The sequence below is a fragment of the Lepeophtheirus salmonis genome, chromosome 1 (assembly GCF_016086655.4).
Source record: "Lepeophtheirus salmonis chromosome 1, UVic_Lsal_1.4, whole genome shotgun sequence".
Taxonomy (NCBI): domain Eukaryota; kingdom Metazoa; phylum Arthropoda; class Copepoda; order Siphonostomatoida; family Caligidae; genus Lepeophtheirus; species Lepeophtheirus salmonis.
The window spans coordinates 41,794,281-42,079,365 of NC_052131.2; the positions used below are offsets into that span (position 1 = coordinate 41,794,281).

A 285,085-nucleotide genomic window follows, 5' to 3' on the forward strand; every position below is an offset into this window, starting at 1 on the left:
TACATATAGTTAAGGTTGATAATTTTGGTAAGAATAGAAAAGCGTGCGAAGAGAAGGTTTTGTCTCACAAGGATAATTTATGCTACAGTTTAACCACGCAACGTTTTTGTCGGCGACCTTTTTACCACAATCATTTTATAGTTAATCACTACTATGTTGTGTTCATATTATGTTCATTAATGAATATAATTAATATAAAATATTTTTCTCCAAAAGAACACTGTAATTTACATATATTACATAATCGTATAAAACATATGAATAATACCTATCTATCATTATATCTTTTTTAAGTTGATAAGATAAGATTATATCTTTTATACTAATTTACATAAATCAAGGACCTTCGTTTCTAATTTGTGTCATTTTATTGGATAATCAATTCAATGTATTTCATAATTACTTAATAAATATTCTGCAAATAATAATTAACAGTTGGCAACAAGAAAAATACAGAAAGCTAGCTAGTATATGTTTTTTTGTTTTTTTTTCAAATTGTTCCTTTCCTTTTGATAGTGGAGGTTGAAAGTAGATGAAGTAAACGCGTCATGTGTTGCCCCAATAACTTAAACATATAAATGATCTTATGTTAGGTGACTGAGTGTCTGCTTCTATTCCCATTATCAGTATTCTGACCATTAATTGGTTGACTTGGAATGGGCTTCTGTTAAGCTGGGATCATTTGACTGAAACTGTTGAATAATAATTCCATAGTCAGCAAAAATTGGCTAACTACCAACAGAGTTTGGCACTTTTTTATGTTTCTTTTTGTTGGAATGTTTGTAAGATACTAAAAGGGCCACGACGTGTTAAAATATCAACCAAGGACTAAAATAAAATTTGAAATGATAGAAGTGCTATTATGTTTTCTTTATTGTATCTCTCAAAATTTTATCAAAATAAGGCAGGGAATGACCGGGATCAAGGGGTACTGGTAGATGATCAAATTCTTTTCCATTGTGGAATTAATCTTCATTTATTTGTAAAAGTTCACAGCTGAGTAGATATAAAATTAGAGCTGAATGAATCCCCGTTCGGAATACTGATATAGGAAAAAAAAGTTAAAAACAGATGACAAAATAAATACATGTTTATTTTTACGCTAGTGAGGCAACTCAAAATGCAAAATTCACCTTGTGATTTCAATTAAAAGAGTAAATAAATGGATACTGCGTAGTTAGATAAAGAATTATCAAGGTACTCTCAAGCACCACCTAGCTGATAAAAAGTATTCTCATAGATAATTAAATTTATTCAAAAAAGGATGCTGAGTTCTCCCTTGGACACTTGGACTAAGCCTTAGCCCTAGGATGAATATCTATGAAGAAAAGATTTTTTCTAAGTTAATTGCTTTTTTTATAATCAACCAAACAAAAATTGACGTCAAGAATTAACACAGCTTATTATCCAATTAATCTCCAAGCTTGGAAAAAAATAACATACAAAATACATCATCTGTTTGATGTTTATGTTCATGTCATAAGAGTTTATTATTTAAAATTCTCATGTTCAGATTAGAAATTAAAAATTAAAAGAGTGAAAGGTAAATATGAAGACTAGGCAAAAAGTTATCTAACATAAACCATAACAGAGTTATTTTTTTACTAATGATATTTAATTTCCTGCAAAAGTATAATCATTGTTTTTACTGCTACGTATTTTTTTAAACAAAAATCTAAAAATATATTTTTTAATTGCATTTTTTTTTCCAAAATTGCTTAAAAAATTACCGAATAATTAATTATTTCTTCTGTAAGGAACAAAAATTGAATAAAATTTATGGATAAAGTGTATGTGTTGATTAAAAAACTTGACTATATATATATAGGAAGGTACATTTGAATAATCAGAATACAGTTCTTCAAGACTGTTTCAAGATGATTCAAGTGAAAATTCTTTCAATTGTAATTTTTACAATCTTTAGTCTTCCAACAATCAAAGGAACAGGAAGAATTACACCCTTGAGTCGTCCTGGAGCAACAGCATGCCTAGCAGAAAACCTAAGAGTAAGAAATCGATAGATATGTTCATGTATATAATTTTAATAAAATATTAATAAATCATTGTTTAAAAGTTGACGGATCGATACATTTGTGATTCGGAAGGAAATGTCATATGTGTTGATGGATGGTCCTATCCATCCAAACTCTGTAGTGAGCCTATTTGTGATATGAATGGAAGAGGGTGTGTGAATGGAAAATGCATCCATCCAAATGTATGTGCATGTGAAGTTGGATGGGATGGCCCTAACTGTGATGAATGTATTCCTCTTGGTGGTTGTAAGCATGGAAGCTGTAACAAACCTATGGAATGTAACTGCCGTCCTGGCTGGACTGGAGGACAATGTAATAAACCCAAATGTGATGGATGTGTCAATGGATGCTGCCATGAACCTTACAAATGCATGTATGTAGTATTATTATTTCTAGTGGTCATGAATCCAAACTCATGATTGTATTTACGTGTTCCTTTATTTATAGTTGTGATTTTGGATGGAAAGGACCCAACTGCACAGAATGTACAACATTGTCTAACTGCAAAAATGGACATTGTATTACACATCCCTTCCAATGCGAATGTATCGATGGATGGACTGGCCTCGATTGCTCCAAACCTATCTGTCGGGACTCTTGCCACCCTGTAAATGGATATTGTCATTCTCCAGGAGAATGTATCTGTAGAAATGGCTGGACTGGAAGAGACTGCAATGAATGCGTTCCTTATCCAGGATGTAAAGGAACATGTGTCAACAACGTTCCCTGGACTTGTACTGATATTGATACAATTCCTCCTGGAAACACTGATGAATGGAGTGCATGGGGTAGATGGTCAGCCTGTAGTAGAACTTGTGGAGATGGAACACAAATCAGAGCCAGAACATGCGCTGATCATAATGGTGTTAGTGGAAATTGTAGAGGAAGTTCCACTGAATCTAGACGATGCAGCATTAGTAACTGCAAAATCGGTAAACAATTGCATTTATTGACTATCAATCATACAGTAATACCATTGATTATATTTAGATGGACACTGGGCTGAATGGACGAGATGGGCTCCTTGTAGTGCATCATGTGGAACTGGAAGCAAAACACGCTTTAGATCATGTTCCAATCCTATTCCTAGATATGGAGGAAAACCTTGCGCTGGACTTGATCGTGAGAATCTCAAATGTTTTACTAAACATTGTGCAATTGGTAAGACACTATTAAAAGAATTACTCAGATGTATGCTGGTTTAAAAAATTAAAAATTCATCTATTTGTAGATGGTAAATGGTCCAGTTGGCAATCATGGGGACAATGTAGTGCCTCTTGCGGAAATGGACACAGGCATAGAGCCAGGTAACATAGAAAAAATCTCATTCATTTCTGAAAAGTTGACTTAAAAAATAAATGATTTGATATTCTGTAGAGAATGTAACTCACCTTCTCCAGCCCATGGAGGATTGTCTTGTTTTGGAAATTCTGTAGATAACCAAGTATGTAATGTAAGAGAATGTCCCATTGATGCATCATGGTCTCTCTGGACCCAATGGACATCATGCACTAAAACTTGTGGAGAAGGACGAAGAGAAAGACAACGTAATTGTGATGGAGCACTCTTTGGAGGAAGGCCATGCACAGGCAATTCAACTGTGGAAAGAGATGTAATTCCTTGCTGGATTCAAGTAGTCTGTTCTGTTGGTAAGTATTGACCCCACAGAAATAAACATTTGTGTATACTTACTTGATATGACTTAATCTTTCAATGATTAGATGGACATTGGTCTTCATGGGCCCAGTGGTCAACATGTAGTACTACATGTGGTGCTGGAAATAGACAGAGGCGAAGAGATTGTAACAACCCTGCTCCCAAATTTGGAGGCAGAAGATGTGCTGGAGCTGACTTTGAAAATGGGCCATGCAGTGCAAATCAAAATTGCCCAATTGGTGAGAATTGCCTTTTTTTATATTACGTTTAAAGGCAATAACTATCACTTGATCCAACTTTATTTCAATTCAGATGGGAAATGGAACGCCTGGAATCAATGGACAACATGTAGTGCCACATGCAATGGTGGAACTCAAACCAGAGGAAGGACATGCATTGAACCACAATTTGGTGGCAAGTCCTGCTCTGGAAGTTCCAATGACGATAGAGCTTGTGGTGCCATCAAATGTCCCATTGGTAAGTCATAAAACATGATGAAATACGTCAAAGTCATATTAATCTTGTTAACTCTCAGACGCTTCTTGGTCAATTTGGACAAGTTGGAGCACATGTACCAAAACTTGTGGAGGTGGATCAAGAAGAAGATCAAGGTAAACACTACATATTTGCATTGTGTCTAATTTTCCTTTTTCTTTTATTATTCAGAACTTGCACTCCAGCTCAAAACGGTGGTCAACCCTGTATTGGAACCGCTACAGATGAATCAACTTGTAACACCCAGGAATGTATCGTTAGTAAGTAGATTCCTAATAATTAACTTGACATAGTATTCAATTTTTAACTCGATTTCCTAGTTGGCTCATGGGCTCAATGGGGCCGTTGGTCAACTTGCAGTAAATCATGTGATGGAGGCTCTAGATCAAGATCAAGGTAATTAATCAACAAGTAAAGCTCTACATAGTTATTATTCCTAAAATTCAATAGACCCTGCTCTAACAACAACTGTCTTGGAAATGGATCTGAGAATGGAAGATGCAATGCTAAGCCCTGTGGTGTTGGTAATACTAACTTATATATTTTTTAAATTGATAAAACCACAAATCATATTCAACTATTTAATTTTAACAAGATGGAATGTGGGGTCAATGGCAATTTTGGGGATCTTGTAGTGTAAGCTGCGGCAATGGTGTACAAAGCAGGAGAAGGTATTTTGTATTTATAATTATTTTTTGCAAGTTCTTTGTTTCAATCCTTTTCCATAGGCAATGTGACTCACCAAGACCATCCAGTGGAGGAAGAAATTGTAGGGGATCATCCGTGGAGAGTAACACTTGTATTAAACCTTCATGCATTCAAGGTTAGTAACTAAATAATGTTTAGGTACTGTACAATGTACTTACATCTATGTCCTTCTTGGTTTGTCTCTCTAGTTATTGATGGAAACTGGGGCCAATGGATCCAATGGAGTGGATGCAGTGCAACATGTGGACATGCCACTAGGTCTAGATCCAGGTACATAAAATTAGGCTTAAATTCAATTCCTGGTCTATTACTCCTTTTTTTTTTTTTTTTTTTTTTAAGGCAATGCGACTCACCTTCTCCAATGAACGGCGGTAGCTTCTGCTCAGGAGATAATAATCAAATATCTTCTTGTCCCAATACACGTCCCTGCCCAATTGGTATGCGTCAAACATATGTTTTTACTTCATTACAATTTTTATTTTTAGACGGAGGTTTTACTGAATGGACTCAATGGTCACAATGTACAGTAGATTGCTTGGGTGATCGTGGAGACCAAGTGAGAAGAAGATTCTGTAGCAATCCAGTACCACGAAACGGTGGCTTACCTTGCCGAGGCGAGACTAAGGAAAAACAATTCTGTACTGGAACCATACCTAAACAGGTCAATAATCCATCTGATATTTGTTTCTACAGTAAGTACCATGACAATTAAAATAAACAGCTCAGATTTTTATTTCCAATCTTACCTTACCTTTTCAGTTGGACAAAAATAAATTAACCAAGAAAGTCTGGATAATAATTAATAATGTTATACATATATGACTGTTTGTTATATAAAATTTGAAATATACAACTATTAATTAAGCAAAATTGTGATTATTTTCTTAAATACGAACGCGGCGTATCCTCACTAAAGTGGAAATTTAGAGTGCATAGCATTGTCAGCTTCTTTTTTTAGAATATGTGTACTGAATGTTGATTGGTTAAATCATAATTAGCTCCTTTTAAGCTGCGAAAATTTACTATAATCTTTTGAAAAATACAATGGTCATGTTTTCAGTTCATTTTTGAATTTTTTGAGTCCCTAAACAGAACAAATTGCCCTATTAAAGTAAAATGTATTTTCGCAGTGTTCACTAAGCCGTTCATTTTTATTCTTCTCTAATGATATATTTTAACCCATGATGAAAGCTAGAACTAGGTACAAAATGATTACATACTACAGGTATTCAATTTTATACCCAAAATATACTTAATATTTTCTAAACACTCACACACAAAAGGCATAATTTAAGTTATTGACAAAATATAAAAATATAATTTATGGCTATTGTGGCAAAAGACTCTGTGGCATATTCCAATATCAAATTTTCATGTATGGAAGAATCAAGTAACATCAAAGAGATGGAATCTAATCCAAACCTAGAATTCATGGAAGAAACGGAGACAATCAATTGATGAACCGATGCAGGAAAGAAAAATTAAATCTACAATTGAGAAATCTATTTTTTTATCAAGGACTTCTTCTCAAAAAAATAATTGTGAAGATTATGAATGTATGATGGAAATTCTAAGATAATAAGTCAAACTTCAAAATCTTCAAGGAATTTTGATACGGGAGAAGAGAGGGAAAAAATTATTGCAAACAAATTGGTAAAAAATTTCCTTTTTGAGAAACCATAGTAGATCTCAAGTCAATTTTTTGATGGGAAAGACAAATCACCCAGGAAATTTTTCTCAAGATGAAATCATTCACAACCTTTTACTCAGAACGATTTCTCTGGGAGCTTATAAGTTTCTGTGACAGAAAAAACTCATGTGTCTTCCCACTCCCTCTACAATATCTAATAGGATTAATGATTTTAAATTAAATTTTCGATTCCTATGGAACATCATTGATGTAATGAAGAAAAACTTTTCTGTGAATAAATGTATGAATAATTTCAATTTCCTTTAAGTATTTTTTTCCATTTTCAAAGGCCATCAATGAGGCATCTGTCAAAGAGAATGATCCACTCAGTTCTCAATCAGAGCATGAAGAAGAGGATGAAGATAAAAATGTTAATCTTTGGGGACTATCCTCAATTCAGAAGATAACTAGCTGCTGCAACTTCCGATGCATTTTAGATATGTGGAGTTTTCTCAATTAATTGTCGTAAATAACTTTTTTTGAAAATGCAAATAGAATTATAAGTAATACCATTCAAATAATTGAACATATTTCTGTTCTAGATGACGCTTCCCATACTTTAAGTTTAGTTGGAGCTATAAACAGCAAACAAGCACTAAAACCCAGTACAAGACAATATGCTCGATCATATTATAAAGTTTTCGGCATTCTTAGCAAGTTATGGAATAAGTTTAACCAATCATGCTTGTTTGCACATAAAGGTAGAGAAAAATGCATCAATGCCCTTGTGACTCCCTCTAACGTGCGCTGGAGCCCTACATTTGACGCGGTCAAGAGAATCCAGGAGCTCAGAGATCATGAGAGCCAGCTCTTGGTTATATTATTACAGCTGCTAATTTCCCTAAACTCTGTAACTATTACAACAATTTCTTTGGCAAGAGACAGTAATCGAAGGAAACATCAATGTTTTAATCATTTTTGTAAATTTCAAAGCATTTTTGAATAATCGTTTTGTATGAATTTGGCTATTATTTTTTTATTCATAGAATTTAAATATTAAATACATCATCGATATAAAATGTATAGAATGATTACGTAAAGAAGGAGATGATACCGTCAAAAAAGAAGAAATAGTTGTCAAAAACATTACAATTGTAATAGTTAGATATGTTAAAAATAAAGAGCACGCTTCAAATACCTTTATTTTTTAAATCTTTATTGTAATTATTATAATTTATTACCAGAATAATGTAAATTTAGAGATGTCAATAGTTTAATAAAGTATTTTCAAACATATTATTTTATGAAGTATATTGATATTCTAAATCTAGATGTAATTTTATTTCACTTTTCAAAATATTAATAATGGATTTGGGAGATTATTTTGCCTCTAATTCAATTCAAGAATCAATAACTATTGATTGGAAAAGGATTCAAAAGGAAGGCAGGAAGTGGAGAAAATGGTTTGAAGCGAGATGAAAGAGTTCTCAAGTCCCTGGAGGCCAAGATCAAGGAAGATTCAACAGCATTAATGCCCAATATACACACAATTTTCATTACTAATGATAACTCTAGTTGTTTCTCATTGGGTATTTCATTCAAGCTGACGAGTTCAACGTGGACGAGATCACCATCAAGAGGCAGTTCATAATGACTTCGGCCTTAAGAGCTTTGTCGGACTTCAAGACATCTCCTCACCGAGAAAATGAAGATACTTCATTCTTTGAAGAGTTATCTGTCGACTGTGAAGATCTTCTCAAACAAGAATATATTCACAGTCACCCAGGTTTTGAACCGCAGAAACGATAGATTTCTAGCAGCATCACCTTATGAAGTCCAGGGCACCTCCAGGACAAAACATCTGGCCCCAAAAATGTGCTTAGGAGTCGTGGCCTTTAATGGGAAGAAAATGGATCCCTTCTTCTTCAAGCCCAATGAGAAAATCAGGACTAAGGCAATTATAAGGTCCTGAGGTCGAAAATCTTGCTCTGTCTGAAGACTAAATACCCTGATAACAATTATGCGTGTGCCCAAGACGATGCCCTCAGCCATTCGACCTTGAAGATACAGAACTAAATGCAAGGAGCACTTTACTTACTTCTGGTTCTCTTCTAGTCCTGATCTCAATCCCCTCGACTTAAGTGGAGCGTCTTAGAGAGCAAGGTTGGGAAGACAACACACAGAAATGTACATGAGCTTAAGGCCAGTATCAAGAAGCAATGGGCCAACATGACTGACACAATATTTGTGCAGGTAATGACAAATGAGATGCAAATTAGTCCTTTAATTGAAAAATAAAATGTCGGATCATATAGCGGGAAATACAATGTTTTGGTAAACTATCAATTTTCTCTAGTTTGCTTTCGTGGCATTAAAGAATTTCCCTTTATATTACTCCGTATCGTCACTCTATGGATGATATCCATATGGTCCTTTTAAATTTATTTTTGAATATTGAAATCCATTTCAACTTTTTATTTATTCATTATTATCATTATTTGAATGCAAAAAAAACATTCGTCCTAAAAATTTACAAATCACATATTATTTTATAAATTGTGCTTTGTGCATATATCATTGAATAAGGGATTTATTTTTATTTTTGAGGTTCTTCAAATAAATGTGTCTTTACAAATCTGTAGGGGTGTGTTGTAAATGTTGTATTTGTTAGTTGATGTAACATATTAAGAAAAACAAGGATATATCATTTCAACTTATTGATTTAGCCCAGGGATGGGAAACTGGCGCCCTGAGGGCTGCATCTGGCCCTCGACCTCCCTCGGTACTACCCGTCTATGAAGTAAATAAAATCCAAAGAGAGAAACATCTATGATACTCTGTTTCATTTGATGTTCATTGGGACCACAAAAATAACATTCACATCCAATCCATGGTGAGCCAGCAGGCCAAGCCAGAGGTCTCTCATTAGTATAGTTGATAATATTGTAGAGAAAAACGCATGCAAGGAGAAGGGGGGGAAAAATACATATGGTAACATTGTTTAAAATACTTATGTGATTATCATCTGCCTGCTTTATTATGATTTTTGAGGGTATAAAGAAAGTATTTATTAGCAAAATGTTTAATGAAGATATACTACGTATAATTGACTTCGACGTTTTTTATCCGTTACAGTAGATTTGAAAACGTCACACTCCATGAAATTGTAATTCATTATGAACCTTATTCTCAGAATAATAGCTAATGGAACGACAAAGTAGAGTATTTGAAATATATTTGAAGCTCAAAGTTTAAAAAAGAAGGCTTTAATTAATTATAATCTACATACTAAAAAATATACCATCATACATTTATGTTAAATATACAAAATTGAACAATTGGAATCATATACCTAATAACAATAAATTATATATACAGAATATTGAAATAATAGAATGATCCAAATAATATTTTCTTGTTTTGACATCGGAATCCAGTTAAATATGTCATAACTTTAGGTTGCAAGACACAAGCGAGACGTGGAGTTTAATCAAAAAAGATAATCACCCCTTTTCTTCATGTGGAAGTTGCTATATACAATTGTGCACAGGATAGATATATCTCTACCGATGAGATCCAACTAATTATAAATAATAAAGTAAATGTCAAAATCATAAAATTACACAATAAATATACTACTAAATAAATCCATCTTAAAGATTTAGAGCAAAAGCTAATTATGTAGTAATGTCCGGCGGTATTACCCCTTATTAAAAGCATTAAAAAAGATATATAACAACATACTATTATCATGAAGGATATACACAATTGCTAATTATAATGCTACACCCAATGTAACTACCCCAGTTGTTGTGACCATTGAAGCAGTTGCTTTTATGAGTTATCTGAACACCATTTCTTGGAGCCTATCAACCATAGATAAGCCTTAAGTGATAAAAAAAGTAATATTTATTGACTATGTAATATTGGAAAATCTAATGATCATACCCAAGTCTTTAAGTGAGGAAACCAGTCTCAGACAAACTAGTTGCAACCATCCAAAGCTACTACCCCCGTTGTTGTGACCATTTAAGCAGTTGTGTATCATAATTCTTGATATGTTTAGCTAAAATAGAATCATATTTTAGGGTTAGATTTTTTAAAAATATCAATTTAAGTGAAGTGCGTGCTCATGTAGTCTCCGAATGATAATGCTAAAAAAATTGGTCCTCTTTATAATAGATGTTGTCCATCCCTGATTTAGCCTATATTTTTTTCATTCAGTTAGAAACCCAATTATTTATTTTAGAATCCATGGGTTGTGGCTAACTTCAAATCAGTTGATTTAAATTCATTCGAACACCTGTTTGAATATTATAATGTTAGAAAAGATTAAGAAGAATGATCTCAACGTTATTTTTGATTTCTAAGATAGGCTTACAATTTCATAATTTAGGATGATGAGGATTCCAATAGTTCTTCAAATATTTTTATTATAAATGGATAGTAGAATTTTTTAACCTACAACTGAGAGTGAGATTTTCAATGATAACAATCTTTAAATAATTATTAGAATAACATATTGTTTGTTCATATCGTATATTCCTGAAAACTGTCAACTCTCCTTGTAACCTATAATTTATAAGTGGCCCTTGAATGCGTAGACGAGAAGCTTATTTCCTGAGATGAAAATATTGCTATCCACTGGTATACTAAAACAATAAACGTGATAGCCCCCACAATTGGAAGAATGTTTTGGAGAACAGCAGCTTAGCTGTTATGCAGTTTTATTAGATTAGGTGTGAGGGGTCCCGAGATGGTTGGAGAGGATGTAATCACAAATCATACTCCATATTTAGTATAAAAATTTGGCAAGGATTATTCGTAGTCAATTCTAAACTCTAGCTTTAGTCCAACAAGGACTTTTTATCATAATCATAACTTCCCAACCAATGCTGTATAGCCAAGAATAGTTACAATATTATTCCATTATCTTACTCAGTTTTCAATAAGTTTGAATGACTTACCAAATGTTCAAATTTGAGAAGAAGGATCCAGTCCTGGAACATATATGTCCTAAAATAGTAATGTTCTCAATAAAGGCCACGGAAAAGTTGACGATATGCATCCTTGACTTTACAATATCAAACTGTCATGCCCCCTAAATGTTGTAATCAGATTACCTTCTTAATTTCAAAATTGTTATTGCCAAGAATCAGATTCAATATTATGTAGGACGTCAATAAAAATATCCTTTGTTATGATCAAAACCCAAAAAAGAAAATAATTGTCGAACCATCGAAGTTTGATTAAAAATTAAAGAGAAATGATCTCCAATTTCAAAATAGAAACTTAATAAATTTTATTGCTTGTAGTCTACCTTACTGTAAGATAACATAAAAAAATATTTACATTAGTATAAAATATAATGCGTATATTAAAGGTAGTTTAATTTGTTAAGTGGTTTTATTCAAAAACTCATTGTACATAGAATTTCAATATTACATATTTTTCAAATGAATAATTATAATTTGTTTGAAATAAAATATTATGATATAACAAAATCGAATAAATATAACAACTATGTTTCATTATCTAATTGTCTTTTGTAAGTATTAATTTTATATCAGATATGAACAAATTGCATGTCTCCTGCAATGTAACTTTATAATTATACAGGCAAAGCCAATCTTTCTGGGTTCCCCATCACAAAGTCAATGGACTACCAAATTATCTTCAATTATTAAATAAATTTTTTAGGAAATGGTAATTTTATTGTCTTAGACAAAACTACGATCCATGACTGCAGTGTTGATAGGTTACCCTTATTTAATAAATTTGGAAGATTTTAAGAAGGGGACAATAGAAAAATTACAAGTATTGAAGTTAAAAGTCTTAAAAACGTTATGAGCTACGATTTCTGTGGTAAGATAATAAATTTTTTCATTATTGATGGTGCAGCTTATTTTATAAAAGCAGTCAAAAACCTTCAACAACATTTTAAAAAGATGTTGCATGGCACTTGTCTCGCTTATGATCTGAACAGAATAGCAACATTCAGTCCTAATTACTTTGAAAATACCAACACTCTTATCTCAGAAGTACAAATTTTGTTTCTTAATTATAGTCATCGAAAACGATTAATTACTACGCCGATCACTAAAATTTAGTTTCAATGGTATGGATGAAAAAAGTGATACAATCAATAAACAATATTTAAGACTTTTATTATAGGAAAATTTCTACGCACAACTTTAATTTGTACTGATGATGAGTGAGGGCGCTAAACATTTTCGTCGAGGTTATCATCAATAAAACTTCCATAGTACAATCTATCTATGAAACCATATATTAAGATATATTTTAATACCATAGGTACTTGTCTCTACCTATATTCATAATTTTTATTAATTATTTTATATCTTCATTATAGATAATCTTCATATTCCACTAATAGTTACTCATTCTAAATAGTAAATACTAAATATAATTAAAGAAAAGAGTAAATATTCATTAGATCCAATATTCAGAGCATTACTTGATCCGCCTTTTAAGTGATAAGGTCAAGTCAGATTACTTATGTTCTGTGTCTTTCTGGACCTGAGTGTTCATGCTCCTGATTTTTTTTTTTTTTTTTTTGTTATTGTTGTTCCGAGTACAATTCCTCATGATCAGGTCCATAGGAAAATAAGTCATGTCTGGATCTACATGTAGTCTCGTATAAGGCAAGAAATCATTTCTCATAAGTTTCTCATTAATCTTCGAGAAGACTAATTTACTATGGGCTCCATTGACTTTGTGAGAGCTAGTGTTGTGTCTGTCCTTATTTAGGACTGAAGACTACAGTTCCGTCATAAGTACCGGTCCCAAGGAGTGACAGGATCGGTCCTAAGAGATAAAATGTTGTGATGTTTTAGTATTTTTTCGCAAGATTTCGTTTTACATATCACGTCACTCAGCTTTTTTTCTAACTAACGTAGATAATTAATAAATATATTAAAATAACGTAATCTTCCGTCTTTTTCTATTTCTTTGTAGCATAAATAAAAATGTGGATGTTATCCGGATTTTGATATTGCCTACACAATTTATTTTTGATAGAATATAATTATTTAGAAAATTCATAACCCGACTTATGAAATTAGATCTTTTGGTCGGGTCGAACAAGAGATGAAGAGACCGCTTCAGTTTCGCTATTGCAGGGTGTATTTCTTTGTATCTCCTTGGATAAATGAATTCGAGCTGTTCTCAATCATTGGACTGTCATGCAAGGACCTCACGTCACTTTTATTCATTTTCTGCTGGCTAAAACAATCTAAAAATACGAAAAAAACAACAGATAAGTAATTTAAAAGGAGAATGTGATGATTCTCTACTCCTTCAAGAGGAATAAAATGAATAAACGTTTATATTATTTGAATTTGACACAGCCTATAAAGCCAAAAAGACTGGAGGGCTTGATCTCTTCCTTTTCTCAAGCTCTTTTTAGTAAGCTGAGTGTTGAGGATCTCCAGGGCAAAATAGAAGGGGTTGTGTGGGCCGTGTATGTTTGTTTTAATCTCCTAATAACAAAACTCATATTGGCTGTGACAAATTTTTCTGGATAAAGGTTGAGGATTTTTTTCATTTTATTACATCTATCTTATTCATTAACTATAAAAGATAAATTCAAATACATACAACCCGAGATATAAAACACTTAACATTCCATAAATCTTAAAAAGAAAAAACACACACAAATAAAACTACGTATTTTTTTTAACAGCAGTCTAAAAATACATTTATTTCGATGCATTTTTTTTCAAAATTGCTTACAAAATTGCCAAATAATTAATTATTTTTTTCGTAACGAAAAATTTTTGAATAAAATTTATGGATAAAGTGTATGTGTTGATTAAAAAACTTGACTATATATATATAGGAAGGTACATTTGAATAATCAGAATACAGTTCTTCAAGACTGTTTCAAGATGATTCAAGTGAAAATTCTTTCAATTGTAATTTTTACAATCTTTAGTCTTCCAACAATCAAAGGAACAGGAAGAATTACACCCTTGAGTCGTCCTGGAGCAACAGCATGCCTAGCAGAAAACCTAAGAGTAAGAAATCGATAGATATGTTCATGTATATAATTTTAATAAAATATTAATAAATCATTGTTTTAAAGTTGACGGATCGATACATTTGTGATTCGGAAGGAAATGTCATCTGTGTTGATGGATGGTCCTATCCATCCAAACTCTGTAGTGAGCCTATTTGTGATATGAATGGAAGAGGATGCGTGAATGGAAAATGCATCCATCCAAATGTATGTGCATGTGAAGTTGGATGGGATGGCCCTAACTGTGATGAATGTATTCCTCTTGGTGGTTGTAAGCATGGAAGCTGTAACAAACCTATGGAATGTAACTGCCGTCCTGGCTGGACTGGAGGACAATGTAATAAACCCAAATGTGATGGATGTGTCAATGGATGCTGCCATGAACCTTACAAATGCATGTATGTAGTATTATTATTTCTAGTGGTCATGAATCCAAACTCATGATTGTATTTACGTGTTCCTTTATTTATAGTTGTGATTTTGGATGGAAAGGACCCAACTGCACAGAATGTACAACATTGTCTAACTGCAAAAATGGACATTGTATTACACATCCCTTCCAATGCGAATGTATCGATGGATGGACTGGCCTCGATTGCTCCAAACCAATCTGTCGGGACTCTTGCCACCCTGTAAATGGATATTGTCATTCTCCAGGAGAATGTATCTGTAGAAATGGCTGGACTGGAAGAGACTGCAATGAATGCGTTCCTTATCCAGGATGCAAAGGAACATGTGTCAACAACGTTCCCTGGACTTGTACTGATATTGATACAATTCCTCCTGGAAACACTGATGAATGGAGTGCATGGGGTAGATGGTCAACCTGTAGTAGAACTTGTGGAGATGGAACACAAATCAGAGCCAGAACATGCGCTGATCATAATGGTGTTAGTGGAAATTGTAGAGGAAGTTCCACTGAATCTAGACGATGCAGCATTAGTAACTGCAAAATCGGTAAACAATTGCATTTATTGACTATCAATCATACAGTAATACCATTGATTATATTTAGATGGACACTGGGCTGAATGGACGAGATGGGCTCCTTGTAGTGCCTCATGTGGAACTGGAAGCAAAACACGCTTTAGATCATGTTCCAATCCTATTCCTAGATATGGAGGAAAACCTTGCGCTGGACTTGATCGTGAGAATCTCAAATGTTTTACTAAACATTGTGCAATTGGTAAGACACTATTAAAAGAATTACTCAGATGTATGCTGGTTTAAAAAATTAAAAATTCATCTATTTGTAGATGGTAAATGGTCCAGTTGGCAATCATGGGGACAATGTAGTGCCTCTTGCGGAAATGGACACAGGCATAGAGCCAGGTAACATAGAAAAAATCTCATTCATTTCTGAAAAGTTGACTTAAAAAATAAATGATTTGATATTCTGTAGAGAATGTAACTCACCTTCTCCAGCCCATGGAGGATTGTCTTGTTTTGGAAATTCTGTAGATAACCAAGTATGTAATGTAAGAGAATGTCCCATTGATGCATCATGGTCTCTCTGGACCCAATGGACATCATGCACTAAAACTTGTGGAGAAGGACGAAGAGAAAGACAACGTAATTGTGATGGAGCACTCTTTGGAGGAAGGCCATGCACAGGCAATTCAACTGTGGAAAGAGATGTAATTCCTTGCTGGATTCAAGTAGTCTGTTCTGTTGGTAAGTATTGACCCCACAGAAATAAACATTTGTGTATACTTACTTGATATGACTTAATCTTTCAATGATTAGATGGACATTGGTCTTCATGGGCCCAGTGGTCAACATGTAGTACTACATGTGGTGCTGGAAATAGACAGAGGCGAAGAGATTGTAACAACCCTGCTCCCAAATTTGGAGGCAGAAGATGTGCTGGAGCTGACTTTGAAAATGGGCCATGCAGTGCAAATCAAAATTGCCCAATTGGTGAGAATTGCCTTTTTTTATATTACGTTTAAAGGCAATAACTATCACTTGATCCAACTTTATTTCAATTCAGATGGGAAATGGAACGCCTGGAATCAATGGACAACATGTAGTGCCACATGCAATGGTGGAACTCAAACCAGAGGAAGGACATGCATTGAACCACAATTTGGTGGCAAGTCCTGCTCTGGAAGTTCCAATGACGATAGAGCTTGTGGTGCCATCAAATGTCCCATTGGTAAGTCATAAAACATGATGAAATACGTCAAAGTCATATTAATCTTGTTAACTCTCAGACGCTTCTTGGTCAATTTGGACAAGTTGGAGCACATGTACCAAAACTTGTGGAGGTGGATCAAGAAGAAGATCAAGGTAAACACTACATATTTGCATTGTGTCTAATTTTCCTTTTTCTTTTATTATTCAGAACTTGCACTCCAGCTCAAAACGGTGGTCAACCCTGTATTGGAACCGCTACAGATGAATCAACTTGTAACACCCAGGAATGTATCGTTAGTAAGTAGATTCCTAATAATTAACTTGACATAGTATTCAATTTTTAACTCGATTTCCTAGTTGGCTCATGGGCTCAATGGGGCCGTTGGTCAACTTGCAGTAAATCATGTGATGGAGGCTCTAGATCAAGATCAAGGTAATTAATCAACAAGTAAAGCTCTACATAGTTATTATTCCTAAAATTCAATAGACCCTGCTCTAACAACAACTGTCTTGGAAATGGATCTGAGAATGGAAGATGCAATGCTAAGCCCTGTGGTGTTGGTAATACTAACTTATATTTTTTAAATTGATAAAACCACAAATCATATTCAACTATTTAATTTTAACAAGATGGAATGTGGGGTCAATGGCAATTTTGGGGATCTTGTAGTGTAAGCTGCGGCAATGGTGTACAAAGCAGGAGAAGGTATTTTGTATTTATAATTATTTTTGCAAGTTCTTTGTTTCAATCCTTTTCCATAGGCAATGTGACTCACCAAGACCATCCAGTGGAGGAAGAAATTGTAGGGGATCATCCGTGGAGAGTAACACTTGTATTAAACCTTCATGCATTCAAGGTTAGTAACTAAATAATGTTTAGGTACTGTACAATGTACTTACATCTATGTCCTTCTTGGTTTGTCTCTCTAGTTATTGATGGAAACTGGGGCCAATGGATCCAATGGAGTGGATGCAGTGCAACATGTGGACATGCCACTAGGTCTAGATCCAGGTACATAAAATTAGGCTTAAATTCAATTCCTGGTCTATTACTCCTTTTTTTTTTTTTTAAGGCAATGCGACTCACCTTCTCCAATGAACGGCGGTAGCTTCTGCTCAGGAGATAATAATCAAATATCTTCTTGTCCCAATACACGTCCCTGCCCAATTGGTATGCGTCAAACATATGTTTTTTACTTCATTACAATTTTTATTTTTAGACGGAGGTTTTACTGAATGGACTCAATGGTCACAATGTACAGTAGATTGCTTGGGTGATCGTGGAGACCAAGTGAGAAGAAGATTCTGTAGCAATCCAGTACCACGAAACGGTGGCTTACCTTGCCGAGGCGAGACTAAGGAAAAACAATTCTGTACTGGAACCATACCTAAACAGGTCAATAATCCATCTGATATTTGTTTCTACAGTAAGTACCATGACAATTAAAATAAACAGCTCAGATTTTTATTTCCAATCTTACCTTACCTTTTCAGTTGGACAAAAATAAATTAACCAAGAAAGTCTGGATAATAATTAATAATGTTATACATATATGACTGTTTGTTATATAAAATTTGAAATATACAACTATTAATTAAGCAAAATTGTGATTATTTTCTTAAATACGAACGCGGCGTATCCTCACTAAAGTGGAAATTTAGAGTGCATAGCATTGTCAGCTTCTTTTTTAGAATATGTGTACTGAATGTTGATTGGTTAAATCATAATTAGCTCCTTTTAAGCTGCGAAAATTTACTATAATCTTTTGAAAAATACAATGGTCATGTTTTCAGTTCATTTTTGAATTTTTGAGTCCCTAAACAGAACAAATTGCCCTATTAAAGTAAAATGTATTTTCGCAGTGTTCACTAAGCCGTTCATTTTTATTCTTCTCTAATGATATATTTTAACCCATGATGAAAGCTAGAACTAGGTACAAAATGATTACATACTACAGGTATTCAATTTTATACCCAAAATATACTTAATATTTTCTAAACACTCACACACAAAAGGCATAATTTAAGTTATTGACAAAATATAAAAATATAATTTATGGCTATTGTGGCAAAAGACTCTGTGGCATATTCCAATATCAAATTTTCATGTATGGAAGAATCAAGTAACATCAAAGAGATGGAATCTAATCCAAACCTAGAATTCATGGAAGAAACGGAGACAATCAATTGATGAACCGATGCAGGAAAGAAAAATTAAATCTACAATTGAGAAATCTATTTTTTTATCAAGGACTTCTTCTCAAAAAAATAATTGTGAAGATTATGAATGTATGATGGAAATTCTAAGATAATAAGTCAAACTTCAAAATCTTCAAGGAATTTTGATACGGGAGAAGAGAGGGAAAAAATTATTGCAAACAAATTGGTAAAAAATTTCCTTTTTGAGAAACCATAGTAGATCTCAAGTCAATTTTTTGATGGGAAAGACAAATCACCCAGGAAATTTTTCTCAAGATGAAATCATTCACAACCTTTTACTCAGAACGATTTCTCTGGGAGCTTATAAGTTTCTGTGACAGAAAAAACTCATGTATCTTCCCACTCCCTCTACAATATCTAATAGGATTAATGATTTTAAATTAAATTTTCGATTCCTATGGAACATCATTGATGTAATGAGGAAAAACTTTTCTCTGAATAAATGTATGAATAATTTCAATTTCCTTTAAGTATTTTTTTCCATTTTCAAAGGCCATCAATGAGGCATCTGTCAAAGAGAATGATCCACTCAGTTCTCAATCAGAGCATGAAGAAGAGGATGAAGATAAAAATGTTAATCTTTGGGGACTATCCTCAATTCAGAAGATAACTAGCTCCTGCAACTTCCGATGCATTTTAGATATGTGGAGTTTTCTCAATTAATTGTCGTAAATAACTTTTTTTGAAAATGCAAATAGAATTATAAGTAATACCATTCAAATAATTGAACATATTTCTGTTCTAGATGACGCTTCCCATACTTTAAGTTTAGTTGGAGCTATAAACAGCAAACAAGCACTAAAACCCAGTACAAGAGAATATGCTCGATCATATTATAAAGTTTTCGGCATTCTTAGCAAGTTATGGAATAAGTTTAACCAATCATGCTTGTTTGCACATAAAGGTAGAGAAAAATGAATCAATGCCCTTGTGACTCCGTCTAACGTGCGCTGGAGCCCTACATTTGACGCGGTCAAGAGAATCCAGGAGCTCAGAGATCATGAGAGCCAGCTCTTGGTTATATTCTTACAGCTGCTAATTTCCCTAAACTCTGTAACTATGACAAGGAATGCATAGATCAATGGGCAAGCGTTGTTCGGTATGTAGCTAAAGCGATAGACTTCCTTCAGGGAGATAACGCCGTTTTTCTGGGTCATCTGCTTCCCACCATATCAAACCTTCTAATATATCTGTCCGAGGAGAGAGAAAGGGCACCCAAATGCTAACCATTAGTTGATGCACTTTTCTCTGCTATAGATACAAGATTTGGAGCCTACCTTGAACGCAGGGAGATGCTGATAGCTTCAGCATATCTCCCTGAGTTCAAAGTAGGCTTCATGGATATGAACAAGCAAGAAAAGGCAAGAAATTAGAAGAAGATGTATATTATTTAATCAATGATGCCACAAGTATTTCTTCCCTTCTCCTCGCACGCTTTTGTATTCTTACCAAAATTATCAACCCTAATTATCCACTACTACCTTGGTTTCCTTTCTCCCTATATAATTATAATTTATAACAAAGAAAGAATGATGGCCTCTGCGTGTAGAAAAAATTGAGCACAATTTAAAGACTCACTTCCACTTGTTTAATTATTCATTGATCTGAATATTAAGACCCTTATTAATATCAGCTGCCTATTATATGGCTTGGGGGGGGGGTGAGAAAATGAATTACTGCTTTAAAGAGGAGAACCTTCTACATTTCAATTAGCATATAATATTATCTGTATATATGCAATGTATTAGTGTAACACTAATACATTACAATATATATGAAAGAGAGATTGTGTGTGTAGATGTCTTTAATAGGTTCCCACACTATTGAACCTAAGAGGCTGAAAGTTTGCATGGGTCCTTCTTTTGAGCTTGGACAGGCTAAGACGGGTGTGTCGATTTTTGGGGAGGTCATATAAGGGGGGCTTATGATATACCCAAAACCCAATAACTGTTTTTTTTGCAGCTCAAGGAGACTAGATAAGGGGGTGAGTTATTTATTAATAAGTGATTTGCGTTTCAAAAAACAACTATATGAATAACTACGTTTTCTAAATTTATTCAAAATCAAAAAAGTTATTGTCTAAAACAGAAATCGGTGAAAATTGATTTTTCGTTTATTTCAGGTAAAAAACAATGAACTTCAAATGGAATATCGGATTAGTAAATGGAATAAAGTTTATAGAAATTTTTCTGGAGATTCATTTGCATATATAATAGTCAAATAAAAAATGATTTTTAACTAAAACATCTGTCATTTTTTGAATAATTTTTCAAATTTTATCCTTTTCTCTCTCTTTTTTTCCATTTTTCAACAAACGTCAATTTTCAGTTTTTTTAAAAAGAAATGCCACAAGACGATACTTTTTGAAAAAAAGCAACAGCTTCCGCCATGCCAAGAGATACGATTGACTAGACACCAACAGCTAATTTAATGCTATGCAGTCTACATTTTAAAGTTACTGATTTTATCACTGAATCTATAGATCAATCCCGTAATAAAGGAAAACCACTCCAATGAAGATAAGCAATGCTCCCCAATACTACGAATATTACTTCATGCTTATGAATCTCTGGGATGGCTCGTTTTTCCTTAATTTCCTTTAAAATATTTTTAGAGGTACTGTTTAATACCTGTCAAATGTCTGGACAACAAAATTATAGCATTATTTCAGAAGCATTCCCTTCAGATTATAAATTATGCACTTTAATAGTGTAAGTTGTTTCCCTGTAATTTTCGTAATCAATAATACTTATAAATGATATATTATACATATATTCACTGGCAGTTGAAAGATGATAGCATCCCATCTAAGTGGTCGAATCTGCCAAAGTAACTCTCATCACAACCTCCAAGACCAACAAAGGCTTCTTAATTTCTTTAACTCAGCAGTAATGGACCAGGTTCCATCTTGCAAGTTCTCATTCATAACGGAGCAAATATCTCATCTCCTCTAACATACTAAAATTACAAATTTGTGCCCCTTCCCGTTGCTTTGAAATGGCAAAATGTCAGTTTAGAAAATCAAACTTCTAAATCGCTTGTATGATTACGATAACAGGAATAACCTGCAGTTACCAAGAAATAGGTCGCATAGTACAGGCATCAATTGAAGATATCTCCCTCTAAAATAATAAAATGATTCTAACTATTGCAAGAGAAAAAAAGTGCATTCTTCATCTTCTTATCAATCTGTGATGCCTATACCTAACAAAAAAAATTTAGTTAATAGACTTTGTTGTACTTCAATGAAAAGCGTTTTATTTAAAGAAATATATCCAAAGGACACTACTTAAACGTAAATAGTTTCCTAATTTGACACAATTCAACTCGTTCAAGTCGATCCAGACAAAGCCGAAAAAATAATAATTTCTAAAATCTTATCCTTGATAGTGGATCAAATATTATATATAAATTGAGAACATTTTGTAAAATTTCCCCGGTATAACTTCGTCTTAAGGATTTTCAGCACCACCAAGGAATAAAATTTATATTGTTGGATATATGTATATCACAATCATTATCTAAAAGCTTGCTATGTCTGCACATTTCTCGAAATATATAAGTACGCTATGACATTAAATCAAGTAATATCATAAAAGTGATATACGTTCATGTCTTTTAGCAATGATCTGGGATTCTTTTTACGCCGACAGATCTGTTTACACTAGAATCTCTTTACTTTTAGTTGAGGGTATTATGATAGTTTTTTGATAGATAACAGTAACTGAGTATGTACTCTGTATGTATGTTCTCCAATATCTAGTGAAATACTATCAATAACTTGCAAATCTGGTAATTGTTTATAATCTATCTATATTCCTAAAATTTTTGATAAAATTTTCAACCTTGTGATGAAGAATTTTGCGTTGCTTATTGAATATAAAATATTTGCCATCATATTTGCCAACATGATCATTGGAAAACTTCATTCAACCTAACAGATGACTGTACTTCTAATATTATATTTTTATAATCACATACGAAATAAAAATTATTTTTAAACTAATGTAAAAAAAATATGCTAAATGAATATCGAAATTTATGAGTACACTTCCTGTAATGATGGCTTTGATTTTCTCAAACTAACGATATATTTTGTCTTGCATAAATTTACGGAATATAATATACATTTATAAAGTTATTTATAGGGAAGTTATATATTAGTAATATACAACAATCCCTCTTCCTTCATGTGTAAATAAATAAATAATTTAAGTTAAATATATTATTATAAACGACACTCTTTTAATTGGGTTGGAATCGATATTTACTCTGAACTCTTGATCCAGCGACAGATACAATTGCACCACTGTCATATGTAGCTATTATATTTTTTTGAAGTAATTTTCATAGACATTCAATGCATCGATTGATAATTTATTCAGTTCAAATTTTTGAATAGAGTTAATGATCGACATAGAGTTTTCTTTTAGACACCCGCATACTCTTGTATAGTGGCCTCTCTTACCTCATCTTGTGCATTCGACGCTTTTTGCATAGCAAACTTTCCCATTCTTATGAGGAAATTGGAAACCACACTGTCTAAATAATCTTTATTGGCTCTTGTTCCACGATCTCCTACACCTTTGACTTCTTCGATATATATTGAATCCACATGACTTTTTATTTGCGATAACACCCTTTGATACTAAATCATTTAGACTATTTTGATTATTCTTTGCCGTTTCTACTATTCTCCATTAATATGTACTTCACATATTTTATTTGCACCATCAAAACATCTTAATTGTGATTCTTTATACTTACGGACTCCGGTCAATTTGTTAGACATCATCCTTGAATGTTCTTTTAAATAGAAGTTATATGCTTGTATATCAGATTTAAAGATGATTAGATATACTTTTTAAGCACTACCGAATGCCAGATGTAATGACGTGGTTTGATGTTCTCTAATTATATTTGGTCTTACGAGTAATAAGGAAATTGGGAGTGAGGCTTGAAGTATTCAAGATGTATCATTGTCCATATTTGCAGTACAACACGAATTCAAACCTATTAATGGAATTGATATTTGTGATAGTAACTATTCATAGTAGTGATTTGTGCATTATATGCATTAAGGGTACTAAAGGACTTTAGGAGGATTGAACAAGAATAGTTTCAATGAACGCTTTTGGGTGGATAATATATTTTTCGTACAATATATTTGTTTAACATAATTTTACAGAATATAATATGGATTTATATATATTTATTTATACGGAAATTATACATTAATAATATACAAGACGCCCCTTGGGATGATTTCTATTGTAGGGGCTCACACATTACCATTGCGTCATTGCCTAATATGATATTCAACTTCTTCCTGGGGAAAATGAGTATTTCGACCAAATTTAAAACTATTTCTCCTTAGACTTAGATTGTCGAGACAGATTTTTCTTTATGTAAATGGTTATATCGACAAATCCGACAAGCCATCTACTTCTAGTCCGGTAAGTATTTTCTAAATTCCTGGGCCTCCATTTTCAGAAATCCAGACACAAGGCGACGTTATTTTAGGGATTTTATTCAGTTCTCTATCGACTATCAGCATCTAATATTATATTAATATTGAATAATAAAGGTGGGAATGATAACGTTCTTGATAGAAGATGTATATTATTTAGTCAATGATGCCATAAGTATCTACCTAATTGAATATAAACAACATAAGGATCAAAACATTCAAATATTATATAATAAATAGCCGTTTCGTCTTACTTAATAATGTGATTTTAGGGCCTAATGAATAATGAGGGTACTCAACTTACTTCAAATTATTCTCTTATCAAAATGGCAATTATAAATATAAAATCTGTAAAATGCGAAATAGTTCATTATTAATAAGAAAATACTTTATCAACCTCAATTTTTACTCTTAGAAAGGAGTATCATAAATCATCTCTAAAATGAATATCTACGATTGGTATTTAAATTCGAATTGAATCCCAATGAAGAACAATTTGTTATTTGATTTTTTCTTATAAATTCCTAATATTCTCGTTTGTTCTAGTACATACTAATTTTAATAAATTTTTTTTTAGAATATTTAAGATAAATAAACATCTAAATAATCAATAAAGTATAATTTATTCTAAAAAATATTATGTACTAATAAAATTAAGTTTTTCAACATATTATTGAAATTTTTCAAACTATTGATTCTTAAACAGTATAAAATTTGTGAAGACACTACGAATCTTGGTTTCTTCTACAGTCTCAGTTTCTAGCTTTCCCAAGTCATACAGTTTTACTTGCATAACATCGCGAAATTGCTTTTATAAGGGAAAATACATGATTAGGTTCTGGAGATGAATAAAATATATGATCACAAAGACATTGAAAGACCTAATTTTTACAAAAACCAATATTTTTCAATAATGAAATTTTAATTTTACGAGTCAGGCTGAAATCTCTCGGCAAAACCCGTTTTGTAGATTTTAAAAGTATTTCAAACATCTTTTCAGTTTCTAGACAAACTTCAATTACATCCTTAGAAGGATAGTTTATTGCTGTTTGATGCAATACTCCCCAATTGAGGGTACTGCTCCATCAAGAAGCGTGCGCTTGACTTTGTGCTTGAAGATGTCAGAGCCCTTAAAGTGCTTAGAAAAGATTCTTGACCCATTGGTAGGTTTCCAATCTTGGCGACGGCAGTTTACTATCCATTGCTTTAGAAGTGCTGGATTTTTAGGAAATCTAAAAGTAGATGGTTATTTATAACATATATGGAATATTAAATTAACTAACAAGGATGCCAAAACATATAATTGTTTTATAAAGTTATGAAAATACTTACGGAAAAAAAGCTTATTTTCACATTATTGTGGTTGAATTCACATTTTTTCGTGCTCTGGGATGTAGAAAAAGTCGCCGTTCTTGAAGTACAATTGAATGCAATGCAAACAGGTATTGAACTCTATGAATAAAATAATAAGAATGTATCAAGTTCCAATTATATCCACTATGACAAACTTAACTAATATTACTAATTATTAAGATTTTGAGAATATTATTCGTTATAGAGTTATGTTGACATAATAACTGAATGTTTTGATCCTTATGTTTCTTTATTGTTCATCAGCTGAACGCTTCAATAAATTGTTCTCGTCATTCTAGAGAGTGAGCACTCTATACTTTATATCTCTATGGCCACACCCTATTACTATGATATCCTCAATTCTACTCTGATTCCAAAAATGACTTTTTAATTTTAGAATTATGACTCTGCAACAAATCCTCGAGGTTACTCTACATCTTTTATGAGCATACACGAATGTTCAATCAGGTTCTGAATATAATTGAATGTCGTAGGAAATGAAGTTAACAACTTAGGAGTTAAATAATAATGACAAAAGATAAGGGAAAGAAAATTCATTTTTCAAATCACCATTTAAAAAAAAAAAAAAGAGAGCCAACTAAATAGTACACCCAATGTACAATCACCTGATACAATATTATTTTGTTTACTCGTGTTTAAATCATGAAATCATGTGATAATTCTCTGAAGAATAAAATAACTGTCATTCAACATTTCATATAAAATCTAAGAAAATGAAAAATATCTTTATCTAATTGTTGTTTATACATTTTGCAATGTGATTTTGTTGGAAATGATTTGGTTTTTTTTATCAAAATCACCCAATAAATTGCAATTGGTATCTTTCATTTTTGCGATTTTTTGTATATAAATTACATAAAAAAGCTTCTTTTTTTTTGGAAGATTTTGATTAATTGATAGTTATAGCCTTTGCTTACTTTAAAAGTAAAAATGAATAGAAAAATTCATTTAAAAATAGCACCCATTTTCAACTAGGGTAAATACTTGAATTCCGATAGCATATTATGTTGAACACAGCCTCAAAATGAGATATTTGCAGTATTTACCTATACATCAGTAAATCATTATATTGTTACTCTTGTCATGGTTTAGTATAATTCATTATTATTCTAAATAAAATAAGTTTTTAAGGGAGCATAAAGTTATTTGGGCCCTGCAATTTTAATATTAAAGGGGGCCTAGGCCCTCGTGGTTCCTACGCCTCTGATGTGTACTAACTAACTACTTTTCAAATACTATTTCGATGATATTTTTTTTCTTTTTTTGCTGATGAACATTAATGTGCTAATATTTTTTAGTTACTGTGATATCGCGCAATTTCTTACACAACCGAGGTATATCAGGAGAGTCCGCAGGGGTTGCAATTTTTTTTTCTGAAAATAGCCCCATCCCCCCAATATGAACGCTCTTGTGTACGTTCAGTCTATCTCCTTAGAGATTAGAAGAGCCTCATTCAAAATTGTGATTGATTAAAAACTCACTGAGGGACGGCGCCGCTAAACATTTGATGAGGTGGTTTATATAGTAGGAAATATACCTCCTTTATATATATTGAGTTAGAGATATTTCCTTGGTCCGATTGCTTAATTGCACTATTAAAATGTCTATTATACAATGGTTGCAACTCCCATCTGACCAATAAGTAAAGGTATTTCATGAGGCTTATTGATAAAAAAAAATTAATCATACTCAAAGAAATGAAAATAACTTGGGTTTTTTTCTCGAATTAGAAAATCTACTCAAGATGAGTCGATAATTGTTCGAGTCCATACAGTAATACCTAAGGATGTTATGTAACAAACTCGACAGAATTCGATGTCACAGCATTGTTTTAGATATCTAAGACTCTAATATCAGTAACAAGTGTGATCGAAAGGTTTAAAATACTTCCTTTACAAACACAAGTGAATAATTTTCTAAATAAGAATGGATAATTGTTCGTTCGTAATCGCAATTATTATTCAATATAAAATTTATGTTACATCACGAAAAAAATACATTTTTAATTCAAGACTTGTAAGTATATAAATTGAGTCATTAACAATACATCGAAGAAGACTGAATTGATCATATTATTATATTGATCATACCAATGAAGGAGGAAAATGAAGGTAAGTCAACAACATTTTTAGCGAATAAGTAATGCTGCAATGGTGGATACACTGAAATTCTTAACAAAATGTTTCTTTTAAAAATAACAACAATTTCATTAACATTATAGAAGTAATAAAAAATAATAGTAACACTAACAAGGTTCTAACAATCTTATCACAGAGGTCATATTAATCCACAGAGTTAGATTTCATGACCAAGAGAACCAACTTTTTTGAGAGGAAGCCGAACCAGGAGTATCAGGATCACTAAGGGTTGTAGGTGTAGTCGGTGCTGAACATTTGACTTTATCGTTCGTTTCAGATTGCATAATACTCTCATAATCTCTCACTTCCGACTCTGTCATTCCATACCAGTCGTCAATCCATGCAAATGCTTGTTTATGTCCCACTAGAAGAATTTCTCTAATGGCCTGAAATTCAAACTCAGTTTTAAAGTTTCAAACCAAATAGCTAATTACGTCTAATAATCATACGTTCTGAATGTAATTTTCTATTCGACCTTGCAGACCCCAAATATCTAATTTAACTTCAACATTTTTGTAGGAACACATGATAGGATCTGACGTTTCCATCCAGTCGTCAGTTAGAGGACCTCGTTTTGTCTTAACTGACTTAAAGTTTCTCAAATCCTCAGATTCTTTATAGTGATTATCAGCAACATTGTCTTTGACGATATCGATGACATCTATAATTCGGTCTTTGAGTGCTTCCTCAGATAAATTTAAGCACTGAAAAACAAATTAATTTTTATAGTTAATTAATTAGTCATAAAATATAAAACAAAGATAAAATAAATTATCACTTACATTGTCAGATGATCCATTGTTATTCTCATATTTAGTTTGAATATAAATTGAGAAGCTGGGAACAAACGAGCACTAAATCAAAAGTCAAAAATTGAAACCCAAAGTTTAAGCTCTTATTAATTAATATGATTAATAAACGAATTATTTGTTATAAAAAGTTCCATCTTATCAAATAATATTAGCCACTATAAACCTCAAAAATCCAATTTAAAATAATCATACCGTATACTCGGTGATTGTAAAAGGATAATAGTTCCATGCTTTTTCGGTGATATAGAATATACGAGGAACCAAATTTTTGATAAAGCTCGGCAGTCGGCTAGAATATAAAGTAAAGTGGGATTGACTATCCTCCCGATACATAGGTTCAAAGTTCTTTCTTACCTCGACAAGTAAATACGCTTTTCAGTGAAACGGCCATCTCCATGTACTGGATCATGATGAGGTCTATTTTCAACAACTTCAACTCCCTCTCCTCCTTTAGATTGTTCGGCACTATGCTTAGCAATCATATACAATTGTCCGACATGGTACTAACACATAAAGAGTATAGAAAATCTGTTAAAAACAATCACACATGCAGGATCAAAATATTGTGCTTTGAATACAGCATCAAGAAAGTTTGTTTATACTATACACATTTGTATATATATAGATAAATGCTAAGTTTTTTTAAGTTTAATTCGCATTTAATCCTTCAAATAACCCATTTATATTTTATGCCTATTAATTTTCTTAAATTTGCATTTTGGGAGATTTTTCCTTTTAATTAAAATGTTTAGTTCATTTATGTTTAATAGTTTACCTTTCTATTTGATAAAAAAAGTAGCTCAATTATTATCTATAATATGTAGATTGTAAAGATTGTTTTAAATTATATTAGTTTCATTAAACCTCTCCTTAGAAAATAAAATACGTTCAATTGAAGAGCCTAATGAGATAAAATATACTAATTATATTTGGCAAGGAAAACATATTGTTGCTAAAATGAAATACTAAAGCTAATCATTTGGGGCATTCAAGGGGGTTGAAAGTTAATTAAATAACTCTGAAATCGTAAAAATAATTTTGTACATAATTTGGCTATTTTTAATATTTATATTATGCAAGATGTATCTAACAAATTTATCAATAAAAAACATTTGCTTAGTATTAACAAAATAGGATTGTATTAAACTCAATGTGAGAACAAGTGACCAGAAGTCCGAATATACCCATTGTAAAATGAAATAGTTACCTCATCGACAGAGAGCGGCATGCAGATTCGATATTCCTTCGTTATCATTGTGAGAAGATGAGCGTTTTTGATATGTAGGGGGAAAATGAATGTCACTGGAATTGGAATGAAATGTATAATATTGAGCAGAAGATATGTTATCCCAAGGAATTCATTGTTGGAAATGATATACGATGGGACCAAGTAAAGGCAGGCTCAAAAAGAAGAAACAGAGAGGGTGACGTCATACGGTGGCATTTTAAACTTAGACTTTCCCAAAATTTGGATTTAATCCATTTTACAATTTACACACTCGACGTTGATTATTTTCTAAATTTCAATTTTATTGAGTATTGTCAAAAGTATCCAATACATTGCTTCAAAAATGCATTTTTTTTAACAAACTCCTTGATTTTGGAAATTGTATTTACGTGATTGGGTGCACAAAAGGTTTTGATGTGAAAGTCTAATGTTCCGTAAAATTAGATCCATAAAATTATATTAATACGGATCAAAAGTGATATTTTTTTATTAAAAATTAGGACATGGGCGTATTGTTGGAAGGGAGGATTTTCTGCAATCCTTAATTTTTCCCCAGATTTACTCAATTAGATGAAACTATACACATATGTCAGTATATATATTCTGGGCGGAGTTTGAAATTTGTACTAGAGGGGGGCCAATTTTGTACTGATTTACATTTAGGTAATAATTAACATACAAATACATCTATTAATTAAATCTTGTCTTTTGAGAGGGTCCCTGCCTACATATTTAGTGAATTTTTACCACCCAGCTATATATTTTTATCTGTTTCACTGAATTATTATAATAATTAGTGATATATATTTGGTCATTAACTTTTGTTTAAATAAGATAAGACTATTTTCTTCAAAGTACATGAAAGTTATGTCATTTTCAAGTTAGGTAGAATGAATACGAAGACTTCACATTATAAAACATTTTATGTTGGGGAGGATAAACATTTGGGATGCGTCTCGCGACAAATTAGGTAAGAATTTGTCATTTATGGTTCGGATTAGTGTCTTAATATATAATTTTGAACCATATTAGTTATGTTATTTTTTGAAAGAACCGATAATTTGACCAAAAAATATTTGAACTAATATAATAATTTCATGTCCAACAAATGAGATGATTTTAACTCGACTCATTTAGTTGTAACTTAATTATAGTCATGTTATTGAATATATTGTTATAGATATTATACTGATATCATAATATTATTTATATTGCATTTATCATAACGATTTTTATCAAAATTGAGTGCAACATTTGTAAATGGTGCGTTTGATATACGCAAAAAGGTTTTTCGCAATTTTCCTAGTGTGATGTGATTAATTACAGAACAACGGCGCTTTCGCACGTACTCACACAATAAATAAATAAGCCCAAACTAGAGGAAGAATTACATTTCTCTATGATGAAGTCCATTTCTTTCAGCTGTTATATGTAGTCTTTAAGAAATTTCATATTGGACGTAGACACTTATTATATAATAATTAATAGTGTTGGTAATTCGAATCTACTACCACGACCTCAATGAAGACTCGAAATGATCATGAATATCAATTGATTCCTAATCAAGAAACAGATGAAATTTCTCTGGACTCTGACGATTGGAAAGGTGAGTGGAAGGTTATAGCCAGGCACTCACACCAAAGGGGACTTCGTCATCCTTAATAATAAATATGTTTATGAATTTATTTTGCTTTCTTTTATTTCATAACACCTCGACCCATCTTCTTATCGGTATTTTGTCTTTCTTGGATGATAGAGCCATGCATTTTGCATTATAGTGATTATGCAAGACGGCCAAGGGTTGCCAAAATGTACATATCATATTGCCTCTATTGAAAGAAAGTAGGTCTCATACACAAAGTATTAAGAAAAGCTGATTTATGCTATAAATCACTACATACTTATATATTACTATATCAATAATAGTATTAGTTCCATCTTTACACTTGTGAGATCAAAATGAGAATAATAAATTGTGAACACCGAACATTAAGAGATATATCATATATGTAATTATAAAAATAAACATATGTTGCCCCAAATCCTCATCATCAATAAAAGATAGTTTCTTCTTCTTCGGATCATAATAATGTAGATTCATAGATTTAGTATATTTATTAAATTGCTTGTATTTTACTTTTTATTCTTAATTAGCTGAAAAAATCTGTATAGTTATTTAGTACATCTGTATAACGTTATTTGATACTTATACATACTACAAATTAACTACATAATCTTGAAAAATAAATAACGTCAGAGGCACGAACTAGTACACATTACTACTTATGTATACTTCATTTAATTTTTGTTATGCTCTAAATCGCAGATTTTGAAAATGATGTGATTGCATAAGAAATAGATATATGTATAGATTTTTACTATCGGCACTTACAGTGACATAAGATTTGGTGGATATGAGTATTCATTTGACGACAAGTAAGTATTGAGCTCATCAATTATTTGTATCCCATATTTATCCTTCAATTTTACAAATACTTAGACAAAAATTAATTATATTTATATAAATTATTATAATAATTGGTTTATGTATCTCTTAAATTAGATTCGCGATATAAACTTATAGACTATGAAGCTGGGATATCCGTGTGTAAATATGGATACTTTCATTGGAAACTTTTAGCTATATGTGGTCTTGCCAACGCGTCTGATGCCATAGAGCTCCTTTGCGTTGCATTTTTATTACCATCGGCTCAATGTGATTTAAAATTAACTTCCACTGACAAGGGGTGGCTAAGTGCCCTCATGTTTATTGGGATGTTAGTTGGTGGTTATATTTGGGGATCTTTGGGCGATTCTCACGGACGGAAGTCAATGTTAATGAATTCAATGGGTGTGAATGCAATTTTTGGATTTTTTTCATCTCTTGCGCAGGAAAAGTATTCCTTTTTCCTACTACGGTTTTTAAGTGGTGTTGGGTACGTAGTTCTACTTGGGCATTCAATATATATATAATATTTAGCTTATAATTATATGCTTGGCCCATACTGGATTTTCCTTTGGGGGGGGAGGGGAATATTTTTTTAAATTTTCCGACGGACATCTAATTTTTTCCTACTCCGACTTTTTTGGCGAATATAAAATATGGGCATTTTCATCCCCCCCATCCCAAAAAAATAAGTTAATAATTTAAGGTCGTTCTTTATCAAATTTGATTATTTTTAAGCGAATAACGTTTCTTTTTAGAAAATAATGTTCAAATAAATTTCTATCTGGTCAATTTTAATATAATATTAAAAAGAGCCCTCCCATAATATTTGTTCACAAGTTTTTTAAGTCATTTCATAACTAATACTTTTTGAGACTTCCAATACTCCATGCCCCCTCCCCTCCCGTGGCACCCGATCTTGATTATATGTATGTTATTTCAATGTAAAAATCATATTTATTATTCATCATTGTTGCAATCCGACACGTTTTCTAGGGTTGGGGGGAGTATCCCTTTAGTATGGAGCTATTTTGCAGAGTTTCAACCTAAAGATCGTCGTGGGAGTATGCTTAGTATGCTTGCAAACTTTTGGATGGTTGGCAATGTTGCAGTTGCAGGTTTGTTTTATTTTTATTAAGGGTATCTTTGACATCATTTCAAAATGTCAGCGTAATCTTAACTGAATATTTAATTTCAAGATTTATATATTATTTTGGTTTTTTTCTTAATCGTTTACATTTTGATTCAAATATTATAGAAATAATTATTTATTATATTGTTGTATATTTTATAGGTCTTGCATGGATCATAGTTCCACAAGAAATAGGATTTCATTTTGAAAACTTTACGTTTAATTCATGGCGTATTTTCACATTGTGTTGTGGAGTTCCTTCGCTAATTGCTTCTATTTGTCTTACATTCTTTCCTGAAAGTCCGAAATATCTTATTGCTAAGGGAAAGAATGAAGAAGCACTAAGGATTTTAGCTAATATTTATTCAGAAAATACTGGAAAACCCGCATCTGATTTTCCTGTAAGTATTAATGAGTACTCTTTGACTCTTATTCACCCCTGCAATATTTTTAAGTACATTTATGTAACTGATGATATTAATTAAGAATATTTTTATAAACAAAATAAAGTCGAATTTTGATTTATGGGATTTTTCCCATATGGTAAAAAAGTACTTAAAAGAGACTGCTAAAGTTAATGAGGGATGAATAAGAATTATTATTAAAATTTTGAAGGTTTTCTTAGTCTTCCTGTATTTGTAAATGTAGTTTATGTTACTTTATTAGAACAAAAGTTTATTGGCTATTCTCATGTGCGTAAAGGTACAAATAACCATAAATATGAAATATTAAAGCCTTAAAAAATGTGATACTAAATAAAAATAAACCCTTAAATTGAATTCGAATGGAAAATACCTTAAATCGGGATTCTTCTATAGTTGAAATCCATATTGAAACCCTAATATAATCTATATGTACAAGAGCACATGAATATATCGATGATAACAAAACAACACAACTTTTAACTATTACTGTCTTTGAAACAATCACCTTTTTTAAGTATTTTATTTATTTTCATCTCTAGGGAGCCCTATAAAAGAATTAAAATCCTTCGGATCCCCAAACTATATAACTATAGATAAATAATTTTTCGCAGAGCCATTGACAATGAATCGTGGAGGTTAAGGACTCCGAGAGCTCCGGTTGGGAACCACTGGCCTATGTAGTTATATTTTACAAGACATGACATTATGGCAAAAATATTTTTTTGTAATTATTGGGGATTACAAATGATCTTATGACTAACTAATACAAATTAATTTGATAAAAAATTAAGAGATCCATACAATTAAGTAAAGATCAACCGATCTAATATCTCATACGTAGAGGATTTTTTAAAGATATCCTAATCATAGAATTCATCAAAAGTTTATGTAATTAGGAGACACCAAACAATAGTTAACATTATAGTATTTTTCTTTCATATAGGATCGTATGCCATTGAAGCATCTGTCATAAATATTAATTGATTATTCAAGAAAATATATATTTCAACATTTTGTTTTATTAGAAGCATTATATTCCCAAGTAAATGAAATATAATTGTAATGTATGTCTATTGTATATTTCAGGCTTCAGGAATTGAAGATTACTTTTCACCGGATCATTCTTCAAATGAATCCTTAAGTATATTTGAAACTATTAAAATTATGTATATCAATGTTATGGGACTTTTTAGCAAGAGCTATTGCAAAGTGACAGTTGTTATGCTATTTATTTGCTTCTCTATTCAATTTGGGTATGTAATAGGATTAATCATCTTCTTAGTTATTGCACAAATGATGTTAACTTTCTATTATGTATGTATAATTAAGCTATTATGGATTGTGGCTCTGGTTCCCGGAACTATTTTCGAAGCTCAACCGTTATTACACTGATCATCCTAACTCCACAGCATATGTGTGTGAAATCACTAACTATGTGCCACTCTCTACAAGTGCAGAAGATAGCTTTTGTTCTGGAACTAATGTTCCATCTAGTGTTTTTATTGAATCCTTTATAGTCTCTACCTCTGCACTACCGGGTAATCTGTGGACAATATTTATGATCGATCGTCTAGGAAGAAAGTTTTTTCTAAGTAAGGATGAATGATAATCTTTTAATTTTGTCTTTATAATTTTAATTGATTTATATTTTCTTATCCTCTCAGTTTTGAGTATGGTTTTATCAGGATTGTCAGCATTTTTAATTTATTTTGTTTCATCTTCTTTATGGAATTTGGTTGTATCATGCATTTTTGGTGCTGTATCTACCATGGGATTTACAGCTTTGGATTGTTTATCTATTGAACTCTTTCCTACACATCTCAGGTATGGCAGCTTAACATTTAGTTCCTAGTTTTATCTTCTCTTTCTTATGAGTATCAAAGAATAGAACTACATTTATTCAATTTGTTATTTTGAGAAAGAATATGAAGGGAATTTTTGTTAATTAGAATATCAAAAAACTCTTTGTAGTGACAGAACATAACATAATCGAATAGCTACCCATGATTTTTGACACGCATGATCATTAAAAGTATTTGTTAAGGAAAATTTATCTATTTGTCTTTATTGTTAATAGCCCAAGTCAATTCAAACGTCTAATATATTATAATAAAACTATTTCTTTCTTTCTTTTTCAGGGGAACCGCAATGGCCTTAACATTAGCTATTGCTCGTTTAGGAGCAATTCTAGGAAATATTATTTTCGGTTATTTTGTGGAGACGAGTTGTGAAATTCCTATCCTGTCTGTATCCATTTTGCTCATTCTCGGAGGACTTTCGTCTTTGCTTTTACCAAATACAACAAGAACTTCAATAGCTTAATTTGAATAACATTTTTTTACTAGTTTATCATTATCTGTGATTTCCCATAAAATATTTGCCATGGTGTTGATGAAATAACAAAACCTTCTATTAAGATGGTCTTATATTTATCGTAGTTTGTTTGTAATAATTAATGTGATTATTCCTGGATATTAACAAATTGAGTCATAGTGGTGAAATTCAATTTTGCGTCAGGACTTTTTGAAGTTAATTGTATATTCAAGCAAACATAATGATTAAGTAACAATAAAATATGCAAATACATCAATATAACTTTTTTAAATGATTTATTAATTCATAACACTTAATTAAATTGTATATTTTATTTATTTCACTTAACATCGTTCCTTTTATTATAATTAATAAAACAAGCTCAGGCTAATATAAAACGTAAATTTTATAATAATAGTAAAAATAGAAAAACATGATGACGTTTTGTAAATTTAACAAATTTGTGTCTATAACTTATATACCAATAATAATCAAACAATGTGAGTAAGGATGCTCAATGGACGAATTGAATTGTGTCACAAACCGTTGAACATTTAACAAAAACATGTATCAATTAGCAACAAATAATAATTAGCATTTAGGCATGTTTTTCAAGTATTATGATTAGACATTCGATAATTAATAATGCTGTTAGGTTTATTCAAGTGTTACAAACAACAAACAACCACAAAAAAAAAAAAAAAAAAGAAACAGTGATGGGCTCTGGTAAGACATTATCAGACCCATTAATATTGAAGCTAAAATAAAAAATATCCACTATATATATATTTTTTTTTTAAATTACAAAGGCGATAAATAAATTATTCCCTAAAGAATCGGTAGAGAGAATTGAAGGAGATGACTAAAGCATAATAAAATGAGAAGATAAAATTCTTGCAATAATTCAAAGTTGAAACATTGATATGATGAAAAAGTATATTAATTAATAAATTTTTTCGTTTTTTAACTAGGTATTTCTAATTAATTATTTTTGAAAGAAAGGAGATGATAATAGGGCGGTATTGGGTTTAGTATCTCCTTCATTCAAAGCTCTTTCTTGTTCACGCACTTTAGCTAATAGTGACTCCAATTCTTCTAAATCATTCTCCATGCTAGGAGGAGGAGAAGAAGCGGAATCGGAAACTACTGCTCCCACAGAATTGGTAGGCTCTTTTTCTTCTTCGGCAGCATCTATTGTTAAATTGGATAATTTATCATCATCATCCTCCTTTAGAAGAGGAGAATATGGTAAATCTGCTTCGACAGCAGATGGAGCATCCTTATCAAAATCGTCCTCAGATTCCGTTCGAGAGTTTTCTTGATTTTCTTCATCTGATAAATGGTCTATATTCTTAAGAGTTGGGGGGGTTTTGTTACTCATAATTTTTGGCTTACCATTAAATTGCTGGGACTTGAGATCATCATGAGATAGTAGACTTTTCTGACGATTAAATATTTTATTTCTTTGTATTTCATCAATCCAAACAGGGGAGGCAAATTTGGGTTTGCAATCATCATCTTCGTCCTCATTGTTAGCCATCATCATGAGAATAGATGCATCATCTGTCTCTCCCTCATTGTGAGTGGAGAGGATTGCTTTTTCGGGATTAGCAAAGGGTTTCTGTAGCTCTGGGTCCTCAACGAGTGCAGAGCTGCCTGTTTTCGAGATTCCTCGTTTTTTCTTTTTCAGAACGCAGATTAGGATAATTAATAGGATAATGATGATTAGTAGTCCAGCGATAACTCCTCCAACAATTTCAGGGGTAACTCCCTCACGTGTATCCCCTGGACTTGTGGAAGAATGCGAGACAGTTTCACTACCTGAGGAAAGGACGGGGACTAAAGGTTCCGTAGTAGTAGAAGTTGACGTAGTGGTTGTTACAGAAACTGTCGTGGTTGCCATTGTTGTTTTCGTGCACTCTGGGCTCACAGGTTCATGAAGGAGTCGATTACATGATATCATTAAATGCGATCCATCTGCAGCTTGAACGACCTGGAAACAAGAAAAAGAAAGAGAGTGAGCAAAAATTAAACTATTAATTTACGACGACGCTCCCGTAAGCTTCTAAATTAAAGTAATGATTAATATGAAAGATGTAGTTGACGTGGGGGAGGGCTTAGTTAAAAAAATTACATGTATATTTAAATTATATCTTATCAATATAAGAGGGTGTTAAGAACAGGAAAAGTAGTATCTGGATCAGATATCAACCTTATACTTTTAATTCGTTCTAAAATATATTTGTTTGTATATGATTTGTAATCTCTTCTGCGATTGATGAAAAAAACTGCAAAAGAGATTGAGAATCATTCGTTCATAAACAAATTTTGTAATACATATTCAGATACTGAATTGAATCTTCCATGTACATATTTTGAATGATTCTTATATAGATCCTATAAATATAAAAAAATCATACGGACGGGATTTAATTACAATAACAATGTATATATTGTGCAGAAATTAAATTTCTGTTAAGTTACATGTACTCGTGTAAGCAGATTGTACAAGTTACAATTTGACCGTCTCTTAACATTTTATTTAATTACAACAGTAATTAACAATTATTCATTGGTGACACATCATTCAATTATCATTTGATTTGATCTTTTACTTATTTTAAGGGATTTACGAGTAATATAGTAACGGTGTGAATTTGAACTTTATAATGTTCCACAGACTTAGTAATGTTCGTCAAAATAGTAAACAATATTATTATTGACCATCCAATAAATATTCAATAATTGTATCATCTATACTCATCGTAATACTCTAAAATCTTCATATTATCTTTATTAATAAAACAAAGATGTGGACGTTTATAATAGCATCAACTCAAAGGAAATTATGACATTTCAGTATGTGGCCATAAGATGCAATATGAGTATTCAGTGAGTTTACACAATTTGACTAAATTGAGTGAAACATCTATCCGTTTTGCAAAAAATCTACCACGTGCGGTGAAAAAGTTTTTAAAAAGCAACATTGATTCAACTTAAGAGCTTTTTAACGAGTAAAAAAATAATTTATGGATTTATGAAAAAAAAAGTCACTGGGTACACTGTAAATAGTGATCCCTTATATACATATATCATATACTTGTACAGTATAAAGAAAAAAAGGGATTATAGCATACAGGGACCACTGTAAATCTCAAAGGCGTTTAGTTCAACTAACATTAAAAAAGGAAAGTACCTTTCTTTTATTAAATTTAAATAAATGAATGTGACTTTAGATGAGATTTAGCAACGAGTTCAAGTACTCCCTAGCTCATCAAATAATATTATATATATATTTTTTTCAAACTATTTTTATTATTATTATTTAGTAGATAATGTCTAAGCAGTGTTGCCAGGCTAGCTGATTTCCAGCTTGATCTAGTTGATTTTTGAATTGTGTACCTGGGAAAAAAATCATTTTGCTGATGGCTAGAAATCTTAGCTGATTTTTGCAATAGTTTAGCCGATTTTTGTCTGATTTTGGGGCTACAGAAAACTAAAAGAAGATGTTCCTGCATGAATGCATATTTGCTGTGTATGTCATTTAGCACAGTTGGCTGTTTCGCACGCAAGTTCTGATACCATACTCAGGAATCTATCATTCCTGGTTAGCAAAACCTATAACTGGTTTGCTATATCTTCCTCAAGACAGCAGGCCTATGTTAATTATTTTAAACTAACAAAAGATGGACATGAACCTCTGAAAATTGTGCAATCTAGCCAAACAAGACAGTTATCAATAGTTTCTGCTGTATAAAGAGATTGTGACCAATGGTTGGAGCTAAAAACTAATTTTAGTTTTACCAAATCAACCGAAAGGTGTTACACATCGGAAATTCTCTACTCTTTATACAGTGATGAATATATCACAGTTATTTGTTATTTTCGTAATCTGTGCTGAATGATTTTTCAAAAAGTAAAAAAGATTTTTGAGTCCAATGATAGCGATCCTACCGAATTGCTTGAAGACTTTAATCTTTTGGTGGAAAATTTGGTAAATAGAGTGATACTTCCTACAAATCCAAATCAGGTAGATACTTTAACCTGTAATTTGGAAGAATACCTTGTTCCCAAATTGGATTTAGGATATGAAGCTGAAAATTTCCTCTACAATATGACCCATCACTTGTCAAAGGATCGAGATAAGAATTCAGATAATAAGATAAATGGTCTCATATCAATGCTAAAGTTGAAGGGTTTCAACAAAATGAATTTAATAAAAGCCAAGTTAAAGAATAAAAACAGTCCTAAAACAGTAATGAAAAAATTCATATAAGATATGATAATAAATTTTAGAAAAAATATTTAGCCTATTTTTCAGGTGTTTTATGTTAAAACTAGCTGATTTTTAGACTATTTTAGAAGTACATCTAGATGATTCTTCTTTAACCCACCTTTCAACACTGTGTCTAAGTATTAAGTGAGTAGTTACGTGGAAGTGCGCTCATTAAAAAAGGAGAATAACCCCAAGGATTTGTTGGGGATTAATCTTCTATATTCATAAAGCAAAACTTGTATGTTCGTCGAAGCCTAATAACTCTGGTTACTACCGTAAAAGTTTTGATAGTCCCTTAAATCGATAGCAAATTGCAGTTTGGACACAACATATGTATTTATAGGCACACGAGTTACGAGTATACAGAATCGTAATCTAAAATACTAGTGTTGAGGTCCGACCCAGTACCGAATTTCTTTTTTTAGTTCGGTTTCAATTAATTTTTTTCTAGACCGATTTTTCTATCCAGACCACGATATCAGACCGTGGGGACGATTTTTTTCAGTTTCACTTTATGCATCAATTTTTTCAGTCTACGAATACGTAATAAGTCGTATAAGCATACATGTAAAGTCGGTATGTTTTTTTTAGCTGGCCCGTTTATTTTTAATGGGTAGTATAAAAAACAAATTTTATTTTCCTTAGCGGTTGTCATTATTTAATTCCTGAGTAGTGTACATCCCTTCAAAATTATGTATTCAAGGAGAGACGACGGAATTATCTCTGTTTAAACTTCGTATGACGTCATTGTACTTGATAATACATATGATGTCATGTTATTATAATTTATTTATAAAATCGGTCTAGTCCGATTTTTTGGGGACCGAACTAGACCAAATTTTTCCTTTGGACCGACCTATAACGAACTTTTCCTATGGACCGATCTAGACCAAATTTCTGTAGACATTTAAATTATTTTCTATCATCAAGCGGCCTCATAGGTTTCAATACCCTAAAATATCATTGATGGACAATTTATCAAAATAATCTTTTTCTTTAACAATTATAATAATCTACGGAGAATTGAATTGAACAAACAATTACAAGACTCAGTAGACACTAATCAGTATTTCTAGTAAATTTGCAAGTGATCAATTGGTGAATATTTGCACATCCGTTGGAGATAAATAAAAAAGAAGATTTTGACTAACAATAAATGGGACATATTATTATGTTGTTACAATATAAGATTGAACTTTTTTGTCAATCTTTCAATACGGATAAATGTATGTTCTAACATTACATTCATACGTCATTAAATGTAACCCGAGTCAAATCATGAGCATAAGAGTACTTATGTATTAAATCGGATTAAAATGCCCGCAATGTTTTTTAATTATGCATGATACGTATGAAATATCTCCCTTGAGCACTAAATAAATTTATATCTGTATTTTCAAGTGAAAAAAATTATCTAAATTTACTTTGATCACATTGCTTTTCAATAACCTTTAAAAAAAAAAAATTTTAATTACATCTTTTGACCTGTTTTTTTATAAAAAACAAACATATGATTTTTTGATGTTATAAATATACTAACTTTTTCACAATAAAATCATTGGCTTTTCCACAGGGTATTACAAAATTTTAATTACATACAACCCATTTTTTCCAACTGAAATATTTATCCATTAAAGGAGGGGTTTATCACACTCGAACAGATTTCTGTTTTAGTAGGCCCTGAGTGCTGGGACCTTTACTCTTTTTTTTTTTTTTAGAAAAGAGCAAACCTTAATTGACCCTTCCTAATAATTATATCCCATATTTGATTTGTTAAGAGTTTTTTTTAGAAAATAATATTTCATTCTTTTTTCTATGTCTTTTTAAAAAGTTTTTCTTCATTTGGGTATATATAACAAATATGCTGAAAAGTTCCGGGATAACAAAGAAAACAAATTTTTTTCCTTTAAAATTGTTTTTTTTTTTTAATTATTCGCATAATAGAGCAGAGTACCCATAATTCTTTTCAAGCCATAGCTTAGCTTGAACGGTATTTTTTCCTATCAAGAAGGAGTGTAAAATTTGTGATTATTTACGTCCTCCAATCCCTGCATTCATTGTCGTAGAAGTGATACCTAAAACTATGATAAAGCAAGCTTCGTATGTTAGTATTGGTCGTGAAGAGAAGGATCCTTCATCAATCACAAGGGGAATGTTTGAACGGCTTGGTATTAGCGATGCGTGGAACATGCAGATTCAAACTTTATTTTGAAGAACCCATTCATTGACACACGGTAAAAATGTCTGAGTTCAGACTAGGGATGTCCTGTATTTTTACAAATAAGTCCTGGGAAGATCCTATGGAGAAAATTTGTTATTTTTCTTAGGATCCTTGGGATGATGCAGGAAGAAGTCTGGAGAAATTTTCATGTGAGATTGAGTCTCTCAGATTGGCTCATTGTAACATTCTCACGGTATAAGGATAGGTGGAAAATTGAGTGGTTAATCTCGGTAAGTGCGAGGTATAATATATGCTGTGAAGTGCAAACAAGAATCAAGAACTTCGTGGCTCTGTGATGACTTCTTTGAAGCGATTATAATCCTCGGCTAGCTCTCCATCGAAGGGAAATACTGATAACTGATGAGTTAAACACAATATGAATATAGAGTTTACAAACTGTTTTTTGTCAGAACTCGCACGAGAACCTCACATATTGATCAGATTACTTATGTACCGGTTTTTCTTTTATTTTCCTCCTTCAGTGGCGTTACCCTTGTTTTAATTAAACATATAACATTTGTAATACTTACTTATATTTTTGTTTGTATAACTATTATTTGGACTTATCTGTTTTGGATTACAAGCTTTTATGACTTTTAATTATTGTAATATGTTTAAACAAAAATAGTAAAACGAAAAAAAAAGAAGTAATGTTATATTAATTAGCGCTAAAATGAGTCATCAGACAAACAAACTTTGCTTTATTAATATAGATTAAAAAGGAACAAAACTATAAAAATCCATTTTTTTTTTTTTTCAAAATATCTTTTTTAGATTTAGATAAGGTAATGAGACAATATTTATCGAAACCCGTCTATTTATTACTTAAACACTGCATAAAAGTTTCAAAACATGTTCATATTTATGTATTCCATGGGCTTGCGCAATTTATACATAGTATGTGGCCGTCAACACAAAATCAAGCTAGAATGATTTTAAAAAAAATTGATTCTAGATTACATTTGAATTCTTCGTGGAATTTTCGTCCACTTTTATTCTTATTAACAACAATTTATTCTTATTAAACCTTTGAATGTACCGTAAATTTAAGTAGCCAAAATTCATAGATTATATTTGAAAAGAACCATGCAAAAGGAAATACAAGTCTCTAAAAGCAAATAAAGGTTTTAAACTATAGTTAAAATTCTAGTATATTTTAACTCATCCCACAAATTTGAGTACAAAGACTATAATTGACTTAAGTATATCTATGAAAAATTGGTCTGTATATATTTGAAGTAGGACCCATTGCAAATCCCACCCACGCCTCAGATAGGTTTTTTATTTATCTTATTTTTTAAGGGGTTTTTACTACATTAATAACAAAAATATACATCATCATGAAATAATTAAGAGGGAAAACAAAAATAAATATCATAAATAAACATTTTATTTTAAGATCGTCCCCCTCAATTATAGGGCATTTGTATTCCTTTGAAACTTTAACATTGAAAAAAGGGTTCCCCCCCCCTACGAAAAACAACAACAACTGCGACAGCCTCTGATGACGTTATCATGATATAATTTGACACTTCCTCGTTTTTTGTTCAAGTATTTTACATGAACGACCCATTTCATGATGTTTTCACTTTTTTTACTGCAAAAATTAGTAGGATTTATAGAAATTAGGAAATAGCATTAGGAAGTCTGTCCATAAAAACTGATTCCGTCAATCAATTTTTATATTTTTTTCACAAATGAATAAAAAAATATTCCAGCTTCCTTAGATTTAAAAAAAATTCTATATTAATTAAAAAAGTCATTCTTGGCGCAAAACATTGAAGTCAATTTGAAGATAAAACATTGAAGTCAATTTGAAGATAAAGAAAAGTCCCAGTCAAATTTTTTCATCTGATATAAACTGATTATATCAGTTTATTTATATATTTTATTCACTAATAAATAAATAAAAAAATTCCATCTTCCTTAGATGTTTTTAAAAGTTTTCTTTGTCAACTGAAAGTGATGATTTTTTGTCCCAAACTATTATCATACAAATCTGTAGTTAATTACATCATCTATTCATTAGAGGCTACAAATTACTTCATCCCATAAAAACTGATTCTTTCAATGAATTACTATATTTTTTTCACTAATGAATTGAAAAATGTTCAAGCTTCCTTAGGTTTAAAAAAAGTTCTCTATAAATTAGAAAGATTATTTTTGGCCCAAAATGTTGAAACGAATTCGCAGATAATTTTAAGTTATTAAATGAAGCTTTTGTGACTTTTTCCTGAATTTTTGGCAATGCCAATTTAGTTTAACCGTCTAGAATATTATTAGGGTAAATTTTTTGTAATGTATTTAAGAAAAAGTTATCAAATTTATGATTTAAAAGATGTACATATTTTTTTTGGCGTTTTGTGCTTCATGAAACATCTTATCGATCAGTTGTTCGAGCAACTTAATACGTGTGGGAGAAAAAAGATTAGAGCACTCCCTTTTTTGTAACATACCTACTATATAAAAACGAATTTCATACTACTCTGACATTGAGAATCCTGTCAGGGTATTCATAGCAATCAACATAAAATTGCTCGAAACTAACGACTGATTAGTCGGTCCTCCCGTCCTACGATCATAGCTATATTATTATTTTCCTCACTTCTAGATAGAATTGAAGAATATAAAAACAAAGAAAATATAAGGATAATTTAAAGCAATTAGCACCTTTTTATATTTATCGTAATTTATTCATAAATTTATGCCTTCCATCCGTATTGGTAGTTTTTAACATACTGAAACAATGTTCAGCGACTACTACTTGTAGCAAATTTGAAGTTTATACAATCTCCAGAAGTTGTTTTTTAGATAGAGGTATCTCATCATCACCACTAATTATGCGTCCAACCTTTTGAATAAATGGAAGATCAAGATTTCGCAATTTGCACAAAAGTAATTCTTATTATTTTTATTTTTTTAATTCAAGGGGATTATTAAACAGTCAATTTGGCAACAAATTTATCCTTCCTCTAATTCACTGTTGTCAGAATCTGGCTCCCTCACATATCTGATCATGTAATCATAACTCTGATTGCATCATATACATTTCTTTACCTCCAAAAAGAGGGCACATTGAAGGACGATTTTTGCAGGTGGATTTTACCTCGAAAAATATCATCAAGAATCATCAAAAGCTGTTGTGTAATCTAACCAGAACCCAAATTTTCTCTACTTATTTCATATCAGTTTAGAAAATTTCTACAATTTTTACACAAAAAAGTGCAAAAGAAGCAGTTTTTCCAAAAAGATCAAAAATAGCCAATTGTGAACATTGTGCAATTGCTCACAAATACTTAATCTACTAATAAGTATGTTTTAATAATAAAAACATTGAGTAATTTATTGTTTCAGCATCACTATTCAGTAAAAATGTAACCTTAATCCTGATCCTATTATATTTAAGTCTGAACTTTGGGTACTATGCTTATAAAATTCGAGACAAGTATCCGTCTAATTTTAGTTTCGAATCTAGATACGAAAGTTCGGATACCCAAAGTGTATTTAGGTCTAAAGATCAAAACTTCTCTATTCCGAGGTCGTCTTTGACTCTATAATTACCAACACCAACGAAAAAGTTAGTTTTTGTCCTTTTTTTTGTTGATTACGGCAAAAGTTACAGAACGGACTTTTCAAACGACCCTCGTATGTATTAAGGAACCTCTTAAATCAACTACCTAGAGCTCATATTTTGCAGGAACTTTTTTCATATCAATACCAATACCATGTTTTCAAAATTCGAAATGATTGCTCAAACCCTCTCAAAAAGACACATACTAACATAACTTGTTAATATGATCAGAATGAAGTTCTAACTCTTCGACAGATGTTTCAGTTATTATAAGTTATAACGCCTTCAAACCAAGAAAAACACACACTCAAAAATGAAGCACTTCAACGATTACATTAACATGAATGCATACTACATATACAAGTATATAAAGAAACATTCATTATATCCCCCCCAAAAAAAAAAAAAAAAAAAAAAACAACAGCAGTGAAAACCATCTGCTCTTATCAATACATTTTGCAAAATATCATGAAAAATAATAAAATAAGACTTAAAAAAAAAAATCGTTTTAGTCACTAAAACATACATTGAATAATATACATAGTAATGTGAATCATATTTATTTTTTAGCTAGCAGGGTTTTTTGGAATTGGTCGTCTGGAGAAGGAATTTAAAAGGATTAATTCCTCGTGTTGATACAAAAATTTTAAATCAGAATAAAATCTATACAGCGCTGTTTTTGAAAAGTTTGCCGTGGGGATGGGGCCTCAGTTAATTCTTTTGTAAAGAAACATTGATGACATTAGTGTGGGGTTTTAGTCTGAAAATCTTACAGCGGCCTAAGACCCTTATAATTTTTAGTGGAGAAAATTATTTTGGTTGTGCAAAGAAGTTTTATCGGGACTATTATCAAAGGAAAATTTGGTCTAAATGTATCTCATAGAAAAATTCGGTACGGATCGTCCTTACAAAAAATTATGTATATTATTGATGACATCAGTTATGTTTCAAAATTATGAACATTCACCTACAATGACGCCAAATGAAGTTAAATGTGTTGCATAAATTACATTTGTAAAACTCATAAGTCAGGATTAATGAGAAAATCGGTCCATAGATTGAAGCAAAAAAAAAAAAAAAAGAATCAGTCCACGATTTGAAAACAATTAATTCACGGTTTGTGGTCTGGGATAACGGTCAGGACCGAAATATTGGTCCAAATCACATAAAACCGAAGCGAAAAATAATTTCATTGTAGTACCCAGTCTCAAAACTAGTAAACATCTTTGAGGGGTGCGCGGAAAACTGCTCTGGACAAAATTGTCAGTTAGAAAATTTGTCGGGGAGAAAATTGCCCGTATTTTGTTCAAACTTCTAATTATAATTATTAAAATTTTGTTTTATTTACCATTTACTCACTGGATTAGATCAATTATTTTCAACAGAAATCAGTTACATACTCTATCCTTTCCAAAAAGAAAAACAAAAAAGTAATGCGTGTTGAGTGTACCCATTAGAAAATTAAAGGAAAAGCAATTATTTATATGACTATTAACATATAAATTATGATATTTGTATGTAATGTAGCATCCATAAGAAAAGAGAGTTAAATGGCGTAAAAATGCAGAAAAAATGCGGGTTTCAATTTGCAAACCGAGAACAGTGATTTTTAGCAATCCTACACTACCCCCCGGGCCAATCCAAGGTTGGAGGGTATTCAACCATATTTTAAGAGGCCCTAAGTTATTTATTCTCCCCTCCCCCACCCTCTTCTTCCCAATCCTCTTCGATCCATTTCTTAAAAGATTTGATTGAATTTAAAAAAATTGTAAGAAAATTGTATTGCAATATTCACACTTGAAGGTACAGCCTTGGGGATGGACCAAACAATTATGTTTAGATATTTGTCATAAATGATATTAAGTGAATTGATAATGTGTTATTATTCATCATGAAATATGAACAAAATACGCGCAATTTTCCTAACTGGCAATTTTCTCCAGGGTAATCAATCTTCCACGAGTAATTTTCCCCAGGCAGTTTTCCTAGTACCATTTGAGGATAATATTCCATACATTAGTATGTAGTAGGCCTATGTAAATATAATTTAAACTCAAGAAATATATCTAAAGCCTGTGAAATGAGCAATATGTATTCACCTGCGTAGTTGTCAAATGATGTATACTAAAGTGAATTAAAAAAGATAGCATATTTTAAATTATAGGCACAAATGCATATATATATATATATCATGTGTAATAATTTGGGTAAAAGAACAAAATCATCCTCACAGGATGCTCAAATGATAATAATTATTTCATGACTTATAAGAATATAGAAAAGCAAGACCACCTTTAAATAATGAACATCACACTTAACTCTGTGCCCAAGATGTCAATTTTAATTTTGTCTAAAGTGAAACAAATGAAGAAAATGACTTTTGCAAATTTAAAATGAATACTCACATATGTATGTATATACTTAAGGAAATGGAACAAGGTCGTCTGACCTTCTTGCATTGACTCAGTTTAATTATGTATTAAATACCCTCAATAAACATTATTAATTATTTCCTTAAAATACAATAAAATTTGATTATATTCAAACAAACGAACGAACAAATATCTAGAGGATTTAAAAGATATCAAATAACAGCGTATGACTCAAAAATGATCATATGGCTAAATGTAGGGAGGAGAAATAGGATCTCTTTGTGATTTAATTGATCTTTTACAATTTTGTATGAATGTCTAAGAAAATAAAAGTACTTAACTCCCTTCAGCAAATCTTAACAACAAATATTTATCAATTACATGTGTCCACATTGTAAAAGGATCTTGGAATTTAAATCATGATTATAACTCAACTATCAATTTCAATTTAACTCATTAGCACAAACAAAAATAAAATTACGTAATAGGCCATTGAGTGATGTAAATACTAGTGTTCGGTCTGAATATCCTAAACCGGTCTAGGACCGTTTTGATTTTGTGTGGAACGAATAATACGAAGAAGTTTGGTCTGAACTGGTCTTAAATACAAAAATTGATCCGATAAAAATTAATATTCGGTCTACACCGATTTTTTAGATGAATAGTTGATGAGGTCATGTGTGTTTAAATGCGGTGCATATATCATATTTGCTAAATTCATAAATCAGGCTAGGGTAGAATATCGGTCCATCAATTAAGACCGAAAAAATTAGTCAACGACTTAAAAACTATTAATTTTTGGTCTACCGCCTCAGATAATAATATGTTTTGTCGAGAGAAATCCATCTTAGACCGTCATTTATGAGAGCACTAGCGGTATCAAATTCTAAATTCGCATAATATTTGTTTGGTCCATCCCCCAAGAGAGTACCTTTAAATGTAGGTAATATTATTGCAATACAATTTCCTTGCAATTTTTTGAATTCAATCCAATCTTCTAAGAAACGTATCAAGAGGATTGGTAACAAAGGTGAAGGGGGGGGGAGGAATATATAGCTTAGGACCTCTTAAAATATGGTTGAACACCCACCACCCTCGGATTGGCCCGTGGGGTAGTGTGGAATTGATAAAAACCACCGCCAATACATGAAAGTAACCCCTTTAATAACAAACAAAAAAATCCCAAGCCCTCAAGTTGAACAGGGTACTTGGGGGTACCTCTGGATCCTTTATAAACCATCGCCAAGTCATACAATAAATGCAAGGAACCCCTCTGAAACAAAACAAAAAAAAGTTCTAAGCCCTCATGTTGTACTGGGCACTCGGGCTACCCCGGGATCCTCAAAACTACCGCCAATTCAAACAATAAATGCAAGGAACCCCTCTAATACCATTATTAGATATTTGTCATAAATAATATTAAACAAATTTATAATGTGTTATTATTCATCATGAAGTTTGAACAAAAACGGGCAATTTTCTCCAGGGAAATCTTCCATGGGTAATTCTCTCCAGGGCAGTTTTCCGTGCACGCTATACTACATATACATATTAATAATAAAATAAATAAACTAACTAATTTGTGAGAAAACGTATTCTTATTACTAATAACTTCAATAATTGAATGAATAAATAGATATTATATGTATACTGAATTTGTTCTAGAAAATATCCTATACTTTCGAGATTTTTTTGAAAAAATCAATGACGCTTGATCTAGAAAAAAAAAAGAAATTTGGTTTTTCATAATATATATGACACCAAAAAAATCGGGTCACAAAGTGAGACCTAAAAAAATTGGTTCACGGTCTGAGACTGTGGTCTGGACTGAAAAACCAGTCCAAATCGGTCTAGAAAAAATCACTTAAGATCGAACCAAAAAAAAAAAAAAAAATCAGTGCTGGACAGAGTCTCAACACTAATAGGTAGATTCAAAAGCTTTAAAATCAATTAATTTAAGGTTTTAATAGTATATCAAATATACATGAACAAATATTAAACAATAATTATTATGAATATTTTGATAGGTATCAGTAAATACATAATTGTACCATATTTTCATAAAACATAAAAAAATATCACCATATAAGAAAAAAGAAAACTTGTTTCATTTGGAGATATAAAGAAAATTTCTCTTTCCTTAGAACACTATGTACTTTTATAGAGATCAATGATCACATATATGGAGGTGAGTAAGTGAAAGGTAAATAAATTATGTATGTATACTTATGTACTGGAGAGATCTCTGGAAAGAGTCGAGATATATATTAGGGATGGACATATTATAATAGAAAAAAAATCATACCTCATATGGAAGAACAATGGGGAAAAAAATTGGAAAAAGAGGAACAGGCGTGAATCTTCTAGATCAGTGGTCGGGGAACAGGGGTAAATTACCCTAATGGGGTAATTTAGAATTTTTTGGCATAATGGGAGTAATACTTTCTAACGTTGAATTAAATAAACATGCCACGAAAGGGGTGTGCGCAAAGCATGGGTGACCCCCACCCTCAAATTAAGAAATTTTTACTTTTTATTAGATTTTTATGTTGGTCAGGATGACATTTTTTTACGATAAATTAGTGGGTTTTTTTTTTGTAAATAGTAATGGATTTTTGCAATTTTTTTCTGAAGAATTTACTTTGGCAATTTTTTTCCCCATAATTTTTCAAATTGTATTCCAAAAAATGTAATTTTCTGTTAATACCTATGGGTTTTTGTATTTTTGAATTTTTTTTTCAAAAAATTGAAAGCCCTTCCTCCCAAAAAAATATATAAATATATATATTTAGTTTTGCAAATTTTTTCTAAAGAATTTATTTTTCAAAATATATAATTTTTCAAATTTTACTCCAAAAAATCTAATTTTCTGTGAATACCTATGGATTTTCAATTTTTTCCACAAAAATATTAATTTTACGTGAACATCTATATATATATTTATATTTAATCCTGCAGACGGTCCAGCACAAGTTTGGGATAAATTCTAAGTTCTTTTGGAATAACGCTAAAAAAGTTACCCGACCTCTGCTCTGAATCATGCATGAAATCTCAAAAATACGAGCTAATTTATTGTTCAAAAAAGTTATTAACAACATAAAATAAGAAAGCTGTGGGGTGTTGGACTCGATATTTTGAATACTTTCAACTCAATATACCTGTGTATTATACGTTCTAGCCAAACATCTCCTACTTTAATTAGAGTTCAGGTCACACATTGGCTGGAACGAGCCTCTGTTTTTTAATCCCCGCCTCAAATCGTGGTGGGAATTTCTTGGTGATTGACAACAATCGGGGAATATCATTTGTGGTGTGCTGATCGTCCCATAAAAAAGTATATTCTCAATTTCAAGGTGATACGGAACAAATGGAAGGATAGCAAAGCACTCATCTATCCACGGACTCCATTTTTTTTTTTTACTTCAGACAATTACCTCATAACCAATAAGGAACGCATTGAAAATAACATTAGCTCAGAGGTTGGGCAGTGGTGCATCAATTTTTATGGGGCGCTGCAGTAGACTGGGGATCTAAGGCTTTAATGGGGATACAAAAATAGTAGTGGGGAAGCTTTTTACTTCTTATGAACAAAAGTGGTTCCGATATGCAGTGGCTACAACTCCACTCTACACAAATAAATCAGCAGTGGGGAATAAATACTGCACTTTCTGTGCCTTGGTAATTGAAAATTCAGAACACCTCTTCTTCCTATGCCCATCCGAGTGGCAAATAATTAACAGACTGGGGGAGATAGTACAGAAAAAATGGAACTTCAGAATATTCAAGTGTGATGGGCTAGAGTCAACGGTGTCGGTGTTAGGATCGATCCTATCGGTCCCAAGACTGTCTATCATTGGGACCAGTCCTTCGGACTGTTGCTTCTTGGATTTTTTTCATAAAAATATAGATAATTATTAAGACAAATAAGATATGAGAAATATGTATTAAAATTATAGCACCTATCTTGCACAAAATATTATAATTTCATTATAATACTAACATATATGGTTACTTAATTATATAATTTATTCTATTATATAATGGAATAATTAAAAAAGAGGGGAAAAGTCAGGTGTGATCGATTTTACCTGCTTTAAGGAACGACAAGTGGAACTGAACTGGACTGGAGGGGAAGGAACTGGACCACGGTCCTCGATCCTATATAAGGACCAACACAACACTAGTGTCAAGTCATCCAGAAAATTTCAAAATAGTAGCTTTGACAGCAAAAATACTGTCAGGATATATAAGTAATAAGTATAGGTCCTATTATACTAACAAAATTAATCATGACTGGACTGATAGAACTGTTGTATTTTCAGCTTTTTTAGACCAATCCAACACTACTTGGACAAGACCATGATTTGTGAGACTCGATTTGAACTTGCAGTATAAGAACTGTTCCCCATATTTTCTAACTAAGCAATAGGTTATGCAACTATGATAATGTCACAAATTACGCATTAATAGATGAGTCATCATGATCAAATTTTGTAGAAGCTTCCAAGGAGTTTCTCTTGATATCTTCACTGAAATGATGAATATTACTCAGGTAGGAGGAGTTATGAAATATAAAAATAGATAATTTGTGTTTCCCTAGTAGACTAGGTATGCAAATAATGTAAGATGACAAAAAATCTAGATCCAGTTGTGATCTTTATTGAATCATCTTCCAACCTTTTCTCAAAAAAGAAATTAACAAAAGCCCAAATCAGTTGGTATTTAGCAAATTACCTCAATCCCCCTACAATATTATTTATTTAGCTGTAGAGATATTTTCACAGTTCAAAGGCGTCAAAAAGTCAAAAACTTCGGAGAGGGAGACTAAAGTGCATTTCTGAAGAGGCATTTTTAATAATATTATTTTAACTTTTGACCTTGAAAAAGAGCATATTTACATACCGTATGGATATGGTGTACATACTTGTTTATTTTTTACACCACAACTACAACGTTGACCCAGTCGCATAGCAAGATTTAATTGTACATAGATCTCTGATTCTGAAACTGTTTTACGAGTACCACTAGTGGTAAGCGAGCTGCTCCCAAAAGTGGTACATGGTGTACTTATATCTCTTATATGGCCAGTGTCGATTTGAAGAGTATACAGGAATTAATACTGCAGAATAAAGTATTAATATATCTTACGTCATGTTATTTTTTTTTTTTTTTAGAAAATATGTTTAAGAATCCTGTTTTTTTTTTAAAGAAAATTTGTTTAAGATCTTGATAAAGCACATAAAATCGGAAATTTAATTAATTAATATACAAAAGTCTTTGACCAGGATGTAAAAAGATCGCATGTCCAGGGAAAAGATGACGGTTGGTCAGCCTAACATGGATGAACGTCATAAATAGGTTAAGCTAATTAATGTATATTCAATTTGGGAATAATGATGTTAATATGAGATCTTGATATTTTCTGACGTGCTAAATTTGAGAACCACTGAACTATCAAAATAAGAAATAAACATTTCAACATCTGATAAAAAATATTTATAGTACATTTTCAAACCCAAAGTTATATTATCTCTAAACCTCTCCTTTAAAAAAGAAAGGAAAAAAGGCACGAAATCTTCTGGTTGATAGCCAATTACGTCATTCTTTCCGGCTGTTTGATTATTTTCAATTTAATCGTATTGTATATGGACACGCAATTAACAGAAAATGACACTTACCCTCATAACAATTAGTATTTTTCTTCTATTGTATTTTTGAATAATAGCTATATAACAACAATTGACCACTTTTTATTCTTACTAGTGAACTGAATAGAATAGAATAATATTTATTTTCTGTCAATCTCAAAGCAAACTATTTTATACAAGAAAACATATTGATACTATATTCTTGTTTATTTTTTGTGTTTTTTTTTATTATAGAAAACTGGTTTTACTGATAAAGTATATATGTATATTATTGATATATGTACAATGTGCTTGATAATTCTAAGTAACGTGTTTTCACTTATTCAAACATAAAGCATATAGAGGGTGAACAATAAAAAATGGCGGGTTGTAAGAAGTGTCTTTACACTTATATCTTAATCGACTCGAGGTTGAGTTATTAAAATATAATACAATCTTGTTTATTAAGGTTTTTTTATTTAAAGAAAATGGATTCACAAATGGTGCCGTAAGAAGAGGAACAAATAAAGAGTGATGCTCATCTTGGCACCTAAATCCTTCAAAATAAAACTGTAGAGCTCCTTGGAATTTGAACTGTAGAGTGTATTCGTTTCAAAAATAGTGCTTATATGAAGTAAAACAGAAAAATATACTTTTTGCACAGCCTATGATGGACATATTGACTTTTTTAGGAGCCCTTAAAAAATCTTAATGTAGCGGCCCACAAGATTTGAATCTGTTTAACTACATTTGGTGAGGCGTCCTTGAGAAGGTCAATCCTACTCCCCACCTCCACGTCGACTTGCTTAGGGCAGCCATGACGAGGGAGTGGAGCTCATATCCGACTAAAAAATAGGGTTGTCCTGTTAGAGACTCTGACACAGTGTTGAAGCTGTGTTTGATGCAGTAGGCTATTTCATTGAATTCTATAAGCTCATATATGTATTATGCATTGTTATTAGAACAAGGTTAGACAGGTTTATGAAGTAACTCTCTTTCTTTCTCTTTCTGGTGACGTCATTAGACGCATTTGTTTAGGTAAACGTAAAATGTAATAATTAAAAAATGTAGTTATCCAAATTTGCTTTATCCATTGATTCCTTATTTATTAACGCTAGATTAAGGTTTTTCAATTATTCTCTATATTCTTGTATTTGGGGTCAAATGACGTCATTGACTCTACCAGTCAATTTTCAGTGAGTAATGGAAATCGTAGCTGGCTCACCTTGTTTCCTGCATTTATCAAAAAGTTATTAACTATTTAATTATTAGAATCAACGTTTTTTGGCATGCACCCTCTACGGGGTTCCCGCATAACTTGGTTTTTGAAAACATGAAAATTCCCTCTTATATTTGGAATTGGAATTGTACAAGGATTATCTTAGACGTAACATTGGAGATTTTTCTTCTTTCAAACTCCACTTTTGACAACTCCTTCCTAGATTTTTCAATATTTTGATTAAAATGAGAACAGATAATATAAGATATGACTAGGATAAAATTTATTATTTCTTCATAAAATACTATAGAAAATACGTAAATTTCATGATATTTAAAATTTACTAATGGGATCCTGTATTTCAAAAATATATTTCCTGGGAAATGAGAAAACCTAGCTTATGGGGATCTGGTTCATATTTGTATAAATTTTAATAATTAATCAGTATGAAGGATAGGGGAAATTGTGATTCTAAATGTGTACTTAGCTATGTACATAATTCTGTATATAAGTCCAACTCTGCCTGCTTGTGTTTGAAATGGAAGTTATTATATTAAAAATATTTTAATGAAGCATTAATATTCAAGGCATACACATACCAAAAAAGAAAAGAAAATTTAAATAAAATAATATTTACTAACTCATATTTTATTTTTAAATAAAAAAATATATTAAAGAAATGTTACAAAATAGGAATCATATATTGATCAAGTGGTACAGTTGGGATTTTTAAACAAACCGGGAGACCATTGGAGAGTGTCACTACAAAAATGATTTAAAATGGGGGGATTTTTGTATTTATAAATATGGAGGGATACGTTTATCGCCCAGCCTCTCTCTCTACATACATACAGGTCCGTGACTACTGGGGGTGTAACCCCTGAGTTCAATCTTGTTGTCAAATTTGTCGAAAAGAAAACGTTTTTTGTCAATTATTTGCCTCAAAAATTATCAACACCATAATAGCAATAGGTTAATTTTATACATTTACTAGGATGTACCCCTGTATTATACATTTTATTTCGAATTATTTTATTAATACATACTAAGAGAAACTAACTAATCCTTTTCCTAATTCCTTTTTTTAATTCTTATTTAATATACATGTACGTTCTACCTTTTTCATTTTTTGGATTTTTAATTTTTAGGTGCATTTTCGAATCTACAATCCATACCTTAAAAAAACTTTGAGACACGGGGAATCGATCTTGTTTTATGAAAAAAATCAACTTATTAGCGAAAAAACAAACTTGCCCTCCAGAACCTAGGAATCTGGTTTGACCAGAATAAACCATAGCCTTAGGTACGTAGCCCAGAATTCTAAACATCTTTTTTTTAATATCTAAGGGCTGATCTGTCTCCATTTGTGAAATAAATACTCTGGTTATGCGTTTTTATGAGCGAAAACATGTACACGTACTATAATTTTATATCATAGTAGAAACAATAATAAATTTGGGGGGGGGGAGCTTGAGTCCCAAACAAAAAGGTCTAGGGACACCACTTGTTTTAAATATTTTGAAATTAACAGTAATATGTACTCAAAATTTCGTATTTAAAAGAAAACAATTTATAAAAAGGTTTGTGGGAATTCTGATATAAGAGAAAACTTCCCATTTTGTAATAATTCGAAATTTGAAAGCTGGATATTGCCAATCAGTATGGTGCATGTTTTAAACAGTTAGATGTTTGATCAGGTTTGACTGTATTTTTTTTCATTTTCTGATGATAAAAAAAATAATTTGTCTACAAAATTTTAATCAGGGGGGGTGTGTAGCACCCCTCAAATACCCCGTAGTCACGGTCTGTAAGTAAAGGATGTAAAATAAATTATATCTCTAATGATATTTTAAGAATGGGAACTTCGAACTCTGTACATAAGATTTCAATAATATTCCTCATATAACACATGTACCAGGCTTCACAAATATTTTGTGATATTTTTTTTTTAATTTACCTTATTTTTAGTTAGTACAAACCTTCAAAATACAGCTGTAAAAATATCATGACGATCTTTTCTTTAGTTTGTGAGTTATTGTGCTAAGTGGGACGCTACTTTTGTTATTTCCAAAATAGTGAAAATAATAAAATAATGTCGTGTTATAATTTTACACTGCTTCTTGATGGGGAAAAAATACCCTTGAAGCTAAGCAATGACTTGAACAGTGTTACGGGGACTCCGCCTCATAAAGCAAAAAATAATTTTAAAAAAAATAAAAATATTTTTAAAAAGCCAATTTTGAATGGAAAAAAAAAATCTTTGTTAATCCTAGGACTTTTCAGCCCATGTGTTAAAAATCATTTTCTTCTGTTTCGTTTTACATTTTCTTATTAACATAATATCTACTCAATTAAAACTAAGGACAACTGACGTCATAAAGGAAAAAATTACGAAAAGAGTTGTACTTGGAACTTATCAAAACATCATTAGAGTACCCCCCTCCCCTCCAAGTGTGAAAATATTTTTTAATGCAAAATATTTTTTTAAGGGATAACTACTCCATCCGCTTATCTGATAGATTCATGTTGTATTTTACATTCCAGAGCATATTAATATATTTATACCTAAATATCTTTAACAAAAATATGAATATTTAGATAACATTATGAACAACATTAAAACAAAAACAATCTTGAACAAAAAATGACCAAAGTATATTTTTCACCTCGTCGACATGCATCAAAATGATATTTGTTGTAGTCCAAAATGATAAATAGGTATAATAATGTCTTTTTTATTCGGCATAAAAGAACTCTGGAAGTATATTTGATAATAGTATATTCTACACTTGGTATCAAAAAACAAGATTTGAGACGTAAAAATGAAGAACCAAATCAAAAAATATGCGGATAATACCGGTATAAAAAGACTACATTTATTTACTTGTGACATCATTAGGACTAAAATAAACAAAATGTGAGGGTAATTAGAGCAGTGTTGATCAAATATTGTTGATAGATATACTTCTAATATACAATACTTAACTTTATAAAAATCTTGTATCTCGATTCAACTTGATAATTTTAAAGAAACAACATGAAAAAATCCTTTTGTTTTCTCGATATATAACAGATTTTCAAATCAAAACATATTTATAAAGTACCTTTTTTTTTTGCAGAAAATTGAAGTTTATTTTCTTTTTTAGATGAATAAAATGCAAAATAAAAAGATCTCATTCGATACCAAATATATACTTCCATACATATCAATTATAAGCTTTGTACTCTAATTTCTGGCATAGGTTGAGATACCCAAAAATATGAAAATTTGTTTTAAGTCTTCATTTGATTTATAAGGCTTTATTTGGCCCCGATATTATGACCTTTCAAAATAAAACTATCTAATTATTTCATTGTGACGCTCAATTTTGGCTACTTTCAGTGCAATTATATATGAATTAATCAGGATAACCCTTGTTGATCAAAATGGACGATAATTAATTAGTCTAAGAACCAAATGGAATCTGGACTACATTTTAAAGAAAATCATTTTAACTTGTTTTTATGTTGACAGGCCATATGTTTGGTCTACATCCAAAAATGACTTGATACTAAATCCGCTTTTGTTTTTGTTTTTTAGGTAGTTATTTATTCTTCAAAGTACATATTTTGGCTCATGTTTTTAAAAATGTTATTCTGACTTTCACAAATCAAGATTCTACGCAACATTTCTACCTGATGCAATAATAAATATACATATTTTAAAGTATTTGAAAAAGAAATTTACGTTCTCCTATTTGTTAAAATAAACAATTTCCTGAAGCTAAGAAATAATTTTCTAAAAATAGAAATACTGCAGTAGGTGGTACTCTTGAGAATAGGCATGTATAAGAAAACATTATCTAGAATAAGAGTATAGTCATTAGGAATCCTAATATCATTTCCTAGGTTAAGTTTGTTCCTCCCTCTCCTACTCAGCCCTATACAACATGCATGAAAAATAACAGCATAATAATTAAAGTGTAGCAATAAATCCTCCTTCATATTTTTTAGATTGTTATTTTACTGATCAAGTTGAAAACAAATGTGTAAACATGACAATAAAACGTTAGAGAAATAATATATATAGTTTGAGTGTATCGGTTCTGAATATGGGACTCGAAATCGTTCACGTGATCTATGTCCATGAAAAAACGATCCAGCTTTCAAGCGAAATCTAGGAAGCATCTTTATTCTTATATTTACAAATTGTATAAGGCCTTTCAGACTTACACATTTCCAATGAATCTCTCACACCACATATTGTGTTTCTCACGCATCGTCACTCAAAATAGTTCGAATAGAAATACCCCCACGCAGGGCTGTGACTACAGGTAGGTGGGGAGGATGGGAAATGGAGGTGCTACCCCCATCTTCCCCGACTAAAAGATTGTTGTCATATTTGTCGGAAAAAAACAACCAGTCCAAATTGTTAAAAGCCAACACCCACCCCAAAGAAAAATCCTAGTAACGACTCTAAACCTCCCCCCTCCCTGCAATAAAAGCCTATATACAGTGTATAACAGCTAGATACTAAATTTCATTAATATGACTACATTGTTAGTTTTTATATCAAAAATATGAATATAATATACATCAGGGATCACTATATAGAGTGCACCCTATATACACACTCGATGCTACATGGAAAACTCCTGCGAAATTTCATTAGTATGACAACATTGTTATTTCCTAATTACCTTCCAAGTGAACATTCCTCTTTGATTGAAGTAAGCAAGAGTTGATGTTATTATGTATAAGTACTCCGGAGTAAAACATTGTTCAATTAACTTAAATCATAGTACTTCATATTTTCAAATTAAAAGGAATAATTTAAACCGGGGTCAATTGAAGTGTACATAGAGAATTGCCGTGTTCATATCATCACGATAGGCGTTAATGTATGAAGAAGAACAACACCTATGTGACTGTAGGTACTACCTAAGTAGCAGACATGAAATTTCACCCCAGCAAGAGATTACTACGAACCTTTCTCCAACATAAAAGAAGAAATTAAGCATATGTACATACATAATATATTATTATCAGAGAGATCAATAACTAAGACTATAATGGAAAAGTAAGTCATTTATATAAATTACAGACATAACATGTAAGCCCATTTATCTCATGTATTCTTATTTACTTGGCATATATATTATGAAAGTAAGTTCTATCTGCATGAATGTATCATTATTTTGTTGAAGATTAGAAAAAAATAAAGAATGTATATAGATATTAAGGTTTATCTCCCGGGATTTCTCGGGGCTTTACACATAGAAAACTTCCCGGGAAATTCTGTATTCAATGGTTGTTGAAGCGAGTCTTCGGTGAGGAATAGTCTTATTTAAAGGACTCTAGGGAAAGAGCGGATGAAGGAAAAATAAACAATTTAATCTAAAAACAATGAAGACTATTTTCCTAACATAGACTAGTACAGTTGTACTAGTCTATATTAATGATTTATTTCAAAATGGTGTCTGGATTATATTTTATTCGTCGTCAAAATGTTATCGTCCATTTTGATACATAAGGATTATTTTGATTAATTCTTTGGAAGCATTGCAAAATTCAATAAATGTTGACAAATTCATAATCCAGATGAAATAATGAGACATTGATAGATCTTATTTGAAATAAATTAGTTAAGACTCATAAACCAAATTATGAGTCTAAGACTTTTAAAAGTATCTGCATATATGTGATCGGTCAACAAAAAAAACACATGATAGATTGATTATTTTCCTTCAAAACTTTATCTGGATTAAATTTGTATTCGTTAAGGATTAATTATCATCAATTTCTATTAATAAATTATTCTGATCTGATTGTTCTTAGACTAGAAAAAATCCATCGTCATAATGAAAGAGTTAGAAATTGATAAATTATTTTTTAAAATGGGCCCTATCAGGTTCAAATTATGTCTCATAAATAAATAGAAGGCTTTAAACTATAGTTAACATTCTTGGACATCTAAAGTCATCCCAAAATTTTGAATATAAGGCCTATAATTGCCAGAAATATATATAAGAAATATTGGGAAGTATGTATGTATACATAATATAAAGACTGTATAACCTATATTAAGCGGTCAGACAAAGGGAAACTGATAAAATGACAAATTAATAAAGTTGACCACTTACATCAAGATTCCTATTTTTGTAACAATTCCAAATTTGAAAATCAGATACGGCCGTTTAATGCGGTGAAACACTTACAACAAGTGCCTGTTAGACCAGGCTTGACTATATTATGTAAAATAATTATATTGGGCATTTCTCCGTACAGGATTTTTATTTAAGATTGTTGTTGTGATAACCTACACTATATCTTAAGTCCCTTAAAAATAAGAGTTTTGAGGAATTTTCCTTCGTTAGAAAAAATAAGTTTGATTCAAGTAGAACTTTGCAACTTACTTCTCACCGATGTTTATTGTCAGTTCTATCTCATAATTATTGAATATCTACAAATAAACAAAATACTTACTTGTTCCAGACTCTAAGCAAACTCCTCTACAAATGATTGAAGACTCAATATTTGTGAAAAATACTATGCATTTGCATCATCAGGGGAGGATTTGAGAGAGGGGTAAAATGTAAGTAGATAAATGTATATTAGGGCGGTTTGTTTTTTAACTTTTTTTCTCGAATTTCGATTATGGCTAGTGTGGAAAAATTGTGAAAGGATAAGGAAGTAACCAACGGAAAATTTCATTTTCCTCGATATGGCACATCAAACTCTTTACTTGGTAAATGTGGAATTGAAGAATATATTTTTAGTTATTTTAAATTAAATAATTTTGATAGACAATTTTTAAACCATTACAAAGTGTTTAAAAAGTTTTTTTTTTTTTTTTAAATTCTCCTATGGAACAAAAAAAGTTAGTAAAATTTGATGACCCGCGTATAGTGCGCATAATTTTTTTACATTTTCAGAAAGAAAAGATGAAATTTTTCTTAATTTATTCTCTTCTCTTGCTTCGTAGAGTAGCTTTAGAATAAAAACTCAAATATTATTTTTTTAGATATTAGACTAATTCTTTCATAATTAAAAAATGCATGATCTTGATTAATGCATTATTTTAATCTTAATTGACGAAAAAAAGAAATTTTTTTCTCCTTTAAAACTTAGAACGAGATGTGTTGCCTAAAGATGACATTATGGGACAATGCAATTTCCCATAGTTATTTTTTTGCCATATTACAACTTTTTCGAACTAGCTGTATTCGAAATTCGAAAAAACTTGAAACCCAAACCGCTCTAATATACATTCATAGGTACAAAGGAATGCTCATTTGTGCCGGATGTCATCAGCCCATAAGGGTTGTATATTATGTATATATGTATAACTGAATAAAAATAACCCAAGGTACTTGAAAGAACTGAAGGCATACTTAACATTCTATTTTACTATTGATTTATGTTCATAAAAATTCGTTATACCTAGGTAAATGACGCACATTTTGTTTCAGGTAGGTAAGTCATGAGACATACTTGACTAACCTACTAACTATGCATATTGAAAGGCAATTTATTATAATAAGTTGGAGAAAATAGTCATATTAAAAAACACGGCAAAATAAGTCATTTTATTTATTCTACATATATATTTATGACATCACTTGTAGAGTTTTAGAAAATAAGAAATTCTGAAAAATTAACCAAAAATTAACATGGTAATCCTGACAATTGGAAGACTCTTTTGGAAGAGAGGACCTTAGCTGTCGTAACTTTTCATTATATTAGCTGCAAGCACCTATGAGATGAGGAAAATAAATCCAACTCTGTATCATGCAAGGCAAGACAAGGCAATAATTATCCTTAATTCTAATCTGAGTCCTACAAGTAGTATTGTGTCGGTATTTATTTAGTACCATGGTCCGGCCCTATCAAAAATATATGGAGCGAGGAAGTTTTAATTGAGAAGGATGTTATCAACTCGAGATGACATCAGCTGTTGTCGGTGTATTTCTTGATTTTCAAAGAATATATGTATATGTCTATCATAGAGCATGGATTACTTAACTAAGTAAAAATAATATATTTTCGTATTATATTGCATAATAAAAAATATAAACATATTAATAATTGAAAATATAAATATTTTTTACAAGAAATGTACAGGCTCTTAATACATGTCTCATATATCTTATAAGGCTTAATCATCTTCAATTTATAGGGGAAAAATCCAAGGCCGACAATCCTAGAGACCGATAGGACCAGCCCTAAGACTAAACTGTACCGAATAAATAAGTACTGCAATACTACCAACAAAGAATGACACTTATAACTAGTAATGTAAATCGAATGTATTTTCTCTTTTTGAAATTGGTAATATAATACTGCATTCAATTATATTCTCAGCCTGATTGAACATTCATGTGTATTCATAATAGACGGAGATTATCCTTGAGGATTTGTTGCAAAGTTATAAGTGTAAGTCAATTTTGGATTCAGAGTAGAATTGAGGATCAACATCGGAGTCATTCTTGCCAATCTCCTAATTAATGGCCTTCTCCACCTCCTCCCTTGTCACAATGGATTCTAGCTGATCTAATGAAACGTACTGACAGCTAAGCGTCTCTCCTCCAAAACATTCTTCAAATTGTCAGGGTTACCATGTTGATTTTCTTTTCTTTTCTTTTTAACATGTCCAAAATACAAATAATTTTCATCAGTGCTTATAAGTGACCAAAAAATCTTCAGTATTACTCTCTGTGTTTCATTAGCATACAAACTAGTGATGATGTATTATATACTTAGACATTGTCCCTTCAAGAATGAAAAAATAATAATCACAGCTATGGAAAATATAGAAAACTGTCAAGGTTTGAACTACAAAAAGTATCGTCCTCGTCTTATATCATATTTTTTACAATTCTAAAATAACTATCTAGTGTGACTTTCAAGCTTTCGAAATTTAGTTAATAATACGTTTATTTTTACATATAATACCTACAAGATCCTCTGTCAATTTTTCTACTTTTTGTCCCGTAATCTGTGTACTAAACGTTGATTAATTGACATCAAATTATCTTCTGTTCGGTTCAGAACTATAACCCAGGCGATTTCCCTTCACAGAATTAACCTTTTTAATTCAATAAAAAAGGGTAAATTTCGCCGAGAGGTTGTGTAGTAAGTTACAAAGTAATATTCACTACACCCTCATCGCAATGTGAATAGCAAAAAGTATCCTCAACGCTACTTGAGGACAAAAAAGTGTTGCGTAGAACACTACTTTGGACAATTATTCATCATGTGATCTTTGTTTCGTCAACTTGGTTCTGTTTTTAACAATGCTCGAATAATAACTGAAGAATAAATTCCATAGTTGGGGAGAATTTACTTACTGTTTTTAAACATGAATATAATTTATAATAAGGAGTTGACATTTTTCTTTGTTATTATTATTTTTTTTTTTTTCAGAACACATATTGAATGCCTTTTTGTTTTGTCATCTAAAATTTGACAATTTTAGACGACAAAAAATTGACAGATTGTTATGAAATTTTTTTGGCTCAGTTTTATTTTTTATTTTTCGGCAAATGTATGTTTTTCGAATTTGTACGTTTTTTTTAAAGCTTTATTTTAAATATTGCTCAATTTGACAACATTAGTCTATTTTTGAACATCCACCACTGACTTCTACACCAATTTTGTGTGAGGGGAAGGGGTGAACTGACAAACCTGCTACTAGTAATTGATTTTGGGCCTTTCTTTCTTCTATTTTTGGAAAAAAGGTCACAAGTTACAATTACGATAACAACACCATAATATTCCAATACCAAATTGTTTTTAAGTTCATTTTTCTATCTCATTAAATCAGTGAATAGATTCCATAGACTCGTTTTTTGAAGAAGAAAAAACGAATGCATGAGAATCAATTTACTTTTTCAATAACAATAAAAAATAATAAATTTTATTAATGTAACACGAGCTGAATTTGTAATCGACTATGACCTAGTCATAGCGCGTTCCATTTCTATTCAAGCAACAAGAATAATTAATTAGTAGTCAACGGGGATTTAGGAGGAGGAAGGGGGTAAGAGATTTTTGAAATTAAAAGAAAGAATTTTTATTGGCTAGATGTAGTGAAGTAGATAAAGAAGGTAGAAAAAATGAATGTACTACTCCATACTTCATTAAAAGATTATTGGAGTATCATCCAGAAAATGATGTCTAACAACTATTATGTACTCTAGCAAAGGGCTCATACATTTTAGATCTCCAAGAGTCGATGAGTGATGTAAAACTAGATAAATAATTTATCACAAAATATCAATGAATCTTTCCTTTTCTTTCTAGATCAAACACTCTAAATAGTTCAATATTTAAGAATGGTAAATATTTAAACAGGGAACCAATTGTATTAAACAAGTGTTAATTGAACTGCTAGCTAAGAACACATTTAGTATACTTTTTTTATCATCATATCATGGTGACCCAAAAGGATGGATGTGGAAAATGTTGAATATTCTAGTGTCGTCACGTTATCAATATTTTCCTAGCGGATATTTTTTCAACAATCACGGTGTTATTTCAATAATACAAAAATGTACACTACATTTAGCTGTTAGGTGTTAATCAACCTCATCAGTAGGGAAAGGCAATACGTTGAGAAAATAACAGTTTTGGGTATTCACAGAATTTTTGATAAATAAATAAATATTAGATGAATTATTTTGTTTAAAGGCACTTTTAACTTTTCGTCTAGCTTCAAAAATTGGGGAATTATAAAATATGTTTCCAATCGCCTTTCTCTGCATATTACATATACATCCATGACTCACTTGTTTCTTTAGGTTCGGATATTGCTTTTTCCACGTTATAAAATAAAAAATGGGAAATTCTTAATACTATTATTATAAAATAGACATTGTTTTATTTTTTTAAATGGACTTCTACAGAAAATTGTAACTTTAACGTTATTAATTTTAGTATCAAAATGTAAGTAAGAGAGATGAAAATAAGCTATTAAAAAAATTTCAAAAGAGAATAATTTTTTTAGTTATGCACAAAATAGTCTAATACACCCATTTGATCCCACACATTAAAAAGTGTAACTACAATTTTTCTTTAATGGAAATTTTCTATATTCTTTTTTATTATTATTACATATTAATACTGCCTAGGTGAAATTGATAGCTAAGACATGTAATCCTAAGATGAAAGTATGAAACATCTGAAAAGTTCAGCGAATTTCTTTTGAGAAGACTCCAAACGCAAAAGTATACCCTTAGACCCCACCATACCTTGTAATATTTAAAAGAAATATACTTAGGGGTCAGAGGTAAGGTTCGCCCAGGGCATCATAACATCTAGGACTGCCACCATCTGTTACACTAGATACAGTAGAAGTATAACGAGCAAACACTCATTCCTACACTCATAAATTTGGTCATAACGATCACTCAGTAAAGTGATTAAAATCCGACCAGGAACAAAGGGTCGGATAACATTTATACTATATAAATAAATTAGATCTTTAGTTAGAAATGTTATGAATAGTATAATATATAGATGGGGTGTGTTTCGACAGATAATTTCCAAGTTAAACTTTTAACAACTTTTAATTTTTATAATCACTTCTGCAATAATAAACACAGAAACTAGTAGTGATTATATTTATACCTACATAGATATGCCATTGTATATATTGTTTATACGTCTAACGAAGATGAAATTTTACAAAAATGAAATGGAATTATATATTACATATTTTAAGCTACATAAAGGTTACAGACAACAGTCGTACAACAGGCAAGATATTCAACATACGAAGAAGAAAATTAACGAATTTTATGTCTTATTATTTAAGGAGAATATTATTTTACCTTTGTTTGAAAAAAAAAAAAAAAAAAAAATTACCATCTGACGAAAAAGGTATTTGGTATTGTATTGCTGTTATACCTGGTTAGATCAAAGAACCCAGCAGAAACGTTGTGCATTGAAGTTGATTTGCACTACATTTTTTTTTTCTTATAATAACTATCATGAAATTATCATAAATAGTTAAACTAATAAGTGCAATTAATTCCCTGCATGATATGTATACCTACAATATTTTAATGAAGAATACATAATCTGTCGTGAGTTAACTAAAAAAACAATATTTAATAAAAATCAAGAAGAGAAAAAAAAAAAATCTAAAACATTATTTGCTAATTAATTTCTGATATTTCGGTAAATTACAGGGTTTGTATTCAAATTTATGTGACAAATTAAGATACACAATAATTTTAACCATAATTTAAAACCTTAATTTGATCAATGATACTTAATTTGGCCCTGATGTGATTTTTTAAATAAAATCTATTAATCCACATTAATAAAGCAAAGTTTATATGTATGAAAAATAGTCACAGGGTACACTGCATATAGTGCTCCCTGATGTATATTATATACCAATACAGTATAAAGAAAAAAAGGGACATTATACACTAGTATCACTGTATAAAATGTATTAAATCTCGCGGGCGTTTAGATCAAGCAGGTCCTTTACATTGACTTTAAACGATTAGTATTAAAACTTCATTGGGTGGATTATTTATGGAGCATTTTTGTGAATGACGATCACCAAATTTGATCTGCAAGTAAAAAAAAACAGTCCTGGAGTATTTTAGTATAAGATTCTTTAAATAAAGAATAGGTTTTTACTCGGCTAAATTTTTGCTTTCAATAAAATATTAACCTCTTCACTTATGTATATTCCATAATAATCGACCTTAAGACATCATTACATGTATTCTTGCTATCTATTCCTTCTTTAACGAGTAGGTGCCTTGTAACTGGCTATCAAATACAACTACAAGCATATCGTTTTTTATTCATAATATATTTCATATATAATTTTATAAGATTCTCTATTATGAGTTTGACTAAAAATTTTAATTGATGTAACAACAATATCTTTAAATCTATAGACACATTAATGGCATTAATATTCTGTATCTTCATTCTGAAGGGAAGATCTCATCTAGTCTAGGTAAATATCTTGGACACGTACCAAATTGTGTATATGGTAGTCTACTTTTAGTTACAATGTAACTTTGATCGACGGTATCCCCGTCATTTATGAATATTTTCAATATATTTTCTTTAGTTAGGAATAAACATTATTTTTTTAATACTAGGTATATTTTTGTCATAAAAAAGTCATCAAAATAGTGGAGAAATAAGTAGTATATTAAGAATAATCGGATATTATGTAATAAACATGAAATGTTCATGTCAAAAACAGACTAATAATAAGATCCTAATTTGTCATTTATGCTGAATATAATAAATATAGAGCTTAATATAATAATCTTGCAAACATAACGGAATATGATGTCTTAAGTAAGCCTTGTGATTTTGACTATTATTTCTTTAGAGATATATATTTTAACAAATATTTAAATGATACTCAGGAAATAAAATTTCTTAAGCATCCCTATATTCATATTGCTTGAACAGTTTGATACACAGACCAATATAATAGTTCTACAATTGATAACAGTAATAATTTTGATAACTCGCATGTCTACAATTACAATAATTAAATAGCATTTTCCTATCGAAATGAAGTTGAAGGAATCAATAAGATACAAAAATAAAATAACGGATAACTCATAAATAGGGAATTAAATTTTGAGGAATATCTTCTATGTTTTAATTTATTTGTCCAACCAAATCTTATTACATTTTAACTATTGTCTTGAATAAAACACATTCTAATTAGTTCTTACGGAAAAGGATTCCCGACTTAATAAGTTTGGGAATTTCAACGACATTCAGATATTCCAGTTAAAGTATGTGTCAGTTAAGAGGTCACATATTTTTTTAAAAACAAATAATCACTTAATTGGTCCCATGTAATAATATAACAGAATAAAATTTTCTTTCACAAGTTAACCAATGACCAAATAAACTCTAAAGAAATCAAGGGTGAGCTTGAAGTGTTCAGGTTATATAATTAGCCCTATAGACCGCATATCCAAAACTCCATCTTATAAATGGAATTATATCAATATGATAGATATGAATGATTTCTGCATTTCAGGACACTGAAGGACTCTTATCACAGAATATTTTTTAGAGTTGGAGACTTAAGTCAGAGTTGACTTAAGGAGGAATGGACTCAATAATTTGATTGAATTAGCTGTGGATGGAGGATGATTATTCTGTTTCTATTCTTCGCTGGGTCTTTCAGTCGATTATTCTGTGTTTTTATGAAACTCCTTTTTTTTTTAGAAGTATACGATGATTCCTTACAAGATCTAGAGGAATTGATGTGTTTTCGAGCATAAAAGATAAGATTCGCAAGATTATAAGTCAGTAGTCACTATCGAAGATCTTGATGTGAAGGGTCATCTGCACAATGAACAATCTCTCCATTAAAGGAGACGAGATCCCTTGAACAGAACATGAAGTTGAAGCAAGGATCAGAAGACATAAGACTAGATATCCAAAAACAATTACATTAATTATTAAGAATGGAAACGAGGATCCAGTATAACAACCGAATGCTTTGTAGGAAAGATCCATCTAACATAAATAAGGAAGATTTTGATGGCACCAAAAAGAGCTATGCAGAAAAGAAGCACGCTGAAAAGAAGCTGTGCTGTAAAATGTGCGCCCAAAAGAGCCCTGCTGAAAAAAAATCACCCTGAAATGTATGACCACCTGTAATAACATATCTTTAAAACATATTATCTGGTCTGATATATAATAAAACTATGCAATAGAGTAGGGGTGGGCAACCTTTTGGAGAATAAGGGTGAAACTTATAATAGTTCACTATTTTCCTTAATATTAATTAAATAGGGGGGTTTCAATGTTATAAAACTTGTTTGTTTAGGCACCCAAAATGTATCTCATCGACAATGCTGATGTCACATGAAAACACAATTTTTGGAGTAAAAATCATAAAATGAAAGACAAACAAAAAAATAAAATTCTTTTGAGAAATGCATTGAATCATGGATTAAAATAATCTTATAATTCACTTTTCAGCCCGATAATTCATTTATTTTAGGAGAATGATTACATAAGTACATATATATTTGATGTAATTATGAATCAGAGAAAATAGAGACATAACAATGGAATGACATAATAAAAAAATAAAAAATATATATATATATAGCCAAATTCACTATTACTTATCATGATATTAAAAATCTGAATATATCCAGAATGAGACCATTCTTACCTGAACTGCGTTGATTGGCATTTGATTCCCCATCACAAGAACAGACTTTGTGTCCTCAACCAATATGAACCTTGGCTCTACGTGACGAAAATATGAGTCTTTCACTAAGAGATCCTTTGCATTCTTTATAGTGAATCCATGAGTTGGAATATGCTCAAAATGTGACTTGATAAAGTGAGCATCCTTGATATTGGTGGCATTGATTTTAATTGTCTCATTCACAAAGATACCATTGAATTCAAAGGTCTCAATGTTATTAAAATCCAATTCTAATTCTTGACGATTCTTATACATGGGGTCAAATATAATATTCTGAATCTCCACTCGACGAATGGATTTAAAAATGATGGGGAAGCTTCCAGCTTGGAGCTTACGAAAGTCTAACGATATGTGCAAACGATTACACTGCTTAATAATCACTTTTTTAACATTAGAGTCACGGGTGTAATTAATAAACTGTATATTAAGGGTCACATTCATTTCAATAGAATCACAAGCACAAGTTAAATGTCCATTGTAACTGGAATAGGAGCAGCTTCGTTGAGGAATGAGTTGGCTAAATGAATCTAGTTCCTCAGTGCCATTAGTCGCTCCTTGAGAGCCATGGAGGAGTGTCAACAATAAATATATACCGATTATTTTCATGTTAAATTGGTTTGGATGATGTATCTGGAAAAAAGAGAAATAGGTTTGTACTATGGACAATAAATTAGACAATATGTGACCCATCAACACCAAACAATAACCTAGGATGATCAAAATGGACTATGAATTACATATTTTGTATTCTTTAACGAATTATCGGCAATTTCTATGAATAAACTATTCTTATTAATCCTTTTAAGTGCCAAAATTACAGTGAATATAGGCAAAATTCATTCTCACAATAAAATAATAAGAAAATGATTTTATTTAGAAGGGACTATATCGAGAGCAATATAAGTTTCTTAAATCAAATAAAGGTTATAAACAATAACTATAATTATTTGGTGTCTTAACTCTTCCCACAAATTTGAAAACAAAGCATTATATCAAGCATTTACTGGAATCAAATATGTCTATGAAATAATTTGTTTCTATGTGGTACAAAAATAATTAAGGATTTTCTGCATTCCTTAATTTTTGTTCGAGATTGCTTTAATGTTAATGCACCACATATATAGATTAGGTATGTACAAGTTGCAATCTCTATATAATTTGTAACTGGTATAAAAATATTGGCAAATTACATTTTTTTCGTCTCATTACGCTATATTTAATTACATCAATAGTCATTTTAAATGGTGCTATCACTGCATTTTGATATTGCCTATTTATTATGTGTTTACAAATGACATATTATGTAAGTATAGGCATTTGAAATGGGACCACATAAAAAGGTGGGCTAGGGAGATCATGGTTCTGGAATTTACTAAAAATTATCAAATAGCAGCAAAAAAGTTATCTTTTTTAAAGTTCAGTTATTCACACCACCAAGTGGACGTCCGCAGGATTATATTCGGGGTTTTTTTTTGGAAATTAAAAATTAATTTTTTGAATGTTTTTTTAAATTCATAGCTATGTTTTGGATTTTTTTTTTTTCAAAAATCCGGAGCTGTGTACAAAAAATGATATTTTTTGGGAAAAAATATCAAAAATGCATAGCTATTTGTAAAAAAAAATTTCAAAAATTCAGAGCTTTTCAGAAAAAACGAAAAAATTTTGGAAAAAATTTCAAATATTACATTTTTTGGGAAGAATAAAAAATATTTTATTTGGGGGGGGCATAACCCCTCCCCCTCCCCTGCGGACGCCCCTGTATATTTAATATATTTTATTTGGCGTAATAAACCATTGACATCTATAGGACAATTTCCATAGAGTGACAGTAAAGGACTGGTCCCTAAAACCAAAAGACAGATTTCAAGACTACAGTAGACCAAATAAATATGGGCCGACACAACACTACTGACATCCTATTATTCCGACTTCTTTTATTTAAAAAAAAACAACTCAAATGCAGGCCCTTTCTTTTTCTGCCAAAAACAAATATTTCCCCATCTTTTTTTTTTTCTCTCAAAAAACCATCATATTTTTTCCCACTGGAAAACAATTACATTATTTTAAGAAATGATATTTTTTTTTTTTTTTCTAGACATTACATAAATAATCCAAATTTTCTAACCGACATCCCATTTTTTTTCGAATCCAATAATCTAGGGGGGGGGTAACAATTATCTGCTACAGATTGGTCTGGCTTCAACTTGAACAACATGTTTTTAAGTTAACAATAGTACAGATATTGTAATGTGTACGCAACAAATACTCATATATATATATATTTCATATTTTGTACGTGAGTCACTGAAAATTAGAGTTTTTAATTGACGACAATCGAGGGGATCGTAGTAATCAATAATATGACATGTTATTTTGTCAGCAATTTCACACCCCTTTATATGTTATTTGCTCTACAAATATTATCCTCTCAAGGATCACGTATTAGAAGACATAGATTAGTTAGACATCGTTTAGTACACAGACAATATATATATTTTAATCTTGAGTATATGAATTGAGAATATGTTCAAGTCAAGTATATATAACATAATAATATTTCATTTGTATCCAATATTTAATTAAAAGATTAATAGATAATTATGGGGAGTCCCAAGGATGGTTTTCCACCCATGTTTTTGAGGAGGGGACCCCTTGGTAATAAATTACAAACTATAACAGTTATTCTATTTGTTTCATGATAAAAAACTTGATCAAAATCGAATTGAAATAGATGAGAAGGAACTCCATGATGTAGAGATCAAACATGTTTTTTTAAATAAATGATAATACTTAATTTCTGAATAATAATCTGGTTTCGAGAAAAAGAGAGAGAGTAATAAGGATTGGATGAAAAATGTACAAATGCATTAGGTGGTACTTAGTCACTCATGTGCACTCAAAAGTAAAGCAATTAATAGGAGACATGAAGGCAGATAATCAATAATCAGTACTGTTGGATCAGTCCTAGAACTGATTTCCAAATCAGTTTCCATCCTAGCTAGGATTGAATAATAGCACTAAGAAAATAATGAATTGTAGCTTGAACCTATAGGTTCTAGTCACACTCTTCCTAATTTAAACTTAAGTATCTTGTCTCTTTGAAAGAGGTTATGTTGAACAGCTAAAGGACAAAGTACGTCCTTTTAGGTGTTCTAGTTACCATAAAACCGGTACTATTTTTTTGGGACCTGACTGATAGGATTGTGTTCTTTTTAGGTTTTTGGAGACCGAGCCAATACTAATAATGCGGTAATTAATATGGTATATTCGGACAATTGTTTCCTCCATTTAGAGAAGATTAAGATAAAACATAGAGTAACAAAATGACATACGAGTTTAATTCGTTCCTGGACCGAGTACGTAAGTCAAAGTAATGCAACTTAAAGAGTCCCGTCGCGAACTTGTACCTCAATCAAAACTTCTATGTCAATGCAAATTATTGCTCAGAACCCACCTTGTATGTTGAGGATCTCGTATCTTAAGGTATCACTGTATTAAATTAAAAAACTAAGCAATGTTATTGGGTCAATTAATATGGTACATTAGGGCAATATCTGATCCTTTCTACAATGAACAACGTATTTTCTTTTAAAAAAATCAATTAAAAAAGTGTGTTTAAAAATATAGTAGTCCCAAATATTTGTGAAAAATTTGTTGCCCCAACCCATAAAATTGATTAATTATGTAAATCGTGAGTATTTTTTTAGCTGGCCCTTTTTTCTGGAATTGGTAATCTGAAGAATGAACTTTCTTTTCCTTAGCAGTTGTCATTATTATTTAATTCCTGAATAGTGAGCAATATTTCCTGAATATTCAAAACCTTAGTGAACATTCGTGTGTGCTGATAAAAGACGGAGAATAACCTTGAGGATTTGTTGCGAAGTTATAATTGTAAGTCCTTGTTGGACTCAGAGTAGAATTGAGGATCCACATCGGAGTCATTCTTGCCAATCTCCTTATTAATGTCCTTCTCCACCTCATCCCCCTTCATAGCTGATTGTAGCTGATCTAATTAACTTCATGTGGATTTTTGGTTGTTGTTTTTGTAACTTGTCCGAAATATACACGATTTTCATCAGTAAAAATGATCCTCTCCTATGCCTATGATCGAAAAGCTTCACTATTGATATGATAAGGGATATATTTGGGTACTCAAATGTCCGTCTCCATGAATATGAACAAAAAGGAAGGAAACTATTTCCGAGTTTACTCATTAAATGGGACTAATGTTCTCCATTCAATTTGAGCAACGAAAGTAGGCAGCAGGCAATCACGATCAATTGAACAGTCTATGTCAAATCATACGTATATTCCATTAATGTATTGTAATTTGTACGTGTCACATATCGTGTTTCATGGATAAATGTGATAATAAACACACAAAATCAATCATTTTGTTCCTCTCGGGGGGGAAAAAACCTTTATAGGGAACTTACCGACATTCTTTCTACGTAGAGAAAACGATTTCACATGGAGCTCTTACTACTCCTTCCTTCACACTTTAGAAACACTATTTTTCCGAGAGCCACACACAGGTCATTGTATCAATTAAGAATAATAATGAAGAGCCCTGAGGCCGGATCCTACACATCAAACGGTGGAATAATAACTGAATGAAACCGTGATTGAATGTTTATGAAGGCAAGTCACGTCTACTATATGTACAGTATTTCCTTTATACTGCAGTGCCAAATAACAAAAAAAAAAAAAAAAAAAAGAGTGGGAAGTTGCTTGAGAGTCAAGTAAAGATGGAGTAGGAGGACGACGGATATGTAGAGTGCGGTTGGCGCGCCTTTTCATTGGAAAAGAAAATGAAATAATATTATTTTGTAGAAACATATTTTTTGTTCGGAAATAACATTGCTTAACTCTGTTTTTTAGGTCTATTTTGGCAAAGATGATCAAAAATTATTCCATTGTTGACTGACGTCACTTATAATGGACAAATTAAGGACTATATCGTATTATTTGCATACAAGGCTGTTGTTAGGATTCTGCTTTGGTATTTACAAATTGTGCTGAATTAAAAATAACTCAAACTATCATTTTTTATTAGAAATTAGAACCTTAATTTAGAAAAAATGAAATTACTTTTTTTATATAAAAAAAGATATATAATTTAATTTTATCTCTAATATACTACATTTTTCACAATAAAACCACTGGCTTTTCCACAGGATATTGAAAATTTTTAATTGCATACAACCTATTTCTTCTGACTGAAAATCCATTCGGGGGGTAATACTCTCAGACAGGCTTTTGCGTAAGTAGGCCCTGAGTGAGGGTCCTTTACTTTTTTTTTTTTTTTTAATATTCCTCTTTTTGAAAATAAAATGATGGGCCATTTTATAAATGACATTTTTTTAGAAAAGGCAGATTTTAATCGACCTTTTTTAGGTCCTATATTTCATTTGTTGTGGCTTTTAAAAAAATACTAATATTTCAATCCTTTTTGTATGTTTTCTTCGCGTGGGTATGCATAACACATGTGCTGAAAAGTCCCAGGCTTAACAAAGAAACCACATGTTTTTCGTTTAAAATTGGGTGTTTTTATATTATTATTTTTTTATTCCTTTTATGCAGCAGAATCCCCATAACACTTTCCAAGCCATTGCTTAGCTTGAACAGTATTTTTTTCCATCAAGAAGAAGTCTAAAATTAAAAACAAAAAGATTTTTGATCCATTGTTTTAGAAATAAGAAAAATAGCGTCACACTTGGCACAATAACTCACAAACTGATGTACAGATTGTCATCAAATTTTGACAGCTGTCTTTTAAAGGTTCGTACTAATTGGAAAATGAGGTAAATTAAAAAAAAAAAAAGACAGTGAAAAGATATAAGAAAAGCCGGGACTTTTCAGCCTATGTGTTTACAAATTCTGTTCATCAGGGTATAATCATGAGTGGGCCTGGGTAAGTTCCCGCCTAAACCGACCTTCGTTACACCCTCCAGTAGCGACAGACCTCTATACATATAATATTAAAAATTTAACTCATTGTTAATCATATTTAAAGTAGATTAATGCAAGAATGGCTTATTCCTGGATTTCTAGGATTGAATATGGATTTATTATTAAAGATTTGAATAATATAAATGGACACATATCAAGGCATAATATTTACAAAATAAAGAAGTTCTGAGTTGATATTTATGCTTAAGAAATCAGATATTCAATTTTTTTATTATTACTCCTCAAATATTTAATTTACTACTTCAATAAATAAATAAACATACAAATTTCAATCCACCATAACACTACTTATATACAATATATTTGAAACATACTTCATGTTTACACCCTGAGAAGCATTTTAATAATAACAAATCATAAATATCATTCGTACACCCTAAAAACATTATATTTATATAGGAAGTAGTGTTGGATTTCCGTTTTAAAATTCTAGGCCGGTCTAAGAACGTTATTATTTTTAGTGGACCAACTTATTGAGTCCTTTAAAGATGTTCGGTTTGGATCTGTCAAAAAAATGGTTCAAATTTAATACTTAATTAAATTTTTAAATTAAAAAAATAATAATAATAATAATTGAAAATAAAAAAGAAATTTAATTATTGTAATTGTTTCCAAAAAATTTAAATTAGAAATTTAATTATTGTAATTGTTTCCAAAAAATTTAAATTAGAAATTTAATTATTGTAATCTTTTTCAAAAAATTTCAATTAGAAATTTAATTTTAGAATTATTTTTGTGAACAGCTCTGAATTTTTTGAAATTTTTTTCTAAATTTTCTTAATTTTTAGAATAGCCCTAAATTTTTGAATTTTTTTTCCAAAAAGTTAAATTTTTTGTAAACTCTGGATTTTTTAAACTATTTTTCCCAAAAATTTAATTTTTGAGAATAGGATTTTTGATTTTTTTTTCCAAAAAAATATTTTTACTGTGTATATCTGTGGATTTGGGATTTTTTTTCCAAAAAATTAAATTTGTCAATTTTTTTCTGAGAAAAATTAAATTTTTCAAATAAATTTTTTGATGTTTTTAATGTGTTGAATATATCTTAAAGGTAATATTAATTAATCCCAAGCCTAGGGCTTGGGATTTATGATTTGAAAATGAGTAAGTTTTGGACAATGGTCTAGACTGAAATGTCTGTCTAAATAGCTATAGAAAAAATAATGTCTGTACTAATAAGAAGTTTACTTTTTTCGTTATTGAAATTTCAACCTTACAGATTTATTACTTGTAGTTGAGGGAAATATCCGTTCGGCAAATTGGTCTTTGGCAAATAAAAATTTGCTCAATTGCTCTAGAACCATTTTCCAAATAGAAAAACGAAGAAAATAATAGCTAGAACGTCTAATACTTAACTTTTAGACCTGCGATATAATCCAGTCTAGACAAACATACTTTCTGTGACGTAATTAATAAACTACGTCATTTCAGCTATTTTAGTTATCATGAAAGACTAATAAAGACCGATCATTGGACTAAGAAATTGAATTAGAACCGGTGTTATACAACTTCAGTATTTTTAGTTTTTTTTAGACAGATCCAACACTATAGATAAGACATTTTTTCCTATTTTTCCTCATGAATAAATATTTTTTTATACCAATTTACATATATAATTTTATTACATAAATATATATTATAATTATTTTCAAACAAGTAGGAGAATAGGACAAGTGCCACGATTGTCTTTTAAAACCTCCACTACCTATTCCCCATAATTTACCGGCTCTGCTCGTATCATTGAACAAGGATTCTTTTTTCTCATCTATAATCATTCAGTGGCGAGCTCGATTTTAATGAGGAGGGGAAAAAAATTTCTAGGAAAATATGCTAAACAACCTATGAGGAGGGACAACACAAACATTTTTTGGTCCTAAAGTCCAAAATATTTAGGGCTTCAGGCGATTATGATCTAAAATCTGAATATGAGATGCAAAACTGTATTTATACGAAGAACATCATATAAAGATGGTTTTATTTTTGTGCAATCGAAAAAGGTGGGTCAAATATTTGATTAATCGAATTAAGGTCCTAATGATGTTTATTAGACCAAAAAAAAAAAACCATTATTGTTGTAATAAAAAAATAGAATTCACAATATATTTAAAAATACTGAAAATGTAGTGTGTAAACATAAAAACAATCTTAAGCAAAAGTCGAGAAGAAGAAAATTTCAATTTGTTGCTGCTTCATTTTATGCATATACCCATTATTTTATAGACATATCTGAGTCCATTATATGCCTTTTATTGCAATTTGTGGAATGATTTAACATACCCAAGAATTTTAGCTATAGTAAAGAATCATTATTTGATTTATGAAACTAATGTCACACCGATATCCCCTTTCAATGAGAAATAAATCAATTTCTCATTCTTTTAAGAGTAATTTGTTGATAGAAATTGACGATAATCTGTCGAAGAATACAAAATATGTTACCCGGACTCAATTTTGAGCGAAATCATTCCAGCTTGCTTTTTTGTTGACATTCCACATATCTTGTTGTTTTAAAATTGAGTTCACCAAATACAGTACAATTTCTTTATAACTATAAAAGTATTTCTGTATTTATAACTATACTGAACTATTCAGGGATCTCTTAATTTTAATTTTTATTTTTATGAGTCAAAGAATATCATTATTTAATAATTTTTTTATCAAATGGAATATTTATTATGTGTGAAGCTTATAACTCTTCTTCTTCTTGGATAAACCGTAATACCTCCTTCAATTAAACAGATTCATATATTCTGAGATTTTTTTTTTTCTAACTATAAATCTTATTAAAAAAATTACAAGCCCCCTCCTGAGTGGTTTGTGGACAAAATACCTGCCAATTGCCACTATACCCGAAGGTCTGGGGAGAGATTGATTTACATCATACATTTAGATATGTAGTTAGTTACCAATATATTTTTATTAGAAGTATATGTTTAGTTTTATAATTAGGACTGTTTTTCTCAAAATTATATATTTATAACTCCAACAAAACTGAAAGCCTCAAGCTAATATTTTATTTACATAAAATTATCCACGAAGTAGAAGTCATCAAAAGGATTTAAATAAACTGATCATAATTTTCAACTTCAAAATAACATTGTGTTAATTATTTAAGAAAAAAAAAACATTCCTTGAATGGATTTTCATTGTCTATCGTATTTTTACTGTTTTTACTTATTTTATAATAGTGAACATGTTGTAAAGTACGATAAACAATGAAAGTTCATTCAAAGAATGTTTTTTTTTAAATATAATAATTAACACAATGTCTAAAGGTTAGATCATCGCCTAGAAAATGCCTTCCTTATTGACATTTTAGATTATGATTACTTGATTAAAGTTATTTTAAAATAATATTATACATGTTCAATTATAATAACTACTATTTCTTGCGAATAACTTTCCAAAGAATCAGGCTAAGAGATATATACATATTGAATTTTTTGCGTCGTTACTAAATAAAAAATCAATTTGTTCATCAGTATTCAATACTGACAAATAAGATCACCTTTTCCAAGTTCTATATATATATAATATGAACCTATTGATACCTAGTTTCTATATACGTAGAGTGAGGGAGCCTATTTCTACTGGATTCGATAAGTGGTGTTTATGAATGAATGCTCATAAATCCTAAATTTTCACGATATTCTATATCAATAATATTGCTTGAGAGAATCAGAAGACCACGAAACCTCCTACAATCACACTACTTCATGTTGTGAAGAATGAAGAAAAAAATAATGCTGCACTTTTTGTGAAAATAGTTTGTATGATAAACTTTAGACAGAATAGTGATATATAGATCAAATTAATTACTTCTAAGACAATATATATGGTTTGGGTCGATCTTCGTCGCGGAACATTCGGATATATGGATCTGAGTCTACTCATAGATCCATTCAATTCATTTTTGTTTATAACATTGGGATATCCATGATGTTTAGGGATCTTAATCTTATTTCTTTAGAAAAGGTTCTTTTGATTTACTAGGTGGAAGGCGGCATCTCATTTAATGTAAGTATCATTCATTGTGCATATGTCATTTAACCTCGAAATTAGTTACTTTATCATCCATTGGTTCAAATACATATCCGTCGCTCTAGATCTTGTACGGAATCATTGAAGACGATCTTGGACCATGAAAGCCGCAAAAAAATATTAAACTCTCCTATTGGCTATTACCTACATCTATGCATAAATAGTTAATGGGGATTCTTACGTGATAAATATGTTATTACAATTTATATAACTCAATATATATGATAACTTTAGTAGACTTATATTGGGAAATAAGAATTTCGTTTAACATATTCAAAAGTTAGTGAGTCGGGATACATTTTCTGGATTATTAAATCACTTGTCATCATATTTGAATATCATTCGTGATGGTTTAGGATTTCCTCATCAATATTAAATAAATAAATTACCGATTACACTAAACGATTACGATGTTACAAAACTGTATATAAAAAACGATTGTTTCAGTATTCATCGACACTAAAGGATTGATTAAGTGCTTTCACATTTTTAAAGCATATTAATATGCCATTAAAGCTTAAAATTATTTTCTTATTTATCCATCGTAAATAATGGTGTAATATACATAAATAAATGTTATTAATGTGCTTCATTGATTTAAGCTTTTATTTTTATATTGTCTTAATTGTTTAGCCTTATAGTAATATTTGATAATTGATTAATTTAATACGATTTACAATTATCACAATTATATACTTCCAAATGTTTATGTATGAAGTAAAAACGTAAGATTTTCTCATTGGTTTAAGGTCCATCGATAAGTCATAACTCACATAAGTGCCTTCCATTGAAATCCATCGATACGGTGAATAATTATTTTTTCCCAGAATGCCGTAGTAGTTCCAAGGCATCCAAGCTTAAAAAAAGTCACTGTATTGCTAACTTTTCTTAGTTTGCCCGTTTTGTTATTCCATATTTTTAGAAATTAAGCACAATAGGTTTCTATATTCAAGAAAGTTATATCTTCAACAAAAAATCAAAAAGAATATTTCCACTAATTATAATATTTGAAAACTAATAGCAGAAAACTGGAAATTCTTGATGCTGAATGTGATGAAGAGCATCATTTTAATCGTTTTATATTTGGTCAAATTTTCAAATTCTAAGTTTCTGAAGTAAATTATAAAATTCAAAAGATATAAAAATAATTAATGGTGAGGATTAAAATGATGATTTATTTTGTTAAGAATATTGAAAATATTTTTCAAACTTCATACAAATTTCGCTTATCTAATTGAATTATACAATATTATTATTAATATTCATATTGAATAAATTCATAAATTGACTACCATCTACTCTTATATACAATAACATACCAATGAGTTCTTATACTATCTGGAGGAGCACAAGCTCTAATCACGCAACCTGTTGTGGTGATAAACATAAATTTTTATAACCAATTCCTTTTGGTAAACTCATGATGATCTTTATCCAATTATAAAAGATTAATAGTTTGTCGTTGTTGTAGTTTTTAACAACACCACGTGGAATTTTATTTAACTCTTCCATTTTGGGAGGGCATTTTAAATCACCAAAATTGATTTTGAGGCAAAAATGATGGACTCAAATCACGTTCATAGCTCAAAATCAAAATAAATATTTTTTAAAAGGTTTCTAAAGTAAATCGTTGAAAAATAATTGAACTAATTATTTAAACGGATAGATTTTCCCTTCAAAAATAAAGTATCAACTTCAGTTCGTGTTTGTAAAAGATTATGAAGTATCAGTTTCATTCATGATATTATATTTATTTAATAGATATCAATCTTATAATAATGAAATAATTCATTTATTATGGTAAACAAGTGTGCTTATGTTGGGTGTCGAACTGGAGCGGATAGGAAACTTCCTTATTGCATCGGACTACATCGATTTCCCAAATCCTTTATTTGTAAGAATAAATAGATCAACATGACCCGTCACGAATCCTCATAGATACCTACGTCTAATTCTGTTGTTTGCTCATTACATTTTAAGGAAAGAGATTATTTTTAGACTCCCAAAGGACAGAAAACACAAAGACTTAAGCCTGAGGCCTACCCCTCAATTTCTCCCAAAAATAGACCATTAAAGAAGAGAACTACTAAAAATTATTTGGCATGTGAAAAAATTATTCATGTAGTTAAGAAAATAACTTTACACCCAACAATAGACAACACATTTGATGGTCTTATTTTTAAGGCAATGAATAAGAATTAATGGAATAGTTAAATTGATGAGTGAATTAGAAGAAGAAATGGTTAATATGAATTTTATAAAAATCTTTATTTTATTTCAAAATAAAGAAAAATACTTAAATAAGCTCTTATCATTGGCTGACATATGGTTTAGAACATCACCAAGCTTGAATAATGGTGTTGGAAAAATCTTATTGCTACGTCGAAGTAATTATCTGACAAGAATAACTAGCTTTTAAGTGTAGAATGTGGAATAAACAACTCAAAACAAAGAATAAATGATTTACTAAAATATACTATAAAAAAAGAATAAAAGAATTATCAAGGTTCCAAAGATATGTTCATTTGATGATAGATGAAGGTAAGTAATTTTGTAAATTTATTAAGATTAGTATTTTTTATTAAAATTATAGTTTATACAAGTCAAAGATTCGAGCTTGTAAGTGGAAAATGCTATGGAGAAGTTGATGGGAATGTATGTAAAACAGTTTTAGCATTTATGATTTCTTCTTTAACATCTTGATACAAGGATGTAGTGCCCTCATCGAAATTAATAAGTTTTCAGAATCTTATCAATATGACGTAATTATTAAAACTTTAAAAATGTTGGATGATTTAAGCTTCTATGTCATAAGCATGTTATTTGACAATCATCCAATTAACAGAAAAATGCTGGTTGATTATATGTGTAATGGATGTCTTTCGACTTTAATATGGAATCCAATAAACTCCAACAAATGAATATACTCTTGTATCCAAAGAAGCTGCGATTGGGTGGCTTCAAGCCCGAGGACTCCTTCCATCGTTCGTGATTTGTTCATGCGGCAGGAATTGTAAAGAAGTATTGCGTGCAGGCATCCCCTGATATAGGTGTTCCCGGGCATCTTGTAGGAAAATATATTCAATGAAAAAAACAACTTTTTTTAAAAAAAGTCACATTTCTTTTAAACATTCTATTATGAACATTTATCATTGGTTGAAATTATCAACGGTTTCTACTACAGCAGACCAAACCGGCCTTTCTAAAATTACAGATGTAGATTGGTATAATTTTTTGCGTGAAATTTGTTGATGATTTTTTTTTGAAACCCTTCCTATAAGGTTAGGTGGGCCTGGGCGGGTTGTTGAGATCTACGAGTCCAAGTTCGGAATGACGAAGTATCATAGAGGTAGGCACAAAGTAGGGAACTGGGTTGGGGGGTGATAGGGATAACAGCGGCTACTCATCGCAAAGTACGTCAAACCCCCGGGCATCTTGTAGGAAAATATATTCAATGAAAAAAACAACTTTTTTAAAAAAGTCACATTTCTTTTAAACATTCTATTATGAACATTTATCATTGGTTGAAATTATCAATTACAGCAGACCAAACCGGCCTTTCTAAAATTACAGATGTAGATTGGTAAAATTATGTGGACCCCTTGACTGGAGCTCATACTCAGACTATTGAGTCTTTGTGGAGTCGAGTAATGGGCATGATGCGTAAGCTAGGGGGTTTCAACAGTTCAAGAGATCTCTTTCCCACCTATCTTCCAGAGTATATGTGGCGAAACAAACTCTCAAAGGATAAAGTTTTTTGATCAAATTTTGGATCATATTATTGAGCTATATCCACTTGAAGAGAAAACTCAGATTAGTAACTATTGAATCTCTGAACCTCTGATAATCAGAGAAAAAAAATAAGAAGTTGAATACTGGATAATGAATAGGTAAGAATAAATAATGTTATTGCTTTACAAAGATTATATTTTTTTATCTCAATAGGTGAAGTATATGGTACGTTTATCGGAAGTGGACTTAAGGATATTATAGAAAAAATCTGCTTTTTATTATGGGTATATATTTTAAACGTCTATCTTACTTTACTTATTTAATTTAAATATTATGATATATATAAAACTTTAATATATATCTCAAAAATTGTTATTTCATTTATATAAGAGTGGTGGAAGTGGTCGTTAAAAAATATCTTGGGTTTATATTGAAAACATATAAATTAGTATTATTCATTCTTAGCTACATCATTGATTCATACTCATTCAAATGAAAATTAGAAAAATAAAAATTTATAGTATGTAATTCATTAATTTCCTATATCTATACTTTTCTATGTAATATGTTACAGCATGTTTAATATCTAGTAAAGTAAAAAAAGTTCTTGGTATAGAAAGAGAGAGAGAGAAAAAAAAGGAAGAATAATTAAAAAGAGAAAGTGGTGATGGTAGATTTTAGTAAACGTGCTCAACAATTTTTGGGAATTTAAAATGCTAACCCAAAATGAAAGAGTTTAATAAAACACCACATGATTTTCTTAAAAGACTACAACTGGTTGCGTATTTGGAGCTTGTGTTCCCCCAGATAGTAGTATAAGAACTCATTGGATATTCCTATAGCTAAAGCAATGAATTCTTATCATTCCAAGAATTCATTGCCTGGAGTAATGAAGTAAAACGCCTTTTCTTCCTTTCAGTTAAAGTATTTATTGACTACAATGTCTGAGATCTTAGTACATACCAAGTCCTTGGTGATACATAGTCATACATTCAATTTCTTTGAATTTTGATTTACCTATGCTACACAAGTGACGTCATGCACATTTTTTTTATAGGCGATGTAATGTCATCGCTAAGATAAATATTTCTTTCTTTATGTGTCATCCCTTTAGAAAAAAAACCTAGGCAGTAGACAATGTCAATCACTTCTCCATTTCAACTAAGGATATGATTAATTATATTATTTTCCAATGAGATGATTATTTCATTTTACTCTCATTTTTAGGGATTTTGATATTATAGGAGAAAAGAAGGGATACTATAGAAAGAGGTTACGTGTTTGAGTCAATGGAAATAGAGAGTACGTGGACGTACCACTTATTGGTCTTTCTATTATTACTATGAAGAAATTTCGACTATTTCTTCATAGAAATAATATAATAACAAATCATAACTACTCTTTTAATCTAATATTATTAAGTAATATTATAATACAGTATCGAATAAAATACTATGTAGATTTTAATAATATGTAATATATTATTAAAATGGTGAAGAAATAATAGTGTGTGAGTATATAAAATATATATAGCGCTATGTGTTGTTGACATATTTCATATTTGGCAACTAACAGATGATTTAGAGCCTTTCCCCCCGTTTCTTTTTGGAGAAAAGGTTGCGTGATACAATAAAGATAACGACGTGATAATAGGGGACTTGCATCTCATTTTCCCTTGTAGGTATGAAAAAAAAAAAAAAAAAAAAAAAAAGGAAGAACATATTTATTTTATCTATCTACGTTTAATCAAGGAAATCTTAGCTTCCTTGGTTTATTGATACCGTAGACTATTATTAGAGTCACCTTAATTATGAGTTATATTGTCACCTTAAACGACTACATTTAAGTCATTAATTATTATTTTTCAATATATTTTCTATAGATCTTTCATTATCTTAAAATTCGGTGTACATTTATAATAGAAAAACCTACCAGTATAGCGAAGAAATCAATAATATATTAAGATCTTGATTTTTCATTTATATTATCTTTATCAATAAATATAGAGTTCAAATCTTGCTAACATAACCAAATATGATGCCTTAAATAAGCCTATTTTCGATGTATCTATATATATTTACATATATCTCTCGAGAGAGATATATGTAAATTTTAGTTATACTAGGGAAATAAAATTTTCTAAAGCATCCCCACATTCATATTGATTGGAATAGTTCTTAATACAGACCAATAATAGTTCTTCAACTAATAAGAGAATAGGATTTTGAAATCTATTCGCCTGACAGGAGTCCAAAATAAAACCAAATAAATCAATACTTTAAAAAAATTGAATTAAGGAGATTTCATAAATAGGGAATTTAAACTTAGAAGAATATCTTAAATTTTCTAATTATTTTGTTACATTAAAAATATTGTATAGCACACATTTAGTAATTTATTTATTTTTGTAAAGATACTAGATTGTCGCAAAAGTTATCTTCCAATATGCTAATAGGCAATTTAGATGTTTAAAAGATAATTCCTGAGTCAATAAGTTTGGGAATTACAACAAAATTAAGACATTCCAATATAAAGCTATTGAAGTTAAAAATTTACTTATATTAAAAAAAAACATAATCACTTAACAGTTCCCAATATTTTTGATATTATTTATATGTAATAGGTTAAAAGAATAAATCATTCCAGACCAAAATATGGAGATTAGAGGATCATATTATTCTTGAGAGTTTAAAATAATCTTTTACTAGTTTTTCAAAGGCAAAATAGGCTTAAGAGTACTAAGCAAATTTGGGGAGAGACTTGAAGTGTGAAGATATATAATTGTCTATATTGGTAGTACTGCACCAGTTCAAACTTAAAAAAGTAATTTATATTTGTGATAGAGACTATTCAGTAGTGATTCGTGCGTTATAGGGATTAAAGACTGAACAACTTTTATCAAGGAACGAATTTACTTAAAGTAGGAATTGATGCTGATTTGACTTTAGGAGGATTGAACATGAAAGTTTCAATGAAGAAACTGTGGGTGGAGGATGAGAACTTTCTTTGTTCCTCATTGTATTTTCCATTATAGTTTTGTTTGTACAACTCTTCAGTTCAATAATATAAGTTTAGTATGATTTGATACAATAACTATTTATATGCAATAGCAGAAAAGAGTATTATCTTTAAGAGTCATCTTCCACTTGTTTCTTAACACAAAAGAGACTCAAAATAATGAAGAAATCTCTAATCAGGGATAAGGTTTAAAGTGTGCAAGTTATAAAACGATTCATATAACATATATATCATATATCACAAACTACACCTTATAAATTAAATTGATATCAATGTGATGGAGATTAGCAGAGTGGACTTAAGGAGAAAAAGACACAAAAACTTCAATGAAAGAGAGATCTCTCAGTTCCTCACTGGATCTTTTAGTAGATTATTATGTCTTTTTATAGAGCTCCATAGTCCTTATAGGTAAAAGTATACGATGATTCCGTAGAAGATCTAGAGGAGTTTATGTTGTTATTGAGTATAGAAATAATGATTAATAAGAATAGAAGTCATTGGCACAGACCTTGGTACCTAGTACCTACACGCGTCCAAAGGTTACGTGAATGAAAAAGAAGTTTTAAGTTCCCCTTTATATGGTCCCAGACGTACATGAGTGTAGCAGGCATGATGTGTTAGTGGATGGGGAGAGTGTGAGGTTGCGTGATGTCATAAGTGAATGTAAGGCGTGTTTATTACTCCCTCTATTTGTGTGCGTTTCACGTGGAAGAAGAAGAAAAAGGAGTCCGGGTTTACTAGGAGAGAACATCCAGGGAACCTCCAACCATCATTCCATCCTTTCTAATTCTGAGAATTGTTCTACTGTATTGAGGATCTTTGTAGCTTTTCCTGAAAGATGTCCGCACCGGAGAGTTGGGAAGATCGTGACGACGTCAACTCCAAGTTGTCGGACCTCAACGTGAATGCTCCGGTTTTTGTACCTAACGTTTTTGCACCGGCATTCGTTCCATCCTTTCTCAAAAAACCAGAAAGTGTGTTCGAATCTTCATTCCTTCCTTCTTAATTTCCGTCATTTATCATGTTCCATAGTTCCTTGCCCTGTTTTTCATTTTTCGTGCCTAATGTCCATTTTTTTTAAATAGTTATTTAATTTATCTCCTCATTAATGCTCAGAATTTATTTTTGATCCCCAGTTATGCCAAATTTTATATATATAATATTAATATCCAATCGAATGTCTATTGATGTAATTTTTTAATCATTTATTTCTCAACTACTGCCTAAAAAAAGGATTGTTTTAGGAAAACACATGAGGCACAATGAATTCACAATTATTATTCATATTTTGTAATGGCTTAAAGCCATGTATTTTTCATTTTGGGTTAAACACCTTCTAAAAAATTAGTTTTCAATGACATTTTCATATGAATTTTTACCTGTTGAAGCAGATTTATTTATTTTTTATGTGAATTTAAATATTCATCCATATGTTATTTCCATAAGAATGTGAACTATTTTACTACTTTCTTTACAAATATCTAGGAAATATTATATATATTAGACATAAATGGTATCACAATATTGTTTTTTGGGATGGAAAGGTTTTTGTTATGTTATTAATTATGACCATAAATGAGTTTGTTTAATTACCGACCACATCGATTTAATTCAAAGTAAATAGTCTTGAATGAATGTTTTACTAATTTAAAAGGTGGTCATAAACTAAGTCCATAGTATAAATGTCCAAATCTTATTTCAAACATGGTTATTTATCGTAGAATTATAACTCTATCTTTACCCTTAAACATGGTTATTTATCGTAGAATTATAATTCTATTTTTACCCTTGGAACAATTTACTTGATGTTAATAATTGTATATGTATTTATGTGTCTATATTTCAAATTTAAGGCGAAAATTCCAAAACTTCACCAGATGAGGCTGTTCCCGCCGACGGTACTTCTACAGAAGAGAAAGAAAAAGTGTCTGCTGGTTCTCAGAAGGAACCCATAGAAAGTTGGGAGGATCATTCTGGATCTTCGAGTGTTGCTACAACTCCTGAGGATGAAGATGTATCTCTTGAGGAAAATAGTGAAAACAGTAAAAATGCTTCTAAACCTCGTATAAAAGTAAGGATATTTGGGATATATATATTTTATTAAGGATGTTAATGTACTCAATACCATCAATGCTTAATCTTAGGACTTTTCGTCTTGATATTGTTTAAAAAATCCCTATTATGTAAATAATTTTAATATTTTTTAACATGTTTTTTATCTAATTTTAGATTAAACCCAAAGTAATGTCTGAAACTACAACAGAGAAGGAGCACGTAAACGTAGTATTTATTGGTCATGTTGATGCTGGAAAATCAACCATTGGAGGCCAAATCATGCATCTTACAGGGATGGTAGATAAAAGAACTCTAGAGAAATATGAAAGAGAGGCGAAAGAGAAGAATAGAGAGTCCTGGTATTTGTCGTGGTGCATGGATACAAATCAAGAAGAACGTGAGAAGGGAAAAACAGTTGAAGTAGGACGTGCATATTTTGAAACTGAAAAGAAGCATTTTACAATTCTTGATGCTCCTGGTCACAAAAGTTTTGTACCAAATATGATTGGTGGAGCTGCTCAAGCTGACTTGGCGGTGTTAGTTATATCTGCAAGAAAAGTAAGTTAAAACTATGTTGCACTTATGTCAATTTCCCCCTCTTTTTTCAATTATAAGGGAGAATTTGAAACTGGTTTTGAGCGGGGTGGCCAAACCTGCGAACATGCAATGTTGGTCAAAACAGCCGGTGTTAAGCATTTGGTGATTCTTATTAATAAAATGGACGATCCTACTGTTGGTTGGAGCGAAGATAGGTAATTTTGTAACTTGTCATGCAGGGCCGGTCATAGCTAATACGGGTCCTATTCGAAACGGATTGTGTGGGCTCTTTCTTTTAGGAAAACCCCAGACTTCTTATGGTCTTAACTAATAAATATTGTCTATATTTCATTTAATGACTTTTAAAATCATCTTATCTCTAAAATGACTTTTTTTTTCCTTTTGATTCGAACTATCTATTTTTAATCAAGTCCATCAGAAGTGGGGCCCACTATGATCGCAGTGGTCTAATGCTGGACTTGTGTATGATGCATTTTTGTCTAATAACTAATTTGTTCGAACTTCGCAGATATAATTATTGCAAAGATAATTTATCACCTTATTTAAAAAAAATTGGATTCAATACTGCTAAAGATATCATGTTTATGCCTTGTTCTGGATTAATGGGATCTGGAATTAAAGAATGCGTAGGAGATGTTGCACCTTGGCATAAGTAAGTGTTATGATGCATAATATTTTAAGATCTTATCATCTGATAATTGTTGTGACTCTCATTGTTTAGGGGTGAATCCTTTATTTCCTACATTGATTCTTTACCTCCACCAAAGCGGAATACAAATGGTCCCTTTATGATGCCCATTGTCGACAAGTTTGCGGACATGGGCACTGTAGTAATCGGTAAAGTAGAATCTGGAGATTGTAAAAAAGGACAAACACTGTCTATATACCCTAATAGAGTAAGATAATATTTTTAGATAATGTACCTCTAAATTTAATAAATGAATTTATAGACTGATGTAAAAGTTGATCAATTATGGTCTGACGATATTGAAGTTACTCATATTTCATGCGGAGAAAATGTGAAAGTTAAATTGAAGGGAGTAGAGGAAAATGACATAACTCCTGGTTTTGTCTTATGCGATCCTAATAATCCTATAAAATCTTGCAAAGTCTTTGATGCTCAGGTAAAATATATCTTATCATAGTCAAATGTACTGTTCTTGCCACAAACTCCTCATTGATATCCCTCCCTCTAGATAATGATATTGGAACACAAAAGTATCATATGTGCCGGCAAATCATTCGTCCTCCATTTACAAGCCATCATCGAAGAGGTCCAGCTTCTTAGCCTTATTTGCTTAGTAGACAAGAAAACGAATGAGAAATCTAAAACTCGCCCTCGTTTTATTAGACAAGACCAAGTCGCCATTGTTAGGTTTGAAGCTCAGGAAAATATTTGCATGGAACGATTTCAAGACCATCCACAATTAGGACGATTTGCCCTTCGAGACGAAGGTTAGTACTTATATATTCATGAATAGAAAATCAATTCTTATTGTATTTACATCATAGGTAAAACCATCGCTATTGGAAAAGTACTGAAGCTTATTAACGCTAACTAAATTGAAGGAATTTAATCATAAAATTCAATTGATGATTATAAGTGCAACAATAGGCTATTAAACTTTTGTATTTATATAAAAAAAAATCATAACTCTCATTTTTCATTCTTCTCAACGTATAAAAATGATTATTCGGCTACAAAACTATTCTAATTTTTAATCTTTAGGCAGGCAGCTTTCTGATAGGACTCACCATCTTCCTTAGTGAATTCACCTTATTTTTTTATATTATCTTGCATACCCTAAGTGAATTAAAAGCTATTTTTCAAGATATACCTATGTATCCATATATATAAATTTATGTACTACATTAGATTATAATTATGTGATTGCGTAAAGCTTAAATACATGCTTATAATAATATGTGGTAACTCAGGAAGGAGCTCTGTTTAACTTGCAGAGTTCTGTTTTTTGTTTTTTTGTTCTTTTTTTTTGTTGTATAAGTAATTTTGTATGCAATTATTTTTATAATATGACTAATAAGTACTAGGAGTCCTTTCAGTCTGTCTGAACATGTACTATCATTAATTTAATATTATGAATTCTTGAATAAGTCTAATTAAACACTTGCAATGATGTTATGAATTATTTAATGTCTTTTTTTTTCATGGAAAAATATATGCAACTACCTTGTCATATTGATGAGGTCGTCTCTAACTTATCATCCAAGAGCTACTTTTCTTTTAAAGAAGATTCACGCTTCTTCCTCCTGTTTCGTCATTTTCGAGGCATTTTATTCTCACTTGATCTGGGATTATAACTCGTTTCATTATTTTCAGTAGCATAAAAGTAAATTGTTTGCGAGACTTCTCTCTTACTCTCTGACATATTTTTGAATATATTAACAATGTACAAGTGGCCGCTCATGGTAAAATGTTACTGTGGGTTCAATGACACTTGATCAGAGGGTCTTTAAGAAGTTACTTTGAATGAGAGTGAAATACAAGTCAGAGTAACGCCTTGAACGGTCTTATAAAAATCACTTAAAGGGGCAGTGTAAAAAGTACCTATCTAAGATTTAGGCACTTTTTACCTCTCACTTGTTTGCATTTGATACACATGGTGCCAAAAAAAGAAAGAAGGAAAAGTCACTAAGTGGAAAAAAATGGCAAGGTTCTTTGAAACTGATATATGACCTATGACCAATATAAGATGATTAGGATAAAATAAAAGTTACTAAAAACGACAAAAGTTCGAATGGAAGAAATGATATCCACTTAATTATGTTATCAATTATAATATCGTTAGATATGATGGATTATTCATATTGAAAAAGACTCGTGAATTAACGTACAAGTGTTAGCATAATATATTGAGAAAATGAGGCATCTGAAATTTTCGAGGGCCTGAAACCTTCCCATAGATTTTGCTTCAACCATACGTACCGCAGTTTACCAAATTAGATAATTACATGAATTGCTACTAATTTTTTTAGAGCCGTTTCTGTCGTCATTAAATATGCATTTACATTTATTAATCAAACATTCACAAAGGAATTCATAGTAATACTTGTTTAACAAGTTAATGAAACTTGAGCTGAATTCTTATTCTAAATTGAAATGAATGAATAGGAAGGATAGATTTGTGATATTCATATTTTTTGATAAATATCAATGAAGACCATTATTACAATCGTAATTACATATTCCAGGGTCATAGTCATTGTATAATACTAGAAGAATACACATATACATTCGTTCAAAGACCTACCAAGTCACATGTTATGATTCTAATAGATTGGCTTGATATCCATTGAAAGTATGATTTCACAGTCCTAGATATACAAACTTAAGGATTCGTCCTTTGAGTAACTACGTAATGCATTTGACAAGAAACAATGTCTATAAAGGGACGAAGACCGGCGTTCTATTGCAATTTGAGATTGCTCCAACTGTACTAAGCTTTACAGTTTTCCTTGTGCTCTCCAACTAACCGACCTATGGGCTATGATTGTCTCCTCGAATCTTTGGTTTTTATCGCCACAGGACCAATTCCTTGGAAGGCAATGGGCCCTAAAAATGAAATGAAATCTTTGGAAACCATAATATAATTCTCAATTGTGCTCTAAACATTTTGAAGAAATAAGGAGTTCTAACTCTCAAGCCATTCCAACATTGTTTAAACATTTAAAAAGTTCCAAGGCTCACCAAAAACTCCAAAAAACCCATTTTCATTCGGGAGAACAATGTTGATGCTAAGAAAATTTAATAATTAAGGAAATCTCAAGCAACATTTTATTTCGAATTTCAGGTAAAAAAAGATCTCCACTATTTCAGGATCATACATACTCTACTCCTTATTTGGAACCTCCTACTTCCGAAAATAGAAAAATAGACTTAGTGGACATGAATCTAATTTCATCAACAATAGAAGATGAAACTTCTTATAATGATATATATTATATTAGTTACTTTATTGTTAGAAAATAATAATTGTATATTGTATTACAGACATTTCTCCTGAGGTAAAACATCTAAAGGAAAAAGTACCAAAATACAAATCCAACTTGGAGTCTATGAAGCATAAATAAAGGAATTAAACAATTGAAGGAGAAAGATGTCAAAATTTGGGACCCAGAATCAAAGTTTAAGTCCTTAAAAATGCACCTCTCTTCGGTATTTAATATAAACCATGTACAAATTTTAAGTTGCAAGTCTTCATACTCCAAAATCCGCCTTTGGTCTAATAAAAACATCGAGAATTCACTTCAGTTAAGATTAGTTGAGGAACTATATGTTGACCAATTAATCTATTGCGCCAAGAACTGTTTGGATCAATTTTCAAAAATAAAGGCTTTATTCAAATCTTATGTAAATCAATTTAAAAAAATGGAAGAAATTGTAAACTCAATAACTGAAGTAGCGGTTCCATTAATTAAGTCGTCTATAAATGTCATAAAATTTTATTTTAACTGTGTCTAAGTATGACAGTATAAGAAGGTGTATACAGTTACGAATACAAATTACAATTATCAAAGAAAATAAAATAGCTCCTTCTCCTTTTGGAAGACGAAGAATGTGTATGCGAAATTAAGTAAGTTAAATAAATTATTATTAAAGTAATTATTCCATTTGTTTATAATAATTCACCTCAATAAAATTATTTTTTTAGTATTCATTTATTGTATTAAGTTCTTTTTGGGCCATTTGATATCTGTCACAAGGACGCGCTGAAATCTTGTGACGTAATTCTTCTTATAGGGCCCGGGGAGGGAGAGGGAAATCACATTGAAAATGGTCAAATTAATTAAGAAAGTTAAAAAATATATTCAGAAAATACTACATAATATACTAATAATCATAATATGAATGTTTCGTTGTTGTCGAAAAAGATCCTGATAATTAGAATTATATTTCTCTTGGATTCTTCAGACTATATCAATCCGACTAAGTAAGGTAATCCACAAAGTCTCATCATAGCAACTCTCCCTCTCCCCCAAAAAAAAAAACATCTCTTAATATTCCCTCTTGTAACCTATGTCAAGGACTACTAGAAGTCGTACTTCTAGTAGTCCTTGCTTAAGTAATCTGTATATATATAAAAGAAAGATTGTGTGTAGATGTCCTTTATACGTTCCCATACCATTGAACCTAGGAGGCTGAAATTTTGCATGGGTACCTCTTTTGAGCTGGGACAGCCTATGACGGGAGTGTAGATTTTTGGGGAGGTCATATAAGGGGGCTTATGCTATACACAAAAACCGTTCTTTGTAGCTCAAGGAGACTAGATAGGGGGTTGAGTTATATATATATATAACACGGTGTGTTTAAATCAGGATTAGGTTGGGGAAAAAAAATCCATAAAATCTGTTTGTATTTATTAAATCTACATTGCCGCAGGGTTACAGATATATATAAAAATAAAATCTTAACCCTATATCCAAAGGAATTATAGGCATTTTTATAATTTAACCAATTTTTTGCTTCATAAGTCTTTAAAACCTCAACGTTAGAAGCATATATAGTTTCGAAGTATATTTATTTAACGTGGATTATATTCTCAATTTTGTTTACACATTTTATAAAAAGCTATATACTTATAATGTATGCATTGTATATGTAAAATATATTCTCAATTTTTAAAGATGAAGTTAGTTATATTTAACTACACTAGCCCCCCCAAAAAAAAAAAAATCGTATGTGTCTTTTATTTTGAAATGATTCCAGCAATGTTTCCAATCGGCATGTACACACTCACTTACTTGTTCTGATTATGAACCTTCATTTTTACAAAACATAGCAATATGTTTGAAAGTACAATGCAATTTCGGAGTCACTTTTTGTCCCAGTTTTAAAATATTTCTTGAAATTCTGCAATATCAGACTCTCTACTAGACGAGAAATCTTTACTAAGCAATCTTTTCTGACCTTATTAAAGGCATTAAGAGGCTGATAAAAGAGTGCAAAGTAACAGGTAAATCGTCTTGTAGTTTATCCAAATAGTTCAAGAGTTTTTTTTTACATTGGTTCCCTTCCATACAATCCCCTCGATAGCCAATCCTAATTATACTGTGATTTGCAGCCCATTTGTATGCTTCATTGTTATCCCAAGCAAGATTCAGTCCATCTAAGATTTGATTAACCGCTAAAGCTCTGGAGGAGGAATAAGTTTGAGAAGCTGTGTATTCAAATCTCCATGTAGAAGAGGAGGGTGAATACAATTTAAAAAATATTTTGCTCTATTCATACGCCCTCCGCCATTTTGGAATGCTTGAAAGCATTGATAAATTCTTCCAATAGTTATCACTCTTGCATGCTCCCACAACACACCTTACTTCTCCTTAACTGGAGAACAACTCTCACAATACAGGTATCTGTATTTACTTGCATGATAGCCAATACCTGCGCAAATATTGACTAACTTCATGTCAGTTGCACAAGTAAATTCAACTTTTTATATGCCTATGAGTTTCAGCATTTTTTTGACGTTCTCACAGGTTTAATGAATGCCTTTGTCAATGCCAATAATCATCAATTTCTTTACTCTACTTGCTTAAAATTGTTTGGCAACTGCAAGTTTCTTTTTGAAAGCTGAATTGATAGGACTTCCAGTTTGTTTTACAAGATTGATGCAGGCCTTCAGAAACCCACCACCTCCATTTAAAACCTAGCTTGACCATGTAATTACAATTATGTATTTTTTGATTGACAAACTGTATGAATGAAGCAACATTGCTGCAGTACACAACTTGTCTCTTTGTTAATTTTCCTTCATCGGCATATTTGGTCTCAAATTAAATGAGTCTTACATTGAAATAGGGACTAATTAATTTACCATTATCTCTCATAGCTGAAACAAGATTAAGTGCAATTGCTTGCCGGGTTAATACAAACCTTTCTCTGTTGAGATGACTTATTTTAATCACTTAAATTTAAACTACTGTTTGTATTTTTGCAATCGTGTTAAGTGACAAAGGATTGGAAAATATATGCCGTTTGACAGATTCAGAACCAACAGCTAAGCTCATATGGTTTCCTCGAGTGCCTAATGTTAAAAAATTATCACCAGACTAATTGAACTTTTGTTTGATCAGAGAGCTAGATAATTTTTCTTTTGCATTGGAGTTAACACAGTGCTGATATGTTCCAAAGGTCCACTTTTCAAACAAGGATGTGAGAGTCCCGGACCTATTTTACAATGGCATTTGACATAAACTTTGTAGGAAAAAGAAGTCGGGCATTTTGTTTGAGTAGATGGCCTATCTTTTGATTTTATTCAATTTAAAATATACTCACTAGTTAAGGGCGGAGTACCTTTTATTCTTGCAATGCGACAAATTTAACAATGACAATCTAGTTATAGGTGGCAACAACTGAAGATGATCCACAAGTTTTTTTTTTTATTCAAGAGTACACTTGACAACGGTGCCACTTTTTTGTGCAGTTGCAAATTTCATTCGGCATCCTGAACAAATTCTAGTTGGTATTAAATTGGCAAATTCTGTATAGAAATTGAATAATTGATTTTTGACAAAATCTTTTTGTGTCTCAGATACTGGTCTATCAGATTTTCTAAGACATGCTAAGCAGAGGTTTTCAGCATGAGAACCTTTATAGTATAGCATAACTCTTCTATATGAACTATGAGAATAAGATTTCCTGTGTGATTGTCAATGATTAATAAGTAATTGTGTTTAGCAATCTGTTAAAGTTCTCTGCAGCTTATGAAAGTAAAATTAATTGCGTAGTAATGTCTATATTAACTTGTTAAAATGATTAATATGGTCGTTAAGATTAAGTTTTATAAAGGGTCACCTTGATTATATAAAGTCTTGTGCTAAATCCTGTTTATCTTTCGGTCTGTGTTGCTAACTTTTTATTAAGCCATAGATATTGGGTGCCTAGTTAAGCATAAACAACTCTTGTAGAGTTACTAACGAGGTGCATGAAAAAGTAACGTCGCTCAAGACTTTAATAATTTGAGAGAATTAGCAGGCCCATTGAAATGACGTAACAAATATAAGGAAAACGCGAACCCATACTTGTATTTTACTCTAAGATTACAATGAATCTAACCTTGTAAGTTGTAAGATTTGCTACTTGTAAATTTAGCGAGATCTGCAAGGAATACATCTGAGGGAGAAATTAAGACACCTCGTGAACAATGAAGAATCAAAGTGTTTCGGTTGACCATTTATTATTTATCTTGTAAGTGTAAATCCCTAGATTAGAATTGGTTGTTTTGAATTTCCAAGCGAATTTGAATTGTCCGCCAATTCAAAGTCATCAGACTCTTCCTAACTGGCAATCCAGCCCAGCAAATTTTGGTCAAAATCCTCATCCGATTGATTAGTGGCTGTAATAGTGCTACTTTGTCCTTTATTTGAAGATCCTATGAAATTGATTTAATTGTTGCTTAGTATTTGATTTATGTCGTGGATAAACAAAGTCTTAAATAATTTCTGAGGACGCATAGCCTGAATCATAGAGGCTTGAATGATCATTTTCAAGGTTTTCTATCTCTACGGACGGATTTTGAATCAATCAATCATGATACTGACCAAGGAATAGAGTTCGGAATCGATGAAATGCCTCTACAGGACCGGGATGGTCATTATCTTCTGCATGTTAAAAATTACTCCAGTATTTCAAAAAATTGAATGTAACATTATAATGTATAATGACCTAATAGGTATTGGTAATTTTAATCAAAGGTCCTAATTATTAGTAAGCAATGATTTACTTTGAAAAAACAATTTAATACGACAAAGGGCTCTACACTTTTGCTCGTATTTTTTGAACCTCATTAGATAGAAGAATCACAGACCTATCAAATAGAATCTGAATTGACAAGATGGTGAAAATTGGTCTTCTCTACCCCCTTGGTATTTACATTCAAACATATTTGATGGCAATAAATCTCAAAATTATGAAAAAATCATTATACCGACTAAACCGATATTCATCTCAATCTGGATAAGAGGATCTCGAGCCGATCTTGATTTAATCTTTATCATTTTAGTATTGTTCGTAAGGTAGTTGTAGAGGTATGACGTCCTCAATTTAAATGATTATATCGTCCAATCTTCATGCTGTTGTATCAAAGAAGTCTTCAAAAATATATTCATTACAACCAAGAAGCGATTTTGCAACCTTATTAAAACTCAAAAATTTAATGAAAAAATTAAATTTAAAAAATATATAACCGATGTCCTGCAAGATCTATTTGAAAAAGAAACAACAAATATATCCCTACCCGATTGTCATAATATGAAGACAAAAATTATGAGAAAATATTGCCAAGTTCGTGCTAAGATGCACGCAAAACTTTCTTGAAAGAGTCGAACAGAGAAAGGAGGAGTGAGGAACAAGGTTTGGGCTAGTACAAGTATGCATTAAATTGTGCAACACATGTCTTGATCATTGGCTAGTACATTTAATTATTTAAATGCATTATTTCCAAATAATATTATTTAAGTTTAAAGTGTAAAATTCAAATATAATATTATTTAGTTCTTTTTTAACTTTATATTTATTATTAAAATAATTAATTTTTTATTAAATTCTTTAAAAAAATAATTAAAAAAATATTAAGACCTATTTTACAAAAAATAACCATTTTAAATCATGAATCCTGAGAAAATAACAACTCCTATATCTGTCGGTGTAATAGTTGTAGCTTTAATAATATTTTTATTATTGTTGTATATTTTTTGTGTGTCCGCTTTTTCCATTGAGTCCTTTACTTGTCTCTAAGTATGTTACCACCACCACCACCTTGGGTATCAAACCATTTTTATATTTGATTGTTAGCAGAACTAAGACATTTTTAAAGTATTTAACACATAACGTAATATGTTATTTTTCGGCACATAGACATGTCGAGTGCGCAAGGAAACAGTCGTTTAAAGACTATTTTGGACCGGTTGCTGAGATGAAGTTAATTTCCGTAAATTTTTATTTAAAATAAGCAACTTTTAAGTAAATGATTTCATACCAATTTTTTCAATGACTCATTTCTTTGAGAAACTATTTTGACCTATCACTTGATTTTTAAGATGTTTCTTAATTTATTCGTGATTTTACTTTCAATATATAAAATTTTAATTATTGTAAACATATATCGGACTTGGTTTGATATGTTTTTCAACTTTTTTTTATCTTTCGGTCTCCTTAGGATTTCCGCCAATGTATTATAATACATAATAGATAATTATCTAATCTATTTCCTACTTATTAATGTGTTTCCTAAATGTTCGAATATTAACCAATTAAGTCTGCTATTGTTAATTAAATTTGTTATTTTTTCTGTTTTGATAAAATTGTATTTTTTTTAAATGAAAATACATAAATTAAATACATCTGATTATTTGCAACAATAAAATTTTTTATCGTTGCAAATCAAGATCATTATTGATGAAATATCACTTAATTATTAGATCAACAACCAAGAGTTAATCCCAAATGGATTTTTTTAATGCAAAATGTTAAGATGTCTTGTATCTTTAAATCTGTGATAAAGTTCTCTTAAATCGTTCAGAATTAATCGCTTTTGTATGTATTTCTTGCCAGTAGGCTCTCGTATTACAACATAATCTTTTTTACCAGGTAACACTCTACTTGAATCCTCAACAATAATACCAATATACTATAAAAACAGCTCTATATACTCTAAATAGTGCTCTTGTTGGAAGTGATCCCATTAAGATCCCACTCTGAATTTTAAATATGTTTTCAAACATATACTGATACATGTTCTACGAAAATTAAAACAAAATCGGTGGGTGCTGCTTGGCAGGGGCGCCCTTTTGATGGCTGCACCAGAGCCCCAAACTTTTATTTTTGATTAAAAAAAGATTATGATAGAATATAAGTTAAAGTTTGTGTTCTTGTACATCTTTTGATGTAATTTGTATTAAAATCGAGGCACTATGAGGGGAATTATTGTATTTTAAACAACATTGGTCCAATGTATCAGGCCCAACTTTGAGCGGGCCTAGAACAGCCCAGGTGAGTCACAGAACCCTAATATTTCACAAACTCTCTTATTTCATATAAAAAAGCCAGCTCACCAAAAATCATCAAAATCGGAGATGACTATGTCGTAAATTGCAAAAAAGTGTACACTTGACGTGGAATGCCCTTTAACTAATTAACTTAATCAAAAGTTAAGATAATACAGTTTAAAAAATTAAGTACTACTTAAGTTAAAAGCTAATTTTGATAAAAAAAAACTAATAACTAGATAAGTTAAAAGTTAATTAACTAAACTAACTAACTAGCTATTTTAATATAATTATTAAAAAGTTAATATTTCAACATCATGAAAAGTAAGGATATTTATTCCTCGAAAATCTTGAATTGTCTATTTTTTTGTTATTTCTAACTCAAAATCATTTTTTTACTGTTGTAACTACATAGTGTTGTATCAGTCCTTATTTTTTCGGTCCAGTCCATTCTTAGGAGCGATCTTTAAGACCGTCGGTCCTGCGGGATGTCAGTACTAGAAATGATTAAAAAAAGAAGAAATAAAGTTGATTAACGTTTATGATTGATATGCAGGACTGAACTGGACCGGACTTTAGTCCTGAATAAGGACAGCTACAACACTAGTTGTAAGCTTCGATCCTGGCTACGGAGACAGTTGCAAAAATTGACGAGTCCCATTCAAATGCAATTTGTGGAAAAATTGCATTTGAATGGTATGGGACATTTTCACTTACGTAATAAATTGCATCATAATTAAAGGAGACGCCATTTTAGGGTCTCAAAGTTGATATTAAAACCACAAAAAATTGAAAGATTTCCAATATACCTTGTTTAAACTCCACCAAATGGCTTAATGAATAAAAAACGAGTTAACACCTGCATTGAATACTACTTTATGCCAATGTTGGACACTGATGTTTGAATTAAATCAAAGTAATGTGTTCCCTAGAAATGATTAGATTTATATATTTTTTTTTCTTGATGGATGAGTGTCAAGAAAAGTAGGATCATTAGAAAAATAATTCTTATTTTTTCCATTATAATAGTTAGTTTGTATCTACAATATGGAAATGCGATTGTATAACGATGTAATAACATATTTTTAAAATAGTTTAGGGTCAAATATTTAATTAAAACTAGGCAATAGAGGGATAAAATTATAAAGGCAGTAAGGTTTAATTTCTTTTTATTTGTTGGTCCCATTTTGATTTCCAGTAGTTTACTATTTTCTTATCTTCATGGATAAAGGGATTTCATTGTTATAAAACTTGGTTATTTAGCACCCCCCCCCACTTCATACAATAGCGGAAATATTTAAGTATGTTGTGTTAAAAGGAAGAGAGTCTAATTCAAACCATCTCGAAGTAAAGTATGAGCATGAGCTATTAACAAAAAGTGTTGCAACTGTCTTCGGTCTCCCTTACTTTATACTTGAATTAATTAATTTCAAAATATTACCTTTTCCCTATAAACTAAATTGAGAAATTAAATAAATATTTAAATTTGTGATTCTTCATTACAAAAAAAAAGTCCTTAAGTCGAAATTATGTAGATTCTCAATGCAAATTAATGATACAAAATACACTTATCTTTGAATATTTATATAGTCCTCCATACTAAATTTCCCCCTAGTTGGTTCTTTATTTGACATAGAAAAAGTGTACCGATCTACTATTATCCCGTCTTAAATACTTGGCCAACTGTTATTATTTAATAATCTCTATTATGCAAATTTTGATAGCTTAAGATTCAGTTTTTACAATGTTCCGATGATCAATGGTGTTGAACAAATAATTAGCTGTCGATGGCTAAGAAAAAGTGGGCACCATGAGGACCCAGTACGAAAATAGAATTGAGATGCAGCGCTCCTCGGCACAGGATTGTCCCAGAAGGCCATATGGGAGCAGACTGGGGCATTAAATAAGACGATTTACAATATATTAATGCGGTTGAAGGTAGGGGAAGACCTAAAACACTCTCCCAGAGCAGGCAGGAAAACTTCCGTGTCCGTTAACCACCTGAAGTAGGCCTTCAATTAAAATCCAAATTCCTGACGTGGAAAGGAAGATGAAGAAGTCCCCATCTGTAGTATCCAGGGCTCTAAAAAAAGGCAGGAGGAAAGTATCTGCTGTGTATTACAAGGCCTCCGTTTACAGAACAGCAGAGAAAAGTGCATGTGGAGTGTGCAAAAAAGATTCTAAACCACCTCAAGGGAACCTCTGGACTCATTCTTATCTTTTCTGATGAGAATACCTTTACTGTTGACCCTTTCTTCAAGAGACAGAATGATCGAGTAGTAATATTTGGAGATTTAGCAGAGGAGTACCAATATGTCTTACCACCATACAAAATTCTTCTCTGATGAAGTTAGGCCTGTTTGCATTCAACGGGAAGGCTATGAAACCGTGCGGTTTAATTTAGGATAAAGGCTGAAGAGTACCTCAAAAATTTGGACACCAAAGTTCTCCTATTGATCAAATCTATCTTTGGCAATTACCCTGGGTATTTCAACAAAATGTAGCATCAGCCCACGATACAAAGAAACCCGAAGAGTTGCTCCACGCTGACATGCACTTCTGGCCGACGCAGAACCCAGACCTCAACACCTTAGACTGTTTTGTCTAGACGCACGTAGAGTCCAAGGTCTGCAGGAGACGCCACAAAAACACCATAAGTAATACTTATCAATTATTTTGAATATGAAGCATGTGTAAACTTGTTTTAATCCCCTTACATCTAAATTATTCATTATATAGTTAGGTAGAAACTTATAACTCCTTCAATTTTTTCCCCAGAATAATATTATAATCTACATTCAACGCAACCTAACCACCTTATTTTATTAAATTTCTTAATAAAGATTAAAAACTAAATTTATCAAAGATCAATCAAAATCGTTCTTCTTCAAAGGCATTTTTTTTAAATTGAAATATATGGACTTTTCTATAACTTCAGCTATAAAGCACTTTAAGAAAAAATTAAAAATATCTTAGGTTCTATAGAAGGTCCTTAATTTTACTTGAATTTTTTTGTTGTTATATACATTTTTTATTAATTGTTCTCAAGATAAATTAATAAATAATTCATTTTTCAAACGTGGAAATGTTTGTATCAATTTGTTATTTACTTTAATTTTCATTTACATAGTTTTTCATGTTCACATATGGCACAGAATCATAGTTATACTCAAAAAAACTTGATTAAAAAAAAAGGCTTTAAAGTTGAGGTTGAAATATTTAATGGTCCTTTTTTTGTTCTACGGTTTAAATAACAATAATTAAGGTTGATTTCAGCCTGCGGGCGCTCCAAAACATTCATTTTGTTGCATAGTGTATCTAGGATCGCTTCATTAAGGTTGAAAAAACATAAAAAGTATAGCTACATTACGAATTGTACTTTTGCAATATCTCATGAAAGCAACACGCATAATTGAAAATAGTATGATCTGTCAATATGCTAAAAAAACAAAAATCAACATGGTCACCCTAACGATTTACTGTGTGGTCCACTTTGGAGAGGGAAACCGACAAAACTTCAACGCAAATGTGGACTCACTGAAGGAACTCATAGTGAATACGTGGGAGAACTTGTCTGTGGAGTTTCCTATCAACTCCCGTAAGCCCTTCCGACGACGTGTAAAGGCTGTGATTGATGCTGAAGGTGGCCATATTAAGTTTGCAAAAGCCTTGTTTACAAGTTTTGTTAATTATTTTTTTTTGTTATATTTGTAAAATTAGAAAAATGTTTCTACAGAAACCTCTGAAGTCTACATTTTGCTACCCTACTTTATATATAGATATATACAAGGTGTGTCCAAAAAGTAAGGTGACTTTGTATTTTTAGAAAAAAATATTTATATAGTCATCAATATTTATGTTGTTTCTTTCTACGGAATCCCCTTCAGATACATTACACTTGTTTCAACGCTTTTTCCAATCCCCGAAGTACTTCTCATATACACTTTTCGGTAAAGCTTCGAGCTCTTAAAGTGATGCAATCTTTATCTCCTCAATCGTTGCCAATCTCTGTCGTCCTTTCATAGGTCTCTTCAGTTTTGGGAATAAGAAAAAGTCGTTATGATTTTTGTGTTGTTTTTGGCAAAAAAAATCCCTCACAAGTAAAGATGAGTGAGTAGGGGCATTATCGTGATGCAAAGGCCATTAATTGTTTTTGACAATTCCGTACGTTTTCTTCGTATTGCACGAGTATTGACTTGCTTGGGCGTTCAGAGTGAGGCTCGTCCTTGACATCTTCCCCACCATCTTGGAAGAGTGTGTACCACCTGTAATTTTTATTTATTACTCAGAACAGTTTCACTGTATGCCACTATCATAATTTCAAGTGTTTTGGTGCACTTTCAGTAAACTACTTAATACGGATTTTGATAAACAATTGCAAACACTGTTCGCAATTCAAAAACTTGCTTCTGAGTTGTCATTTCCACCTGCTTTGTTCGTTAATTTCTTACCTAAACTTTCTGTGCTAAAGGTTATTAAGGATGATGCAATTATGGCGTGGAAATAAAAACTATTGTGCTCCTTGCTCGCTAATATGTTTGAATTTTCTTAATAGGGTGAAATAATTAATTAGAGCAATAATATCTTGGAGGTAGTGTTCTTAATCCGTGATCTGATCTTTTTATCATTCAACGGTCCTAAGGAGCGATTAGTAGATCCTTCAGACCTAGCTATCTTTTTATATTCTTCACTCCTAGAGGGATTGAAGAATATAATAATAAATGAATGATAGCTATATCGTATACAATTAAAGTATTATACGTTATAGCGACACACATTCTATTTTCAACTTCAGGTATCTTGTGTTTTTGAAAGAGGTTATACTGAACAGCTGAAAGGACGTAGTAGAAATGCCTTTTATAAATGAAAGGTCTTCTCAAAATAGATATAGAAAAAATCTAGATATTCTGGTAAAATTACCACTAAAAAAATCCTATTCCTCTGCTTATAATAATTAAAAGTCAGTCCTTAGTTAAAATTTTTTGTTTAGTCCTAGATATTAAATACTAATTAGTTATAGTCTTATTATATGTTTAAAAAAAGAGGTATTTACTCAGGTGTAAAATTATAAGTATATATGTAGAGTATGATACCATGAAATATAGGTAGAGAACATGTACTTATATGAATTTATTTTCAATTTAAATGTATGCAGTGTCAACAAATTACTTTTGGTATTGTTAGTACATAATACATATAACGATATATACCAAAATAAAAATAAAATATACTTATTATGTTGTATAGCAAAAATATAATTATTTTTAAAAATAACTTGAAATTATTGAGTTATATTGAAGCATTTTAGCATTCAAATAACATAGAGAGAGAGATCCAATGTTGACAACGTGTGCCCTATTTAGAGAAATTCTGACTCTTTGGTCATAGATTCATCGTTATCATTCTTGACAGGTTCTTCTTCCTCTATTCTATCCATTTGATTCATCATATTAGCTCTCTTTGGTTGTTTTTTTACATGATAGCAACCCCCAATGATTTTCCATCCAATGCTGGCTCCCTCTCGATATTCCGATATGAATCCAAGGAAAATAATTGGATGAAGAAGAGTTGGGATAAACATGGCCCAAATAACCAGGATTTCATGTTCTATTTCATAAGGAAGGATAGTTAATAGTTTAGTTCCATTATAGGCTTCAATGAGACCTTCTAATTGTAATTTGTCCATGGGGGTTCTTGATATAACAAATACAAGGAATATGGCGAGTGTGAGTTTAATATATCTTTGAAATTTAGAGTTTTTGGTCCTTTGTAAATACATAAAGACCAAAAGTATAAGGAATACTCCCATGGGAACAAGGTAAGTGAGTATGACATTTGAAAACAAGTAGTTAAACCCAGGATCCATCATGACGTTAGGGTTTGAAAAGGGATTTGCGAATAGCATGCATGTACGCTTATCTGAAAATTACAAATATAAGTTATAAAGAGGGATAACAATTGAACTATAGGGTCAAACCTACTTTGGAAATACTTCATGTAAAAAGCAGCAGATATCCCAAAGCTCAGGGCTATGATCCATGTAGTTCCAGTTAGGAAGTAATGCCATTGATGAAATGTTGGAGGCCCAAGTTCATCTTCGTCATCCATGTCTACCATTTCTCGGGTTCTAATCGATGGGCACTGTCGACCAGGATATCCCAAAGAGGCCTCTTCCCACAAATCTACCGAAGCAATTTCTTCTTTAAGTGGTGAACTAGCCCTAAAGTTATGTAATGGGGGCTTTAAATAGTTGGCTCCCCTTTGCACAGATCCTCCAGAAATAGAAGCTGCTTTGTTGGAGTGATGAAAACCTCCTCCTGGAGTCAATCTCCTTTTCCCTCTCGAAGTGTCTGAGTATGCAATGGACGGAGGAGAGGAGACGTACTTTCCATGAATAGGTTGATTAATGACGGAGGGCGCTCGTGAGCCATTTGGACTACCAACTCCAACCACAGTCACTCCAGGTACTGACAATGTTGGTATGCTTTGAATATACTCATCCACTTTTCGATGATCATCCTCTTCATCAAGTGCAGGATCAAAAAAATCATCGTAGTATTTAGTTAGTTTCCTCGTGATTAAAACAATGCATAGACATAAAATAAGAAAAGGGTATTCTGCAGCCAGGAAAAAATCCAAAAAGCCAGATATCGTGCACCACTCACTCCCGGATATCCATTTTCCTTCCCCGAAAACTAACCAAGCTATAGCTGTTGGAATTAAAAATATCGTCACGAACAAGTCTCGGATGGTAAACATGAGTAAAACAATTGAGGGCGCATGTTTCCTTTGATTGGGCCATGTCCAAAAACTCATCAAGAATGATGAGTTTAAAATTAAACTTCCTATCATCGTAAGACCGAGTAAAACTCCATAGCCCCAGCTACGACGATAAAAGTTGTAAATTCCTAGATTGTTTATTTGCTTATTGAAAATTACATCATCACTTGGAGTACGAACCCAAGGCCGATAGAAAAACATGACTGATTCTAGAAAATAAGAAAAAAATAATACCAAATTGTATGTACTAAGAGAACAATCAACGGAAGTTATTATAATCGAAATGTAAAATTTTAATGCATACAAACGCATAAAATGAATTAATTACGTAAAGATTTAATTATTTAATCGAATAACAAATTGTAAAAAGATAAAAATAACGATTTGTAGGAACAAATCATCACCATTTACCAAAAAACAATTGACAGATTTGGCAAAAGAAAAAAAAAATACTATGTTTATTTCTGTAGATGTGAAAATTGATATCTTTGAAACATTCTTTCAGACATTCAGTTATCAATTAAATGTATTTTAAATGCTACATTATCAGCCATAATATGTTTATACATGTCTCCAACAATGGAAAAAGTCCTTAACCTCCCTCCCCTAGTTTTATCTACCCAATTGTAATAGTCATTTGTTCAAATAAGAAATATGCTATAATGTGTAAGTATAAATATAAATGCCATTGAGTTGAATACAAATGGATAATTAATTTATCAGTCCTCCCTTATGAAGAATTTTTAAAAGATGGTCTTTAAGTCTTATTGCCTATGTGTACAAAACATTACCAATTTTGTCTTTGCCGAATTTGTACAAAAAATAATAAGTATCTTTTGAATTTGTGAAATAATAGTTGAACTTGAGTGCAATAAACTTAGTCTTCTTACCTTTGTGTGTATTCTTGTTCTGTATTCCTTTGAATTCATATAAAAGTCATAGTAGTAGTTGTCCACTGGATAGAATTAGCTTGTGGAACATTCGGTCTCATTCATGGAGGTCTTCCACATAATCTAAACTGTCCTTATATGATGCAAGTCTATTGAACAAGAGTAGTTGTATAGATTTGTTATGAAGTTGCATACCTGGAACTAAGCGTTATACCTGGCTAGAGTAACAACGCCTGGAAGTTTTATTCTATACGTACACATTGATGTTAACATTACATTTCAATGAACCATTATAAAAAAAAGTATTTATTTGCATAATATTCGTATGAACTGCAATAACAAATGATTTATTTGTCCCTCAGAGTCCTCATATTGACTCGTAATAACAAGTTACTAGTTACTTATGTTTTATTTCTGGACAAGTTTTCCTTCAGTAATAAGTAAACTGAAGGATTTCACCTATGTATTATAGGCAGGCAGATTGTCATTGAGATGTTAAAGGATCCACCTCCATATTCGTTTTATTATTTGACAAATTTTATGGCAATTCAAGGGGAAATACTAATTATTATATTCACTTCATAATTTATTGAATTTACGTATTTCATAATAGATAATTTTACAATGGAGAAAGTGCAAATTAATGTCGTAAATATATAAAACATAATACATACAGTCAAACCTTGTCTAGCGGTCACCTGCTTTAAGTGTGTCACCGCGCTAAGCAGCTATATCTATTTTGCATTGTTAAAAATCAAAAAAACCTGGGTTAAGAGTTCACCAGTAATATACGGTTTCTTTATCGATTTTCCCTATCTAAAAGCTTAATAAAGGGGTTGACTGTGTATTGATATTACATGATTGGAATTTAATTGTTGCTGAAATTAGTCTATTTAGCATTATTATCAATCTATGTACCTATGTCTTTGGTTCAATATAAACAATATGTTTTTTATTAGAAGAAAAGATAAAGTAACCCTTAATTCACAATATCAAAATTGGATAGCATTTATTCAACTTTTTTATATTCGTATGCCATTGTATATTAAAGTGGTATTTTGTTGCCAAATGTCAATTTATCTGCCCTCCCTTCTTCCAAATTTCTAATTAGTCTTCTAAACGATGATTGATTGAATAAGCTCTTGTTAAACTGTGAACAATTCCCAACTTTTAACTGAATAATGGCTCCATAGTTGAGAAGAATAGGCTAACCACCAATTGATTTGTGCCTTTTTGATATCTTTTTGGAGGAAAGTTTGTGTGATACTGTAAAAGTAACAACGTGAGGGTGATTATATTTTGATTTCTAAAAAAATGACACTTACAAATTTCGAAATTAATAAATTGAAGAATAAAGTAATATTTCTTCTTGTTTGGTTTTTTATAGAAAATATATTTAGTATTTTGTTTTTGGTAAAGATAGCTTGGATTTAAATTTTGTTTTACAAAGAAAAAATAATTTGGATATTTTCGTTTCATTAATTTCAGTTGTATTTTCTATTTAATTCGATTTTTAACATGTGCCATTTACCCTTCATAAAACTATACATTTTATGAATTGAAAAAAAAGAAGTACCCGAGCATCCAATTCAAGATTTAAAAGGAAGACATATCCGTGCAAAAAGAGAACAGTTGCTCACCCTACATATTTCGATTTCCAAAAAAAGGACATATGGTCGGATCCGTGTTGGTTTTACGGTGTATTTTTTTTTAAAACTTTGAAATGAAGAAAATTCATATTTTTAAATTTAAACGTTTGTTTTGTTTGAAGAATATATATTTTGAATCTACTTTTTTTAAATAATTTTTGGGGGGATTTGGGTCTTTTTTTATACCTCCGCCAAAGAAATTGTCTCTATTTATTTATAAGTTAGTTTTTTAGTCAACAAGATTATATCAAAAGTTAGGGATAGAATTTGATCAAACTTGTTACGAAGATTATAAATGGTCATAGTAAGAAGCAATTAAATTTTGAGAAGTCTAGTTAACACAAAACATAAAATATGCCTAATTAACCATAATTTTGTAATAAATTGACATACTCAATTTGATTTAAAGCAAAGATTTTGCATTCTTTGTGCCCATTTTAGTTTCTAATTGTATTTTTATTTTAAATCAATCTTCAACTATTTTTCCCACAGAATACCGGACATTTTTTTCTATTTATAAAAAAAGTTCCCAGCCACCTAGGACATAATTTAAAAAGAGTTCATGGCTGGAGAAAAGAAAATGTTATGTTTTGAATAACAGATTGCTCTTTTTACGGTCAATTACAGTACAAACTGTCAAATTATATAGTACTTTGGTCACAGAACCAAATATAGCCCAGATCAAAGATAAATGTGTGGAACCTTTTCTTCATTTCCTTTTAAAAAATTTATTCATCTAAAGAAATAATTTTACTTTTTTTAGAAAATTTAACGCAAGAATCTTTTTAATGAATTATGTTTAAATTTTATCCAATGAAACGAATATTATTATAAAATAATATTTCTTTTTTTTTTAAAGGTGAATCTTTTTTCTATTTTTATACTCCTTTTATTTTTACAAAAAGGGATCTCCCTAAACCCTTTTATCAATGATTTCATAGCCTTATGTTTGATGGACAAACAATCAATAGTAAGTACAATTACATTGTATAGTACATATATATAAATATTTGACGTCTTATATTAGAGGCATTATTTTAAATAGTAAATTACAAGTACGTATATTATAATATATTATGACATAACAATGAACTCATTCAACCAAATCCATCTAACATAATTTATAGTTATATGTACAATATATATATAACGGATATGAACATGGTTGAAAGTATGTCAGCTGTCAATATGCTAAAATAAATCCGAAAATTAATGTGGTCACCATAACAATTTGAAGAATATTTTGGAGAAGAGCAGCTTAGCTGTCATGACGTTTTAAAAGATTAGCTGCAACAGGAAGGAAATAAACACAAATCCCACTCCGTATTTAGCATGGGCATATAGGCAGGAATTACTCCGATATCGATCCTCATTTCCACTCAGTGTTCAAGAAGGATTTCCCCTTATAACTCTTCAACAAATTTTCAGTATTGATCTTCGTCTTTCCTGCACTAGTGATTACTTTATTCTTATATGTTCTCTCGTCAAGAATATAAAAATTATGATAACAACTTTGGAAAAACCAAACACATATTCAGGTAACAACTACAAAAAGTATCTACCATTATCATATTATTTTCATCTATGGATATATTACAGAAAGGAGTTCGATGGTCATTCAAACAGAGGAGTGAAAAGATTATTGGTAGAGGCTTATTTATAAAAATTTTGTTAGTTCATCATGACTAGGCATATATTTATCTCCGCCAACAAAGTTGAAGCTATGTTATTGTTTGTCATTTGGTAACCGGGGATAATGGTAAAAGTTTCTAATCGATTTTGATCTAATTTGGTACGAAGATTGTATGAGAGGTCAAGGTCGTACAAAAAGTCAAAAATACATAATCGAATATAGCTTTGGTACAGAGCTTAAATTGATGCCCTTATGTAGTTTTAATAAAGGTGATTCATATAACAAAAAATCCAATTTAGGAAAAAAATCCATAGGCAGAGGCTCTACCACCAAGTGATCATTCTGTTAACTATTTAATATAGTGTTTAAATGAAAGTAAATAACACTTTCTGTCATTATACATATTTAGTGATGTAGGAGAGCTGAATTTTACTGTTTGAGTATTTTCGAGTTTTTCTTTAAAAAAAAATATATACTCAAGGAATTATGACCTTTACTCGTTACTTGTTACGCTGTTCTTGGCTCCTGAAAAAACTAGTCCGTCAAAAAATCATATTTTTTAATGAATTATTGAAACTTCGTCATTTTAAAAATTTGTGTAGTTCTCTAGAGAGATCACTCTGTCTGTAATTAAATAAATTATATATGTACATACAAAAGGATCTTATTATACATATAATACAAGAAGGACTGTCATAAATTTAATATAAGTTACTGATGACCACACAAAATTGTTTTCGTAATTTATGCTCCATAGATTAATCTAAAAATTAGTTTAACTTATTTGAATCGTAGTAATAAGCGTAATTCAACAGTTTATAGTATCAATATTTTACTATGGTCTGGTTAAGGCTTGTAACAAATATGTTTTTAGTGGCATTGATGCGTATTAATATGAATACATATTAATGAGAATATATAGAAAAAAGTTTTTAGACGGATAAGTTATTCAAAGCAATATTTAGTACTTCCCCTTGTCTTAAAATAAATCAAACAAAGATTATTTTTAAAACGAACTGGGGTAATGAGTACACATTGCAGAAAGAAAAGTCAACACATTTCTACCTGTGAAAAAACTTACATTCGAAATTTTGCAAAGAAAGGAGGTAAGTCAGGGAAGATTTAAATGTTATAATGTGCTCGAAAAAGAATCCCAAGCCGCCTTGATGAGTTCCGAGTACTACTCTGTTTTTTTTATTCATCAGAGTTTTTTGTCTCTTTTTTTATTTACTTAATAAAACTCGAGTGCCAATTTACGCGTTTTGCAAAATAAATTAGTGTTGTGAATACTAGAGCAGTACTTAACCGTTATAATTTTGACTCCAACTTTGATGTCGTAATAAAACTTTGCTTTAATTCGATTTTAAGTGATTTTTTTAATAGAACTATTTGGAAAATAGAAATTTCAATTTCTTTGAAAAAATCCATTTTTATTTGGAACTTTATTTAAACTAAAAAATGACTATATATAAATGAGAATTTAACTTAATATCAGTTTTGAAAAAAGTATTTGATAGAATAAAAATTCAGTAGATACCTAATTAGTTCAAAATTAAAGTAATTAATTCAACCAAAGAAATAATGGTATTATAATTTTTCGTTTATGAATATTCATTTAAGAAAAAATGGATTGCTCAGAGATTTTTATGACACATTGAACCTTAATTTTGTGAGCCGCAACCCCATTTCTAAAAAAATATTTTAGATGAATTACTTTTGACCTTTATTGTATCTAAAACACCCTCGTAAGGTTTTCAACTCTTTTAACTGTTTACTTAATATTTATGTCTGAAATCGCTAGAGTGGAATAATTTCCTGTAGTAGCATATTTAAATAATTACTGCGAAGGTAATTTATTTATTATATTATGTACATATACATTTCCAGCCCATCGCTTGACTCCCAGTAACGATATTGTCTTTTTGGGATCGATATTTTTAGTCCAATATCGATACTATACCGATATTCTGATATCGGTATTTGTCCCTAATATGTACATTCAATTTTAGTACTTTATGCTATTAAGGCAGATGTTCTCAATAATGCTTTAAACCAATTAACAAAACGAGGACCCACGTAATCAATAGCTGTAAATTGTCCTGGTCAACATTTACTTTTTTGGTTCATTAGAGGCAGTATTTTGATACTTTCTATCCACCTTGGATCAAGAAAATAACAACTGTAGCTACAAGATTGATCGTGTATTAACAAATATATAGCTAGAGTTGAGAGGATATATCAATTACGCTTGAATTTGTATTCTTTCTTTCCAACTTGTTTGGAGCTAAGCTTTTATTTGATATTTAGTTTTAAATTCATTTAATGGAACATACTCACTTCACAAATGTATCTCCATCTGAGAGGATCGTCTCATGAAGAATCCGCCTCCTTTGTACGAGATATAAAATGACAATAAAAAATAATTGAAACAACATTAATTTATTTCTAAAGTGGTTTCTATTCCTCAGCTTTTGTCATCAATATTTAACCCCTGATTAGTGAACTTCATTCCCTACTACAGTCAATTATATTCCAAATCTGGTTGAACATTCGTGTGTGCTCATAAAAGACGGAGAGTAACCTTAAGTATATATTACGGAGCTATAATTGTAAGTTCTTTTTGGACTTAGAGTAAAATTGAGGATAGATATAGGAGTAATTCTTACCAATTTGCCTGTTTATTTTCTTCTCTCCCTCCTCCCTCGTCAAAGCTGATGGTAGCTGATCTAATGAAACGTCATGCCGGCTAATCTGCTCTCCTCCAAAACATTTTTAAAATTGCCAGGGTTACCATATTGATTTTCTGTATCTTTTCTTTCATTTTTGTTTCTTTATTATCAAAATATTTTGACTAAATTTGTTTCACTTTTTCAGACTTACTATGCAAATATATGTTGAAAAAAAAATTTAAAAAATTGGGATCTTTTATATTTGAAACTTTAAGACAGTATTGCTATACAAATTCATTCAAAATTTGATAACAACCACTGTTTTTTTAAACAAAATATTAGTAATTTGTCATCAATTTTTGTAGGCAATTAAACAGACTCCTATAGTCATAGCTTATGATTCATAGGCCTGTGTTTAGAGTAGAAAGAGCTTGAAGAATCATGTATCCAACGATTTACAAAAAAATATACATGAAAATTTAATATGGAGGTTTTGTGATTAAAAAAGAGAAAAGTTTCGATAAACAGATTAATAGCAGAAGTTAATTAAATAATTATGTATGTTTTCTAATTCATGGCTTTATACAAGGGTGGGGAATGTCCAAAATTATTCTTTTTGAGGGGTAAGAGGGGGGTCAAAAATTGAATTTTTGAAGAGATATAAAAATAAGCTATATTAAAATTTTTGGGGGAGGGCAAGTTAAAGTGATTTTTTGTTAATACTTTTACTTATGACTAGTTATTATGTAATAATAGTCCTATTTATTTTTGGAAAAATATTTTTAAGAAATTTTATATAAATCATATGAATATATTTATTGATATCTTCATTTAAAATATTCATAAAAATTATAAATAATATATCCAAATAATTCCTGGGGAAAAACTGTCTATAAATATAATCTTTTTGCCTTTTAGAAAGGTAAAATTAAAAGAGTATATTTTGAATAATTATAGTAATATGTATATTATCTTACCCACAGAAATTACAATCTACATGGGTCTTGAAGAAACTAATCTATTGATACACAGATATTGTTTATTTATGAAATGTAGAAAATGATCCTTATACCGAGAGTAGTGATGAATATCGTGTTTTTTTGGTCATTTAAAAAAAAAAGATACCGAAAGTCGACGTGATAACCCTAAAAATTTGAAAAATGTTTTGTAGGAGAGCAGATTATCCATCATGACGTTTCATTAGATCAGTTGTGACTTATTAAATCCATAATTTATACTGGTACATTATTATCTTTTGCTACATTATTTATAAGTGATATTGTAATACTTTACACAAGTATAATTAGATAAAATATAATTATATATTTTTTATGTATCAATTGATTGAACTACTGGATGAAACTTCCTGTAGTAATAAATTGTTTAAATTTCCATGAAGATGATCGTTATTCCAATGGAGATTGTAATATTATTTCTATTTTGAAGTTGTATATTTCTTGCTACGACTCTAATGAAATATATTTCTTCTTTTTGTGAGTTTTTTGTGACTTTTGGATTCACCGATAGCATATAATTAACTAATTTATATATTGATAGTCGGCAAATAATGATTCAGACTGAGATTATCTCTTCTAAGTAATTTATTTCAGTTGCATGAGAGGTATTTAAATTATTCATCGGTGGACCAGAAAACAATTTACCAATCAACTATAGGACATGAAGTTGGTTGATAACTGAATTTATTATACCCAAAAAATTAATTGCAATTCAAAAAAAGATGTTGAATAGTATTTAATACTATACATCTTGTTGAGGCTTAAATAAATTTATTGTAAATGACTTCAATAACCTAAAAGTTATCATTATTCAGCGATTATCAAAATATAGAGTAGTTAGTTGTAAGGAATGGGTGAAACCTAAAGTATACTTCTTCGGTGAAGAAGGGAAAAAAACAAAACATAAGTCATTTAAATATATAAAGTTTGACTGTCTACTAGCTATTATTAGTTTTAAAGATACAATACAAGCAATATGCAAGTTATCAGTTCTAAATCAATAAGCTCAATTTCGTTCCATGTAGAATTAAATAATTCAAAATTAATACTATTAACATCTGAAAAGAAATCGTTGGAAAAAAAAAAAATATATATATATACATCTACATGATAATTGATAAAGTCACAAAGTTTGGAACAATGAAAAACATTCTCCTAATTCATAAATAGATAAAATAAAATTTAAGACCAAATTAAATTAAGTAAATTAAAGTATGTTAATGTATGTCTGAATTCAAAAATCCCATTGAATTACAAAAAAGAAGATATCTTTCATTAAAATTGTAGCAAGAAGTATATTACTTCAAAAAAGCATACATATATTTTATGAAAAAAAAAAAAAAATTGGAATCAGCGTTTGAGTAAGGATAATATTAAAAAATAGACAAAATTATATTGTTTAAGGAAAATTCCATCCAGTGCTTCAATCAATTGATACAGACAAACTATACAAGTATATTCTGCCAAATTATGTATGTATAATATAATATAGCAAATGATAATAATATACTATAATGAATTAAGGATTGAGTTGTTGTATTTAATAAGGGGTTATATACTAATAAATATATTCAATTTTAATAAATTCATCATAATTCCCTTGTGAAAAAATGATCGGTGGCGCCCACTACTTTCTTAACATACCTATGTAATGTCTGGAACTGTTTCTATAATCACTTTTAAACTACATTTGTACTATTTATGTATTACATTTACTTAAACAAGTTTCCTATTGACGTCATCAGAAATAGAAGGAAAGAGAGTTAATTGATAAATCTGCTGTATTTGCCCTACGATGTTCTTGTTGCCTGACCTTGTCATCGTACAATTTGAAGAGGTCGTTTTTTGTTTTTTTTAAATAAATAAAGTTGTTGTATATTTTTCATTCAGCTATTTTCAATAATTTTCATTAATTTACTCTTGTGTAATGTAATGGACCTGACTCTACGTACTATGAACTCAAAAAGTTATTGCATATGATTTGTATTTGATATTAATTTATGTCAATCAAAAGCCTTCGCTTAGAATGACTGTCATTTCATACTTTGCCATTGATACATATTTATATATAATTAACAATTCCATGCATATAATAATGAATAACTATTCTCTAAAATTTACTTTCAGTTGGTAACAAAAAAATACTAAAGACTAGGTAGTAACATTTGTTCTTTTCAAATATATTCTTTCCTTTATGATAGTAGAGAAAGAGAGTGAGTAATAAAGCCAGTAATGAGGGGGAAAATGAAATAAACAAGAACATTGTCAAGAATAACTCCGATGTCGATCCAAAATTCTAATCTGAGTCTAACAAGGACTAAAATTATACCTACCTCTGCAACATGTCCAATCAGTCCGGTCCTAAAAAAAAATGGACAGTCCTAGGATGGGTCCTTATTGGTCTTTTATGGTAACTACAACAGCTTCAATGACGTCATAGGATAACTATAACGTATAATACTTGGATATTAGACGTTATAGATATTGTTAAATAATTCCTTCGTTATTATATTCTTTAATTCTAGCTATGAGTAAAGAAAATAAAAAGAGAGTTAGGACCGTAAGACTGAAGAACCCACTAATTTCTCCTGAGGATCGTTCAATGCCAACAAGGATTGGACCAATAAAAAAAAGACTAGAAGAGGGGAAAAAGATTGATTTAAAATAAAATAAAAAAAAACCGGGTAAGCTACAAATACACGAAATTTTCACCTATCATCAGCGTGGAGATTAAGTAAATAAATATCGCACTCTTAGTTTTAAAATGAGCTCATGACGTCACTTTAAATAGCGAATATTCAAGGTTGAAATAAAATGTCACAACGTATTAAAATTGAATCTAAAAAGTCCTTATTTTTTTTAAAGGAATGACTTAGTTTTACTCATATATACACATAATACTTAAAAGAGCAATAGTTATTGATTAAAATCAACTTTCCTGTGCATTTACAGCTTATAAATGTCACTCATTACAATTCTTTTGACATATTTTTTTGTATGATGAATTCTTTAATTAAATATAACGTAGAAAGTGCGATAGCAAAAGGATATAATAATGACTAATGTATTCTAGGTAGCTACAATATTCTGATTAACAGATGTATCCATCAGTTATTTTTCTGATAGCTAACAAGTGTATAAATAATAGATATTTGACGTCACTAAAGTTGCTAGTATATTCAGGAAAATTTTCACGAAGAGAGAAATAAGACTATAATTTATACTTTTTTACAAATGTTAAACCATTACGTTAATAATGTACAACCTTTCCTCTTCTGAAGTTTATATTCAAATTGAATTGAAAAAAAACAAAAAAACAACTTCTTATCAACAAAGTTTTTTTTTGTAAAAACATACTATATCTATGCTTCATAAGTAAATGGAATTTATTTAACATCATGTTGCCATATGAACACAATGAATTTTAACACATGCATAGTTTAATATCATATATGTTCAATTTTTACCTACACCAACGAAGTTATAGTAGGGGGTGTTCATTTATGAAAATGAGCAAATTAATTTTTTAGACCAACTTTTCGGATGCATAAGCGTCTTTTAAGGACTCTAGAGAAAAAAAAGAATAATTTCAAATATTCTAAATCATATTAAGGTTTAAAGCCAACTGATGAAAAATTGGAAGTTTTTCTTCAAGCACCCAAGCCGAGCGGTCTCACTAAATTGAGAGCCTTTCTGGGAATGGTGAATTTATTCTTCTTAGAGCCACTAAAAAGTTTACTGGGAAGTTCTATTATTTGTATTGGGGATAAAGGGCGAAACAATTCATTATTTAAGTCTAAAATTTTTTTGGTTGATAAATGTTTAATTCATTTCGATCCTAATTTTTAACTTATGTTGTTATTGCAGATTCAAGTAATTATGGCATTGGCGCCGTTTTGTGTCATGAAGTTAAAAGAGCAAAACACCCAATTTATTTTGCTTCTTGTACTTTAAGTTCTACCGAAAAATATTATTGCCATGTAGAAAAAAAAAACATAAAAAATTTCATTACTATTTGTTGGAGAAAAGTTTAGTTTAATTACTGATTAGGGCTATTTAATCCTAAAAAACCTCTTCCACATTTAGCAAAGGGTCGTATTCAGGGATGGAGTATTTTGTTTCAAGGATGTAATTTTACTCTTCTTTATCTATCGGGCGAACTGATAGGGACGGCCGATACTTTCATTTTTTTACCAAAGAAAATAAGCTGATATCATGGTCTAAGAATATCGTAGATAATTTGGATACAGAGTGGCCCGTTTGAGCTTTTCTGTTATAGAGAAATCTTGTCTTCCTGTATTTCTTGTGCAAATCCATGTATAATATCAATATAACTTTAAATACTTAATATTTCATCTTAATTTATATTATTTTCATATTTTGACTTCAAAAAGTAAAAAGACTTCAGCACATGAACCAAAGTAATTCATTACCTTAATATTTGATTCAAATTTTGAATTTAATTTAACTGATATGATCCAACCAAAAACCAATTATTGAACATCCAATAAAATTATTATATAAACGGTTCGTAATAAGCTAAATAAGATTTAAAAGGATAGTGTAAAGTTGTTTAAATTGATTGATTTCAGAAATGAACTTAATGGCTTTTGATTTTTTTCTTTATACTTTGATAATACAATTTTTAAAAGCTATAGTATATTTTAAACTTCTTGTTGGTTGTGCTTGATAGTTATTGTATAGTAATAAATATATTTTATTTTTGAATTTTTAACATTATTATTTATAACAAGACATAATTACTGCATAGTTTATATTTATGATCAAAAATTGAACTTCATTTTCAAGCCAAATAAATGAAATTCCTTTTTGAACGCAATTCAAATCCAGTTTTTCCTTCTGTTCAGATAAAGAAAAAAGACCATCATCATGGTCTAAAACAGTTTCAGACAGAGAATCAAAATTATTAGTTCTTTTTCCACGTTATGCTTCAGGAATTTGATTAGTGGTCTACTCAATGTATCCCTTACAGACTACATATTAAGCATAACACACCAGTAGCTTGTGATACATTTGATCGTATAATCTTTTAACATGCATATATTCATAATTGATCCAGTAAGTACTAAATAGAGATGCATGAGATATCCAAGTTAATAAGAACTAAATGAAAACAGCATTAGTAGTAAACTAAAACCACTTAAGAAATACATTAAAATTGACAAATGTCGATTTATTTATTTATTATCATTGGAGATTGATGAGTTTTAGATCTTATACATAGTATGCGGATTCTTCATGAGACGATTCTCTCCAATGGCGATACATGTATGATGTGAGTATTTTTCCATAAATAAAAGAATCTGATGAAACTGATCCAGTAATAATTTCTTTGAGTTCGGAGTTTGTCTTCTGTAAGGGATAAGATTAATAAATACATTATGAATGAGAAAGTTAATGCATCTTAAAATCTAACAAAAACTAAAGAGTAAATTATTTTTGATACTCATACAATGCGGCTCATTCTTACCACGAACCACTAAACGGTTTGAGGCATACTTGATACTTCAATTTGAGCTCTTCAAAAGGGAAGTTATGAGTTCTTATTAATCTTCATTAAGGTCCAAGTCAACCCATGATATTTTTTATCTTATACTCAAAAATTCAATTAGCGTCTTCCGAACCTTCAATGAGCATCTTCTAAAAAGTAAAATCTATTCCATATCATATTAATTCCTCCTAATTATCTTTTCAAACAATCACTAAACAGTCCCTCTAGGGAACAAAATAAAACTGGGGCACCATAACATTTTTCAGATGTTCATTACGTGTGTCTTCGTTTCGCGACTTAGTTTAAAGCTTTATATTAGACTACCTTTCTAAGTGGACGCGTGCATTTTTCTTTCTTTATTAAAATATGATAGCTCTTAATCTCAAATATGATGGCTCTTAATCTCAAATATGATATAATATAAAAACCTGATAGAAAAAGCTCATAAGGCCAAATCTATTGCCTTTGTATTTATAAATCCTAATTGTTTAACAGAAAATTCAAAAAATATTTATTGAAAAATTATCAAAAACTATTCAAAATATCAAACACATATATTTTGAGTTCTACCTTTGCTAAAAAACACATCTATTTTTTTAAATTATATTGTCCAAGTTATTATGTGAACACTATAAAAGAGACTTTTTTTGTGAAAACTTAATTTACTTAAAAATTTGTTTTTATGGCATTAGGTTCATGCTTGAAATTTGAGGAGGATAGCTTTAATAATGAGATCACAATATCTGAATGAGTATTTTCTTTCTAGGCTTTTTTTGGCAGCGATAAACAGCAAAACAATAGAGGGTTTCATCATTTAATAAAAAAATGTAAGTCTCCCACAGCATAGAATATTGGTTTTTCGTTTCATAGACGCCCCCGCCAGATATATTTTATTTAACCTATTACTCAGAGTACACATTATCTAAATATATATTTTTAATCAAGCAGCAATATTGCCAAATTTTTGATAGTAAAAGTATACAATATTATCAGAGGGACTAATGTATATATAAATCGTGAGAGTGAACAATGCCTTACTCATCCAACGGGCATGGTGCATAGCTTCTGGTGCAATAAAGGGTATACCTCGAGGAGGATTATAACAAGTTCACAAGTTCTAACAAATCTCTATAATAATTTCTTACTTGAACACATTGAAGTTTTATCTTAACAAAGTCAATAATTATGTTTTCCTTCATATCAGAAATCACTATTAAATCATTGGTCATTACCAACTTAAAGTTTGTTTTTGTTCATTTTCCTCTCCTTCTGAAACCTTTTAAAAACTTAAATATCAAGTACAGATGACGGACGCATACAAATGGAGAAAACACAAGCATAAACTAATTACAATACATGATGTTGACAGGGTAAATATAGAAGATTTATTTCCAATTTTGACTTTAGAAATTGATCTGACCAGTGCTGCTAGATATTGTATCAAACTATTCTGCTTTCACCAAATATTTGACATCACAATCCTCTAGCAGCTACGTACATAGCTTTTGCCTGGGCATTACCAGCTCCAAAGACTATCTTAGGAATACCCAGGTTGATTTTAACAAATCCAGATATAATTACAATTACTCGATCTACTATTTTGTTTGTCAAGTCCCAAGCTAGAGTAAAATGAGATTTACGGACACATTTGTCTTTCAAGTTATTGTATATTTCCCCTCGCTCATGCATTGCCCTCTGTATCAATTATCTGGTGATGCTGAAGTCTTTAACGTTGTTACCAGTTCTTTTAAAAGTTGATGCAAGTAAAAAGGTTGTATTTCCATAAGATAGCTTTGCTCTTTCTATCGATCCAGCCAATTTAGGGCTTAAAATACTTAATACTGTCTTGTTTTTGGGTGACCGGTATTCTTTCCGCTAACATATGGAAAAAGCTCCTATCAATAGAAAGGAAGGAATATTTATTGATGAATCATTATTCATAGCTCTTGTTCGAAGATAGTGGGTAGCCTCTTATTTCTCTAACGTATCCACTTTTACTATCAACGTGATTAAATAGCTCACGAAGGTGCATCTTTTTTCTTGGATTCATCTCACTTGGCCTTATTCTGATCCAGGGAGCATTATATATACATGGAGAGTACACGTCTTTTCAGAAAATACATATGTTGACATGAACAATCATCTTTAGTATATCTACGTAGCAAAGAAAACTGCTTGATTTGATAAAAGATTATAGGTAATAATTGAACTAATTATTCGACTAAACGACTTTTTAATTGTGAATCTATCTAATGTATTCATGAACAACGTTTGTTTGCCAAGAGGAATCCATAAATTCGTCTCCTTGCCTCTTTATACGTTAAGGACTCCTAAACAAAGTTAAACTGGTTCTCATCAACATTTTATGTTTTAGATGACGATCAGGAAAAAGTTCAACCCTCGGAGTATGCTTTTTATAGACCAAGGACTGACTTACGAAGAAATGGTAGAGCTCATATCGTTTTGTATCGTGATCTTTCAAGTCTCACATGAATAAATATAATATAGACTTAAATCAATTCATGAATTAGTTCTTGACCTTAGAGTGATACTGATGGATAATGAATTAAAGGAATGTTCGATAAAGTCTCCAGTAAATAATAATTATTTCCTCCATTTAAGGATTTGTGTAAGAATTATGTGTTTTCTATTATTCAAAAAATATTAGATTTTATAATTTTACGTACCGATTTAATTAGAGAATAATAATCACGTTACATTTTGTAGTTAAAAAAATTGTAGTTATTATGTGTATATCAGAATACTAAAAACTTAAATTATTATTATTATATATTTTTATTTTACCATATTATTTTAAATCCTCTATTACTTTTTACCAAGTAGACCCTTTTTCACTTTTTAACTTCACACACCGAGTAACAATAATATATCATATGATGGATAGGAATGGGATATCCTAATTACACGTTCATGAATCATAGTAGTGACCTTAGTTGAGGCTTGAAGAAATGGAAGAAGCTCTATCGATAGAAAGAAAGGAATATTAATTGATAAATCATAGCTCTTTCCAAAGATGGTGGGTAGTCTCATATTTCTCTATCGTATCTACTGTTACTTTCAATGGAGATTAAATAGCTACGAAGGTGCATCTTTTTTCTTGAATTAATTTCACTTGGCCTTTTTATGATTCCATTGTGTAATATATATTTTATTAATATTAGTTATTACGATATTACTACTGATTCTTTCATTCTTTGTATACTTCGCCACGGCTTCCTTCTCAAGTTGGAAATTACTAAAGAATCTTATCATGACAAACTACTTTAAAATATATCTATCCCAGATGGTTGGTAAAATCATCATGCTGGACTATCTCTTAATCAATGATCTCCCTTGTATATTTCCTGAATTTACTACAGCATTCTTCATAAGCCTATTTTCTCCTCTTGGAACTCTGTCTCTCTCCATCATACTCAATCAAGAGGGCTATCTTGTCAACCTTGATTGGATAATTGTTCATTGGAAAAAACATCAGCCCCGGAGGATACCATGTTTTCATTACTCTTACGTTGTGGAGTACGACTTTTTATCTCTTAATACTTAATTTATTACTTTTTATTTAACGTGATTTTTTATTTTTATGGAATCTATTTATAGATCAGCCCTGGAGAAGCCGATAGTTTTCCTTATGTCTATTTTGTTAATATACATATATAATCAAATTCATTAGGTATAATTCATATAAATTAAATATTTTAGTAAGATGGCTTTATATCCTTCATTTTCTATAATAACGATTATATACATTGTTTTAATTATAAAAATAAAATTTTCTCCAAGGTAATTTTCCACTGGCTATTTTCCCCACTCGGCAATTTTTCTAGAAACCATCAGAAGTTATTCATCTTTAGATTCTTTGGAACAATGGTTTGTGAAAGATTTTTTTTTCAATTTATCAACTATTATATTATAGTTTTCTTCTGCGTATTATTCTTTGCTGTGCTGATGATATCGTTTGTAAATATATTCAATTGATTTAATACTGGGCATGGAAACCCAAGGCAATATAATATGTTTTCAAATTATTTGTAGTTTTACCACAACTTTATAATCAAACCGTACGAAATCTGTGTATTATGTAAGAGAAAGCAAATAAAAAAAAACAACTTTGGTTGTAACTCTGTCTTGTGATGTACATTTATTCCTACTAAATGGTTGAAATTGCTTCTAGAAATATCACCTGCCAATTTTTTATATAATTTATTGTAGGGAATAGTAAAATGAAGATAAATTATGGAGTGAGATAAGCAAAAATTCTCCTACTTGAGAGAACAAAACGCAATTTTTTCAGTATACAAAAAAATATTTCCCTCCTTCTTGGGAGCCTTTTCAATTATAACTAATTATAATAATTATAAATAAAATAAATACATAATCTGCCAATTAAACATTTTGATTTAAAAAAATAAAATAAACTATGTTACAGTCGTGGTTATAGTTTCCTCACAATTTTCTATTTAGTCCTTCTCTCTTGGATTTAATTTCCGAATCCACTCTTCCTCTCTGCACAATCTGATTACTTCCGTATTTGGAGTCACCTTTTCAATTGTTTGTACTTTCTTATAATGTATCTTATGGGCACCGTTGAAATGTGATCCAATATGTAATCTATATGTTTTCTTACTCTTGTCTTTTAATCTTCTTCCTGTTTGGCCAATATATTGGGCTCTACAGTTGGGGTTTGAGCAAGTAATGCAAATATTACTCTAGTTGTCTCACAGTCAACCAAATGAGGAATATGTACAACTTTTTTTGATTGAGTAGTACAGACTTCTTTATTAATATCCGTAAATGGGTAGCAATTAGCATTGAAATAGTAAAAAAATATGGGTGTAGATGCCAAATTATCACAAATTTTAAGGAATAGTATCATCTATAATTGTTATGATGAATATCTCTTTATTTTATATTTTGTTTTAATAGAATCTCAAATATAAGTACTCAAATATATAATAAATATGGAAAATTAATATTTATAGGTATTTGAAGGACTACAAAGTAGTTTTCATGTTTATCCAGTATTCTTATACATATGAATAGTACTCATTCTTTTTCTACTGAAGACAACATTAACCACATTCTAAATGACATTGATAATCTTATAAAAAATGCATTGTCTAAGTTCGAATCTCTTCTGCGGAAAAAATGTACCTTACGAAATATTCATTCGGAAAAATATCGAACCTACATGAAGAATCGTTGTGTATGGATACGGATTCAATTTAAAATTCAATTTTATTCTTTATATCCAAATTGCAGTCCCCTAAAGTTAAGTGTACCTACTGTTATGTTCAACATTGGATTAAAACGGTTTGATATCTGTAACTTTTGATTAATCAATGGAGAATTACGGCAAAACTAAGATACTAGAGCAAATAAATCGAGAAGAACTCTATACCCAAAGTGGCTTTACTTTTTCTCTAGTATGTCCCTAACCTCATCATGAAGAAAGAAAATATCAAATATATGTATCTTTTTTTCAATGCCGAAAACTTACAAGTGTATTTGTTCTAATTTATTCTATTAGATAGAACTGATTATGAAATTATTCAAGGAGATCATCAATGTTTAAATGGTTATGTATTTAATCACATTTCTATTTAACTTTTTTAATATAGTAACAAAAAGGGTCATTCTTAAAAAAAAGTGAAGCTAACATCAAATAAATACATTTAAAAAGAGTTTTTTTAAAGGATGACTAATAAAATACTAAATTACCTTTAATTTAAATGGCATTTTTACTGAAAATTGAATAAAAGGGTATTTATACACTGTGTGTTTCTTTTTTCATCTCATTGTTGGCTAACATGGATAGTTCCATCCCCCATCCCTTTCACAAAGGAGAAGAAGGAAGGTTACTTGAGGGTTTCTAACTCTTAAATAATAACTTTCATCATCTGTCCTGTCGAAAAATATTCATATCCATATAAAATTGGATAGTATGAAGTCCTGTTATTGGTTGGTCTCATTTTGACATCCAAATATACGGCGATGGTAAGCATTTTCCTTAATAACACTAATAATAATGGCTTTTATTCCTATAAAGTGTGATTGTGTATACTTCCAAGATGGCAAAATCAACAATAAAACCGGCTTATATGAATTTTGTTATTGATGGCGTCATGAATGATCTTTTTTCCAAGTTTCATAATCAATTGAAACTTATTGTTATTGACGGCTAAGCATCTTTTCTAAAAACCATTCTTCAAATTGTCTGGGTTACTATCCCATTTTTCTTTTTTTTTATTAAATACCGATAGGTCATTATTTATACAACTCTAGCTATTGCTTTGAAGCAAGTGCTATTTGTGTTGTTGTACATGGATACAATTCAACTTAGAAAGTGTCAAAAGAAACTATTATGTACTTAGAAAGTCATTTGTGTAATTCAAATATGGTAACATAATCTCAGTTGGCAACAAAGGAAGTTGAAAAGAAAACAAAAAATACACACACAATCAATCAAATCATGAATAATATATTTTGTAATTGATGTATGTATAACATTTCTAATACCTGAAAAGTCTCTAACTTTGGTCTAATTTTAGAACACGTACTTAATTTATAATAAAATAAGTTTTTTTAATAATAAAAAGTGTTTTTTATAATAGGAGATGTTGGAAAAGGTTGCAACAGTTGATATTGGAGTTTACCGTTGTCCTGTGATTATATATTTTTATCTATATATTCGATCATTTCACTCAAAATATAAGTGTGGCACAAAAAGTCTTGCTTTCATTGTCATTTCAGGGAGTCGATTTTCTCTAAATTTAATCAGCAGTGACACTGTGACATACATTGTTAGACGTCTATTTAATGGAATCTTTCCTACTATTAGCAAGAAACACAATTGTTTTATACAATATATATTACTGCATAAAATGAAGGAACTTTACCTTGATTTGAAAGTTCATTAAAGCCCAAGGATATCCTAGATATTTTGCTGCTAGCCTTTCAATCAATTAAAAAGACAATTGTAAAAGTCATTGCTCTTGCTCTTCCCAAATTAACTAAAATACTCCATCGACATAGAGCAAATGTCTTTAGATTTAGATTTTTGTATGTAATCAGCATATTGATTGTATAATGTAGTAAAAGATTTCTTAGACAAAGTCATTAGAGCCTCTTGAAATACAATTTCAAACGTCTTTGATTGTAGTTTCATAAAAAGTTGAAATAATCATTTAATGACATGTAAAAATCCCTTTATTATAATTTAATTTCTTCGTGCTTAAGTGTATTTTATTATATATATGGACTTATTTACCTATTTAATGATAACAATTATGTTCGCCTGTTTTGATTGAGAATAAATAATAGTTAAGAAAAAATAAATGAGATCCTTTATTGGGCACTATCTTTCTCTTGGATATTGAAAGTTGAATATAAATCAATGGGAACTAAATAATCATTCTGACTAAGGTTCCAAGTTTTATATTTATAAAATTGTAAAAATTGAGTTAGATACTTTCAATTGAGAAATGAATTTATACATAGATACATTAAACCAAAAATATCTAAAAGATACTTGCTGAATCCATCCCAATATACATTGGAGTAATTCTTGTCTACATTTTTGTTATATACAGAGTAGGATTTGTGTTTATTTCCTTCCTATTACGGCAGCTAATCTAATAAAACATCATGAAAGCCAAGTTACTCTTCTCTAAAACATTTTCCCAGTTTTTCGCAGTTACCATGCGTTATTTGACGTTATATTTGTTACATATCGAATTTCTAGGAATTGACAATTATGTAGCATACAAATGAAGTAAGCAAATATCAAGGTATTACATACTTTTACATTTGAAAACAATTTATCAATGTTAATTGTACTCCCTTTTTCCATTAAAATATAACTTTTTTATTTACTTTAAAGCCGTTTAATTTAATGGTTTGATGTAAAAAAGTTTTTTTTAATCTTTAAAAACTTGTATAAGTGTATTTAGATTTATGATTTTTATGATAAGTCCTTTCTATTATTATATTTATAGGAAACCCATCCACAACAAAGATTTTCCTCCTTATAAATGCTGAAAATATAAAAATATTTATTCAGGAACAAAAAAGTATTTTTTTCATATTTAAAAATGTACTCTATAATCCTTTTTCTTAAGTTATTATTTGGGGCATACCTCTGTAAGGCTTCTGTCATTGTTTAAAAAAATATCATTAAAGATTATACTTTGCTGGGATTGGTTCATTAGTTTTCACTCTAATATCAACAGTTTAACCATAGAAATCAACAAAACAGAGAAGAAGAGAAGATCATTTTTCTATATAGTTTGACAGAGCAAAACATTGCAAAACAATTACAAGGGGCTAAATCAACATAATTTATCACTCAAAGAAGGCAAGAGTGTTGACCCAAAATCAAGAAATCTACAGATAAGAACAATGAGCAATGGTAAAATCAAAGATATCTTCTACTAAAGGACTTGATCCCTAATAAAAACGAGTGTGCGTATTTTACAGGAACTATGTATGTGCTATTCATTTTCTTATTTGTATTTACTAAATGGTATAAGCCTACCCGTTTCACGGACGTGTGGGGGCAGGGATGCATTTGGACACAAAATGGTGGTGATCAAATAATTCGAATAAATAATATCATACATAACTGAAGCTGGGCTATTTGGTCAACTAAATTACTATTTTGAGATTAGAAAGGGAAAACATTTGGTAGAATTTCCCTTTTACTTATTTATTCATTCTTTGTCGAATTATTGTTGTGCTAACATATCCTCAAAGAATCCACTGTTTGCCAAGTACCTTTGAGTTTGTACAATACAATTAGTGAAATGCCGAAAAAAGTTTCTCCCTAAGCCTGGATTGAAATTAATGGAAGCCATGACGACAACAAAACATTTTGTCAGATTTGCCGATGTAAGTACTCTTACAATCCCCCCACCCAGCGTCAAACGACACAGTCAATGTCTTCGTTCCACATCAAGAATATCAATGGATACGATCAATATTTGAATCATGATGATTCTGACAACTTTAACACCGACCTCTTAATGATGCTAGTTTCCTATAATATACCTTCTTTCACCGTAGAGAACCCCATTTTCACCATTTGGCTTTATTGAACTAGATTAAATTATCATAAGTGTTTATTTGAATTGCAGGAATCCCAGACGAATCAACTGGTGAATGCAATAGTAATAATAATACTACTACCAGAAAAATTATTGAACGGAGTGAATTATTATGTTCATCCAAGACGAATTAATTGGCTAATGCAATCTCCCCTTCCCTTCTAATTTTTAATAGTAGAATGAAGAACAAAAACTATTGCTAGGCAGAAAAAAGCGAGGAGGAAATTAAAAAGGTTTTTTTTTGTATATGTGTGGCGATAGCATAAAAACAAGGTGGGATACTTTTTCTCAATATTGCGACAGTTTGATAAATGTATCCGTTGATATGAGTTCTATAATTTATATTAATTTAAAAAAGTGATAAAGTCCTTAGAAGCCGCAGTTTTTAAGGTTAACTTAACCTGATAAAAATTTGTTATTCAGTAATACTGATCATAAAAGATACTGAGGTGTCATGATGCGAAAATGATTTTTAAAGAAGAGTGTATATTATTTTATATATTTTTTAGACTTCCATTACTAAAAAAGTAAAATCACGAAAAGAAGTTATTTAATTAAGTTATTAGTAAACTAGTTTAGTAACTTGATTGTTATTATAAATTAATTAAGATTAATGAAATGACTTGGCAAAATTGATTTATTCTGCGAATGACTTACCCCCAAAAAATTATGAAATGTGAAATAATATGAAATACTGCTGATCATTTAGGACTATCTGACAACACATTAACAGCCGTTGTTTTTGCCACTTACAAAATCTGGCAGGGCTGACGTTGATATTTTCATTGGATCTACATCAACTACTCGTCGAAACAGGATGATCTCATAACAAAAAAATAATTATACATAAATGTAATTATTTATTGGAGATCCTCCTTCATATCCTACAATACATAGAGATATCAAAATGTTGAGAGATTTTAATGGATCCAAGCCGGATATCCTGAAGAAAAACTGTTGGGAGTGAAAGTGATTTGCAGCTCAGCAGGAGAATGCACCAATATTAGAGACATAAAAATTCACAGATAGGATTACTACTCTTGTTTTTGACACAACCTCCAGAAATATTGGAATTCAAAAGAAAGCTGCTAAGTTTATATAAAACCAATCAGAAATCAAGTTATTTTATCTACCATGTAGACAACATATCCTGAAGGTGACTGTAGGCTCAGTTCGGGAAAGGTTGTTCAGGAAAGTTAAATTAAAGTTTAATATATTTTTTTTTTAAATCAAAAAATTAATAAATTTTCGAAAAATTACATTTTTGGGAAAACAATTTCAATAATCCACAGCTGTTCACAAAAAAATATTTTTTTTCAAACTTTTTTCAAACAACTCCAGCTGTTCTAAAAAATTAAAATTTTTAGAAAAAAAATTCTAAAATTAAATTTCTAATATAAAATTTTTTGAATTTTTTTTTTCTAAAATTAAATTTCTAATATAAAATTTTTTGAAATTTTTTTTCTAAAATACATAGTTATTCACAGAAAATCTAATTGAATTCTAGTAAAAACCCAAAATTCTTTAATTTGTGGGGGGAGGGGCCATTTTTTTTTCATAACCAAAAAAATTAATAAATATTTAAACCAGTAATATCTAAATAATAATAAATCAGCATCGGAACTGCAAATTAAACATTACTTTCCCGATGGCAATCCTGAATCCAGAACAAACGCCCGATTCTGATTAATCGTCCTTCACTCTTTTTTACCGTTTTTACTTGAAATGTACATAAAATTTATTTGTAAAAAAAAAATCTTGAAATTTTTTGTTGTTCTCATGCAATTTTTTTATCTCAAATTATTTGGACGACCATGTTCTTAGTTATCTTATGCACTTTTGTATTAAATGAATAATTAGAAGTCAGGATAATTTTATGTTGACTATCAGATTTATGAATTAATATAATATTATTTGAAGTTGTATAGTGTACAACTATAGTACTTAATTTTATTGGTATATTGACCAATAGCTAGACATTGTAAAATGGCCACAAATTATGTGGATTTATACATATAATGTTGTAGGATGTGTATTCGTATTTTGTGGTGAAATTATTTTATGATTTAATGTTGCGGAAACTCATGGTTTTTACTACAATTTTTAGAAGCTAAAAATAATTTAATAATATTTGACAGTTGTGTTACATAATAAGTTGGTATATTAATTATCATCCAAAATATATTACCACCAGAACGAAACCACCCCGAGGATAAACTTCTACCCCGTCTAGATTTAAAATAAAATGATTTATAATATTCTCGTTGATGAGTCAGAATTATTTAATCAAAATTTTGGAATCAAGTCAAATTTCTAAGTTTTTGGTTAATTTTTTAAAATATATTTATGGATAGTAAAGATACAGTTAGTTAGAATCACACTATACAACAGCATTTTCGTTCACCAGCTAAAATCCACATTTATTATTGTTGGTAAAGCCAGAAAACATAAAAATACCACAAAAATTTTCAATTGGAGTAGGTTTCGTCTTTAAAATCTTTTCTTTTAAAAATCCTTTTTTTGAGTATACCTTCAAATCACACCCCTATTTTGAAATAAAAAAATCTTTATAAATGAAAATTTATGGTAATAACAATTGATAAAATACATTCCAGCATTCGAAAAATCTGAATATATATCTTGAATACAAAATGTGTTCATTGTTACAGTTACTGGGGTTAGTTGAATATTTTTGTTTAAAATTAAATCTTTCCAAACAAGTTCACATTTTATAACGTGAAGTTCGTCATTTTTATTCGATATTAATATTTTATGCAGCACATGTATAGTCAGTTTTGTATATATCCAGAAGGGCCTAATAAGGATTGACTCATGATTGGAGTTGTAAATAAAAACTTTGTAGGGATGCACGTAAAATAATATGAATATCAGTTGTAAACTTGTTTATTCTTGAGGAATGTCATTATATTCTTTTTCTTAAGCATATACTGTTCATAGCATTAATCAACTTGGAATTAATATAAAGCATACTTCTAACCCATTGGTTTTGGAAATGTTGGGAAGTTGATACTTGAAAAATGTTAGAAGTATGTCAAATATGATATATAAAAACACTCTTTCACATAATAAAACCTAAAATTAGGAAGTGTCCCTTGGTTCACTCTTGCTCCAGGCCCACAATATATGAAAAGGGTAACATAATATTAAAATTGAGTTGACTCTTATTGTGCATCGGTACTTTTTAAATATGAGGTTATTTGTGACAATTAGAAGAATAATTGGTTTTGGGAAAATTACTCTTGGAAAATTATCTGGAATATAATTGCTCATGAAGTAAATTTCCATTTTAGAAAATTGTTCTGACGGAAAATTATACATCATTCACTAAAAATCTCAGGTTGTATAACACTGGGAAATACAAAAATTCTCCCAATGAAATAAAGAGAAGAATATAATTGATATTTGAGTGCGGAATCCAAAACTGATCTTAGTTTTTATCCGGGTTGTCAGGTTTCAGAAATATCTATAACTATTGTAATTCGGAACTGTTATCCTTCAGAGCTATTTTTCATTATTGAGACAACCACCAAATTGAAGTGCTATGAATAAAACTGATGCAAAAGAGTTTTTTATGATTATAAAAATGTTTTTAATGATTCTGTATCTTGTTCTGAACACGACATATTTCCATTTTTAGCCTGAAAAATGGTAAAAAACGACACTCTTCTTTAGACCCCTATAATTTATTCATTATTCATAGCAACAAGGAATATCACAGATAACATAATAGAGAAATAGCCCATTTTTATTTAAAAAATATTCATATGTTTTTGCTTCGATTTTGTGGAGAGATACAAAAATTTTTATGGGGGTATGCTAGTAAACATACAACATTATCTTTAAAAAATTTATAATTTAAATGTGACGATAATTACGTCATACCCCTGAAATAAATATTAATAATGAGTATCATAATATAATACCACATTTTCTACAAATTCAACTGAATAATTATAATTATTCATTTGAAATATTGGCATTTAGAATTCTCAAATTCAAATTACATTTAAATTTCAAATTATTATATATTTTACTTTTATTGTTAAAACATCTACTTGCAAAGATTTATCATATATTTCAATCCAGAGCATTTTATCTGAAATTAAATGGATCTGGTCATAGTTTCAACCCTTGAATATCGTGAGCGGACAATTGCCCAAAAACATTTTTTACCGAAGGACAATTTGCCGAAGAACATTTTGCGGAACGGATAATTCGCCGAAGAACAATTTGGAGAACGGACATTTGGGTGAAGGATTACTTGGGACATTTGGCCCAAATATAATATTTAATAAATACTATATTGATATATGCGATTGCATATTTTAATTGAATTAAAAAAGATTGCATGGTAAATTGCCCGATTGTTATTGTTCTTATACTATATATGCCCTATAAGTCAACTAATTAGTGTTCTTTTTCAGAAAATATTTTTTATTTATTAATTAGGTATATTCATTATTGATTATTATGTATATGAACGCAACACAGTAGCATATAGTTCGAATATTTTACCGTTCTAGTATTTTAAATAAATTCAATAATAAACAAACACGACAGTGAGTCAATCAAATGAACGATGTGCTAATAAGTAAGATCCGTAATATATCCGTTATCAATTATCAAGTACCTGGAGGCCAAGATGAAGGACGATCCAACATCATCAATGCACAGCTTGGCTGACAAGATCACCATCAGGAGGGCAGTTCAGCCTTAAGAGCTTTGTTAGGACTCCAAGAGATCTCCTCACCTACAGGATAAAGGCCTTAAGGCTTGATAGATGCCCAAATGTCGTAAATTACTTGAACGGTCGTCTGTCAACTGTGAAGATCTTTTCATACAAGAAGATCAGGTTTTGAACCACAGAAACGACAAATTTATAGTAGGATTGGCGCCTTCAAGACAAAACATCCGGCAAAAACAATGTCCTTGGGATTTGTGGCCTCTGATGGGAAGGAAATTTATCCCTTCTGCTTCAAGGCCTATGAGAAAATCGGAGCTGAGGCCTACTATAAGGTCTTGAGGTGTAAAATCTTGCCCTGGCTGAAGTCTAACTATCCTGAGAACAACTCAATGTGGACCAAAGACGGTGCTGCCAGCCATACGGCCGTGAAGACACAGAATTACTGCAAGGAGCACATTGATGATTTCTGAGGCAAGACCTTCTAGCCTTCTTTATGTCTTGGTCTCAATCCCATCGAATTCAGAGTGAGGAGTGTCTTATAGAGCAAGGTTGGGAAGACATAACACAGAAATGTGCTGGACCTCAAGGCCGGTATGAAGAAGCAATGGGCGAACATGTCCACCGATTATATTGTGTCAACCCAGGCCAAGTTCCGACCTCGTTTGGAGGCTGTGATAAAGGCTGGAGGTGGCCGTATTGAATAATTCTTGCAAAGATTGATTGCTAAAAAAATTTTCAATAACATTTTTCATTTTAATTTTCTTATAAGAATGATTAAAGTTTTGGTTTTGCTTCTTGATCCGCAAAAATTTCCCTGTCGTACTGGGTACAGTAAGGAGCAAAAAAATATGGAAGGAAATGGTTTATTGGGATTCTAAAATTGGAGATAAAATGGTAAAACAATTGCTTTAAGCACAACATATTGAATATTTTATGAACAAATTATATGATTAATTTAATTTATATACTTGTGATCATTTTATTTGATATTCATAAGGTATCATGTGCTATTAAATAAAGCCATATAAATATCATTTGTCTTTCATTTATGATAAAGAACTCTTGTTATATTATGCAAGTATATCTACGTAATTTAATATCATTTTTATTGAGGAATTAATTTCGTCAACAAAAATTTATAATCATTTGAAAGTCAAAAGATAAACAATTTTACAGTGTGACTTAGTACACAAAGACTATATAGTAAATTTGTTATTGTATCTCTCAACCTTTTCTTCGAAAAGAAAAGAAAAAAAAAAGTACTAAAACTAGTTCTTAGTTAGCTAATTCTTACAAACTTTTAAAGTAACAAGGAGCTGTTCACTGCATAACAAGTGATGTTTTGAGTGTTCAACCAATCAATGTTTTCTGTATCTCATAGCTGTTCGCAGCTTACTTCATAGAATGTCATGACTGTTAAGCTGCTCTCCTCCCAACCATTTTTCACATTGTCAGGATGATCACATTAATTTTTTGTATTGTCTTTAAAATACAGGCGTTTAATATTATTTGAATCTCGCCCATAACTAGTAATAGAAAATCCTGCTGTTTATTAGTATAATAGAACCACAATATAATTAAACAAAAATATGCATTAGAAGTATCGATAAATGAAAGACAGAGCTATAAAAATGCCACGGAGCTCAGTTAAACAGTTCAATACTAGCATAATGGATTCAGAAAGAAATGCGTGACCTCGCACTGCTATGTTAATCCTGTATCAGTCAACGATTTGTTGGAATCGTTGTAAAAGAACGAATTTGAATGCTTGAATAATTTACTCTCTTATTGTGCTAAAAATCTAAATTCAGTCCAGTCGAATATAAATCATATAAACACATATAAATCGATAAACATAAATACATACTTTATTCATTCAATATAAAAATATAAACGAAATACGAGTATTTATAATGAAGAGCTTCATCATATATGGTCTTGCAAATGAATTTAATAGGTATATTCTAGGAATTCCTTTTGTTTGAAAATAGACTGGGAGTTACAATAAAACAAAATTGATGAATAAAAAATTTGGTAACAGTAATGGCTTCATGGAATATTAAATGAATTAATTTTAATAAATATCCTACTATTAACAGAGTAATTAGGGCAGTTACTAAGATGTTTTTTTTTTTTTTTTTTGGGGGGGATGAGATAACTTTTTGACTTTATTCTTTGACAATTTGGACATAATATTTTTAATTGAAGAATTGACATCAATAAATATTGTTGATGTCAAAGATTTTAGAGAAGGAGTGGCACCGGTGCGGAATTTTTTTTTTTTTTTTTTTTATCATTTTTAGATAAAATTAGATAAATCAAATAACCTCTTTTATAAAAAAAAATTGAAACTACAATAAATTTTGAAGAAAAGACGATTTTTTTTTCGATTACTATAAAAATTCTGCAAAGTGAGGGCCAATTACCCTTGTCCGCTATGGTGAGTGCTCCACTAGTGTAGATTAATTCTATAATCGCAGGTCTGAGAGTAAATAGCAATAAGTTATTGGGGGATGACTGTTGTGTTTACTTATTAGTAGTTTGTTTTCTCAAACTCGAGGATAGTGGCGTCACTTTGCGTTTATTATTGTTTTTCACGACAACTTAGTATATATGTACGTACCACTTTGCGAATATTATAGACTTTTTAGAGAAAGTTATGAGAATGCCAGTCGAAAAAATTTAGGATAGCATTTCCGTTGCGTATACTTTGTACAAGAAACCTGCACTTTTTTTAACTTTCCTTTTCTTCTTGACTAACTAAGCAATATTTTTTTTATTAGTTGAGTGGTTATGAAATGAAAGAGAGAAACAATATTTAAAAAGTGTCTTAAAGAGTTAAAGGAACTTTATTTAATAATTACTATTATTCTTAGAATATAAAATATAATTACATCAAGCAAAACCGTTTTTTTCCTTATAAATGTCGTCTAGTTTCTAAAAAAAAGAAAGGGGAAAAAGAATGAATGTTTTATGTACAAGGTGCACAAGCTATCTATGCCAACCAACACTTTGGCATGCTTTCTTTGGTGTTTAGGGAGCTGATTTTTGTTTTTTGAAATAGCGTATTCAAACATGCACCAGTTGGAAAAAAAATGAAATCAATTCTGAATTCGTTGTCTCAAATATTTTGTAAAGGCACGGATACCTCCTTGGAAATCATTCCAGGATCAACTACTAACAATTGGTCGAACTCTGTACCTCAGTGAGACATTCGTTCGCAAGGTTAGGAGGGAATTTTAGCCCTATAAAGGCCCCTCCCCCCACTTACTTCGAAAAATAGTCTCTAATGACACCAAGACAATTTTGACGACTTCATCTCGACGGAATTCAGCCCTCCAAACTCGCTGGATCTGAATTTTATAGATTTTTTTTATAGAACACGATTGAGTGACAAATCAACCGAATCCCCTGCAATACCAAAGAGGAACTCATCAGTCAGATCCAGAAGGATTCCAGGATTTGCCAAGGTGGTGGAGGCCTGCTCGCGATTTTGGCCTTGTAGATAGACTGCAATTGAGACTGGATGCGATTTTATTATGTAAAATAAATTAGAACTCATAAAGCTTTCAGAATTTGGTTTTATTAATTATTTAATGTACTGGTTTGAGAGAAAATTACGTTTGAAAAAAAAAAAAAATCATGTTTGAGGCACAGATAGTTTGTGCACCCTTTATAGTGTGTTCCTTAGAGTCAGGCAACTATTGATTGCCATATACATAAATGTAAATCTGGTGTGTTTTTTAGCTGACCTTTTAATTTTTAATAGGTAGTATAAAAAACGAATTTTATTTTCCTTAACAGTTGTCATTATTATTTAATTCCTGAGTTGTGAACATCCTTTTCTAAATATATTCAATTATAATCAAAAACTGAATGAACTTCATGTGTGCTCATAATCTTTGGGGGCAGTATATCAATCAAATTTATTATTATAAGGAAAGAAAACATGAAGTGATCATACAATACTTTATACTTTTATAATAATAAAATAACTTTATACTTTTATAATAATAAAATAACTTTATATATGAGTTTTGACGCATTATAATTTTGAATGAAGAGGTCGTGGAGGCAATTATCATTAATGTTTACTATTATTATCTATTCACTTATTTAATTTTGTATTGCCCAGATATTATAAAAGAAGTCCTTTATCCATCCGTGATTGAATTAAATCATTCAAATTAGTGTCCAAAAAGGCTCATTGTTATGATGCTTTTGGCTTTTTTCTAAAATAAGGATGATATTTTTCATGGTTAAATAACTAATAAGTATTAAATTCATTTTTTTTTTTTTTAAATAATTAACTTTTAAACATATTACTGTACTGAAATATTTCATCTATCATTTGACATGCTTTATTTATATGTTCATAATCATGGCATCTTTTGATTTAAAAAAATCATAAATTTTTGTCTAGGACTGGGTAAAAATGTATTTGTTCATTTTAAATTGTAGTTTTATGTATGTGCTACAACTTCTATTAATTTAATTTTACTTTCTACGTATTTTTTGAAATACAAAAAGAAATAACATAAAGTATATATGAATCAATTCTCGAATAACCGTATTCATTGTCGAAATGGTACTTTTAGCGTTTGTTTGAAAGAAAAATTATTCAACCAAAATTTTTCATCTATTTATAATCTGACAAAATTACATATGCATAGCATTAACCATCCATGCCATATTTAAAGATTTTAATTGTTACTGATAACTAATAAGTATTAATAGTTAACAAGATCAAGATTCATAACATAACTTTGCCTCCGACAACAGCTGACTCATAATTCCACTACTGCAATGCCATAAGATAAAACTCTACGATGCATAGTGCAATGGGTTAGGATTGGTGTTAGCTTAAAAGTTGTTTGTTTACATAGCCAGGAAAAGAGGTGGGGGAAATACCTTATATTTCAAGCCCAAGACGAGCCTCAACTCCTTGCTCACAAGTGCAAGTCCTTGAATATTTTATGGAGTCTAGTTCAAGTCTTTGAATATTTGTATCTAGTCCAATTTGAGTCTTCAAACTTAATTCCAGTTCATTTCAAGTCTCAAGTCTTTAATTGTGAGATCAAATCGAATCACAAGTCCAAGTTGAGTCGCAAGTTTTGAGTATAAGTCGCGAGCTTTTGCGATAATGAACCAATGTTCTATAATTTATACATTTTTATCATTTTATGTAAATAGTAATAGAAGCCTGCACTACCCGGAGTTAGTAGTTGTCGACGAACAGACACACCTTGCTTTAATAATGTATATTTGATTTATTTAAATAAAAGATAAATAACCCACAACTCCTCAGTGTTACTTTCCATTTTTCATCAGAAGATTCAATACTTACTCATAGATGTCCTCTCCTCCAGAATGAAAAAAATAATGATAACAGGTTTAGAAAATAAAAACATTGTTCAAGTTGTCAACAATAAAAAACTCAACAATATACTTAAGAATTATAACCCTAAAATAAATGTACTCCTTATTTCCTTTTTTTTTTTTTGGTAAAAAATCTTGTCAACCTCAATTTACATTTATTTAAAAGTGTTAATATAAAAATACAATAATCCATTGCTTTTATTTTTTTATCACAATTTTATCTTTATTGAATGTAATGCAAATATACGGATGAGTAAATGTTTTGAATACTGAAACGAATCTTCAGTATAAAGATTTCAAAGATGCAAACCTGATTGAAACAGACATTATGGCTACAAGATAGGAATATCCAGAAACTGAAAGACTATCGTAATTATAAAAATCACTAAATCAAAGTTTTGGAAGTAAAGATATTCTTATCAAACAAAAGCATTTATTTATGATATTTGTACGGATGTGAAAAAAGTAGAAAACATTTTAAAGATTAGAGGAAGAAAAATGGTTGTGCCATTGTTTTTTTATTTTTTTATTATGTTTTTTTAATAAATCATCGTGGTGTTAACATTTCTCTCTTAATAATTAATTTGTTACGAACATCTATCGAAATTTAATAATTATAAAATATAATTCACTATTGCGAATTTATATGTTGAAGGTAACAGTAATTTTTTTTTACTCAAAAATGATATTACTGGCAGCTGATATTAACAAGGGTCTATATTCATTTGGACCATAAGTATCACTCTGCATTCTCCTCGTGCTCTAAGAAATATCCATTCTTAGATATTGGTCATGATACTATTGTTTAACTACTTGTATCTACAAATTGCATCTATATATCCAATTGATTTCTAATGGAAGGATATATATCAATAGAACTTTTCTCTTCAACCAGAAGATCAAGTTGAAAATTATTACCTAAGCCATTAGGAGTTCTCTTAATAGTAATTACATTCCAATCAAGAATATTTTGGTATCATAATCATACCTTCGAGATGACATCCCATGGAGTTAAAATAATAGTATGACCTGCAAGATTTGTTGACATGTATTCCTCCATGTGAGAGGAACGAATCAACGATATCATTATCATTTCTGGATGAAATTCTGGGTTTCAGGCGCTCAGGAATAACATCAAAGATGATAGCTTCATATGACTGACTTATCAGTCATGTACGAGTTCCAAATGCCTAACCATGTTGTTCCTCTTCTACTAATCAGGGTTCCTATGACAACGATAAGTCAGAAGTAGTGTAAAATTACTGCATCGTGAAATCTGCTTCGTAATGATAAGAAGAAACGACATGGAATAATCAAAAAGCGACGTTGCTATGAACACTACGCCCCTGGAAGGCATTTATCCCTGTGGTAATTTTTCTGCCACCTAATTCTAAGAGCTCATAAATGAAGAGCTTACAATTGCTATATGGTTCTTTTATTTCATACTATCAGTTCCTTGTTATTGGCAATAACAAACGGGTACGAATGACTGAATGGAATTTGAAAACCAACTCCGGAGGAGAGTGTTGATGACTGAACACATAAAGGGGTCATATAAAGTGATAATTGAACTTCAATGATACAGGGAAGACTGAAGTCAAGTAGTTTATTAAAGCAGTAGTATAAACTATTAATTATTTATCATTCTTTCTTTAAATTAAACAAAATATCATTATTAATCAGTGTGTGCGGGCAATTTGCTCAAGGAGATTTTGGCAAAAAAGTACAATATAAAAATATATTTAATAAATATTGTTCTCAGTTTACTACCTTAAGATAAATATTATATTATTATTTTGATATACAGAGGTAAATTATTGTTCTTGTGTAGAATACTATTTTTTGTTAATTATAATAGGTGGGGAAAAAGTAATTTCGTATAAATCCAAGGCTCGTTGCTCCACATTAACGATGAAAAGGGTTTCACAGGACGGTACTAGGAAAATTGCCCTGGAGGAAAATTGGCCGTATTTTGTTCAAACTTTATGATGATAAATAGCAAAATATATATATTGTGGTACCTTGACCTTTGACCTTGATATCTCAAAATTTAATGGCTTCTTACTGCCTCTATATAGAAGTAGTGATGTGTTGGTGCTTATTAAAAGAAATCAAAGTTAAACTAAAAAATAACGGTATTTAAACCTCAGACGAAATATCCTTAAGGCAAAATGTCCCGAGGCAAAATAGTTTCAGGGATAAGTACCTAAGGTCCTATTGCCCTAATTAATTTAAATGCACAATTTTTAGGCTTTATTTTTAAATGTTTATTTCTTACCTATTTATATTTGAATCTCTTAAAAACGCCTTTCTGTAATTAAGAATAATAAATAGGTAATGTTTGTTATGTTTTCATGGACCTAATCATACATAGAAAGCATAGCCGGAAATCAATCAATCGTTGTCAATCTTTAAATATGCTCTGACTTACACTCTCCAACATACCCTTAGTGTTAAACTATGTAACACTTTGCATAATCATTCGATTACTTTATATACTCTCTCCATTAGAATGAAAGAATAATGATTGGAGAAAAAAATATATATGTATAAAGTTCCCAAACCTTTTGGACTTCCTTCCGAGTTCTTTAAGACTTTTGATTTGTAAATGGCTCCGACATTGGAAGAGGTCTTAAAAAAATATTTTTTAAAAGGGATTTGTCCAAAAATTCTATGGGTTAAGGAATTTTTACGTTGGTCCTAAAAAGAGGAAAAAATAGTAAATACATCAAGAATTACCGTCCAATCTCTCTACTGAATACATCATTCAAGATTCTTACAGGCATTTTAAATAGAAGAATACAATATGTTTTACCATACATCATCTCTCCTGATCAGAAAGGTTTCATGTCGGGAAGATACTTGGTAGATATTCCGCTGTCAATACAAGATGCAATGTATCACTGTTCGACAGTTAATAAAAAATTTGCAACAATCCTAATAGATTTTGAAAAAGCTTTCGACTGTTTATCTCATAGGTTCATAATCCAACAATTGTACCTAGATGGTTTTCCAGATAAATTCTTAGATAAAATAAAGCTAATCAAAGGTCTGCAAATTAAAAACTGCCTGTTAAAGTCGGAACTGTATGCTGATGACCTTACCTTGTTTCTGGCAGGATCTGAACAAGAAATTGTACAGTCCATCAAAGCTTGGTACGAGACCATTAATACTTTCAAAGATATATTGGGTCTTTCAATAAATCTTAAAAAGACACAAATTATCTCGAATTCTGATCGTGAAATGATAGTTTCCTTCGATTAACTAGACATCACTCGATCAGCTGTTCTACTTGGTGCGGGCATTTCAGCAGATTCATTGGGAGCTACGAAAATAAATGAGGTAAAAATGATTAAATCACTACAAATAAGTGTGATAATTTATAAGAGCATCCCTTTAACTCGATACAAAAGGCTGAAAGTATAGAATATAAATATACTTCCTAGGATCTTCCATTTATTAAGATATACACCCTTTTCCAGTCAAATAAACCAAGAAATAACCTAGATAAGAGATGGTCTAGTATTGGATAACTCAAAACCATATATTTCACAAACCAGAGTACAAGCTTCAGTTCAGGATTAAGGCTTTGGCTCCCCTTGTATTAAATCAGTGTGGAAGTCCTTGAACTTCTCTTAGATTAAAAGGATATTTCCCAATAAAGATTTTTGAGCGATCAACATTAAAAACAGATTTTTGAAAGATACAGGACCTTGTTTTTCTGAGCGGATTGATATGGGTCCGTAAGAACTATTAAAAACAATAATAAAATGTGGACATTAGCTGAAAGAAATAAGATGATCTTGGAACTCGATATTGAATGTAGTTCTTCCTCTACTGGGAAATAATGACCCCACCAACTTTAATGCCAGGATCAATAGTAGGGAAGAGTTCCTCAATGAATATAATATTACCTCAGTTGGTCAGTTTCGGATCCAGGGGGGAAGTAAAAAATTAAAACTATTTATTTGCTTGAGAGCCAGTAAGAGATTACTTGCATCAAAATGTGATGTGACTAAACAGAGTCCCTATGTACATAGCTTTAGAGAGTCTACACAATAAGGATATTCGTGAAGACTTGAGGAAGGGCCCGGAGCACAAGGGGCCAACGAGAATCGTGGAAAGAAGATTGATGAGACTTGGACTCAATATGAAGCTGGCACAGCTGGAGCCATTAGTAATTATGAGGAACCCGTTCATCGACTCACAGCAAAATGGTTGCTGAGGAGCGCTGGTGTCATTGGTGTAAATCGGAGCTGGAGTAGTCTTTCCATCTTCTCCTTTACTGCTCAAAATACTCCCCTTATCTGCATGGTAGAGTGTATGAATCTTGGTGCTAATAATGTGGTCCTGAGTCCTTCTGACTGGCTTATTGCAACATCCCACAAGCACAACGAGGCTTTAAAATTGAGTTTATAATTGTAAAAGTCCAAGGAATTATGTACACAGTGAAGGCTGGTGAAAGAAGAATTCCATCATGTCTTGAGGATCTCGAGCCCCAGCAGATAGACATCCTGAAAAACTTCGAGGATTCCCTCGAAAAAGCAGGGTTCGAGAGGAACTTTAAACTAATAATTATAAGTCTGTTTATCTCAAGTCTTGTTTACGACCGGCTCGCTTCTCCTCCTTTTTTTTTTTTTTTTTTTTTTTTTTTGACTTCTTTCATCATTTTACATTATGCATAACGTTGATAATTTTGGTAAGAATACAAAAGCGTGTGAGGAGAAGAGAAGAAATACTTATGTCATCATTGATTAAATGATATAAATCTTCTTCTATCATGAACGTTATCATTCCCGCCTTTATTATTCAATATTAATATAATATTAGATGCTGATGAGCGATAGAGAACTGAATAAAATGCCTAAAATAACGTCACCTTCTGTCTGGATTTCTGAATATGGAGGCCCAGGAATTTGGAAAATACTTACCTGATGAGAAACAGATGGCTTGTTGGATTTGTTGATATAAATGTGCCTTTAGTCCTCTCTCTAGAATTACACGCCACTCATTATCCTCATCTCATAACAAGAGTATGGATATTCATCGATAAAATCAAATGAACGATGAATACATCAAGTCAGACTTTAACTTTGATCTCACAAAGATTCTTATTGCATGTAATATAATCTTATCCATTGCTAATCATCCTACGTTCAAAAAATTTATGGAGAAATACGCGGGTAAATTCTTCCCTTCCCGAGGAACCATCATTAATTAATGGAGGATATTGGTAATGATGTCATTTTATGGAAATACCCCCATTGTAAATTGTAATGTTAATATAATTTTCTGCATGTTAGGAGTCATCCACACCAAATTACCAAATAAAACTCTGATTTTTATACCATCTAACAGTAAGTATTCATTTTTTTAAATTATAATCATAAAATATAATTCTATTTTAGCTAAAAATATCAAGAATTATGATACACAACTCATTAAATTACAAAATCAACTGGTTAAATGGTCACAGCAACGGTGTAGTAGCTTTGGATGGTTCGTAACTAGTTTGTCTGACACTAGTTTCTTCACTTAAAGACCTGGGTATGATAATTAGGATTTCCAATATTACTCAGTCAATAAATATTACTTTTTTATCCCTTTAGGATTACCTATGGTTGATAAGCTCCAAGAAAAGGTGGTCAGAAAACTCATAAAAGGCAAAAACAACTGCTTAAATGGTCACAACAACGGGGGTAGTTACATTGGGTGTAGCATTATAATTATTATAATTAGCAATTGTGCGTATCCTTCATGATAATAGTATGTTGTTATACAAGCATAAATAACGGGGGGGGGGGATCTTTTTGATACCCTTAATAAGGAGTAATATCGCCGGACATTACAATTATAATTAGCTTTTGCTCTAAATCTTTACGATGGATTTAATTCTTTTTAATTCCTTATAATTTTTTTATGAGTATATTTAATGTCTAATTCCATAATCTTGTCATTTACTTTATTATTAATAATTAGTTAGATCTCATCGGTAGAGATATACATATCTATCCTGTGCACAATTGTATATTGCAACTTCAACATGAAGAAAAAGGGGTGATTATCTTTTTGATTAAACTCCACGTCTGGCTTGTGTTTAGCAACTTAAAGTTATGACATATTTAACTCAATTAATGTCAAAAAAGAAAATATTATTTGGATCAATCTTCTGTATTTATAATTTATTGTTATATGATTAATTTAAAATATGATGAATTGTTTAATTTTGTATATTTAGCATAAATGTATGATGGTTTAGTTTTTAGTATGTAGATTATATTTAATTTAAGCATTTTTTTTACAACTTGGAACTTCAAATATATTTCGAAATACTCTACTTTGTCGTTTCATTAGTTATTATTCTGAGAATAGGTTCATAATGAATTACAATTTCATGGAGTGTGACGTATTCAAATCAAATGTAACGGATAAAAAACGTCGAAGTCAATTATGCGTAGTATATCTTCATTAAACATTTTGCTAATAAATACTTTCGTTATACCCTCAAAAATGATAATAAAGCAGGCCGATGATAATCAAATCAGTATTTTAAACAATGATACGGAGAAAGACTTAAGGTATCAATGATACCTTAAGTCTTTCTCTCTCCCCCCCGCCCCCCTTTTTCCTTGCACGCGTTTTTCTCTACAGAATTATCAACTTTATTTATTCAGTAATACTGTCAGTATGTGTGTTAGTTCTCTGCTGTGTTGGATGAGATTGAGGACAAATAATCAAAGGAGCAAGCTAGAGATGGAATAGGTGAAATGATTGTACGCCTTCTCCTTTTTTTTCTCCCATCTTTGTCCTTTTACTTATAGTAAATAAAAATGGATAAAATATGTATGTACATTAGTACTTAAAAAAATATTTTTACGACTTTAAATTAACAACTGGGAATTGTAAAATCATAACATATTACAAGTAAATCTGTTTAATGTAAATGTATGTATATAAAATAAGAAATAAAAAAAGGTGGCCCTAAGCTATTTGTAGGACGGGGGGGCTCCTTACTAATCCTCTCGATCCATTTCTAAGAAGATTAGATTAATTTAAAAAAGTGCAAGGAAATTATATTATAATAATATTACTCACACTTGAAGGTACTCCCTTGGGGGGGGATGGAACAAACAAACATGTTTAGATATTTGTCATAAATAATATTCAGCAAATTTATAATGTGTTGTTATTCATCATGAAGTTTGCACAAAATACGGGTAATTTTCCTAACTGGCAATTCCTCCATAATGGCAATTTTCTCCAGGGTAGTTTTTCTAGTACCTTTCAAATGTATTGTCTCATCAAAAAAGTGCTATGACCACGGGTTTTGTAGAAAATTATCAATCTTTTAAAGGGATTCTTTGGAAAAAATAATTTACCCTTTTTATACAACTCAGTACTAACAGTCAATCATTACCTTTGCATGAAAAAAAGTCTTAATTTTTAATCAAAAACTAAAAAAATTCCATATAAAAAATATTTGATTTTCACTGATTTTCATAAAAACTCATTCTTGTTCTTAAAAATGGACAAGGATCCTAATTTTCAAAATTTAGAAAATAGTGGCAACGACTAAACCTTATAAGCGTTATAGAGTGCTGGCTATTGCAAGCCAGATTGTGATTTGGGGCCCATACAATTTGTTTTGCATAGGTTTCTGTAATATTCAAGGCGTGTCCTGCGTTCCGGGACTTGAATACTGAGTAATTCATTGAATTTATCAACCTTTTCTCCAAAAAAGAAAAGAAGAGCCTCTTCATGTGTATGTATTAGCAAAAATATAGGTCAAAAGAAGAATTGATACTAGACACTGATGCAGAGATTTGATAAGAATGAAATATAGAAAATTGATCAATACTTAACAAGTATATTACTATCATTCGAGTAAAAATGAACTGATTATACAAAATACACAATTAAAAATAATGTATATGAGAGACCTATATTTGCTGCAGAGATGAAAATAATAAATTAAATATCAACGAATTCAATTCAATTTTTATTAAAAAAATACCATGATTAATTATTTGGAGACACATGGGGATTTTGATGCCGTTTACCCTAAACTTATATGAGATAAGAATAATTGAAGTATTTGTGTTACTACAGAAGATTCTCTTTGGTTTTTGGAACGAGTTTCCAATCATCCTTTATTGAGTAAACTTTTATTAACGCTTTGTTTTTTTCTGTGACTCATCTTCAGGTTGGTCTGGTTTTGACATATCTTCTTTTACATTTTCCTCCTGTGGGAATGCAGGTTTATTGTTCGATTTCCACTAGACGAACGGTTTCTTGAATTGTAATTCTCTCTTCAACTCTTGCAAATCCTAGATAAACACCAACTCGTTTTTTAAAGTGGTTTTTTTCTTTTTTTTTTCAAACTCCCTGTATATGCATTCTTCCTTCCCATGTCCAAATCTGAAATATGTAAAGTAATGAATTTATTGTATATTAGAAATCAATGACTATTATAGATGAACAAAATATTTTTTTGAAGTATTGGTGAGTATCTACAGGCTTGTCTTGAATTAGAGCCACATCAAAAAAGTAAATTACTCACAGACTACGGATACAATATTTATAAAAATTAAAATAAAATGTTTAGTTGTAGCTTTGGTGAGACAAGTCTAGTATTTGTCTCCTGAATCTGACTGGTCATTTTAGAGTTGTAATATTTTAAGAAAATGTTGCTCAATTATCTGGTTTTTGAGGATTTTTCGAGTTGGAATGTATTTTTCACATAAGATGGATCCTATTCAAATCAAAGGAGCATCTTATATATTTTCTTAGTCACTACAAAAATATTCAAAAATTCAGAGTGTTTCCTCTTTTTCCGACTCAAATAAGTTAGAATAATATAAGAAGCAATCCACCATTAAAAGTACAAACAGTCTCCATAGTAAGACTATTTCTTTTTAAAAGCATTTTAAGACCTCACAATCCACTTTAAAGTGTCTAAATATTTTGAAGATATCAAGGGGCAATAATACCTAATAACATCGCCTCCATATTTTCCTCCAGATCCAGAAGTGTTCGGAGCCATCAAAGAGAAGGCAGCAAAATGTGATGATAACAGCTCCTATCTCTTCAGCAGCTAAGGGTTCATAATTTGTAACTTTGCTGGCAATAAGAGTTTAAGAATTCAATGACGCTAATTCCAACACCTTCGTCTTTCCTGCGGATCCCTTTCGTTTTGAAAGCCCAAACAAAATCAGTGCTTTTGGGAGTTTTGATTCTTGGTCATCTAGTCCCTTTATATATAAGGAAATAAATACATATAGAATTCGAACACTGGTACAATCTATGAAAGCGTGTATGGAGGAGTTAAAAGTTCTTCCAGAGTCGTTACATGGAACATTATAAAAAATAAGACTAGTCGAGATTTGAAACTGCGCAGTAAATTCTTTGTCGTCATAAATATATAGTAAGGATTTCTCTATTTTTTATTTAAAGATTTCGGGAGATCTAAAATTTCTATAAAATTTTCACATATCAAAGTAATATTAATCTTAAAATCTCTCCAATATAACATTTTCAAATACCATGGTGTTAGAAGAATGTGGTTTTTAGGAGTCCTAAAAAGTGCAAAACAAAATTTACCCTTCACAAATACCGGTGTACGGTGTTTTGGGAGGTCATTAACACTCAAAGTAGATTTATGTATAGGCATACATTCTAGGAAGCTCGGATTCTCTGTATTGTTAAAAAAATGTTTCTTTGCTATGCTTTGATGAATTATATCTATGGTAGTATCTGAGTCATACGTTGGCGTTCCATACCATAAAACACGATGAGCAACACCCCATAAAAATGAGATTTTCTCGACGGATCCGTTTGATAAAATAGTACCCATCATCATCAGAAGCATGTAAGGAGGAGTACCTGATCCAGTAACTCTCCATTCCAAGAGGGGATTTTTGTTATGTCAATAAAAATATTCTGGTATATTTTGGCGATAATAGAAGATGGTAGAGTTTGCCATTTTTGGTTGACACTTCACTTGATCTAAAAACACTCGAGAGAGACGTATTTATATGAATAATCAAGATATTTGAGTTACAAAGTGTGGGGTTATCATATTGATCCCAGTTTAGTAATGTTAGCAAGATTACCTTTTAAAAAAAGTGAGGGATTTTTATGGGAAATAAACTTGATAAGCCTTGTTAATCAATCAATCTTATTTTGATTTTGTAGCTTATGAGTAATGTAATTACCTGGGAGACACACTTTGTCTAGCACTGTTTTTAAGAAGTACATAATATGTATTCATTCATCGTACTACGTGCTCTGTACTTATATATATTAAACATTCCCTGCCTACAAAAATTGACAGGCCTACGTTTTTATGACTAAATGACGATGGAAGCACCGGTTCCAATGCTATTTGTCATGCTCCCAACTTTAATGCATCAGGTCTCTGGTACCCAACTAAACAATCTCAACATATATTTACATTCCAATCATGAACATTTATTTTAAAAGTAGTTGCTAATAGCTACTAATTGTATGAAGGTATTCTTGGAGGAGAACCTTGTATTTCAAGGGCTATTAGAGAGCCTAGGTGGTAAATGTACTTATACTGCACGTCAAAGTTCTTGAATATTTTCATCAAATACAATTCGAGTTTTCAAATTTCATTCAAGTTATTTACAAGCCAATAAATAATAATTGGGGTTCATAGTGTTAAACAAATTCTTGAGTTAAGTATTCAATTGCTTGTTATTATAAAAAGGATAAACTGTTACCCAATTTGATAATGGAGGGAGGTGATGGATCTCAGATATATAGTAAAAAACTCGGTTCCAGTTCTATTTAATTGAAAATGAACGTAACATACTTATGCATTTCGGCAGAGTACTGTTGCTTCTGCACTGGAGGATAATTGATTAGTGCGGTAATATATTTTATTGAAGTGGGTACGTTACCAAAAAATAATAATTTTGTATTTTTTATATAATAAATGTTATTTAATTTTAGCTGAAAAATGCTACGATGATAAAATTACCTTACCTGGCTGAATATAGACGGAGTCATTTCAATTTTTCTTGGCAAAAAATTAAAACTTGTTATCACCCGGAATCGTCACATTTTTCATGAGTATTTGTTTGTTTAGTCTATTTGAACACTAGAGGGTGCATCGAAATTTTAAAACATGGTCATAAAAAACATATACATATTAATAGTAAATAATTTATCCTGCAGTTGACATTAAGACTATTGCAATTCAGTATGGCATGATAAAATTTGTCCACTTAATAGATAAAAGACTATAGTTTAACTAAGATGTATACAAATATTTCTCATATAAAGCAAAAAGACTCAGAAGTCGAAAAGTATCAAATATATCGGGGACAAATATATAAAGACAGAATATTAATGATGAAATAATGTAGGTATAACTCACAATGGCTATTAATAGATGGGATCTTTGAAAATACGTTAAATATATAATAATACTTAAGCTCTAAATCTAGGAAAACATTATGAAAACTCAATAAACTAATAGTATTCAAATCAATGATAAGAAATGTATTAACAAATAAGAAAATCGCGGAATAACTGTATAAAAGTAGAATGGTAGAATGGTACTTAATCCGATTGTGAGTTTTTTTTGTAGTGCTATGTCTTTAACATGTCCAATTGAAATGTTTGTGTTATATCACTAAAAATTTGAGCTTTATTGGTATAATAATTGATTGTAGTGTTAATAGCAAGACAATCATTTTTGTCAACTCTCAAACTCGACTCTCAAAAGAGAAAATTTAAAAAAACAAATACCTTTTGCATTTTGTATGACCGTAAAATATTAAATGAAGATAATGCTAAAATAACGGATCTTATGAGACGAGATAAATTAAATATGAATACAGGGGCGTCCACAGGGGCAGGGCTGTAGCTTCCAACCCCAATTATAGATTTTTTTTAATAGAAAATATTTCATTATATTTTAAATGTTTAATATTTGAAATTTATTTAGTTTTTCAATTTTTTTTTTCCAAAAATTTAATTTAAATGAATAGCTATGGATGTTTTAAATTTTTTTCAAAAAATCTAATATGTGAAATTTAATTTTTAAAACTTTTTTCCAAAAATTTAAGTTTCTATAAAAAAATTAAAAGATTATTTAATTTTTTTTCTAAAAAATTTAACATTTGAAATATATTTTTTAAAATTTTTTTCCAAAAAATTTAATTTTTGTGAAAAGCTATAATTTTTAAAATTTGTTTCCAAAAGGTTTAATTTTTTCTGAATGGCTACTGATTTTTGAAAATTTTTTGTGAATAGGATTTTCCATTTTAGAAAAAAAAAATGGAGAACCCCCCCCCACAAAAAAAATAAAAATACTGCGGACGCCCCTTGGAGATGAATCTTCTGAATGCATTATATTCTTACCTAAATTAACAGTGATTATAGAATATATTGTCAATTTACATACTCTTGTAAATATATTATGTACTACAATGTAATATTTTAGTTGTAGGATTTTATGTATGTCCCCTCATAAAAACGCAGAGGGTATTTATTTCAAAAACAGAGACAGATAGACTTAAAACATAAAATAAAAGTTGTTCATAATTTCGAAATACGTACCTATGGCTATGTTTAATTCTAACCAGACCAAATTCCTGGACTCTGGAGGGTAAGTTTGTTTTTTGTTAATAAGTTGATTTTTTTTTCATAATACAAGATCGTTTCCCCGTGTATTTGAGTTATTTTAAGATGCACACAAAAAAATTAAAATCCAAAAAACGAATTATTTTACTAAGGGAAAATGTATATTGAATACGAATCAAAAAAGGGAAGGATAGCCAGTTAGTCTTAGTATGTATATTCATTATAATTGAATAAGGAACATATATGTAATTACTATGTTGTCTATCGAAAAGTTTTACTAAATTCTGGATTTATTAAAAGTATTAATAAAATAAGTCGAAATAAAATATATAGGTAATACGGGTAGGTTCTAGTATATATATTTTTGAATTTTGAAATTCAATAATATAAATTATTTTTTCATGTCCCTTTATTTTAAACAAATTATACTATCTTGAATGGAAAAATGACTAATATTGGACAATTAGAAGTGTCTTTGAATAACCAATATTCAAAAATTTGTTTGGAGATATATGTAATAAATTATGTATTTTATGGTTAACATTTTTTTAAATTTTAACATCCATAAAAGAAGATTATAAACTTTCAAATTGGCATAAGATCTATTTTTTACTAGTACGTAAAATAATAAAAAATCATTTATGTTTCTATCAAACTCTGGTAAATATGTGACATGAATATAAATTTTAATAACATGTTTAGAGTTTGTTGGTCTCAACGATGTCTATGGACTTATTTTTGTGTTTTTCATAATAATAAGTCTGATTCTTAGCAATGACAATTTTACAATTAGAAATAAATCATTTATAATATATAATAATATTAAAATATATCAATGAAAAAATGAACATATACAACGCAAAATATGTATCAAAAGCGTGTCGATGACTTAGGATACGATAGATATACAGCAGTTTGTTGATCCATAGAATCACCCTCTCTATGCTTTTGTTCAGAGCATTACCAATATAGGACAAAGCATCAATGATCAAGGCTGGGCATTTTTTTCTTCTTATTTCAATATTTGACAAGCTTTTCATCCTTCATAAAGACAAAGTAAGATAAGGGGTTAATTCTTAATATTTATTACCATAGTAAAACCATTCCTACCTATACACCATTGATAGAAATGGAGTTGGATTGAACATTTGTGTATGTTTATGAAAGAAACAGAGTAATACTGATAATTTTTTGTTGAGTTATAAGTGTAACTCCGCGTTGACCTCAGATTTGAATTAAGGATGTACATCGGAGTAATTCTTGTCAATGTTCTTCCTATATACGGAGTGGGATTTGTGTTAACTTCCATTTCATTTCTCTCAGAGCTGCTCATAGCTAATTCAATACAACGTCACGACAGCTAAGCTGCTTTCCTCTAAAACATTCTTCAAATTCTTGGGGTTATCATGTCAAATTTTGGTTTCTTTTTTAACTTACCGGCGGGACATATCTCATCGTCTAATGAAAACCCTCATTTGTAATCTAAGTAGTCAATCATGGAATTATGAATCGTTTGGTGAAAGATTTTGTCAGAAAATTTCATTTTTTGGTGGTGAAACTTGAAAGAGTCCTCCAAAAGCAATTATCAAGTATGATTCAATTCTGTCGAAGAAAGAGATAATTTTTGTACAGGATTTCCTTTTACTCGTTTCAAATCTAATTTTTAATTTCAGATCGCCTTTATTATTAAGTGTGGAGGAAGGATCTGTTATTAAACCTCATCGAAGGGATACATTTTTTGAGGGAGAATCTATAACATTTGCTCTCTCTTTTATAATTGATTAAAAGTGTTGAAAAAAGTGTTTCTGATTTTATTTCCAGGATGAGTATATGTCTGTGTTTCATTTTTGAATACTTTATTATCAAGGATGTCTCATCCTCCCCATTACATACATATATATATATATATATAGAGAAGAGGATATATGTTTGAAAATGTACCTTCAACCTCAGGAATTATAAAACTTATAAAAACTCTACTTCTTGATATTTATTAATTACATTATATTTAGATATGGGTGAAATGAATCTTCATCAATTATTTTAATAACTAATGATAAATTGGATCACTCGACATAGAGTAATTCGCCTATAAAATAGCATGTTAATTGTTTGAATAAACTTATGAAGTAAACTCATTATTTCTTTTTCAATTCTATAATTATTATTTTTATTTGAAAATCCGATCATGGATTACTCAACATTTATTATCATATTTACAATAAATATTGATACTTGATTGTAAATCAATTCCTAGATTTTAGCCTAATTATTTATCGCTGGAATATTAAGTATTTCATTTTTTCTTGATTGAAAAGACGTTCCTCTTATTTTTTTATTTTATTTTGTGCTACTACAAATCTTTCCATCATAATATTAATTTTTTTTTTTTGATATTAGGAACAAAAAAGAAAAAAACAAATTACTGATTTACTTGGAGTTGAAAAAAATTGTCGATATATAATAGCTCTTTGTCTCTTAAGCTCGTCGTTCTATCCTTATTTTTTATCCGTTTTCCGTGACACCTCATCTCAGTCATTGCCCTTATAATAGTCCGTTGTCTAATTATCCCTTCTGTTTTTAATCTTAAAGAAGATATAGCATTTTTTCTTAAGATAAGGCTTTTTAGTTTTCCATTTGTATATTAAGTTTCTATTTCAAAATCTTCATGTAAACAATGAAGAGACCAATCAATTTTGTTAGAGCTATCAACGGATTTACCATCTATATAAATAATAATAATTGTACATTGAACTCATCAGATATTACTAGAATAAATAGAGAGCATTTTTTACCAGGAATATAATATATCAGTATAGCTGAACTCTATTCATTAAGAATTTCCATGTTTGATTTGTAATGTGTTAGTATTCTTATTATTATGTCAATACTGATCTATCTGTGTTTAAATGATAAGAGTTTTATATTCTAGTTGTCCTTACATATAATCTGTTCCTGTTTATATTATTTCTCTTGTTGCTTAGCGTTATGTATATAATAACTCTTAGTTGATTAAAGTAAGTCTCAGTACGAACAATTATTCTCCCGATATCTCTTTATATTATTCCAATCCAACATAAAGAATTTCCTATTTTATTATCTTTGAGCTTTCCACCAGATGTTTTACCAAGTTGGTAACAAAGAACCACGCAAGTTGAAGGTATATTTTACGTCTAGAAAGAATAATCACTGTCTATGCGAATGATATATATAAAAACGATAATCTAATCTTACTTATTGAATCAAAACAATGATAGTTATAATAGAGAGGTTGGAGGGTTTTAAAATTGAATAATTTGTCAAGACGTAAAACAATCTATGTTTTAGTATTAATATAAATCTATTGAAAAAAGATTAGTTTTCATATATACATGGATTTTTGCCCTTAAGTTACCATAATAAATGTGGGTTTTAGCCAGTGAGCAAAAAATGCTGTTGCATAGTGTAATAGATATAAAAATTAAATACATTAAAAACGTGGTGGAGTTTCTCATGGAAATTTTCCAATTTCTTTCGATTAACTCACGACAAATATAACTGAAATGACTACCTTTATGGGGATTCTTAAACATAAGGGTGTTACAAATCTCTTTACGGTTGAAGATTATTAGGCGAATGCCACTAGAGTCCCCAAATTGCAAACTAACTGCGCGTTTAAAGATGCCTCAGGGATTTAAAGTTCGTTGCTAAACAACGACCATACGCTGTATATGTTTTTCAAATTTACGCTCACGAAAATTTGTACTCTCTTCACATCTCCACATAGTAATAACCTACACTTCTCCTATAATTATATTTATCAATATATTATCTCCACTTCTTCTGGGCCTACTTTATTTAGCAAACACATTTAACATCTGCTTGATTAGATTAAATACTCTTAAGTGTACAATGGGAGGAAAAAGATAGAAACTTGCCGTTCTAGTCTTCACCGGTTACACTAACATCATAGACATGCTCTCGCTCAGCAACAAGAGGATTTGGAGGGTCAAGAAACAATATAAAGCTGGATATAACATTGACTAGAAACCTTGAAGTGGTTTAGCAACTAATCTAACTCCATAAGCTACCCGATATGCTTTTGGAGCCAATACAATAATGACAATAGCTAAGCTGCCCCCCTCCCCGGCCAAAAAATAAATGTCATTGCCAAGTTTATAGTGTCAAGAGCGGTAAAAATTGCTGGTGGTAAATACTTAAAGCTTCAGAAAAGACCATTACTTTGTCAAGTCCAAAAAAAAACTCGTCTCTAGTCCTTTAAATATGTTCTGTATTATCTTAAACATTACGGAAACAGGGTCATTTTCTTCAGTTTCTTCATTTTTCGGGATCTCAAGAGAGAAGCCTGTTTTCTGACCCTCCAAACCGCTTGGGTGCTGATGTTCACGATGTTAATGTACGTTTAATAATAAATGAACTTGAATTTTGAAGTATAATACTCTTATGGAAATTAATTTTAACGCCCCAAGAGTTCAAATTATGTAAGATCAAAGTTAGACACGGTTTAACATGTCTGCCATTTTGTAATATCATATTAAAAGATGCAGTGCTATATACGGGTCAAGTTATTTAATTAGGAAGGAAGATGATTAACACTCTTTAGTCCTATTGAAAGCTAGGTATGCACCAAGTGGTGGAACGAAGACGACGAGAATAATATTTGTCCAAATATGTTAAGCAAGGAATACATTTCTTTTCCCTAGGGGGTGTTGTATAATACACTTTAATACTACTCTATTTTTAGCTATGCATCTTCAATAAATTCATCGTTTCAACATAATTAACAAGTTGAATTATGTGAAGGGGAGAAAAAGTAACATACGTCATGAGTAGAGATCTGAAAATTGTCTAAATCTTCGTGAGTCTAAATAATAATACAAAAATGATATTGATAGGTTTGATAGACGACATATTTGCTGACAGAAATCCCCATACAAAATATATTCCTCCTTTATGTCAAATTGATGTTTTAATTTTCAAAAAAGAGATAAAAAATGAATAAAAGTAGTAATATCTTGCAGGTTATCAGCACGTACTTTAAAAAAATGTTTGCTCATTAGAATTGCAATAATTTTGACATTACCTTTCATGAATAGCAAAGGCAAGACGAGCGCATTCGGTGTGTAAAAATTAACTAATTCCTATTCAATTGTACAAGTTGTAACGTAATGATAGAAAATGATAAAGTGTCTCCATCTGTAGTATTATAAAAATCATCATCTTATGTGAAAGAATCATACTCATAAGACAATAAATCTACTCAAGCTAACTAAAGTTTAACCACTTTGTTTATTGTGTTTATTTCTACATACGTAGTTCTACTATAAAGATCTTGATAACATAAAATTGCTCTACTAAAATAAATAAATCAATATTGAAATATTCAAATAGTAAGAGGTTTACATTAAGTATTCAGTCTTCCCTAGTAAAATAAATCGATTAGTCTTGCATTAATACTTAAGTTTGAGCATTATCTCCAACTTAATGGTAAAATATTGTATATTATCTAAATATTTCTATGCCTAAAAATATGTTCTTTCAAGGATTAATAAGCATAAATCATTATTTTATCGAATTAACAATGAGGAATACATTTTTCTATATATTATAGTTACTAAAATATATGATTTATGGTCTTCATTAGTAAAGTTTAATCCCATTTCTTCCTACATATACTCGGTTGTTTACTTGAATTTCAATCATCCATATTGAAAACTCAAAAAAGTTAGGAAAAAAAAATGGAAACGGAATAATAGAAACTAAACCACACTAAATCATTTAAATATTACAATTAATTTCCTTGAAGTATTTTGCTTGGTAATGAAAAACAATGCTAATCTAGTCAAAAGTGATGATGACTAGCAATGGTTATCATGTTTTATTTTCAAAACAACTAAATTACCAAACTCAAACAAAATTCTTGTTCAAAAGTTCATAACTTTTTTCTTCTATTAGAGACCAGCCTTGAATGGTTCATTTCGTGCTCCATTAAATATGATTTATAAGAGGTTTGGATATACTTAGAAGCAATCCTATTCCAATAATTCCTTAGGGTAGATACAATGTGATCCACAACCTGAAAGTAGTTTTGATGAAATAGTCATAATGATGTCCTTCATTCGGTGTATGTATGTTTACGTCCAAATAGGTTTAAAAACACTATATTTTGTGAATATTATAAAATGATTATTCTATCTACACTATTGCTATTTTAAATGTAGAAGGTTATTCCTTCTATAACTTTTTCTTCCCTAAAAATCATATAATAGGCAGGACTTGTTAACAAAGATCTTAATTGAGTAGTACCATACATATTACTCTCGACTTTATCAAACCACGCAACTTCCATCAAGGCATTGATAAATTATCCATTAACTGAAAAAAAACAACAACAAAAAAACAACTTACGTTAGTTTAAACGTGCTGAATAACTTAAATTGTAGATTGGTTAAAATAATCCCAAGAAATAGTTAACCCCTATCCGAAAAAGAATCCCTAGGATAAGAGAGCTGAGGAATTACTTACTCACTACAAGATTATTTGGAGGGATAGTGATTGTATAGTGGAAATTGCTGCTAATCCCTCTTCACTTCCCCAAATTATATCATTTCGAGGAACTCTAGTCAGATTAAAGTTTGCAGGAAGTAAAATGCAGTGCCAGAATTGTTTTAATTTTGTCCATATAAAACATTATTGTAGTCAAAATAGGGTACGAATCTTTGATTATGAAAGAACATTGAAGATTTTTATCTCAGAGAGAAAAAAACTAAAAACAAGGACAAAAAAAAAAAAAGGAATAAAAATGGTCAGAAGGAAACACCTTCAAATGCGAGGTGATTCCTTTTGAGGAGGATGGTGGAGATAAAAGTTTGCATCAACAAAGCAAAGTTATTAAATAATTTCTTCTGATAAGGATAGCGGAGACAAAATTTCGTCAATAACAAAACGGATTAGAAATAGAGTTGAATTAATTGAGGTTTTAGCGGATGTACAATTAGAGATCGAGAGTTTTAAAGATTGCACTTCTAAAGATAAGACAACTTCTAACGGTGTCAGAGCAGAGGAAAAATCTGATGAACCTGATCAACAGAATCATAATAACATAGTACCGGAAAGATCACTGAAACCCCATATAAATACAGAGAAAATGTTTTTAACTCGAATATGAACCCAATCTGCAGGGAAGAGATATCGTTCTGCATCGGTTAATTCTCCTGAAAGGAAAAAATACCATTAAGGCTCCAAAAACGTTATTAATATTACTTCAAAATTGAAAAATTATCAGGAAAAAAAAATAAGTTATACTATTCAGTTGAAAATCAATGATTTGTTTATAAACTCTATAATGTTCTATGATATTAACAAAATATGGGCATAAGTAAGTTGATTTCTTTAAATGCTCGAAGTGGCAAAGAGCGTAAGTCTTTTCACGCCCTCATGAAGCATTTAATATGAAGGAAACCCGATGGGATATGTCTATAGGATGTAAAAACCGCTTTCGCAACAACGTGTAACTTTTCCTTTCTCATGTGTCTCCCCAGGAATTTTAAAAGTTATTTTACCTGCTAGATAAGAAAAGAGGTGTTTTAACATTTTTAATTAGTTTTCTTTTGCTAATGTCATTATTCTTATTATGTTTGAGGAGGGAACATACAAGTATAAAGTGCATGAGCTCATGAAGAACTGAAGGTCACACTGAGGATATGTAGGGAATTGTTTGTGTAACTCCTTGTAGAAATCAGAGTGGAATTGAGGATCGGCATTTGAGTAAAAAAGTGGGATTTGAGTTTATTTCTCACCCTGTCAAGGATGATTGAAACTGAATTTTTTTTTCTTCCTTAAAAATCCTAAGAAGTTGCATTCTTATACAATATAAATAAACACTATAATTTAATTTAATCCCTCGGACAAAAGATATCATAATAAAAAGCTACATATTTATAATCACATGAAACTATAAAAATCTAAATACAATACTTTCCAATTCCAATGAAAACAACGATAAAGTTATCAAACTAAAAAGAAGAAAAACTGCACACTTTACAAAAATAAGTTTAAAAACAACAACAACCAACCAATTAAGAAAAACTAAGAACCTTTTTGCCGCATTTGAACTTCTTGAATCTTCTTACAATCTTGTGTAGGGTTTTTAAATGAATTGCAGAGTCTGTATCAAGGAAGCAAAATATATCTCCTGCCCATAACCAATCAGTGTTGCCAAAATTGGGAATCTTTATATTGAGCACTCCATACGGGGGGCGGTGGAGGAAATTAGAATTGTTCTGACGTCCTTGTTATACATTTCTTCTTCATTCATTAATTTGTGAGCAATTAGCGCTTTTGCATTTAAAAGAGCATAATTTAAGCCCTTACTTTTGTCTGAACTATTGGTCGCCCGCCCAAATAATAAAATTGACTGTGCAAACTTTTCTTTTATGGCTTTCATATTTAAAATAATATAAGTTTTTAAAATCCTAATAGATGGGCAATCTGCGAATTCATGAATGTAAGAATGATACATTTCCCAACAGTCTTTGCAAGGAGACTCGAAATAAATAACTCAATTTACGATTTGGAGCTGAGCCGTGAATTGTCTACCGTCTGCGATTCGATTCATTGAGCTAAAGATCCTTGTATTAATTGATTTTGGCAAATCCAACTTTTTAAATAACTATAAACAATTTCATCGAACTCCTCTGGAGTAGTTGTTTGCAGACCTCAATAAGGGGAATTTGAATTTTCCACACCGAAATGGACTATTCTCATTGAATCCGTTAATAGTAATTATGTTCCGTTTTAATGCTCAAAGTTTTATTTGTCTTGGGCCAGTTCTTTTAAAAAAATATTGATTTCCACAATTCCACAAATAATATTCACAGTAGAGTCGGAGTGGAATCGAGGATTGACCATTCATAAAATTCTTTACCTAGCACCCCAGGAGGGAGACAAGGCTGAAACATATAAATTAGGGTTGTCAGATTCAAACATCAACCTTCCATAAAAAGAACTAGAAGATATAGACAAGCGCCACTCAGTATTCCAATTTGTTGTAAGGTTTGATAAATTTTAGGTAAAATTCTTGATAAAAGTGTCAGTCCTCCTCCCTTTTGAGATTTAGGCCTTTTTACTGCTTCTATGTAACTTCAATGAAACAACTTTCCTAGCCACTTTTCTTCTCCCTTCATTGCAACTTCTGCTCCTCTGGATAGAGAAGTAGCTTTATACACTACCAATGGAATCAATGGGTTATTGTAAACATCGATTCTTTTTTTGCAGATTGAAGGATCTCCAACCTCTAATTTTCGATTGAATTTTTTGATTCAGGGTCAACCAATTGGAGACAGTCTCACCATTTTTTCCCATACTATACATAGTACTTCAAATTGGTTTTAAAAAGGGCAGCCCATAATTTTTTCTCTTATCAGTGGACACCAACCGCCTAAAGGTAGAATTCGTATTTTTTCTCTATTTATTTTCAGTCCTAATTTCTATCCGAATTTCTTAAAGAAGTTCATGTCTATTTCAATCCTTTTCACTAATTGTTTTACCGACTTTGCTTCAAGCATATTCGTTAAGTCATCTGCATATAAATCAATAACATGTTTGGTATCGTGAAATTGAATTCCAAAGCCTCAATATTTTTAAACGATGGATTTGGACAAGCTTTTTAACGCCAAAATGAATAGTAAAGGACCTGAAGAACATCCTTGGGGACAACTTCTTTTGAAATAAATGAGCTCGTTTTCATTTTCACCTAGCCTCACAAAAGAAGTTCCATTATAAAACATTGCACGAATGGGATTAAAATTTTTTTTGGTAAAAAAACTTATCACTGCTTTAAGAATAAAAGAATGTGATAAGGAGTCAAAGACCTTAATAAAATATATTACAATTATTACTCGAAAATAATTCTTTTTTGTACCGATTCGATTCCAGTCTGAATATTTCGAGAAATATTTTTTTTCTGTGCCAATTTTTCTATTTAAAATAGATTCTATTTTAGAAGCTATGGTACCTGAGAGGATCTTATATGTTTTATTGAGGACGGTGATAGGCCTCCATTACTTTATTGATTTTTTTGGGGGATTAAAACAATTCTACCCTTAGTGACACATTTCGGGAGAAGTCCAATTTTTTCCATTGTTTGTCCCAAGTCTCTCAAAAAAGGGATTATTTCCTCCATGGAACTAGTGAAGATTTTCCCTCCAAGACCATCCGGACAAGCAGAGTTGTCATCTTTAAAGTGTTTAAAAATATATTAGGATATGGGTTCAGAAGTAAAAATTGACGGCTTGCATTTTTGTCCTTTGGAAAGTTTGATCTTATTCTACCAAAAAATGTTTGAAAGCTTTTTTGTAAAAGGTTGACTATGTCCTTTGGGTCAGTTACCATTTTTCTTTCTAAAAAAATTTTGTTAGTCCCACTTGGTGTGATAAAAGTTTCAGACTTGAACTATTTCAAGCGTTTAATCGGGTCATTTTCGGTTTCACACCTATTTTTTTTATACATGGCTATCTCACAAACACGGTATACATTGATAACGTCTAATGAAAAGTTTTGAAGAAATAAAGAACCAGAGTTGAAAATTTCTTCCAGGTTACTTGATAAAAGTTGAGCCTTTTCTATCTTTGTCCTAATAAACTTTTTGTTGATGAACAAATAATATAATTGAGTCGATTAACTATAGCTCTTTCCGATATCAAAGATACGTAGCTGCCTTGCAAGCTCTGTCGTAGTTTTAAAATAAAAGAATAATCAGAGAAGGTGTGCTATTGAATCCTAAAACCATAAAATTTAAAAGGAGAATAGAAATCTATTTCAATTCGTATGTGATCTAAAGCTGGCTCAGAGTGATAACACGCCTTTTTTGTCATTGATTGAATGGACTTAGAAGCAAGAGCCAAATCAATCTTTGAAGTTTGCTTGCTTCTTTTCTAGGAAACAGCTTCATTCAGACTGAAGACCAAATAAGATCAGCCAAATTAAGCTGTAACATAAGTTTTTTCAAGATTTCAGCATTAGGCTGGTGGTCACTCGAGTTGTCTACATTTAGAATTCCTAAAATGATAAGAGGTAGCAGTTCTTTTTTACATTATTTAATTATTGCTTGAAAGAATGTGAAGCAGCTCTGATTTGGGCTCTAAGCATTAACCAAGTTTAGACTAAAATTTGGAGCCGAATCAAGATCTTACGTCAATCGCTCATTCTGGAGAATTCTTTGGTACATGTTGGACTAGGGATATTCTTCGAGACAAATATAAGTACTCTTCTTTCATAACCAGATTCAGTAAAGAAATTGTAGTAATTTTTGGCGAACAGTAAGAGCAATTAAAGGTACATGTTGAAGATACAATTGCCTTAATATCTTGCAAACACAAAATATCATGTTTTAGTGACAGCAAATTTTTCATCATAGCATGACGAGGTCTTCTACTTTTCTCCGCCTCTCGTATTTCAAGAAATTATTCTATGAATTCCAACAATGCTCAAAAACACTCTGGAATTACTACCACAAAAGTAACTATCTATGCTGGTTTGCTTTTGTGAATTCATTTTGAAGATCAGGTACTCTTGTAACAAAGATCACCGGTTTTTTTCTGTTTTAAATTTGGTGAATTGTCTAGCGATAGGTCAGAGTCATGAATACTTCTTTTGGTTACTGAACCTGACCGCATTCTATTTTTCACGATATTTTTGGGCATAATCTCCTGTTTTTTCATTTCAGAGAGTTCTTTGATCTCCTTAGAGACATAAATATAACTAATATTACTTTTTTTATTGCTGTCAACTGATCCGTCATCTTCCAAAACTTTCCCATTAGGATCAGCGCCTTCTCTCATTCCCAAATGGACTAAATTTTCCAGGTTCTGTAACTGTGGTCACTTCTGCATTGCCGAAATCGCTTTTTGCAACTTCCACTCTGTTAAGGGTACAACATCACTTCATTGGTGATTACATTCTTCATCTCCCCTCCCCCAATTACACTAGAAGTTGGGCCATTCATTGCTACCTTATTTCCACTAGAGTCGGTCTCATTTGCTTTCTCTTTCGATACTGGTGTAAATTGATAATTGGTAGTCATAAACAACAAAATTTCAACAAAATTCAAGCACGCACCTTCACATATATTTTCCACTTAGCATAAAACTTGCATGTCCATATGAATTTCTTGGATTAGCTCCATATAGTTTCTCCTTCTTAAAGTCAAAGAAAATAGCGCATCAATCACATCTACAAAATCCATTAAGTCTTGACGAAAAGGGGTTCCCTATTCATCCATTAAAATGAGAACGAAAGTGCCCCATTTATACTCAATATTTATATTGACAACCTCAGCTGCCTTGATTACAATCTTGTTACGTTTTGATGATATATTAGTATAGATTTGCCTTGGTTGTCTTATTCACACACAGATATACATTTTTCAGACTAAAACAGTCTGTAACTTCACTTTTTATAAAATCAAACACACATCAAATAAAAGATGACACTGCATTTCAAAAATGTTTCTCCTTTTATCTTGACATTAATTTATTGAAAGTTCATCATTCTTTTAAGCTGATGTTTTCCCAAAACATTGATCAAATTGCTTAGAATTTACAACTCTAATTATATATATAAATATATCATAAGAGTAAACATTTTGACAAATTATATTTAACAAATATGCGAAAAGATATGCTTATTTAAATAACATTTTAAATATCTGATGGAATAAATATACTTTACAATTATATAGACTGTATACATACATATCTGAACTTATATCCATTAATCCTTTGTTACTTTCCGGATGTGTTTATCCACCACAGTGACTTTAGTATCCTTTTAAAATCTTGTATACACAAAAAAATTTCCTTCACCTTCATTATATATTCTTAATTTATCATAAGCTTTATGTAGTTATTTCTTTTTTTTTTGATGGGAGTTCATCAGTTTCTGAATTATTAACAAACTAGAGGTGGCACTCCATCGAGCGAAAAACCTCTGCCCATGGTCATTTTCCCTATATGAACCATCCTTTTTTCTCTCAGTTAAAGTTAAAAATGTGCAATGCTCAACATTTTGAATTTAATTAATCATAATATTAATTACATTCATACATTAATATGTGTTATGTATCTATATTGTGTGCTACAAAAGGCCTTATTTCAGGTCTGTATCTCCATTTGTTCAAAAGTGATGGTCGATTATCAAATGTTAAGATTAAAAAACGTTAAAAAATTCATAATCGACAATAATTTTCGAACATATATAGAGTACATTGTGTAAGTTTGCCTGCAGATTCTCATTCTATTTCGAAATTGGAGACAGCGACAGCAGATAGTTGAAATTCAAATATCACAACCTTATACTGGATTTCTTATATTTATGCTCAGATTGAAATTAATTCATATTTCGATATACAAAAACAGTTAGTTACAAAACAAAAGAAACATGAACCTCTCTAGCTTACGTGCTACTCGAAAAAGTGACACTTAAACGTGATTTCCATTCCCGCCTTCTAAGAAGTTGGGTGTCCCCAGAACCACCATCTACGCCGTCAGTATATCCGTAACGTTGGAGAGGAAGAAATGCTCTTTCAAGAAGGCCATACTGGACCTGGAGGAGTGAAAGAAAACATCCCAAGTCAATCTCTTCAAGTCCGTACAAGAGATCTCGGGGTTTCACAACAGACTCTACCGAGAGCTATAAAAAAGTGTGTAGAAAGAGGATGGGTGGAGAGACCACTTTTGACACCAGTAAGGAAAAAAATCCATCTCCTCTGTTACAAGACTCTTTTGAATTAGTTTTGAATGTGTCTTTTTAGTTATTTTGACCCTTTTGGCCCCTCTCCACCCCATAACCAGATGCCAAACTCCTTGACTCCAAGGCCTGCAGTATCCGTCATCCAAACACCGAGGCCCTCAAAGCCAATACCACCTAGCACTGGGACTCCATGACAGATGACTATAAATCTCATTTATTTATATATTTAAGCGAAATAGTTTAAGGCAAAATTACCTAGCAGCCAAATATAAAATAACTTCGGCACAGCTTTTTTGCAGAGGTAATTAGAAAATTGACTGTTCCCCACTCAACTTTGTTATCTTCGTACGTCTTGATGGGAAGATACACGACAAAACACAAACTGAGGACACCATCATTTTTAATAAACCCCAACTAATCATATTGACAACTTTTTAACAGAGTAGGGAGCTTGCTAAACCCTCCTACTTTCCTAGAAACCCTCCAATCTAGCTAAATTCGCTTTTCCTGTAAACAAACTTACTTACTTAGCACCCTACTAAACTCAGATTAGACAAGACCCTCTAACTAAACTTATAGCTGTCCCACCTAAGGAAGAGATCAACCCTGGTCAACCTGGAGCTGAGCTTTGTGAAGAGCTACCGTACCCGACTATAACTGATAATCATATTGAGTGAGAATGACGAGGAAGGTCTCTGTTAATTATTCTTTGGTTATTTGTCTGAATTTGATAATTTAAAAAAAAAATTATTGTGAATTTTAAAATAAAATATAAATTGTCAAAATGTACTTTGTACTTTAGATTATTTTTATTACTGTTGAAGAACATCATGATGCTAATGGAATAAAATATTTTGTATTAGCTCTCTCATTTTCTAAGAAACTGAAGAATTAACTATTGAATGCATACTTATTACCTCTTTAGATTTGAAGTCTTAGAACGCCTCTCTGTAATTAGGAATAATCATTACTTAATCTTTTTTATGTGTTAATGGACGACTTAGTCACACATATATAGAGTTATAGAAAATATGACTTGTTGGTATAGCAGAGGCAAAAACATAACTTCTGTTCAACTTCGTTGGTGAATGTAACAATGAAAATTATTATCTAAGTTTCAAAGATTGTTTTCATTCCTCTTTATAATTTATCTGCCTCAACGATAAATATAAAAAAAGAGAGATAAGGGGATGGGAGAAATCATAATCATAGATTATAATAATACTATCAATTGCTATATTATTTAAAAAATAAACCAAAAATTCATTTGTCACCCAAAAAATTTGATGAATGTTTCGGAGGAGAGCAGTTTAGCTGTCATGGAATTTCATTAGATGATCTAGAAGTAGCCGTGTACTTTTTGAATGAGTTTTCAGCTAATATGAACCAAACCTCCGGTCTTGAGGTAATAAATTCGGGGGCTTTAATATCCAGGACCACAATCTCGACATCCTCTCCACTTAAACTCAAATCTGCTTCCATTCTTTCTACTTATATCAGCAACCGCTGCCACCAAATGTTGGGTTAATTAGTATATAAATAACTACACGTCTTTATTATTCATCTTCCTTTTATTAACTGCAATTTGGCGCTCTTTTTCCTCGTACCTAAATATTAAACAAATCACAATATCTCGCAACCTCTCAATGGCATAACAGATGACGTTACCACAAAACCTTTTTAAAAAATACAGATTACTTCGAAGTAACTAAAAACAAAGAATGCAATAAATCTTAAATAGTGGTTGCCTAAATATTATGGTAACATGACGAAAATTTCGATTTTGTAAAAAATAATAACCCACCTAATTGTTCCGGGTTATTATATAAATACGTACTGCACCGAGGGTAAAATCGTACCGAACTCTAGGGTAATACCGAACCAAATCCGTACCTGCTCTAATATCTTCTATTATCAAGATCTTCATATTTTCATCTTGGTCTGTAAAAATTTATTTAGCGTCATGAGTCTTTAGGGTTAAGATTGCCACTCCTCCAGCGGATACACAAACAACAAATCCGAATCCTTCTTCATTCAAGTATCGCATAGACCTACAATGTTTGGTAATTCCAAAGGTTTTAGATATTTAATAAATTTATATTTCTTTTTAATATCCGAGAGACTGTTGATGTTTATTTGAATGGTACGAAGTTACTTCATGTTGGTTCTTTTTTGATTTTATGTTCTCTCCTAGTTACTCATACACCTCCCGTTTTTCTTTTAATTATTTCCACAACCCTTCCCAAGCCAGAACATCATCTTTATCTTACAGTAATGTTGTTATTTTTTTCTCGTCTTAACTCTTTAAATCCTCATTTTGAGTTTACCTTTAACATATGGAGAGAATATAATATATTTTGAGTTTTGATAGTCATCAGATTACGTAAAATCTCCATTTCGCCTCTCTACCATATTGAAATCCCCTACATTGATAAGGTTTTCCAGTTCAAGTGCACTGAATTTTCATCATCTGCTTATCGCAAAACAATCACTGGAATCTCCTCTCAAGTCCATATAGACACATCTCTGGATATAAAACCTATTTTATTTATTTTAGCATTCGAACAGTACACATTAAACCACCTTTCTACGAATGCCAGTTTCATTACCTTAGTAATTTGTGTATCAGACAATCAAAGGGTTTTTAAACGAGATAAGTAATTTTGTTTCTTTTTTCTCTTGTATTTGTCAATATCTATGTTTTTTATCATTAATTACCAAACGAGGCTCTCTCCAATATTCTTTCAGGAGCGTCTCCATATTATAGACTGGTTTGTGAAAATGGAAAACGTCTCTAATCTGTATCTAAACAATTTTTCTCAGAAATAGAGAATAGATTATTGAAAATAGCGTTTGGATATATTGCAACTGAGCCTGGAATGTATCCTAGTCTCATTAATCTTCTTTCAATAATAATCAAAGCACCTTTTATCATTTAGCTGCTTTGTACAGTAAGTATGTTGTTTTTGGGCTCGGATTTACGCAGTCATCACAAAAGTTATCTACATCTTATACTTCATGAGCTCTGCAATAAAGACGCCAGGACTCGATGATTTAATTGACTGACAATTGAGCGTGCTTCAACCGTTTGGAACAGTGGTGTTTATGGATAATTATTTACGAAAAATGAGTCAAGATCCCCTCTGTTCTCTTCAGTCGCGTGGTAGCTTGCATATCATATCTACCGATTTATATTTCCTTCCTAGTATTATGTAGTATCTCTAGAATAATACAAGTTTCTTATAATTACTAAAACCTAAGTAGTATTCTCGAGTAAACCTAAACCATTGTGTCAATTGATACAAAACAATAGATTAAGAGATACTTCCGAGTAGAACGTGGAATCAACTTGTATAGCTGAATGCTTCATGTATATTCAAAGAAGGGAAGGGAGAAATCAATAAAAATACGCAAACTCAACCTTTCCTCTGTTTCATATATTGATTGTCAATGATTGTTTTTTTTTAATGTTATGTTTTCTTCTTAAGTGTTTTTAACACTATTACAAAACCTTTATCAACTCTTATCTCTTATGTTTCCTATATTATGTTTAAAAGAAAATAATGGCTAGATAATTAATAAAAAAAAAGTATGCTATTTTTACTTTCCAGGTTATACAGGGCGATGTAGAAAGAAAAGTGGTGTCAAATGAACTATTCCCCTCCGCGTAATTTTGATAATGCCATGTACGCAGTCTCAGTATGAAGTTTATTAGCTCCAAGTTGTTATAGCTATGGACTTGAACAATGGTTGTTAGTCCAGTGTCTTTCATGAACTCATCTGTGCTTCCAAGTATTTGAGTTAGCCCATGAGAGTAGGATGTCTAATAGATTGTTATTATTTTTTTAATGATTTGAATATTGGTCCAAAGAAGAAAAAAAAATTGCGGGTTTGTCTATGGAATCAATTGATGACCTTAATTTTGTTAAAAATAGTTTCTTGCTAGGTAATTTTGTTCACGATTTTACCATATTTACCCAAAAATTGTATAAGATCAAGTTTAGATGATATATGCCTTCACTAATTTACTACATGTCATAAAATCATGAGCTATCATGTATCACGTTTAGATCCTCTCATGGTTCTAATATCAAAGATTTTGCTAACTGCAATTCTTCTTTTCTACTCATCTTTACTGCAAAGCGTTGCCTGTAAAACAACCTTCAGATGAGCATACTATGATGATCTTTGCAAAAAATGATTCATTATGTCAATAACTTTCTCTGGCTGACTAAGTAAGAGTTTGAATGAATAAATAATATGTTAATGTCCTTCTATAAAATATGAGTTGACTTTAACATTAAACCAATTTGGTAAATAAACTCGAACAGTAAATTGTATGGCCATTCTGAAATTTTTAGGATGCTAGCCTTTTATATTGTCATGACCAAACCAAATCCTACATAATCTTAGGGCTGTTGTGAGTCATCTAGAATGTGAAACTTGAACTATTTGCAGGTATGTAAATATGTTTCTAATAACCCAGTGCTAATTGCTTTACAAAATAATATTGATCAGTAGTGCTTAATTCATGAATTATTTCTTGATTAAGCTCAACAAAGGTAGAGCCAGTAGTAATTTCTTCAAAATATGAATTTACTTCTAATTTTGTAGCAGAATGTAGCGTTTTTCCGAGATATCCAGGCCATTTGTTATTTGAAAGTGTGTTTCCGTCTAGTTCTTGAATAAGATGCCCTAACGGAAGTTCAGTTGTGTGAAGATTGCATATGATCCTTGCAACTTTTCTTCCAATCTTCCTCTCTATCCGTTGCTGAACACCTCCTTGCAATCTTGTGTTTGTGCTATCACCTCCAATAGCCTGAATCTTGCTTTTGAGGCTTCTTTCCTTTGACCAATTTAAAAATGAAACAAGTAATTTCCACATGGCAACACACAAGAACAAGTGTAATACTCATCTTTCACAATGGCTGGGAACAAATTGTCTGATCTTTGAAATTTCATTTGAACCTTAGTATCACTTCTTTGTCAATAAACAAACAATAACAACTTATTCCTTTACTTTTTATTTCTTCATCAAGTTAAATTTCTTGAGCTTGTTTTATTTTGTTATGATCAATTACCAAGTGAACATTATCAGCTATAATTAAGTCACAATCAATCTAAGCAGCAGAAGAAATCTATGCTCTTTCCCTTAGACCGGTATGATGTCGTGTTGAAACAGTATCCGACACGTATAGGTTGTTTTAGACGAGTTTTTCCTTTTCATACAGTTAAAAATGCTCAATATGGCGCATTTAAACGCGTTTGTAGTATACGCTCATACATTTACAACACTTTCTCGTATGTGTACCAATAATGAACAAGACATACTTAGTTAAAAAAAAAAGTGCAAAATTACTTTTTCCCCAACCTAATATATTTTTTAAACAATTCCAAGCAGAACAAATATACTTGTATTAATATTATTTAAATTAAAATACATTTAAAACTATCTTAAATTCATAAAAATTTACAAATTAATAAAAGTATAAGTGACTTATTTTATATTTTATCCTGGTAGGAATCACCTTCTATCAAAAGTAACTATATAGCAAAGAATCAAATCATCATTTTATAATTGTGATACAACATGGTGATACTTAAGTATAGATTCTTCTGATGAGGATTGTTCTATTTACCTCTTACCATTGATACCACTGTGAGTAAGGACTAGAGCAATGTCTCATATTGTGTGACATATATTTTTAGAACAAAATATCCAGCGGAACCATCGTCTTGGGTGTTGTGGAGTCTGCCCTTTGCGGAGAGGAAGGAGTGGCTCAATGCAGATGCTTACATCAAGCTTCTATATAAAGAAAGTGCTACCCTTGGACCAGAGAAAAGTTTGGGGATAACTTTATTTTCACTCAAAACGGAACTCCATGTCATTATGCCGCTATGACCCAGGCCTTCCTGGACCTCAACATGTGGTGGCCCTCCTCTCCAGGCGCTAACCCCTTGGTCTACTCCATCTATGTGCGTCTGGAGGAAAAGGGGTGTCCTCACAGGAGGGCCCAGTATCTAGACATCAAGCTCGAGTCAGACGAGTTAGTGCCTCCAAGGGATTTATGTCTCTTATTGCAGCAATTATTAAAGCTCAGGGCTCACACATTGAATAAAAGTTGTGCCAAGCACTATTTTTCGACAATATTATTAAATAAATATCCTTATAAAAACTCTTGTTTTAATTTTACATTTCAAAAATTAAAAAAACAAACAGAATGTGTTTCAGAAGATAAGTTCAACACTGTATATAATGAAGGATAATAGAATCCCAAAATAATTCAATGACTTTATTTGATTTAAATAACCAATAACAATATTTAAATGTCAACATGTTGATACATAATATCGGAGTTTTCAGATAAGTAATGCTTTATTTATGGATGTCAGCTTTGACTCTTGAAACAAATGCCTTTGAATGGATATTTTCATCAATTTGAATAGATCATATTAACATAAATCTTCAATTGAGACAAAATGTGGAATATTTTGACTAAGTTTTTTGAAATAATGTATCCTGAGACGTATAAAACTACAGATGATTCTATCAATATTTCATTAATATATAAATTTATGAATGAAAATTAAAAATTGAATAACAGCCATTTATAGGCGACTTATATGATCAAAATTGGGTAAATCAATTCAGCTGTTTTATAGGTAACAGACATAAGTCTACAAATATTATATTGTTATGATGTTACAAAAATGTTTAATACATAATATAAACATACTTAATTTGTATTAGGGTGTCAATTATTGTTGCCTTCGACTTCTAAAGACCTCAGGGGTTAATTTTAATAAAAATTAACCTCAACTAAATTTTCATTTGAAGTTTTTTCTCTTCACATAAATTTTTAGTTTAATTCTAATATTTTGTAAAAATATTAGAATTAAAATATCGCTTCTTTGTTTATCAAAAAAAAACTAACGTAATTTTTTTTTAGGTTTAGGTATGATATACAATAGCAACCCTACAGATAGGGAGAAGAATACATTTCGTTTCAATACTATTAGTGTTCTTTTAAACACATACATACTAAGTGGTCTTAAAAATATATACAAATCTTTAAATAGCACTATTATTTCAATGATTTGTGTTTTGTTTTTGTTTGAGTATCAGCACAGTTAGGAGAGCCGTTTCTGGAAGATTCCTGGAGAATATCCAATATATTTAATAAAATGACTTCTGGATCAGTTAGGTATCACTTCCGACCACCTTATTCAAAATAATGCGGGTTGTATTCTGCAAAATCAATTATAATGATGAATCCAGCATTGGATTAAAATATGACTGCATAATAACAGATTTTGTATTATCAATTATGAACATAAACTGAGCAGTAGCTGTCTTATGCTACTCTCAGTAAATACATTATAAAATTATATTAACATAATGACCCTTTTTTGATACACTTTTCTCGTATTATTGCTTTAAAATGTATTATAATTGTTTTAAATCAAGTTAAAGTTAAACCTAAATAAATAGTAATTAATTTAAAAAAAAATGTAATTAACTAAAAAGCAAAGTTGATCTATGTATATTGTATAAGTTTGCCCTCTTGTCAAAGTTTCTATTTCTTTCTCAAAACTGGGAACAGCGATTGTGGAAAGTGCAACGAAGTGAACCTTTTCAAAATGAAATATAGATTATTTTTATAAGAGGAGATGGATACCTCTACTCAATCGATCACAATCACACGAATAAATTTCCATCTTGGATTAGATAAAGATTCGAGTTTGTACTTATATTTTTATTTATGTGTATTTATACTTTATAGTAATTTTCTGTTTCAGGAGTTGATAGTTCTATGGGTATTTAAAATTACAAATAATAATAATCACACTAACAAATTCCGGGTACACCCGCTTGTATATAGCAAAGAATACTCGATACATTTTCTTTTTTAGACCAACTTTTCTCTTTTTCTATTAGTAGAAGGGCTATGAAGCAATAGAGAAAATTGAATGAAAACTATTGTTTGATAAATGTGGAACAGCTCTTAAGAACTGTTCTACTCTAAAATTAATGAGTACATGCTCGGTATAGATATAAAGTATTTCATGTATTGATATAGCACATGAAAAAATTAGATGCCACAAATCTGAGACGTTTAATTTGTTGAAAATTGGCTTTATTCATCGGATTTTCAATGTAGTCCATACATTCTCAATAGGGTTAAGGTCAGGATTTTGGGATGGTCAGTCTATTACCATAAACATAGGCCTATTGAACCATTCTTGAACTTTTTTGGATGTGTGCTTTGGGTCATTATCTTGCTGGAACTACCTTCTTTGCTGATGGATGCAGATATCCATTTCAAGAATCTCGATGTAGACTTCCTTGAGCATGGTGCCATCAATTTTGTGAAGTTCTTCAGTTCCATTGGCAGCAAGACAAGCCCAAATTATGAAGCTTCCACCATCGTGTTTAATGGTTGAAATAGTGTTTTTAGGGTGGAAGGTGTTTCGATGCTGGTTGTGGCCAAACAACCCCACCTTTGTGTAAGCACAGTGCGCCAGAAATTGAGTTTATCATCTTTGTGGTCATTGGCATACTTCAGCCTGGCTTTTATGTGCCAACTCTTGAGGAGTGGAGTCTTTCTTGGCATACAACCCCGGAATCCATTCTTGTGTAAAACCCTTTGCACAGTTGATCGTCCGACCAAAGTTCATGTTACTTTCAACTCCTGCTGGATGGATTTGAGAGTTTTTATTGAATCTTTGGCAACCTCTCCGACTTCATATCTCACTAGTGTTGAACTCAGCTTGCACTTTGGTGCATTGGATTGAGTATTTCGGGATGGAAAACTTCATGAAATGTATTTGTAGCTGTCACCTTGATTATAGGAGTTGACTACTAGCTGACAGATGTCCTCACTATACTCCTTGGTTTGTCTTGGTCATGTGGAGGGTTGAATAAGACTGAATCAGGAAATTGGTTCATCACACTTTTATACTTCAGAGGATTGTTCGTGAAATTCTTGATCTTTCGAGTACTTCACGGAAGTCCCTTAATCTTTCCAGACTTCACCATGATGAAAAAACCCGGAACATGTGTTTGTTATTTTTCCCTTTTTGGAGGTGCATAAATACTTATGAAGCCACCAAAAATGGTTTTCGAGGCATGAAGAAATGTTTTATATAAGAAGTTGATATTTTAAGTCAATAAATAGTATTTTTTATCAAAAAACAGTCATAAAAGGAAAATTAAAAACAATTTTTAAAGATTTTCGATATATATACATAGCAAATATTGAAAGGGTACGAACAATTTTGGTTTCAACTGGGCTTAAAAAAAGAAAAAGTGACAAAATGTAAAAAAAAATCGAATATTAGAACATTTTATTTCAAACTAGAATAGTTTGATTTCAGAAAAATTTGCTACTGCATCATTTTATAAGATTGGTTTCCCTTCATGGAGCTATGTTGAAGATCTAATAAGATCTCTTTTTCGGATAAAAGTTTAAATTTCCTGTATCGATTGGTTCCCAATGTAGGAAAGTTTCAAAATGAATTTATTTCACATATTTAGTTATTTGTTTTTCCAATAGTTTTAAGTTGCTTAATCAATTTGATAATTTAGTTCCTATTTAATTTAAAAGCCGTGCATTTGAAGTCATCATTTTGATTGATGTCTAAAATTCGTTGCCATACATATGTTTTACTCGAGTAATTTTATTTATTATTATTATTTAACAAAGAAAACTTTTTTTCGAGAGACCTAATTATGTACTAAAATGTTCATTCATGTATGTAATCTCTCTTGAACGAATAAAGTAAATATAAAAAGTGCACAATTATTTTATGCTAACGTAGATAATAAAGAAACTCTTTACTTTATTGACATCTTAAAATAGTCCTGCAATATAACCATATATATTATTATGTTATTTTTTGTAACTGGTACATGAAACTATGTTTTTTTTTATTTTCTGTTTTCTGTTCTCATTATTTTTTCATTGTTAAGGAGAGGAAATACATAATTTCTTTTTTTAAAGTATAAAGTGTAACCATCAATGTGTTTGCTTATGAATGACGTCCAATAACTCTGTGGAGTTATGACATGAGTGTAAGTCCTTGTTGGACTCTTAGTATAACTGAGGATCCACATCAGACTAACTCCTGCCAATATTATTGCTAGATACGGAGTAGGGCTTGTGTTTATTTCCTTCGTCACAGCTGCTCTCTTCCAATATATTCTTCAAATTCTTATGCTCGTCAGCTTAATTTTTGGTTTCTATTTTTTTAACATACCTTGCATAGTATTATTTTCATCAATGTTTATAATAAAGAGGGATGTGAAATGTTTTATTTTTGCTTCTGTATCCCTGGTTTCAGAAAAAAAAGAGTAATTAAGTTAATAACCTCCATTCTACTCTCTTCTATTCTCTCTACTCTCTTTTAAATTGGCTATATCTTGTTATCAAAATGAGTCAGATCAATTAAAGTTCATTTTCAAATTTTGTACATGGTAAATTAAAAAAAAAAAAAAAATATATTAAAAATATTCAATCCCCCCAAAAATGATCATGTGGGTCTTGTTTCATGAGGAGTAGATGACAAGCAATCTGTATGGGGATTCCTGGGATTATACTATACAAATAGGGAACTAAAAACGGTCTGATTCTGCCCATATTCATGAGTATTTTAGAAATAATTATTCAGAGGTATCCCTTTCAGCGAGGGAGACCCATGAACTGATGACTATGTTTTGAAAACCTATTTAGTATGTATGTGATTGTTTGATATAATTTTGTACTCGCCTTATTTAAATGTAGGTCTTGGCTAAGAGTTATAGTTTTAAGCTATATCTCTTGTTCAGGTTATTATTACACAATTCCTCCAAGCCATTTATAGATATCAATTTATATTATATATCTACATAAAAGGTATGAATAAAGATAAGAAATACATATTTACTAGAAAAGGGCTACTTGAGGTTGCTAAATGTATTCTTCTAGGCCTAAAAAAATAGCGCTAATATATAATATGAGTAAAAAAATTAATAATTCTCTTAGGAACTTCAAAAAAACATACCAATATTTATGTTGGAAAAAAGTTGTTCAGATGAGAAGTCTATCTATTATTTTGTATGAAAAAATTGCCAAATTGAAATTTGTGAATAAAATTGATACAAAGCTCTTTTGAACTAATTTCTCAAAAAAGGAGAAAAAAGTATTTTTTTTTTTGCATTGGAAAGAGGAACACGTACCTATCAAGATTTTATTGTACCTTCAAAATCATATAAGTTATGGGAAATAATGTTGCAGCAAAAATCCCCCTCGATAACTAGTTCATGTTTGCAAATATTGAACAAATTATATAATAAAACGTTTTAGAAATAGAAAATATTATATTTTAATGTTAAGGATTAAAATATTATGTCCAAAATGAATCTTTTTGTTTTATTTTTTCCCCCTTAAAAATGGGAAGAAATTGAAAAATTAATTTTAAAATTACATATATTTCAGTTAAACATCAATTTTTATTTTAAAATTACTATGCAAAAAAAAAAAAAAAAAAAAAAAAATTGTCGGTTTCTACAAATCCAATATTTCATTGACTTCTTATATATTTTTTTGCACCTGAAAAAAAAAAAAAGTCCAATTTTGTACCAATTTCTTATTTTGCCCATAACTTTTTGGATTTTCAATAAATTTAGAAAACATTTTTATCCGTATATATATATATATATTGTTTTGGGACACCATCCACTTTTTGGTTTATAACTCAAACCCCTGTTTGTCTTCTTGAGCTTCAAAAAACAATTTTTATGTTTTGGGTACAGAATAACCCCCTTAATGCCCCCTCCAAAAATTGGAACCCTCGTCTTTACTTAAACAGGTTCAAAAGAGGCACTCATGCAACCCTTTCAGCCCCCTAGCCTCAACGGTGTTGAATTTTATTTGAATGAAGTACTACACCTTTAAATCGTTAAAAAATGTTTAATAAATTATATATAATTAAACAAAGGTTGTACTATGAAATAATTTAATGCTGTATTTTCACAAGTTGTGTAACCACGATAAATACTGAGGAAACGGTATCCTGGGAAAAAAACCCATATTTATTAATAAGTATAATGTAATTTCTTTTACATAATTTTACCTCCCCCCCGGCTCGTTCTGTTTTGTTCCATATTTGATGTTTTTGTATAGAAAATGGTTTATTTTTTAAAGTTTTTGTGACACTATTTATGCCATTTTGAAATAATTTTAAAGTCTACAGGCTTTTAAGTTAACGTGATTTTAGGCCAGACGTATGTTGTGATACCTTTTTTGTGTATGTAAGTTAAACGAAATTCTTAGTAATTGAGTTTAGAATTTAAAGTGTTGCACCTGTCTCCCCTACATAATATTGTTAAAAAAATAATTCAAGTTAGTTAATTATTTATACATATAAATTTTTCAAAAAAGGAATATATATTGTTAGGGAAATTACATACTTTACATTTTGATTGCAACTTATTGCTTTTTGAATAATTTATGAAGTTTATGAATGCGAATAAATTATTCTTTTATTATAGATAGGCATTAAAATGAAAAAAAAAATGCAGTATTCAATAAGCTTTTTATAGCCTATTTCATACTATGTTACTTACACACGTCATTACCTTGATTTTGCAACCTTTACTCTAAGAAGCTACAGAAAATAGGGACAAAATCATTATCTTATTTTTCATAACTCCCATAAAACTATTATTTAATCATATTTGGAAATAATTAATAGCTTAAGAAAATCTAATCATATTAGACATTCAGCGGTCAATAGAAAAGTAAAAGAAAACGTTGAATCTCACAAACTTTCTTTTAAAAAAAAAAAAAAAAAAAAAAAAGAAACAGAAAAGAAAGTCCCAAAATGAGTTGTTAGGATTAAAACATTTATTCCCAAGTTCAATAAAATTATTATTCCATAAATTTTGTGGATACTTCTCAGCTTAATAAGAGCTCATTCTAACTCGACCATACGGCGTTTAGTGCATTATGTCGACAGCATTATTGTATTATGCAACCCTTCACCAAACAAATAACAGAAATAAAGGTTCAAAGGCAGTTAGCTATTTTAAATTATTATTCAGTAATTTTTGGGAATACTTTACGCCTTACAAAGAGCCAGTGGCTTCGCTAGTCCATTTTTTTTTTTTTTTTTTGGGGGGCTCGAGAGAGTAATGCAATTATTGAATATTCCACTGATGATGACTATTTTTATAGTGTAATTTTTGACTATTTTAATTAAAATACTAAAATATAAGACTTCGGTTGCACGTTACAAAGCTCAATTGCCCACGTATATATATTACTTATATTACAAAATAATCATGTAAATTTAATAGATCAATATAAAATGGTATTTTCTAATTAGCATTGACCAATGTTGTAATTAAATTACGCATTTTAAGACTAAGAAATTGCAACATGTAAATTTTTTCATACAATTTGCAACTTTTACAGTCATCGTAACTTGTACAGAAAACAAAGATATTTATATAAGGGCTGGGATAACTTAAAGGAATAAGCCCTACTCCTACACAAATGATGAAAAGAAGCGACGGCCTGGCAAGAGCTAATTCTAATTCGACCAATCGACGCTCTGTACACTACTAAGAGACAACACGTCGTTAACTTTATTTTTTCTCGCAACCTTTCCTCCAAAAAGAAACAGAAATAAGACCCAAAATCAGTTGGTAGCTTTCTTCTTAACTTCTACTGAATTATTATACAATTATTTTCGGGAATAATTCACAGCTTAACAAGATTCTAATTTAACCAATAAACTTTTTCGGAACATTAATTAAGGGAAACGAAGCAGAAACATCCACAGATAACAATACGAGGTTTCGTACTAGAATGGTAACACCATGTCCATTTTGAAGAACAAATTCTTTAAAAAAAAAGCCCTTTTACGGATAATTATATTGCAACTGTCACAAGTTGCTATGTGTTTTTAATTGTTATGGCATAGGAAGCTCTACATAATTTATCAACCTACATGTATAAATACCTACTGTATAAATTATTACAAGGAAACATAAAAGTTGTATGTCAAACATATATCATACTCATAAATATTTTTAAATCACTTTTATATTTTTCAATGGGAAACAGAATTGTTTTCTACTTAACTGTGTACTAGGGATTTAAGTACCGACAGGGCATAATTAATTCTACAAAAATGAAGAATGTAAAAAGTAGAGACTGATCTACTATTAATGGGTAATTGGGCGAAGTTGTCAATTATTACCAATATTTTATATAATTTACTCAAATATGTATATGACCTGTATCTATGTGGGGATCCAAACCCTCTATGGCCCTAATTATGTTAGAATTAGATTTGTAATTTTTTTTTCTTCCAATATTATGTAAATTCTATATAACTAACCCATTTTTGATATAAAAATAAAATAATTAATTAACGTCTATTTAATGGGCATGCTCCAAATTTGGTACATCAGTCACACATACATGAATAATTATATGGTAAAATATGTCACGTTGGGCCTACAAATGCAAAATGTCATAATATGTATTTATTAGTCGATAATACTTAGAGTATTGATTACATGAGCACATAGCTCATAGCACAAAATTGTTAGAGCGGCTAAGGAGTAATCAAAACACGGGCACACCTATTAATGTTTACATATAAGTGAAATACCATACATGTTCTTGCGGAATACACATTGTCAGTGTTGCTCAAAACGTGTACTTAACCTTTATGATAAGTTTCTAATAGATGAATTTACACTTATTTGATTTATAAGTAATTTTCCAAATGTGCCACAGTAGGCACATTGGGTCATACAGGGTTGGGGAAAAAATAATTTTTATATAATCAAGAAAAGACAACTCAAGACGTATATGCTTAAAAACTATATTTAGCTATATTAGATATGCAATAAGACCTCATTCACAAGTAATAACAGCCTACACACGCCGGAAACCAGATGGGCAGCTCCTGACAATAAAGGCCATGCACATGGTGTACCACACTGTCATGATGGAAGCTCGAAACGAATCCAAAATTCGGATGAGATACACGACAAACACACTTTTCCAAGACACTACAAAACTACAAATCGAAGGGGTTGAGGTCAGGGCTTGGAAAAGTGTGTTTGTCGTGTATCTCATCCGAATTTTGGATTCGTTTCGAGCTTCCATCATGACAGTGTGGTCAGTGCCAAAAATCAGCCATATTGTTGCTACATAATTTTTAGTTCTTTTGGGATGTGCGGTACTTATTGATATTGTAAGTAATCCGGATGGGAATGCAAAATTTCTCTGAAGCTTTTTTGGCACTGACAGAGGAGATTACTTAAAAAAATTCATTAATTAAAAGGAAAAAATACAAGGGAAATGCAAATTTTTGTCTATATTTAAATATTGATTAGAGTAGGCAATTTTCATATTATTAATTCTATTTTTTTTAAATAATCTAATTTCAAATTTCTCTAGTTTCCTTTGCTATAACATTTCAAAATAATGACTGATTAATCAATTATATGTTTTTAAACTCCCCATATAATCAGTATCGATTCCCTTCCAATGATGATTATTTATTAATCGTATTAAACTATTTATTGCTTTTCTAAGTTATAAAAAAAAAGTAATATTCATGTCAAAATACAAAAACTGATCATGTGAGCTAACGAGTTTAGCCTTGTAATTTTATAAAGTATTTCAATGAAGTAAATAAATTAACATGATATGCTCAAAAAATGAGAAGAAATAAATAGAACACAAAAAAACGTGTTCTTAACACATGGATTTTATGCAGCAATTACTTTTTAAGCGCAATAAGTTTTGTAAATGTAATCCCCTGTTGTCTCATATCTGGGACCGTACCGAACGTTTTAAACGTGTATGATCATTCTACTGTACTAACTTACCCGCTAGAATAGCTATTAGTATTGTAACATCGGTAGGGCTTCAACTGTGCAAGTGCACTTATTACAGTCTAACCAGTGATTGTTTAATGCCAGTAAAAATATGATGAAATGTAAAATAGTCTGAATAACATTAGTAGTGTAATAAATAATATCGTAATCAGATGTAAAATCGGCAACACCATCAGACTTACACTTATAACACCTCAGCGTTACTTTTGAACAATACTTATAATCAACAAAGGCTTTGATCTCGTCAAAATTGGGACGGCAGACTTATTAGGCCTTCTTTTTGACTTTAACTCCGAAATAGTATTCAAGGAGATTGATAGTGGTGCTTCAGTCCTAATTTAGAACTGAAGATTACAGTCCTGTCCAGCTGAGTCAGTCATAAAAACTTATAAAGTTCGGTTCCTCAAGATGTCACCGAACTTTATTATTATTATTTTTATTTTTTTATTTTATTATACCGAATAAATAAGGAATGACACAGTATTAGGGATTAATAAAGGGATGAAGACGGTCATACATTTTTTTCTACCAATTACTTAATGTTGTCGTAAAATATTTATTCGACTTTCTTGGAAGTGTAGTTGGGATACTTTTGTGATCCCAAGCATTCCCTCAATTTGGATAGTTGTCATTGAATCATGATAATACATAAGTTAGTAGGACCCTTATGTACAGGTCTGAATGCACATTTGACTACTTGACAGGGGGAAAGTGAAGCAACATCCCTTATTTCATCCAAACAATTCTTCCCAAAATATATTCAACATTTTTTCACCACAGGTGCTTCCTTGAATCGATCCTTGAAATGTCGTGAGACCACATCCATGACCTATTTTACTAAATTCGAACAGGGATGCAAATTAACTCAAAGATTATTTGTTGATGACGTTTTTGCTATTTGATATCGTTGTTGGCATAAGTAAACTGCATCAAAAGTTTAAAGTTTCAACTTAAAATGACCCCAATTTTAGTTATTGGTCATTATTATGAAGAGTTGATAAATAGAAAACATATAAAGGGGAAAAAAATCAGTAGATTAATATCTATTTCCAAAAGCAATTATAATTAGGAAGCTTTATAAGTTAATATTTAATTTCTTCAAATATACTAAAAAACAATTATTTGATGTGGCTTACATTATAATTGAAGAAATGGAGGAATCATTTGAGAAATCAATGGGAAAGCATTTATTAAATTATTGTTGAGGTAATAATGGGGACTTAAGGTACACTAAATGCAAAGGGGTTCTAGTTAGATTACAGAACAGTTTTCGATGACACTTTGATGATATTTTTCAAGGGACAATCCACCTTGAAAAACCCTTTTTTCATTAACCTCTCTTTTTGGAGATAAGAATATATATATGATGTAATCAGGGCCATGATTACATGATCTAATATATGAGGGAGTCAAATTCCACAACATCCCATTAGAGGAAGGATAAATTTGGAGCAAAAGGGATTCTCGAATAATAATAATTATAAATATGGATAATTAGTAGTGGTGTTGATCAGATTCCTTAATCTAACAAGACTCCTGAAGATCACAACAACTTCAAATTTGCTACAACTCCTTATGTGAGCGTTGAACCTAGTTCAGTAGTTTCTCAGGATTTTGTTTCATATATGGAACAGTACCGAACGTATATGATCATTGTATTGTAACAGCTTACTCATTAGACTAGCTAGTTGTAGGGTAGTTCCATTCTATTTCAACAAATTTTTAAACAATTTTATTCCCACTACGAAGAAAATTTATTTTAACTACATTGTTGCATTCATTAAATAAATAACTTTAAAATAGGCCAACCGGTTAGTGAGATCTGGCTCTTTTTTAAATCTTAAAATGTTAAATTAACATCAAATTTGCATTGTTGAATTAAAGTTGAAGGAAGTACCTAACATAAACACATTTTTTTTAGTGGAATATGAAACTCTTGAAAATTTTTTTTTATAAAATTTATGGTAAACATTCATTCTCAAATTGGGCCTCAAAGATATGCCTCTTGAGAAACAAAAACATTGAAAAACACTGCTTGCCCTTAGTTTTAAACTAATTATACCAGCAAATTCAATCTCCTCACCTCGAAAAACATATAATTTGAAATCAAAATCATATTTCTATCATAAGTATCCGTTAAAATCATAAACGGATTAATGGAGAAACTTTAACATCAAAGGAAAGTTACCATGGCGAATTTTAACTCCCTTTGAACTCTATGAAGTACAATACTTACTCATTCTAATCAAATATGGTTAGTATCATTATAATTTTGTTCTTAAAATTCTTTCATTTTCTTGCAATTTAATAAACTTTGCATCATCTATTGTTAAAAAATACATTTTATTTCATCCGATAATCTCTAAAGAAAAGTGATAATCCTATTTCTCCCATTTTTAAGGAGGCCAAGTAAGCATAAACATACAATACATCACCTGCAGACAAATATTATTGATAACTAAAATTCTGTTCCTAGTTACTGTCTCCCTTTTGGGTCCCCTAATAGCCGAAAATAAATATTTATTCCAAGGTTTTTCCTGCTTATATTCACTGTAAGTTCACTAAAATGGGAATTTAAAAATGCTTTATAAATAATTCTTTGGGATGTTTTTCAGACTTGAGACATTCTTGAAGTTACATACATCGAGAATTCTGAACCTAGAATAAGTCACATAAAATCATTACTAAAAACTATGGTCTTAAGAAGGATTTAAATTGATGTATTTTATAAAAAAATTAAGTAAATCATTTCCAAATAATTTAGAAAGTTTATTAATTCTATCTTCCAGGAGGTCCTTTGGTCTTTTAATCAATTGCACTCTATATTCGTATTGAAAAATTATTAATACTAAACCATTTGTCTTCTTAAAGAAGAGCTTACTCTCTTAATCTTAGGAAGTATTGATCATTATCTTGTTATTTGATCAAATTAAAAATATTTAAAGCATAATTAATACATTTCGTGCCTTGTGTTTTTGTGTCTTAACTATGTAGGTACAACTGTATCAAACTTTATGAATTCTTGCCATATTTATTAATTATTCAATCGTCAGGGGTGCCCGACGGAAAATTAAATTATTTGAAAAAAAATTCAAAAATCTATAAAAATTCAAAAAATCGACCTCAAATATTAATTTTTTTAGAAAAAAATTAAAAAATCCACAGTGATTTTCTGAAAATGTAATTTTTTTAGAAAAAAATTAAAGACTCAGTATTTATTTACAGAAAATGTAATTTTTTGGATAAAAATTTTAAAAATTAATTTTTTTGGAGAAAATTTCAAATATTAAATTTTTTGGAAGAAAAAATTGAAAAATTTAATTTTTATTTAGTAATTTTTTTAGTAAAAAATTTAGAAATTCCATAGTTATTCACAAGAAATTAAATTTTTTGGAAAACAATTTAAAAAATTAAATTTCAAATGTTAAATTTTATTGTAAAAAATTTTTAACTATTCACAAAAAATTAAATTAAAAAAAAATTTAAAAATTAATATTTTTGGAAAAATAATTGAAAAACTAAAAATTAAATTTAAATATTAAACTTTTTGTAATAAAAAATTCAAATAATAAATTTTTTAGTATAAGGCAAACATTCCTTAATTTTTTGGGGTGGTACAGCCCCTTCACCCCTCCCCCTGTGGACTTATGGTATTTATATTATAGTGAAAATTTAGTTTTTAATTTGTATTTATGTATTGGAATATAAATTCAATTTAGGCAATAAAATAAAAATATCTTTGAACAGTTGTAACTTTTAGATGCCACCTGAGTATTGGTGAGGTATTGAAGGATAATCATTACTCATGAAAATCGCGTGTATAATGAGCATTAAAAAAAATAAGAAAACCAACATCTAAGAATCTTATAGCAACAATTTTAATCTCCGTGTCTCCGGCTATTAATAATTTAACGACTTTGACTAGGAGGAGTTAAACATCTTTAATCAAAAATATTCGAATCTAACTCCATACCTTTGAATAAGTCATCTAGTATTTTTGACGTGTTTTTTTTTTTCAGATCAGGACACGAGTTCTATTTAGAGAGTTTTATTACTGGATTGTACAAACTACTAATAACAAGCAATTATAAATAAATTATTTTATCAATGAAGAAAACTGCATTCGAGTATTATAAAAATCCATAACACACGACAAAAAAGGTAAAAAACAATCAATTAATAGGAGTTCAGAGTAAATGATGCAATTTTATTAGAAGACTTAAGGATGGTATGAAAAGATGTGTTTGGATTTATATCCTCATGACGCATTTTATGAAAATGAATAAGTTCTGAACCAATTTTAAAACTATATTGATTGTCCAAAATAGGTTAAGAAGGAAGAGAAGAAGATTGGTTGTGCTCTCTCAGGGAGACCACGTTAAGGTGATCATCCTTGTTGGGACCTTTCATTCAAGCTGCAGATCAAATAGATTAGAAATAAGACATGATATGGTAATGAAGGAACAAAAAAATATTAAGAATTACATTAAATACTTGTTATAAATCTCTGCTGCATTTTGGTAGCAAGTAATAGTAAAATTATATATATTGCTTGACATGTCGTTACCCTCTGCCTCAACTGCCCACGGAGGACTTATTTATAAAAAAAATGACTCTTACTCAATTCAATTTGTATAACTTTATTTATTTTACAAAAATTTCTGATTTACTTTATAATATATACATTTTTTTATTCAAATAAAGTTAATAAAGCTCATTCAATTATGCACTTTTTTGTTTATCTAAAAACACAATATGTGTGTTTGAAATTTTGATATGTATTAGTTTAATTTTTTTGACTGTGATACATTAAATAAAAGACAAATAAGCGTAAAGCTACAATTCATGTCACAACACTGATCCTTCTTTTGGAAACGAGAAACGGAATTCTCATACAAATTTAGTAATTATTCTTGATAGAAATTTTGTTTATCTAAATTTTAATCAACATTATAAGCTGCAATGTATACAAAATAGATGATAGCAAAATAAAAACTTTTTTTTTCTCGAAAAGTTTAAAATTTCAAAACACCGTTGAGCTAAATACTTTTTAAATTAGTTTAAAGTTAGCCAAGGATGTTTATAGACTAAAAATAAAATTTTGAGACCGTATATTTCGACTATTTCAAAAATAAGGTCCGCCGTAATATTGCACTTGTTTCGAGTATTCCAAAGACTGTAATATTTCCGGGGTATACATTTTTATAGCACTTCTCAAATTGATTATCCATTTATTTATATTTGGTCAAAATTGAATATAATTTATCGCATATGTCCTTTCCTTTACTTTGAATTATTTGAAACTCATTTAACACTTCCATGTTCGTAAACATCATATTTTTTATTTAATGTTTGAACTTGGATACAATGCTACCCAAAAAGGTGGACAAATTCTATTATATGATACACTATCGACTTAGATTCAAAATCAAACTATCTGAGTGTGAAACATTTCCCTCAATATTTTATCCATTTTGTGCATGTAAATATCAATTGAAATGCTATAAGTATGTACTATATTTTTTCAAGGCTTAGATAATAAATACTATATATGTTTTTTCTTTTAATTAGCTTTAATAGTATAGTCTAATTTTGGCGATTCAATAGATTTAGGAAATTATCATAGATTGAGGCTTAAAATTGGAATGAGTTTTTAAATTAAAATTAATTCATTATTATAACAACTTGGTGTTACAATTTAAATGATTGAATTTTATAAAATGAAATATAATTTAATAATAATTTTGTTAAATAGGCTGAATTAGAGTAAATGACTTTTTTTCGAAGGTTTTAACATTTATAATTTTATATAGGGGTGACAATACATATATAAATTTTTTTTTTTTTTGGGGTGAGAGGGGGAGGGGCTATATCACTTTCACCTTCACTTCGATCATCAATTCTACTCTGCGTTATACAAGGACTAACAATTATGACTCTGTATTGAATTAATTCATGGGAACACACACTCGTGATTACACCATATACCTTTATGTTATTGTACGTGGTAGAAAATGAAGTTAACCCCTCACTTCAGGAATGAAATAATAATTATAACAGCTGAGGAAAAGTAGAAAAAAAGCTTGGCTACTAAAAAACAAAACAAAAAAGCATACTCCCCATTACACTTTTTAAGTTATTGCTTAACTTGTGAAACTCGGGAATTTTCAGCCATGTGTTTTATATAATACTGTTTCAAAATGCAGTAACAACAGATGTTTCAATGGACAACAGCATTTTCTTGGTATTTTGGTCAGTAATTAAGGTAATGTATATAAGCATTTTCGGCATATAATAGAGCAGAAACCAAATATTCACTTTAATCCCTACAGTTTGATTTTTTTTGTAAGGTGAACAGCTTAGCTGTTATGGTGTTTGATTAAATTAGCTGTGAGTTGAAGGAAATAAATACAAGTCTCTCTCTGTATCGAGCAAGAATACAGATACAGTTGATTAGTTTGTAATCAAAAAAACTACCTATAAAAATTAGAAAAGAAAAATAGTTGTTGCGTGTGCTTTTTCTTCTTTTTATTCATTATTTAATCGGTTGTCTAGGTGTTCACCTCTCCTTTTGAAGTATGCATCATTGCCTATCTTTTTGTGTAAATTGTTTTTATTTTAAATCTAGAAGGTTCTCCTCTTAATAGCAGTAATTGATTTTTCTCCATCAAAATCGTAAAACAAGTAGCTGATAGTAACAAAGGTTTTTTCCCGCCTTATTGTTGTGCTCTTTTTTTGTTCATTACGAACAACTCAACTCTACCCTTAAGTGTAGTATCGTTTTCAACACTCAATTCTACTCTGAGTTCAACATCACTTCTCAGAGTGACTCTCCGTTACTCATAAAGACACATACTACTTCTACAATCTGATTAGAACGCATAATAAAAAAGAGGTTATGCCCTGTACTCCTTTTAAAAACGAATGTTCAAGAGGATTTCAAATATTTTAAAATCCCTAATGATAAAATAAACAAAAAACACTAACAATACTTGTACATTAAAAATTACTTGGTATTTACCAAGTAATTGGCAAAATGTAAATGTATTTTTATTTCTTTTATTTATTGATTGAGCATTAATCCTCAAAATGAAATTAATGCGTGACCTCAAACTAAATAACTATATTTGCTTTACAAAACTAAATTAGACAAGGACTACTATAAAAAAAAGGCTTATAAAGTTCGTAAGGATTCACCCTCCTGACTATAGAGTAAGTTGTTAGTGGGAAAATGCAAATGTCTTCATATTGCCTTCATTTATTAACCGAAAATATTGAAATTCACAATTAAATAAATGCATCGACAGAAACTGGATATTTATTTGTTTGTTTCAATTTAAAAAATATTAATACATCTAACTGATATAAGATTTAATGAAGTACCGGTTTTACAAAGAACATAAATTGTATCGATCGCTAAAAAACAAAAAAAAAAAATTTTAAATTTATAGTCAATTTGAGAAAAATAAGTACATATAAAGAATTTCAATCTATAAATATTAATGTATGTATGCTGAATGTAATTCATATATGAACTTACATACTTGATCTAACAAATAAAAAAAGAGCATTTTTACGGACGTCATATTGTAATATACTTAAAGAAAATGTCACCTTGGAGACTGAGACTTGATATTTGTACTACATAAAGTGGACAAATTTTCAGTAAACCTTCATAAACCTCCATGAATAAAAAAACGAATTAACAATTAAATTGAATAATACTTTATGTAGAATGATAAATTTGATATTTGAATTAAATCACAATAATATGTACTTTAAAATCCCTAAAAATGATTAAAGATTTAGACTCTTTTTTGAATCAATTACGGACGACAAAAGTCGGATAATTAGAGTAAAAATAGAATTCATTTCATTGTTATACTTAATTGATTGTCTGCAACACGGAAATAAGATTGTATAACGATTTAATAATATACTTTTAATACATTTACGGGTCATATATAATAACACAAAACAATTGAGCAATAAAATTTTTATAGACAGTAAGGTCTATTTATTTGTCCCATTTTGACATCCAATAGTAGACAATTTTCCTTGATATTATTGTAAAAAGGGTGAAAACGCTCTTTACAATCAAGGATTATATTAAATAAGAGTATTTGATTAGAATGATTTAAAAACGGTATATAAAAATAAATAAAATCTTTCAGCCATTTAGGTCATATTAAAAAGAATGACATTTAAAAAAAAGTATTTCTCTATAAATATAAGAATATATAATAATCAATGAACTTTGGAACCTAAGAATTCAAAAAGGGCTGATGGAAATAACTAAAAATATGGTTCCTTGATTCACATTGTAATGAAGAAAACAAATACAAACGTTAAAGAAAGGCTACTAAAAAAATAATCCAAGAGTTCTTAACTTCAAGCCGTAGCAATTTCATCCCTGAATAATTCTTGCCAAGGGTTCTAAGCATTTGGAAGCTCAGAAGGAGAGGAGAATTTATATTTTATTCATTTGTTCATTGGTATTTGTTGTAGAATCCTTGTACGCTAAGCACACTTCTTCTGGGAATTGAGATTTCGCCACATTGGTGTTGAGACCCTAGTCCAAGAAAGACTAGTCGGCTTCCATTATCTGATTGTCCTTGTTAAACAGTCTTTTTGTTCCCAGGAGATCCTTTCTTAGTGCCTTCAATCATGTTTTTCCATTCAAGAACGGAGGTGCTTTCTTTTGCATCCAAAAAGATTGTTGTCTTATAACGAACTACCATTAAAAAAAAATCCATCCAGACCCCTTTCGTCAATTTTGGGAATCTATAAAGTTAAGTGGTAGCTTACTATCGGAATTCAGGGTCAAAATTTAGAAAATATATATACACTATTTATTTAAAAGGCCTTCATTTCTAATTTTTTAAGAAACTACGAAAATAATTACAATTTTCGAGTGTCATCTGAATTTTTCCAACTCTAATATTTCATGGGGGCGTCACCTCTCCCGGTCTCAACGGTTCTGGCTGCCTTGTCGTCATCATCAGAAATTTTTGGTATATTCTCTTCATCCTCACAATCGTATTGAATAATTCATTTATTCTTAATAAGTTATGTGATGTGTGTTTGTATGTATCGACAGTCTCCTAGAAAGTGTCCAATATCTTAGTTTATTATTTCAATATATCCAAAGGATTCGAAAATATTTCCTTTTTGGGCTTTATATTTCCTAGGTAGAGTAATTCAGCAACATTTTTATATCTAATAAGAATTTGTCTTGAAATTAGTTCCTTGTCTAAGAATCAATCCCCTCTAACATTATATAATACCAATTTTAAGAAATAAATAATTAGGCTACAAATAATGACAAAAATATAAATTATTTGTTTGAAGTTGTGCATTTCAGGTTGATATCATTAACCTTACTTCTATTTATATGGCAAGACTGACATGGACTACGCAATAATTTCTGGAGGGGGAAATTGTTTTTACTAGTGCTATGTAATATCTAGTGATAAAAATCCGGTGTATCTCTTAGCTTGCCCATTTTTTGAATGTGTTAATCTGTTCTACTACATTATATTATATTCAAAATATGATTGTGGGCTCATTGAAGACGGAAAGTAACCTTCAGGATTGGTTGCAGAGTTGAAATTGTAATTTTTGTTGGACTCAGGTTAGTATTGATGATCGACATCGGAGTAATTATTGGAATGATACTATTCATTTCTTTCTCCTGATCGTAGCTGATCTAATGAAACGTCGTGACGGCTTATCTGCTCTCCTCCAAAACATTCTTCAAATTGTCAGGGTTACCATGTTAATTTTCGTTTTTTTAATATGCCCAAAACACACACGATTTTCCTCATTAGTAATATCCTCCTTTTTTCAGTACACATGTTAACGTCAATCAACATTACTTCCACGCTAAATTATTCACTAGTCAATTGGAGCCAACGATCGATTTCGGTGTTCCCTGGATTGCTCTTATATTTATATTTATTAAGGATGTGGGCACCTAAGCTCCAATCAGTTGATATAACTATTGAGTCTATGGAATCCAATAGGGGGCCTCAATAAATATGAATGGCGATTCCTCCAGTAGAGTTTTGATTTCTCTTCCAACCATGGGTTTTTGTACTGCATTACATTTATATTGTTGCTTATTATCTTAACTAAACATTCATCTAAATTATTGTTTATTTTGTTACAATATTTTGAAATATTATAATTAATTCCTTTTGCAATGATGGTTTTGTGTTACTAAACGTATACACACGAAATAGTACTTTTGCAGTTATATAATTTATTTCCTTTTGATTCTAGTCGGCGTAATGATATGAAAAATCTTGAAGCCAAAGGCTCAATTTAAACAGGGAAAAAAATCTTGAATACAAGGCCTATAATTTAGTCAAATATATATATATATATATACGAATTAAAACAATAATTTCGGGTTTTCTCCAATTCTTGATTTTAGTTAAAGATGAAATGGTGAAAAATTCTAATATAGATATACGTTTATTCATTTAATGCTATACATCTACAAAATCTGTATTTTGTATATTATGATGTAGATTTGTCTAGTGTTCGTAGGTGTAAGTCTTGTATAATCATTTTAATGGAAAAAGCCTGCAATATTACAACCTTTAACGAGTTAGGTTTACCTAAGCAAAAACAACTAAATTTATATTGTAATTGATATTTTTTTGTTAAACAAGGTCATATGCCAAACATTCGCACTATCATGTTACGTGTTTTATACCTTAATTGACATTTATATTATCATAAATTAACTTTTATTGAATTACCAATTTCATTTTTTCTATTAACTAACTCGGATTTATTGGTATGAACTAAACAGTAGAAGCAAGATAATACCATCATAAGAATGAAAATGTAGTTTCATCACTCAAACTTTCTTGATATTTCTTCATATGCGTAAGTAAAATCATTCTTCTTAGACTCACTCTTGGTTGGTAATTGAAATGCTTCAGTAATCTGGCAATCAAAAAATATTTTTCTAGAAATTGTATTTTTCATTGCCTTTGAACTGTTCATTAGGATGATTGCTCTGCTCTGTGTTTTTTTTTTCTACAAAAAGTTACGGGATGATCTGGTCTTGAGAATAAAAATTCTATATAATTCAAAATTTAGCGAGGATTAGACAATATCTTAAGTTGGCAGATTTGGGTTAAACATATTGGATATTTTTCATTTTATGTCATAACATAAACAATATATATTTGTTTAAAAAATCCGGATAATCTATTTTCTTTCAATATAGATTTTAATTTCATAGGTGTAAATACCATATTCGAATATCCGATTTTTTTTTATTGGTTTGGTAAGCGACGACCACGACAAATATCAACTCCTTGAAATATATTTGGAAGTCTTCCTCGTTTTTCGAATTAAACCCAACTATCTGGTTTAATGAATTTTGACAAATCAGTCGTATTTTCTTTATTTACAAGTAAAATTTTTGGTTTATTTAAGTAATTTAAAAGATTTTCTATTTTTGAAAATTTTGCTCGTAATCTTCTTTTTTGCCACTTCATCAATAGACTCTCTTAATAATGCTAATGGAACCAATTCTTCTTTCAAACACAACATATGGAATCTCATTACTTCGATAGCGGCTCTTGACAAATTAGGATGAGCATTTTATATTCTAGTATGAATTAGAAAATTTCGCGGATGTCCACCAAGAAATATAACGATGTACAAAAAAATGTATAAAAATAATAATTTTTCCAATTGAAAGAACTGGTAAAAAACTGATCCTTGGTGCTGTGAATTTATTTGATCTGATAGTAGTATCATTTCAAGTGAGTGTAGTATTCTTGCTATCCACTTAGCATTGTGTAAAGCTCCAGGTACTTTCATTTCAGATTTGCTTCACCAAGATGAACGAGTGTGAGTTGAACTAATTATTTATAGTCCTTTCTCCAATAGTCAAACTCTAAAGCTTTTATGCAGAGTGAAGCTATCATATTTGTTTTGTGTTTCCATATCTCTTTTTATTGTAGATATTGAAAGAGAGCCCGTTGTTTGTGGATTAATATTTCAAAACCTTTTTTAACTTGTCCAAATAGGTAAAGTTCATAACTTTTTGAATCTTTATGTTTTTAATGCATCCCAAGAAAGTGTAAGCAATCTTTTTCCTATTTTATGTCTACATGCTCTCTCTTCCATAATTTTTGAATAGATACGCTAGCTGCAAATAGTTTCCCAGTATTCAATACTTATGTGTCAATAAACATTCCCATAACATTTTCTGTATATTTCCAATCACTGAATAAAGTCTTTTTATTTCTCTTTCTGAGTAAATCAATTCTTTTGTGTGGAATTGCTGGATCAATTAATCCTCTTGAACAATATTTTTTTCTTCTTCAGACTGTTTAGCATAATTTTCTTGGCATTGGTTGTGAAAAATGGCTTGGTTCCTTTATCTTTTGATGGAAATGTAAAATCTTTTTTTCAGCTGATTAGCTATCACTAGGAATTTTAAGACAACTTTTGTATCATTGTGTTGGTCCATCTAAAGATTGTGGCAAATTATTCAATAGTATTAGACAAGCTTTTTCGAAATGTCCACAATTACGTATTCTGCAATAATTTATTAGTTTAAGCCTGAGGGGGTCTGGAGGGCAATAAAGTTAATATAATTACAGCCATAGTTCTATTCGGTATGTCATCAAAAAATAAAGAAAGTACTCCTAAAGTTAGGTCGATAGGGAATGGCTTATTAAATATTAAGATCTACTTAGCAAAGAATATAGCTAAGCTAGGAGAACCTGTGGTTGCAGAGGATTTCGTGCTATTTTAATTTTGGTGGTGGCAAGATATGAGGCATTCGAATAGAGATACCTATGAAAGAATTACATCTCATTATGATTTTAAACCTGTTTGTTTTCAAGTCCTTGGAATAGGGAAGTTGTATGTATATAATAAATCTAAACAGTCATGGCTGGATCAAAGATACAAAATCTTTTAAATAAGAACAACCTTTATTTGTCATTTGAAGACTAAATGTCTCAATTGAGATATAATAGGACGGGGTAGCGGTGTTTGTCATATTTGATTAATATCATTCTCAAGAGTTGGACTCGTTGTTCAGAAAATATCTACAAACTGATCTTTATAGGTATTAAACTAAACGCAAAGATTCTAATATGAGGAAAGAATACGCCCAAAATAATCAAAAATCCGAAACACTATTAATTATAAACTTTTTTGAAGCTAAATCAATTCCTTATTCGTCAATATAAAAGGGAAAAAGGCATTTCATTTATCTTTATAAAGTTAATATTTCTGCTATTGAGAAAGAAGGATTATAATTATTCAATATATATGTATCATTGATGAGGCGGAACAGTTGCATTTTTAAGTAGATATAACGTGATTTGATGATTGTTGTATGGAAGTTTTAATAGGTTTTAATGTTTTTCCTCATACAACATTTAATTTTCTTTTACAAAGATCAGAGTAAAAATTGCATGCGTTTGTAGCTTCTATTATTATTTGTGATGCATTTGATCAAATTTCTATTACTTTTTTTTACTGAAAATCATTTAAATTTTTCGCCAAACCACAGCTCGTATTGCAATCAGTACATGATTGAGTGTATTGAAGATTTAGTGGAAGTTGTCAATAAAGCATCAATTAGATTTTGTTTTTTAGAAGAGTGAATGTCCACTAGGGTGATGGAATTACTCCCGGATTATCAAAATCGGCAAAACCTAATTTTGGTACTCCAGTTAGATAAGTAGAGCACATATACAATATTTTAGTAAATTTGTTAACATTTACCTCCATCACAATTAATTTTTCTAAACGTGTATAGAGGAAAAACTTTTTTATTGTGGCTTTTATAAAAACCTATTGAAAAATAGCAAATTTCAATAATCAAATAAAGGTGATTTTATTTTATAATTTTTTAGACACTTCACTTTCTTTGATTATATCAAGGAATAAGTGATTGCACCAAGATTGTTTATTTTATAAACAAGATATTATTAAATTTCAGTTGAGATAATAAGAAGAAAAATAATAATAGTTTTATCTTTTCTCCAAATTAACATCGCCATATAATTATAATTGAATTAGTAGCCTCTTTACACATATAAACACATAGACCATTCGTCAATTTTTATATATCAACTACTTCTTTTTGCCTTCCATTTCTTTGATTTGAAAGAAAGTATCTTGAGCCATACCTCTTGCTGCTGCAGAGCCTTTGTTTTAAAGTCAGTAATTTCGATATCATGTATGTATGTTTGGATGTCATTTCTAACTTGCTTAAAAAATCATGCTATTAGTACGAGTTTTTCAGTTAGATACCACAAATGTGCCGAGTATGCCTTCATTGCTGCATCTCCACAAATGTTATAAATCTTCATATAACCGATCAAGTTATTGTATGAGATCATTCAAAGGTCCTGGTTAACGAAATGGAGTTGTAAGCTACCAAGACAGGTATTCAAAAATAAAAAAAACGTACAAAGTAATTTTGTTTAAAATACTGTCAAGTCCCAAATACTTATCCTAGGTAATTCTTGAACTATATTTTGCTGAGCAGATCGATCTTCATAGTATAAAGAAGCTTAGACAGCCCCCTTGCTTTATGTAAGGCATCAAGTCAGATGAACGGTCGAAACCTTTATCATTTCCCTCACTTATGTAGATAATTACCAGCATTACCAGTTCCTTACAATCCCCTTCAACAAATGTCTTGGCCCACAAAGTTTTGCCAAGCTGAAGGATAGCTTCTTCTTCTCTTCTGGTCTATCGTCCAGAGATAAATACTTGCCTCAGGTCCTTGATATCACAACAAAATAATGACTTAGCCTAAAGAATAGTTTAACCCTACACTCAAATATTGACCAATACTACTAATGAACAGAGCGTGCCCTGTGAATGCAAGTGTGTCAATCAGTAATACCTACTTGAAACCAAAACATGATAACTTACACAGTACGCGTAAGTTTTTCAAAGTATTTACATGTAACTGTGTTGGGATATGTGTTTAACTGACGTTATTGCAATACTAAAGGAAGGGCCATCTGATTCTGAGAATGTTGGATTTGAAAAACATGTTTTTCAAATAACGCACAAACTTTTTTTTTTGCTTAATACCTGCTTGGAAATTGTAATTTTACTAAAGGAAAACACTAACAAAATTTGCTAAATTTTTGTATATGTGTTCTACTTACCTAGTTGCAGTACCAAAAATAGGTTCTGCTTATTCTGATAAAGATTTCTAATTTTGGGGGCAGCTAAATGATCCTAATGTCCACTGATACAATTGTATAAATGAAAATGGTTTTTAGAAAACTATTTTCACCCTTTAAAAAATTAAAGAAGTATCGTATATTTGCATTCATATCTACCTTTTGCCAGAGTTGTAGACGTTAACGAACGGTCTGAAAGGGCACAAAAGCTTAATATAGAATTATTAGAACTTGGAATGTTGTCCTTTGATTTTTCATAATCCATTTATGAACAATATATTTTGACATAATAAATTACTGGAGACAATTATGGAATAAATTGTGATTATTTTTTTCTTTAGTTTTTTGTACAGGGCTGGGCAACGAAACTTCGAGTCTTAATTAATTATAATTTTTTCATTAATATAATACAATTTCTTGACTATTTTTTACATTCTTGCTCAACCATCCTTTACCATAATAAATACCATAAGGAAGGGCATAATTTAAAGAGATATTAGGATTTGTCTGTCCAGCTTGGAGAAGGAATCAAGGCCAACGACTTATCCCAGGCTGCTAGGGCCATCAGGAGAGCCGTGAATGGCGACTTGGGATTTTCTTCATACTCAAAGACCCCACAACACCTTCTAACAGAGGTCATGAACGCTATGAGGCTCGAGAGTTGCCGTTTTCCGGCACAATCCTGTAAAAAAAATTAAAGTCTATAAAAACGAATCTAACCTATCCAGCACATAGTTCATTAACATTTTTTTTTTTGAATGGAATTAAATTATTTTTGTGCCTCCATCAACTTTTTCTTCTACATTATCTATCAATTTATTAGAAATCAATAAATTTAATCTAGACCAACGTAATATTTGGTACTCCTTCATCATCTATAATAAATCTATTAGAATTCATAACTCACCCATTTCCGTTGCTCAGTTTTTTAAATTTAAATTTATTAGCATTCTATTATATGGCACATAATGCAACTTGATATCAATTTATTTACAACAACTTTATCCGGAACAAGGACCTAGCATGAACAAAAGATGAAAATAAATTGCAAGGAATAAGAAAAAAAAAAGTTAAGTTTCATATAACAGATACAAGTTGCACAATAAATATATGAAAATAAAAAAATATGGCTATTGCATGAAAAAAAAAAAATAGAAATATTGTTAACCATTTTTAAATTATTAGTAACTGACTTGATTTGATAAATTATATTCTTTGATAGTACTGAAAATTCCATGAATAGAACTAAATTCTACATTATTTGATTATTACTTAATATGATTAATTCAAATAAAGTAAACTCAATAATATTATTATTAGTATATTTATAGTATATTTCTTTTTAAAACTTAATTAGTCAGATAGTAAGGCACTTAGTTCTATTAACATTATTAATTATATGTTTATTTTGACGATAAAATTAGTAGTATAGTTAGGATTACAACTACTTAAATCAAATATGTGCCGTTTTGTTGGATAACTTTAGTCCATTTTGAAGGCAAATTCACAATTCCACTATTGAAGAAGACTTCATACCCATTGGTAAAAAACTTGACCAGCTAATTTTCGCAAACCTCTCTTCAGGTCAGTTTTGTACCATAAAAAAAAATTCTCAATTATTTAAAAGATCAAGACTATACGGCGGGTGCAATATAATCTCCTATCCAAGCTTCCAAGCTTCTGGCGCGTCGTTAAAGGTATGTTGCTGTGTACTGCATTAGATATTGTTTTGGTCAATAAACTCTACAAAAATTTTAGCCGCCTGCTCCACCTTTTCACTTTGGTCGTAGTGATACCGAAGAATAAATCAAATTATCTTTTTTTAACTTACATTTTGGAACACTTTGACACACAGCTGGGCTTCACCAAACACAAAATTGTGAATGAACTTTTTTTTAGTGCATTCTTAACCTTTAAGTATACTCTATTTTTTATCCAATGTATTAATTGTGAGATATAGCTCACTAAGGGCATCTAGCAAAAAATGCTCAAAACTTTTTATTTAACCTAATATATCAAAAACAAACCTTGAATTTGACTTTCAATTCTTCAATTTTCTGGATCTGGTGCTCTCCTCCTCCAAATATATTGTTAACACTTGAGTGTTAAATGATATCAATATATTTGATCATTATCCAATCTTAATTTTCACCACTAAAACTATCGTTTATATAAATAAATAAAAAAGAGGATACTTCAATTTTACCAGGGGTGACTATTTCTCAGTGAATAAAATATTTGGCATAATTGACTGGGTTGGAAATTTTTAGCTCTTCGCACCACCCAAAGAATGTTGAAACAACCTGGACATTAATAAGAAATATGTGCGCTGAGTTTGTTAGTAGCTATATTCCATGGCGGGTGCATAAGAATCTAATGTGAAACCAATCACTAATATATTAGAAAAAAGAGAGTAGTTTCTGGTAACAGTGGAATTGGTTCGATACGAAATAATTAAAGTGTACTCATTTTAGATTATTAGCTTCTTTCTTTAAAACATATTTTGCATCAGTCTATCTACTGAAATTGAATCGAATACTTGAGCGTCCTATTGTTATGATTCCTGGGCCCCTCCCTTCTCTGAATGTTTTTTTTCTCCTGAGGAAGTTCATAGTGTAATTGTAAATATCTGTTGCACTTTCTCCACTTGACCAGACCTAATTAACACCTTCTTCTTGAAAAGAGTTGTTAATAGTGTTGTCTTCTCGATATATATACTCTTTAATTTTTCTTTTCAAAGTGGATATTTGCCAAATAATTGGAAAGTAACAAATGTTGTTGCCATCCTTAGGAAGGGAGATCCTCTTGATCCTTCTAATTACAAGCCATCCCTTACAAGCCATGTCGGTAAAATAATGGAGTGGATTGTTAACTGGAAGCTACAATAGTTCCTAAAGCGTAATAAACTTATTTCTAGTAGACAACACGGATTCCATCTAATGTGTCGTGTGTCTCGAATCTAATTTCTTTCTGGGATGTTATCATTTGCGCTGATGTTTGAGCAGATGTGACCAGAGAGACTCTGTATTTTCACTGTTTCAACTGTTAAGAAGCTGTCAGTCACTGATCAGCTGCTTCACGTAAACAAGCTCTGATCTCACTGTGTACGTCGGTCGAGTGAGCAAGGATCCTTGCTCTGTGTGTGAGCGCGCTGTCTGGGAGAACAGAAAAGCATGCACAGTGCATGTGTGTGGGTGAGCGTAACATTATAAACCAACTTCAATGTCGTTGGGGGTCGCGGGTCTCTGGCACTGTTATGATATGTGGGTCACACGCTATAAAGTTGGGGAAAACCTATGCTAGAGCATTATTGTTGAGACCAATGTCAATCGGATGTTGAGAATGTACCAATATTTGTACAGGATCCTAATTTACTACCGAATTGAATAGTAAACTTGAATTATTCTTTTTCAATGTGACAACTGAGGTGTACAGCGGTAGCAGCACAATTAAAATTTTGTAACTATTATTATTATAAAATATGCAACCTCATCAAAACTAATGGGTACTAATTTAGTTCCAAAAATTTGCATAAAATAATGGAAATTTCATTGACATTTTGATCTTATATATAATTTATTGTTTTTAAAATAAGAATAACAAATTATATTTTGGTGAAACCCCACAATCATGTTGGGAATATTATATTAAAGAAGGATTTATTTTTTTATGTGTGATATTCATTCAAGAATTTTTGATATACTTTAATTGATATTTATGTGTGCGAAATGGATGTTTTGAAAAATGATACCAAATTTAAATAATGTAAATATTATAATCGTTCAACTATTCCTTATTTCGTTCATTACTACATTTTATTGTTGGGAATTGGTTATAATCCAGTTCCTAAACCGCATTATACAAAATATGTTGACTAACATAGGGATAATATCAATTTATATCAATTACCTTGTAAGTAATTTATGCATGACTTTATTTTTTCAATTTAATCTAACTAAAATATTTCCTTATTATTTTTAGTAACAAGTTCATCTATTGCCATTAGAGAAAATTAGTGTTGAGACTCGGTTTAGCACTGAATTTTTTTTCGGTTCGGTTGTAATTGATTTTTTTCTTGACAGATTTGGAACGATTTTTCGGTCCAGACCGCGGTCTTATACTGTGGACACGATAAGTTCTAAAACAAAATACTGTATACATATAAGAGACAGCAGAATCAAAATTAATCCTAGCTATCTCTGTTTAAACTTCTTATAACGTCATTGCACTTGAAAAAACATATGATGTCATGCTATAAACAATTTATCTGTAAAATCAGAGACAGTTGTCTTTTGATACCCGGTACAGGCTGAGATAGACCTGACGCCGTTTTTCAGTATTAATCTTGCTTTGCGTCCCTTCTGTAGTCGTTTCTGTTGATATTTTTGTTGCAAAATCAGAGCCACATGGTTTCTAATAATTTCAACTTTTCATATATTACCGTTAACTCGACCCCAATGCTCTTGTTACTTATTTTCATGGAATCAAGTAACTTTGTCCGGATTTATATGTTAGAACATGTATTTGATAGGTCAACATCCTATTTTTTTCATTTTTTAATTACTAATTCATCTCATAGAGCTCAATGAATAAATAAGGAAATAGAAATCAAACAAAAAAGCATAGATAGTAATATATATTATATTTATACATTGTAATAAAATAATGAATATTAAAACAAAATCACGTTTTTTCTAAAAATATGTAAAATTTCAAAAATTTAGTATCGTTGAGCTACCTTAAATATTCATATAAAATTTTTCAAACTTTGTGAATTGTATTTTTTATCATAAGGAACACCTTCGAACCATCATTTTTTTTTTCCTTATTCACAAAAAGTGATTTCATTGGCATTCTAATGTAGATTGTGGATACCTAAAATTTGTATTCATGAATAATGAATATTTTTCTTACATACACATTTACGTAAATTTGATAAATGTCTAAATGGATTTAAAAAATATACATATTAATGATAAATGTCTAATTGGATTAAAAATATATATATATCAATGATAAATTTCTAATTGGATTTAAGAAAATATATATATTAATGATAAATATGTACATGAGTAGAATTTGTTTAAACTTGGCATAATCTTGTATTTCTCTGAAAATGTATGTTCTTGAATGGATGAAAAAGAGGAAAGGATGAAGCTCTTTATTGTAGAGATGCATTTCAAGTATATGTGCCATATCCCTTTTTCTTTCTTGATGGGAATGCCCAAAAGTACCCTTGGTTGTTTACATAATCACTATTTGGAAAGTGGCTCACTTTGAGGAAACATAAATCTATTGATAATCCATAAAGCAATCCTCATAAATCGAAAGAAATACTACGAAAACAAGATTTAGTTAAGCTAAATATAATAGGGATGAAGTTCAATTGTTGCAATTAAATTTTTTAGAGGCTAATTTCATTTCAAATTAATTGAGTCAAGGAGGAAAGACTCATTTCCTATCAATATATCAATTCAATTTATTTTGGTATTAAATATGAAGGAGCAGGAAAATCTCACATACACATATTTTTATATTGTATTTCAAATATATATATATATATTGTTACCTTTTCTATAATTTTACAAGAAACTTGTCTGAAATATTCTAATTTTATACCATGGAAAAATGCACTATAGTTTTGCTCCTCGACTTGAAATTCCGTTCGATAACTGTGAGTGGGTGATTTCATTCAATAATCTTTTTATTTTTCATCTATTTTTTTCATTTCTTTTGAGAAACCAGAACCCTAATTTCATTATTATGTTCCTTTTAGCTTAAACTGGAATACTGGGGAAGGTGGATAAAATTTCTGTTCATTTTCTAGTAAATAATGTGTTCAAGTTTGTTAGCTTTTGAATGATTTCTAAATCTTTAAAGAAACAACTAAGTATAGATTAAATTGATTACTTAATTGAAGTCGTATATACAACGTCTGCAAAATTACATGCCAACCCTACATAACAAGAAGGATGCAAAGTGTTCAAGTGGAAATTTTATTTATTCAAAACTTCAGTAAAATAAAATGAATAAAAAACATCATGTATTTATGTTCTCCTCTGTTCATCCTGGAGTTGTAAAAATGAAGGTGTGGTGAAATAGTTAATAAATTTCATCGTTGAAGCAATGAAAGAATCTCATTTCATCTTAGGAATTGGTAATTTTGATTTATGAAAACTATTTATATGAATTAACTCTTTTTTTTTTTTTTTTTTTTTCGAATAGAAATATATATTTCCTAAAAAGTTAATTACAAACAAAATATGTAAATCTAAATAAGTTTTTACAGATCACACATATATCGCGTATAAGTTTTTTTTTTTTTTTTTTTTTTTTAAACTATAGAAACATCATTTTTTTTTGTAACAAAACAATGTTAAAAAGAAAACGAGGAAAGGGAGGCGAGACAAAACAACAACAACAACCTCACCTATAATACATAATAGTAAAAAAATAAAATATCATCTGACAAATTAGTAAAAAATATCTAATTAAAAATACAATCACAACACGCATGATAAAAAGCGAAATTCATTAAGAGCAGCGTAGCCTATATTTTTGTGAAGTTGAATGTTTTCACAATTGCACCTTGTAAATCAAGTTTTGCAATTTTGCAATGGGTTTGGATCCAAATCTGAACGAAAAAGCCATGTAGTTGGAGCCATAAATTTTTTCCTCTTGGGTGGGCCCTCTCCCTAGGTAGTGAGTGAGTCGTCTAGCCATTATAAACCATATTCCTTCTAAATATTCACAGTCACGAAATACGAGGCCAGTGTTTTATTTTTGTTGCAGTCCTTGCAAGGCGTGTCTCTCTCTATGTAATACACTGCAAAGGGTTTTTTGGTTTTTTTGGTTAGCTAGAATACCCCTAGGAGAGAATGGCATAGCATACTCAGAATCGGATGGTTGATTATATCCTTGGTAATTGCATCATTTATGGTGTTAAGACCCAGCTCCTCTCTGATCTGATTAGGAAGATCTATTTCTACCTCAGGGTTTCCCACTAGAGAGCCCTTCTCCCCCACTGACCTCCAATACACCTTGAGGATGTCGTTGGACGGGTTTAATTCCTTCTATGGAGATGATGTCGGCGAATTTTTGATGGCCCCTCTGCATGCTTCTATGTAGAGTGTTTTCCAAGGATAATTAACAAGATGTGCTCTCTTGTACTAATAGAAAATCAAAATTTCCCAGTGCAGCTCTAGATCCATCATTCTGAGTCCACCTCTAGCCTATTGGTAAGAAGAGTCTCCGATGACTAATTGGTTTTGGGGTGCCAACAAACTCTATGCTATTTCTTTTCCAATCTTGGGCCTTCAATTTGTCAAAAGGGGTATATCGAAGAATGTGATTTATTCCTGAGTCTATTGTCATATTCCAACATTTTATTTTATCAAGAACCCCAAGTTTGTGCTTCTGGACTTCTTTTATTGAGTGATATATTTTCTCATCTATCCGACGTATGTTCTGGGATCTCCAATCCTCCATCGACACCACATTGGCAAGGAGCAATGCTTTTTGAACGAGATAAGTAGCGCAAATTTTGTTTATTTTTTCCGTAGAATTTGTCAATATCTGTGTTTTCTTATGAATAAACTCTTGTAACAGAAGAAAGGAAATCATATTTAGAAAGAAATATAGCTCCTCTTATCAATTGCGAGAACAAGAGGAAAACAATTTTAAGGGGACTTATGAAGAACTCTTCAATCCCTTTACCTACATCAATCTTGTCTACCTTAAATTCGTTTTCTACCTCAAGTCCTCTTATTATCCCAGACTCTCCTTCAACCTTGTATCCATTTCCTTACTCGAGCATTAATCCTACATCAAACTCTCCTCCTACTTGAAATCCGTTTTCGACTTCAAGCCCTCTTTCAACTCCAAGCTCTCCTCCAACCTTTAATATTTTTCCTACCTCAAACTATCCTACTACCTTGAATCTTTTTTTATACCTCATGTCCTCTTTCTACTTTAACCTCACCTCGTACTTCAAGTATGTTTCCTAACTCGAGCACTCACCGTACCTCATGTCAGTTTCCTACCTCAAAATTTCCTCCTCCCATAAGTTTGTTTCTTGCCTCAAACTTTCTTACATAAAAATTAGTTTCCTTTCTCAAGTCCTCTTCCTATCACACCATCATCAAGAATTTAAAAAAGGTGCTCCAATTCTAATGGTCGTTCCATAAATAAACGATATTTAAATCAAAAAGAGCCAAAATGTAGATGGTGCAAATTTTGCTTAAACAAACATTTAAAAAGGTTTATCGAATAAGTTTGAGTATTTACATAGATATGAAAATATGAATTCTCAATAATCATACACTACATATATTCCATATTAATTTTGTTCTTTTATTAAGCAATGAGGGATGGACGATGATTCTCCAGTAATATGAATTACTAAAATGAGTAAAGAAATTGAGCACATCTCCAAAGGACTATTAAAAAGAAATATTACCCAATAGGATCTAAAATAAATAAGCTCTAAAGTTAACTTCTGTATACGACTCATCCATTTTCTTACTCTCTTCAACTCTATATTTGTAGTTCCTTTCATCCATAATGTAGACAGACTGATAAGGTTATTTACTTCATACAGGAGTAAAAAAAAAAAAAAAAAAAAAAACTTTCATCAAACATAAAGATTATGAATGCAGAAAAATCCTATCAAGTACTTCAATAAACACTTATTGCATCCTTAGAATGAAGAAATCCCCATCCGCCTTATTCTCTAAAGAGCAATTTGTGGGCTAGATTCTAACTCATACTTAATATTCCTCTCAATGACCATATTCGTCAAAGGCTAGAACAGAAGTTGAATTGAAGGGATTCAGAGGATTAATAGGAAATATGGGAAGGCATTTGAAAAAGAGAGACGACAACAGAAAAATAGAGTAAAGACAAGTTGTGAGTTGAAGTAGATAATAGCCAATAGAGCTTCTCACTCTTTAATATCAACTACGAACCTCAAATGATACAAAGAGGATGAGCTCATGTAATAGAAATTTCCAAATTAGGTATTTCATTCAAGATTAGTGGCTCAAACGTTCACTTTATTATTCAATCCAAGCATCAACTGGTGAAGATAGTAAAATTACGTTATCAAAAATTAAAATTAAATTATATTTTTTTTCTTTATCATGATTGATTGATGTTCAATATTGTTTATATAATGATGCACCAAAAATGTCAAAATAATAATAGCTCAGGGACACCATACCTATTTTCTGAATTTTATTGTGACCGTAAGTTTTGCAATCTGTAAGAAGAAATAACGGGGCCTCTGTATTGCTAATCAAAATAATTTATTAAAAAAAATGGATAATTATTTGAAGAATACAAATCCATGCCCCACTTTTTTGACAAAATCCTTCCAGCATCATTTGGTGTTGACACACCACATATATCCTACATTCTTTATATTTTCCTTTTGAAGTTCTAGGCCATGAAAGTCGTTATAATATTTTTATGGATAAAGAATTATATGTGATTACGAAACTTATACTACTCTCTGTTACTTTCTGGTGGTATATTGAAACCTCCGTTTGTAAAACTTGTATATTCCATTCTTAAACTTTTTTTGTGGGTGCTCCTATTTCAATGCAAATTCGTGTTATACATATGTATATCACTCTTTATATGAATTAAATACAAGAAATCGGCTCCTTTCTGTAAAAAAACATGTTATCTTATATCAAGTTTTTTTTAGGGCATTAGTAGTGTTAATGTAAATATGAAAAAGAAGAAGTAGAAAAAGGATTATTTTAGCTGTTTAAACTAGGTAATTCTACTAACTCAAAATTTACTACTTTTAATAAATAAAAAACAAATACAAGATATACTGCCCAGAATCTTTAATTGAATTAAAATTATGTTCTGTAGGAATAAAAATAAAATTTTAAAAAATATTTTCCTTTTGATCAAATTATACAGTGGAGAAAAAAATTAATTTGTGAATTAAAAAAAAAAAAAAACAACCAATCCCAAATACCCTACGAAAACGATGACAAAATCTAGATTTTTCTTTGATATTTTGTTTATTAAGTTTATCACCTCGTTTATAGAGTGGAGCTGCAGCAAATCAGTATTGATTGCTTTTCAAATTTGTTTATAATTTTTGGAGTGTATTGATTTTCCAAATTTCTTCCTAGAAATTATTTACAAAATAATTATGAGAATGTACATTTCTTATGGTAGATAGAGGTCACCTTCATTACCAATTTTAAGGAATTCTGTATCGGTATTCTTGGGTATTATAGATCTTATCCATCTTAACTTTTTCAATGACTGTTATTCATCAATATCTCTTCAACTTCAATATCAATTTTTCCAAGAACGTCGTGACCAAGATCTGCCCGTAATTAAAAAGCCGTATCGAGGCTGTAATCAAAGACAGGAGCAGCTTACTGAATTGAATTATTCTGTAAATATCCCTATACAACCTACAAAAAAACTGTTTGTTAATAAATATTTTTTTGCCAAGTTTTAATCTTTTTAATTTACTTAGTTTCTGCAACTCAAATAGCCTTCGCAGTCTGCACCATTTACATAAAAATATTTTCTCTGGTTCCTATCTTTCTCTTGTGTAATCTATGGGGAAAATATAAAGAAAGGAAGTAATGAAAACAAAATATCTAAACAAACTAGTATCAATATATTTAATTAGAGACACGTATTTAAGAGAAAAATATTATAACTTTAACAATAATGTAAAAGTGTGAACAAAAATTAAGTGAATAAAATATTTCCAAAATGAAAAAAATATGTGTATAAATATTAGGGTGATTGCTCGGCTGCAACCCTTTTTTCATCTTGCTGGCCATTTGCATAGTCTTGAGATTGGATATACTGAGCTAAAAAAGAAAAGTTTGCTGTGTTTGGAATCAGATTCCACGTGTTTATGATAAAGTAGGAATACTGAAGGTCACTAAAAAAAAAGCATTGAAAGAAAAGTTATATCCTTGCGACCAACACAATGAATATAAAAATTGTACAGAATCAACTGGAAAAAATAATATTGTTCAAGAGGATTAATTATTTTTAGAAGATATGAAGATGAAAAAAAATTATAATAGGCCTTATTATAAGTTCATAGAAACCCCATTCCATTATGCCAGTGCACTGGTCGGAAAGCTCTTGAAAATTTTAATTCTTGAATGAAAGATTAAATGTACTCGTTTCAGAAATAGGAGTAGTAAAATTACTTGGTATTCCTGCAATACCACGCAAAACAATTGATTTACAGAAAATGTTAGAGTAATGGTTTTTGACACAAGAGTACCAAAAACTGAGAAACTATCTGTAGCTGCGTATCTATTCAATAATTATTGAAAAGAGAGAGTTATTATTGCTTGCTTGTAGACATTAAATTGAAGAATGATTGCTCACTCATTATTAGGATGCATTAAAAATTGATGTAGCAAAAAGTGGTAAACTTTTATTATTTGTAAGAGTTAAACAAAGTTTTGAAATATTAATCCCCTCAAAAACGGTTTATCAGTCAATACCTGGAATAACAAGAGAAATGGAAACACACACACGCTAAAAAAGTGATAGCTTACCTCTGCATGAAACTTTGGAGTTTGGCTATTCGAGAGAGGACTATAAATAATTAGTTCAACACATACTCGTTCATCTTGGGGAAGCACATCTAAAATTAAAGTACCTGGAGTTCTTCACAATACAAAGTGGAGGGCAAAAATGCTATACTCAATTTAAATAATACTACTAGGAGGTAAAATAAATTAACATCATCAAGAAACAGTTTTTTAACAATGTTTCAATTGGATTTTTTTTTGTGTGTGTACATTTCTTTTTATATCTTTACATTTTTTGGTGGAAATCCGCGTCATCTTAAAATTTTGCTTCTATAAATGATTTAATTCTAATTCGTTTGACAGAATAATGATTTCTATTAGTATTATTGAGAAATTCTATTAATGAAGCTGCAAAAAAGAGAATAAGGAGCAAAATTCTCAACAATAGAAAACCCCTGAAAATACATAAATAAACATGGAACTGGATATCGAAAAACCAAAAATTTCACTTATAAATAAGGAAAATACCAGTGATTTATCAAAATTCATTAGACCTATCTGTTAAATTAAGTGTTATTTAATATATTACCTAAATACCCCTTCTAATTTTTTAAAGACACAGTTATCTAAATAGAAATCAAACAGTACCAATATTAATAAAAAAATATTCGTTAAAAACTTATTTCTTGTAAATGATGCGACAGAGAAAGGAGTGAAAGTATGCAATAACTATGTAGACACATAAAACAGAAGGAAAACTTTCAAATTTACTACAAGTAGTCGATATTTGTCGTGGTCTCTTACCAAACATGCGAAAAAAACAATGAAATAATCGAAAATGGTATTTACATCCATAAAATTAAAACCTATATTGAAAGAAAATATAAATTATTCGGATTTGTTAAGCAATATATGTTTCTGAGTGATTTTAAAGTGTAATTGGAGTATCCTTCACGAGATCTTTCTTTTGATATTTAATTGGTGCAAGTGCTTTGTCAAAACTGTAAATTTGGAAAAGGTCCGGCATCCTCAATCCCAACTATTGATTGAGAAGTTACTTAATTAGTGACGTAAAAAAATACAAGAGGATATTACTATAAATAAGGCTGTGTCACTTTTAAAGAGGAAAATGAGCATGCTTTCACCAGAAAAATCGCCCAACGAAGAATATTTAAAAGGTGAAAAGAAAAATATACACGAATTAGATGAATATGAAAGTGAAAAGATGAATATTCATGAACCAAATGCAATTAAAGGGAAATATATTACTTATTCAAAAATGATCAGGTCTCGGAAGACACAACAAATTCAGATTGACCCAATGGGAAATAAAGTATACATTGACTGGAAAGATAAAGAAAGTAAAACATTACAAGGTTTTCACCCAAAAGTAAAACATTTCAAGAAAGTTTTCGAACTTTTATCACTTAAGCAAGAAGAGATCAGGTGGTTTAACCACTGCAAGAGTGGAGCTGGATTGGTAATACTCTCTTTTAAAAAACCCATCAACGTAATAGATAGATTTGAGAATATAGAAGGACAGTTTGAAATGGATGAGGGTATTTTCCTCAATATAAGAGGATTGGAAAATCTTAGAACAGCTCCACTGGAGGTAATAAAACAAAAATAGAGCTCAAATAGGCATGGCGTCGCTAAGGGAAGTTATGATGGAGTTTGGAGAGGCTTTATACTCCCTAACCCCAGAAATGAGGAAGAGTTGGGGTTCTTGAAAACATTATACCAAATAAGTTCTGGAAGATTAAAATTTCCTATAAAACCAAGGGAGATTGCTGTCGGTAATTCCTGTCAAAGGAGAAAAGGTCGAATTAATATCTGGCATGAAACAGATGCCTGAAATTTGGTCATACTAAGCCCAAATGTTTGATTCAAAAAGTACATCCTACACAATTTTCGAAAAATATTTTCGAGCTGAGCTAGGTCTGCCCGAGAGAATTGAAGGTGCTGAGGAAATAAGCGCTATTGAGCAAGGTGTCATGGTAGAGGAACAGGAGGGTATTGTAGAAGTCAATAATTAACACATTCAACAGGTCCCAATACGTGAAACTCAAAGTGTATTTCTATCATCACATACGGATTATAAGATTGACACCAACACACCACATAACACTACACTCAGAGATGAATGGAAAATGGTTTTCAGAAAAAAACGAAAGTTCCTATAGGCGAAAATAATCAAGAACAAATTCCAAGCTGTTTGGAGGAAGACGAAAAGAAAAATGTTGAAGAAAGGGACCTTTCAGAACCCGATGGTCTACCTACACCTGAAGGGTAGGTGGTGTTAGATAGTGTTACCCGTGTTTTGTCTGGAGTTGTTTCAAATGCATCCCACCATTCCAGAAGAGTTCTCCTGTTTGTAAGAAAGTCGCATGCTCCGGTGCTAATTCATTCTGACAAAGGTGGGAATTTCGTATCTGTAGATATCAATATGTTGGTAGAGATGACAAGCATCCATGTAATATATGGACCTAAAAAGAACTGTATTACATTTTTCTCTAACATAGTGTCCGAAGGGTTAAATTCGAGTATTATTATTCCAAACACCACTAGAAATAAAGATAGAGACTCAATTAACTATGGTGGCTCACACAACTCTAGAAACCTTCCTTACCTCTAAAATATAATATGCAAGATCTGTCCTGTAGATAAGGGTCTTTTTGGAAGCCAAAATAACCCTGGAATGATTTTCTCAAAGAAAAACCACCTGAAAAAGACAATCAGGAGTAGACTGGACAATATTTTTGCTTCATCCGACCTTGGTAAATACCTGGTTGATTTTAAGAATCTTCCGCCCTATATCTCAAATCACTTTCCAATCCTTGCCAAGTTCAAAATATCAAGTTCCGACCGGTCACATTGCAAATTAAATATTTCGCTCCTCGAAGATGCTTCTATAGTACAAGCTATTCAAGATTTGATTGGTGAATGCAGGGCTCTATTGGATGGTAATTTTTTAACTCCATGTGATATATTCATACGAATAGAGAGTCTATCAAAAACATATTTATTCAAAAGGGCATAAGTGCCCCGGCAGAACGAAGGGAAAGCGTGACTAATCTACAGAGACTCAAAAGCTTCAAGGATAACCGTGCTGATATGAAAGAATAATTAGAAGAGATTCTACACTATTAACCCAAATCGGAGCTGATAGAAAATAATTTAAAGTTTTTTCTATCCTTTTCGGCTTTGTAAAAAAATGTACGAAGCTCGAGAAAAATATCTAGGTTGAGATTAAAAATCATTCATGTATTTCAAAAACAATATTTTTTTTTTTACTCGGAGCGATATAAGTGTAGAGACTGTATAAAGCAGAGTGCATGCCATATCTGCCTCGGAGGGAGAAGAGACGGAAATACCCTCACTGATGTTTAATTGGACCATGATGCTCTCCCTGAAGCAAATTGGGAAGATAGCTTGGGTTTGGACTCCCGATTTCTGAAAATGAGATAATTAACTTTATAAAAAATAAATAAAAATTATATCACCTGGAATGTCTGGCTTGCCATTTGAATTTTATGAAAAATTCGTACACGGATTTGCACCCATCTTTGAGGGTTACTTTTGTGAAATTTTGAATCACAGACATGTACCCAAATTGATTAGCGAAGGTATATTAATTTTCATTCTAAAAAAAACAAAGACATGTACAATTATAAAGCAATTACACTGTTGAACACTTTCTACAACATACTCACGGGTATTTTAAATAACATACTGGTCAAAGTTATTCCAAAATGAGCTATGGAGACTCCATTGTTTGTCTTCTTGACTCTCACCACGCTCATGAGTTCCCCACCATCTCTCAACAGACCTCAAGCAGACCCCAAGTTCCTCGGCAACCATCTTTTTGGAAATTCCACCGAGTAATTTGGCCATGGCAGCCACCCTCATCTTGTATCTGGGAGACACACATTAGATGTAATATCCTCATGTGGAATGTGTGGGTATTCTATGTGCACTCCGTGGATTGTCGTTGGATACTAAATAAAATAAAAAATAAGCCAAGGTTTTCGTTTTAAGACTTAAGTAAAATAAGGCAAGGCTCTGTAAACTCATTATTTAAAAAAAAAATTTATTTCCTGTATGATGAATATTGTTTACCTATAAAGAAATTCATAAAATTTGCATACTTATAATTAGTTTATCCTTATAGGTAAAGTATATAAAATCATTACTCATAGGGCAAATTGAAATTTCATTGCTACTTTTTCGATTAAAGTAGTTTGATTTGCTACTCATTACAGCTATTGCAACGAGATATTGAGAAAATCCAATTTAAACCCAAGTAACTTTTCTGTTTACTTCTCTGAGTGGATAAAAGAGGCTAAAATAACTTAGTAATATCTCGGTATATCATATTTTTGATCCAACTTCTATATATATTTTAAATTTGTCATAGTTCCCCTGTTTCAAGTTTTCTAATAATGGTAATCCATTCCAATAAGTTTAGAATGTGTGATCGTTAAAGATCTTGACGTTTTGTCAATTTTTTCCGGTACCTTTTAGGTCGAAGTTATAAATATTTAAGTTGTAGTTATATAGCAGGTGTTACAAAAGTAATGCAATGTAGCAAAATCATCCTTTTTAAGTTTTGTTCATCATTTCAATTATGTATGAGTAACCATAAAATTAAAAAAGTTGGAAGCAGTAGGAAGAAAGAAAGAAATAAAAGAAAATTGATTTTTAATATCGTTTTGTCTTGATGTTCTATTTTGTTATTTATCCATGTGTATTTTGTTACGTTTATTTTTTATTTTTGTTATCATTAAGAATAAATAATTCCACGTACGCTGCAAAAACAAAGTACTCATGTTTGCTCTCTGATCATTATTATTAATTAACAGTTTTTGTAGTAATTAATAATAGTGCAAAGGTCCACAATAGGGAAAATATGAGCCTCCAGACGCAGGAAAGTGTTCCACTAAACTAAAGTTTATCTTATCACAAACTTTCGAGGAGGATATCACCATAGACCAACGTTCGACTAAAAACAAAGCTAATTTGACTATCGTTCGTCTTAAAATAAGGAAATTAGATGGCTTCGCTGAGTCCAATAAAATTATTGACAAAGAAGGTTTTCCAATACTCAAACTTAATGTTCATAACAGACGTGATTGTCCTTAGAGACATTGAAATAGACGAAACATCCAAGAAATTTTTCATTTCAAATACGAAATATAATACAACACATCCCTTAATGGAGTTATTGTCCTCATTAAAGAACCCCTAGAAACCTTTTTATTCTCTGAGCTTATGGAAAACATTGTCATTATACACACTAACTTCCTGATCCTAATCTTAGAAGATCTAGGATAATTACCTCTTATGATCGGACTCGGGTTCCTTTTATAGCAATATATATCACACATCAAGAATATGGTATCATCCTGCTTGGCCACCTAAATATCACAAGAAATCCTCCCAGTGATCCAAAAAAAACTACAGTTGATCTAAAACTAGGAAAAATGCAACAAAGCTAGGGATTGTGGTGTCCAAAAATCTTTTGGACAACTTGGCTCTTAAAACTCGAGCTCAAAACGCTCAAATAACTTTCTGATCTCCAAATTCAGAAAGGCTGGAACACAGTATACTTGACCATATTTTCGCTTCACTAACGATATCCAAAAATTCAAAGAGTTCAAAGTGTTTCTTCCATATTTGTAAGATAACCCCCTTTAGCAAGGTTCTCAAAATAAAACAAAACACCAAAATCTTCTTAAAACTTTCCGTCAATGATCAGGAGTCAGAAGAAACAAAAACACGCAGTGGAGATGAACAGCAGTGCTTCAAAGAATAATTGAATATAAAAATAAAGGAAATATAATCAGATCCAAGGCGGAGCTAATAAAGAACAACTCATTTAGACTTTTCGGTCGTATCCTTAAGATTTAGAACTGCACCGGACGGGACAAATACATTTTGTGACCACTACATCAACAGTATTTGTTCATAATTTTTTTTTTTAATTTCCCATAAAATGTCCAACTAACATAATAAATTATATTACGTGACCAGTCTCTATCTCCGTATATATTTTGTGTATCTATCAAGAGTTTTTGATTTTTATTCATAAACATTTATTTTAAAACTTCTAAAATGCCATAATTTTGAACATGATAACAAAATGCAGTTTCTTTAAAACCCGAAAAAATATTTGATATTTTGTAGATAATATTGTGGGAGTCGTTATTTAGGACTCAAGACTTCAATTCCATCCTGTTCTCTTTCGGTCTGTTAAAGTTCAGTTCTGCATATCAGTTCTAAAATTGTATTATTTTGGTGCTTGATGACGTCATATATATACTTTTCTTTTTTTAAATTCTTAATTACCGATCCCAAAGGCTGACAGGACTGGTTCTAAGATTAGACTGGAATAGACTGAATAAATAAAGACTATCACATATCCGACACATCACTAGTTCTTCGTAAAACATAAAAAAAACTAACAAAAACCTCCGCCCTTATACAAGGGTTAAAAACAATGTACCAGGTTCATCATTTATTCTATTCGTAAACCAAACAAAGTTTTTAGGATGGTACTTATTTTCTGAGTTATTAAGAAATTCCGTAATTAAGTCTTGAGATTTCAAAGTTGTTTTCTTAATATTTATCTAACTCGACGATTAATATGTAAGAGGGGATGAAAGTGGAATGGTGGATGCTCTAAGTTATTAGTTGTATAAAACATGACCTAGCTTTTTTTTGTTGCCCACCTGAAGAGGGCATTTATTAGCCAAAGCTGTTATTATCATTATTTAATTCTGGAAGAGAGCACATTTTAGTATGAAGTAATCGCTTGTGTGTGCTTATGAGTGACAGCAAGTAAGAGTTAGAATTTTTTAGGGAGGTATAAGGGTAAGTCTTTGTAGTAAATCTGTTGTAGAAATTCCTGTTTATTTCTGTTAATCTTAATCGTTTGTATTATTTAGCTGGACTATTTTATTTTGGAATTGGTAACTTGACCAACGAATTTTCTTTAATTTAACTGGTGTCAATATTATTTAACTCCGAGGAATGAACTTCCTTTCCTACTTCATTCAAATATATTCAAAACATGATTGAAAATCCATGTGTGCTCATAAAAGACGGAGAGTAACCTTTAGTTAGAATTGTAGTTCCTTGTTGTACTCAGAGTAGAATTAAGGATGAACATCGGAGTAATTCTTGCAAATGCCCTTGTGTATTTCCTTCTCACACTCTTTCCTACTAAAACGTCATAACAGCGTAGCTGCTCTCCTTCAAAATAAACTTCAGTAGTTATAGTTACCACACTAATTTTGGCTTTCCTTTTTGCATGCAGTCCATTTCCATTTTAGTTTTGGGGTGGCTTATCACACAAATATTAGACAATACGTCACAAATTTAAGCAATCTACAATAATGAAAGAAAGTAAACATTTAAGGCATAAGAAAACACACAAGTTAACAGTGACAAGAAAAACATAATTTTTTATTATACAAATATGATCGTCAAAAAACATGATAAGACTAAATTTGATTGGTTAATGGAATATTAAGAATATATATAATTGATCCTATGTCTACAATCTACTGTAACAGATGTATGAATATATGTGCTCTATTTTTGTCTGCAAATATATATTTTTTGCTATCTCAGTTTAATTGTAGTTGTAACTGAGCTATTCACGTAGTTGGGAGGATAAAGGCATAAATTACAGGGAATTTCTATTTTTGCACATTACTCAGCTAATAACAACGATATTGAGTTGTAGGGTAGATGAAACGCCATTATGTTCTATGATTCTATTGTCCTATGTCTCAAATGTACCACTAGTTGATAGCAACATTGATCTATTTAAAAACCAACGAAATAGGAGATACTCTTGGGTGGCCATGAGTAGTCATCGAGCGTTTATGTACTCTTATATTGAAGATGACCTACAACATATATATCCTTATCTTTCTACTTTTTTCTTAGAAACAAATCATGTTAGTATTTTTGTATATTAAAAGTGTGTCTTATACATATCAATAGATTTAATTTGATATCAAAGATGGGAAGGTTCTACGAAAAATAAGAAATGAAGGATTTTTATGCTACGATCACTAGTACAATAGAACTATTAAAAAATATATTTTTTTATATAAATCATCGGAAAAAATCATATTGAAAATGGTCAAATTAATTGAGAAAATATTCAGAAAATACTTCTACTAAAGTTAAATTATTATAAAACTCGTGATTTGAAAAATTTATTTATTATTTTTAGTGTATTTATATAAATAATTTACAAACCAAAAGAAATTGCTATGAAATTTTGACTGCTGTCTTTTGAAGGTTAGTACTTACGGAAAATGAAGTGAAAAAATAACACCATCCATATGTGAAGTCCGGGACTTTTTAGCCTACGTATTAATAACAAGTTTCTTCTTTGGACCTCATACCACATTTTCTTCCAGAATTGCATCTAATATGAGTTGCACTAACTGCATAGCATATTCGGGATACTACAACTCCCTTTTTTGACTTTCACAAACCGTATCCCCGGTATGATGAGCTATCTCAAAACGATAAACCTGCATTAATTCCTTTAGTTGTCAGTCAATCAAAAAACGAACGGTATTAGCAAACAGTTCATGAGCTTAAAGTGTTATTCCAATGTACAAAAATACCTTACCTTTTGTTAAGTTTTTTATGTACTATTTTTAGTTTACTTTCAATTCAAATCTAATCCAAATATCGATGACAAGTTAAAATATTTTGAATGCATCATTAAAGTTTAAAAAGTGTTATTGAACTTTATGTTCTTAAAGCATTTGCTTAAGCACTCAAATATTGTTAATACAAATATTATGCCGATTATAATAGCAGTAAACATCAAAGTACTCTTCTCATTGCATGTTGGAATGTGGAAAATAGTAATTTGTAATTGCTAATAATGGAGCAAAAGAAAACTTTACATTTTTGTAAGGAAATAACTAAATTTAGATGTTACAAAAGGAAAAACGGTTGCTGTGTGTGCTTTTTCTTAATTATTTAATAGGCTGTTGTGGGGTTTTAATTTGCTCTCTAAAGTAGGCAATTTTGCCTAATTTGGGTGTTAATTGCTATAAAAATGTATAAGTACATATGAATTTGAATATAATTATGATATTTTCTCTTCATTTATACTGTTTTAATTGTAGAAATTTCTCCTCTTTATAGCAGTAATTTATTTTCTCTTTCCAGAATCATATAAGAGGCAGCTGATATTAACAAGGGTCTTAATTCAGAAGTACCATATGTCTCGTTCCTGCTTTCCCCTGGTACTCATTTTCCCTTACTTTAATGTCAACTCTAGGTATAAGCCTTTACATACCAGAAGATAGTACCGCCACCTTGCATTTTATATGTAATAACGACCCCAAAAGTAAATTCGATCATTCCTTGCATACAAATGCATACAGTTTGTATGATGCAAGGTTGTCCTGAATTAGAATCCTATCAATAGGGTTGTAAATCTTAAGAATTTTGGAGCGTGCAAGTTTTGTTGTGGTTGGTCGTTCCTCATTTTTCAAAGCTTTTATTATTATTCTGTCAAACTTGAGGAGAGAACATATAAGTCTAACCAGGAGTGTGTCTGCTCATAAATGAAGGAGAGCAAACTTGACAAATTTGCTCATTTTTATACAAAAATGAGCAAATTTTCAATATATATTTCTTAAACGGCATGATGGAAAAATATGCTTAGGTTTCTATCATTAATTTTTATCGATTAGGGATAGGAAAAGTTGGAAAATTAGAGAAAAATATCTTATTACTACGAAGTTGCACAAAGGTTATGTTTTTGCTTTTGTTGGCCGCCAGGATTGTGACAAAGCTTACAAATCGATTTTCATCTAACTTGGTACAAGGAGTATATATGGTCACAGTGAGATATCATTAAGTCTTAAGAGGTAAAGTTCAAAGTAGCCAAAAATGTTAAAAATACTTAATCGACAATAACTTTGGAACATACTGAGGTAGAGAGCTAAAATTATTGTCCTTATTTAGGTTAGTTAGAAATACTTTATTTATCAAAAAAATAAAATTTGATCATTCGAACAGCATACATATCATTTCATAACAAAGTGTTTGAGAAGAAGTTTTCTAAGAGATAAGCTTCAGAAAACAAAAGGAATGAAGAATTTTATCATATTTAACTGATGTAAGAGTAAAAGTTCGAGAATAGTTAAAGATCTGGTACAAGTGAACATTCAGAATACACTGGGACAACAATAGGAAATTCATCAAAGGGAAGTACAAAACGCTTTCACATTTATACTTAGATGTTCTGACTTCAAGAATTAAATAATAATGAGATTATCTTTGGGAAGTAAAAAAAAATATTTTCAGATTATCAACTGGAAAAATGCCAGTCCCACTTTTGAAGACATGCTTGAAACACCTTTAGGTATTTGTTGCATGAGGCATGTATTACATAATATTTATTTTATTAATCTAAAATTATAAGCAGATATAAAAATAATACTATAGAGTCTTTTCACGTGACGTCAGCATTGGGAATGTTGACCATTTTGGGAGTCTCATCAACCAAGTTGTATAACGACAAAACACTTTTTCCATTGATATGAATAAAAATAGTAAACTATTGGGTGTCTAAATGGGGCCAACAAATAAAAATATTAATCCTTATTTCTCTTCATAAAATTAAATCTGACATTAGCCTAGTTTTATTATAATATGTTTTCATTTCATATGCACAAATTACATAAGAAATAAATGAGGAAAGAAGGATCACGTAAAAAGATCACAAAAATAAACATTTGAGTTTATAATAATACCTTTCAAAAAAAACAAAAAACTATCTAAACACTATCCACATATCACTGATCAAAAACAACTAAATAAAATCCTTCAAGATAAAAAATTTAGAATATACATACAAGCATATATCTAAAAACAAAACAGGAGTAAATAAGAATAAAATAAGAGGAAATCCATCATTTAAAGTTCAAACAGTCTCCATAGTAAGTCTATTTCTTTTTAAAAGGTTTCTAAGATCTTACAATTATCCACTTTAAAGAGCTTAAATATTTTGCGGATATCACCTAATGCCTAATCACCTAATGACATCGCCTCCATATTTCCATCCAGATCCAGTGGTGTCCGAACAATCAAAGGGAAGGCAGCATATCTTGTAGTAGCTGAGATGATAAAAGTTATTATCTCTTCAGCAGCTAAGGCTAATAATTTTTAATTTTGGTGGCAATAGGAACTTTGGAATTCAGAACGTTATTTCAATCACTTTTGTCTTTCCCGCAGATTCCCTTTTGTTTTGAAAGCCCAAACAAAAAAAGTTATTTTGTGAATTTTGATTCTAGGCCTTAACATTTAAGGAAATAAATACTTTTAGAATTAGAACACTGGGACAATCTACGAAAGACTAGTCGAGTTTTGAAACTGTGCAGTAAATTTTTTGTCGACATAATTATATAGTAAGGAGGTCTCTATTTATTTATCCCAAGATTTCGGGAGATTTAAATTTTTTTTAAAATGTGCACATATCACATTAATATTACTCTTAAAATCTCTCGAACATTTTCAAATGCCATGGTGTGGGAGGAATGTGGTTCTTAGCAGTCCTAAAAAGCGGGAAACAACATTTATCATTCACATATACCCAATCAGGATATTTTGGAAGGTCATGAACAGTAGAAATAGATTTATGTATAGCCATACTTTCTAGGCTGCTTGGATCCTATGAATTTTTGAAAAAAACGTATCTTCGCTATGTTTTGATGAATTATATTTATGGTAGTGTTGAACTCATTAATTAGTGTTCATAAAAACGGTGAACGGCACCTCATGAAAATGAGATTATCTCCACGTCCTATAATTCTTATAATACTTTGAATAATATTATAATGGCATTACATACTCTTGCAAGATATTGAATCTTATTCAGTTGTGCTTCCAAAAGACTGTTGGTCGTGAAAAAGTTAATTTTTCTTGGCAAACATTAGGTATGCACTCGATTTTTTCTCAGGAAGTTATAACTTCTTTTATCGAAAATAACTTTAAAAATTGGAAAGCTTCGGGGCCTGATGGTGTTAATGTCAAAATTATCACTCGGTGCATTCATGGTATTATTCCTTATCTAGTTGAGATAGGGAAGTCGATGGACATATATGGCATCTTCCAAAGTCGTTTTTGGAAGGCAAAATAGCCTTGATTCCCAAGAAAGATTCGCCTACGGATGTCAATAAGTGGAGACCCATTGCTGTTCTTAATGAAAGCTATGGAATCCTTCCTGTTATTCTGGCAGTTAAAATGGAGCCAATTTTAAATTATAAGCTTGGTAAGGGGCAGAAAGGCTTCCTAAAAGGGAGGAGAATTTTAGACAATTCATGAAATATTCACACTGGAATTGAAAGTGTACGAAATGAGGGGATATTTATTGCAATAATTGCAATTGATTTCTGTAAGGCATTTAGTACCATTTTACATGGACATATTTTGAGAGCAAAACTCCTTCCTAGAAGATTTTTCAACCAGATTAGAGCTCTTCTATTCAATGGTACGTCAACTATTAGATTAAATAATTTGGAAAGTGATGCAATAGTTTTAAATAAAAGTGGTCGCCAGAGTTGTATTTCAACTAGACTACTTTTTGCTGAAAGGATTAACGATCTTGCGAAGAAATAAGCTTGGGGGTTTTAGAGTTGATTTTAGAACATCAAAACATATTATTGATATGTATGCTGACGACATAACTTTGATATTGTAGGCAAAATCAGAATAACAATTTTGAAGTTTTAATGAAATAGGGTGAAGGAATATAAAAAGAGGTCTGGTTTGAAGATTAAGGACAAGAAGACAGTTATTCTCCCCCTGGGTAATGGGACTCCTTTGAAAGACTTGTAATAGCTGATTGCTCTATCAAAAAGAGTGTTGATATTTTAGGAATTAAGTGGGAAAGTAAAGACAAAGTATGCAAACTGGACTGATCTAATTTTTTTAATACATTCTTGGATTAACAAATGGAAGAAATTTATTCAACAAAAAAGAATTGTTTTTATACCAAATTCTTCATGTGACTCTTTATAAGGCAACGTCTACTGCATCGTTAGCCAAAAAGGTCATTGACGAAGAAAATTGCTAGCTCAAGAAGCTTTTTCATCGAAGATACATAAGTTCCATAAAAAGATCCTAGTCATTTCGGGGGATGGTTATCATTGCTCTCTGGAATTATTTAGAAAATTAATCAAAGGATTATAGTTGACCTTTCATGAAACTCAAAGTATGGGTGGCATGCATTTATTTCGTCCCATCCTGCATACAATCGGTTAATGCTAGGAACTGATTGTATTAAATTAATGACAAAATCGACAAATTTTCTCATTCTTTGGAAGCTTTCCAGAGAATCATTTGGAAAGGGACACCAGTCTTATATCCTCTTCTACTATTGACATTGTGCGTTAGAATAATAACAAATAGTTTTTCCTTAAAAATCTCATAGACACAAGAAGTTGGAATAGACAGCATTATATAAGAATATAATCACGGTCCTAATTCTTTCTTCAATAGTGGACAGTTTTTCTTTACACTGAAAAGAGCTGCAATCATTCATCTCACTCCAATTCTGTGGCACTTAAGGATGAATTTTCCCTCCAACTCTGAAGAAAAGGTGGATAAAATCTGTTATGGATACTTAAAATTTTTGAATGAATCTAAAACCTGGAAGAAGAGGATCAAGAGTTCTATATCCAAAATAAAGAATGGAAAGCGAGTTAATGTACTATTTCTAATATCCTCGGGTTGTTTTTAATACTCCCTGTAAGGACTCTGGCCCAATGTTCAACACTGACATGCATGCGTTTGCAAGTTGCCCGGCACTCCAGATTTTGAGAGATTACATCACACTGACTATTGCTGGAATTACATAAATATGTATAACGCCTTTAAATATAGTTGGTCTTTCCTTAAAAATCCAAAGTTCTCCCCTACAAAAACAAAAGCTATGGATTTTGGCTTGTCAAGCTGTAAAAGCATGATTGTAGAGAAATTGGTAGTAGTGGAGCATATCAGAGTCAAAGAAATCAGAGCTATTCTTATTCAACCCACAGCCCGATATTCTGTCTTCTCCATTAGAATTCCATGGGTGCATCAGTCTTCATGGAACTATGCTGGGGACATATTATATGTAGTGCTACCACTCATTTGTCAGATAAAAACTTAAAATTCTTTCACCGTTTAATTAACAATTATAAGAAATTGAAAAGCTATTCTGGATCCACAGAATAATTATTATTTTGTCCTTTTATTTAAATATTGTGTAACTATTGCTCATTCTTGTTTATGAAGCTTTTAGCCATTTTATGGCTTTGTTTTGTTCTTCTAACTAACTGATGTTCAGTGTTGGGTTCGACAAATAATGTAACATCATCTGCATCAATATCATGTAAATGTTTAGAATTCCCTAAGGAAATTCCTAAGCCCCTATATCTCCTTATTAGAGATATACCAAATTCTTTAAATGCGGTAAATAGATAAGAAAGGTACTGTTAGAAATCCTTGCCTACAGCTCCTTTTGAGAAGAATAGGCTCACTATTACAACCATCGATCTAGATTGTAAATGGTCCATTATACAGCAAGGCTCTTATAGGATTGAAAAAACGCTTAGGTAATAGCTTTTTAAGATCCCAAAGTATATGGCTGTGTTTAATAGAATTAAATGCCTTGTAGAAATCATCTCAATGATTGCCCCAAATTTTGTATTTTCCTTCAAAGAATATTTTTTGATGAGTTATTTTCTTATTTTTTTTAAATCTTTTTGATGGTTCTTTTGGTGAAGGATAGGTCTATTTGTATTGAAATTAGGATTTTAGGATTCCTTATGCTTCGTTCAAAACTGCTATTGGCCTCAAATGACCTAACTTAGTACCGTTTTCTTTCTTAAGGATGAGTGTAATTCAATCTTGGGTTATAGAATGGGGTAATTTCCCATACTTCTCGATCAAAATTCCAAGCTTTAAGAGAAATGGAACAAAAACATCGGGGAGGATGCTTGAAATTTTACCTCCTAAACCATCAGGTCCAAATGTTTTATTACTTTTAAAACTATTTTATATATAATATAAAATATTTTTTAATGTGAAAACAGGAATCATGTCATATGATTTCCGTTTTCAAGGGATATTACTACGTTCCCCTCCAAGTATATTCTGAAATTAAGAGTAGAAATAGTCCAAAATATTTTTAGTTTTGTCTAAGACCTTATGTTTCAAAACGACTTTCTTAACATTAGCCTTCGAATTTCCCGTTTTTGAATTGCGGGATTCTTCTTCAAATATTGAACTTGCACACTTTGTGACGCTTTCTCTCCATCTGTTCCTCTGTAATACCAGATATTATATACGCATTAAGAGAATCTGATGCACAAAAAACTATGAAATACAGAGCCCATCTTTATTATATTTACAACACTTTTGTCGAACAGTATCAATTCCATTCTTTTTGTCCTACTAAATATATCAGCAGTAATTTTAATATTTTTAATAAGACGACAAGCCAACCGGTTGGTTGGTTGGTTAAAGAGGGTCAAAAAGCACGTCTAGTCTGTACTCAAGTGTTCAATATGTGTCAAGTGTTAATTTCGGAATATACTTGGAGAGGAACGTAACAATATCCCCTGAAAACAGAAATATGTATAAAGTGTTCTTGTTCTACATCCCCTTGAATAGTCTATACTGCCAAATTGAAGGACTAGATCGAAATTCCACTTGAATGATATTGTGATCAGAAAAGGTTCTAGACGATAAAAGTATTTTTTTTTTAAATACTTGGAGAAACTAGAGCAAGGTCTATTCATGATGTTCGATTTCCATTTCTCCAAGAAATTATGTCACCAGGACTTAGAATTTTAACAGTATCAATGAGATTGAGTTCCCCTATAAGCTTAATTAAGAAGTGTAAGTTAGCATGTCCGAATCTTTTATCTGAATCTACATTCATGTCATCTACAAGGACATATGGAAGGGAATCACACTTAAGATTGTACATACAATATTGATTGGTAGAATACATGAAATCTTATATTTGGTCCATAAACATTAATTAAGGGTAACCTTCAACCATTATTCTTTTTGGTTCATTATATTATGACTTTCAACATTTTCCTGAGGAACTTCCTCTTCTAGAATTCTAAGTAATCTGACCACTTCGAATACTTATTGCGACAGCTTTTTAGCGAAATGACCAGTTTGATTTGCTTACTTTTGTATTCAAGAAATTTTTATTAACTTTCATATGGTACACCTTTTATTACAATAGCATCTTCTGGATAGCTACAATGAAAAAATCGACATAACATCTTTAACTTTGTAGCATTTGCAGGGATATATTTAAAATAAAAGTTTAAAAAAAAAATTAGTTAGACTAGACAATTGAAAATGGGAATAATATCAGCTTGCATGTGTTTAATGAAGCAAATCAAATTTGAAACATTAGTATTCTTTGTTGAATAGTATAGAAGGATGGACTGGTCACAACTGCTGCTTTTGCCTTGTCCTGTTTTGCCCTGGATAATAATGAAGGGAATACTATTTTTTCTTAGTCATGCATTTGTTTTGAATTCTTACCGTTGTATTCCAGCTTTGAAAAATTAAAAGCAAAAAGGTAAACAAGCTAGACAAAAAAAATTTTCAAACCTTAATTATATATAATACGTAGGTTTTGAAGCATTGGAAAGGAATCACGGAATGCTACTGCTACGTTCCGTTGCAAATAATCATTAACATTCATATGCAGTCCATATGCAGACTTCATCAAAATGCCATGAAGGGATTATCTAATTACATCAATGATTGTACTAGAGTTATAGATCAAGATCTCTTCCATGAAAGTCTACATCTATTTGTGAATATGATATATTTATATAATAAATATAAGTAAACATACTTCATTAACTTATCAGTTATCACTGTACTGACCTCCAAATCGTATAAAATGAATAATCGTGATGGTGTACAAGATATATAGATAAGGAGTCCGAAACCCCTTTCAATTGCATAAAAATAAATTTTGATATATTTAACCTCTATTTTTCTACTAAAAGAAACCGTATTGAATCATTTTAAGTATATCAATCTATATTAAGAATTTAATTAGTATATAAGTTGGGGCACCATTCAAAATAATTTATTGGGTCCAGTTTATTTTTATTTAAATTTTAATATATAGGAGAAAGATTGCATAAAAACCCCTTGTCTATTTCATGAGAGTTTCATTGACATAACCATTAAGAGCCTTTGAAATTGTATTTCATGATGATTTGTCTAAGAAATCATTTAATACATTTATGAACTTCTTTTGGTTAGGAATAATTTGCTGTTTACATCAAATCTTCAGAAATAAACCATTTGTCGAAAAAATCCTTCTGTTAGGTAGGTAATAGCTGGAGTAAGGATTTAACAATTCTTTATTAATTAATTGGAAGGTTAACTAGGAAGTATCTAGAATATCTCTAGGATTTATTGCACAATACAGGATCTTGTTTGATAATTATTTATTATGGTGACTGAAAATTAATTCTCCTCCTTGAAGACTAATCTTTGTTTTTCAAGTATTAATGACTATAACAATCCTAAGTTAAAATATTTAAGATGTAATTTATTTAAAATAAGAAATAAATGAAACTTTAAAAAAGTAACTTAACAGAGAATATATTTCTTTATTTACTCAACAAATACTTTTATTTCAGCCATTGTCCGCCACAGTCTTCGTAACCCTACATAATCTAAAAGAACATGTACCAAAATGAAAAAGTTTATCAAAAACCTGATTTAATACTTATGTTATGACAAAAAAAGATTGGCATAAAGTAGGTGGTATGAAACATCGTGCCCTTACCTAAGAAAACTTATGTTAATATTTTAAAGATGCTCTTGAATATAATTTAGTAGAACCCACAAAAATAGACTTCTATTCCAGAAAAATACCAAGTTGTTTTTAAAAATTGTATGGTTGTTAACGTTTTAATAACTGTATATAGTCCACTAATTGTAATAGATGTACTAAAATAACAAACGAAGAAGGGAAATATAATCCACTCACTAATGATACATAACAATGATTTCATAAAAAAAAAAAGGCTTGAAACTATTATAAATTTAAATAATGGATTAGAGTACTTTAACTCACCAAAATATCTAACATAATACATCAGATAATTAAAAAGGTTTTTAAAAACATCAAAAACTATAGACAAATGAGATATCTTATGCGATTTAAATAAATAAATACCAATTTTTAGATTTTTGGTCTTTAGATTAGTCAGATGCCCTTCTCTCTATTTGAAGACGGCTGGAAAGATATAGATGCCTGAGGATATTGTCCTACACAAGTTTATAAATTTTCGTCCATCAGAGATATCTACGTTTCTAAAATCCTAAGGAGAAGATTCTTTTGATGTCTTAGAAGTATTAGCCGACCAATTGCGCGATTTTTTAAAGGTTCTTAGAATTTCATAGTCGCCCATGTCCATTGTCCCATCCTAGGCATGGACTCTCTGAGTTTTTATGAGTATAAAATTGACTGTGAAATAATAATTATAGTTAGTATTATATTGGTAAATTATATTCCAACTTTAAACCTTAAACTGTGAAGGTCTCCTTATCCTATTCAATCCTCAAAGCTGGACAACTCTACAAATCAATCGGGCTCTTGTACTTATCAACCACTGAAAATGATGCTTTATAAGGTCTTGAAACTTTGTTTTTCTTCCATTCGTTAGGATACAAATCCTCACAGTCATAAGAAGATGGTTAATTGCCACATAGAATCACAAAATATTTATAAAATATAGATACACAAGATGCAAGATAATTTACCCCCGAGGCACAGGGAGGGAAGCACAAGTGAAGGGTCAGAGCGAGCACAGCAAAATCTATGATTTTGATAACTGTTGAGTTAACGAAGTATGTTGATATATAATATAAATATATCATATTCACAAATATATGTAGACTTTCATGGACGAGGTCCCCATCTTGATCTATAACTCTTGTAAAATCCTTGAAGATAAGTAGAGATTTCAATATATCTTCATAGTATTTTGATGAAGAAATGGATTGCATATGAATGTTAATGATTCTGTGTAACAGAACGTAGCAGTAATATTCTGTGATTCCTTCCAAATGTTTTAAAACCTACGTGTTATATATAATTAAGGTTCGAAGAATTGTTATTGTATAGCTTGTTTACCTTTTTGTTTTTAATTTCTCAAAGGTGAAATACAACGGTAAAAATTCAAAAAAATATTTAACTAAAAAGAAGTAGTATTTCCTCTATTATTATTCCAGGCCAAAAAGTCATACTGCAAAAATATTGCAAGGAAAAAGAGTACATGGCGCAAACGCCACAAGGGAAAAACACCTCAAGGCGAATACGTACAAGGAAAAAGCATAAAAGGTAAAATTATTTAAGGCAAATCCTCCTGGCACAATCAAGAACAGGATTTTCCAGTGGACCTTGCAAGAAAACGTCCGCATGAAGATTCATAAAGCCTTTCAGAGGCACAATTTTAAAGTTGAACATAGAACAACGTAAAGCAAAACAGGATAACCGGCCTGTGATAACAGTAGGGCATTCTTTCTCTGGATTCAAGATGTATTTGAGTGGTTAGTGCTCCGTTTGAATAGCGAATGACCTACTCAGAACATAACTTTCGAAACGATTCAGTCCAAAAATAAAAAAAGTTGCTTTTCAATCGATCCTGAAGTATTTTTTTCCCACAGAAGAGACTTTCCGAGACATAAAGGTAATAGGACGATCCCAACCATTAGTGATATGAGTAGGCTGGCCATCGAACGAGTGTGTGTAAAAAGCGGGAGCGAGAGATATGGTAATATTGATTAAAAGTTACGGTTTGGGACGATAGAATATCACGTGATGGTGTATAAAAATGGGAATCATCTATATTTCATATTAACCTAGATGAGTGAATGTAAAAAGTAGTTGGAATTTTCAAATTCAGGAATATCTAATTTACTTTGTGGCAATCATGAAAAAACTTTCAAATTTCTATATTATAGATTTATTAACAAATATTAATATAAGTCGCTAATATAATATGTCATACAATGAGTAGTCAAAAACTTATGATTGTCAATTAACCCGTAGTAGTAGATTACTCGAAAAATTTAGATATTCCATCTCCAGCCTCTCCAGTATTTTAATGAATTGTGATATCGGGGGATGGCTAATCAATGCACCATCTCTAGCACACCTTTAGGACGGGCTGCAGTAGGATACCTAATCTGGCAAACTTTGACGTGGGCACCAAATGTTAAAGTTATTTTTACATGTGCCCGTACTGATTGTATGTTTCATATGAAGTGTAGCAATACATTTAAAAAAAAATCAATTACTAGTTAATTTATCAATTAAAGTATTATAATGTATTTTTTGATATCAAGTTAAGGAAGCATGGGTGAAATAAAAACACAAATAAAAACGATTAATTTTTAAGAAAAATAGTAATTAGAAATTTTAATATTAGCTATACACAGAAAGTGAAACAAATTAATAATAACAAACGACACTTAATATTACAAATGGGTTCAAAAAGTTATTAGGGACAAATGAAACGAAATTAAAATTATCAAAATTAAATATTACTGATGGATTCAACAAATTATTAGGGACAAATGATTTAAAAATATCAAAAATAATGAGACATTTTTGTGTAGAAAAAAATTAACTAATTATGAATAAAAATAAAATCCGTATTTTTCCTATCAAACTTGAACTTCCATATAGAATCCTCATTTTTCGTCATTTAATTAATTTGTAAGGCTAAGAAAAGAAAAAGTTAATTAATATATTTAGTATTTAAAACGACTTATACTTATCTTAAAGAAATTGTATATTAACACTTTGGAATCCATGGAGTATACACAATTCTAAACCCGAAGAAACTGATGTTAGATAAACAGTTAACATACCATTTGAAACTAAGATTTCCTTTGACACCATTGTTGTTCCAGACCCTATTACTGTAGTTCTCTAACAACATATCTAGGAGATTATGAATCTTTAGCTATATACTAATCCTAAATTTGAAAACGTATTTGTTCAATTAATTTTTGAATATTTAAATACATCAATAACATCGGTGTTGCACTATACCTAAATAGTACCTCTTCTATTGACAATGATTGATTTTATCGAAGGAGGTTCTTGACAGCACCTACGGCTGACTCAGCCTAACCATTTGACTGATGGTGATACGGAGGTGACAAAACTAAGGGTACCCCCGCCCCTCCCATTCAGACAATTTTGTCTTGAATCATTCACTTGCAAATTGAGGACCATTATCAGTGGGGACTTCCCACAGAAATCCAAATCGAAAAAACTAGCAAGAATTTCATAAGTGTCATAAAACACATTTTTTATTATTATTCTACTAAAAAATAATTTACTTACGATTTCCTAGACAGAATTATGTAAATATTATTGAAACTGAAGTGATTGATACAGGTATTTCTAATGCTAAAATGCAAAAATATTAGCCCAATAACACTTGTAGGTAATTCTTTTATTGATGTTTTTTTTTAATAATAGAGACTATTTTCTGAAGTGTTGCTCCTTGGCAACGTTATGAGAGAAAAGGTTTAGTGAAACGTTCATCTATAGACTAAATGCACCATAATTTCGTGTAATGAGGGGGTTTATTCTCTTTATATGTTATGTATTAGGAAAAATGATGTTGAACTTTTATCTAGAATTTTAATTCTTTATAGATTAATATTCAAAAGAAGGTCACAGTAATGAAGTATAAGGGTTTTGTAATAAACGAAAGTATAGCTATTTTTGGATACTTAGCCTCAGAGTTTGATAAAACTGGCAAACTTTACCCAACCTGTCCCTTAGCCAATGCTCGAGTTAATCAACAATTATCCTTTGATATGGGAGTTTTTTTCGACGCTTTTAGAGATTGTGTGGTAAGTTAATCAAAGTGTTGTGTGTTCTAAATACGTAACAATGAATGTTGTTTAGTAGTACCCAAAAATATTCCACAATGATGTCATTCCTACAAATTAAATTCGACGGACTCAAAGAAGTTTTAGGATGGACCAATGGCATGGTAAAAGAGACTGGATTGGCTGGTGGTACCAAAGATATGACAATTACATGCAATAATAGTATTTGCTTAATAAATGATTCAATATAATTTTAGGAATATTTTTCTCTTGGGAAGGTTCTATATAGGAAGTTGATCTTGTCAATTTACTTCCTTACAAAGAATTGGAAGCATGGCTCAACAAATGTACTTATTCAAAATTATGAGACGTGTAACGGAAAGTGAGTAAAAACAATACCGGTCCAAACAAAAGCCTAACCCTATTACACTAAATGTATTCAAAACAATATAAAATAATATAACATCTATCAATCTTTATGTAACTCGCCACCACGAAAACTAAGAGTTACAAGAAAAAAATACATGAAAATATAGTTAGCTAACTCTAGAGCGATTATGATATGACTAAGAAAATTCCTCGTAGGGTGACAGGAAATTATTTAAAATCCATCCATATCGATACTTCTATCTATAGAAAATAGGATCGATGAAGAATGTATCTCCTATCAAAATTTCCATGGACAGTTCAGCTGCTATTAGTTCTATAGCTAAAAATGAAGGCTTCTTCTCGTATCAACAAGTTAGAGTGATGGAAGAAATAAAGTGTTTGAAAAGGAATGTGACAATAATATGGATAAAAGGTCATTGGGATTATACCAGAAATGAATAATATACTATGCGAATGCAAAGAATGGCAAAACTATTCAAGAAGAACTTGAAGGGGAAGTTCCCAAAAGGGCAGTTTTTTCTGAGATAAATAAAAACATGGAAACGGGAATGGATAGAAGACACAACGTACCGACAAGCAAAATTCTTTTTGTAGGGGCCTGCATCGGAATGGAAACTTTTTAAAAACAGGAGAGCTTCTATAAGCATTATAGTTGGTTTCATTACAGGGCATATTCCCTTAAGGAAACATCTAAATGTACTGGGAATGGTGAAAGATGCATCATTCAGATTGTGTGGAGATACAACTAAGACTCCAATTCATTTATGGGTAGAGTGTGATGCCCTGGTGAGCTTAAGGAGGCAAATATGGAAGACTTGGTCTAATAAAAAATAAATTTTACATTCATTGAAGACATTAAGAAAACTGGCTATTTTAATGACGTTTTTTAAATCGGTGCTGTTATTTTTATAGACAGTGTTACGGCATTGTTTTAGTCTTATAAATTTTTGTTGTAAAAGATATGATTTTAGTATATGAAAATATATGCCAGTCATATAGGTATATGCTACACGGATTGCTGCATTTAATTGGTGTTTCCGTGGCTTTAGGGGGAGTTAACTGTCCCGTCTACGTACCTTTAATGCGCGTAATAGTAAAAAAAGATACTTGATGAGAGACAATTTCAGTATAAAGTAAAAAAATTCTTGTATTTCCCTTGTCATTCATTATATGAAAAATATATCCATCGATTTCCAATTGTGAGAATTAAAATTGTGGAGTAAAATTTATTGATATCATTAAATCCAGGTATAACAATGTACATGTTTATATATTCGTTGATATCATTGCCATGCATTAAATAAATATCATAAAAAGACATTTTTCTTAATCAAATAAAACAGCTGTATAAAGCAGGTGCATTGGCAATTGATATAAAAAATTTTCCCTGATTATTATATTAGAGAGAAAAAAGTTCACTTGTTGCTTAACTCAACACTACAAAACCTATCACAAAAAGTACATAGCATAAGAATTACTTGGTCGTTATATAGAAACATATACATAGATACGACAAGGCTGTTCTATTGTCTTCAACTGTTAACTTTGATATGAGTAGGGATCTATTCGGTTTCTTATTTGAACTTAAGAAAGTAAAATAATTTTATTTTTAAATAAAGTTGCAACATTTAAAAAGAGCTCTTGAGTCACTCTCCGTCTATGAGTAAAATATAACTATTTACCTCACAGACTAATTGTGCCAAATATGCCTTCTATTTTATTCTCTCGATTATTTGTTAATGGCTTTAATAACTTATCTTCATAAATCCTTATCCAGTACCGTGACCCCGTCCAGTCCCAATCCCACTTGTACGTCCTTAAAGAACTACAATCCATATTTGGTGACGTCAATGAGGGTGTTTTTCTTTTCTAACTACTCTGCTACATCCATATTAATACAGCAATGCCTTTGCTTTGTAAATATGTTGAAAGTAAGTCCTTTTTGAGTGTAACAAGTCATATGTACTAAAAATGTCTAGGTATGCGACATAGCTACGGCATCGATCCATTTGGACCTCGCGTCGACACGAATTAGGAAATCCTTTCCTTTGAATTGTAACAAGTCCCCGTAAACACATTCCCAAAGATAGGCTGGAAAGAAGGATAGGTGTTTTGTTGGTGTAGAAGGAGCATTTGATTTATGATATCATTGTCAATATTAGGCTACCAAACAGTACATCGAGTATTTGATTTCATCTTAAATATCCCACAGTGTTATAAGTGAAGTTCTACAAGAATTATTTTTGCGTAGGGAGGAAGGAACTACCAGAGGGATTCCCCAAAACAGAAGACAATTTTTGAAGGAAAATTCATGAAGTTTGTTCATGTACGCATTGTCAACTATTTTGACCAGTCGTTTGTTCCTGCAGGCTCAACAACAAGGCATGGTAATGTCCTGACATGGCCTCACGTAACTCTGTTTAATTACTCTTGGAAGAAGAGATAAAAATACTTATAAGTTTGTCGGTTGTGTTTTTATCAGGAACACGATTTTCTAGTAGATATTGCGAGAGAGCGTATACATGAAGATTCATAGGGTATTTCTCATGCATAACCTTAAAGTTGAACAGAGAAAGACGTAAATCAAAAAGGGATAAACCGACCTATGATAAGAGAAGGTACTTTTTTATGTGGATTCCAGATGTATATGAGTGGTCTGTGGTCCGTTTTAAGTTGTTTGTTAATCGACTTGCCAGTAGTTTTGTCCACGGCAGAGAGTTCCGAAACGCAAAGGTAGTGGGACGATCCAAACTTCTTAGAAGTCTTAGAAATAATTCTCTGGATTGCTGAGAACCTTTCTTCAGGCTCGTTGGACAAGAGAAAATCCACTCTTGACTTTGTTAATTCATGTAATGGAAAAGTTATTGAAGATAGGTTCTCCACGAATAGCTTGACTTGAGGAATAGAGTCAGGAGTAGGAAATTCCAGTACTGGTCAAACTAATTCATGATCAGGGGACTTACTATTTTCCAAAACTTGGAAACCATAGTATGTAAACTGATGGCTTATAAACACACATTTACTTTATTTCTAGCGATCTCCAGTAGACTTGTTACGATCCTAGACTTGTTTGAGAGTAGATAGGTGATCTGACTTCGAATAAGAGTAAATGAGATAGTCATCGAGCTAGAATTTTATATTGGAGATACCTTCGAACAGATACTGCTGTACAGCTTGAAAAATAGCCAGAGCCGAAGAAAGACCATAAGGAAGTACATTATTCTTGAGGAGGCCCAAAGGGGTATTGATCGTGAAAAATTCTTTAAATGACACATATAGTTCATACTGTTCATAGTAGTGGTTAAAATCAAGCTTAGAGAAGAAACGTGAGTCTTCAAGCTCTGAGAATAGTTCTTCAGGGTGTGGGAAAGGGTAAAAGAGCTTATTAATTACTGGATTGGGGTATAGGTCACGCACATGTGAAACCTTCTCATTGGGTTTAAAGATAGGTACAATAGGCAAACCCTCATCTGAATTCTCAACCTTTGAGAGTGTACCACGATGTATTATGTTGATAAGTTCCTCAATAACTTAAATGTGAAGTGCAAAAGGAACAGGACCAGCATGGAGATAGCGTGGTTGAGATCCTTCTTCGATATAAGTAGCTACACGTACGTGGTTAGCACTGTGGCTACCTGAGGTTTCGAATATGCATTGGTATTTTTGCATTAAGAGATTCCAAATCATACTTCATTGAGTGTACAGAGTTACAAAGAAAGATGGGTTGTGAAGAGAAGCAAGATCAAGGTCTAAGCATGCTTGAAATGCTAAGATTTGTTGATCGACATTCGTTACGAGGAAATCAAAGTGGCCTTTCCTTGGATTTTCAAGGAAGAAAGCCAGGCGTACCGATCCTTGAGTAGGAGTTTTATTACAACAGAAAACAGTAATGTAACTAGAGATAGACTACATTTTTACAAGTTGACGAAAGGTAATATTTACATTAGCCACTAAGTTGAATAGATATGTAATGGGTTGCTTCAATATGACGGCCGTGACAAAAGCTCGTTTCGAAGAATTTGGAGAAAAGATCTTGGAAAGTTTACCTTTAATCAGGTTGCTTTGACCAAATCTGTAGCACAATGCAAAATAATCAGCACCATTTCATTTGAAGTAGATTCTTACCAAAGGCAAGACATGACAACGAAGAAATAGGTGATGCATTGTACTACAAAATTTGTATTTGAGACTATTTTCTTGGGGTTTTGTTTCAAGGGAAGGGGCATTCTCAGACTGGAATTATATTTGGGGTGAAGAGTGCCTTTATATTTAGAAAACATGACAGATTATTCATTTACCATTTCTAGAGAAAAGTTTCTACTGATTCCATGGTACGACCTCACAGAATGACTTCTTCGAGTTTGACAAACTTCTTTTCAAAAGCGGTATGTCGTAGTTAAGTAGAAGTCGTATTATTAATGATAGTTCCCACAAGCACGAACATCATATTCATAGGAGAGGATGAACAATTGAGTTGGTAGAACCGTGCCTCACTCCGTAGACCGGTTAAAAAGTCATCGATTGGTTCTCCCACACTCTACTTTATCTCAGTCAAGCAGAACCATTTATATGACAGATATTCTATTTTTGGAAAGGCTTCATGCATATTGCGTAGGAAGCCTCGTTAACCTGAGGTTTCACATGTGGGGTTCTATGCCATTGTTTGCCATCTGAGCCGGTGCAATGAAGTAAGAGAGCTGCATTTCGTTCTGTATACAGACTAAGATAGAGTCTTACGTAGTTCAAGAATACGTCACTCAATGTGGACCACGGATGGCCTCTTCTAGGACAGGACATTGCAAAAGGAGAAGGTTGGGAAACACTTAAGTTACTTGTTCTCCGACATGGATCAGTATCAGGAAGGAGAAGGCTTCTCGAAATCGGAGATTGTAGGATCTTCTCCACAAGTTTCAAGAGTCTCCTGCAATAAGGCTACAAGTTGAGGTTTACGTAGGTCAATCAGTTCTTCCATAGACTCAGCTAGTTCCATGGTGTAGCATTCCTTCCGTAGATCATTACCAGTAAGTAGTAGATGTATCCTCAATCATCCTCATATACCAGGGCTCTATGTATATATGCGTATTAATTTGATGTGTAATTAGATATCCATACTCGTCACCAGGATCAACTACTAGATTCGACAGTAGGGTAGTTCCGAGTGAGTGCAAAGGTGTACATATTCAAGGTCTTCATTTTCATGCAAATAACAAACTACAAAGAATATATTTTAATACAAATATTATGTTAACACATATAAACCGATAGGGGTCATTTACCAGTCACAGCACTAATATTCAAAATCTGTAAAAATTTCATGACCATCTGTTACTTAGTTATTGAGTTATTGTGCCACTTATTTTGTGATATACAAAGCAATGGATAAAACCAAATTTCTTGTTCTAATTTTACACTGCTTCTTGATAAGAAAAAATACTGTTCAAGCTAAATAACGGCTTAAAAAGTGTTATTAGGACTCCGCTCAATCAGAAAAAACAATTGGAGGCTCGTTTGCTTACTTCAAACGTACTGATAGAGAAACCAATGATGATGAACGTAGTAGACGTCCAAATGAGGAGGTAACAATAGAAAACATCAATAAATCAACAAAATTGATTTGAATATTCGAAAACTGAAGTTTCGTGAGTTAACTAACATCGTAGAGATATCAAAGGACCGTGTTGTCTTTATATTGCACGAGCATTTGTCCATGAAAAGGCTCTGTTCAATGTAAGTGGGTGCTGTGTTTTATCACTGTAGACAAAAAAACAAGGAAAAAAATAAAAAAACGTGTTGATGATTCTGAGCAGTGCTTGACCATATTTAAACGTAACAAACCTGAATTTTCCCAAACATTTTTTTTAAATTGTGAGGATGACTCTCATTTTCTATTTTTCTGTTTCCTTCATTTTTACATACCGGCGGGAGATATATTTTGCATCACTGGAAATATCAACAGTTGGTACGTTCGACGTTAGCTGGATGAAAGAGAAGCCGGCAACAGAGAAAGAATGCCGGGAATACTAATACCTTTTTCTATATATACATAGCCACATATCATGCCTCATGGAGATTAGTCTAGTTTTAATTTCAAGATAACAGTACCTTCTCAAGGATGTTCTCTCGCACCATAAATAATACCCGAATGAGTGTTAAAATTTATGGAATGGATTTATTACCTAATCATAGGATCGTTACAATGGCTGCTGAAGTTGTTGGAGCTCCTTATGAGGTTAAATATGTTGATATTGCAGCTGGAGTACACAAGACACCTGAATTTCTTGAAGTAAGTATTGCATTCAGGATTGATCCCTTGGCATTCACTTACATAATAGGTAAAAAATCGTTGAGGCAACATTATTGGTTGTTTTGGCAAGAAGATTTACGTGTGCTGAGATGCTTTCATTTTAATATAGTTTTCTGCCGTCTGTTATTAGTAAACATAATAATCTATTTTTTGCTACAAATGAACTATATTAATCAAAATATAAATTAATGTTGGTTATTCAAAATCATCTGTTCTTTGGCAATTTTGATATCTTAACCCTTTCTCTCTAAAACTAAATGCACCATAATTTCGTGTAATGAAGGGATCTATCTGTTTATATGTTATGTATTAGGAAAAATGATGTTGAACTTTTATCTAGTATATTAATTATTTATAGATTAATTACTCCTCAACAGAACATCCCAGTTATGAAGTATAAGGGTTTTGTAATAAACGAGAGTAGAGCTATTGCTGGATACTTAGCCCCAGAGTTTGATAAAACTGGCAAACTTTACCCAACTTGTCCCATGGACAATGCTCGAGTAAATCAACAATTATTCTTTGATATGGGAGTTTTTTTCGACGCTTTTAGAGATTGTGTGGTAAGTTAATCAAAGAGTTGTTTGTTCTAAATACGTAACGACGAATGTTGTTTTGCAGTACCCAAAAATATTCCACAATGCTGATATTCCTGCAAAAAAATTCATCCGACTCAAAGAAGTTTTAGGAATGACATGGTAAAAGAGACTAGATTTGCTGCTCGTACCAAAGATATGACAATTGCTGATATCGCTTGGGTGGCTACATACAGGTAATAATAATATTTGCCATGTAATTTTATGAATATTTTTCTATTGGGACAGTTCTATTAAGGAAGCTGATCTTGTCGATTTACTTCCTTACAAAGAATTGGACGCATGGTTCACCAAATGCGTAGCACTTATTCCAAATTATGAGACATGCAACGGAAAGGGAGTAAAAGTAATGGGAGATTTTTACAGGTCCAAAACAAAAGCCTAATCTTTTAACACTAAATGTAATAATAACAATATAAATTAATAAAACATTTATCAATCTTTTGTGTATCTCGCAACCTTGACAACTGGGAGTTAAAAGAAAAATATACCTTTAAATATAGTTAAATAACTCTAAAAAGATTATGATATGACTAAGAATATTCCTTGTAGATTGACTAGAAATTATTTAAATCATAATGATACTTGTAAGAATTGGAAGAACGTGACACCTTTTATTGTTTCAACCTAAATAGTGTTTTCAATTTTTCAAAGCTGTTATTATTAATTTTTATTCTTGATGAGAGACAATTTCAGAATAGAGTATTTACCTGAGTTCGAATAAGATACCAATTATATTTGCTCAGGAGTTATAGGTGGAAGTCTTTGATGTTTTGTTTATCTTACGTGGAGAAACGATATTATTAAGACCATATATCTCCTCAAGCTAAAAGGTGCGTTTAGCTACTTTGTTTTAAAGGTAATTTATACTAACAATCTTTTATTTATTTAATTTGTAATAACAATATGTTGTCCTTCATATAAAATAAAATAATATGAAAAATATATTCAACAATTTCCAAATGTGAGAAATAAAATTGTGGAGTAAAATTTATTCATAACATTTATTCCACGTAGAACAATGTACATGATTATATATTTGTTGATATCATTTCCATGCATTAAATATATATATCATACAAATACATGTTTTTTTATCAAATAAAACGGCTGTATAAAGCAGGTGTATTGGCAAGTGATATAATTTTTTTTCCCTTATTATTATATTAGAGAGAAAAAAGTTCACTTGTTGCTTAACTCAACACTACAAAACCTATCACAAAAAGTACATAGCATAAGAATTACTTGGTCATTTTATAGAAAAACATAGATATACGTAGATACGACAAGGCATGTAAGAGGTTGTTCTATTGTCTTCAACTGTTAACTTTGACATAAGTAGGGATCTATTTGTTTTCTTATTTGATCTTAAGAAAGTAAAATAATGTTTTTTTTAAATAAAGTTGCAACATTTAAAAAGAGCTCTTGAGTCACTCTCAGTCTATGACTTAAATAGTTCAAGCATGCCTTCTATTTTATTCTACCAATTATTTGTTAATGTATTAATAACGGAGAAACAGGATATCTTCCTATAAAGTAAATTTAGATGATGGTTACAAAGGTGATTATTCAGATACAGTAAAAACAAGTTCCGTGTTTTTCCTTCGCAACATATACAATTATATGAAATACAACAACTGTATTTAACTTTTACAGATCAGAATATTTATTATCTGTATACCAAATATTTATTTTTAGATTTTCCAGACAAAAATACATAAAAAAGCAAATCTCAAATTTGATTTTTGAAAAAATGAACCTGCTCTAGTTTATGAATGTACATTGTAACGGAAAACTTATAAATAAGGTACAAATACAGTTTTTCTAGCTTTTATGAATCTTCTAATCAATACTAACCAGATAAATATTGACAACTACACTTTACTTCAGCTAATTATCCCTCCTTGCTATATTAGGAAATGCTCACAGGAACTGTCAGGCTCACATACTTCTTTTCAATTCTATTCTACCCTTTTTCTTTAGGATATGGAATATCTTAGAAACTGTTGTGCCATATATTAGGGCCTATTAATTTTCACATATGACTTTTGACAATATTCATATTGCACAAAGGACATCGAATGACTAAAATATGTTCTCTCAAGTCTCAGTTTTCGTCATTAAGTAAAAATATTTTTCATGGATATGGTCTAAAATTAAAAATTTACAAGCAAAAGATATTTTCTTATAAATCTGTATACTTACCAATTGGCAAGATGTGATATTTTTAATCACCAAATTTCAAAATGAAATAAAGATGTAAAAAGTAAATGGAAATAATTAAAAATTGATCGTTAGCAACATTATACATAACAAAAACATTTCCTATTGAAATTTAATATGCAGACCATTTACTTTAAAAGTAAATAACACCTTCGATTCGAGCTGGATTCTTTTACAGTATATAATTTATACTCTCTTTTTTATATATTATTAATTAAAGTACTGTGATCGATAGATAAACATAAATTAGTTAATAAATATTGCATGTAAATAGAAAAATCTTACTAATTTACCTTTTTCCTGTAAAAGGTTCAAATAAATATTAATTAGTTATAAGTATTAATAATAAAATTACATGAAGTTGGGATTCTTAACAAAAAAAATGAATATATGTTTTGTAAAGTCCTTCAAAAATGGGATAATTCAATTATTATCTAGCTTAACTTTCAAGGGGAGGGAGGGGAATGTGCAAATTCTATACTTCAGATTTACAAAATTTACCAACATGAACATCAATAATTAATTAATTTTTTTGTTAAAATTTTTGATCTTTTTTAAATTTATATATAGAGAGAGAGAGTTTGTGTGTGCCCTTAATGTGTACCCATACAATTTAATCTAGGGGGCTAAAATTTTGCATGGGTGCCTCTTTCGAACCTGGTCAGGCTAAGACGGAAGTACGGGGTTTTTTTTGGGGGGGCATATATGTGGGGCTTTTGCAATACCCAAAACACATAAGCAGTTTTTTGAAGATCAAGAAAACAAGATAAGCGGTTGAGTCATAAATTATAAAGTGATTGGCGTACAACTATACGAATAACTACGTTTATAAATTTATTCAAAATCAAATAAGTTATGGGCTAAAAAAAGAAATCGGGGAAATTTGCAAATTTGTTTTCTTCAGATGAAAAAATGAGCTTTGAATGAAATATTGGATTCATAAATAAAATAAAGCTTGTCAAAACTTGTCTCGAAATTCATTTGCATATAAATTTGACAAATAAAAATTGATGTCTAACTTATATATATATGTCTCATTTTCTGAATAATTTTCGGATATCCATTATTTATCCTTTTTTTTTCATCAAACCTCAATTTTCAATTTTTAAGGAGGAATACCACTAAATGATAAAATATTAGGCTCTAACCTCTTTACAAATTTCGATCCGACAATTTTTTGACGCAAATTAAGAATGAACTTGTAATCTATAATTTTTTTTATTCATATATGTTGGTATGTTATATGAATTTTATAACACAATACTACTACTATGCCTATAAGAGCCAATAGCAAGAGTATGATGAGACTTTGTGGATTACCTAAATTAGCCGTATATGAAGTATAAAATAAAGGACTCGAGTCCTTTATTATAAAATATAGTCAATTTCCGACTCAATCTTTATTATCATATCAATATAATTAGAACTATTCGGATCTTTCTCTACAACAACGAACATTCATAATATAAGTATAATAGAATAATTATGTAAATCTAATTATTTTCTGAATAATTTTTCAATTATTTTGATCATTGTCTATGGATGATGCTATTTTTTTTTTTGGCCGAGCAACGCCGGGCAACCCTTTGCTAGTACTTTATAAAAGTCTTGTTAAAAAAAAATAAAAGTAAATATTTTGTCTTGCACTTAATTCATTCATCATGAAGAACTTTTTCAATTTGATGATTCCTAGAATATGATTTAGCTTTAAATGTTTGTCACAGAAGGAGCCACAGCCCCTTTTGTTTCTAAATTAGTAAGTTATTCAATCCCTCTCAAAAAAAAGAAAAAAAAGTCAATGACCTTTAATGATTCTTTTTTAGAATACCTTTTTTTTCTTCCCATATTTATCAAGTGATTTTTTTTTAGTTTTATTTCATATTTACTTTTATTTATAGCCCTTTCTTGTGGGTTATTCGTTGAAAGAAAATTTATATTTCTCAATCAAAAAAACTTTTTTCGAATAAAAGGTTATTCTTTTTTCAAAAAAGAGAAGTCGATCAATTTTCTATTTTTTTCAAATTTTTAGCATTATGACGTCATTTATTATATCTTGTCATATTAGTTAGATTTGCGTATTTTTAAGCTGAGGTTTCTCCCACGTCAATAAGGATAGACATTGTTTTAGGCCTTACTCCTATTTACCTCTATAATAGGTGTAGAGCTTCTTTTTTTTCAATTTGAGAAATGATGACCTAAGAGTATCATTTTTTCCTTTTTAGGTAATAGACTTAAGTTTTGAACAGTTTTTTTAGTGGTAGTTCAAAGAGTCCCAAGGGTTTAAAAAATTAGTGTTTTGACCTGAATATCATCTAAGCACCTCGTGTTACAACAAACCTTGTGATACAAGACATTTAAGTAAATAAATGTTTTACCGAAAATATTACATAGATTTTTTTTACTAATGTTTAATGGCAATTGGTCAAAAAGAGCAGAAAGGAAATTCATATTCACAATTTAATTTTTCCAAATCATTAGCAATACTAAATTTATAACTTGAAGTAGACAGACTAGGTTAAATTACTTTATATTTGACCTTTTTCTAAGCTTTAATTGATCTTTTTTCTATAAAAAGACCTATATAACCGAAATTCATTGTATATAGGGAAAACCTTCGTAGATGTCGTAATTAAGAACTATTATGGGATAGTTTTATATGAAATGATAAATGTAATTTAAACCAATTTCATTATGAGGGAAAACATAAGAAATATCAGAACGTATATAATATATATATTTTTTAATGATAAAGCTTTCATATATTTTCATATTTATTATTAATCTAAATTTTGAATATAAGACTTCGACCACTTGGAGGAGGAATTGGTGCTGCAATTTATCAGATGTTAGTAGACCACAATATTCTTTAATAACACCAACTCTACGCTCAGCAAGATCATTAATAACTTTTAAAATGAATGATAGTATCAAGAGCTAGTCTTTCAAGGAATACAGGGTGTCCACGATAAATTGGAACCATCTTAAAATTCAACCTGCTTGATAAAAATGGAATTTGGACTGTATTTGTTAATATGAAAAAGTTAGACATAATATTAAACAATAAATTCATTCAACATGTCCTCCCTCAGCAGCCCCTATCTTCTCCATCCTGCCCCTAAAGGATTTGCATGCCCTGATGACTTCCGCGGAATCGACAGCATTCCAATCCCTCGTAATGGAGCCCTTCAGGGCCGCATGCTCTAGTGGCTGACATTGCACACCTCCCTCTCCAACTTCCCATACCAGTAGTAATCACACGGATTGAGGTCGGGTGAGTTGGAGGGCCAGGTGTTGCGATCCCAGAAAGTGATGTCGTGGGAGTTGAAGAGGTTAGTGGTCCTCATGGCGATGTGTACGGGCGCGGAGTCTTGTTGGAATATGAACTCCCTCCCAGTGGCCGTATCCTTCATCCAGGGGATGACGAACTCCTCCATGTCTTCGCAGTACCTTATCGCGTTAACCCTTTCCTTGGGATTGAAGTAGAAAGGAGGCATCACCTCACCGGTGCTGCAGATGACACCCAGGGTCATCACAGAGGCCGGAAACTTTGTGGTGAAGACCGCAGGGGCCTCTTCTCTCTCCTTGGCAAGCCACCTGTCATTCTGGACGTTGTAGCTTCTCTCGACAGTCCAGTTCTTCTCGTCAGAGCTGTAAAGCTGAGTATAGTTAAGGCAATCTGGAGTTGTAAAAGAAAGATAAGTACATGGATCTTTGTCTCTTTGTGGACTTCCTTTCTTTAACAAAAAGTACGAAATAGTCTCCATTACGTAGTCACTCATTTGAGATGCATATCTAGGACTGTGAATTCAAACCTCCATTGAGGTCTATTTGAGGTACTTGATCTCAAGCCAAGTTATGAGTCAATTATAGGCTCTTTCAATAAATTTTTAAGTGTACTTTCCAGTATGGTACAATAACAATTGAATATGTAACTTCGTTTATAATAATTGTCTAAATTTGTATTTATCAAAGATCATGAGTATGACAAAATTATATATTAATCCAATCCAATTTACAATAAGAATTCGAGTCAAATTTCATTAGTTTGTGAAAAACTAATAATGTAAATTACTTTGTCTGTTTTTAATTCCATCAATTAATATATTTTTTGAATAAATTTAACAACATATTTAAAGATTTAAAAAAAAAAAATGTAATAGACACTTTATGTAAAAATTTAATTTAATTAATTGCAATATATATATTAGAGCCAAGTTTGGGGAAGATTTCTGGCCCTAAAATATTTTAGGTGTCATATACCTATTTCTCTTAACTCTATTGCATTTCCTATGACGGTTTTTATTTCTCAATCATTTGTGAAACTATTTCATCTATCTAACAATAATAAGATATTTTTTTTGGCAGTATTAGTCCATTTTTGGGAATCTTAAACATCTTTATAATTTGTTACAGGTCTTTAAAACGTTTTTTATGAATTACATTCATTTCCGCATTTGTAATGTTTGAATAAATCATTTTGTCACTTTTTAAATCGAAAAATTGACAATGTTTCTATGTATATAATTAAAGATAATATGCATAATTGAAAATGACACAATTCAACATAGTATATAATTTAGACTGGTACTATACATAGAACAATTGTAATAATGAGATTTAATAAAAGTATAATTATTCATACATTCATTCAATAAAATAAACATAACAGGCTAGAATCAAAAGAAATGAATAAGAATAAATCTAATTTTGAACCAATTTAGATCGAATATATATTCATATTTAAAAAGATATATATAAATTTCTAAAGAGGATTTAAATAAAATTTTTAACTATTAATTTGTTATCAAATAGATTTGATGAATGAATTAACGGCAAGTTATACGCATATTCCACAAACGAAAATTACAATTGAATAAGGTAATGCAAAATATCAATAGGCTACACATGGCACTGCAGATAAATTAGAATTTTTTCAATTTGTTTACAGAGAAGGGTAAGTAAATAGCAGTTTATTGTTGTCCAAAGCTTTTAAACTACTTGAAGCACATGGGGGGTTCAAAAGTCGTTGTGACTTCAATGGGAAAAAAGTTTTTGGTGGACGCATAAATTAATTGGCAAGATACAAGAATAATAGGCTAAGATCCAACTGTAGTACCACCAGTTTTGAAGTCCAAAAATTATACCTGATTCATGGTTTTTGAAGTTGTGGCCAGTGATGGTTAAATCATACCACAACATCTTATCAGGCTGAAATTAAGATCAACACAGCTAAGTACCTGAAAATCCTGAAGGGCGTCTTGTTACGCTAGATGGAGTATAAATTTGGACAAAAAATGTGGTACTTGTGAAGGAATCTGTCCTGTGCCATGCTTTCAAAGCAACCAAGTAGTTCCTATCTGAGAAGATCCCGTTTTTAATTAAGGCTGAAATCTGGCCTAGCCATAATTAAGATATGAATATTCTCAATAACTATCGGCAGGGCATCCTTCTAGAAGAGGTCAACAAACGCTCCTACACCACTGTTAGCTCCTTAATGGCTAGCATCATAAATAATTGCAGGATGATCCCTGATGATCATGTTATCAAGGATATAACAAGATTCAGGGCAAGGATTATTGGAACTGGAGGAGGCCACACAGAATGAATCAAAGATCGCTGGCAAAAACTTTACAAACTCGAATTGATCAATAAAGAACCATGCTATAAATATCATAATTTGCAGTGAATAATTTATACCAATTTATCTGCAACCCCTACCCCTGTATACTGGAGAGTTCCAATATGTATATTATTTTTTTCTGTATATTTCTTCTTTTTTTTTTTAGAAGAGACCAAACACTCATTTTATTAGATATTATCTTAAAATTTAAACAAAATCATTTCAGTAAATGCAGTGAGAAATTTTAAATTTAGAGGCACTTTTCATTTGTTTAGATCGATCTTGATTCATTAAGGACATAATCTTTTCCACATTACCTAAGAATTGGTGTAAAAAAAGAGTTACAAGATACATTATCCTCCGCAAGAAATGCTGCAATTCCGATATCTAAAGAAATGATAAGATGGTGAAAATTTGTCTGAAGATGAAAACCAACATAACCAACCCTCAGAACGTGTACTCCTTCTGAGGGTTGAGAATCTATCATCGATATAAAGGGGGTTTCATTAAGAGAGCTCCAACATTTTTTTATAAATAAAATACAAACGGTTAAAGATTTTGCCAAATTTATTTTTTCAAAACAAATTATGCATTTACAGAACTCCAATCGCTTAACCCAATTTTCCACTAATTTTTATATATATTTTCTCTGAGTTCTAAAGTCGCCGGCTTATTGGTGTAGATTAATGACTTCACGTGACACCAAAGAAAATAATCTAAAGGTGTTAAATCCCATGATTGAGGCTGTCAATTTTCTAGTCCATTTATCGAAATAACGCGCTCATCAAATTTGATTTACAATAATAAATCGATTGTAACGTTTTTTGTTTGACAAGTGGTACCGTTTTGTTGAAACCACATGTTTGCCAATCCATACCTTGCAATTGTGGTAAACATGGCAGGATAGAGATTTCCATTTACAGTTATGTGGAGATTATCACCATCAAGGAAAAAAAGTGGCCCAATGATCCCTCCAGTATGAATTCCACATCTAACAGTAATATTTTTTGGGGATGCAATGATGTATCGTGAATCACTCGTGGATTGTTGCTTCACCAATAACGCATACTTTACATATTAGCAAACCCGTCGAGCCAAAAATGAGATTCACCACTGAAGACAATTTTACCATAAAGTTCAGTTATTTTTTATTACGGTTATTTTGAAATAAATTCGGATAATTGGCAATCATTGATCAAGTTTATATATGTCAAAGATGAAACTTATACAAATGAAATATCTAAAAGTCAAAGGAAGAAAATAAATATTGGGTCGTTTTTTCCTTAACGGAAAAAAATGGAAAGGTTCCTAATGAAAAATCCTTTACAACAATGAATAACCTATAAAACAAAATTCGGTCTTGGAACGCCTGCCAGCTACAAACCATATTTATTATGGTACTTTAAGTTTTAAAACACAAGAGCAATAAGTTTGGCCTTTGGGGCTTTTTTTTTTTGAAAAAATCACATTTTTATAAAAAAAAATCGATTCAGAGTCATATTTCAAAGTGAAATAACTATATGGATGAAAAACATAGGTACTAACAACATATAAAAACATTCTAGCATTTGAGAAATAAATTATTTATTAAGCTATCTGGCATACAGTTCCTACAAAATATGTCAAATCATACAAAAATCAAGTAAAATCAAGGATTATATTTGCAAACTAATATATTTTATTAAAATCCTTTCAAAAAGATTTGCCGTAAAAGAAATTTGATTTTGATCAAATTTTTCAATTTAAATTACATTTTCTTATAGACTTTATCTATAGTAAATACTTTTCAAATGCATTATATATGAAAAATATTTTAATTGGAGTTAATTTCCAAGCTTCTAAAATATTAACTACTCATGACAAATAATCGACTAAATTTAGGTTATTCTGAGAATATTAAAATTCATTAATAAAATAATTTATTTTTAAATCTTAGACATCTCAGCAATCAACTTTAGTTAGGACCGAACATTTTAAGAGACTCATTCACAAAATCGTTCAGTCTGAAAAGATCTTTCTTATAAAGTACTCATGAAAAATATTGTTATGAACATGAAAGAAAAAATTAAACAAAATTTTTCAAATATTAACTGTTTTTGTTTCACAGCAGATTGTTGGTCAACTGTAAAGCGTGGCGATATTGGTGTAAATTTACATTTCTATAGTGTTTTGAAAATTATGGAATCTGAGATAAGACAAAAGAAAAAAAAAATTGATGGATGAAGATATTCAATTTTTCGAATTATTTTTATAAAAAATCAGAACTCATCTACCAAACCATTTGAGATGTGCTGCAGATTTTATGACTTCGATTGGACAGAAGGATTAATATAGCTTTCAAATATTATGTGTTTAAAAGTATATTTTACAAAGCTTTAAAAAATAGCAATCACTTTGGAACAGACAAAGTTGCATTATTATTGTAGCTGAAACTATTAAAGATATTGTAGGACAACTTATGAGACAAGGTAGAATGGAAAATTTGATGGATTTTTGTACATTTTTAGAGCTTTTGACGAAGTAGTGATCAACTTCTTTACTTGCATCAACTGTTAAAAGTATTGGTAACAACGTTAAAGACTTCAGCATCAGCAGATCATTCATACGTAAATATATATATAAAAGATAAAACAAACAATATCTTGAAATATCAATTTGGTACTGAATTTCCTTTATTTTACATTGGGATGACAAACTGTTGAAGGACTTGACAGAAAAAAATGGTCGTTTGTGTACATTTAATTATATCTGGACACAGTACTTGCCAACTTCTGTGTGGCTGTAAGTTAGTGTCTGGAACTGGTAAGGCCCAAACAAAAACTATCTACCAGCTGCTAGAGGATTGGGATGTCAAATATTCGGTGAAAGCACTATGTTTCGATACAATATCTAGCAACATTGGTCAGATCAATTGCTTGAGTCAAAATTGGAAATAAATCTTCTACACTTACCCAGTCGACATCATGTATTGGAATTAGTTTTAACAAGGGTTTTCTCCATTTTTATGGGTCTGTCATCTGCACTTGATATTTAATCTTTTTTAAAGGTTTCCAAAGGAGAGGGAAAGATTGAAAAAAACAGACTTCAAATCGGTCATGACCAATGATAAAAAATTCATTTCTTTTATGAAAGATACATATTTGACTTTTTTAAGATACAACTTCAATATGTTCAAGTAAGAAATGATTATAAAGAGTTGTTAAAACATGTTATCATTTTTCTGGGAGGTAATCTTCCTCGAGGTATGCACTTTATTGCACCAGGCGCTAAGTACCATGCTCATTCGATGAGTAAGGAATTGTTCACTCTCACGATTTATATTTTTCAGCATAAATTCAAACTCACTCCTAATGAAATAAGAGGAATTTGTAAAATTTTATTGTGGAAATATATATAATAGCTTGGTTCACAGCTTTTGATGGTATATCTTCTCCTCGCCAAGATGTTGAATTTCTCTTAAGCTTTAATTTTTTTTGAAAAAACACTTCTAGCAATTTCCGAAGCTACAACAAAAAAAATCCAGGGACCTTTGTTATTTAAACGAACAAAATATTATCTTTGTATTTTTTTAGCCATTAGTTATTATTTTTATTTTTTAAGGATAATTGACTCGTACAAAAAAAAGCCATACGATACATTTAATCATATCTGCTAGAGGTTACAAGATAATAATAATAAAAAATAGAGACAATATCATCTCTGTAAAACTTTACCTCCAAAACTTTTTCATAATTGTTAAAATTTGTCAGTCATAGTTTTTAACGAAATTCATATTTTAAGGCTATGATTGCTCACATTTAAAAAAAAGAAGAAGTTAGAAATGACCCAGTCTAATGAATAATCATAAAATGATATCCCAAAGTTATGTCTAGAATTGTGAATATGGTCAAAATCCCGGAGAGCGAAAAAACCCTATTTGATATAATGTCATTTGAAATATAATACCTCCAAGAGAGGACATATTCATGGACAGAGATTACTATAGTGCTCATTGCCTGCTCCTACGTTTGTATTTTTCAAATAAAAAGATTTATTAACAAGAATAATTATTAAATTTATATTCAAAAATTATGACGTACAATTATGTCTAGAAATGTGAAAATGGTCAAAATCCCGGGAGCGAAAAATCCCTATGCATTTTATCAACATATACTTTCTTTAAAATTTATGGGATAACCACGAACTTTTTCATAGTTGTGACTTATGTGTATTAAGTAAATAAAGATGTAAAAAGTGTGAAATCCCAGTGAGGGAAAACAGTTCAACTTGGTTCATTCGAATAATATATGGTAATTTTGTTAAAGTAGCATGTCAGTTATTGTTGTTGGATTGTTGGATTTCGGTACTAAATAATAAGTATATTTCTATATTGAGCCATATTTTAAATATAGTACATAATAGCTTCCAAATAATGAAAAAGTAATAGTGGAAAACCAAATAAACGCGAAAAATTTCACACGAGTTGGAGAAAATCAAATTTATAAAAAGTTACCATCAAACTAAGAGTGACAAGGTAGGACATCATTGATTATTTGGATATAATAGATATCCATGTTTCATAGAAAATTGAAAGTAAAGTATTGTATCCTTGGGCATTCAATGGTAGACGTCCTACAAAGATACATTTTTACAAGAAAAACATCACAAAAAACGCTTGAAGTTTGCAAGATAACCTCTCAAAGAAGATAAGATTTCCAATTTTGTATTCTCAAGAGACGACAATTGAACTTTTACGTTACTAAAGATCAACGTTATATACACATTTTAAAGGAAAAATGACGAACACAATTTAAGAAATGCTGTTCCAATATTCCAACATAGTGCAGGTAATATTAAACTTTGGGGTTATTAATAGAAAGAATTGAAAAATTATTAGTATTTCGAGAAAAATAGAATAATATCCTCTTCATGTCAATACATACTTTTCATGTTTTTTTATACATGTAATATGAGGCTATAGTCATCCATTACAAGAGAAAGCAATTTATGTACACTTATTAGAAAGCTACTCTCAAAAAATAATCATACTTATCTTGGGATATCATTTGGTTACAAAAACAAGAATTTGACTATACATGTCACATGCGATTAGTATTACATCTTGCATATGATTACTTCTGTAGCACTTGGGAAGCCTGACTTTATTGAGATAAACAGATTTTGTTTCTTTTTATTTTGCAGAGTTGATAGAAAAAGCCCATGCAAAAAGGAGGATATAAGATAGGGTCAAACATATTTAGAGATGTGAGAAACAGTCGAATCATGGCAAGTATTAAACTTAACAAACAAATATTGGAAACAACACATAAGTGGGGGGACAGTGTTATAAAAAAAATCAAATTGTTCATATTGAATTCAATTACATAAACTAAACCTTGCACAGACCTTGATGAGGACCTCCTTCTCCATGTTGATAACTTCCTCAAGAATGGGAGCCTGCAAGGAATTAAATTGTTATATGCACGTATATTGAGTTTTTTTTCCAAGAAGCCTCACACGTATTAGTCCAAGGGTTTTAGACCCAACAAGCTAGAAGGCCATATGTCCATTCATTTTAATTGTGTATTCCATAAATGTACTATCCTTTATTACCCCAAAACGATAATGAGGCCGCCTTGCAAGATCTTCCCCCCCCCCTATCATTCTCCTTGAGAGCCTTGGGAACATCGTAAACAGTTGATTTGGTTGATTTATATGATAGCAACCTTTCATACCATCTTAGATCTTAGAGTTGCTAAGATATTGAGGCCTTAACTTGGTCTAGATTTAAATTCCCCACAGTGTATATTTTAAACAGTGACAGATTTTACCATCACCAATTTTTTTTTTCATTAAAGAATTATGATCCAGTTCTTGTCCCATGATTTCCCCTGAACTCAATTGTATATGTATTTGTCAAAATATTATAGAACTACTTAGAGTAATACAAAGCATTATTCAGTTTTTTATGTTTTTTTCATGTCTATTTGTCAATTTTATTTCATTTCTTTTCTATTTTTGTGATAGACTCTTGACTTTGATTAAGATCTCGATTTTGTGACACTAATCTCATTTTGTTTAAGATATGCAGAGGTTGATATGACCGTCTTCTTTGGATCTGAGTCCTTTTGTAAGGTCAATTTACGTCTAATTCTATTTAATTTTGTCGCATAACTTAAGATTATGCCTCAAACGAATCTCTTGTTTTGATAATGTCTTATACATGGACTAAGGCAACAATGCCTTTGGATAAAAAATAACCCCCTAAAGTTTTATATTATCTACAATATGTTTCACTATTAGAACGGTATTCCTTTGAGTCATTTCCTCATTTTCATATGTACATAAAGTTGATAATAAGCACTATTTGATTTTTGTAATATCAGAATACAAAATTGAATACCAAAAGATATGTTCTCTTCAAACTTCAAGCGATTTTAGAGATGGTTTTCTTTCTGAAAAATTTTCTTTCTATACCGTCTATCGTGGATTCCAAAACAATGTCATGCTCTATTTAAAATTTCCTAAGATTTATGGATATCTACATTCTCCAAAACGGCATGAAGTCTTTCCTTGTCACCCTCGGATTGATCATGACTTTTCTGCTAAAAAAATTTTCGAACTTGTGAAAAAAATTTCCTTTCCCTTCTGGCTTTTTCAAGTTTTTCCAATATTAAAAATTTGTTTTAATCGGAACCTTTTGTTTAATTGGTGGCTTGTAACAACAAAAATTTGTTTTAATCGGAACCTTTTGTTTAATTGGTGGCTTGTAACAACAAAAATTGCGTGATAATATTTTCTAATGACTAAACATCCTTCTAAAGGTTCAAAACGCATTCCTTGATTTTAACATTTAACATAATGGCGGAATGATGAGAAAATACTAATATTGATGTAAAATTAGGACTGTTAGAGCACCTTCGAGTGATCTATTTCCCTTCTTGATCATTCGGCCAGAACGTTGATTATTTAATAAAAGTGGATTGTAATTATTTATTTATCAATATATATTCTATTTATTTGCATGGTAACAGATGGGAGTCACATTGCACACTGATTAAAATCTACTTGCCAATGCAAAAGGAAAAAATACCTTTAAATATACCTCTAATTACAGCCCAGTGTTGCAATATATATATATTCAAGCAAAGTAGACTCTACAAAGGATATTTTATAGAATGGCAGAAAAAAACAGAATGTTCTATAATATGATAATGGGATAATTAAGTTACAGTTTCTGTTCATAAAAAAAATTCTAGTAACTCGCAATCTTCCATAGCAACTATGCTCAACTTGAGTATATAACACAGATGAATCGTTTATTTTATTATTGATTACACGCAAAGTATAAAAGATAAAGTTAAGTGCAAATATATATGAAGGCCAATTACTCATTGTAAGTTATGGTTTTTGGCACTGTCAGTAGCGAGAGTCACGTTATGCCACATGACTTGATTTTAGAAATTTCCATATAAATTTGAATTCTTTAAAACACCCCATAAAAATAAATATTTGTTATTTTTTGTGAAAAGTAATTAGAATTATAGCTTTTGAGAAAACATTGATTAATTATTTATGCTATTCAAAAAATAAAATATCTGCCCTTTATTATAGCATTATTTTAAAAATAAAACTTTTATGGGTTTAAAGTGTTTTGCAAGCATATTTATAAGTACACATTTAACATATTTCGTTAAAAGTTTAATTGAACAACGTAAACAATACATTCAGCATTTTGTGTTTATAAGGAATGGGCATAAGGTATGATAAAAATGAAACCGTTATGTTCCCATTCCGAATTTCATTTTTATTTGATTCTGAAATATATATTTTTATTATTTAGCTACACATATCCACAACTTTTTGTATTGTTATTTATTTCGTTTTTTGACAGATAAAAGGAAAAATAATCTTCAAAATATTTTCATGAATTTTCTCCTATAACGGATTTTTCCCTCGTATTTAAAAAATGGAAAATTGTGGATCAATCCAAAGTTTGTCTATCTTTTTTATATGTCAAAAATCCCTAATTACGCAAAATGTCTGATGTTGTCAACTTACGCTGTAAACATGTTGCCAACATAATAATAAAAAAAAACAATGATAATTGAATGAGAGTAACTTTCAGAACAAGAAAATAACAATTTATTTTTTATGTTGGCTATTTTTTTTATAACTCAAATATACCCAATACATTATAGCAGTGGTTGCTAGGTACTTTTGCCTTAAAATTTATTGCCTCGTAACACTTAAATATTTTGACTTAATAAAATTGATCGCTTTGTTAATTTTTAGTTAAAATTGATGAAGATCCTGAAAATATGTCTGATGTATTACTATAAAAACTCTTAATGATTGTTCTCTGTCAGAAACAAAATAATTATTACTGAGTCTTAAAATCAAATCTACTTATTTTGCAAAAAACTTTAAATAGTCACTGAGACCCCCAATTTCTGTTGATTTACTCAATCTTGTCCATAAATTGAGATAGTATGTTCCAAATTGCTTTTTTACAACAATAAATCTTAAAATAAACTTTAAAGGGAACTTATTTTATAATAGAGCTCATTGTATTCAGCGTAACACAAATTATGATTCTTGTTAGTGTGCTCAAAAATGAGGAATTTATTAGACACTCAAAGCAAGGTCCATTTTTCGTCTTTTCTTATAATTAACAAGTATTTTCTCAGATAAAAAAAGATACAGATATTATTTATATATTTGTTTTATCTAGAAATATCTAAATTCAAACTGTAACTCATGCTGTTTTCTGTGTAAGGGCTCTTTCAAAAAGTTATTCCAAAAGAATATGTAAACCAAAACCAAGTAAATATTCTATCGAGTTTAAGATGGAGACCAACGGCAGCTTCGTAATATAGAATCATTCTTTATATATCTCTGTACAGCCTACAAAAAACATTTTGCTTATAAATACATTTTGGTCAAAGTTAGCTACCGCAACTCCCATAGATTCTGTAGTCTGTAAGTTGGGATTAGACTACAAAAGATAAGATAATACTTTATGAGAAAAACCAAAGTCTTTGTACAAGTACTTTACAAAGCGAGATACAAATTACTAAAGCGATCTATGGTAAAAATAGTGTATTACATACATATGGAAAAAAATAAACTATTCACAATTTTTTATTTTAATTATATAATTTTATATTATATAATTTATTTTAATCATTAAAAGTCCAATAATTTCATACGCAGTCATTGATAAAAAGCTTAAAGTGAAATAGCTAAATTATAATAATGAAATAACAAAAGTTATCCTAAAGTTAACTCGAATGCATATTGTATTCATATACATATTCACCTCTGCATTAATTGATTAAATTATATATATATATATATATATGAACCAATTTACATGAAATTATTTTTTTTTAAATATATTCAAACAGTTGATGAAATATTTTCCAATGAGAGTGATTTTCTAGAAACATAAAATATTTAAAGTTTAAATGAATAAATAAATAAAAGGAAAATAAAATAACACAAAATTACTTATTATGTAGGCATTTTGAAAATTCTTCGTATAAAATGTAATTATTTTATTTTCAACTTCAAATGGATGCATAAGGTATTAGATTCTTTTTCTTTTGTGAAGTGAACTATAAATTATATACATAGTGCTCCTTGTTTTTAAGATTTTGTAGTCTTTAAAATTTGAATTTAATTTGATTTAAGCCATTTACTTCACTTTAGAAATTATTTAGGTAAGTTATTCACTCATTACTACTAATTTACACTAAACAGAATAAAATAAATTTAATTTTTAATAAAAAAATTAAATCGTCAAAAAAAGAATAATAATGATGTTTTGTTTCTTTTCTATTGAATATTAACAAAATGGACTGAAACTAAATATAACTTAAGATAATATCTCTTTAATTCAATTATTTTTCTATCAAATGAAGGCAATATTAAATAAATATTTATTTATTAAAAGTAAAACAGAGCTATCTACATTAAAAATTAATAGAAAGGAGAAACGAGTCGACGATTTCTCCGTTTGTATCTTTCATATCTGTTTTTATATATATATATATATATTTATTTTTCTTGTAATATTATTTGAAAACTAAAAGAAATATATATTTTCATATAAAGTTAATTTTATTTAATTCCATATTACATGCCTATACTGCAGAGATAAAAATTATGCGGCATTGCATACATATAAATATACTTTTTAAGTTGTAGTAAGTATGATATTTATCTAAAGCTTTTATTTCTAATTTTTTCCAGATTCACTTTTATTACTTAATTGGTTGAAATATTAGTTGTAGTAAAAAAAGTCATTTTTTAATAAATATTTTGATCATAATTATATTTTTACATAAATGGGTTTCCTTGGCAATCAAAACTTGACGGTCGGACTCGACGATTCCCATAATTTAATCCAAATTTTCGACAATTGGCCTTCTAGACAGTGGTGCAGCTTTGACACCAAAATGAACAAAAGGGAATTGACAAAACCAAAATTGGTTCTGATTGGTTGTTACAATATCTAAATCATGAACACTTTTCACATTTTCAGCCACTTGGCTTGCGTTTTTACTTTTTTGAAGATAATCTATAAATATGGCATATTTAATTATTCTATCATATTATTGCGTATAACAATTGAATTTATACATAGCAAGATACAAATTACTAAAGCCATCTATTGGAAAAATAGTGGAGTTTTTTTTTACTAAACCTCTTATTTTTCCGTTCGTTCGGTAAATCAAATATGTGCTCCAGATTACTTAGTAATAATTAAAGATCTGATTTTGTAGAAAAAAAACCGGAGGATGCGTGTGTCCTTTTGTTTATTTTCTAACAAATCACGAGGTGTCAACAACTTCCGTTGAAAAAAGAAGTCCCACTTCCTTTTGGCGCCAATTGCTTTAAAAATGTATAAAATATCAGGGTACGTTTGATGCAGGATTATGTTTGAAAAAATATTCATAAAATCTTTCTGTATTTATGAAATCTCCATAGTTGTAGGGTTCCAAATTAAAAAAAAGTTAAAATCACAACCCAGTACCCAAAGGATTTAAAGGCATTTTTATAATTTCACCAATTTTTTGTTTCATAAGTTATGCAAAAATTAGAGTTGCAAAGTTTCACCTAGATTATATTTTGTTTACAAATGAGCTAAATAGCTATATACGTATAATGTATGTATTCTATATGTATAATGCATTATAAATTTTTAAAGATGAAGTGACTTATATTTAACTACACTACCCAAAAAAAAATCTCCAATTTTTTCGTTTGTGTCTTCTACTTCAAAATTATTCAAGCAATGCTTCCAATCGGCAATTACTCTCTCATTTGCTTGTTCTGAATATGGACCAAGTCCAGAACCTTCATTCTTACAAAACACTGCATCATGTTTGAAAATACAATGCAATTTTGGAGTCACGTATAATCCCAATTTTACTGGCATGAGTGACAATATCTGCTCATGTATTGGCGAACTTCGTGTCAGTTACACGTGTAAATTCATCTTTTTCTGTGACTATGAGTTAAAACATTTTTTTTGGCGTTCTCATAGGTTTCATGTTCGCCTTTGAAAATGCCAATAATCATCAATTTTTTACTCAATTAGATCATGTTTCTTCTGTTTTAAGAGTTAAAACAGTGCTGATATGTTCCAAAGTTGCACATATTAAATAGGGATGTGAGAGTCTCTGACGTATTTGCCAAAAGCATTTGGTAGAAACTTTGTAGGAAAAAAGAGTCTGGCATTTTTTGAAAGTTGATGGCCTACTTTTTGGTTTTATTCCATTTAAAATATACTTACTAGTTAAAGGCCGAGTACCTTTTATTCTTACAATGCGAAAAACTTCACAATGATAATCACAGTGCAATGTGGTTATAGGTGGCAGCGACTGAAGATGATCCACAACTTTTTTATAATCAAGAGTAGACTGGACAACGGTGCAATTTTTTCGGAACTACAGAGAAGATAAGTGTTTAAGTGTGGCCAAGACCATGAAAGGAAAGGACAAAATCTTTATGATTATTTACAAGTTTTCCCATAATCAACTTGCTGGGATAAGAGGGGTAATGGCAATGGAGGTGCCCAAGACGAGTTATGCTTGACATTTCAAATAAGTTAAAAAACATCCATTGCAACCTGACATCCAGTGAAGGCAGCATCAGAAGAATGATTCAAAAGAGACGGCAAATAAGTGGTGGTCTTCCCCCATTACCTCTCTGATTTGAAGAGGTTATCCAGTTGATGCCTCAATCACTCAAGGTAACTTATTTTACAGCAAATATTTATTATAGATTTTTCCATCACATATTTTTATATTGTAAGAGACATTGCAGCTTTTTGTAAACTAGATGTTAAACATGCAGGAATACTTATTTTTATGTCATGTTTTGGACAAGAACTACTAAAATTGTCGAGTCTATGGATGGCTGATGGAACTTTCAAGACTTACCCATATCCATTCAAGCAAATACATGTAATATCTGGAAACGTAAAATGACGAACACTGACGTCCTGTTTTGCATTATTGCAAAACAAGGAAACACGGACATACGTAAAAATGTGGTCGATCATCTAGGATAATATTGGGCATGGACTATCAGATATGATGCTGGACATGGAGATTGCTGCCATTAAGTCTGTGCAGCAAGTATTGCCAGATTACTGACGTATTAACCTGCTTCTTTCACTTCAAGAAAGCAGTGACGGATCAGATAGCCCAGAAGGGGGCAAAAACTTTGTGAATCAAGATTTCGAATTTGACAGGCTGGTTAAAGTTAGGATGACCAAGGCCTCTTCAAGGAATTGTTCAAATCTGGGACAAAACAATTAACATTGAGTATTCAAGGAATGTTGGATGTGGAGGAAGAGTTCAACCATTTCTATGACTACTTACAGGCTAAATACATTTGCAAAACCAATCGTCATGGCAGGAGCTCAAGGCCTCGAATAAAACATGGTCTTTGGAACCCCTTTGGGAGGATTCAAGAGGGGAAAAAAATAACAAACAGTGCAATGGAAGGATTTAATGGTGCATGGAATGCTACTTCGTGTAGGCCTGAGCCATTGTGGTCTGTAATAATCCACATAAGGGATGAAAATGGGCTGGTACGAAAAAAGTGGAGGGATGAATATCTAGCATCCGAATAAATGACAATGGGATTGAAGGGTCATCAAGAAGAGCAAGGATAAGGGACAAGCAAAGAAAAATGACAAATATATGTGAAAAATAGAATGATATTACGGACAAAAAAGAATGTCTATCACTTTTGGATGATTATATGCAGAATACAAAATAAATTTGTGATGTGAAATCATTAGTACTAACTTTAATTACATAGTATATAAGGTCTGAATGTGTTCATATTCAATTTTCATACATATACATATAGTAAACTGAGAGCTAACTAAGCAAAGATATATGGAATTTCGTTCAAATGTCATGGATACAAAAAAGATTGGATACAAATGTCGCGGATACATATGTCTGGATACAAATGCGGCCGAATCATTTGCTACCATTGAAACAATCCCCAAATTAAAAGTAGGATTAATAAAACTTATGTAAAAGTGTTTTTTATAATTAAAAAGGGTTTTTATTGATTCTGTATCTTGTTCTAAACTCTATAAATTTCCAACCTTAGGATGAAAAAGGATTTTTGTTCCATTTTGTATTTTTTAAGTGATCCCATTTTGAAATATTAAAATTATATACTCATCTTCAATGGATTGCTTTATTGTCTCGATCCTGGTTTCTCATTCCCAAAGAAGGAGTCAACTCTACTCCCTAATGAGATCTGGTAGTATTCGTTAGATGAATTCTTATCCCGCCGTCCCTTGTGAAATTTGGAATCCAAATTCGAACATCTCTTGATGATCAAGTTAGAAGTATCATCCTTCGATTGCCCTTTTCTTCCATATACAAGGCATGACGCCATGAAAATGGCATTTAATCGAAAAAATATGATGTTAATGGTGACTATTAGCTATTACACCTCAATAAAAAATGGGATCATTACAAAATGGAAGAAACATCTTTGAAGGCGCATATTTTTGAAATTATATATATTCTTTGTTAAATCGTTAGGGCAAAAGCAATAGCTTAGAGGTAGAAGGTCCTTCAATACCAACAATGAATATTTTAAAAAGGGTCAAAGGTAACAGAAGGGAACATTTCCGGGGAGATAAGGCAAAAAGTAAAAAAGTTATAATAATATTATTATATAAAAAAATAAGATTAAAAAGTTCTTAACAAAACAGCAAGATTTGAAAAAAAAATGAAAAAGTCCCACAAACAAATCAGTCGTGGGAGTCCGAAAAATATGTACTAAAAGAAAGTCATGGCTTAAAACGCACTAATTTTAAAGCAAAACAATTAACTTCAGGCATTTTGATCTGAACAAGGTCGGATTTTTTCTTTTAAATACGAGATCAAAAATTCCCCTAAAATATAATGACTTTTTTTTTCAAAAATAGTGACACCAACTTTGTAATTATGTAACGTAGAGCCACTAAAATTGAAACACGGCCTTGTAAAAGTATTTTCCTTCTAAAGAAAATAACAACTATTGGAGCTATATGCAAACAGCAACTTCATAGTATATGTCATTGCAAAACTACACTTTAATAAGGAATTACTCAAGACGGAAATTTGAACACATGTGTGGGAATAAAAACTAACTCCTTTCATTGAAAACATCAAAAACAATATGATAGACATAAGAAGTTGTTTGTTGTTGATGAAATGCTATATATACCTAGATTTACATTGAATATTACCTTCTGGTATGCAAAAAAAAAACAACCATAAAATGAAATAGTTACCCTGAGTTTTAGAAAAATGTTTTGGAGAAGAGCAGCTCAAAAGGTCATAACGTTTTATTAGAGCAGCTACAAGAAGTTGTAGTGAGTGGCGTAGGTCAGTGGACAACCCACTATGAAAAAATCATTATCTTCCCCTCAATTCACTGTCGCTTCAAGGGAGGAAAATATATATTATATGGACTTGAGAGACAACTCCTTGGTCGGATGGAATAAATGTAATACTTTAATGTTTACTATTACTTCATCAGTGTAACTACATCTTACTAATTAAAGAAACATTAAAAAAAGGAACCATGAGAGAAAGGGAATCAACATAGTTCCTACTCCGTTTCTATCAAGGACGTAAGCAGAAATTACTCCGATGTTGATCTTCAATTATACTTTGAGTCAAAAAACAAAACAAAAAAAACTGAGACTAAAAATTTACCAACAAATCCTCAGCAGCGTGACTTTCCGTAATTCATGAGCACTCGTGATTACCCTTTATACTTAAATATTCTCTCCTCAAGTACGAATAAATAAAGATAACAGCTTTCAGGTGGGAACATCCAAGTATCCAGTAACTACGTGGTAGTGTACTCATTAATGATTTAGATTAACACTGAGTAATTTTTATGGAGTTATAAATAAAAGTCCTTGTTCCTTGTTTTTGAGTAGAATTGCAGATCGTCATTGAAGTAATTTCTGACTCTATACTTGCTAGATAGAGAGTGAGATTTGCTATTAATTCTTTCCTCTTACGTCTGTTTTTAACTTATCTAATAAACGTCATGGCAGCTAAGCTGCTCTTTACCTATATATTCTTCAATTTGTTAGAGTTACAATGTCCTTTTCCCGTATTTTTTTTAACATACTGGCATTATAGTTTACAACTCTACTCATGACTCTTTTTACAATATGTAGAGCCTATATTTCATACAAATAAGTTCTTATAAATATAAATCTTACAGTATATATTTTTCCAAATAACACCATGAAATTAGACTTATATTTTTTCGAAAGGCACGGTTTACAAGCACTATTGGCTATATTTGAGCAACACTAAAAGGTCGTAAGTAATGAATTATCATTTTCTTTTGTTTTATGTTACATGGAATATAAATTTACTAGAGGATCAATAAAGCTTTGATGCAAAAAATTGTAAAACTGCTAAAATCGAGGATTCGAAAACTCATATATCAAATATGATGGGTATAGAGTTCTAAAAGAAATTGTTACAATTTATTAGTTTTACTTCAAAAAGGGTTACTTTTATTATAGAAAATATGCGTTTTATATTACGGACTACGGGGAAAGTCTATCAAATTTCCAATAGAGTGGTCAATTTACTTTTATTTACATTGACAGGTAAAACAATTTTTGAAAATTGGATTTTTAAACAATTCACCTTACTAAATGTGTTGTTTGCCCGCGCCCCTTGAAGTGGCAGCGTGACAATATGACAAATAACGGATTGTGGTTTGTGTAATATGCAAAGAATCGCTGCTTCCTCGCGGGTTTGGGCAAACTCCATACAAAACAATGTATGGCCATCCAATACATGTCCGAATTGAGGGATTGCATTTATCGAAGGTCTGTAATATAACCACAGAAGAACAGCTTTTGGAGATATGTGGAAAAGGAGACAAGCAAAGGCCCGGAGTGGAGGGCATAGAGAAAATACCATATATTGAGAAAAATATGTATTCTGCCAGCAACTTGTAACTGGACAACTAAAGTGTTTCTTCTGCAACTATAGATGCCACTCTTCAGCACCATGCAGCGTTGCCATTGGGGCAAATGACAATGATTTGACAAATATAAAGTGTTTGCATTGCCAATCTTCTTAGGAACGCCAAGAGCAACAAAAAGGAGCTAATAACAAGAAAAAAGAGCAAGCGAATCGAATGATGCAACTCTCCTCACGGCGGTTCGAGGAGGCTGAGGTAAGTCAGTGTGTCAAAGCCCTAGTTCCATGCATGGACCGTGTAAAAACAGATCATCGCAACGTCTTGGCAGTTGTGATGAATGTAACATAGACAGGATATTATAAATTAGACACAACAAATGGCGTCTTAAAACAACTATTTATATATAAGAAGCCAATTTGAGCCATGCAAGGAGTACGTGCTTCCTAAGTATTAATTAAGCTCCCAAAGAGAATGAAGTCACTTTGCGACAGACTGCATCAATTCTGTCGGATGGAAACGGATAAGGATTTAAGCGGTGCAATTGCACGAACTCCATAATAGCAATTCATGTTGCAACAAATAGTGTATTCTGTTATTGTTTAATGTTTATGATACATGTAAAAACATTGAAATAAAAAAATCCATCTTCAGAAATGTAATCTTAGAAATTATTACATTAGATGTTTAAGATCATTTTGAAATAAGTTTTTTGTTTTTTGAGTTTTAGAGAAATAATAAAAAATATACAACTGTGCAGTTCGAATATTATTAAATAGGATCAACGATTTGTATGTAAATTTTCCTTAGATCATTACTTGTTACTGTATTAAATTAATTTAAATTGCTCACCTGTTTGGCATATATTCTTTTATTTAAAAATAACTCAACATTTCGGTTGTGGAGAAGTTGCAAGAGGGGCAATAAGACACAACAAGTATAATAGCAAAATATTTAAGCCATTGAGTAATTTAGAATAACTAGGGTCCTTCATGGTCAGGGAAGTTGCAGTGATGGGGTTTTTGGTGCGCGTACAAAGTATTGAACAACAAAGATATAATAAAGACGCAATAGTAATAGTATTTCCTTGTTTAAACATGTATACAGTCCCAAAATATTTTTTTTTTTAAATATGTAAAAGAGTGAGGACACTTTATGATTAAACAAAGAATGCAATTTTTTTTTTTTTTTTTCAAACAAATCATTCTTTTGCGTCATATTTAGATTTTTTTTTTTTAGTTTATTGTTATAAATATTTTAGAAAATGTGATTTTGAATGGGTCTTTGTGCTCAGGGAAGCAGTGGTGGTGGGTAATGACAAACCTTTTGATCATAAATGAGTTTGATTGTCCGAATACAGGATAAATTTCAATGAAAATGCACACGACTATCAAATTGCTTGCAATGAAATTGGATCCTTATCAAACACTTAATGATCAAATTGCTTGCAATGAATTGTTTAAAAATCCAATTTTCCAAAATTATTTTACCTGACAATGTAAATAAAAGTAAATTGACTACTCTATTGGACATTTTTCACATTGCCCTTCTAATGTGAAAAATGTCCAATTATCCACATTGACCGTAACATATACATATATATATATGGCGTTATAGGAACACTTTGTCCAAAATGATAAGAGGAAACTCATATTTTATCAAAATGGTTTTTCGACTATTACAATATAATGTTTATGATTTTGCACTTAAAAAAAGAGGCCCAAATTTGTATATTTATACATACATATATTAAATTTTTTATTATTATTATTAAATAACAAGTATAATGTTTATGTAAACATAGACTGAGTAGGTTATAAATAAATTATTACTCTTTTGAGGTTTTAATATATATTTTATGGCTTTGGTTTAGAAAGTAAATCAATTATTAATTAAATTGAGAGCAAATGCTAAAATTCCTAAAGGTACACACTCCTTTCTTGTGTCATTTTTAACTTTTTTGAAATAATGAGCCCTTGTAGGCTAAAAGTATACATTTAAGTAAAAAAAGATGTTTATCAAATTTTGAACAATTTTGAAAAAGTTTTATAGGTTGCACAATGGCCTTAAAGTTTTGAAATTTGATGTTTTTTTCAAATAATTTGTTTTCTTATTTTATTATCTTCCAACCACAACCAGGAAGGATTAAATTTATTTGATAACTTTTTAAATAAGTAAATTATCTTTTAAAATAAATGTTCTTAAATTAGTTTCTTTGATTTTAAACAAAAAGTGAGTGAAGGATATTTTCTTAGTCTACAACTCACAATGCACATTATCGATTTTTATACTTTTTATCAAAAAGCCAAATCTTTAAAATAAAACTACAGAATAATAAGAGAAGGACATTGATCCTTCATTTATGTTTGGTATTGAATTATTAAAAAAATAACTATGACATTGATTGAAACAGTAATTTGCATATTTTAATCATACAACTATTTCTTTTTTGATTACTTATACTGCAGCATAACATATTTATAACAGTTAAATTTATACAAAAAACAATGAAGTAATGGCAGAATCAACAAGGAGTCCAACTAAGATTTCAGGTTACTTGGATACCAAGTCATGCAACATTGAAAAAATCATTTGTGATCGTGCCTTTAAAATTTTTAATAACTTTTATATTAATAAAAGGTCCTAAATATGAATTTATTAAAATAAGAAATTTATTCAACACTCTCATAATATTTCATCCCTCAGTAGTGAAAGGTCTTTGGGGCACATTTAAAAATAAAATATGTTAAAAAAAGGTTAAATATGATTGCCAATTTGATGACTTGCGATAGATGCATGTTTATTGTCCATATATTATATCCACTATTTAAAAATATTCAAATCATGTGTCATTGAGGAATAATGAATACCCCCAGGTCGAAAAGAGTTCTTCCGGTGCTTCGATTTCCTACTTACCAAAATCTTCTTTATGGTACTAATTTAAACTAAAAATAAATTACTTAGATGACAGTAATCCAGAGGAGGACGTTTTCCTGGATTACGAAATAGTGATAAAAAAAATTGGAGTGCTTGCCTATGACCTATCACATATAAGTGCAGAAATAGGAGGCAGTCGTGCAATTGTGTGCACAAAAACACCTATTAATATCATAAAAAAATTCTCAAATTTAATTATTCCCATGGACCACGAGCAGACGGCAACAGGATTAAAATTTAAAATTGATGTGATAGGTTTAAAATCGTCACTTGAAAAATTGACAAACTGCTTATTCAAAATTTAATCTCTACCAAACATTTTCAAAGTATTAGAGGCTGAACTTGTTTCGAATCGGAAGCTCTTTACTGAAACAGTATCCGAGGTTGGAGCTGTGAGATCAACGATTAATAATAAAAAAAAAAATATCAGAACATCCAGCAATAAAAGAGGCAGCTAAAACCATTGTTTGGGGCTCTTTCTTGTTCGAAGTAACGGGAGATCCTCATAAAATCCCTCAACTTTTATCGGGAAAAGGAAGTATCATCAAATTGGTTTTCGATCAATCACGTAAGTAATGTAGTAACTGCTTCAGATTTGGACACTCATTGACCAAATGTGAGGGCTCTAAAGTCTCCATAAAAAGTATACCTCTTGGGAAAATTAAAAAAGCTTGGGGATATCAGTAACACAACGAAATTATACCTGGAAGCTGTAATAAGTTCAAAGCTAGAGACACAGAGTAAAACCTTCGCAGATAGTCGCAGATAGATATATATAAACCTCAGCTTGTTGCTCATAGTAAGGTTGAGGCAAACAGCACACTCAAAAGATTGAGGCAGGAAAGTTCTATGGAAACCAATGAGATAACTAAGGGACACACTGTCATTGTGGAATCTCTGAAGGACACCCTACTTGAATAAATTGACGAATAGCATATTAATCTCAGTGGTAAGTCCCATATTATTTCCGGAACAGTAATCTTCGAATATTTCCATACCCGCGAAAGTCCAAACGGAGGAGGAACCTGAAAAGATGGAAGAAGTGAAAGTAAATTAATTGAGAATGCCCTCCCTTTACTAGTTTCAAACGAACCACTCTGTTATAATCCTCGACTGAACAGTAGGAGTTAGTTCCTTAGTAATGCAGGGATTACTTCTGCAGCCCAATATATATCAGACGAGGGCCCCGTGTTAAATAACTTCTTTCTATCCACGGCGTATGTTTTCTGACCAAGTTAATTCGAAGGTAATTAACTCGGTCCTCCGATCCCTACATTCATTGCATTACAAGTAATTCCTAACAAAATTATAAAGCAATCTTCGACTGTTAATATTGGTCATGAAGAGAAAGACCCTTCATCAATCACTAGGCGAAGGTTTGAACAGCTTGGTATAGCAATGGCATAGAAAATACAGATTGAAAAGTCATTTTGAAGAACCCACTGACTGAAATACGTCAAAAAGGGCTGAATTACAGATTGTATTTTTACAAACAAGTCGCAGGAAATTGTTATTTTTGGCAAAAAAAAATTGGAGACCTTTATTTATTCTGCCAATGTTTGAAAATCACCCTGATCTTTAGGATGGTGGAGGAAGAAGTCTGAAGAAACTTTCATGTGAGATTCAGTCCCTCGGATTGGCTCATTTAACATCCTCACAGTATAAGGAAAGGGAAAAATTGAGTGGCTTATATCCAAAGTGCAAGGTAAAATGTACGCTGTGAAGTGCAAGAGTCAGGAACTCCTTTCTTGGCTTAGTGATTACGTCTTTGAGGTGATATTAATTCTCGTCTCCCTCTCCACCAAAGGGAAATACTAAGAACTAAAATAAAAAAAACATATATATATCTTGAATCTTGAAGAGTTTTTATTTTATTTTCAGAAGCTTCTATCATAATTATTCCATTCTCATAGATGGAGCATCACAGTATAAAGTAATAATAAATAGTTCCTGTGCTAATGCAAGACGGAACGTAACAATGAGAGTTTACGCGGGAGTTAAGAGTGAAAGCCCTTGTTGGACTCTACTTGGGAAAAAATAATATATATATGTATATGTTATTGACTTGCTTGAAATTTGCAATATTGTCCTATTTCTACTAACTTATTTCTTATCTTTTATATTGAAGTCAAAAATAAAGAATATATGTAAGATCCTTAATTTGGTATAAAAAATCAAGCCATTCTCAAAAGCGTGCTCCTATATTTCTTCAAACTTTTAGTATGTTGGATCTGTGACAATAATTCGGATGACATCATCGTGAACATCATTAATATATCTCACCCATTTTACAATAACTATTCAATTTTTTTAATGTCATAATTACTCTTACAAAGTTTGATAGCAAACTATTTTTGTATATGAAAGATACACAGGCCCAAATGCATCAACTCAGAATAATTATAGTTATAATTTCACTATATAGAGTGCGTTGTAAAGACATTTTTAAGGATCGATGACAGGGACGGTCGATTTTATTTACAACCCTAATATTCAGTCAACAGATATATCCTTAAAATGTAGTTGACATTTCACAATCTTAGTTCGTTGATGAATGAAAAATGCATCAGCATGATGAATCTATAAGCTTGACTACTTTGTATTTCTGTATCAGCCCTAATTCCATCGGTCCAGTCAAGTAAAAGATCGGGCCTTGTATAGTTCCTAAAAAGGAATAATAGATGGAGTGGCATACGAACATTACACATATCCTGCAAAATATTCCTGTTTTCATTCTCATAGATAATAATTCAGTAATTTCTTTTTTTATTACTTAACTATAATTATTTAATAAACTATCAAATATAACTGAATAATACTTATTTTCTGTTAAATAGAAAAAACAAATTATATTACGCCACAAGGGATATATTATAGTTTTTTTGAAGGACGGAAAAGTGGATCTGGACTAAATAATAGTCTTAAATTCTACATATGGACCCATAAAACTACTTAAATGTACTTACTGGGTTTTTTCACTCCCTAGGAAATTGTCTTTGAAAAGGGTCCTATTAATAATACATAAATATAGTGGAGTTTAAGTAATTTATTTTTTATATATTTTGACAAATGAACAAATTTTTGGCTAGTTTTATTATAATATATTATCAATTCTTATTTTTTCCATTATGACATTACATTGAAATCTGAACGTGCAATACTTTTAACTTTAACGATATATATTTCCGTAGCCACTAGACAACATATGGGGAAACTATTTGGAGTCCAGCTGTAATTCTATTGGCACGTATTTTTATACATTCCTTGGAGATATTGGTCCAGTGTTTGTTTACGTTAGCTTTTATGGTCATGATATTTTCGTGCCTTGGGTACAGGCCTTGCACTCCAGACGTGACCAGAAGGCATAGTCTATAGGTTTGGCTTTGGGTGAATAGAGGGGTCATGTTTCTTTCGGCCAGAAATTGATGTTAATGCTCAGCCATCTTACAAAGTGGGCAGTGTCTATTTGTAAAACCACATTATCATCTGGTTGGTTAGCCTCAACTCACGGGAGGAAGTGAGCTTCCCAATATATTTGTATTCTTATAGTTTGTAAATTTACTATATATTTAGTTAAAACAATTGTATTTATTTTGTGCAGTACAAGCATATTATTAAATTTATTTTGCCTATGGAAAGCCTCGAATATAGGATGGAGATGAACATATATTGGAATGCTTTAATTTGATTGGACTCTTTCTAATGTTTTTAATTACGTCAAACTGAGGAATTAACCAATCAGATTTTTAGCATTCTCAATATACATCTGTGAATACATGCGAGATATTAATAATGCATCGTATTATACAATAACAGAACAAAAGATATAACAATTGCAAACAGGTGATAGCAGTATATAATTATATCATCAAGGTAAAAATAATTAAATATTTTTACCTTTAACATTTTTACGAGTTTTCCCCTTTCATCTTCAAATTGCAATTTGGCAAATGGGGCTCTAAATACTTTGACTACTTGACAGGTCATGCTCAATGAAAGAATTGATAACTTGCATGTCTGGTTTATTATTAGTTAACAAAAATTGCCAAATACTTTTTAATAAGACATCCTAATTAATGAACATTAATGAAAATTAATGTAGAAATTAAATTATAATTTATATTATCAGAATACATTTTTATGGACCTCAAGGGAATGAGCGGAAAAAAAACCCCATAATTATGTACCTAATCTATTACTTATTGTACCGAATGATATACTATTATTACCTTCATTGTGTCTCCCAACCTTTCCTCCGAAATAAAACAGAGTAAGGCATAAACTCAGTTGCTTGTTAGCTAATTTTTACCAATTATGAAATGTTATTCAACTAGCCGTAGTGACCGGCATTCTCCAGAGTAATTAAGCGTCAGCTAAAACACAAATTTTCCTTCAATGATATAAAGATAACTCCCCAAGAAATCCTCAGTATTATTTCCCCCTTTTCAATAGCACACTTACATGTAAATATTCAATAATTATAGCAATTCATAGGTGTTCTCTCCTCAAGGATGAAAGAATAAATATATGAGAAAAAAAAAAGAATATGATGTCTGGGCTGATGGGTACTTTAGCTAAAATACTGCTTATTGGAAAAACTGCATGATAACTGCACACACCTGCCATATTTATTTATTTATACAACTACATTTTTACTTCTTATATAAAATATACTTATGGTGATCATCAAGGGGCACTTTATACAGCGCACCCTGTATACATGCTTGATACTACATGCAAAACTCATTCGATTTTCCATTAAAATGACTTCATTGTTATTTTTTATATCTAACATGCCTTTATTTGGTTTTTTTATTTACATCAAACAATGTTGAGAACACTTTGGAGGGGAAAAGAAAAAGAAACATCATTAGCTGACTAGAAAATCCATTGTGAATATTCGTGTTAGTGAGGCTACTTCGGGATAGTTGTTATTTTTGTCTGATTCATGACTTCAAATAGTTATTTTTAAAGAAATTGTTGCCAATATTTTTTTTTATTATGTTTGTTAAAGAATTCACTTAAAAAGTAAATATTTAAGCTTAATTTCAAGTTAAAAAAGAACAGTACTATTTTTTTAAATGTTAAATACAAAAGTAAACTCCTTAAAATAACAATTTATATACAATATACTGAAATAATATTAATAGATAAAAAAAACCACTTAAATAATATTATTATAATTCTATGAGATCGATAATCAAGTTATTTGGAGTCAATTTGCACATTGAATGGCATCCACAACTTCTTTAAATTCATGCCCTTTGAAAAGCTAAACCTTTTTATAGACTGTAACTGATAAATTTTATCAATAATATTTTCATCATATTTCCATTAAGAAAAATATTTTCAACTGTATTGAACGGGCACTCAGTAGAGCAAAAAACTTCCGCTGTAAATAAAAATAGAGTTCTATATCTCAATTTGTTCGAAAGTTATAGTATTTTTAATGTTTTGTGTTCCTTTGTCTATGGGCTTTGATATTACCTCTCAAAATTTAATTTTAATTATATATGTGGACCATATATAATTTAATCAAAATGGATCTGTAACTTTTTCCGCAATCCCAGTGACATACAAACAAACAGAAACAAAAACATAACCTCTGTTCAAGTTCATTCCGAAGGTAATTATTGGCTAATTATTCAAGTTAGTTGAGTAAGTGTTATTTCCACTAAGTAGACCAACTTCCAACATAAATATATCTCAGCTATTACTTTGAAGCCTATTAGGAATGAAGAAAACAAATATGTTTTCCTTCTCTTGAATATTGACTCTTTCCCTCGAGTCCATTAGTTGCGAGGGGAATATAGTTTTAAAAAAACGAAAAATATAATAGATAAATAAAAAGAATGATTACTTATTCTTGTTTTCAATGTGTCTGCTTCAATGATGGGGAGTAAACTATATCATTAATATACTAAGCCTTTTTGAGGCAACAAGGGAATTGATAATACATTTATATATATATAATTTCGTTTTAGTGCATAGGCTACACTTTTTGGTACAATTTCCCTTATTAATTATAATAGATAGCTTTCAGGGATTAATATTTGAAAACTATTAAGTGGTCATGACACCTCTCCCTTCCGTGGTATATGTATGACTGATGTGCATCATTAGAGTTACACAAAACTAAAGCCCATACTCAAAAAATTAAACATAAACATTAAATTATCCTTGAACGGTGGTTTGTGATTGTGTTCGTTGGTGTAAAAATTGCTTCTATATGTTGAATAAAATTATATGGTATTGGAGTTCGAGTACGTCTAATTTTGTACAAAATGATGAAAACTTATAATTCGTTATAAAAACATTAATTTAATCTTGATGGAGACACACTTTAAATAAAAGAAAAATGTCTTTGATATGAAATATGAGCGATATCTTGTTTCTTATATCTCTTGTGCCTTCATATTCTGACAAAAAATGAATTGGGGTCTCTAAACAGACGTTGCAGTAAAATCAAAGTCTTTCTTCGGGGATCTTTCAATAAATACTTCCCGTCTTAAGCTATATTTAAACTAATAAACGAAATAATAAAATTTTACATTCGATAGACTTTTAAGGATTTTGTGAGTTACTGCTTCCTCTTTCGCCGAGTTTCTCTTGCAAAAAGCGAGCTGTACGATTTTAATCACTTTTGAATAGTTGAAACCTATTTCACGCCTGTGAAACTCAATATTTTTTTTAATTCTTCGCCTTTTCATTTTTTCACATGCAGTTAGATTAATCCCACTATTGAAGATCTCACCAACGTACTCTAGTTTCCATTTGATGGACGTTCCAGCCAAGTAAATAAAACTTTAATTTTTCTGTACAGGTTCTAGCCAAGTCCTAAGTGGGAGGACTTTCGAAGATGTGTCTTTGCTTATGGTAGCAACGTTAGCCCAGAACGGATTTATCGTCTTGAGTGTTTCAGTGATTTCATCTTCTCATTAAATCAATTTCACTTATGATTTTTTCCACAAGGTTATGTTCCATTAGCATGTTTCAAAAGGTGCTCCTCTCAAACAGTCTCCTAAACCATGAAAAAAGCAATTATTTCCAAAAGTATTTTATCGGAAGCAGTCCCAGTTCTCTATACTTTTCTCGGAATAGTAATTCTCTTCCAGGTTATCCTTTTTATCTTTCCCTCCCGTTCTCAGAAATTCAAGACATATTTCTGCTATTCTGTTAGCCAGTCCCTCATTGAATGCTGTGAATTTCAACAAGTGAACTACTATCTTGGGAAGAATGAAATAATTTTATACATGTATGCAGATTGGTAGGTTTGTCCCTATAAGGTACGTATATGTGGTTGGGTTGTTGTTTTTTTTTTAAATTTTTTCCTCTATTTATTTCATGCTATTAGATATTATTTATATTATTAGTCATCTTTGATAGATACTCTGGTTCTCAATATTTTTATTTCTGGAAATACTTCAATCTTATCCACCTTCTTGGTATCTGGTAGGTATGTGATAATTTGTGTTTTCTGGATATATATCTTCAGTCCTGATTCATTCTTGTATGCCTCAAGTAGTTTCAAAGTCACTTCCGTAGATTTATCGATTTGATTTGAATATTTTAATGCATACATAAGGAAAACACATATACAAATAAGACACTCCTTAGACCCTTCCAGAATCCAAATTAGTTGTAATAAAATAATCAGATAAAATAAATTTTAGCGATGAACAGGATCCGTAGAAATCTTGAATTAATTTAACACCTTGAAATATTCTATGCATGGGGCTAATAAGATATTGCAAACCCAAATATTTTTTACCAACGAACTACCTATAAGATATCCCTGAACCACTTACATAATGAGAAAAATTTCTCTAGGGCACTCTATATATAAGAATAATATTCTATATTTATAAAAAGTTAAATATATGAATAACATATATGTAGAAAACAAGTGGATTGATTTTTTTTTTTTTTTTTAATTTCAATTATAAAATTTATTTTTACATATTTATGCTGAGTTTCTTTCAAGAATTTGTTTCTCTAATTTTATAGGTATAACACACAAGTTATAATTAAAGTTTCCTTCTAAATACAGTGTGCAGCAACATAGCTTTATTTTACTTAATTCGTGACAATCAGGCTGTAGAATTCGTGGCAGCGTGTGATTGGTTCCATTCTAGAGGCATTATTATAAAGTTTTCTTTGAAATACGGTCATTCGCTATCATTTCTTGGAGTATTGAGGAACGTGCGTTGGCCGTCGAAAATAAGTTATCATTGGGCTTATAGAAAAAGTGATCCATTTCCTTTCGGTCAGAGGCCACAATTCCCCAGGTACATTACTTTGGGGTAGATGTTTTGTCGAGAAGGTGCCCTGGATTTATTCAGGTGATGCTTCTATAAATCTGTCATTTCTGCAGTTCAAATCATGGTCGACTGTGAAGATCTTCTTCTCTGTGAAGATGTTTACAGTCGACGGATTACTTTTCAAGTAATTAAGGACTTTTTTACATCTCTCAAACCTTAAGGCCTTCATCCCTTCGGCGAGATGTCTTAGAGTCCTGACAAAGCTCTTATGGCCGAGGTAATCATGAAATACCCTCCTTATGGTGATCTCATCCATGTAAAACTCGTTAGCCTTACGGTGCCTTGATGCTGTTGGATCTTCCTTGATCTTGGCCTCCAGGGACTTGAGAAATGTTTCATCTAGCTTCAAACCATTTCCTACACTTTTTACTTTTCTTTTGACTCCTATTCTATTATCCTTGGTCACCCTGATGTTCCAGACTGCCATCTGACAATGTCTTCAATTCTTTTTGGATGAACATCCGCGTCGAGAAAATCCTAAACACTTTGCCGTTTTGAAACCTATTTACTAATTTTTCGTCCGATTTTGATCAAATTGAAACAATGCACAAGAAAAATAACACATGTATCGGAACATTGCTTGAGATGTCACATGAAACCTTAATTAGCACAATAACAAAAAATTATGACACGGAAAATTTCCCTGTCACACTCTGTAGTATATTCTGCATGTAAGAAAAGGAGATGATAAAATAAAATACAGGAGACGATAAATATACATATGTGTATATTATACTGTACCAAAATGACAAAGTTGGAAATTTGATACCGCCTGATATTTTGCATTTTGCATTTTATTCCACGAAACAAGAAAATATCCCCAAAAAAGTGTCCTAACTAGACGCGTTTGGATTTGAAAATTTGTAACATGTCGAAAAAATTTCATGCTGACACTTTTATTGATATTGCATCTTTTTTTTGGTTTTTTTCATGTTTGGAATTAAATGTATTTGATGTAACACATGTGATGGACCGGTTCAAATATTTAAATCTACTTTAATTTAGAACAACAATGGAAGTAAAAATTCAAAATGTACTCGACTATAAGGGACAACTTTTTTGTGCCCATGCTTTGAGACGTAGAATTGTACGAAATAACTTGCCGATATGAGCCATATTGAATGTGAAACAATGACGATTTCCATTTTAAAAAGTTATTCAGTTACAATTCCTATGATAATCAATTTTGTAATGCAATCAGCATAAAATTTATCATTAGACAAATTATCAACGGCCCTTTCAGACATTTCATGGGGGGGGGGAGGGGGATTGTGCTTATTTTTCTGAAGTTATGATTATATTCAAAGTCGTAAACGTTACCACAAATAGTTTTCCCATGTTTCCATATTTTATAATAAATAAAGTCATAATAAAGTTGAATGTTTTATTGATATAATGTAGGACATATATACCTATATTTCATATAATACTTGTAATTAGATTCAAATCGATCATTTTTTTTTATAGAAACAGCACCATAATTTTTTTTTTTTTTTTTTACATTTTCAGATTTTCAAATCAAATTGCGTCCTTGAAGAACCATTTTTTCGACGGTAAAATGTAATTTTCTTTTTTAGAAAAATAAAATAAAAAATAACTGGCCATACTAATTTCTCAGCTTTAGTTATTACGGTAAACCCAATTAAGGACACTGTGTGATAATAATTTTATAAAATTAAACAAATTGTAAGTGAGCTCTTTTGTTTTAATTGGAGCGATTTATGAAAATTCAATAATTGTACATTTTTAATGTACAAAAAATAATGTTTACAATTTAGTTATACCATTTAATTTTTTTTCAAAATTCTTAGAACGTAAATAACTTCACTAAAAATGAGCTTAAGTTGATTCCATGTCGTGTAGGGATTCTAAATTGGTTCAATTTGTTCAAATTTAATTTAAAACCTTTTTGGAATTGCCATGAACAGATTATTTAATAAACTAACCATCCGCAATTATGAATAACACGTGTTCCTTATTAAATTGGTGATTATTTTATATAACTCAATCATTCCCCTAAAACCTCCTAATGAAAAGTTATTCAAAGATAAATCAAAAGAATATGAAAAAATCACCGGGTATTAAAATATCGATGTTTAATTAATGGACCTGTTGTATATGATTTTTAAAACACGGTGTAAAACAAGATTTAAATGTGTATTATCATGATTAAAGAAAAACGAAACTTTTATAATGTATCAAACTTTTGGTATTGCGTTTAAAGCATTAAACTAAGTAGCCATTGAGCACCGTTAGCCTCATGAAATAGAATTTATCATTTTTTTTTTTTTGTATAATGTCGCTTTTTCCAATTTCCAATCATTCATTTATTTATACTGAAGACGATAACACGTGTTTTATATTTATCTATATTCATATTAATATTCTAGTTTGTATAAAGTTATTTGTTAATTTGCGATTACCATCTTGAAGATAAAAATTGCCTACCTATTGAGATGAAATGAGGAGAGCTAAAGGTACTGTTTGAGCATCGCTATTGCGGGATGAGTACTTTAACTGCAGTTCAAAATATGTATCATAACCCCTAAGAGGACCAAGTTTTCTTCTTATACATGGGATTTAAATGTGATAATAAATTAATTTGGTCATGATTCATATAGCAATATGGCAATGAGGTTAGTCTGTTGGAACCATTATAACAAAACAATTACATCAATTAAGTAGAACAAAAGAAAATTGCAAATTGTTTGAAAGACAAGGTGAATCAACTATCCCGTTGGGAGTTCCTCTTTGTACCTCATCAAGTGATGTCTGATACTATTTGACCATTCAGTCGAATCTTCTTTCTCGACAACAATCTAGCAACTTCATCTTCTAGGGGAAAAGAGATCAGGAAAAGGGATTTGTACTTCTCTTTGAAGTTTTACTAGCTTAGCATGAAATATTTAAATGAACTCTTTTTAAAAACCTGAAATTTTTCAATATTTTTTTTATGAGGTTTTTGTTTAAACACAATTTTTTTAACACTTATCTTATTTTTATAGTTTCTCCAGACACAAGTCTTGGGAGATCACATTGAAAAAGAAAAAAATGTATGGCCAATAATTTACTCACAATTCTGCAGTTTCAGTAGTTAAGGCTTCGTCCCCTGGCAACGTTTTTAAAACTATGCTGTTTTTCTTGTATTCGGATTCAAAAAGTTTTACGTCCATACAAGCAAGAAATCAACTTAATTTGAGTTGGTTAAGAATGTTGATGAATAATGCATCTAATGGGAAAATATTCTTGGAGAAGGAAAAAATAAATGCATTCCGCGCGTAAAAATTAATTATTCTTCGTAATTTGTACAATTTGCTTGTACATATTACAACTGGTACAAGTTATTCTACGCATAAACAAAGTTATCATATTATTCCACTCTATAAACTATTTTCAAACAATATCTTTTTTGGTGAAACGGAGCGCCAGCTTCGAGTAAATGCCGGATAAATATATTGCTTTTCTTTCAGAAAATGTTTCCGAGTGGGCCCTCAAAACTTAAATTAGGTTTACATTTCAGTATAGAGCATAAGTCGGGCTTATCAGCCACGCTAGCCCATGCTTACTTTAAAACAGTCCGGTTAGTGTTGGGTTGAATGTATCTAGCCTGTTTACCTACGTAATGCCGTACATTAACTTATTAGTATCGATGAGTCGTTTTTAAACACCTCAGTAACCAGACTAGTTAAAACATTAAATATATCCGTGAGTATTATTTTTTTTTTTTTGTAACGACAGTCATATTGATCTAGATCAGTGGTTCTTAACATTATTGTAGGTACTGAACCCTGCATGCTTAATCTGTGCATTCAGATTAGAATGATACAGAAGTACCTCAAATTTTGACTCCATTTCCTTACGCAGCTCTTTGAAGATGCAGTGTTTCAGAGCACTATTTGGCACGTAGTTAAACAGCAACTTTTAATTCTTGTCCCAGTTTTGGAGGTAATGTTTTTATTGCCATCACATACCTGTGCAGAACACAGTACGTAACAATTATGAGTGGTACATCGGATTTCAGGAGCGCTCCGAAACCAGAGTGTCGTCCCAGCATGGCTGGAGCTCCGTCTGAACAAACTGCATAAGCCATATCCCAGGAAAGATTTGTTATCTCTGAAGAAGTCATTCACGAGATTAATGACCTTTTTTTTCATATTTTTGCTACCAATAGATATTGTTCTATCATCTTTTGCAATTTGCTGATGACTATAGAGAAGAGAGAAGGGCTGATAGGATCCCCTTGGCGTGTGCTTTTCTCAATATATACACTTTCAAGACGCATTTGCTTCCATTATTGCTGCATTGAAGGACATAATTACATCATCCGTTCTTTTACCTCAACTGAAACCAAATTGTATTTCAGGAAGAATTTTATCAGTCTTTTAGTTAAGATCCCACAGTATATTTTGTATTGTATAATCAGGATTATTACGGGTCTCCAGTTTTGAATATTCTTATTTTTCTTTGAAAACAAAGATATCTTTCCCCTCTTTTTAGGTTTGTGTAACCCTTTTTCGAATAAGTTTTCCTAAAGTTCTGCTAAAATTCCTGAAAACTATAATAGAGTTTGGTAGAATTATCCATTGAACCCTGACAATCCAGAGGATTTTTCTTATTTTAACTTTCTTTTAACGTACTGCCATATTTATTTCCCTCTAAATATTTTTCTGAGCGTTTTTCTATCTTTAAAGTCAGTATAGTCTTTTTCTAATTTCTGATGAAAGTCCAATATCTTCGATGGATATAATTCTTAAATATAACCTTGCACATATTTTGTGCTTTTTTAGTGCACAATTCCTCCTTTTCATGAGTCTTTAATGATTTCCTTTTCGAACCTCTTCTTTCATCTAATAAGTTTTAAAAACATTGAATTTATATGTCGGAGATGACATTGTGTCCTTATTTGGGCTCCTTTTATTTTTATATCCATTGATTCTTGCAACTCCGGATTCTACAAGGTGTCTTATTTCACAGCCAGTTCCTCCCTAATTCCCTTCTCTCTTTGTGTTCTATTCTCTACCTGGTATTCTCCTCTTAGGTAAAACGTATTCAATGCCTCTCTTATTTGATGACCACCATCTTTATCCCTTTGAACCCCATTTATGCCCTCCCTCAAAGTTTCCATCACTTCGGCGTACTTCAGTAGTTCATTATTTAGTTCCCATCTTGTTTTCCAAATAAAAGATTTGTTGAGCTTATGTGTAGTCACTTCTGTAAATTTGAAAAAATTCACTCCTAAGTCCTTTAAATGCTTCTAGGTAATTTTGTTCCTATCATTTTAGCCCCTTAGATTTTTTTTGCACCAACATTGTTTCAGCTGGTAATTTTTTCTCGAGGAGATTTAGTGACATGACATCTTTGCCACCTTTTTAGGTTTTTCTATTATCGGTTCGAACATTATTGTTGTATCTCGATCCGATTAATTATATAGCTAAGAAGAAAAAAGGTAAACGTTAAAGACGTAATCTGTAATCTTGTGTTGTTTATATATTTAATATTATAAGGAGAATGAGTAAGGAATCACGGATTTGGGATGCTGAGTCTATTTCGAAAGGACTCATTGACTTTTGGCACGTTAATGAATTATAGTCGTTGCTTTAGTCGAGGCTTGAACAAATGGAAAAAAATCCATCGATAGAAATAAAGGAATATTTATTGATAAATCATAGCTCTTGTTCGAGGATGGTGGATAGCCTATTATTTCTCTACCGTATCTACTTTTACTATCAACGAGATGAAATATCTTCTGAAGGTGCATCTTGGATTTATCTCACTTGGCCATAGTCTTATCCCGTTGTGTAATATTACTTTATTAGTTATATTGATATTATTACTGATTTTTTCATTCTTTGGCTCGATTTCCCTCTCAAGCTGGAAATCAACAAAGAATCTTATCAGGACAAACTACTTTAAAATATCTCTATCCCCGATGTTCGGTAAAATCATAATGCTGGACTATCTCTTAATCAGTGATCTCCTTTGTATATTTCCTGAATTTGCTTTATCACTTTCACGAAGCATTTTTCCCATCTTGGAACTCTGTCTCTCTCGATCATGCTCAATCAATTTTTTTGGATCATTGTTTTTTAGTAAAGACATCACCCTTGAGGATACGTGTTTTCTTTTCTCTAACGTCGTGGACTACGACTATTATTATCTTAATACTTACTTAATTACTTTTATTTTGACGTGATTTTGCATTTGATATTTATGTGCCACGTATTTAAATGTACAAAGTTTATAAATCAGCTCTGGATAGTTTTCCTATTTATTCTCAAGTCATTAACGGATATATATTAAATATTTTAATAAAATACTCTCCTTCTCCTTATAATATTAAATATATAAACTGCACAAGATTAAAGACTACTTCTTTATACATATTCCTTGTTTCTTCTTCTCCTATCTATATAATCAATGTGATTGAGATACAACAGTAAAGTTCGAACAGGTAATAGAAAAAAATACATAAAGAGGGGGCGAAGATGTCATGCGACAAAATCTCCTCGAGGAAAAATTACTGGCGGAAGAAATGTAGGGGGTGAAAATGTTAGAGACAAAAATACCAGTCACGGCTTTAAATAACACAACAGATTTTTGTTGTCTCTTAATGGAACATTACAAAAATTTAGAACTTTTAGGTTATATTTTCTCTTGCCAAGAACTTCAAATCCCCATTTTGGTTTTTTATTGAGCCTCCAGAGGTCTTTAGGGTTAAGATTACCACTCCTCTAGTGGGTATCCCTTGGCTTATTACCTCATATCTGATACATATGTATTGTTATTTTAACGATTTATTACAAAAAATTGTCAAATTGTAATGGATCTAATTATCAAAGAGGCAGTTATGTATTCATTTGCCAAATTTCAGGCTGATGAATTCACACATTTCCTACCCGCCCCTGAAGAACGAAATTGTGATACATTCCAATACAGTTTTTATTAACATATATAGAGATTTTCTGTTATTAAATTAATTCTAAATATTTGGTTTTTAATTTAATTTAATCATAAGCCTAAACTAAAGAGCTCAAAACTTCTTTTTGAATTTTGACAGGTTTAGGGCATTTATAACCTAAATCAATGGGGAGCCTGAATTATCCCTTGGTAGAGTGCAAAAACTCGCTTAATTCAATATTTTCAATATTTTGTGTGATGTTAATCTCTCCAAATTCGTGTGCTTTTTACTGTTAATATAAATAATCTTTTTACAAAGTTTTACTTAAATCCGTTTTTAACTTTTTTTGTAATCCTCCTTAGAAAAAGAAAAAGAGGCGAATAATAAACCTCCATTTTACTTTGTTGACAGAAGTAATTAAAAAATTCGACTCTTTTTCCTACTCCCGTCAAATTCATCCTTCTGACAGTTTCATTTTTCCATCAATTGCGTTTTCAGCGGAAAACCGATTCTTTTACCTCTACATTCCAATTCTACTAACTAGAGGAAGTCATGTAGGTGCATACTTTTAAGGGGTTCCATCCCTTACATCCAATCTCCACAAATGAAGAACACTGATTCCAGATTCCACTCTCAAGATATGATTTAAGTTTTTGAATTCTACTACATTCCTTCACTCTCTCTCTCTCTCTCTATTTCGTGTCATTTCTTTTTTTGAATATTACTAACTTTTTCATATATAGAAACTCCCTCTAGTCAAACTCTAATTTTAAAATATTTTCCTACCTTTACATCAAATTGTACATTTGATATTGAGCGGTTATAATATAAAAATTAAAGATTATACTTCGTGTTACATTAACATTAACAAAAAAAAAATTTTAAATTAACAATATGATTTTAAAACATTTTCAAAATGATTTAGACATTAATCTTTGAAATACATTTATATACTGGCGAAAAAAAGTTTGGAAGAAAATATTTTTTCGATATTAATTCATAAAGTATGATAACTTTATCAATATTTTTGACTTTAACCCAATGAAAAAATAGATCCATACAATATTTTTTAATTATTTGTTTTTAAAAATCCAGCTGTTTTGGCAAGGTTCAATTTCATATGTAATGTTTTTCTTTGACCAGTACATATGAGAGATTGGTAGTTAATTCCTTCAGAATAATTATCATTCCTTCCTATCCTCATATAAATCATTGTAATTAGGATAACATCCACGCCCTTCGATATTTACAAAAAAAAGTGATATTGTGAAATAACCTAACGTAAGAGGCTTTCATATATATGTAGCGCTTTTTCAAAGACCAGGATAAAGGATGGGACATTTTAAAACCCATATAAAGTACCAATAAAGTCCTAATACATTTTTTGTGGAAAAAAATAAATCTTGAAATTTCTAAGGAAAATAATTTAGCACAGGGCTAAGGGGAAGTATCCCCAAGTATGATGCCCTCTAGACTGTACCGAAATGACAAAAGTTGGGAATTTGGTATCCCCAAATATTTTGTATCTTATTCGTCTAAACCAGGGTTTCCAAAACTTTCTCATGCTGGTGTGCCCCCTTGGCTTCCAAATAAGCGCCCCCTCCCATAAACATTTTTTTGGAGGGGGGGACTTGATTATTTCTCTCTCTTTCTCACACATCGAATGACGTTTTTTTTAGAAAAGAAATCTTATAAATTTTTTTACTATAAAAATTTCTCTTAATTACATATTATTCTTTTTAAATCCATTGAATTTTCATTTCTTATTACTGCTTTTTTAAAGTTCCCCGATTTTCCGCTTCAGCTACCCCCCTGCGGACGCCCCTGCACATATAACCTTTTCTTCAAAAATTAAAACAACAAATTTATGAATTAAACACCAAATATATATTTTTTTTAAATTAACTTTAGTTTTTCACAATTCCTTCTAATGGGATGGGTGTACTTGGTGTAAGGATATTAGTTTATCCACATCAGGTTGAAACTCACTAAGAAGAAGACGTAGATCCCCACGTTCGGTAATTCTAAGTTTGTTCCTTTGTTTGGAAAGAAGCATAGTAACTACTCTGAAGGCCCGTTCTACCAGATATGACGTTGGAAGAGCAATCAAATATATCTTGACCTTGTTCCATAATACTGGATAGAGGTCAGATATTTTTTTTTTGTAGCCAAAAATCTTGATAGGATATCTTGAACTTTGGACTTAGCTCAATGTCGTTTTTGCTTGAAACTAATTCTTCTTCTACCTCTCTTGTTTCCTCACAACTGACTTCTAGTAATGGTTTGATAACCCAGTCTGGTATTTTTAGCCCTAATATATCCTGATATCTTTCAGTCATGTTTCTTTGCAACTCTTCTATATGAGCACAATACACTTGAAGGTCATCATCAGATATTTTCTTTTCTTTATCCAATTCACAAAGGCTTGGAAATTGGTAAAGTTCATGACGTGCTAAATTTCGTTTGAATAATTTACACTTAGACAGGAAAGTGGAGATAACAGATTTGACTTTTATAAGATTGGCATAATTTCCTTGCAATCGCAAATTAATTTCATTGAATTTTAGGAATATATCTGACAAATAGGCAATATTATTCTTGATTTTTTTTAAATCATGACATAGCCCAATATTAGATTCTTGGACAACTGTATCAAACAAAGAATAGAATCGTTTGAGGCAGTTTCCCTTTGATAGCCATCTAACTTCTGTCTGTAGCAATAAACGATCAAACTCTTCATCATTATCAATGCAAAGCTGTCGAAACAGTCTGGAATTGAGGGAATGTGCCTTGATCTTATTTACTGATGTGATAACAGTATTAATTGATTTGTGAAGTCGACCACTAAGGTATTTTGCTACCAGATGCTGCCTGTGAATTACACAGTGCACTGTAAGTACACCAGGTACGGCTTTCTTCAAGAAACTGATGAAGCCACGATAACGACCTATCATGGATGGTACACCATCTGTTGCACACGCCAGAATATTAGTAAGTGGGATTTTTTTCTCTTTGAAAAAATTATCAACGATATCAAACTCTCCTTTAGTGTTTGTTATAAGTTGTCTAGCAAATAACAGTTCTTGTACCAATTTTTTATCTTTGACGAAACGATGTACAATGTACAACAGTGTGCAGAACCTCTCTTACTGGAGGCAGAATAAGCTCCTCCCCAATTGTGTGAGGCTTACCAGATCTAGCAATCATCAAAGATATGTTGTATGAAGCACGCAAACCGTCAGTGGATTGTTCTGAAGTGCTCAAAACATATTTTTAATAGTTTTTGTGCCTTGAATTTTTCTCGAAGCGACTGGAAATATGCTATATTTTTTTCTGTTTTATCAGAGTGCATTGTTCTCAAATGTTCCGAAAATCTGGAGGGTTTCATGGCTTCGTTTGAAAACACTTTCTCACACAGCAGACACATAGGTTGATGTTGATTCAGTGGTGGTCATACAAATCCATATTTCAAATATTCTACGCTATACTGCCTACACTTCTTTTTTTCTTGTTGATGGGTTGCTATTCTTTATTCTGGAAAAATATATAAGATACGATTATAACTATTGTTATTTAGGGTTGGAAATGGGTGAAAAAATTTAGAAAGTTTTTACGGAAACATCGCTTCGGGAATTTTCAAATGAGTAAGTTATGTGAGTTTGAAATGTTGCTGCAGTAAGAAGATGGATAAATCTCAAGGTCTTATGGTCCAAATAATTGAGAAATAAATATATAGAGACAAGTTATTTTTGATGGCAGTTTAGTATTGAGCAAAACAATATCCAAAAAGGAAGAAAAAAATAACTCCCTACTGGGTTGGTTAACTGGTTAGTACTGTAACTGTATTTTCTTGTCTAACTATTCTCAACTACAACCATGTGTTTAA

The 285,085-nt window shown here is 30.8% G+C and overlaps 7 protein-coding genes and 3 long non-coding RNA genes across 22 annotated transcripts; 5 read left to right on the forward strand and 5 right to left on the reverse strand.

Annotated features, from left to right (window-relative positions):
• Nucleotides 1-1,833: 1,833 nt before the first annotated feature.
• On the forward strand, nt 1,834-5,762 carry LOC121129163 (A disintegrin and metalloproteinase with thrombospondin motifs adt-1). The gene is made up of 18 exons (XM_040724848.2): nt 1,834-2,006; nt 2,075-2,406; nt 2,481-2,965; nt 3,024-3,194; nt 3,265-3,340; nt 3,411-3,682; nt 3,755-3,928; nt 4,002-4,166; nt 4,225-4,300; nt 4,356-4,444; nt 4,505-4,580; nt 4,635-4,708; nt 4,780-4,855; nt 4,913-5,007; nt 5,081-5,162; nt 5,232-5,329; nt 5,378-5,584; nt 5,652-5,762. The coding sequence occupies exons 1-18, from the start codon at nt 1,878-1,880 to the stop codon at nt 5,663-5,665; spliced, it is 2,691 nt and encodes an 896-aa protein (XP_040580782.1). The 5' UTR covers nt 1,834-1,877; the 3' UTR covers nt 5,666-5,762.
• An 8,466-nt stretch (nt 5,763-14,228) lies between these two features.
• LOC121129154 (A disintegrin and metalloproteinase with thrombospondin motifs adt-1) lies at nt 14,229-18,307 on the forward strand. Its single transcript, XM_040724838.2, has 18 exons — nt 14,229-14,561; nt 14,630-14,961; nt 15,036-15,520; nt 15,579-15,749; nt 15,820-15,895; nt 15,966-16,237; nt 16,310-16,483; nt 16,557-16,721; nt 16,780-16,855; nt 16,911-16,999; nt 17,060-17,135; nt 17,190-17,263; nt 17,333-17,408; nt 17,465-17,559; nt 17,633-17,714; nt 17,776-17,873; nt 17,923-18,129; nt 18,197-18,307. Exons 1-18 carry the CDS (start codon nt 14,433-14,435, stop codon nt 18,208-18,210), a joined length of 2,691 nt encoding a protein of 896 aa, XP_040580772.1. The 5' UTR covers nt 14,229-14,432; the 3' UTR covers nt 18,211-18,307.
• A 5,763-nt stretch (nt 18,308-24,070) lies between these two features.
• Nucleotides 24,071-26,004, reverse strand: LOC121129172 (uncharacterized). Its single transcript, XR_005868361.2, has 2 exons — nt 25,725-26,004; nt 24,071-25,624 (listed from the first exon to the last, which is right to left on the reverse strand). It is a non-coding gene; the product is annotated as an uncharacterized lncRNA (long non-coding RNA).
• A 1,693-nt stretch (nt 26,005-27,697) lies between these two features.
• rdgBbeta (cytoplasmic phosphatidylinositol transfer protein 1) lies at nt 27,698-30,061 on the reverse strand. The gene is made up of 6 exons (XM_040724951.2): nt 29,924-30,061; nt 29,071-29,219; nt 28,909-29,005; nt 28,687-28,758; nt 28,354-28,608; nt 27,698-28,290 (listed from the first exon to the last, which is right to left on the reverse strand). The coding sequence occupies exons 1-6, from the start codon at nt 29,969-29,971 to the stop codon at nt 28,069-28,071; spliced, it is 843 nt and encodes a 280-aa protein (XP_040580885.1). The 5' UTR covers nt 29,972-30,061; the 3' UTR covers nt 27,698-28,068.
• LOC121129214 (synaptic vesicle glycoprotein 2A) lies at nt 27,776-36,537 on the forward strand. 7 transcript variants are annotated; one of them, XM_040724933.2, is made up of 9 exons: nt 31,701-32,035; nt 32,099-32,380; nt 32,508-32,880; nt 33,387-33,508; nt 33,685-33,923; nt 35,034-35,200; nt 35,277-35,539; nt 35,612-35,771; nt 36,086-36,537. In XM_040724933.2, the coding sequence occupies exons 2-9, from the start codon at nt 32,359-32,361 to the stop codon at nt 36,267-36,269; spliced, it is 1,530 nt and encodes a 509-aa protein (XP_040580867.1). In that variant the 5' UTR covers nt 31,701-32,035; nt 32,099-32,358; the 3' UTR covers nt 36,270-36,537. The 7 variants fall into 7 exon arrangements, with proteins under 7 accessions (XP_040580875.1, XP_040580858.1, XP_040580852.1 ...); XM_071893186.1 differs by having other exon boundaries at nt 31,839-31,953; nt 32,271-32,380; XM_071893182.1 differs by having other exon boundaries at nt 31,869-32,035; nt 32,271-32,380.
• Nucleotides 36,538-36,539: 2 nt separating this feature from the next.
• Nucleotides 36,540-75,507, reverse strand: LOC121129180 (uncharacterized). Of its 7 annotated transcripts, none has more exons than XM_040724908.2 (5): nt 75,194-75,507; nt 70,719-71,387; nt 37,656-38,253; nt 37,330-37,604; nt 36,540-37,088 (listed from the first exon to the last, which is right to left on the reverse strand). In XM_040724908.2, exons 1-5 carry the CDS (start codon nt 75,197-75,199, stop codon nt 37,062-37,064), a joined length of 1,575 nt encoding a protein of 524 aa, XP_040580842.1. In that variant the 5' UTR covers nt 75,200-75,507; the 3' UTR covers nt 36,540-37,061. The 7 variants fall into 7 exon arrangements, with proteins under 7 accessions (XP_040580842.1, XP_071749272.1, XP_040580823.1 ...); XM_071893171.1 differs by having other exon boundaries at nt 37,330-37,592; nt 75,194-75,439; XM_040724889.2 differs by having other exon boundaries at nt 37,330-38,253; nt 75,194-75,454.
• A 12,358-nt stretch (nt 75,508-87,865) lies between these two features.
• Nucleotides 87,866-92,358, forward strand: eRF3 (eukaryotic translation release factor 3). Its single transcript, XM_040724961.2, has 9 exons — nt 87,866-88,495; nt 89,375-89,592; nt 89,751-90,134; nt 90,192-90,328; nt 90,643-90,786; nt 90,856-91,030; nt 91,085-91,258; nt 91,331-91,589; nt 91,647-92,358. The coding sequence occupies exons 1-9, from the start codon at nt 88,360-88,362 to the stop codon at nt 91,694-91,696; spliced, it is 1,677 nt and encodes a 558-aa protein (XP_040580895.1). The 5' UTR covers nt 87,866-88,359; the 3' UTR covers nt 91,697-92,358.
• A 13,898-nt stretch (nt 92,359-106,256) lies between these two features.
• On the reverse strand, nt 106,257-114,482 carry LOC121129258 (uncharacterized). The gene is made up of 4 exons (XM_040724972.2): nt 114,431-114,482; nt 108,812-109,012; nt 107,123-108,130; nt 106,257-107,060 (listed from the first exon to the last, which is right to left on the reverse strand). Exons 3-4 carry the CDS (start codon nt 108,120-108,122, stop codon nt 106,501-106,503), a joined length of 1,560 nt encoding a protein of 519 aa, XP_040580906.1. The 5' UTR covers nt 108,123-108,130; nt 108,812-109,012; nt 114,431-114,482; the 3' UTR covers nt 106,257-106,500.
• Nucleotides 114,483-142,356: 27,874 nt separating this feature from the next.
• Nucleotides 142,357-145,125, reverse strand: LOC121128896 (uncharacterized). Its single transcript, XR_005868299.2, has 5 exons — nt 144,411-145,125; nt 144,054-144,246; nt 143,601-143,999; nt 143,277-143,547; nt 142,357-143,196 (listed from the first exon to the last, which is right to left on the reverse strand). It is a non-coding gene; the product is annotated as an uncharacterized lncRNA (long non-coding RNA).
• Nucleotides 145,126-145,224: 99 nt separating this feature from the next.
• LOC139907641 (uncharacterized) lies at nt 145,225-146,220 on the forward strand. The gene is made up of 3 exons (XR_011784367.1): nt 145,225-145,853; nt 145,905-146,043; nt 146,106-146,220. It is a non-coding gene; the product is annotated as an uncharacterized lncRNA (long non-coding RNA).
• The last annotated feature ends 138,865 nt before the right edge of the window (nt 146,221-285,085 follow it).

Coding starts and splice junctions, on each gene's coding strand:
- LOC121129163 (XM_040724848.2), top strand. CDS start 1,878: ATGATTCAAGTGAAAATTCTTTCAATTGTAATTTTTACAATCTTTAGT. Junction 3,341..3,410: donor GGACACAGGCATAGAGCCAG/GTAACATAGAAA, acceptor GATATTCTGTAG/AGAATGTAACTCACCTTCTC. Junction 3,683..3,754: donor TCAAGTAGTCTGTTCTGTTG/GTAAGTATTGAC, acceptor TTCAATGATTAG/ATGGACATTGGTCTTCATGG.
- LOC121129154 (XM_040724838.2), top strand. CDS start 14,433: ATGATTCAAGTGAAAATTCTTTCAATTGTAATTTTTACAATCTTTAGT. Junction 14,562..14,629: donor GCCTAGCAGAAAACCTAAGA/GTAAGAAATCGA, acceptor ATTGTTTTAAAG/TTGACGGATCGATACATTTG. Junction 17,715..17,775: donor GCCACTAGGTCTAGATCCAG/GTACATAAAATT, acceptor TTTTTTTTTAAG/GCAATGCGACTCACCTTCTC.
- rdgBbeta (XM_040724951.2), bottom strand. CDS start 29,971: ATGATAACGAAGGAATATCGAATCTGCATGCCGCTCTCTGTCGATGAG. Junction 29,006..29,070: donor AAGCGTATTTACTTGTCGAG/GTAAGAAAGAAC, acceptor TTTATATTCTAG/CCGACTGCCGAGCTTTATCA. Junction 28,759..28,908: donor TTACAATCACCGAGTATACG/GTATGATTATTT, acceptor CTTTTGATTTAG/TGCTCGTTTGTTCCCAGCTT.
- LOC121129214 (XM_040724918.2), top strand. CDS start 31,466: ATGAAGACTCGAAATGATCATGAATATCAATTGATTCCTAATCAAGAA. Junction 35,201..35,276: donor TGCTTCTCTATTCAATTTGG/GTATGTAATAGG, acceptor TGTATAATTAAG/CTATTATGGATTGTGGCTCT. Junction 35,540..35,611: donor AGGAAGAAAGTTTTTTCTAA/GTAAGGATGAAT, acceptor TTATCCTCTCAG/TTTTGAGTATGGTTTTATCA.
- LOC121129180 (XM_040724863.2), bottom strand. Junction 38,254..70,718: donor TGCCAATCAACGCAGTTCAG/GTAAGAATGGTC, acceptor TCTTGTTTCCAG/GTCGTTCAAGCTGCAGATGG.
- eRF3 (XM_040724961.2), top strand. CDS start 88,360: ATGTCCGCACCGGAGAGTTGGGAAGATCGTGACGACGTCAACTCCAAG. Junction 88,496..89,374: donor CTTTCTCAAAAAACCAGAAA/GTGTGTTCGAAT, acceptor TTCAAATTTAAG/GCGAAAATTCCAAAACTTCA. Junction 91,590..91,646: donor ATTTGCCCTTCGAGACGAAG/GTTAGTACTTAT, acceptor TTTACATCATAG/GTAAAACCATCGCTATTGGA.
- LOC121129258 (XM_040724972.2), bottom strand. CDS start 108,122: ATGTTTTTCTATCGGCCTTGGGTTCGTACTCCAAGTGATGATGTAATT. Junction 107,061..107,122: donor TTACATGAAGTATTTCCAAA/GTAGGTTTGACC, acceptor TGTAATTTTCAG/ATAAGCGTACATGCATGCTA.